This window comes from Vitis vinifera, chromosome 5 (assembly GCF_030704535.1).
Source record: "Vitis vinifera cultivar Pinot Noir 40024 chromosome 5, ASM3070453v1".
In the NCBI taxonomy this organism is placed as follows: domain Eukaryota; kingdom Viridiplantae; phylum Streptophyta; class Magnoliopsida; order Vitales; family Vitaceae; genus Vitis; species Vitis vinifera.
Window position 1 is genome coordinate 1170160 of NC_081809.1, and position 244295 is coordinate 1414454.

General features: G+C 35.4%; 25 protein-coding genes, 2 long non-coding RNA genes and 4 other non-coding genes across 44 annotated transcripts; 18 read left to right on the forward strand and 13 right to left on the reverse strand.

The window, feature by feature from the left end:
- Positions 1–768: 768 nt before the first annotated feature.
- LOC100260108 (receptor-like protein kinase ANXUR1) lies at positions 769–3860 on the reverse strand. The gene has a single exon (XM_002272761.5). It carries the CDS (start codon positions 3436–3438, stop codon positions 865–867), a length of 2574 nt encoding a protein of 857 aa, XP_002272797.2. The 5' UTR covers positions 3439–3860; the 3' UTR covers positions 769–864.
- An 845-nt stretch (positions 3861–4705) lies between these two features.
- Positions 4706–7583, forward strand: LOC100255010 (uncharacterized). Of its 7 annotated transcripts, XM_010651209.3 has the most exons (9): positions 4706–4796; positions 4871–5028; positions 5248–5394; positions 6105–6241; positions 6329–6398; positions 6556–6646; positions 6756–6825; positions 6960–7055; positions 7294–7583. In XM_010651209.3, the coding sequence occupies exons 2-9, from the start codon at positions 4896–4898 to the stop codon at positions 7318–7320; spliced, it is 771 nt and encodes a 256-aa protein (XP_010649511.1). In that variant the 5' UTR covers positions 4706–4796; positions 4871–4895; the 3' UTR covers positions 7321–7583. The 7 variants fall into 7 exon arrangements, 5 of the variants coding, with proteins under 5 accessions (XP_010649511.1, XP_010649513.1, XP_010649515.1 ...); XM_010651211.3 differs by lacking the exon at positions 4871–5028 and having other exon boundaries at positions 4707–4796; XM_010651212.3 differs by lacking the exon at positions 4706–4796 and having other exon boundaries at positions 4901–5017.
- Positions 7584–24853: 17270 nt separating this feature from the next.
- On the forward strand, positions 24854–32157 carry LOC100267071 (ATP-citrate synthase beta chain protein 2). Of its 3 annotated transcripts, none has more exons than XM_010651206.3 (17): positions 24854–25560; positions 26421–26539; positions 26643–26745; positions 27745–27810; positions 27899–28022; positions 28208–28342; positions 28920–28980; positions 29089–29165; positions 29709–29864; positions 29973–30101; positions 30236–30368; positions 30471–30598; positions 30791–30896; positions 31004–31080; positions 31168–31238; positions 31401–31685; positions 31839–32157. In XM_010651206.3, the coding sequence occupies exons 2-17, from the start codon at positions 26440–26442 to the stop codon at positions 31912–31914; spliced, it is 1827 nt and encodes a 608-aa protein (XP_010649508.1). In that variant the 5' UTR covers positions 24854–25560; positions 26421–26439; the 3' UTR covers positions 31915–32157. The 3 variants fall into 3 exon arrangements, with proteins under 3 accessions (XP_010649508.1, XP_002278181.1, XP_059592691.1); XM_002278145.5 differs by having other exon boundaries at positions 24894–25251; XM_059736708.1 differs by having other exon boundaries at positions 24915–25592.
- Positions 32158–33438: 1281 nt separating this feature from the next.
- On the forward strand, positions 33439–42017 carry LOC100261882 (phytochrome B). Its single transcript, XM_002278227.4, has 4 exons — positions 33439–35969; positions 36953–37760; positions 38628–38921; positions 41199–42017. The coding sequence occupies exons 1-4, from the start codon at positions 33902–33904 to the stop codon at positions 41416–41418; spliced, it is 3390 nt and encodes a 1129-aa protein (XP_002278263.1). The 5' UTR covers positions 33439–33901; the 3' UTR covers positions 41419–42017.
- An 8969-nt stretch (positions 42018–50986) lies between these two features.
- LOC100256793 (uncharacterized) lies at positions 50987–57973 on the forward strand. Of its 2 annotated transcripts, XM_002278324.4 has the most exons (13): positions 50987–51763; positions 51990–52407; positions 52486–53152; positions 53544–53584; positions 54046–54114; positions 55082–55182; positions 55358–55436; positions 55695–55793; positions 55961–56029; positions 56141–56190; positions 56324–56405; positions 56750–56844; positions 57424–57973. In XM_002278324.4, exons 1-13 carry the CDS (start codon positions 51345–51347, stop codon positions 57548–57550), a joined length of 2316 nt encoding a protein of 771 aa, XP_002278360.1. In that variant the 5' UTR covers positions 50987–51344; the 3' UTR covers positions 57551–57973. The 2 variants fall into 2 exon arrangements, with proteins under 2 accessions (XP_002278360.1, XP_019075483.1); XM_019219938.2 differs by lacking the exon at positions 54046–54114.
- A 545-nt stretch (positions 57974–58518) lies between these two features.
- Positions 58519–62728, reverse strand: LOC100251666 (uncharacterized). The gene is made up of 4 exons (XM_002278439.4): positions 62383–62728; positions 61683–61738; positions 58981–59047; positions 58519–58894 (listed from the first exon to the last, which is right to left on the reverse strand). The coding sequence occupies exons 1-4, from the start codon at positions 62509–62511 to the stop codon at positions 58814–58816; spliced, it is 333 nt and encodes a 110-aa protein (XP_002278475.1). The 5' UTR covers positions 62512–62728; the 3' UTR covers positions 58519–58813.
- Positions 62729–63350: 622 nt separating this feature from the next.
- Positions 63351–63899, forward strand: LOC104879221 (glycine-rich cell wall structural protein). The gene has a single exon (XM_010651294.1). It carries the CDS (start codon positions 63351–63353, stop codon positions 63897–63899), a length of 549 nt encoding a protein of 182 aa, XP_010649596.1.
- An 817-nt stretch (positions 63900–64716) lies between these two features.
- On the reverse strand, positions 64717–66362 carry LOC100267053 (probable pectinesterase 67). Its single transcript, XM_002272903.5, has 5 exons — positions 65952–66362; positions 65679–65841; positions 65375–65581; positions 65030–65277; positions 64717–64934 (listed from the first exon to the last, which is right to left on the reverse strand). The coding sequence occupies exons 1-5, from the start codon at positions 66224–66226 to the stop codon at positions 64781–64783; spliced, it is 1047 nt and encodes a 348-aa protein (XP_002272939.1). The 5' UTR covers positions 66227–66362; the 3' UTR covers positions 64717–64780.
- A 3633-nt stretch (positions 66363–69995) lies between these two features.
- Positions 69996–71434, forward strand: LOC100261865 (peroxidase 29). The gene is made up of 3 exons (XM_002272943.4): positions 69996–70343; positions 70452–70812; positions 70900–71434. The coding sequence occupies exons 1-3, from the start codon at positions 70134–70136 to the stop codon at positions 71304–71306; spliced, it is 978 nt and encodes a 325-aa protein (XP_002272979.1). The 5' UTR covers positions 69996–70133; the 3' UTR covers positions 71307–71434.
- A 5831-nt stretch (positions 71435–77265) lies between these two features.
- Positions 77266–79867, forward strand: LOC100251646 (GDSL esterase/lipase At4g16230). The gene is made up of 5 exons (XM_010651205.3): positions 77266–78147; positions 78265–78395; positions 78608–78853; positions 78933–79188; positions 79397–79867. Exons 1-5 carry the CDS (start codon positions 77895–77897, stop codon positions 79618–79620), a joined length of 1110 nt encoding a protein of 369 aa, XP_010649507.1. The 5' UTR covers positions 77266–77894; the 3' UTR covers positions 79621–79867.
- A 1559-nt stretch (positions 79868–81426) lies between these two features.
- On the forward strand, positions 81427–84666 carry LOC100246523 (probable enoyl-CoA hydratase 1, peroxisomal). Its single transcript, XM_002278690.4, has 3 exons — positions 81427–82134; positions 82684–82966; positions 84390–84666. Exons 1-3 carry the CDS (start codon positions 81722–81724, stop codon positions 84492–84494), a joined length of 801 nt encoding a protein of 266 aa, XP_002278726.1. The 5' UTR covers positions 81427–81721; the 3' UTR covers positions 84495–84666.
- Positions 84667–89066: 4400 nt separating this feature from the next.
- Positions 89067–90475, forward strand: LOC100241396 (putative ubiquitin-conjugating enzyme E2 39). Its single transcript, XM_002278745.4, has one exon. It carries the CDS (start codon positions 89247–89249, stop codon positions 90333–90335), a length of 1089 nt encoding a protein of 362 aa, XP_002278781.1. The 5' UTR covers positions 89067–89246; the 3' UTR covers positions 90336–90475.
- A 354-nt stretch (positions 90476–90829) lies between these two features.
- Positions 90830–94657, reverse strand: LOC100246503 (stachyose synthase). The gene is made up of 4 exons (XM_002273029.4): positions 93167–94657; positions 92149–92326; positions 91696–92063; positions 90830–91605 (listed from the first exon to the last, which is right to left on the reverse strand). The coding sequence occupies exons 1-4, from the start codon at positions 94592–94594 to the stop codon at positions 91036–91038; spliced, it is 2544 nt and encodes an 847-aa protein (XP_002273065.1). The 5' UTR covers positions 94595–94657; the 3' UTR covers positions 90830–91035.
- Positions 94658–99503: 4846 nt separating this feature from the next.
- LOC100241379 (probable protein phosphatase 2C 42) lies at positions 99504–104605 on the forward strand. The gene is made up of 4 exons (XM_002273064.5): positions 99504–100141; positions 100667–101037; positions 102352–102588; positions 104140–104605. The coding sequence occupies exons 1-4, from the start codon at positions 99850–99852 to the stop codon at positions 104350–104352; spliced, it is 1113 nt and encodes a 370-aa protein (XP_002273100.1). The 5' UTR covers positions 99504–99849; the 3' UTR covers positions 104353–104605.
- Positions 104606–107223: 2618 nt separating this feature from the next.
- Positions 107224–132075, forward strand: LOC100258488 (uncharacterized). The gene is made up of 16 exons (XM_002273130.5): positions 107224–107636; positions 109488–109682; positions 111338–111412; positions 111524–111691; positions 111912–112075; positions 113292–113510; positions 116730–116856; positions 118241–118429; positions 118918–119004; positions 119187–119344; positions 120264–120383; positions 130555–130780; positions 131034–131093; positions 131198–131371; positions 131462–131571; positions 131678–132075. The coding sequence occupies exons 1-16, from the start codon at positions 107445–107447 to the stop codon at positions 131841–131843; spliced, it is 2430 nt and encodes an 809-aa protein (XP_002273166.2). The 5' UTR covers positions 107224–107444; the 3' UTR covers positions 131844–132075.
- Positions 132076–133583: 1508 nt separating this feature from the next.
- On the reverse strand, positions 133584–133653 carry LOC132253874 (small nucleolar RNA snoR118). Its single transcript, XR_009465788.1, has one exon. It is a non-coding gene; the product is annotated as a small nucleolar RNA snoR118 (small nucleolar RNA).
- Positions 133654–133735: 82 nt separating this feature from the next.
- Positions 133736–133809, reverse strand: LOC132253866 (small nucleolar RNA R66). Its single transcript, XR_009465780.1, has one exon. It is a non-coding gene; the product is annotated as a small nucleolar RNA R66 (small nucleolar RNA).
- A 1758-nt stretch (positions 133810–135567) lies between these two features.
- Positions 135568–136847, forward strand: LOC100263658 (calcium-binding protein CP1). Its single transcript, XM_002279030.5, has one exon. The coding sequence runs from the start codon at positions 136160–136162 to the stop codon at positions 136739–136741; it is 582 nt and encodes a 193-aa protein (XP_002279066.4). The 5' UTR covers positions 135568–136159; the 3' UTR covers positions 136742–136847.
- Positions 136848–137126: 279 nt separating this feature from the next.
- Positions 137127–144871, reverse strand: LOC132253754 (uncharacterized LOC116803646). Of its 2 annotated transcripts, XM_059736710.1 has the most exons (7): positions 144579–144726; positions 144240–144492; positions 139399–139521; positions 138810–138889; positions 138606–138715; positions 137427–137502; positions 137127–137340 (listed from the first exon to the last, which is right to left on the reverse strand). In XM_059736710.1, the coding sequence occupies exons 2-7, from the start codon at positions 144414–144416 to the stop codon at positions 137244–137246; spliced, it is 663 nt and encodes a 220-aa protein (XP_059592693.1). In that variant the 5' UTR covers positions 144417–144492; positions 144579–144726; the 3' UTR covers positions 137127–137243. The 2 variants fall into 2 exon arrangements, with proteins under 2 accessions (XP_059592693.1, XP_059592692.1); XM_059736709.1 differs by having other exon boundaries at positions 144240–144871.
- MIR403C (microRNA MIR403c) lies at positions 144568–144682 on the reverse strand. The gene has a single exon (NR_127855.1). It is a non-coding gene; the product is annotated as a microRNA MIR403c (primary transcript).
- Positions 144872–147026: 2155 nt separating the features above from the next.
- On the reverse strand, positions 147027–147112 carry MIR403B (microRNA MIR403b). The gene has a single exon (NR_127854.1). It is a non-coding gene; the product is annotated as a microRNA MIR403b (primary transcript).
- Positions 147113–155631: 8519 nt separating this feature from the next.
- Positions 155632–156359, reverse strand: LOC100253370 (uncharacterized). The gene is made up of 2 exons (XR_785724.2): positions 156291–156359; positions 155632–156192 (listed from the first exon to the last, which is right to left on the reverse strand). It is a non-coding gene; the product is annotated as an uncharacterized LOC100253370 (long non-coding RNA).
- Positions 156360–162390: 6031 nt separating this feature from the next.
- LOC100248243 (uncharacterized) lies at positions 162391–163111 on the reverse strand. Its single transcript, XR_785723.3, has 2 exons — positions 163050–163111; positions 162391–162966 (listed from the first exon to the last, which is right to left on the reverse strand). It is a non-coding gene; the product is annotated as an uncharacterized LOC100248243 (long non-coding RNA).
- Positions 163112–166622: 3511 nt separating this feature from the next.
- Positions 166623–167426, reverse strand: LOC100854371 (uncharacterized). The gene is made up of 2 exons (XM_003631900.4): positions 167351–167426; positions 166623–167226 (listed from the first exon to the last, which is right to left on the reverse strand). Exons 1-2 carry the CDS (start codon positions 167412–167414, stop codon positions 166916–166918), a joined length of 375 nt encoding a protein of 124 aa, XP_003631948.1. The 5' UTR covers positions 167415–167426; the 3' UTR covers positions 166623–166915.
- A 12710-nt stretch (positions 167427–180136) lies between these two features.
- LOC104879203 (uncharacterized) lies at positions 180137–182410 on the forward strand. Its single transcript, XM_010651201.3, has 3 exons — positions 180137–180388; positions 180460–180594; positions 180803–182410. The coding sequence occupies exons 1-3, from the start codon at positions 180287–180289 to the stop codon at positions 181247–181249; spliced, it is 684 nt and encodes a 227-aa protein (XP_010649503.1). The 5' UTR covers positions 180137–180286; the 3' UTR covers positions 181250–182410.
- Positions 182411–189057: 6647 nt separating this feature from the next.
- LOC100243127 (transcription factor bHLH147) lies at positions 189058–190597 on the forward strand. Its single transcript, XM_002279271.5, has 2 exons — positions 189058–189408; positions 189661–190597. The coding sequence occupies exon 2, from the start codon at positions 189783–189785 to the stop codon at positions 190440–190442; it is 660 nt and encodes a 219-aa protein (XP_002279307.1). The 5' UTR covers positions 189058–189408; positions 189661–189782; the 3' UTR covers positions 190443–190597.
- Positions 190598–200742: 10145 nt separating this feature from the next.
- Positions 200743–201078, forward strand: LOC104879220 (transcription factor UPBEAT1-like). Its single transcript, XM_010651293.1, has one exon. It carries the CDS (start codon positions 200743–200745, stop codon positions 201076–201078), a length of 336 nt encoding a protein of 111 aa, XP_010649595.1.
- Positions 201079–202044: 966 nt separating this feature from the next.
- LOC100265427 (prefoldin subunit 3) lies at positions 202045–208378 on the forward strand. The gene is made up of 6 exons (XM_002279322.5): positions 202045–202322; positions 204668–204725; positions 206308–206379; positions 207364–207483; positions 207574–207675; positions 207987–208378. Exons 1-6 carry the CDS (start codon positions 202186–202188, stop codon positions 208062–208064), a joined length of 567 nt encoding a protein of 188 aa, XP_002279358.1. The 5' UTR covers positions 202045–202185; the 3' UTR covers positions 208065–208378.
- Positions 208379–214747: 6369 nt separating this feature from the next.
- LOC100260212 (probable WRKY transcription factor 48) lies at positions 214748–217228 on the forward strand. Its single transcript, XM_002279349.4, has 3 exons — positions 214748–216006; positions 216291–216434; positions 216546–217228. The coding sequence occupies exons 1-3, from the start codon at positions 215627–215629 to the stop codon at positions 216949–216951; spliced, it is 930 nt and encodes a 309-aa protein (XP_002279385.1). The 5' UTR covers positions 214748–215626; the 3' UTR covers positions 216952–217228.
- Positions 217229–221780: 4552 nt separating this feature from the next.
- Positions 221781–223271, forward strand: LOC100249955 (peroxidase 40). The gene is made up of 4 exons (XM_002273323.3): positions 221781–222080; positions 222169–222360; positions 222435–222600; positions 222662–223271. Exons 1-4 carry the CDS (start codon positions 221841–221843, stop codon positions 223063–223065), a joined length of 1002 nt encoding a protein of 333 aa, XP_002273359.1. The 5' UTR covers positions 221781–221840; the 3' UTR covers positions 223066–223271.
- A 31-nt stretch (positions 223272–223302) lies between these two features.
- Positions 223303–239400, reverse strand: FCA (flowering time control). Of its 4 annotated transcripts, none has more exons than XM_059736713.1 (19): positions 238899–239400; positions 238115–238185; positions 237704–237782; positions 231829–231911; positions 231675–231726; positions 230666–230727; positions 230433–230499; positions 229948–230027; positions 229757–229821; positions 229307–229366; positions 229063–229228; positions 227820–227903; positions 227139–227723; positions 226289–226477; positions 225980–226207; positions 225865–225897; positions 224024–224089; positions 223897–223942; positions 223303–223790 (listed from the first exon to the last, which is right to left on the reverse strand). In XM_059736713.1, the coding sequence occupies exons 1-19, from the start codon at positions 239224–239226 to the stop codon at positions 223783–223785; spliced, it is 2352 nt and encodes a 783-aa protein (XP_059592696.1). In that variant the 5' UTR covers positions 239227–239400; the 3' UTR covers positions 223303–223782. The 4 variants fall into 4 exon arrangements, with proteins under 4 accessions (XP_059592696.1, XP_019075531.1, XP_002279515.2 ...); XM_019219986.2 differs by having other exon boundaries at positions 225865–225903; positions 238899–239399; XM_002279479.5 differs by having other exon boundaries at positions 230666–230733; positions 238899–239399.
- Between the last annotated feature and the right edge of the window lie 4895 nt (positions 239401–244295).

The following is a 244295-nucleotide window of genomic DNA, read 5'->3' on the forward strand; positions in this document are numbered from 1 at the left end:
AAAGAAGAAAAAAGCTGTCAAAAGGTAGTTTCTCACCTCTCTCTCTCTCTCTCTCTCTCTATATATATATATATATATATATATGAGATGGAAAAGGGGGGGGGTTACATGTTAGCATCAAAGCTCACAGCTCGAGAACAGTAGACCTGAGAGAACAACAAGACCAGAGGAGAATAGTCCTGGTTGTGGAAATATGTTGAGCATCATTGAAGGGGTTTTGGAAACTCCCTTTGCATTTATAGAGGGGTTTTGAAATTGGCCTCTCTGCCTTCTAGTTGGGAATGAACAAAGTGATCTACCACAAAAGGTATTATGCTGTAAGCATCCTTGTAAATATATAGTGGTGGAAGTCAGAGAAAATTTAGGTGTTCTAGAGCTGGCCCATATCTTTCTCTTTTTGTTTCTTTGATATATGACTTTTGATCATATAATTGAAGAAAATGTATTTTCCTTTCATGGTTTGTTTGGTCAAAAATTTCCATTTTGGCATTAGCATTGAAGCCCACATGGTTAGGAATTCAGACTATGTTTTTGAGAGGGTAGGCCTAAAGTCACCTTTTCTGATTATAACCTAGAGTCTCTCTGATTATTTGAGCAATTCTACTAACCAGTAGTGAATTTGTAGACTATTTTCCTCTGTTGGTCAACTAGAGCCAATTCAGAGTACAGTAAATTCTTAGCTTCGCTGAGAAATGATTGAAGAACAACCCAAATGAAATTTAAAGAAAAAATTGTTAAGTAGAGCTTAAGGATACACCTTCACAGAGATGTTGAATCCCTTGACACAAGTTTTTATGGGTTTTCTTAACATTTTGATCAAAATTTAAAGGTGTTACAATGAGATAGAACAAGCATAATTTACCCTCATCTCCCTTTTGGGTTCACCATGTGTGAGAACACTTCACTTGTGCTTAAGTCCTCAGTATCCTCACTAACTGCACTCTCCTCATCAATGCTCAACATGCTTCTATGCATTGCATTGATGTCGGCATTCACCTTCTCTACATCAATTTTTGCTCCTTGGGGTTTCTCCTGCAATTGGAGGGCAAACTCAAGGTTCCAGAGTACGTCGCCCATTGAAGGTCGCTCAAGGCCATGATCAGACAGGCACTTCTCGGCAGTCTCTGCAAATTTCATCAAGCACTCAGGAGTGATATTTCCCTTAAGATGGGGATCGATGATTTCCTCGAGAATTCCCTTCTTTTGGCATTGTAGCGCCCAATCTGCAAGACTAACTTGTTCCTTAGGAAGGCTGGGATTGAGGGCTGGCCTTGCACACAATGCCTCAAAAAGTACTACCCCAAAGGAGTAAACATCAGATTTTTCTGTCAATTGTTGTCTCCGGAAGTACTCAGGATCCAAGTACCCAAAGCTGCCCTTAACCACTGTACTAACATGAGTTTGATTGAGTTCAGGGCCTGTTTTTGAGAGCCCAAAATCTGAAACTTTTGCTACCCACTTCTCATCCAGAAGAATGTTCGTAGTCTTCACATCCCTGTGAATGATAGTGTACTTGGCCCCAGTGTGAAGATAGTGAAGTCCCCTGGCAGCTCCAATACAAATTTCCAACCTCTGCTTCCATGACAATTGAGGTTTATCGCTCTTATAAAGATGCTCCCTCAGAGTCCCATTGGCCATGTAATCATAAACCAGAATCATCTCATTATCTTCTTCACAATAACCAATAAGAGAGACTAAATGCCTATGTCTCAGCTTTGAAAGCATCTCAATTTCAGTCTGGAACTCATGAACACCTTGCTCTGAAGAAGGGTTTGATCTTTTAATTGCAACTTTTGTGCTCCCATCCACAACCCCTTTATAAACCTTCCCAAATCCTCCAACCCCAATTACCTGTGACTCGTCAAAGTTCTTGGTGCCATGCCTCATTTCTGCCAACGTGAAATGCCGACAAAGAGCTGCCGCCATGGAAGACAAGTGGCTACTGGCAGTGCTCTTGCCTGAGATAGTAGACTTGCTTGCTGTTGTGCCAGAGCTGCCATGAACTGGCAACCACCCACTTGTCCTGGAACCACTTCTGTCAAGCATTTTCTTCCTTCGGAAAGCTATAACAGCAACAACTGCAACAACCACCACCAACCCTGCAGCTCCTCCAGCAATCCCACCTATGACTTGAGCATTGTCACTAGACTCTGGTGAGGCGAAATTCCTCGTCTCCTCAGCCTTAACCAGCATGGGTGATGGCACAGGATTTGGACCTGCTAAATTCCCATTTGAGTCGTTAAGCTTAAAGATCTCCAATCCATTGAGAATTGCATCATAGAATTCAGGCTTCATTGATACAGATGGGTGTAATGCCACCCATAGTTGTTCATCACCAGGTTCATCTTTAACAAATACAGCAAAATCCTTGTAAACCGGCACTCCCTCTGATTCAGCCCAAGCAATCAAATCAGCAGCTGGCTGTGCTGTTTGGTTGTTAACATAAATATCAAACACCCTCTGGTTGATCTTGGAAAGCAGAAACTCACAGAAATGAAACCTGACAATGTATGTGAAATTGGCATCAACCTGAAACACCCATGTCAGATTATAATTCTGATTGATCTTTGGGTCTGGACCCATTGTTCTTGCTGTTCTGTACACATCAACTGGGGCAATATACTCAGGCACATGCGAAGGATATTGAATGGTAACATTGCTATCAGCTTCAGAAGTGACCCCAAAGGCAGCCCCATACAGATATGGGGAATCATCATACCATGTCCGGCTTAGCCCAGAGTCATTATTGGCTGCAATGTACTGTCCACCAACATTCAACCGATACATGGTCTGCAATGAAGAGCCGGCAGCATCCAAGTCGGAGTACCCAACCATAGTTGCGGATCCAAATATATCCGGCATGGAAATTACTTCAATCCCATTGATAAAAGCATACGATCCATTGTGATTTGGAGAAGGCTTGAATGTGATATTGAGATGGCCAGATTCCGGGGGCATGAGAGAGAAGTCTTTGATGATATAAGCCTGTGTGAGAGCTTGGGCTGTGGTGGAGGCACTGAAATTGTTAAGGAGGGTGAAGCCACCGGCAGTGACCGAGAAAAAGCTGTCGGAAGCATTGAGAGCACTGTAAAAAGATGGGTAAAAATGGAGTCTGACCCAGAGGCGATTCTTAGGAGAAACTGAGAATTGGTAGGTGGATTCTGATGTGAAAATCCTAGCAGACATGTAAGGAACGGGAGAAGGCAGCGAAGGGTCTTGGAGTTGTGCTGTGGCCGAAATGGATTTCCCTGGGGAGGCCAGAAACTTAGTGTCCGGAACCCACTTCCGCCCATCAGCATCAGCGCCACCGCTGGAATCCCCACAACTCAAGATAAACGAAACAGAGTCCGATTCAGAGCTGCCGCTCAGTACATGAACGGGGTTGACGACGAAAGAGAAGAAAACGAGACAAAACAACACATGGGAATCAAGATTCATAGCTAAAGAAAAAACCTCTTTGAAGATAACAGGCTGAGAATCAATGCAGAACAAGATTTTCCAAGGAAATTAACAGAGCAACAAGAAAAACAGAGGAACAAAAAACGGAAGAAAATTTTTTCCTGCACGCTTACGTGAACGAGAAATGGCTCCCCGAGATGCAAATGCCTTAAAATGAATTCCTCTTAACCGTGTTTGGTTTGAATGAAAACGCGAAAACTGAAAAACTTACCTGGAAATTTCAAAGACATAGGGATCAAGATGATGATAGGATTTGTTAGAAATTTTGGATTAAGGTTTTGGTTGACGTTAGGATAGGAGGTGGTTAGGGAGGAATGGAGGAGGGAAACGTCAAAAGGGACATGCATTGATTAGTTCTGTAACAGATCTTCCTTTAAGAAAGGAAGGAAGGAAGGAAGACACCAACTCATCCTCAGGCGTTTCTTTAGCTCTTCCTCCTTAAGTCTTCTTTGTTTCTCCCATGGTCACTGTCTAATTCAAATTCCCACACCAATGCAAAATATATCAAATTGAAGAAAAAGCCGAACAAAAATAATAAAAATAAATTAATTAAAATTAATAAAGCATTTTTATATGCTTTTTTTAAATATCTTTGATTTAATTTTTTTTTTAGGGTGAAAGTGAAGGAAAAAAAATTGATCTAAATTTGATTTAAATCTCAATAACTTTAAATGTTATTAATATTTTTAAATTTAAGTTTATTTGTTCATTATTAATTTTTTAATGAATTTAAGTGTTAGGTAAACGTGGTTAAGAACTAGTAATTTGAAACCAAAAAAAAAAAGTAATTTCACGTATTTTAAAAAATTAAAATTTATTATAATAATAAAAACTTTATAATGATTAATTATATAATTAGTTAAAAAAAACTAGTATGTTTAACTTGTTGATTTGCAATTTTTTATCAGTGAACTCTAAGAACAAAAGATCCTGACCGACAATGGGAAAAAATTTTAATATGTTTAGAATATGTTTTAATTATTTTGACATGATTTCTCGTAACAATGTTAAAATATGATTATATAAATATGAAAAATGATCAAAGTAAAACGATCTCAAATAAATGTTATTTTTAAAAAATATTTAAAAATATAAAAAGTAGATTAATGACATTTCAAAATCGAAACTAAACTTGGGTTTTATAAAATGTTATAAAATAGTTTTTTAAAACAATTCTTAAAAATTATTTTTCACAAACTGTTTTTTAAAAACATGTGAGTTGAGTGAGCCTGTGAGGGTAAGTCCTGCCTAATAGGATAATCCTCTCTTCTTGGGCTTCTTGTCTGTTATGGCTTTAAGCTTCTGCTTCAAAGCTTCACTCAACCAACAGCTACAAGGTGACTTCCCCATAACTTCCTTTTCCTCTCCTCTGCTCTCTCTGTCTCTTATCTGTCTGTGTTTTTCATTACAGTGAAGGTGAATTCTAGCAACAACAAATGTCTGCAAAAAATCAAAAACCTCACAAAAACCCTCACAGTTCCTTCAATTTTTTTCCTCCCCGCACGAATCTCTCCAAAAGGGGAACTGGGTTAAGCTTATATGTGGTGCCAGCTTCGAGGTGCGAGAAAGGTCTAAAACCCCAATAGCAAAAACACCCACTCTTCTTATTCCCTTTTCTCCCAAACTAACATCGCTATTTCTCTCTCAAAGATGTGATAGATATCAGAAATCTCTCTCTAGTTTACACTCTTGCAGGATATGAACAACTTGTAAACCAGTTATCTGGTATGGGTTTCTGTAATTTTGTGAGAGAATCTTGAATTTTTTGTTTTGGATGAATGGTTACAGTTGATTGCATTGACTGTGCTGCGGACGCTTCGGTAGTGAGCGCTGTGAATGAAGGAATTGAGGCGGCTAGAGAGATTGTGCCGCTTCGAAGACCTTGGGTAATGATCAGTGTTAACGATAATGAAGATCTTCATTTTCGCAAAGCCGGTAAATGCCCCCATTCCTTCTTTACTAGATATTGATAAAACAGTATAATTTGCTTGCAATCAGCATTGTAAATCGAATTCATGCAGTACAATGCCAGTACCATCTCTCACACAAATTCTCTTACTTGTATCGGAATTATACATGTAAACATGTACCCCCAAATGTGTAAATATTGCCCACTGCCCCAAGGGTCTGACATAGCTTTAAAAGTCATCTGATGGGGGATATCACAATCAACTCATGGTAACAACCCCTTCTCCTAGTTTATAATGATCCAGTACCATTTGTAATGATCTATAAGTCCCACATCGGGGTTGAGAATCGCTTCTGATACAATTTATAATGACCTGCTCCCAATCATATAAGTATTATCTACTTTGTGCCCAAGGTGCCCTTATAATTTTAAAATGCATCAACATAGTTAAGAGAAGCTCCCGCGTATATAGTGTTAGAAACTTTTTCTCATATCTGATATGAGATATTACAATGCATATTGTTGTGGCTTCTTTTGGAGTTCGGTTAGATTGTGGTTGAATGCAAAATTGAGAACAGTTTATAATGCTCAGTTTCCCTAATCTAGCCAGGAACCGTACGAAATATGTTATGAACTTATCTTATAGAAATGTGGTAACATGTCCTTTACCATTTGATCATCTCCCATATGAGTTGTTTGCTTTGTTCTGAGCTAACTTTGAGTATTACTTTATCAGAATTTGATCCAGCAGACTGTCCTCCAGATTGTTCAAGGCCATGTGAGGTGGTTTGTCCTGCTAATGCAATTTCACTGGTAGAAGGGAAATCAACAGTAGAACTTCCCCACAGTACAAGATCACCTGGTGCATTGAAGGTCTTTTTGTGTGGTTTATTTTATTAATCTTCCTAACACCATTCATTGTTTCCCGTGTTCAATATCAAAGTTGATACCGGTATGCAGGGTGGAGTTATAACCGAACGCTGCTATGGCTGTGGCCGGTGCTTTCCTGTTTGCCCATTTGACAAAATAAGTGAGTTGTGTTCACTTCTGTTCTGCTATTTTCTTCACTTCTCCTTTCTTATTCCCTTCTTCTGTCTAAGGTGCACGTGGCTACATTGAATTCATATATTTTCCTGCTGTTGTTGCTTTTGGAATGGGTTGGATAATATCTGGTTGAATTGATATAGGTGTAGTTACATATGTAAGAAATGCAACTGCCACAACTGAACTTCTCAAGAGAGACAACGTTGACGCTGTAGAGATACATACAAGTGGAAGGTATCCCCTGTAAAATACGATGGAAGATGCCTTTATGTTCTTGAAATTAATCCACATCTATCCAGCACTACCCTGCTTGAATCTTTTGGTCACACATTTTTGTACTTAGGCAGAGTGCTTTCTTTAGAGAACTTTGGAATCATTTGGGAGATGCAATTAGGTATCTGAGACTGGTAGCAGTAAGTATGGAACCTTTCGCTATTGTTGGAATATCTAATTGAATGATCATATAGTTATCATTAAGCCATAAATTATGGATCAGCCCATATTGAGTTTCTTGGACACTATGATCTAACATCCTTTCTTGGTCCAGGTTAACTTACTTGATATCGGGGATTCCACGATATCTTCAATGAACACAATGTACTCTATCATGGAACTGCAGTTGGATTGCTACAACTTATGGCAGGTGAGCCCATGTTGCTTTAAGCTTTGAATCATAATTTAACTTGTTGGATTCAAATGATATCATCATAGAAATTATCATGTGGGCCGGTGGCCCACATATCATGATCTTAGCCAAAACTCAAAAGGCTGAGAAAGATATGCCTTCCAGTGTACCTGGGTTCTCCTTATATATCGCTATTCATTTTCCCGTCCCTGTCACAAATCGATGTGGTACTGAACATGGGAATCACCATCTGCAGAACTTTAGCTCGGGTCCACGTGAGTGATGGACCATTGTGGGGCTCAATTCACGTGGAATTTCATCCGACTACGCTTTCAGTTTCTGCTGATTTCTGGATTTTCAAATGCAAGCCCAGTCTTCTGCTAAGGAATATTTTGCTAAGCCCATTACATAGGATGGGTTGGAGTCTCTAGGAGACATTTCCATAACAGCTGTTAAAAATAGTTTTTAATTATTTTTTAGAATAAATTTTTGTTTGATAACTAAACATGAAAGCGGTTATTTTAATTATTTTTCGTTTACCTATTATTGATTCATGTATAATGCAAGAAAATTTAAAATATTTTTTTATTTTTAATTATTACATAGAATAATCCATAAATAAAAAATAAAAAACAAGCACTTTTTAAAAAAGGGAAAAGTGGAATTTGATTCATTGATATTAAAATATATGGAAAAAAAATCTTGAATTTTTAAAATTATTATCTTCGTCTATTTAAAAATAATTTGAAATATATACACTTTTTAATAAGTTATCTAATTATTTCCATTAATACCGTTGTACTTGTCATGTCATTCAAATCAATTAATAATTAAACTCCTTCATGTAAATGTTTCCCTTTATTTTAGATATTTTATTTATTTATTTATTAGTATTATTATTTTATTATTTTATTATTTTATTATTTGAGATTTTTTTTTCTCTAGAAACATTATAAAGTAAAAATTTAAAATAAAAAAAGTTTATTCTAGTATTAATAAGTTAAAAATAAATTTATATGTCTTGGTAATAAATAAACTAATAATAAATTTGTATTTATTATATAATATTAATAATTGTTTAATATAATAGAGAATAAAATTTGTTGTGAGAGTTTTTTAGATATAAAATATTTTATAATATGGTTGTACTTTGATATATGGTATAAAAATAAGAATAATTATTTTATATTAAATAAATTAATCATAATTAAAATAATTATATATTATTAAATTTATTATTTAATAAACAACTTTGTTACTTTTTGATAATTATGATTAAATAGAATTTGATTAACAATACTTCCTCTTAAAATTCTATGAAATATATATATATATATATATATATATATATATATATATATATATATATATATATATATATATTAATCCTATTTAAATATGATTTTTTTTGCATAATATTTCATAAACATTTAGGAAATTAAAATAAGAATCTTATGAAGTGTTTATTTATAGAGAAAAAAAAATCAAATAATAAAATATCTAAAAGAATGAAAATATATGTATGAATGAGTTAGTTGTTAATTGATTTAAATCTAAAATGATATTTTTGAGAATAATTTGATAACTTATTAAAAAGTTTATGCATTTCAAATTATTTTTAAATAGATGAAAGTAATACTAATTTTAAAAAATTGGGATTTTTTTTCTATATTATTGAATCAAATCCTACTTTTTCCTTTAAAAAACTTGTTCTCAAAATAACTATTTTCGGAGTAAGTTTTCCTCATTTTGGTTAAAAGTTTATGAAACTTGTTTTTGAATTCAAATATATTGAAAACAGTTTTTTAATTTTTTTTATTTAAGATTGATTTAGACAATAATTTTCCTTAACATCCTTATGTGCTATATGAAGAGACGGGAAAATGCAAATTACAAAGAGGGGTCAGACCATAAATTTATCCTCAAACCAAACTTTAATATCATAGGATTTGAGCTCAATATGCATATTATGCTTTTAGTGAAGCTTATCCATTATATGGATTCACTTTCTTTTAATTAATATGCTAAAAAAAAAAAATATTGAATCCAATTCAAGGGTTGACCAAAAAAAATAATTTTCAAACACTAAAACTCTTTCATCATAAAATGTTTTATTATATAATTATGATATATGCCAAAAGGTATCTTCACTGGTAGAGAATAATAATTGTCCCAAGGCAAAGCCCGCCCACCCACCTCAATGAAACTACCTAATCAATGTAACATGGATGATGTATAAGCTTTGTTTTGATAAGTGCTTTTACAAAAATAGTTTTTCACATCTGTTTTTAAAAATTATAAATTTGATTTCTATATTTTAAAAATATATTTTTAAATTTCAAGAAGATTATTGTAATTTTTTAATTAATAAAATTTGTAAAAGCTTTCTACTAAATTTTATTGAAAAAAAAAATTAAAAGGAAAGTAGACACTACTGAGTCTGAGCTGAAAATGCTCAGACATCAAACATTAATCAGAGTGGGTCTGAGCATTCATCTCTTGCAAGTTGCAACTTGCAACCAAACAATCAATGATGTGATGCTGAGCAGGTTTCCATTTTACTTCATCTGTCCATCACACGGTACTTCAACTCATCTCATCCCCATTAATGAAACACCCACCACCCAACAAAATAATTAATTAAAACTTTTAAACGGTACTTCAACTCGTCTCAAACCCACGCCCGGCCCCGCACCCAACAAAAGTATTAATTAAAACTTTTAAACGGTACTTCAAACTCATCTCATCCCCGTTAATGTACCGAAAGAATAGGTTGGATAAAACAATTACTAAAAAGGGTGGTATCTTTTATTGAGAAGGACTTTAGTAAGCTTAATATATCAAAACTGCCCCTTAACTAAAACTTTTAAAATTCAAAACATTTAAAGAACTTCACTTGATTTGTCAATATATTTATGGTACATGGGTCTCGTATTTATTGTAATTATTGATATTTAAATTTTAAATCAAAATTTTGGATTTAACCCTTATAATTATATATAATTTTTTATTTAAATTTACTATTTAAAACAAAAATACTTTTAAAAAATATTTTCAAAATATCATTTATTGTTTTTTTACCTTTTTTATTTTTATTCTAATTTTTAATTTTATGAAGAAAAAAATAAGTTTTATAATTATATAATAAAAATGATGATTTTTTCATATATATATTATAATTTTAAATTGATAAATTATGTTTTTGTATTCAATTTAAGGAAGATAAAATTTTTGATTTTTCATTCAGATTCTCTAAAAATAATAAGAAAATGATAGAAAATGTTTAATCATTTTTTATATTTATAATAAAATAATTTAAAAAAATTTATATGATTTTTTTTCCTTTGCATAGTGTTTTTTTTTTTTTCATATAAATTTTTTTTCTCAATGCATCGAGTGGATAATGTTAATATATTTGACATGTTGAATATTAATAAGGTATAAAAGGTGATTCTTAATATTATTACTTTTATTATACAATACAAGCACAACAAAAATATGTTATAATTACGATATAAATACACTTACATTACAATACATTACAATAAAACCTAATTAAGAAATTTATGAATTTTTTTATAAAAATGGTAATTTTGTATGATCATACCATATTTTACAACATACCTATATTATAAATAATTTCTGAAATAAAATGAAATACTAATTTGAATTCACGTAGTTTATATATATATATATATATATATATATATATATATACAAAAATTATTAAATAATTTCAAAACACTAAATAAATGTTGTTAATATATTAATACGATGTGTTAATACCAATAGGGTATGAATAAACATTTTTAAAATTATTACTTTTATAATGAAATATAGGTACGATATAAATGCATTATACTTACAATATAAATACACTATTATTACAATATATTATAACATAATTTAATTTATTTTTATTTAATTTTTTCACGTGCTATATTACCCAATGAATAATTGTGAGTTATTCCATTTAATAGGTGTGTGTTAATCAATTGAATATTTATATATTATTCAATTGATGAGTGCTCGTAAAAAATAATTATTTATTATATTATGATAACAAAGTTTTTAATTGTATGTTTTATATATAAAATGATATAATAACTTTAGGATATGGTTTTTATTTGTGAGATATTAAAAATTATTTTTTTTACAAGGTTCTTTAAAAAATCTCAATTTTTTTTAAAAAAATAACAAATTTTTAAATAGTTAATTGTTCAAAAGTGATAACAATTTTTTCAAGTTGAAAAATGTACCGTTGATTGCCTATCAACATGTCCTTATCATCATGTATGAGCCCCACATCATTGATAATATCAATTTATTTATAAATAATATAAAAAAAACATATTAAAGGGTAAAATTGTCCTCTAAAAGAGTGAGCCTTCATAGTGATTAGTTTTTCTAATCCACCCTTTTGGGTAATTCTCCCTTAATGAAACAGGCCCCGCCCCCCCCACCCCACAACAAAAGTATTAAACTTTAAATTACTTTATTTGATTTGTCAAGACATGATACATCAGTCTCACATTTATTGTAATTATTAACATTCAAAATTTAAATCAAAATTTTAGATTTAACCATTACAATTATTATTATATATAATGATAGTATAATTTGTTATTTAAATTTATCATTTAAAACAAAAATATTTTCAAAATATCATTTATTATTATTTTTTATATTTTTTATTTTTATTTTTATTTTTAATTTTATTAAAAAAAATAAGTTTTATAATTATATAATAAAAATGATGATTTTTTTTCATATATATATATATATTGATTTTAAATTGATAAATTATGTTTTTTTATTAAATTCAAAGAAGATAAAATGTTTAATTTTTTATTTAGATTATCTAAAAAGAATAAGAAAATGATGGAGAATGCTTAATCATTTTTTATTTTTTATAATAAAATATTTTTAAAAAATTTATATGATTTTTTTTTTCTCAATGCATTTAGTGTATGATGTTAATACATTTGATATGTTGAATATTAATAAAATATAGGTACAACATAAATTATACTTATAATACAAATGCACAATCATTACAATATATTACAACATAATTTAATTTATTTTTGTTTAATTTTTTCACGTGCTATATTACCCAATGAATATTTATGAACAATTATTCAATTTAATAGTTGTGTGTTACTCAATTGAATATTTATATATTATTCAATTAATGAGTGCTCATAAAAAATAATTATTCATTCTATTATGGTAACAAAGTTTTTAATTGTATGTTTCATATATAAAATGATATAATAACCTTAGGATATGATTTTTATTTATGAGATATTAAAAATTATTTTTTTTATAAGGTTCTTTAAAAAATCTCAATTTTTCTTTTTCTTTTTTAAAAAAAAGAGAAAAAAATAGCAAATTTTTAAACAATCACTTAATTGTTCATAAGTGAAGAACAAATTTTTCAAACTTGAGAAAGATATTATTGATTACCTGTACTTATCATCATGTATGGACCCCACATCATTGACAATCTCAATTTATTTATCATCATGTATGAACCTCACATCATTGATAGTCTCAAATTTATTTATAAATAATATAGAAAACATATATAAAGATAAAATTGTCCTCTAAGAATTTTTGAGATGAGTAAACCTTCTTAGTAATTATCCCATTCAACCCACCCTATTGGCTAATTATCCAAAAAAAAAAGGTCAATTAGTATTATTAATTGCTTAGAAAGCAGTTACATACATTTTAAAAAGAAAAGGAAAAATAAAATTTTGTGATTTAAGTTTTTAACTAAGCCAAGGTGGCATTGGATGTTTTGCATCCCTAAAATAAAATTTAATTTTAAATCTTTTATTTTTTGAACAAATATAAAACAAAGATAGAAGTTTACTTATCATAGATATATAAAATAAAAATAATTTTAAAATTTTAATTTAATTTGTTTAAAAATTTAGGAACAAATAATTTTTTTTAAAAAAATTGAATTTAACCAAAATGACATATGATACCGAAAAAACAAAAGTTAAAACAGGATTCATAATTCAATCTTGATGTCTATGAACTATCAATCTCTTACAAGACTATGTTAGTCATCAAGTCAAATTCTCATATTAGGAACAAATAATTTTAAAAAAAAAATTAACTAACATGACATATGATACCGACAAACAAAAGTTAAAACAGGATTCATGATTCAAACTCGATATCTATGAACTACCAATCTCTTACAAGACTATATTAGTCATCAAAGTCAAATTATCATTGTATTTATTATAACGAGAATCATGGCTCTAATGATGCGTTTATCGAGCCAGTATGAAACAGCACGAGTCCTTAAACATTAGGTATGATCAAATCATCCAAATCGATTAAATCAATGCATTATAAACACTCTTAAGATTTGAGCGGACCAAAATCCAAATAAGATCTAAAATTTTATTCCATCTTGCATTATTTTTATTTGATTGTTCTCTCTTATTCATTACCCTTGATCAACATGACTATCAGGATCCGTCAAACCAAGCATCCCACCCATGCATGCATCGGATAAGGAAGTCCCATTCTTCTACCAACCTCCCACTTTTCAAAGAGGGTAGAAGTCACCTACCAAGATTGAGCCCTCGGTTGCGTAAATTGTAGACCCTACCAAAACCAAACAGAGAAGCTTTAAAACGTCCAATTCCCACATGACCATCAAACCTACGATTAAAAAACTGAAAAATTGATCACATACGTCGATACAAGAGAGATATAATTTATATGCACGTCACCATGAATTACAATATTCCTTTCTTAAATATCCCCACCCTCCCACAGGCGGCTCCAAAATATCACATTAAAAAATAAAATACCGAGTCCAGTCGTCACATGGCTCAGTCAACCCGGGTGGCTGAAGCCTGCACTCAGTCTACATGTGTGAGCTCGGTGAAAAGCGTTGGGAAATGCCTTGGCGTACGGAAATGGGCATGAAAGGGTAAATTTAGGAAATCAACAATAAAGAAAACTTTGGACCGAAAATAAAAATGATATCTTTGTCTCCTCCCAGGCTCCCACTAAGGTCAACTGCAAGTTGGCCTTAAAGCTTAATAGAGATAGGTTTTTGAGTGATCTATTGCTAGTATTGAGGTTGTGTTTTTTTTTTTTTTTTGGTTTTTTACTAAAAACAATTTGTTTTAAGAATTTACATTATTATTATTATTTTTTTCATAACTTATTATAAACTTTTTATTAAATAGAAAAAACCAAAATATATAACTTTTTCTATAAAAAAAAAAAAATATATTAATTTTTCTTTACGTTTTAATACTTAATATAAATAAAATATTACAAAAACAAACAACATAATATTTAACATTATTAAGTATTAAGTTTCTATTTAGAATTAAGTAAAAAAACAAACACCACTTAGTCATACTCGTTTACTTTCTTTTTTTTGTATGCACCATAATTTTTGGCCCTGTTCTTTGGCTTCCTGTGGACCCTGCATTTCGGCTCATGCGTTTCCCACTCGATGGTGAGCTCGTTTTTTATTTTATTTAATAAAAATTTTATTTTTATTGATTAAGAAAATGACTTGGAGTCGCCACTTATTTTTGCTTTATTTTTAAAGGGTAAAAAAAATAAGAAAGAAAAACCCTAAGTGTAACTCCTTATTTTGGAAAAGACGGTCTGCGAAAAACCGGATCGGGTTCGGGGGTCAGATTACTTATCGAGAAGGTACAGTAAAGACCGTAGCACCCCTTTAAGTCCCTAAAGTCGGGTATTTATAATAAAATGAAGCAATCATGGCAATGGACGAGTAAAAACAGTGAGTACCCAGAACTATCATGCGCATATGAGAATCAAAACATGCATATAGAAATACTAGAATGGGAATAGATACGTACCTGGGTGACGAGCCACAATGCGCTATCAAGAAGTGAAGTTAGTGCACAATTAAAGAATAATTTCAAGCATGTCATAGGGCATAATAGAAACAATCAAGCATGACAACTAAATTAATCAATCAATTATAAAGTCACACATGTTAGGCTCCCATCAAAACCCATTTATTTCGCATGAATTAATATCACAAATTCCATTATTTCGGAATTATGGAAAAAAACATTCATGCCTATTAAAATCAAAAGGAGCAGAAGATTGCGAGTGGAAATAGATCCGGAGAAGCGCGAGTGTCTAACGAGCCAAGCTGTCCGGGGAATCTGAATTGTCGGCTGGACAGGATTCCGGATGTGAGACATCCGGAGAAGGTGGGACGTCGGCGGACAGAATTCCGGATGTGAGACATCCGAAGAAGGTGGGACGTCGGCGAACAGAATTTCGGATGTGAGACATCCGGAGAAGGTGGGATGTCGGCGGACAGAATTCCGGATGTGAGACATCCGGAGAAGGTGGGACGTCGGTTGACAGAATTCCGAATGTGAGACATCCGGAGAAGGTGGGATGTCGACGGACAGAATTCCGGATGTGAGACATCCGGAGAAGGTGGGGGCGTCGGCCGGACAGAATTTCGGATGTAAGACATCCGGAGAAGGTAGGATGTTGGCGGACAGAATTCCGGATGTGTGACATCCAGAGAAGGTGGGATGTCGGCGGACAGAATTCCGAATGTGAGACATCTGGAGAAGGTGGGACGTTAGCCGGACAGAATTCCAAGTGCAAGACATCCGGAGAAGGTGGGACGTTGGCGAACAGAATTCCGGATGTGTGACATCTGGAGAAGGTGGGATGTCGGTGGACAGAATTCCGGATGTGAGACATCTGGAGAAGGTGAGACGTTGGCCAGACAGAATTCCGGGTGCAAGACATCCGGAGAAGGTGGGATGTCGGCGGACAGAATTCCTGATGTGAGACATCCGGAGAAGGTGGAACGTTGGCATGACAGAATTCTTTCTCGGGTGGAATGATAAATGAATGAATAAAAAAAAAAGAAATGCAGGCACGACCCCACAAATCAAAAGCATGTGATGAAACTACTCTCAAAATTTTCCAGAACAGAGAGAATGAGTAAGTATACTCCAGGCATCGAGGATAACCCGCAAACAATCAAGAAACAGAGGAAAGTAGTTTAAAATAGTCGGTGTAAACAAGTTGAAAGCCAAGTTAGAAGTCAAGCACAACATGAAGGCAGACGAACTCAGATTCCATAAGAGCATAATAAGATCTCCAATGCTCGCATCCAAACACCAAAATAGAATCTTATCAATATCCAAAAACAAAATAGAGAAGGTAATGAACAGGGTCCATACCTGAAAAGCTTCCTCGCATATGGAAGCTCACCTGATTTCGAGCCCTATCTTCATGACCCATCTTCGAAGATGCCCAGATCAGGACCTCTTTTCCTAAAGGCTACTCTTCGAACTCTCCCCTCCTTCCTTTCGTTCTCCCTCATTTTTTCCAATTTTTTTTCCCAATGATGTCCCTCTCCTCTCTTTTTCTGGTGTCTTTTTTTGCAAGCCACTCTTCTACCCTCCTATTCACCGGTCAGCCAGCATGGTTTTCCCAACCACCCCCTTCAGCTGCACGCCTCTTGCAGACGGCCTCTTACTCTCAGTTGAGGGTCCCCTACCTCTACAGTCTGCAACTTTCCAAATCCCCTTTTACAGGTGTCGAATTCTGATAGCTCCTCAAAGTACTAACCTAATTCTCTGTCAGCCTCTCCAAAGACGCCACGTGGTCTCCTAGGATCGTGCCACTTAGCCAAATAACCTGCATGAAAGGTAAGAAAGAAAGTGCCCCAAAATGGGGGTCTACACTTCCATTAATTGAAGTTTTATTTTTCTTGTTCATTGTGGAAAATTTGAGTTGTGTTTGAACCAAAGAGATGAAAATGACCTTCTAAATGGTATGGTTAAATAAGTATAAAATGTTGTGGGCTTTTTAGATTTTTTTTCTTTCAATATTTAAAATAAAAGACACCTTTTTGTATTAATATAATAAGACGTCTTTTAAAGTAATATATTGGACATGTAGTTATACTTATATGTAGATTGACTTTTGGGTAATTAGAAACTCTTTTTTTTTTTTTTTTTTAAGTTTTTTTTTTTTTTTTTGTGGATATTTGACTTAAAGTATGTTAGATGATGATTTTAAGAAATGTTTGGGAGTAATTCTATAAATCGTTTTTAATATTTTTAACATTTGAACGACAAAAAATTTGAAGTATTATAAATATTAAAAACGCTTTCTATAATTATTACCAAACAGGGTCTTAGTTTTTCTAACATTTTTAATGATAAAAATTTTTAAGTATTAAAAATATTAACAACGCTTTTTAAAATTATTATTAAATGAGTTCTTATAGAGTATATTTAGTAATGATTTTAGAAAGTATTTCTAAATTTTTTAAGACTTAAAAAAAATTATTTTGAAAATATTAAAAAAGTTATAAATACTTCCTAAAATTACTATCACATACACTTAAAGTTTATTGAACAATGACTTTAGAAAACATTTTTAATTTAATTTTTTTTAAATTAGAGTTTTAACCAAATTTAAAAAATACATTTAAAAATCTAAAAAGTCATACTTACAATGATTTTTATATAAATACTTAATAAGTAATTCTCTTAAAAATACTTTTAAAAAAAATACTTGTAATAAAAAGACATTGCATTACCATTCTTAAAAAATTGTTTTCTATAGAAAATACATTTTAACTTTTTTTTATGGAAAACAATTTGTTTTTTTTTTTCCAAAATTTGTTATGAAAACGTGGTTTTAAAATAATTTTAAGGTATTTCATTTTTTGTGAATTTTTTTAATACAAATTTTAAAAATGAAGAATATTTTGAATTCCTTTTAAAATTATAAATAAGTGTATAATCCCTTTATAGAGAATAACTAAAGAATTTTATTTTTTACATTTAAATTTATAAGCACAAATTTATTCACAAAAAAAGTTGAGAATTATTTTTATACCTTTTGAGACTTCTTTTTAAAAATGTTGACAAAAAGGACTTTTACTTTTTATTAAAAAATAAATATATTTTTATTTAACCAATAAATCATTTCAAGTTAATAAAAATTATAAAGTAATAAACCAAAAAAGAAAAGTGGATTTTCAAACGAATTTCCATAAATAGCCTCTAGTATTTCTCTTTCTGACGTGTGTGCATGGGAGAATTAACAAATACTTGGACATGAAACTAATTAAAAGCTAGGTGGAATGCTTTGAGTTGACCAAAATACCCTTTTTCTTTTGGCATTAATCACCACATGTGTCTTCACTCTTCAATTGGCAACCTTTGACCACACGTGACACTCAAGGGCGGCTTGTGATTTACAAATATGGAAAACATCTGCTTTGTTTTTTACCATAAAGAAGCGTTTTCATTTTTAAACTTTTATGTATTAGAGAACCTTTACTTATTTATAAAAATAGTTTTTAAAATAATTATAAAGCTTATGTTCGGTTCCAAAAATTATTAAGAAAAAAAAATGTTTTAAAAAAGTATTTTTCCATAAAAAAAAATCAAATTTAATTAAAATTATTTAAAAATTTATACATTTTCAAATTATTTTATCTTTTTTATTAAGAAGGTTATGTAAATGAAATGAATTTGAAATGTACATAAAAATGATTTATTGGCTTTAATTTTATTTTATTTTTTACATTTTTTTCTTTTTCTTAAATTTTTTTAAACAAAGCATAGCTTTATTTATTTTTAATTAAATTATAAATAATTTATCAAATATATTTAAATGACAATAAAGGTCTAACTATGTATCCTATTTTCCCTTCACGAGAACATGAAAAAAAATTATATTTTTTCAATCAAACAAATCCTTTATATTAATACATTAAATTAGTGTGATAATGTTTAGTGTACAATCAATAATATTTTTTCTAGTTAGTTTCTTCAAAGCGAACGATGAGTATACCTATAATAAGGTGTCTTCGAATGGTATTTTCAAACACATCCCTCCCAAAACTTAAATATTAGTCCAGAATAAACATATAATAACTTTTTATGAGACTTATTTTATATCTGAATTTGATATTGATAGTTTTTTATTTTGATAAAGTTGTAATATTTCATGTATTTCTTTAATGTTTTAAATTGATTCAAATTGACTTTATGAATAATGGTTTGAGCTTTAAAATTAGATGTTTACGATAATGATTATTCATGTCTAATAGTTAAGAATATTTATTATTTGCATCATGAATATATAAATGTTGTTTGAATAGTTATTTATCTATTTAATATTGGATGAGAAATTAATTTATATATGGACGAAGTCCATAATAATTATTTTTATTTTATTTTTTATTATATAATATAAACTGTTGCCCCATCTGTTGGGACCCCTCCCCCTGATGCCACGTGACACACATTTCATAATGACACGTGGCACGTTTTCTCATCCGGATTACCCCCATCCGGATTTCTCCAATAGTACACGTGGCGCGCTTCTCCTATTCGAACTTCCTCAGGGAGAAGCACACGACACTCGCAAATATCACATCCGGACGATCGTCATATCACATCCGGACGACCGACATATCCTATCCGGATATGTTTGTCCGGATCATTGACTGAAGTAAGCAAGTCTTGCACGTCATCATAACAGTCTGTCATGACCCACGTTCCACCACCTGCAAAGTGAAAGGACAGGAATGAAGTGACGGCAAGTCACTTCCCACGATCTCTGACAGCCGCGGAGCCTCTCACGATCTCTGTCAGCCGCCCGTAGGATGATGATGGCCCTGCCACCACCTAGTGGCATCATGACAAGCCAAAATATCTCTCTACCATTAAAGAAGGAAACAAAGCTTCTGGTACTATATATATAAACTTTCACACAAAGAGAAAGGTAAGCTTGCTATACCTAGTAAAAGGCCAATTGATTTATCTCTCTTTCCATAGCTGACAAAACCATCAGAGGGTGTGTCCGGACACCCTGTCCAGACGCCTTTTGCAGGAACGACTGAACCAAGAATCTATATTGGTTGAAATCGTGCGTCCATCCATTTGGCAATTACATGTATCACCAGGGACTCGAGGCCTCAACACCATCATCATTGTACTATTAGCGTGATCAATAATTAAACATGTGAGATGATTTGGATTCCAAAAATAATTTTCACTATGATAGGAGTAAAAGAAGACAAAAAAATTGATTGAAAATGACGAAATTATCTTTTTAATATTATATTTGATTTGTGGCTTTGAAGTAGAAGTAATTATATTGGTATGGAGTTAGACTTTTATATTAGAAAATTATATTTAAAAAATATTTTTATTAATAATAAAAGTAAAAAATATTATTTAAGACAAAAATCGGAGAAAATAACAAGTGCCTTGTCATTAACACATTCTTTTCAATATTGTATTTGTGGGTTGAATTCAGAAAAGAAAAATAAAAAATAAAATAAAATGAACCGTGATTCTCAAGTGGGTATGTGTCACATGCAACGATGAGTCACAATCATTTCATCAGTTTTGAAGCAAGCGTTTGTGGTTACGTGGGTTCCACGTATGACAATGAACTCCTTTAAATGCAATTTGTTTGACAATTTAATTATTTTTATATATATTTTCATAAATAAATGAATATATATTTTTGCCCTTTTTGACTCTTTTAGCCCTTGTCGTCCTATCAACGTTGCCTTCGAAGTGGGAAAGTGGAAATTGGGGAGCGATTCTTTAGACACCGTGAACCAAGTGAAATTACATCATTAGTCAATTGTGGATAACGTGTGAGCACTGAGCAGCACAACGGCGGACCAATGCCCCATAAATTTTGCTAAAAAATTAAAAATATAATAGGTAGCGGGAATTCAACCCACCTAACCTTATGTTGTTCCGAAAAATAATAAAGAAATAAAAAAATGTAAAGAAAAATCATATTTAATTTTTATATTGATAAGTTAAAATAAATAAATAAATTTAAAGTAATAAAAATAATAATTTATCAACTTTAATCTATTTTTTTTTTTTTCATTTTTTCTTATATTTTTCTTCAAAATTTTTTTTAACCAAACATACCTTTAAGTTTTCAGATAATTAAATAAATTTTTATTTTTTAAAAATAACCCTTAAAACTTCCTGTCACTTTCCTTCATCACAGGTGAATATTGACTTGGGAATTTGACAGCTACCAAGTCTGCAAAAATGAAATCATTTCGTGTCCTCTTGAGGGAGGTTTTAGCCCATTGGAGTTGGCCCCTTTTTTTGAATTTCAATCATATACTACTATAAAATAGATGAAGTTTATAATTTAACAACGTATTTCTCATTATGGGTAGTTGAGAGAGGCTGGGATGATGGACTGCCCTAGACTGCAATGACCCGTTCAACAATGGCACCAGCCCAAACTCTTTGTCTTTCCAAATAAATAAATAGACAAAATGTTTAAATATATCATAATTTGCCAATGTTTATACCTCGTGGCTATTCTTTTTTTTTTTTTTTGAAATTTAGGTGTCTTTTATTTATTTATTTTTATATAATTTACTAATTATTTTATTATTTATTATTGTTAAAATTTTTGTTTTTAGAATTAAAGTTTTGAAAATAATATATAATAAATTGTTTTTATTTTTTATTTTTAAAATTTAATAGCAAAAAATAAGGAATAAGAATTTTGGGAAGCTAACGCCCCTATTCAACCAGATCAGCAAAATTGGTGTCATTTCCATAAATATTGAAAAATTAAATACACTCATTTAAAAATCATTAATTTGTTTTTGTTTTTGTTTTTGTTTTTTGTTTTTTGTTTTAAGTTTAAAAGTGTCTTTCACAATAATTTTTAAAAACATTTTTAACATAAAAAATATTTTTTGATAAAATATTAGATATTTGACAAAATTTTAAAAACAATTTAAAAATTTAAAAAAATCACTTATAATGTTTTTTAAATAAACATTTAAATACATTTGACACTAAATTTACAAAGTGTAAATAGTTTTTTAGGTTTTTTTAAAATTTTTAAATATACAAAATTTAAAGTGTTGTAAACAAGCCTTTATTAAAATCACTTAAAAACACTTCATAAAAAAACATCTCTATTAAAATTAAAATTAGAATAATAATTAATTTTTATAAAATATTTGTAATAATGATTTATGATATTTACTTTTAAAAATACAAATCAAGGATATATTTGGTAACTATTTTAAAAAACAGTCATAAAAAATAGTTTTTTAAAAATTATTTTATGATATTTTATATAATAAAAATATGTTTGAAACCTAAAATGTTTTTAATATAATTTTAAATATATTTTAATTTTTTATTATTTAATATTTTATTTTTAATTATACGTATTTATATAATTATTTTTTAAAACAGCCTAAGAAAAAAAAACAAACTATCATTTTTTTTAATCCTATGTACCATTTACAATAAATTTGAATCTCGGAAACCATTTTATGATTGAAAAAAAAAATGGTAATAAAATGTTACATCATTTTTATTTGTAATAATCATTGACCCATAAATAATTTAATTTATTCACCTAAAAATATATAACGTCACAATCTTCCATTATTGACAACCCTTTCTCTTTTTCCTTTTTTTTTTAAAAAAAAAAAAGGAAATTCTATTTTTTTAATAACATGAGACTGAACCTTGACTTGAATTGACTCAATATACCGTATTAAGATATTTATTCAAAATATATTCTTTAATATTATAGTGAATTTGGGATCATAAAATCAATTATTTTATTTATTTATTTCAACTATCAAATAATAAATTGCAGAGATATTTATAATTAACTCTAAGATCCAAACAAACATAAATGAATAATGACTTAATGTTTTTCTAAAATAGGTAATACCTTATTTGGGATGCACAATTTTAAATCTTGTTATAAACAAAAAAATATTAGAGTGTTTGGTCAGTATTATAGTGATGGTATATCTTTTAAAAAACACGAATAAGTTATGCACGCATACACTCACTTTATCTTACAAATAGTTAGGACTACTATTGTTTGACTTAAGCTTCGGAGGGGCCTGTGTAGACCATCTGTCCGAACATTCTATTGTACAGGAAATAAGTCTGCTGACTCTAGTGCTATTAGACAAATTCTTTAAGAAGCACAAAATAGGGAATAAGTCACCTAACTTCGACGAAGCTAGACGAAACTGATTCCAATTAATTTAACATCAACAACTTTCACTTTTTTTCCTTTTTATTTATTTATTTATTTTTAAATTTTATTTTCTTTAATAACGTGGGATTGAACCTTTACTTGAATCGACTCAATATACCATATTAAGATATTTATTCAAAATATACTCGAATTTGGGATCATAAAATCAATTATTTTATTTATTTATTTCAACTATCAAATAATAAATTGCAAAGATGTTTATTATTAACTCTAAGATCCAAACAAAGAGAAGTGGATAATGACTTAATGTTTTTCTAAAATAGGTAAAGTTTGGGGTACACAATTTTAAATTTTGTTATAAATTAGATGCCCCAAAATTGGGATTTTTCTATAAAAGCATCCTACAGTCATCTTGCTTTCTTTTATTTTCCTTCCCCTAGTTTGTATACCATTCAATTTTTTTTTTGATAATGATTAGAGAAGTTTTTTGTTTTTAAAAAATCTTCAGATGTTTGGTAAAATTTAGAAAAGGCTTTTAAAATTTTTTAAAATTATATTATTAAAAAATTAGTTATAGTATTTTCTAGGGAAGCACTTGATCGTTGATTTTTCTAAAAACATTTTCCAAGGAAAATACTTATTCTAAAAACATCTGGAGTAAAAATAATCACAAAAGGACTCTTAATTTTTGAATTTTATTTAAGGATTATATTATACCTTCCAATCAAATATTTATAATTTATAGGAGTTTGTTTGGAAGTGACTTTAAGCCTAAAAAGTGTCATTGAAAAAAAATTAAAAAAATTAAAAAAATTAAAAGTCATTTTGATGGTGATTATACAAAGTGTTTTTAATTTATTTTAATACTTATTTTTTATTTATTATTCAAACATTCAAAAATGTTACAAACGTATCATGAAATCATGGTGAAATACTTTTAAATTTGAAAAATCACTCATGACACTGAAAAATCACTTATGGTGTTTTTTGAAAAACATTTTGAGATAAAATACTTTCATTAAAAAAATACTTCATATAAAAATACTTCAAACATTTCTACTACATTGATTTATTGTCTCATATTTATTATATTTTAATTCTAAAAATTTAAGACTAATGGAAAATTGTTTATTCTTAATAACAATTTTTAAGTAAAAAAAAACATGTTTAACAAATTTCATTTTTAAAGAACTTGTTTTAGAAACATATTATTTTTTATTTTTTTTATATTTGGGTTTTTAAATAAAATTTTGTTTCTAAAAAGTAAAAAAATATTTTTTACTATCATTTTGTTGAGAGCTATTTTAGAAAACAATGAAAAAAAAAAAGGCTATGATCATGTTTGGTAATTGTTTTTGAAATGAGTTTCAGAAAATGATTTTTTAATGTTTTGTAAAATAAAATATATTTGAAACTTAAAATGTTTTTAATATTTTTAAAAATAAATTTTATATTCAACCATTTTTTTTAATTATTTTAGGAACTTGTATAATTATTTTATAAAATAGTTTTCAAAAAATAATAAAAAACATCTAAAAGATGTTTTATGATAATATTGTATTTTTTATTTTTAAGAATAAAAGATAAAAGGTAATTTTTGATCGCTAAACATGGCTTTTGCCCCACGTTCAATTGCCAAAGGAAAATTGCGTTTTCCCTGGTTTGTTTTTGTTTTTATTTTTGGGTAAATTTAGAAAAATGTTGGCAATATCTGAATTTTCTATGCATTCAAAGGCATTTTCATTTGCAGGTGACAATTATCTTTAAAGGATTTTTTTATACTTTCTCCAAAAATTTCCAATTTTCATTCTTCAGGGTCAAGCCACCCTCCCTCCACCTACCCCCCACCACCCACCAGCGACCAATACTCTCTCTCTCTACTTTTTCTTCCTTCCCCTCTAAACTAACACTGGAATCGTGGGGTATAGATTTGGTGTTGCAAATTATAATGAATGGATCGTGAGCTAACTAACTTGCGCCACGTGATCATCTCACCCCAGCCTTCTTCTGCCTCTCGGTATTGGTGGGTGCAGTAGTAGCTGTGCTCACCCGTCTCTCTCTATAAATACCTTCTTTTTCTCTCCATTTCTGTCGCATTTCTTTGCCCTTTTTTATAATCCTCCACTTACCCTTCCGCCCACCCCCACCCCTACAGGTACTTTTCCTCAATTCCCTGTTTTGAATCTCTGAATATACTCGAGTCTGATCCCAGATCTGGTGTCTTGTTTCGGCTTTCATTTGATTCCGATTCCTGTTCGTTTCTGAGTTTCTTGGCGTTTGATTTCGGTTGGGTTCTTTTTTTGTTTCGATGGTTTCGAGGGGAGGTGCTTTGGTTTGTTGTTTGGTGGTGGAGTCAAGAGAAAAAACAAACAAACAAACAGTTTAAATTTAGTTGTATAAAGTGGTAGATCTGCTTGTTGTCTGCATTGCTGCTTTTGCTTTCCGTATTTGCTGATTCGCTGCGGTACTGGGCGTTTCAATCGAGTTTGTTAATGGGTTTTTCGTATTTCGGTTAATTGTCCTGTAGATCTCCTTTATTTCATCGAATCTTTCTTTGCCTCATGTTGTTTAATATTACTGATGGGGTTGTTTTCATTGTTCTGTAATTTGAGTAGCCATAGCTTCTGAACGTTAGAGACTTGAGGTTTTGTGGGAATGGCTTTTTTGTCTTGTTTCTAGGTCCCAAACTCTTAGGATCTGCTTGGTACCGGAACATCATTTCTCTCTCATTTTTCTGGAGGGGGTGGTTGCATTCTTATGCATTTTTTTTTTTATGGATCTTGTGTTGGGATCTTGTCGCCAATTCCATCTAATGCAGAACAGGGAAGATTGGTGTCACATGTTGTTTGCCCATATTGACAAGGATATGTTGTTTACAATACATGGCCCAAAAGCGGGCATGTGCTATGCAAGGAGAATTTGAATAGTGTGGGAGATACCAAATCAGGGTATCCCTTAATATAAGAGACTCATAGTAGCATGAAAAGAAATTATATCTTGAAATTTCATCAAGGAAATGATCAAATAGTGTAGGACAAAATCATTGAATTCCTTGATATAGCAGACGAATTGTAAAAATTAGATGTTCAATTGCTATTCATGGATGATCTTAAGAAATATACGTGCTTTTAGTTTTATCTCTCATTTAGGGTTTGAAAAGAATTTGTTGAATCATGTGATGCAATCCATTGTCTTACATCTATGCATGTACATTGGAGTAGTGATCCCTCCAAATGTTATTCTGCTTGTCTGGTAGACCCTTTATCTGTTAATATGTTTTCTGCCAATACTAAAATATCAGTGTGATACTGAATCTACTGACAGGTTTCTCTGAGACCAAGCCATGGCTACTGGACAACTATTTTCCCGGACTACACAAGCATTATTCTACAATTACAAACAACTTCCCATCCAGCGGATGCTTGATTTTGACTTCCTTTGTGGTGTGTATAGCCTTTCCCTTCTTTTTTTTCTTTGGAACAAGTAATTGTTGGATCTTAATAGAGGCACTGTCATTTACGTTATTATCTCTTGTTTATGCTTTAGGAAGGGAGACACCTTCAGTTGCTGGAATTATTAACCCTGGTTCTGAGGGGTTCCAGAAACTTTTTTTTGGTCAGGAGGAAATTGCCATCCCAGTACATTCATCGTAGGTCTTCTTTCTATTATTCTGTTCCTGTGTTTTCTGTTGTTATTCTGTACTTGAACTTCAAAATTTGAAAGTGTTACATATGTAGATGTAGGTTTATCTTATTTCAGTGAGTTTGACTGGTACACTTCCTTAGTTTTTTTGGACTGTATGACTTGCTATAATATCGTACATTTAACTAATAAATAATTTCTCTGGTCATCTAAATAACAAAACAGAATTGGGTCAGTCTTTGGGTGCCCTTTTCTCTTTATATATAATACTGTGTTTTTACCTATCGAAAAATCTAAATGACAAAAACAGAACTAGTTAGATTCTATTACACTTTATGGTTTGCCATAGCATCAGAAGCAAAATTCATTGAGCCTCAATTTATTAATACTAATTTGTATGAATATGATGGTGGTAAACTCTGTAAATTGTAGATCTTCTAGACTTGGTAGTTATGTGTCATAGCCACTTTAAACTGATAATAACTTACCAGTTGCCACTGAATGATTCCAACATTTTAAAAAATTATTGTATTTGTATGTTTTTGGTGCTAATAGTGTTTATCATGTGTTCATCGCTTGTGCCCTCTGTGTTAAGTGTCTCTTGGTAAGTCCTTTTTTTTGCTTATAAAAGAAAATGTTTTCAGTGCTAAAAAGTTGACTTTAGTGAACCATTTGCTCAAGTGAATTAAATTCATTTGATTGTAATATTTTAGTATTATTAGCATGGTGCTCTACAGGAGTTTATAAAATCTCTGATGTCAATATGTTAGTATCACAACTTATATCTGACGCATTTTATTTCTCCAATTCATAGCCAATATGTCCTAATATCAAAATAATTTTAATCACCTGATGAACTTTATAATTTATACACAATAGTTTTGTAGCACTCTTCAATTGACTTAGTAAAAAATTTATACTTCATCAATACTGCCTTGTTGGATCTGAATGTTAATGTTTCTTATCTTCATCTGGATTCCCCCCCCACCCCCTTTTTTTTTTGCAGCATTGAAGCAGCTAGTGCAGCACATCCTACTGCTGATGTTTTTATAAACTTTGCATCATTTAGAAGGTCGGTACTGATTTATTTAATCATATTTTGGAGTACAGAAGTTCTTTATTTGTGTTACATACTAATTTTGTAATTAATATATCTCCAGTGCTGCTGCTTCATCCATGGCTGCTCTGAAACAGCCTACCATTAGAGTTGTGGCTATTATTGCTGAAGGTGTTCCAGAGGCAGACACCAAGCAGTTAATCGCATATGCACGGTCAAACAATAAGGTAACTGATGAAATGTTATTTTCTAAGTTTGGCCTCAATTCGTAGCTCTGATACATTTTTGAATGGCAATGAATCAGCTGAGGAAAATGACCAAGCAGTAAATTAGAATTGGAAACATATTGCCCCCACTGGAAATGGTCCTAGTTTAGCTTTATATTTAACGTTAATATGGGTGGTCTTCACAGGTTGTTATTGGCCCCGCTACTGTTGGTGGTATTCAAGCTGGAGCCTTTAAGATAGGGGACACTGCAGGAACAATTGATAATATCATTCAGTCCAAACTTTACAGGCCTGGCTCTGTTGGTTTTGTTTCTAAATCTGTACGTATTTATTCGTTGAACTTTATTTGCTTTGATTCCATATTTCTTATGTAAAAAACCTGGTTCTAGCCTTCACTGAAATGAATATGGTAACTGGTGATACTTCCAAATACAGATAGAAATCGAATAACAATTTCATATCTTTTATTTTCAAATACAGTCATAAATGGTGTGGAAATAACTATAACATCTTTATGGTTCAAGGCCTAATTTTATGGTGCAATTATATTAGATAGAGCTCACAGAGGTGACTATTATGCTGCACCTAACCAGTGAAAGTTGCCTCGAGTTTGTGTGACAATGTGTGCCAATCCATCTGGCAAATAAACTGGTATCATCAAAGAATTTTATCAGTTACTAAATGAGATTGTGTCCTACAAATTGAAAGAGTGAGATTTAAATTTTTCTATGTACCATAAAAGAGTGCTTATGCTGTTATTATTGAAGCAGTTTCCTTTTTAACTGCTCAAACACTTGGTGACAATCCCTTTTATGAGAATGCCATGTTCGTAGAGTAGCACTCTATGCTGTTTCTTTATGGATCCAAGAAGTAATTTTTTCCCTTTTACAACTGCAGGGTGGCATGTCTAATGAACTATATAATACGATTGCCCGTGTCACAGATGGTATCTATGAAGGTATATATATATGCTGGCCATTTTGTTTAGCGTTATCTTCATAATTGCCTCAAGGCATGTACATTTGGGTTGAAATATAAATTGGGTACTTTTTTGGAACGTCTGCAGGTATTGCAATTGGAGGAGATGTGTTCCCAGGATCTACTCTTTCTGATCATGTTTTGCGGTTTAACAACATCCCACAGGTATTCTAGTGTTTGCAGTCATTCCCCCTGAGGCACACCTGCCAAAAAGTTGCATTTTGCATGTTTATTTTTTTTTCCCTCCCCACTTGGAAAGCTATTATTTGTTGTATAAATAGGCATTGCATGCTTGACCTCAACTGTAGGTAATGCAAATGGTGACAAACCTGTAGACTCTCCAAAGTGTCTATCCCTTAGTAGCTTGAAAATAGTTCATAACATTGTGCCTACTATGGTACTTTTTGTGGTGAAATTATGCAGATTCCAAACTATCATGACATGCCCACATCTAAAGTGCAGCTAACCAAAGATTTAATTAGGTGTCTGGAGTTTCTAGTACTTATATTATGTTTCAGCATCTTTGGACCTCAAAATTATAAGCCTACCAAGAAGCAAGACGTAAAAAATCTAATTTGTGAGCTTGGTCCTACTTTGGGATTTACACTATGAGTGCAAACATTATGCATCCTCATTCCACCTTCATAAACATCATGATTGATTCCTCGAACTCTAATTCTAGCAACCTGATTTTCTGATTTGACTCAGGTTAAAATGGTGGTTGTACTTGGGGAACTTGGTGGGCGAGATGAATACTCCCTAGTTGAAGCCCTGAAACAGGGAAAGATTAATAAACCAGTTGTTGCTTGGGTCAGCGGAACTTGTGCACGGCTCTTTAAATCAGAAGTGCAATTTGGTCATGCGGTGAGCTATTACCTCAACTTTATTCAAACTGAACTGTTTTTGCTGTGGTTCCTTGACTACTAGAAAGGAGGTAATTTCTCTAATTTTGCTTGACATTATCCAACTCAGGGGGCCAAAAGTGGTGGTGAAATGGAGTCTGCACAGGCAAAGAATCAAGCACTAAGTGAAGCTGGTGCTGTTGTGCCCACTTCATATGAAGCATTTGAAACTGCAATTAAGGAAACATTTGAGAAACTGGTAAGTTTCTGAGTACCTTGACCTATTTTCATGTCTATGACTGAGCCTTTTCCCCATATCCATTGCTTTCCCTAAATTTTTCTTCATCTCCACCACTTTCTTTGCTTAGTGTGTTTTGATTGCTTTTCTCTTAGCATGAAGAGGGAAAGATTACTCCTGTGAAGGAAGTAGCGCCCCCGCAAATCCCTGAGGATCTTAACACTGCAATTAAGAGTGGAAAAGTTCGTGCTCCAACTCATATTATTTCTACCATCTCTGATGACAGAGGTATGGTTTGAATCCTGTTATGTTTTTGTTCAGCATTCTGATGTTTGGTCACTTAATTGGGAATTCAATGGCCTTGAATGTTTTGTGCTTCTCAATTTCCAGGTGAGGAGCCATGCTATGCTGGTGTACCAATGTCCTCTATTGTTGAGCAAGGTTATGGTGTGGGCGACGTTATCTCTCTCTTGTGGTTTAAACGCAGCCTTCCACGTTACTGTACTCACTTTATTGAGGTAGATTTCTCTTACTATAGAGCCTTTAATGAATCCTTCTCTTTTTTTTTTCATTAGAAACTTGTTTTTTTTTACTATGCTTATTTAGCTTACATCATTTTTTTCCCTTTTCGATTTTAATTAAACATGTCTTTTGTGGAAACAAAATTGTGTTATAGCTGTTGTCTTACTAATGCATATGACCTTGTTCAGATCTGCATCATGTTATGTGCTGATCATGGCCCCTGTGTCTCTGGTGCTCACAACACTATTGTTACAGCAAGGGCAGGAAAGGACCTCGTATCCAGTCTTGTCTCAGGTAAATTGTAGCAATTATGTTTCATTTTTATTTAGATGGAGGGATCATATCTTCATTGGAAATGCTGTAGTGTGGGCTTTTGTGAACTGATTTTATAATGGAAACAGGCTTGCTTACAATTGGTCCCCGATTTGGTGGAGCTATTGATGATGCTGCTCGATACTTCAAGGACGCTTATGATAGGGTAAGCTTTTAATAGGCAAAATCTGGGTAGTCAAAAGATTCTTTGTCTCTTCACTAGATTCTAAGTATTTATGCATTGACTTGCCAGGGTCTTACGGCTTATGAGTTTGTTGAGGACATGAAGAAGAAGGGCATTCGCGTGCCTGGCATTGGACACAGGTATGGAATTTCCTTGATTGTCATTATGTTTCTCTAGGTTGTGCAATAATACTAGAAAAAAATTGTTACATGGGATTGGATTTTTCTTACTTTTACATTCATTGTTCTTCAATTTCATGATCCTCAAAATGACAAACTTTTCTTTGTCTTTTTGTTGAAAAGGATCAAGAGAGGAGACAACAGAGACAAGAGAGTCGAACTTCTCCAACGATTTGCACGCACTCATTTCCCCTCTGTGAAGTACATGGAGTATGCTGTTGAAGTTGAAACATATACCCTCTCAAAGTCAAACAACCTGGTCCTTAATGTAGATGGTGCTATTGGATCCCTCTTCTTGGATCTCCTTGCTGGCAGTGGAATGTTCACCAAGCAAGAGATTGACGAGATAGTCCAGATTGGATATCTGAATGGACTGTTTGTGTTGGCTCGTTCCATTGGTCTCATTGGGTAAGTTGGCTTACACTTCAGAGTCCCTTTCCTTTCTACCTTTCTGGTTTATTCTCTCCCTCCATTTCTACCTTAAACTTGGATCACTGCATCATATTCCACTTCAAACGCATAGTTTCCTCTGATTGGTTTCTTCTTAATTCAAAACCTCAGGCACACTTTCGACCAGAAGAGATTGAAGCAGCCCCTATACCGTCACCCATGGGAGGATGTCCTCTACACCAAGTGAGAAACTTACAGATTGCCGACACAATGAGTACCTGCTTCCAACAAGCATTTTTCCCCTTTTAGAAAGAGTTTGTGAGCTATTTGTTGGAATGATTATTCTGTTGTTAGACTAGTATTTGTGTTGCTAGTAGCCAGCTGAACACCTTCTTCCCTTGTAAGTTCTAATTAAAAAGTTTATCAAGAGAGGACTCTCTACCATTTAATAAGGAAAAAAAGAAAAAAGGTTGTTGATGTATCCATAAAATTTTAGGCTCTCCAAATAATATCACATGATTCCAAGTGAAATGTATCTGCAATATGAGCATGACAAAGAAGGTTGTCCATTGTGGGAGACTTCAGTACATCAGATAAGGTCACTCCAATCCATCCTTTTGTTTCAAGGGGCTGGAATGGACCCTTGTCCCACACCACACCCCACACCCACACCCAGAGCAGTTTATATTTATCTACATGATGTGCTACCAAGCATACCCTTATCTTCTAAGCCACAAATATTCCAAATCCTTAGAATTATACCAAAATTTTTATTGAATTCTTAGTTCTTGGCTTACCATTGTAACCATTGAAATTGAGCTTGGAGAAGTTATAATGATCAATCTCAATTAGAATAAAAGCCTTCAGAGTGGCGTAAATGAACTCAGAGATGCAAAGTACGTAAAAAGACAAAAGACAACCAATAGATGTATAAAAATAAAAACACAAGCACTCTGAGCACTCTCGCAAAGGACACTTTGAGGGCATAGACCCTTCCTTACACTCTAATTCAAGCCCATTATTCAGTAAATTACACGTGAAGATGTCATTATTCATTGAACACACTCGATCGTACTTATTTGTACGATCCTGTATGAGTTTGATCTTGAAACCATCTTTAGCATATCAGAAGCGCTCCATATAGGGCCATAAACGTGAGCAAGTGTGGGGGTAAGTAGGTAGCGAAGAATAATAGAGCGGAAAGCTTCACCAGTCAAATTTAAAGGTGCCTGAGAATTTAGAGTGAAGCATTAGAAGGCCAAAAAAAAGAGGAACATTGAACGAAAGGAATGATGGGTCTTTTCAATCCAGCATATTGAAAAATTGCTTGCTACTTGTAGCATTACACCCCTTTCTTGAAAAGACTGCATCTCCTTGTCTCTATCTATCCCTCTCCGCCACCGCTGGGGTAAAATATTTATCATTTCGCTAAAATTATAACAACCACTCATAATTCATAAATAATATTCCCCAAAAATAGCAAACAGAGATCTTGCCTTTTCTGCCCATTAGGATTTAAATGTAAATAAAAATGTTTTTACAAGGATCATTTATTAGATGATTGTTCATAAATGATGTTTGTTTGGGTAGATAGAAAAACCTTAATTTAATTCCATTTAAAGAAAGAACAAAAGTGGTACTTTCTTGGGAAAAAAAAAAAAGAAATAAAAGAAGTATCTTGCTATCCATATCCAAAAGTTTAAAAAGGGGAGAGTGAATGTGTGATGGAATAAAAAATAAATAAAATAAAATGAAATGCTGAGAGACGCAAGGAAAATCTGTGTGAATGGCACGGAGTTTCCAAACCCTAATTGGAACCATTGAAAGGGCTTCTTTTTTGTAATTCAACAGCAGTAGCGGTAGCTCTCACCAAGTAAAAATCCCAGGAAAATGAAAAAGAAAGCACCGGAAAGGGCAGGAAAAACAAAAATCCAAAGCAAGAAAATGGTCACGTCCATGGCCCAAAAGGAGCCCATTTGCTACAAAGATCATCGGACCAGTTGCGTTCTCTTCACACACGCAGAGAGCTTTTTTACAACTGCTGAAAGGGTATCGGAACCCAAACAAGAGCAGTGGCACCACCACAGCTGCTACTCCGTCAATCATCGTGTCCGCCTCCTCCTTGATCTGTTCTGAGACTTACCCATTTATCAGAATTGCTGAATCTTCATACCCATTTCTCTTTTTTGATCTCTAATTTTGGAAAGCTGAGAAAGGTGTCGAGAGTCTGCGAAATGAGTTCAGGAAACAGAGGAACGCAGTCGCACCACCAAGCTCAGTCGTCGGGGACAAGCAATTTGAGAGTTTACCACACTGATTCAATGAGCAAAGCCATTGCGCAGTATACAATGGATGCTCGCCTCCACGCCGTATACGAACAGTCCGGCGAGTCCGGTAAGTCATTCGACTACTCGCAGTCGGTTAGAACCACAACGCAATCGGTCCCTGAGCAACAAATCACTGCGTATTTATCGAAAATTCAACGGGGTGGCCATATACAGCCCTTTGGGTGTATGCTTGCGGTCGATGAGGCCACTTTTCGGGTCATTGCTTTCAGCGAAAATGCCCGAGAAATGCTCGGTCTCACTCCGCAATCGGTTCCGAGCCTTGAGAAGCCCGAGATCCTCCTAGTAGGTACTGATGTTCGCACGCTTTTCACTCCCTCGAGCGCAGTTCTCCTCGAAAAGGCGTTTGGGGCTCGGGAAATTACGTTGTTAAATCCCGTGTGGATTCATTCCAAGAATTCTGGAAAACCCTTTTACGCAATTTTGCATAGAATTGATGTGGGAATTGTAATTGATTTGGAGCCTGCAAGGACTGAGGACCCTGCTCTGTCTATTGCTGGGGCGGTGCAGTCGCAGAAGTTGGCCGTTCGAGCAATTTCCCATCTTCAATCTCTTCCCGGTGGTGATATTAACCTTTTGTGTGAAACTGTGGTTGAGAATGTGAGGGAGCTTACTGGGTATGATCGGGTCATGGTTTACAAATTTCACGAGGATGAACATGGTGAGGTCGTGGCTGAGAGCAAGAGGTCTGATTTGGAGCCTTATATTGGGTTACACTATCCTGCCACGGACATTCCACAGGCTTCAAGGTTTTTGTTTAGGCAGAATCGGGTTAGGATGATCGTTGATTGCCATGCCACGCCTGTTCTGGTGATTCAAGATGAAGGGCTTATGCAGCCTCTATGCTTAGTTGGTTCAACCCTTCGGGCTCCTCATGGCTGCCATGCACAGTATATGGCCAACATGGGTTCAACTGCCTCATTAGCGATGGCTGTCATCATCAATGGAAATGATGAGGAAGCTATTGGTGGGCGAAACTTGATGAGGCTATGGGGCCTGGTTGTTTGCCATCACACATCTGCTAGGTGCATTCCATTTCCTCTTCGATATGCCTGTGAGTTCCTAATGCAGGCATTTGGACTCCAATTGAACATGGAACTGCAGTTAGCATCGCAATTGTCTGAGAAACATGTTTTAAGGACCCAGACTCTCTTGTGTGACATGCTCCTTCGTGATTCCCCTACTGGAATTGTTACCCAAAGTCCTAGTATTATGGATCTTGTGAAGTGTGATGGAGCAGCACTTTATTGCCAGGGGAAGTATTATCCAACTGGGGTGACCCCGACTGAAGCCCAGATAAAGGATATTGCAGAGTGGTTGTTGGCAAACCATGCGGATTCAACAGGTTTAAGCACTGACAGTTTGGCTGATGCTGGCTACCCTGGGGCAGCCTCACTTGGTGATGCAGTTTGTGGAATGGCTGTTGCTTATATCACTTCAAGAGATTTTCTATTCTGGTTTCGGTCCCACACAGCAAAAGAGATCAAATGGGGTGGTGCAAAGCATCATCCAGAGGACAAGGACGATGGGCAGAGGATGCATCCTCGTTCTTCATTCAAGGCATTTTTAGAAGTGGTCAAGAGTCGGAGTTTGCCATGGGAGAATGCGGAAATGGATGCAATTCATTCTCTGCAGCTTATTCTGCGTGACTCTTTTAAGGATGCTACTGATGGAAGCAATTCTAAGGCTGTAATGCATGCTCAGCTCGGGGAGCTAGAGTTGCAAGGGATGGATGAGTTGAGCTCTGTTGCAAGAGAAATGGTTAGGTTGATTGAAACTGCAACAGCTCCCATATTTGCGGTCGATGTTGATGGCTGCATAAATGGTTGGAATGCAAAGGTTGCGGAGTTGACGGGGCTTTCTGTTGAGGAAGCTATGGGGAAGTCCTTGGTTCATGATCTTGTTTACAAGGAATCTGAAGAAACTGTTGACAAGCTTCTTCATCATGCTCTACAAGGTAGTCCTCTATCTCCTAAAATCTTTTGTTCCTGCAAAACTCACAAGTTCATTAATGGGGGCCTTTTATTTCCTTTGGAAATGAAGTAGCTATATTTTGTTTTCCATTTCATTTGAAGGCAAAAATCCATCATAAATAATTAAACTTTTTGGAAAGACAAATGATTTGGTAGGCAAAAGTAGGAATCAGAAAAGTAAAAATAAAAAAAATCTAAAGAAAATTTTTGAGATCCTGAAAATGAAATTATGCATGATATTGAATGCAGTCATTCAAATACTATGAATACCCAAAATAACTAATTTGATATGCTAATAATGTACATGGGAATGATTTCATTGTACTGGCTCTGAATGGCTTCTAAGTCAAGAGCATTAATTAAATGAAATAAACCTATGAAAAAAAAAAATTCAAAAGATGTAGATTGTTAATGAAGTTCTCTGAATTTTATAAGGGAATTCCAAGTAATTGTGGTTTTTTTAATCTACCAAAAAAATAAAAAAAGAACCTGTTACATGTTACCTTGATGTATGTGCATCTAATTTATGTGAGAGAAGGATATTTTGATACATCACTGTATGCCTACCCCAAAATTTGTTTCGACTAAAAGTTGGATAAATTTGCACTGTACTCTCCAAAACAAACTTACTAGATGCCTTTTTATGTGGTTGCTTATGTCAACTTTGTTATATCATGTTTTTTCCAGTGCATCTAGGACACTGATACATTTCCACTGTCCAACACAGGCATGAGGTTGCCAAGGGCCAATCTTAAAACAAAATGAATAACGGGAGTGTTAGTGTTGAAAATGATGTTTTACATGGGAAAAAAAACAACTATAATAAGAAATCCTTGTTCCATAGTTGAAGGAGTGATAGTTTAATTCCTGGTATTAGTCAGCTATGAAATTGATATGTGTTGAAAAATAATAACTCAGTGCTGGATTTTGAAAGTTAATTGGTTTTACTTAATTTTAATTGATGCAGGTGAAGAAGATAAGAATGTAGAGATAAAATTGAGGACATTTGACTCACAACAGCATAAGAAGGCTGTTTTTGTGGTCGTTAATGCTTGCTCCAGTAGGGATTACACAAATAATATAGTTGGAGTTTGCTTTGTTGGTCAGGATGTTACTGGTCAGAAAGTGGTAATGGACAAATTTATCCATATACAAGGTGATTACAAAGCTATTGTACATAGTCCCAACCCTTTGATTCCTCCTATATTTGCTTCAGATGAGAACACAGTTTGCTCTGAGTGGAACACTGCCATGGAAAAGCTCACTGGGTGGAGCAGGGGGGACATCATTGGGAAGATGTTGGTTGGGGAGATTTTTGGCAGTAGCTGTCGGCTGAAGGGTCCGGATGCTCTGACAAAATTCATGATTGTGTTGCACAATGCAATTGGAGGGCAAGACACAGACAAGTTTCCATTTTCCTTCTTTGACCAGAATGGAAAATATGTGCAAGCTCTTTTGACGGCAAATAAGAGAGTTAATATTGAGGGCCAGATTATTGGTGCCTTCTGCTTTTTGCAGATTGCAAGTCCTGAATTGCAGCAAGCTCTCAAAGTCCAAAGGCAACAGGAGAAAAAATGCTTTGCAAGGATGAAAGAGTTGGCTTACATTTGTCAGGAAATAAAGAACCCTTTAAGTGGCATACGTTTCACTAACTCTCTTTTGGAGGCCACTGACTTAACTGAAGATCAAAAGCAGTTTCTTGAGACTAGTGCTGCTTGTGAGAAGCAGATGTCAAAGATCATAAGGGATGTTGATCTGGACAGCATTGAGGATGGGTGAGTTTGTTTTTATTTATGGGTTTATATTTAAATGGACGAAATTCAAGAAGCAATTTTTTCTGCTCCTTTTGGGGGTGCTAAATTCTGAGACATGTCTGTCTGTCTGGAAGGTATAGCTTTACCTATTTTTATTTCTCTATTGAATCCCAAGGGGATGTAGATCTATGCAAGTCTGTTTGCTTTTTCTCATCTGTAACACCAACAAGGAAAAAGAAAATGAAACAAGCTAGAAGAAGAGTTTGTTGGCTTGGTTGATTAATGGAATAGTGCAAAAGACAAGAGAAGAAATGCCCTCAAATCTGGTCTGTAACTTCCAGATCAGTATCAGATAGTATGATGTTGAAGTAATTATTTTTTAAAAATAGGTTGGAGAGATTCATGTGATAAATGAACAGTTACTGGAAGGGCTGGGTGAACCCTGTATCATTGTGTCAACCATCATTTGATTCAAACAGTTACATGATTGCCTCAACTCAACAAAATCTTATCTAAACTATGTTGGGTTGCCTGTCTGAATCATGTTTTGGTATTCCATGTCATCTAATGTCATTGTTAAGATAAATGTTTGTTGTTACATATAAAAATTGTTTAGCTTTGATATTTCAAGCTAGGATTTGTTAACAGCTGGCAGCCACTAAATGAAGACGTTGAAGCTATAAACAAACAGCAGATGCTTTGTTGTGGATCTTTGTTTCATGTTTTCAGTTGCATAGAACTTTTGATTTAGGATATTGTTATCCTCCCTCTCTCTCCCTCTCTCTCATTTGCTCAAACATTTCTACCATATTCAAGTGCTTAATTGTAATGCTTTTCATTCAAACCTCTTGCCTAGTTTTTCTAATTTTAGTTGTCTTCTGGTATTAGTTCACTGGAGCTTGAGAGGGCTGAATTTTTACTTGGAAGTGTCATAAATGCTGTTGTTAGCCAAGTAATGATATTGTTGAGGGAAAGAGATTTACAATTGATCCGGGACATTCCTGAGGAAGTCAAAACACTGGCTGTTTATGGTGATCAAGTAAGAATTCAACAGGTTTTGGCTGATTTCTTACTGAATATGGTGCGTTATGCACCATCCCCAGACGGTTGGATAGAGATTCAAGTTCATCCAAGATTGAAGCAAATTTCTGAAGAAGTAAAACTTATGCATATTGAATTCAGGTATGCTAATCTCATATCCTGTTTTCTGTGTGTTTTTCTTGTAAGCATTTTCACCAAGTAGAGAATCTTTTAGTTACGGGTGCTATTTCTGTATAACCATTAAAACATGCTGGTGGCAACTATAGGTCATAGTTTGCATGTGAAAGGTGCATTAGAGCAGTTATAGTCAAGCGGCAGCTAAAAGTTGTGGTTAATGGTTTCAATGAGAATGGCATATAAAATTATAGCAATACTTGATCTATACCACATATGATATAAGATATAATTGCCTTTTTTTTCCTCGTTGCACTTCTATGGAAATGGTATTAGAAAAGTTAAATGGAAAAAAAATGATAGTGAGAATTATTAGGAAACTGTCATCTTATCATGACTTTTTTGTATCGATTTTCTAGTTTCTGTCTAAAGTTGCTTGCACTTAAGTTAGACCAATTTCAAATAGTATTTGGTTTCCCAGTGATGTTTGACCTTCCTCTCAAGTGATAGCAAGACAAGAACTTTACCACCTAGATTTGATGGTCTCCATAACCAACCAAGATATAGGTTTTACTTAGATCATCTGGGGAAAATGGAGTTGGAGAGCAGGGAAATCTTATTCAATTGTTAATTTTGTAATGTTGAATGACTACTGTTTCATGATGTTCACTTAAATTAGTTTTTGAAAAAACCATCTAATTATTCAAATCTTTGTTGCAGAGTATATAAATTATATGCCCTTTGGTTGAATCATAATGACTTGCAATTTTTACACCATCTTGGGACTATTCAGAGTAATTATGAACTTTATTGGCTTGAAGGGCATTGGTAAGTTTAAGAGAACTGTCGGACTCACAAAGTTACTAGTTGGGCATCGGGGAATGCAACAGTAGATCATGCTGGACAGTATTATGTGCTATTCCAGTAAGTTCAAGGAACGGGTCTGGGTCTCTTGACAAATTAGGAATATGATTGTATAGATTTAAGGGTGGGTTGAATGAACTTTGGGGGGTGGGGGGGAGGAGGTTGTCACCATAGATATCTACTAAGGGTGGCACAGATATAAGGACAGTCGAGCAGGATTGGTGATCTTTGGAAATGATTTTTGATCTTTAAGTATAGCACATCTTGGTTAGAGAACAACATTTCAGGTTCTTCTCATAAGTTATGCAGTGCTAGTTATTTCAGTTTCTTCTCATAAGTTATGCAGGTGCTAGTTATTTAAGAGTAATGCAGTTGTCAAGAAGAATTAGAATCTAATTCTTTGATTAGAGTCATGGATTAATGCATTGAGAGAGAAATTCTTTGATGGGATCAACACTTCATAGATCTAGTTAAGCCTATCTGTGATATCTAATTGGTTGTTCAGGTGCTAGCCTGGTTCAGCCCAAGGTTCTTTGATTTCCCCTACTGGAAAAATACAAATGATTTTTTATTCTCATGACATCCTATTTTTAGCCTGACTTTTGGAGAAAGTTTTCTAAAACCAGTTAACCAACAATTTTTTTAGGCATTTACCCTTTTCTAGCATGTAGAGCAGAAAATAGTTCTGAGTTAATGGAACCAAACATGCTCATGGATTCATGGTTAGTTCAAGATCTTTTTTTTTTTGAGTCCGAGTTTAATTGATCAATAAATGGAGGTATGCTGCGTGTGGAGACCGCTTTGAATAGCAAGAGATTTTGTAAAATTTTGGAAAAATATGAAGAACTTAGATAAGCCTGTAAATGATGAAATCAATATATTCAGACCCATCCATATGTAAAGACAACCATGTGAGCCAACAGTATGCTCCAAGACAGGTGGAAACTCTAATGAAGTCTAATTGTTATCCTAATAAAAACTGTATAAATGTTAAACACTTGAATAGTGGTACAAAATGTTGACCAAAAAGTCATGGATTTAGATCCTTTTTTTAATAGGTGAATTAGAGATACTTTAGATAGGCACCAATCAAAAAGGGAGGTGCAACCCATGTTCTTGTAATTGATTTATCATTCATTCTTTCTCGTGAAGAGAGTAATAAATTAAAGCAAAATTTGCTTGATTTAGTACAAGAATTTTAATTTATTATTGTTGGTAGTATTGATCTATGGTAAGTTACCTCTTACATAAAGAAGAAAGTCAAGGGCTAAGCGTATTGTCCAAAAAAATGGTCTCAGGCCAAACTATTAACATATACAGAAAGAAGCATGTGATAGTCACTTGTAAATTGCAATGAGCAGAAACTGTTGCTTATATTGTTTACCTTCATGTGATAATATGCTGGAAATTTGAGTTGCTAATATTGTGTTTTTGATTAAGGATGGTATGCCCTGGTGAAGGTCTTCCTCCTAATCTGATTCAAGACATGTTCCATAGCAGTCGTTGGATGACTCAGGAAGGTCTAGGGCTGAGCATGTGCAGGAAGATCTTAAAGCTCATTAATGGCGAAGTCCAATATATCAGAGAATCAGAAAGATGTTATTTTCTAATCAGCATAGAACTTCCTGTACCTCGCAGAGGCTCAAAGAGCGTTGACTAGGTTATTGGCACCAATGAGTCTCCAAACTTCAGGCCCTTCTCTCGCTTCAACTTCAGATGCAACTTCTGGCATACACAACCCACTTAAAAGCTTCAGGCTCAGTACAAGAGTCACCCAGATGGGCTAATGGGTATTCAATAAAACTACTTCAACATCCATTTTGGAGTGTTTCGTCCCTTCTGTGTTCCAACACACTCTAATATAATATACACCCTGGTTGATTTCACATCTCAGTGTAGTCCTAAAGTGTTCTCAGGAACCGGGTTATGCCAGATCCTACTGCAAGGGTGTGCCTCAAGTGATCCATCAACAGAGTCGGGGTCAGGGGTCAATTGCAGATTCTTTGATAACCGGGTTTGCACTTGCAGGTAAATCTGAGTAGGGTTTCTGCCTTAAGCATGTTATACTAGATAGAATATTTGTATTATGCCCTCTCAAGTTCTCCAAGAGTGGCTGTACAATATCTACTTCTTCAGGTCTAAGCTATTCTTTTTCTTTCCTTTTTTGGTGTGATAAAACAAATTCTCTTACTCTATGCTTCAAGATTATGTAACATGAGTACTAATAATCTAATCTAAATATACTCTAATTCCCCATTCTATGTTTATTTTCGATTCATCAGTTATTTTCATCCATCTTCTATTGTAGAATAGCTTGGGATGCCTCACAGGTTATCTTTGAGAGTTTTATATTTGTTATGTTATGCTACATGTTGATGTGGGAACTGTGACTTGCCAGGGATTATGAGAGGGCAAGTTTCATCAGGGATATAGTTCAAATCCAAGTTTTAGGTGGGTGCAATAACCTTCATTCAAATTTCTCAATACTCAATAGTTCTATTTGATATAGCTTTCCAAAGAGGTGTTTGAATAAAACTTCCCAACATGGGTTTCATACTTAACATGATTTTACAATTCGTTAAGATAAAATCAAGGAAAATTTTAGGCTACTAAATTGATACTGTTGTAGTATGTGACTCATATTGAGTGAAAGATATGAAGAAAAAGAGGCAAATGCCAGAGGGGAGTGGAGTGACGGTATTTGCCATTCAAGCTTATATTTTTATTGTTGAGGGCGAATGATAGGTTGGGGGATGTGTGTGTGTGGGGGTGGGGGGGGCAATGACCCTCTGCGGTACGGTTCAGGGGTATTTTTTGAATTTCATTACCTGATGGTTAGTATAAATACCCTTTTATATAACCCTAATTTGAGATATAGTAAAAGTCTTTTTCCTTGTTCCTGTGGACATAGGCAATATGTCGAATCACATTAAATCTATGTGTTTTTCTTTTCGTCTTTCACTAATTTTTCACCAAGAATCGTTGCACGAAATTAACATATACATATCGAAAATGCATTTTGGGATGTTGAAATATACAAGATCAAGATATAAACAAGTGAGATTAGATACAAAAGAATGAGACCAAAGTTTAAAATGATTGGATTTGGGTTTAAAATAATGAGATTGAATGCAATGACCCACTCCTACTTGTATAGATATTATTTGTTGTGGGGTTAAAGGGGCCTTCGTGGCTTTAAAATATATTTATACAATTAAGAGGAACCCATATATTATATATATATATATATATATATGTTGAATATAATGTATGTATAGTATACTATCTTTCCTTATTAATATAGGTCATATGTATGGTAGTTAGGACTCCTAGCCTTGTATATATATATATCTCTCAATTGTAAGTAAAAATATATGAATGAAAATAAGGTTTTTCTCCTTTCTCTCTCTCTTTCAACATGGTATCAGAGCCAAGGAAGAAAACCTAATTCTTTCCTGTTTTTCCGTGTCATCAACTCCGGGAAACCTTCCGGTGACCGTGTTTCTTTCCGGTCACCGTGTTTCTTTCCGGTCACCTTTCCCATCTCCCAATACTTTCCGGTCAGTCGGATCGTCGCTAGAAACCACTCACCGCCGGCGAAATTTTCCGGCGAACTTTCCGGCGAACTTTCCGCGCGACCTATTTTTCCGACACCGACCATACCAGAAGGAGCGCCTGGAGGAGATCTCCACCTTTTGTGAAGACACCAGCACCAAAAGAGGAGCCACGCGCCGTCCACGCGCGATTTTCGGTCGGCGGCTGCATCTCACGCGCCGGCGCGTGGGGGCGCGTGAGGCATATTCCGGCCACTTCCGACACCTCTCCAGGCTCGTCCGGCGCCGTCTTGGCCTTCTAGCCCCCCGGCAGTCCTCCCCGAGCCCTGCATCTCCATTTTTTTCCCTGTTTTTGGCTTTCTTGCCATTCCGGCCACCTCCGACAGGGCTCCCCCTCCATCTCCGAGGCTTGGGTGCTGCTTCTCTTCCTCTCCAGGCACGTCACGAACCTTTTCTCCATTGATTGCACCTCTCACAGCCGTGGTTTCACTTTTTTTCTCTCTCCGCCGAAATCTGAACCCATCTTAGGGCTCTCTTCGATCCAAATACGTGAATATGACCACCAAAAATCAGATCTTTACCTCTGTTATCTCTGGATCTCCTATGATTACCTCAGAGAAATTGGTTGGCAGTGAGAATTATCTCTCCTGGTCTGCTTCTGTTGAACTTTGGTTTATGGGTCAAGGATATGAGGATCACTTGGTTACCCAGGAGGCAGATATCCCTGAGGTTGACCGCGTACAGTGGCGGAAGATAGATGCACAGTTATGTAGTGTATTATGGCAATCGGTTGATCCCCGGATTCTTCTTCATCTTCAGGCCTATAAAACTTGTTTTAAGTTTTGGACTCAGGCCAAAGGATTATACACGAATGATATCCAGCGTCTTTATAAGGTGGCTTCTGCTATTGTCCATCTCAGCCAACAGGACTTGGACCTATCTACTTATATTGGTCAGATTGCCTCTCTTAAGGAGCAGTTCCTGACTGTGATGCCTCTTACTCCTGATGTTGGGGCTCAACAAACACAACTTGACAAGTTCTTCATGGTTCTTACTCTTATTGGCCTCCGTCCGGATCTTGAGCCTATTCGTGATCAGATTCTTGGCAGTTCATCAGTTCCGTCCTTGGATGATGTGTTTGCTCGCCTCCTGCGTATCTCGTCCACTCAGACTTTGACATCTGATAGCGCTTCAGATTCTTCTGTGTTAGTTTCTCAAACTACCTCTCGAGGAGGACGCAGTGGTACCCGAGGTAGAGGCCAACGTCCTCAATGCACCTATTGCAATAAACTTGGCCACACTCGCGATCGTTGCTATCAGTTACATGGAAGACCTCCTCGCACTGCCCATATGGCCCAGTCCTCTGATTCTCTGTTGCCTCAGCCTCCGAGCTCCTCCGCATCTCAGACATCTCAGGCTTCTATTGCCTCTGTTGCCCAGCCTGGTAATGCCTCTGCCTGCCTTACCCACACATCTTCTCTTGGACCCTGGATTCTAGATTCTGGAGCATCTGATCACCTATCTGGTAATAAGGATCTTTTCTCCTCTATTACTACTACCTCTGATTTACCTACTGTTACCTTAGCTAATGGTTCTCAAACTGTGGCTAAAGGTATTGGTTTGGCCCTTCCTCTGCCTTCTCTACCTCTCACTTCTGTCCTTTATACTCCTGAATGTCCTTTTAATCTTATTTCCATCAGCAAAATCACTCATACTCTTAATTGCTCTATTACATTTTCTGATAAATTTGTGACCTTGCAGGACCGGAGTACGGGGAAGACGATTGGCATAGGACGTGAGTCTCAAGGCCTCTATCACCTCACCTCAGATTCATCTCCTGCAGTTTGCATTTCCACTGATGCTCCTCTCCTCATTCACAATCGTCTGGGCCACCCTAGTCTCTCCAAGTTCCAGAAGATGGTTCCTCGTTTTTCCACTTTGTCGTCGCTTCCGTGTGAGTCATGTCAGCTTGGGAAACATACTCGTGTCTCGTTCCCAAAGCGTTTGAATAATCGGGCAAAGTCTCCTTTTGAGCTTGTTCACACTGATGTTTGGGGTCCTTGTCGGACTGCGTCTACTTTAGGATTTCAGTATTTTGTCACTTTCATTGATGACTATTCTCGATGTACTTGGTTATTTTTAATGAAAAATCGAGCTGAGTTATTCTCAATTTTCCAGAAATTTTATACTGAAATCCAAACCCAGTTCAATATTTCTATTCGTGTGTTACGCAGTGACAATGCCAGGGAATATTTTTCAGCCCAATTTACTTCGTTTATGTCTCATCATGGGATTCTTCATCAGTCTTCTTGTGCTCATACTCCTCAACAAAATGGGGTAGCTGAACGCAAGAATCGACATCTTGTTGAGACAGCTCGTACTCTCCTCCTCCATAGTCACGTTCCTTTTCGCTTTTGGGGGGACGCTGTTCTTACCGCTTGTTATTTGATTAATCGTATGCCCTCCTCTGTCTTACATGATCAGATTCCTCACTCCCTTCTTTTCCCTGACCAACCACTTTATTTCCTTCCTCCTCGTGTCTTTGGTTGTACTTGCTTTGTTCATATTCTCACTCCTGGACAGGACAAGCTTTCCGCCAAAGCCATGAAGTGCCTCTTCTTGGGATATTCCAGACTTCAGAAGGGTTATCGTTGTTATTCCCTTGAGACTCATCGGTACTTTATCTCCGCTGATGTCACCTTTTTTGAGGACTCACCCTTCTTTTCCACCACTTCTGAGTCTCTTCCTGTTTCTGAAGTCTTGCCCATTCCCATTGTCTCCCCACCTGAAGCTATGCCCCCTCGACCACTTCAGGTTTATCATCGTCGTCCTCGTGTCGTTGCTCCTCTCCCTTTTCCTGAGGCACCTGCTGACTCACTTCCTATCCCTTCGGCTTCACCTGCCCCGGCTCTGCCTTCTCCTAATGACTTACCCATTGCTGTTCGGAAAGGTACTCGCTCTACTCGTAATCCTCATCCTATTTACAATTTTTTGAGTTATCATCGATTATCTTCACCCTATTCTGCTTTTGTTTCTGCTATATCCTCTGTTTCTCTTCCCAAGAGCACCCATGAAGCTCTTTCCCATCCAGGCTGCCGACAGGCAATGGTGGATGAAATGGCTGCTCTGCACTCTAATGGCACTTGGGATCTTGTTGTTTTACCCCTTGGTAAATCTACAGTTGGTTGTCGTTGGGTCTATGCAGTTAAGGTTGGTCCTGATGGTCAGGTTGATCGCCTTAAGGCCCGCTTAGTTGCTAAAGGCTATACTCAAGTTTATGGTTCTGATTATGGTGACACATTCTCCCCTGTTGCCAAGATTGCTTCTGTCCGCTTGCTTCTCTCCATGGCTGCTATGTGTTCTTGGCCTCTTTATCAGTTGGATATTAAAAATGCCTTCCTTCATGGTGATCTTGCCGAGGAAGTTTATATGGAGCAACCTCCTGGTTTTGTTGCTCAGGGGGAGTCTGGTTTAGTGTGCAGGTTACGCCGTTCTCTATATGGCTTGAAACAATCTCCTCGAGCATGGTTTAGCCGTTTTAGTTCTGTTGTTCAAGAGTTTGGCATGCTTCGCAGTACAGCAGACCATTCAGTTTTTTATCATCATAACTCCTTGGGGCAGTGTATTTATCTGGTTGTTTATGTGGACGACATCGTCATTACAGGCAGTGATCAGGATGGTATACAGAAACTAAAGCAACATCTTTTTACCCACTTTCAGACCAAAGACTTGGGGAAACTCAAGTATTTCTTGGGAATTGAGATAGCTCAATCTAGTTCTGGTGTGGTCCTTTCCCAAAGGAAGTATGCTTTAGACATCCTGGAAGAAACCGGTATGTTAGACTGTAAACCGGTAGACACACCTATGGATCCGAATGTCAAACTTGTACCAGGACAGGGGGAGCCTTTAGGAGACCCCGGGAGATATCGACGACTCGTAGGTAAATTGAACTATCTCACCATTACTCGTCCAGACATTTCTTTTCCTGTGAGTGTTGTTAGTCAATTCCTACAGTCACCATGTGATAGCCATTGGGATGCCGTAATCCGTATTCTTCGATATATCAAAAGTACACCAGGCCAAGGTGTATTGTACGAGAACAGAGGTCATACTCAAGTTGTTGGTTACACAGATGCAGATTGGGCTGGCTCACCCACAGATAGACGTTCCACTTCAGGGTACTGTGTTTTTATTGGAGGTAATCTAATATCTTGGAAGAGTAAGAAACAAGATGTAGTGGCCAGATCTAGCGCTGAAGCCGAGTATCGAGCTATGGCTTTGGCAACATGTGAACTCATATGGTTGAGACATCTTCTTCAGGAGTTGCGATTTGGAAAGGATGAACAGATGAAACTCATCTGTGATAACCAGGCCGCATTACATATTGCATCCAATCCAGTCTTTCATGAAAGGACCAAGCATATTGAAGTTGACTGTCATTTCATTAGAGAGAAGATCGCATCAGGATGTGTTGCTACAAGTTTTGTCAATTCAAATGATCAACTAGCAGACATCTTCACTAAATCTCTCAGAGGTCCTAGGATTAAATATATTTGTAACAAGCTTGGTGCATATGACGTATATGCTCCAGCTTGAGGGGGAGTGTTGAATATAATGTATGTATAGTATACTATCTTTCCTTATTAATATAGGTCATATGTATGGTAGTTAGGACTCCTAGCCTTGTATATATATATATCTCTCAATTGTAAGTAAAAATATATGAATGAAAATAAGGTTTTTCTCCTTTCTCTCTCTCTTTCAACAATATATATAATACTAAAAACTTTTTACCTTATTCAATGTGAGATCACAATCATCCCCTATACAAATATAATGTTCTTATTGTGTCTCCTAGATTACATGGTTAAGCATACAAGCACCTCTTGTGAGACCTAATAAACTCCTAAATCAGGGTCAAGGATTATCTTTGATATCATTTGTAATAATCCGATTCCAATTATGTAGATGTTGTCTATCGTACTTCAAAAGGTTTCTCATAATTTTAAAACATGTTTATAAAGTTAAGAGGAACTCATACATATATAGTATCAATGTATGGTTTGTCATTCATTCCCCATGTTGACACGACATCTTTGTTGTGTCCCATAAGATTGTGGGATAAACAAAGAAACACCTTTATGAAGTCAAACAAACTCTCACATTAGAGTTAGGATTGGTTTCAATACTATTTATAATAATTTACTTCTAAGTGTGTAAATATTATCCTATGTACATTTAAGAAACTATTACAATTTTAAAATGTATTTACACAGTTAAGAGAAGCCTACACATATATAGTGTTATGAACTTTTTTCTCGATATTGATATGGAAGATATTTGCCTCACAATAGGTGTATATCTGTTTGATCTTAAAATCTTGTGTGTAACAATGAAGATGTTTATGTTTGTATTGAGGGTGATTGTGATATTTCATATCAGATAAGAGGAAAAATTCTTAATACTATATATGTATGAACTTATCTTAATTATATAAATACATTTTAAAACCGTAAGGACCTTTTAGGCCTAGCCTAAAGTATAACTGTGATATGATTTGACGCATCCCACTTAATTGATACTTTAACAAGACTCTAATCAATTATACAACAAAGTGGTTGCTTCTAATCCTACTAGAAGCAGAAGTTGCAATTCCAAATAAGTTGTATGCATTTCAGCGATGTCGTTATCTAATTATTATTTTAAAACAATTAAACAACACAAGTTTGAAGTTTGAATAAGGTATTAATTAGGATAGGCATTATGTGACCACCCAAGAAGCTAGTTTCCCTGGTCAACTAACCGGGTCTCTCTTAGCTTTCTTTTGAGAAAAAAAAAAAAATGGTGGGTGAACATCATCTCCTAAAGCCTTACAGCTTGCTATCTTTTTCTTTTATGGTAAAATTAACATTAAGGGAACCATCAATCTTCTGATTCCTCTCGCTCTCTCCCACTCTCATAGACATTGAAAACAATTAGAACTTTATACTGTTCATTGTCCCTGTCATACTTAAAATTGTGTGAGTGAAAGCAAACAAAATGTGGGAGACAGAGCCATAGAGGGGGTTGATGCCAACTTGGCTCTTGCTTGCTTCCAGCGGTGAAACTGGGAAAGACAAAGCAAGAAAGAGAGAACACTGGATATATACGAACTTCAAAAAGGAAGAAAACAAGGTGTGCCTCTTACCTCTTGCTTCCTTCGAAACTTTGAAGTGAAAATAAAATTAAGAGAGAAGAAAAAAAGAGAAAAGCATTGGATATGTACGAACTTCAAAAAGAAGAAAAGAAGGTGCCCTGTGGATGGATGTATAAAGTTGTTTACAAAGTTAATTTTTAGTATTAATAGCATTACTTTTCAATTACACGACTCATGCTTATTAAATGAGATAAAATTACAAAAATAGTTAATATGTCCCGAGAACTTCAATAAAAATATGTTAATATTTATGAGGTTTTTAGGTGATTTGATCAATTACACTCACATCTATAATTTATAAATGATGTGTTATTTATTGAGGTTATAGAAGAGTCTTAATAATATAAGAAGTTAAAAACAAACGTAATGAATTTTATTATACGAATAATTTTATATTTTTACTATGATTTGAAAATATTTTTAGTAAATATAATACTTAAATTATTTTTTAAATATTTAATTAATGTAAAATTTTGCTAATAAAATGAATTGAAGAAAAGACATAAATCTTCTTGGTTTTCCAAATATAAATGAATTATATGAACTGAATTTGTATTAAAAAAGAGTTTGGCACAATAAAGACTATTTTCTGAACAAAATTGGTCTTTTCCAAACATGAAATGAGGTCAAAACAAAACTCAAAGGGGTGCTTTTAAAGTATGAGCTTCCTTCTTCCACAAATTTAGCCATGGAAGAGAGAAGGAAGTTAAGAGTCTTACTCAACAATGACCAACCACACACATGAAAAGGCTTCTTCCTCCTTTTCTATGGTATTCCACAATCCTTCCCAAAACCCACCTATACTTGATGATTTGGACAGCTTTAGACCACACATAAATCCTTCTTTTTTTCTTATCCAATTACCCATAGAGATTTTCTCATCAAACCCAAATTTAGAAGAAGATGCACATATGGAAGTGACAGTCATTTGACCATAAGATAGGTGAACCCCAAGTCTTACAATTTCAAAATAAGTTATGTGTCCAGCAGACTAACACCCGTCTATTAATTTTTATTTATTTTTAATTTTATTAAAATATGGATGGCTTCACTTTCGAGGGAAAGAAGAGGAAGAAAATGCTTGCCCACTAACTCAAGCCCCTGTCCCATATGGTGACATTGTCAGTGCTAACTGGCAACCACTACAAAACGGTGTCGTTTTGGCCTTTTCTTCCCCTCCCACTCAGACCAGAAAAATTTAGTTCTAATAAAAAGCGGTGCTGGAAATAGCAGAAAGTGGGGCGGCAATATAGGGATAGTGCCCTTGTAATGAGGGGCCTTTTTAACGGAAAATGGAAAGGTAAACCCCGGGCTTGTTCCCACGGGGTATGGTTTGCATTGCTTTCCACGCGCCAGACGGGGTTGGTTGGAAACTTGGGCAGTGGGGTTTGATTGGGTGGGATGTTGCACGCGGGTTGGTGGAGCGTGGGGGTGGGGAAACTGTGGTCTCAAAGTATAAATAGTTAGATTCAGATGATGATGAGAGAGAAAGAGGGAGAAGACACCATTGCCAAACTGCCCAAAAGAGGAGAGAGGAGAGAGAGTCAGAGAGAGAAGAATCCAAAAACCTAAAAAGAGAAAGAAGATAGAAAGGGGAAGGGAGCGAAAGTAGAGAGCTTCTTGACCCTTCAATCTCTCATTCTTCAATTCCAAGAATTGACTGTACAGAGAGTAACACAGACATGAAGACAGAGGAAGGAAAGAGGGAGGGAGGGGAGGGGGCGAGTGAATGAGATTCGTGAATCTGTGATTATGGTGTCTCATTTTCAGGTCACGGTTGGTCATTTCCCGTGAAATTGTGAGGTGGGTATTGTTTGTTTTTGGGCTTTGTTGGCCATGGACACGCCTCCAGCTGAAGAGCTGCTGAGGAAGATCCAAGAGCTGGAAGCGGGTCATGCGCATCTCAAGGAAGAGATGTCGAAGCTGATGGTTTCTGGACCCAAATCGGACCATGGGCATCAGAGGTCGCACTCGACATCGCCACAGAGGTCGAGGTTTTCGTCGCCGGCGACATCGTCATGGAGAAAGGGAAGCGGTGGGTTCGACGGACCGGCGGGGTGGAGGAGGGGGTCGGCGTCGTTCCGGCATTCGTCGCCGTTGCAGAGGGAGAGCCGAAGTCGTGATCCTTCAAGCACTGCCGGCGGTGGTGGTGGCCCGGCGGCTTACAAATTTAATGATAAGCAGTATTCGAATATTTTGCAGAGCATGGGGCAGTCAATTCATATATTTGATCTCAATGGTCGCGTAATCTATTGGTGAGTTATTGGATTTTGGCTTGTTTTGCACATCCAGATGCTCATTTACTTGATCTGTTGATACGGGTTTAGTTTGTTTTCTTGTCATATCTGAAGTTGTTGGCCAATTGTAGTTTGTGATGCAAACGATAAACTCTGAACCTGCAATTTGAATTAGAGATTGAATTTGGGTTTTTGGATGTGGATTTTTTCCATATGTTAATTTGGGAATATATCTGTGTTACAGGAATAGAACTGCTGAAAAACTTTATGGTTATTCAGCTGAAGAAGCCCTCGGTCAGCAGGCCATTGAGCTCCTATCGGATGTCCAGGACTACGCTATTGCTAATAATATAGTGGATCGAGTATCAAGGGGGGAGAGCTGGACTGGGCAGTTCCCTGTGAAGAATAAGATGGGGGAGAGGTTTCTAGCCGTTGCTACCAACACTCCATTCTATGATGATGATGGTACATTAATTGGGATTATTTGCGTATCTAGTGATTCGCAGCCCTTTCAAGAAATAAGAGTTGCAATGTCCAATGAGAGGCAATCAGAAGCTAATGCGAGCTATAATCGTTCCCGAAGCAGTAGTGCTTCGGCAAAGCTTGGTCTTGATCCTCAGCAGCCTATTCAAGCTGCAATTGCCTCCAAAATATCAAATTTGGTTAGTACTACACTTTTGTATTTTTGTATTTATTTATATCGTATGTTTATTTATTAATTGCTAGATCCACCAAAACAGGCTTCCAAGGTGAGCAACAAAGTTCGGAAAATTAAGGCTGGGGAGAACAATGTGGTTCGCGAGGGTGGGAGTGGAGATAGTCATCATTCTGATCATGGTTTCTCAGATGCAGCTTTCTCTGACCATAGGGAGGATGCAACTTCAAGTGGAGCTAGCACCCCCAGAGGAGATGTGGCACCATCTCCTTTTGGCATATTTTCTCAGGCAACTGCTGATGAGAAGTCCCCAGGAAAGAACTTAAGAGATTCTGGTGATGAGAATGAAGGGAAACCTGGGATCCACAGGGTTATTACCTCCAAGGCAGAGGCATGGATTGGCAAGAAAGTTATGTCATGGCCATGGAAAGGGAATGAACGGGAAGGGTCGGAGGTAAAGACAAACCGGTTTGGTTGGCCCTGGTTGCAGAATGATCATGAGAATGACATGGTCCAACCAAAGAATCCCAATTTTGGTGCAAAAACCGAAAACCTGGTGAGTGAAAGTAATCGGCACGGGAATAATGATGCTTCAGGGTCCTGGTCTTCATTTAATGTTAACAGCACGAGCAGTGTAAGTAGCTGTGGCAGTACCAGCAGTAGTGCTGTTAATAAAGTGGACATGGAAACTGACTGCTTGGATTATGAAATTTTGTGGGAAGACTTGACTATTGGAGAACAGATTGGGCAAGGTAACCATCTTTCCAGTGAATATGATATGCATGTTTATTACTGTTTAGTTTCAGAAATTATCATTTTTTTTCATGGTTCTGTTAAATCATGGGTTGAATGGATGAAACTTTACAAGTGGAACATGAAGCCATTCTCCTATATTTTTCCTAAGTTGGGTATTCCTAGACATGTTAATGAGGTGAACAAAGGGATATGGCCTACAAACCCAGTTATCGATCTTATGAGTTCTTTTGCTATTGACTGCAAATTAATTCATTGGTGTTGGGGCAGGTTTCTCTTTGTTTCTTTGTTCCTGTGATTTCTTGTCTTCTAATCTATATTAGAACACTTTTCCTGCTTCAAATATTCTAATATTTGTTTGCTGATCTTGTTCAATAACTATTCCTGCAGGATCTTGTGGAACCGTATATCATGGTCTTTGGTATGGATCAGTATGTGCTTCTGCTCTTCTTTTGATAAGTTCATTGCCAAGAGGATGCATGAAATGTGATATTCATGAACCCTAATTAGGTTAGAAGGTGCAATGCCAACCTTCAATTATCCAAGTTTGAGCCCTTTATGTCCATAAATTATGCATTATATGGATAAAATGTGACTCAAATTGCTAGCATTCGATGTATTCCCATCCTCTGGCTAAATTTGGGTTTTCCATGTTTAACATATTACGCGTTATATGGATGTGTTGTTGCTCAACCTTCCATAACCCATGTTATAGTGTAGGCACGGTCTAGGGGCAGGCACTACCTTTTGTTCTCATAAACGATGGTACCTTTGTTTTCATTTTTTCCCTTAAAAAAAAGTATCTTTCTTTGAACATGGAAGAAGGGAAGGGCAAAAGAAAATGTTTTGGACATTCTTCTTGTTTGGTTGAATGATGTTCATGTTGTCGCAGGATGTTGCTATCAAGGTGTTCTCCAAGCAGGAATATTCAGATGACGTGATACTTTCATTCAGACAAGAGGTTTTTTCTTGCTAGCACATTTTTAGTGTATTGCTATTAGGATCAATCAATTTTGATTGCATGAACTTGGAACTCAAGTGAAATTAATTGGACAGCTGAACTCTCCCAATGATATTCTTGAACCTATTTAATGACAATTCTCCTAGTTCTGCATTTTCTTTGCCATTACATGTGTAAACATGTTGGATCTCATGTCAGCTTCCAAGATCCGCTTACATGGTCTATTGATTTCATTGCAATCTTGACTTCTTCTGGTGATTTTAGGTCAATACTCCTGTCCTTCTCCACACATGCGCTTGCTATGCTCTCAATAGACGCTCAAAGTTGTATCTTAACACGCTGAGAGAAAGTTGAGATGGTTTAGTCATCTGCAACAAATATCATTGACCTTAGTAAGAGGGAGTATTATGGTTATAGGTTGAAAGGCTTGTGCCGATGAAGGAGAGGCAAACCTTCATTTCTTTTCTTATGTAAGAAAACATGTGAATATAAATTATTGAGGAAAATTTAAGATACAATGAAGGACAAGAAGACCTTCAAGAATCAAACCATAGCTTATAACGCACTGCCAAACATAAGAACAGGCAAATAACATGCAACTGACACTAATGCCCTCTAGATGCTTCTAAAATGGTGGTACAAAACTCACTTCTAGAGCTGCATAGGATCTCTAGTTTCTCTCAGCAGGTGGCTATGTTTTTAGACACCCATTTGAATCAATAATGAATAACCTCTGAGGCTGTCCCAAAAGAATCAGAATGATTTTTGCATGGCTTTGGAATTTTAGATAATTTTTTGGAATAGATCCTTCAAAGCAGACAAGGATCTCTTTTTCTTCTTCCTCCTGCCTTATGGTGAATTGTAATCATTCTGCTATATTTTATGCATCTTGAAATTGCAGCAGGGACTGCATGTTAATAGGTTTTATTGTTAACACTGATATCAGTGTTTGGTTTTGTTTATGAAGGTATCTCTCATGAAAAGGCTTAGACATCCAAATGTTCTGCTCTTCATGGGTGCAGTAACTTCACCTCAGCGTCTATGCATTGTCACTGAGTTCCTTCCACGGTGTGTTCTCTGCTTTCCGATTGAAAACTTTCTCAAGCAAGCTTATTTCATGTGTCTTGCCTTGTAAAATTGGCCATATTTGATTTTCTTTTTTTGGGCTGCTTATAATCATGTAATAGTTTCTCAGAATGTTAGGGCCAATTCACTTATATATCCATTTTTTTTTATAATGCAGTGGAAGTTTATTTCGGTTACTCCAAAGGAACACATCCAGACTAGATTGGAGACGACGTGTACACATGGCTTTGGATATAGTGAGTATTAAGCATCCATTTGCTATATGGAAATGATTACTTTTTTGGTTATTCAAATATAAGATATCTGTTAAACGGCATCTAACAAAAGAAGACACAAATCTTAGTAAAACGGAAACAATTTTCATTTCAAGCTGACAATCAGTGAAGGGTACTCATTCCAATGGTACAATTGTATTGATTTCCATTTGTTTTGTATAATTGCTTTAGTTAATTTCTCATACAAGTACACCTTTTATTGCTCTAACTTCTGTACAGGCACAAGGCATGAACTATCTTCATCATTTCAACCCACCTATCATCCATCGTGATTTGAAGTCTTCAAATCTTCTAGTTGATAGAAACTGGACTGTGAAGGTCTGCCTTTGCTTCTAATTATTTATCCAATTTTTCTTCTTTTGTTGGGCAACAAACCTTATAGGTGTATGCAAATATATCCATTGTGATTGTATTTTACATTTTAACCTCTTTTTTATTTTTTGAGTTAAGGTTTAACATGATTTCATTTCATGTTGAGTCAACAGGTTGGTGATTTTGGTCTATCACGTCTCAAACATGAAACATATCTCACAACAAAGACTGGGAAAGGAACGGTACTAACCGGCACTCACTACCTCTTCCGTTTAATTGGATCTACTTGAGCATGATCTAAACAATAATTCAAGTTCTCAATAGTTTAACAAATTATCCTTCTTGTTTTGTAGCCTCAATGGATGGCTCCAGAGGTTCTCCGTAATGAACCCTCAGATGAGAAGTATGGCTTAAATCTTTAAGATGGAATAAAGTTAAACATGGCTGTGATATGTGTGATTCAAGTTTACTTTTGTACATCTCCGGGCTTTGTCAAATTAACATATATTCTCCTATCTCTGTTTGGAAACATTTAGGTCTGATGTATATAGTTATGGAGTAATATTATGGGAGCTTGCCACTGAGAAGATCCCTTGGGATAATCTCAACACAATGCAGGTATTCTTCTGGTTCTGAAAATTAATTTTGACTATTTGAAAGAAAAAAAGAAAGAAAATCAAGTGCTGCCTTCATCTTTCTTAAGTTCTTTCATGCAAAGTTTATATCACTTACAATATTCATGAAAGAAGTTGTTTCATCTGTAAATTCATATTAATGCTTTGATAAAATAGTCCTTTGAAGTACTCAAAACTAGATTTGCTTTAGGGATGATGTGGAGATGGTGTCCTGAGTGGAATCTACATTATGCTATTTAAAATAAAACAAAAGTTTTATGGGCATTGCATGTTTTGCAGCACTACATATATATGATGTCAGTAAGAATTTGCTTTGGATGCTTGCAGGTGATTGGAGCTGTTGGTTTTATGAACCAACGGCTTGACATACCAAAAGAAGTGGATTTACGATGGGCTTCTATAATTGAGAGTTGCTGGCACAGGTGCTTCTTCTCTTCATGCTTAATGCCTGCTTTAACTGAAATTTCCTAGAGCCATGGATTAAGCTTTTAGCCTAAGCTACCTTCAACCTTAACTAGCTCATCTAGAAAAGCTACTTATAACCTTCACAAGGATACGTGTAAAATTATTAGGAGTAATTCAGAATAGTTGATTGGGATGCTTGCACAATCCAACTTCAAATGGTCATCAATTAGAGCAATAACTTCTTCCTCCACAGCATCCGAGTTTGGTACATGCCATCAAATGTCATCAAATGAATGTGGGGTGAGTGGGGAAAGAAGTTATTACCCTAGATAGAGCTAATTGGACGATTTATCCAACCAACCCAGGAATTGAATATTATCAATATCCCACAATAATCTAGAAGGTTCAGGTCATTTCTGGAAACTTTTTACTGTTGAAAGATATTAAGATGTAGATGTTTGTTATTTCAGTAGTGGAGGTAGCTTAATATCTGTAGATTGGGTTACTGAATGGACAAATTGAACAATCCTCCTCATTGTGTCTTTCTTGCAATTATCGGTTAGCTATTGTGCTGATTGAGAATTTTGTTAAACTAGTGATCCCCGGAGTAGGCCAACATTCCAGGAATTGCTGGGAAAGTTCAAAGATATACTGAGACAGCAAACTATGCAATTTCAGGCAGCCCGTGCTGCAGCTGGAGATAACACCCAAAAGGAGTTGTAGAGAGCCAATGCTTTTTTGCTCCTGCTATTTACACTTAACAGTATTTGCCAGCAGAATCATTGGCACTTTTTTGGAAACATTTACATCCACAATTGGTAGGCAGATGGCCACACAAGTTGCCGCAAATGCTTTTGGCATTGGGCCACTAAGAGCGAAGGGAGATTCTAGCTCATTGCAGCGGAAGAAAAGGCCAAAGAGAGTGGTACTTAACTTTGTGAGCTGTCTAGTTTTGATGGCGATTGGTCGGGTTGGATTGTGTTATGTTAGTGCAGGTTTGTTTATGGACACCAGAAAAACCTCTTTCTGTTCCCATGCGATTGAATTGAATTCATGTTATTATAATCATTTGTAATCCACGGAAAAAAAAACCATGTACAAAAAAAACATCGAATGTATTTTGTTCGGTTATCTGAGTTAGATTAATCTCTTGCTTTAATTCCTTCGTATGACGTATTCTTCGCTTTCATTTTTGTTGTAATCTTTCCTGGCATGATCTGTCCAAGGGTTTTTTTTTTTTTTTTTGGTAAATTTTCCCGGAGCTTCATTCTTTTCTGAACCAGTTGTGTCTTTGTAGAGGGTTGGGGCTCGTTTGGTGCCCAGGGAAATGTAGGCACTGTAAACTTTATACAAAATATTACGTGAAAACTCACTGTTTTAGCATCAAAATAAAGGGAGCTTGATAAAAAATAATTAAATAGTGCCCCCGTCTTTTTCCATTTGGTAAATGCTGTTTCCCCAAATAATGGGCCAAGAGGTTCATGCAACTTTGTTTCACTCAACCAATGGCACAAGCTTTTTGTACTCTTCATGATCCAAGTGGGAGCAACTAGCTTGTGGCACTCAATCCCGCATTGCTGAATTAAATAGTAGTTAAAGCAGCAACAGCATTTTTTCAGAACAGAGAGATATACAGATCCATTATAGATCATCATTACTTAGTTCTTGCTACTTAAAGCATCAAGACTCCATTACTTAAATAGTAGTTAAACCTCATTAGTCATTACTTAGTTCCTTAAAGGCATGTCCAAGACTCCAAGTATCAAGCTCTCTTGCTACTTCACAAATGCAAAGTCAGATATATGTTGTGACACTAAGCAGACACATTCCAATAGGCACACTTGGGCTTTGAATTGGTTCAGCTGACAGAGAGTGGCTATGTATTCATCATTTATATTTGGATTGCATTCAACATGCAAAAATCAAGATTGAGAAAAAAAAAAAAAAAAAAAAAAAGAAACAAGAAATTTTCACTCCAACAGCTATCTAGCGAAGCAAGTACCGAATGGCAGCAACAGCATCACCTTTGTGTTCACGTAAGGTTCTCTCAGCCACCTTCTTGTCCAACTGTTCTCAATGTTACAGTAAAGAACGAGTAAATGTCTAGGAATGATTACATGACAAAAAAGGCAGAGAGATGGGAGGAAACCAACCTCTAGTTCATTTGCAATTATGTCAACGTCGGCTGCATTGATCTTGACAGCAGCTAATTCTTTCTCCCTGCGACCACATAGATATCCATGTTTGTTGAAACACATTGATTTAAAATAGCAGCAGTTGAAGAAATGTTCAGACAGCCAAAGAGGAAAGAAAATCAATGCCCTTGCATAAGCTTCATGCTTCAGTCACAACTAATTGCACCCAAAACTGAATTAGTATCAACATGAAAAATTACATAAACAAAACTAGTTGCACCCAAAAAGCCTAGAATTCCATGACAACATTTTCATAAGTTGGGACCAAAAACATGAAAGCAATCCTTCTAGTAAAACATTATCAATAATTAATAATGACCCTTAAATAAATCATAATAACAAAATCTATCACTTCCTGTATTTAGGCCTAACATAAGTGTGTAATTTAATATCTTTACCTCCATCATGAACACATGCATCTTGTTATACCAAATATAAATACTAATATATGTCCTCTGATGTCATCAGGATATAGGTGTAAATAGCTGCACCAAGCCCTGACAAGCTCATCTCAGGCTTGTGATCTTGGTCATTGGTGCTTGGGCATGCTCCCGTGTGTTCAGCCTTAATTGCTATAATCTACCATATCATCTCCAGTGCAGTTTCTTTTTCTTTTTTCTTTTAAATCCACTATGCATTTAAAGTAGTCCAAATGGTTTTGATACTGATTAGGTCTTATTCATCTTTTTTTTTATTTATAGGTAATTAGATCTTATTCATCCATTTAATTTATATATCAGAGCAAACCTAGCCCAAATAGCAGCGAAAATAACCTGACCTAAGTACAATTTAATGCTTGTAACAATGTCTTTTCAAGCATGTAACTATGAATTATTGTAACATGTCATCTAGCAAAGCCTACCCACATGAAATCTCTCAAAAGGAGAATATGTGCTGCAAGCAAGAATGCTAGAAATGTGTTTTTTATTTTTTTATAGGCAAATAAAAGAGAATAATAAAAGCACTAAAAGAACTAGCGCACCAGAGTACATAGGATGTATATGATAAGCACCTAGAGGTAAAGGAAAAAAAAGGGAAAATAAAAATCTACCCCCTCCTTCAATAATATCCCAACCAATCTACAAAATTAATTAAAGGCATTAGAGTCTTCATCTATGTACACCTTGAGACACAGGTAGAGGTTATTAAGGAAAGTGCTTTTGAGCCTTTGATCATACTTATCCTTATTTTCAAATGATCTTCGGTTTTGTTTCCCTCCAAACAATTCAAAAAATGCACAAGAGAATGACCATCTACACCTTCTTTCACCTTTTTCCTACAAAAGAATCATGCCACCCTAAAAGAGTCTCCATGACCATAGTAGAAACACCAAATAATGAGAACAACAACTATCATAAAATCCTAGATTTGTCATGATGAAGAAGAATGTGGTCAATGGATTCTCCAAATGCATAAGTGAATGACTATCCATGCCTTCTTTCACCTTTTTCCTACAAAAGAATCATGCCACCCTAAAAGAGCCTCCATGACCATATTAGAAACAACCTAAGAAACACCAAAAATGAGAACAACTAACATAAAATCCTAGATATGTCATGATGAAGAAGAATATGGTCAATGGATTCTCCCTCCACTTTGCAAAGAGACATCTATTGACTAATGACCAACATCTTCCTTGATGTAGGTCCAAAGTCAAACACCATACCCATAAAGGCCTTCCAAGCAAAAAAGCTCATTTTAGACAAAATCCAGGGTTTCCAAATTATCCCTAATAGAAAGGGAATGACATAATCTAGATCCAGGACAAAATAAACAAATTATCCCTAATAGAAAGGGAATGACATAATCTAGATCCAGGACAAAATAAAGGGCTTTCACTGAAAAGCTTCCATGGTTAGTGCCCCTCCATACTACTTAATCCTCCATTAAAATTCCTTGCGAAATAGAAATTCCAATGTCCACCACTTCGCATCCATAAATTTGTCACCCACACCTCTTTCAACTCGACGAAGGTAAATAAGGATGGAAAGGAAACATATGAAGACTCCTCACCACACCACTTATCCTTCTAAAACTTCAACCTTCTCCCATTACCCACAGAAAATGAGACTCTACTATAAAAAAGATCTCATTCCTCTCTTATACCTTTCAATAAGCTGACTCATAAGTATCTCTTACCCCATAAGAACACCACCCCCTTTCTTCTTTCCCATACTTGTCACCTATAAGCCTCTTCCAAAGAATATCTCTTTCATATGTATAACACCAACTCCATTTGCAAAGAAGAGCTTTGTTGTTCAAAGAGAGATCTAACACCCAAACGCTCTTTAGACTTGGCCTTACAAACAATCAACCACTTTGCTAAGTGTGGCTTTTTCTCTAGGGATCCTCCTCCCCAAAGGAAATCCATTTGGATCTTCTCTAGCCTTAAGCAAGAATTCCAGAAATGTTGAAGCATAGACCTTGAGAAACGAGGGTTAAGATTCACATTGTCTCATTTAAAAAAGAAAACTAAGTAAACATAAGAATTGTTTGCAATATGTATCATTCAGGAGATTAACTGTTTATGTTCAAGATCCCTAACATGGTATCACATCAAACATTCAACATTACAAACAGTTCCAGAGCAATTGTTACAACATTATTCAAATCCATTTATAAGAATATTAGCTGCAGCTTAGTAAGATGCAAAAGCTCACCTCATTCTCATGGCATTCCAGTCTGCTTCTGCGGATGCTGCAATTGATGCCATGGCCTGTCACAATCATACCACAGTTGTGAGCAAGCATGAGAAATATATAATCTAAGCAAACATGCAATTCACTTTGATTTTTCTACTAGTTTTCACCATCCTCAGCCCAAGTTCAATGATCTGTAAGCTGGGCAACCCATTATAGGTAGAGATAACAAGTTATTCTGACCATCAGTTTGATTAATGAGAAAATTAAGGGAAAAAGGAAAATGATACAGGGCCCTTTTTGTTAACAGAAAAAAATATATTATATTTACAACCAATTTCATTTTCGAAAATGAACCAAGAGAATATTTTCATTTTCAAATCGATTCCCATCGTTAAAAGAGTTTGCTTCCTTATACTCCAGTATTTTCTCCACAAATGACTAATTTTTAGTAAAAAAATTCATATTCGAAATCATGTTATCAAACATATCTTCCGTGTCCTTTTTCAATTTCTTTTTCTATTTCCGAAGGCGGAAAAAAATTCTCATACCAAACAACCCTAAAAGTTTAAAATTTTGCTTTTAAAAAATAGAACCGCAATTCAAGTAAACGGTAAACCACGCACTTCTTAATATTCAGACCTTGCTTTTTCTTTTTCCATTCACACATTTTCCCAGCAACCAAATGGAGAACTAAAGCAAAATTAACCAAAAAAAAAACCTCTTGAACACGAGTGGAATCCAGCTGGCGATCTTCCACATGATCAGTGAGCTTGTCTAGGGCTTTGCTTTGCTGTTGCAAGTCCTTCGAATCCACTACCCGATCGATTCCTTCATCTGCTACCTCCATCTCTTCTTCACAGCTCTCCCAAAACTTTAGGGCAATATCACACTTTATTATATACTATGGTTAAGGGGCCATCTCCATTACATATATCGGCCCAAGTCCAGATTTCAGTCAAACTTAGCCTAAGAAGAGGTCCAGACTCAATCGCTTTAAATAATGGGCCGAAGTCCAGAATTGTTTGGGCTAGGAATAATCCAGGCCGTCTTCCCAATTTTGAGCCCAATGCCGAAGTAGCTTTGAGTTGGTTAATAGAAGGTAGAGGGAAAATAAAGATGAGTGAGAAAAAAAAATTGAAAAGGAAAAGAGAAGATAAATAAATAAAAAATAGCTTTGATTTAGTAAGGGTGTGTTTGGTTGCAATTTTTTTTTCAATTTTTTTAAAATAAAAAATAAAAAATAATTTTCTTTCCCTCAATTTTATTTTAAAATTGTCCATAAAAAATAAAGCATTTTTGCATGGTGTAATTGACACGGCACGCTTGATTTGAAATTGGATAAAGCTATGAATTGGAGGGCAGAAGAAGTGATCCAAATGAGAGGTGGTGGGGCTTTGTATTACTAAATAAGGTTGGTTGAGGGCTAGGTCAATACAGTTATGAGATACGCACCGCCTATTAATCAACACTCATTTTCATAAAGAGTTGAATTCTGAGCGTTTGGACTTGGTAATCCATATCTCAAATGCAGACAAAGACTCTTCAACTACATGCATTAATGCTATCAAGTATGCATTACCGTTATAAATAACATTCTTCTCTACTCAGTTTTAATCATCCCAATCACTTATCTTTTCCTCTAGGCTCGTTTCTTTTCTTGTAATTCTTCTTTTGGATGATAGAAAGATGGGAAAAGTTTCTAAGTATGTGGGAGTGATGGGTGTAGTGATGGTATTGGTGGTCGTGGGAATGGCAGAAGCCAGAAAGCTGGAGAAGGATTCGTTTTCTGGTGGAGGGCTTGGTGGTGGAGGAGGATTTGGCGGCGGAGGTGGTGCCGGAGGAGGGTTTGGAGGTGGAAAAGGTGGTGGAGGAGGGTTTGGAGGTGGGAAAGGTGGTGGAGGAGGGTTTGGAGGTGGGAAGGGTGGCGGAGGAGGGTTTGGTGGTGGTTCAGGAGGAGGATTTGGCGGTGGGGGCGGGTCTGGTGGAGGTGCTGGCGGTGGGTTCGGAGGCGGCAAGGGTGGTGGTGGAGGATTTGGAGGTGGGGCAGGTGGCGGAGCTGGAGGAGGATTTGGAGGTGGAGCTGGTGCTGGCGGGGGTTTTGGAGGTGGATCAGGTGGGGGTGCTGGAGGAGGATTCGGGGGTGGAGGCGGCTCCGGAGGAGGGATTGGCGGTGGTCACGGAGGTGGTGCTGGTGGGGGTGGAGGCTTTGGTGGTGGTTCTGGCGGTGGATTTTAAATCTATGTTTAAGTAAAGCTTGTGACATAAGACGTAGTACACCATGCTTGAGCCGTTGTGGTTTGTGCATGGACAATATTATTGGAATAAAGTCCACTAGGACTCGAACGTACCCTCTCGCTTATCCCATGCAATAAAATAAAATAAAATCATTATCTTGCTTTATATTTGTTATGCCATGATTTTGTTTCAATAATATTTGCAATTCCTACACCCTAATTGATTGATAGATGTCTTTCGTTACGCCTTCAACCTTATTTGGACTTGGTCGGTTCCCAAAAAATACAATTATTTAAATCATACTATGTATATATACTTAAATCCTCGTTTCTTTATATCTTAATTTCATTCTTTTATGTCTTGAATTTTAATCTTTTGTACTTTGATCCTATCATGATCTAAATTTTAATATGTATTTTCAACAACCAAAATTGAAAGTTCGATAGTTACCTTTTCCATGCCTTAATTAAATTTTTCCTATTTCAACATGTGTTAATTAAATCAAAATGTGACTAAAACGAAAAACCGAGGTATGAGAAGTGACCGAAGGTACTAACAATATGATTAGGGTACATACAAAACTGAAACCATTTTTTTTTAATTTAAATTATCAACAACTTGGACCATATCTTAAATTCCAATGAATGGTATCAAATATTAGGTACGATATCCTTTGGTACGGTAGAATGTTATAATCAAAGTAATCATAAAGTGAAAGATTAATTTTTGTTTAATAAAGGAATGAATTGAAAAGAACACAGAAGATCGAGTATCTAAAGCTTCATGTGAGCGTATGAGCAAAGAAGAAGAGGTGTAAGTTGGTATAAAATTAACAATCATTTCCGATAATACATTCCTGGCTAATTAATCGATCATCTGCTTCATAGCCATGCCGGTAGCCATTTCTGGCCATCCACGAAGTCCACGGAGAGGTAAGGAGCAGCTTCTTCATCAGTGAGCTGTAAAGACCATGAAGCCCGGTTCTCTGTTTCTGCTCCTGGTCCATAGCATTTGTACTCCGCTTGGAATAGGTTCCTGTTCCAATTTACAGTCAATATATAATCTGATAAGTTGTTCATAAAAAGAAGATTGAAGATGGGTTTTGGGTTTAAGGTTTAATTTTTTCTTACTCGGTGCTGCCAGTATAGCTCCATTTGGTCCAGCCCTGCGGGACTATTGTCCTAGACATATAAACCTTCGCAAAAACCGCTCTAGAATGGGAGCCTTTGGCTCTACCCAAGTATACTCCTCCAATGCCATACACTTTCCCTTTCACAAACACAAACCCACTGTTATCTTCTCCACTTTGCCTGTTCTGAGCTGTGATGGATCCTGAGATCTTCACCCTTTGGTCTGCAATCACGAATATCTCACAGTTCTGCGTTCACCCAGAGAGTGAGAGGATTAAGAACAAAAACACAGTTTCAAGAATCATGACGGGGTTTTTTTGGATTGCGTTAAAGCTTAAAACTCACATGGAAGATGGATCTTCCGCGGCCAAAGATGAAATCAACTGAGCCCTGGATGTAGCAGTTGTGGTAGAAGTGCCTGCCTTTGTAATCAAAGAGAGTGTTGTGGGTACTGTAGAAGGAGCAGTGGTAGAATGCTACCATCTCCGCCCCCACATATGCTGCCACTGACTGGTTCTGTGAGGTCTGGGCGACCCCGGTCGGAGCATCATTCTGTAAAACCGTATACATAGAATTAATATCGAATCGAATCTAATCAACCATCTTTATCAATGGAGTCATGGAGATCAGTGGAGAAGAAGCAACGGACCTTGAAGCTGATACCAAAGATAACAACATGGGGGGCTTTAACTTTGAAAGTTGCAGACTCTATGTTGTCCTTGGAGCTTTGGGACCAAACGATGGAAGTCCTGCCTCTCCCATTTCCTCTCAGGAAGATATAAGGCTTGTTCTCTGGTATGTGAACCTTCTCTCTGTGAATCACAATTAAAAAGCATTCCACATTAGGGAAATTTAAAATAAGGGTTTTTTTTTTTCTTTTAATTATAGAATTGGTTTGAAGGAAAGGGAAGAAACAAATTACTTGTACACCCCTTTTCTGATATGGATGATAGTCCACTTGCCATTCCCTTCAGGAACAGAGTCAATGGCAGCTTGAACAGAAGTGAAGTCTCCTCTGCCATTGATATCGACCTTGATCGTGTGGTTGGCACCAATCTTTTTCGTCAAGAGAGGAGAATCTAACACTGTTGTATTGAGATTGGGGGATTTGTTATGTGCTGCATGGGATGCAGGGATGGAGACGGAGACAATGACCAGAAAGGCAATGTGAATGGCTTGAAGGAATGGTGAAGACATGGTTTCCAGGAGGAGCAGAAGCTGAATTGTTTGGATATGGAAAGGGAGCTTGTAGGAGATGAAGTTTTGATGGAGTTTTTGGGAGATCTCAAAGTGAAAAACATTGTGTTCATTTTAGGGGAGAGGTTGTTTGGAAGGTAAAATTGGAGGTTATTGAATTGAATGGCGTCTCTGTTTTGGAGGGCCTCCAACGGTTTCTTTTGTGGTTGATGTGCTCTGTTTTTGTTTTGATCTCTCTGCATGACATCTCTCTCATTCGTCCACAACTAGATGTGGTTGAATTTTATAACTCTGGAATTCCATCAAACACTTCAATTATTTTTAAGACTTTCTAAATAAGGGTATCATGCTATATCCAAAAATGGAACATGCCCCATCATTATTAGTTGAAAATGGGGATATGGCGCTACCTTTTTGCCATAGATGAGAATTCATAGTTGGGATGACTTACCTTAAACATGGGTTATATATATGATAGAAGACGAGGGGCTTATTTGGGCACATTATGGAAAATAGTTTTTAAAAATAGTTATCAATTATTTGGGCACATTTTAAACATGGGTTATCTAATTTTTTCTTTGTTAATTTTCAATGGGCCCAAGTCTCGGTGTTGCGACTCTAAATAATGATTAAATTGACCAAGTTAAGTAATTTACATCCAAATTCCATAAGTTATTACTAAATCACAAGATATTGACTCATGTGTCAAACTTTAGACTATCATTGTGGAAACAAATATAACTTGATGATATTTTTAAACCATGAATGCCATGGGCTTAGAAGGTTGCTTCTATGAAAACTATGTTTGGGAAAAAAGAAAAGATTTCTTTTTCAAATAAAATCTTTCTCCATAATAAACATGTTTAGGGTTTAGAATTCGAGTAGGTTGAGATGGAACACCCTTATCCCAAATTCAAGGTAAAGTAGGCTAATGGGTTGCCATCCTCATTTACAAATAAATATTGTCCTTGTCTCATCAATGCAAATCTAAACCCTAGATCATCCATGAATTTGAACCCTTCTCAAGGTCAATCCTCAAACCAAAATCTTAACAAATCCATTGTTTCATCTTCTTCGATTTCAAGGCTTTGACATTCTTATCAAGTTATGCCTATGAAAAAAAGGCTTTTATTTTTTTTTATAATTTTAAAAAGGTTAGAGCACCCTTAGGGGAATTGTAGTGGCATCACAAGCAATGTTCTAGATAATTAGGTACTTTGCACATATTTAGGACCAATGACAAATATGATTGGGCGATGGATGGAAATGATGAGGCCTAACGATTAGTTCAACGTTACTTACAAATAGTTTTCAGGATTAAGACTAAAGTAAGAGTAACGTGAAATTCATTTCAAAGATGAGTTTTAACTGCTGTATGGGAGGAAGAAGAAATGGGGCAATCAAAGTGGGGAAAGATTCGAATCCAAACATAAGGGTTCTAAGGCTAATGTTTGGAAAAATAATTCTTTATGGGAAGAAGTTTTTATTATTTTTTTAATATTTGAAGGACAATTTTCAAAATTCACATTTGGAGTAAGTTAGTAGAAAACGTACATACCCCAAATCCAATTCAGGTTTTGAAGATGTTTCCAAATCCATTCCATTCCCAATTATAATATTTCCATACTTATCCCAATGGGTCGAGCCTGGTCGGGCCAAGCAACCCAAATAACCTGCAAAACTTCCATCCCTAAACATGTTTAGGAGGGATGAGAATTCCACCATCTCAGACCAGTTGGAGATTGAAATAAATGAAGAATGGAGTAACGGGGACCAGGGGTATTTATCATTGAATTGGATGATGTTAATATTGAGAAATGTTGCCCATAACATATGATGAAGCATGAAAGAGACTCTTAATAATAAGGTCCAAACTATGGAGTATGAAAGCCCATAATCAATGCTCCATCTGAGGAATTTATATGGAAAGAATTTAATATTCTCGTCTCTCATTCTATTAGTCGTTAACTATGGAGCATTAAGTTTCAGAATTATTAGTCTGTCTTTGCAATTTCTATGGAAAGGGGGTAATATTCTCTTTTCTCATTCTATTGCTCTTTAATGTAGTTAATAATATTCCAAAATTTAATGCTGAATTATCACAGTACGAATTATTGCCTGTGGAGATGGATAAATGGATTTAGGTAATGTTTGACTTTTTGTCTTAAATCCTAAATCTTAATTTAAGTCAGAATAAAGTAAAATGTTTAGAGGGCGTTTGTTTTTTTTACTTTTTATTTAAAATAATTTATTTTTTGAATTTAGGTGGTTTGTTTTTCTACTTTTTCATCATTTATTATAAACCTTTTAAAAAAATCAAAATATTTAACTTTTAAAAAAAATCAAAATATTTAACTTTTTCGAAAAAAAAATAAAAAAATATTGGTTTTTCTTTACTTTTTAATACTTAATAGAAATAAAATACTACAAAAACAAACAACCTAATATTTAATACTATTAAATATTAAGTTTCTACTTAAAATTAAACAAAAAAACAAACACCACATATTTATTATGATATTACATGTTAAATTATTTGTTTTTACCTATAAAAGTATTTGAGACAAATTTGTCCTAAAAAATATTTATTTTATATAATTAAGATAGAATATTTTAAAAATAAAAATAAAAATAATGGAATATGTTTCCAAGTATCTCAAAATCTTAAAATAATGGAATATTTTCATTATTGACAAATCAATTGATAATCAATTTTTTAGTGAAAGAAGTTTTTTTTCTTTACTCTTTTCCTTTTCTTAGACTTTATATTTACATATACTCTCATATGAATCTAGATAATTAGCAAGATGGGAATTCGTAAGAACAAAATAAATAAGGCAAACACAAATAAATGGGGTAGTAGAAAATTTGACTTTCGTTGTTCTTTTGTATTCAACATTTTTAACAAACAAATAGATTATAGCATTTCATGTTGGATCAATAAATTATTGAGCTGAGTTGGATTTGAACCAACAAAGACATATTGTAAATGAATTGACAATCCTTCCTCATTAACCGCTCAAGCATCAAACCCAATAATAATCAATTTTAGGATTATCGATAATCTATGGTCAACTTCTTTTCTTCTTATTCCTAACAAAAGTCGAATCTTCATCGCTTCCTTAAAAAAGAGATGTCATGAACCCCTAAATGATGAGAACATGCTTCCTTGATTGTCATCATACTAAGATGATAGTATTAATGGTTTTTTTGAAATTGTTAATATAATGTAATGATATAACTATATTTGAAGGATCTTTCCTTCTTTCATGATTTCATAGAATCTTTTGATTCATCATTTGGATTCACGAATCAATCATTCTAATCGACATTCTGTATATAAATTAATAGTTCTATTTTATATTAAAAAGTTTTATAATAGCTAAATCATCAAAGCATTTAATAGATGCGTTTTTCATAACAATTGTCCGATCAAGTTTTGATAATTTTATTTGAAAATCAATTAATTTCAAAGAGAATAGGTCAAATTTTTTTACAACATTCTATATCATACATCTTTTTTTTTTTTGATAGGATATATCATACATCTTATAGTCTTATTCTAATTGTTATCATTTGCACTATCCATTTCAAATTTAAGAGCAATCGTGCATGACACCCTACCCCTAGTCCATGAACTTTTTAGGCATTAATGAGGTGAGGGTACCCGTGCATTTTTCAACCATCATCAACATCACAACCATTGTTACGTGACCTAAGCCATGATACATGCACAAAAAAAAAATATATAAAAAATGATGCGTTAATTGGTTTTCTGAGACGCCTGTACTGAGTTGGATCCAAGCAGACCGCCAATTCTTCTCCGCTTTTAAATAGCCATTACTCAAAGGACTTAATTCTCACGAGTTCTGTTCTGAGTTCTAGCCGATCATCAGCAATAAAGAATATGGATCATCTGAAAAAACTAAGTACTGTTCTGTGCTTTCTGCTCTTACAGTTTGGGGTTGAAGGCAGAGGACTTTCGTATAGTATTTACCAGAAATCATGCCCCCAAGTTGAGGACATTGTTCGAGCTGCCCTTGGACCCATATTTCTCTCTGATCCCAGCTCCCCTCCAGCTTTCTTGAGGCTCCTCTTCCATGACTGCCAAGTTCAGGTCTCTTTCTTATGATCTTATCCCCCTCAAGCTATACATTAGGCTGATGAGAGAGATCATTTCATTTTTCAATTTTTAATTAACTGCTTTGAATTTTTTGATTCACAGGGCTGTGATGCTTCCATCCTTGTCGATCCAGCTGGTGGGAAAACGCCATTGGAGATGGCTTCAAGCAAGAACTTCGGAGTGAGGAAAAGGGAGTCGATCAGCCTCATTAAATCAGTGGTGGAAGCTCAATGTCCTGGTACAGTTTCTTGTGCTGACATCCTCGTAATGGCGGCGAGAGATGCGGTTGCCTTCTCCGGAGGGCCATGGATTAAGGTCCCGTTTGGAAGGAGGGATTCGTCCCGTGCTACCAGCTATAAACTAGCGGATGCTTTGCTCCCTCCGGCGAACGTCGATGTCAATGGCCTGCTTCAGATCTTCACCCAGAAGGGAATGACCATAAAAGAAGCTGTTGCCATCATTGGTAGTATTATAATGTTATGACACAAAGTCTTCATACCGTCCATTTGCATGCTGTGAGAAAGTTATAAACACGGTGCCATTTTTGCAGGGGCGCATACCATAGGAATAACGCATTGTTTGAATATTAGGGATCGGCTGCAGAGGCCAGAAGGAGGTGGCAGGGCCAGAGGAATGGAGCCAGGGTTCGAAGCATTCCTGAGGTTGAGCTGCCCAGAAGGATCTTTGATCTCAAATTCAACCTTTGTTGTGAATGATCCAAGTGCTTTTACCTTTGACAATCATTACTATTCTAACGCAATGCACGGCCGTGGCATACTGAGGGTCGATGCAGAAGTGTCGTCAGACTCTAGAACAGCTCCGATTGTGTCGAGTTTTGCAGCTGATCAGAGTGAATTCTTTCGGTATTTCGCTTCTGCCTTCGTGAAACTGTCTACTTCGGGTGTTCTAACTGGAAATCAGGGTGTTATTAGAAAGAGCTGCAATAGATTAGATTGAGAAGTTACAAGCTGGTATGTATTCTAGGGTGCTCTGTTCTGTGTAGCATGCTCAATGTTTAGTAAGAAATGTTTATGTTTTGTGGCTGAAACTTCTTAAAAAGTTCAGAAATCTCTTTGCTTGTGGTATCTCTCAGATCACTTTCCAAATGGGTTTGTCGTTTGTTCGATAAATTGTAAAAAAATAAGACATTGGAGTCGGGCCAGCACAAGCTGGGACTCAACCTGGTGCAATATAATAGGCCATTCTCAGTGCTCATGGTACAATTTAGCCATTCCTACAGAATTACAGAAGAATGGTGTGGGACAAGTGTTCTCCAAACTACTGTTTTCCAACTACTCTTTGTAAACTTTCGTAAAACGGAAAATGGTATGCACGCTTTCGTGAAATGGAAAATGGTAAGTTATAGTATCTCTTGGTATCATTTCCAAGTCACCGTGTCAGACAGAGCTCATCTTGGTCCTGACGGAGTGATCCCATATGAGTTATATGTTTGCCTTCAATGAACAAAAAATCTTGAATCTAGGAAAGACACATAGAGGGAAGCCCCTCACAGTATGCATTGAACAAAAAAATCCTAACCATTGAATGTAAATACTAAAATCAAGGCTCTTCAACGCGAGTACAAAAAAATTAGACCCAAATATAAAAACAAGAATAAATAGGGAGCTTTGACCCAAAATAATGCTTTTTAAAAAAAAATTCCAAAAAATAAAGTGGTTTTGAAAATAATGCCCGATCTAATGCGTTTGTGCCACATAAGCCGCCACGTCATAAAACCGTAGTTGGTGACTACGGTTTTATTTTTCTAAAGTGTTTAGAAACCGTAGTTACCAACCACGGTTTTAACTTTTAAGTTTAAAGCCGTAGTTGGTGACTACGGCTTTGACTTTTTTTTTAAATGGTCAAAGCCGCAGTTGGTGACTACGGCTTTGACTGGTCAAAGCCGTAGTCACCAACTGCGGTTTTAACTTTATATATATTTATATATAACTTTAATTTTTTTAATAAAAATATTATATTATTTTGATTTTAAATATACTTATTTCATTATTTTAAAAATTATAATATACGAAATTAAATAATTGATATTTTTAATTTGATATAAAAATATATTTTTGAATTTTATTAAAATAATAGGCACTATATTTAATATAAATATAATTAATTAATTAAAATAAAATATAATAAATTATATTTATTTAAAATAAATAAATTATAAATGCCTATTTAGAAAAATAAAAAAGTAATATAAATTATTATATTAATTAATAATTTTTTATATATTATATATAAGTGGTATATAATACCTCTCACACACACATATAAAAGTCTAATTTAAGTTTAAAATTTATCACATTTTTATTTAAATATATAAATAAATATTATTAAAACATTTGACACTATATTTAATATAAATATAATTATTTAATTAAAATTAAATATAAATAAAATATAATAAATTATGTTTATTTAAAATAAATAAATTATAAATGCCTATTTGGAGAAAAAAATAATATAAATTATTATATTAATTAATAATTTTTTTATATATTATATGTAAATAGTATATAATATGGCCGGAAGATGGGCAACTAAGTCTCCCATGTAAGGCTCCCATAAAACCTGTTAAAATCAACATTTGAGATTAATACTGAGTATAGGTTTAAATGGTTAACAATAACACATTACATCTTATATGTACCTGGTCATGGGTCTGTGCATCTAACTGGTCTCGATAAAATATATAAAAAAATTATTAATTAATATAATAATTTATATTATTTTTTTCTCCAAATAGGCATTTATAATTTATTTATTTTAAATAAACATAATTTATTATATTTTATTTATATTTAATTTTAATTAAATAATTATATTTATATTAAATATAGTGTCAAATGTTTTAATAATATTTATTTATATATTTAAATAAAAATGTGATAAATTTTAAACTTAAATTAGACTTTTATATGTGTGTGTGAGAGGTATTATATACCACTTATATATAATATATAAAAAATTATTAATTAATATAATAATTTATATTACTTTTTTATTTTTCTAAATAGGCATTTATAATTTATTTATTTTAAATAAATATAATTTATTATATTTTATTTTAATTAATTAATTATATTTATATTAAATATAGTGCCTATTATTTTAATAAAATTCAAAAATATATTTTTATATCAAATTAAAAATATCAATTATTTAATTTCGTATATTATAATTTTAAAATAATGAAATAAGTATATTTAAAATCAAAATAATATAATATTTTTATTAAAAAAATTAAAGTTATATATAAATATATATAAAGTTAAAACCGCAGTTGGTGACTACGGCTTTGACCAGTCAAAGCCGTAGTCACCAACTGCGGCTTTGACCATTTAAAAAAAAAAGTCAAAGCCGTAGTCACCAACTACGGCTTTAAACTTAAAAGTTAAAACCGTGGTTGGTAACTACGGTTTCTAAACACTTTAGAAAAATAAAACCGTAGTCACCAACTACGGTTTTATAACGTGGCGGCTTATGTGGCACAAACGCATTAGATCGGGCATTATTTTCAAAACCACTTTATTTTTTGGAATTTTTTTTTAAAAAGCATTATTTTGGGTCAAAGCTCATAAATAGGATTAAAATATAAACAATAGAACTTAAAAATATATATTATCTAATTAATAATATTTTTCTATAGGTATTGAAAAAAATCTATTTCAATATTGTTGTCTAATCATCCATAAACCCATTGAAATAAGGGAAATTTGTGTTTTGATGAGACTATTAGGGAAATATATGGTTTTCGAAACCCAACTTTATGAAATCTAAAAATCAATTTTTAATATGAAAAATTATATATTTTTTATGCACTTTGAGTCAGTTGTATATTTTGTGTTGAGATTGCTTTTTTCTTTTCTTCTCCTATACCCACCATCTGTCTCTCCCTCCCTCCCCAGTGAAACCGATCGGCACTTTGCCGGCGTCATCACCGGTCTCCCCCTCTCTCCCTTTCCCTTCCCTCTTTCTCTTTCTTTCCTTCCCTTTCGACATCACCAAGAGAGAAGGCGGTGGCAATGATGGAGAACCAGGACTGAAGGGAAGAAGGCGCAACTGGTTGCCATTGACGGCGGCAACCAGCAATTCTCGCGGTCATTGACGACAATGGCGATGGAAGCACCAACATAGGGAGAGACATCGAGGAGGGGTGGGTTGGTATTCCTGATTATGGAGGATCCATGGTGGGTTCTATTGTTTATCCTCAAAAGGGCTCTTTAGGGTGTGTGCCTTTTGAGGGTGACAAGCCCTTCAAGTCTCGCTCCTCTCCCACCACTGTTCTTCTTCTTGACCGTAAAGGTATTCCAGATTCATCCCTCTTCTTTAATTCTTGTTTGTTTGTTGGGAATTTGATTTAGTACTATAAGAGAATCCATTTCTCAATGATGGGTGGGTCTTGCCTTTTCCTTCTCCTTCTTCGTTTGCCCTTATATTAGCTGAATTTGTATGGAGTTATTGCATTAATGGGTATTTTGTTTGGCTTCTGGATTTGGGTTTTTGATGCTTTGAATTTGAATTTTGCGATAACGGTGGTGCTCCCCTCTGGGTAGAGCTCCCCTTTCTCCTACACTGGTGTTTTCGTCGTCACCACCGTCGTCAATGACCACAAGAGTTGCTAGTTGTCATCATTAATGGCAACTAGTCGCGCCTTCTTCCCTCCGGCCCTGGTTCTCCACCATTGCCACCGTCGTTTTCTCTCTTGATGATGTCAAAAATGAAGGAAAGAGAGAGAAAAAGAGGAAAGGGAAAGGGAAAGGGAGAGAGGGGGAGGCCAATGATGATGCCAACAAAGTGTTGGCCGATTTCACTAGGGAGAGAGGAAGACGTGGATGGTGGGTACGGGAGGAAAAAAAAAAAAAAAAAGGGCAATCTCGGCACAAAATATGCAATCGGCTCAGAGTGCATAAAAAATATATAATTTTTCACATTAAAAATTGATTTTCAGATTTCATAAAATTGGGTTCCAAAACCATATATTTTTTAAATGGTCCCATCAAAATATAAGTTTCTTTTAAAATAATTTCTTATAATTGTATTTAATAATTACGCTTTTAACTTAAATTAAAAGACAAAAATTAATGACGTCCTCTACAGTAACAAAAGGACCATTTTAAATGTAAATTTAACTATTTTGCCCCCAAATCTCCAACCTGCAGCCAAGGGTGATGTTTAAATTTGTTGGCAGAGGAGTGGTTCAATGGGACCTATAACAGCTGCTAATAATAAATAAAAAGACCTAATTCTGTACAAGAGAGGTTTTATCAAGTCAAAATGTACAGGAATCAGATCAAACCACACAGACAAAATTAAAGAAGCCGCTGTGCATTTGTCAAATCAATGTGGTGTCTTTTTCTGTTAAGGGTAGAAACAATCACATAGATGTGATTTAAACTATAGCATAGTTCTTTGACAGGAGGCCAACAACTACACATTAATGTTGATAAGGGCTGTCAATATCATATAAGAATTACGAAAAAAAAAATTAATATATTTTAAAATTATTTAATTTTTATATAATAATAAAAAATAAGGAAAATAAATTTGAAGAAATCTATAACCTTCAAGTATTTTACTTTGAATTTATTTTTTATTTCTTTTTAACTTTTTTCTTCAAATTTTTTGAGAATCAAATATAACCTAAAGTTATTAATCAATGCTTTTATAAGATCCCAATATATTTGGTTGATCAGAGGTATCAAAGAAAGAAAAAAATTATTTTTTTATATTTAATTTTATTATGAAATAAATGAAAAGAAAGTAAATCTAATTAAATTTAATAAGAAATTTATATATTTTTAAATTATTTAATTTTATATAATAGATAAAAATATAAAATGAGTTTGAAATAAAAAATAAAAATAACTTATTAATTTTAAATTTATTTTTTATTTTTCTTCATTTCCATATTTTCTCTTAAACTTTCCCCAAGCAAAAATAATCCTAATAATTTTTCTTCAAACCTCCAAAAGACCCACATTTAACTCTACACAAGCAGTGCAAGAAACCTACTTTCTTGCACATTCTGCTAGATGTTTCTAAACAAAAACATTGTTCAAGAACTTGAAAAGCCTTTGGCGTGTACACAAACCATAATAATTCAAATAGAAGGTGCTTTTTTTTTTTTCCAAGTTTATGCTCAGAATAAACCTCCACCATAAGTAAAGTTTCACATGCTGAAGAAAGGGGTGTCTCTGCTTCCATCTCCTGCACCATGTGAAAGAACCTAACCCATGAGCTCCTCCCCCCTCCCCCCTCCCCCCTCCCCCCTCCCAACCTCAACACGAATCCATCATGTGTCATTATGATAAAGAGATGGGGCAAGAATCTGGAAGCAACAACCTAATCAACCAAAGCTTAATATTAGGCTGCGGTCCCTCCGGGAAGGTTAGGCCTGGATATAAATGTTGCTTGGTAACTTTCAATCCACTCATTCCTCTCTGTCAGACCAATGCAACAAAGGAAAAGGGTGGTGCACTACTATTCCTAGTCTGTCTTCTTCCCTGAAATAAAACTATTTTTAAATAACATTTTTTAAATTGTTTTGGATTGTTTTCTTATAACTGTTTTAAAAAATAATTAAAAGAAAAACACAAATAAAAATTATTCTAAAAATATATGTAAAAACGTGAAAAAAAAACATGTTAAATTCTGAACTGATTTTTATTTTACAAAATATAAGATACCAAATTTTAAAAATTATTTTCAAAAACTATTTTTTCAAAATAAATTTCAAAAACACTTCTTAAAGGAAGCCTAATAAATGAGCTAGTTTCTATTTTTAAGTTACTGCATTGAATTCAGTCCATGCGGTATCCCCCATTTGTTTGAATTTTGAACAGTCGTCTGGGTTGGGTTCGTTGGCAGTTGCATCAATTAAAATATTTACTTTGTATGCAGAAGCACGGACGACACAGTAGCTACTAATTCAGTCTTTTTACTAGGGTTTTCGCCTCAATTTTCTACTCCCAGTAGGCCTTAATCACATCCTGCTTTCACGGGTTGGTGGTGAGATTTTGCAGGGCCATCAATGTTCTCTACACTCAATCCATGCTTTAAATTTTTCACCAAAGTTTGGTCCATAGAAGGGTATGTTTAACAATACTACTGTTTCTGGTGTTATCGTCATCTTTGCTTTTTGTTTGATGGTAAGAAAGCTCAAAAACCCTGGCCTTGAATCTTGATTCTTCCTCCCCCTTTGTAGCCCATTGCTTATATGATCCAAGAATAGAAAAGGGTCCTTTTCATCTTTCCTTATAGGCTGGTTTTCGTGAATAGAGAGTTAGAGAAAGGCCTCATTTTCATATCTATGGTATTTCAAAATTTCTGTTTTGATTTTGAAGTTCTTCCATACACTTACACACCAACTCTTTCTATATAATCTAATAGTCTTTGTAGGCAAATTCATTCAAAGCATTCTTCTATGCATCATTGTGTTCTTCAGTTCCTCCTTCCACTTTTTGGTTCTTCCTTTCACCTTTTTTGGCTGCAGATCCTGTGTTTATAGTATCGCTCAGTAGATTTTGGGCTATGGGTGCTCTCTCAAATAGAAAAATCACACTCAGGATTCTATTTCCAATATCCACTTTCCTGGTCTTCTTGTTAAGTCCTTGTTTGGCAGGGAATGTTCCTGCAAATTTCGTTTTTGGGGATTCTTTGGTGGATGCGGGAAACAACAATTACATTGTATCTCTTTCCAAGGCCAATTACATACCAAATGGGATTGATTTTGGGAAGCCAACAGGAAGATACACAAATGGAAGGACAATAGTGGACATTATAGGCGAGCTCTGTTCCTTTCTTCTTTCACTTCTGCTTGATTCTATCTGTCATAGATTTTTTGAACTAATGGGAATGCTCATATCATTTGTTCTTCTTCTTCTAAATTTTCACCCACCAGGTCAGAAAGTGGGCTTCAAAGATTTCACTCCTCCTTACTTGGCTCCAACCACAGTTGGAGATGTTGTCCTCAAGGGTGTCAACTATGCTTCTGGTGGAGGAGGAATTCTTAATTACACTGGGAAGATCTTTGTAAGATCTCTGCTCTTCTTAATTGCAAGTTTTTGAGCCTTAAATTTTTCTGATTATATGTTCTGTAAGCAAATTGATGGGGTCTAGTCTAACTTTGAAGCTTCAAACTCTGATAGTGATTTAACGTGTATTAAGTGCCTTCAGTTTGTCAGAAATAAATGTTGTATGCAGAAAAAAAACTGATGGGCATTGAGTATTTGATTGACTCATAGGGTGGAAGAATCAACTTGGATGCACAGCTTGACAACTTTGCAAACACAAGGCAAGACATAATCTCAAGAATTGGTGCACCTGCAGCTCTGAAGCTGTTCCAAAGGTCTCTGTTCTCAGTTACAATAGGCTCCAATGACTTCATCAATAACTATCTGACACCTATCCTCTCAGCAGCTGAGCAGAAGCTGGTCTCTCCACAAACCTTTGTGGGCACCATGATTTCAAGATTCAGGCTTCAACTTACAGTAAGAAAAAAAAAAACACCCACCTTCGGCTTAATGGATTCAGCCAAGAACCTTTCTAATGGATTTGGACTGCCTGCAGAGACTCTACAGTTTGGGGGCGAGACGGATCATTGTGGCAAATGTTGGACCGATTGGGTGTATCCCATATCAGAGGGATACAACCCCAGGTGTAGGAGACGACTGTGCTTCCCTTCCGAACCAGATGGCCCAGTTGTTCAATACGCGGTTGAAGAGCCTAGTAGCAGAGCTCAGCACAAGTCTTGAAGGCTCAAAATTCGTGTATGCAGATGTGTACAACATTGTGGACGATATCATCCAGAATTATGAATCATTTGGTTTGTAAACTCTTTTCTTTTGGTTGATTTACATAGCAATATGTCACAACCTGCTCAAAATGATCACCCACTTGAGTTTTATAAGGGAGCAGAAAGCTTCTTGCTGCCATAAGCCGTGTTGAGAAACACCTAAGTCCGTGACAATTAGCTTCCATTTTTTCTTTTTTCTTTTTTGAGATTAAATGCAATTTTTTTTTCTCTTTTATAGGTTTTGAGAATGCAAATTCGTCGTGTTGCTACATTGCTGGGCGCTTTGGGGGTCTAATCCCATGTGGGCCTCCGTCTAAAGTTTGTTCAGACAGATCAAAGTATGTGTTCTGGGATCCATACCATCCTTCTGATGCTGCTAATGAAATCATGGCCACTCGGCTACTAGGAGGCGACTCTGATGACATTTGGCCAATGAATATTCGCCAACTGATTCAATCCTAGTCTCTGCAGTGGAATCCATGGATTCATAGGATCATTGAAGCAAAAAAAGTAATAGAAAAATAAGAAGTCTTCCCTTTTTGATCGATGATAGCGCAAGTTCAATAGAAAATTTGTCAATGATATTGGGGCCTTCCATTCAGTATAAGCATTGTCTTTGGCCCTGCTAATTATTGATTATTATTGATATGTAATACTATTCAACATTTCCCATAGTGGTTATTATAAGAGTCTTACGTCTTTTTCTTTAGTCAACCAAAATAATAATAATAATAATAAATTAAAATTCATTTCTCAATGATGGTGAGATGATCCAGAAGTGTCACAAACCACTCAAGCTCTCACTGAGTTGACCTCTATCCATTTTTGCTGAAATTTGAATCTATGATCTAATCCTGATGCCATTGGTTAGGATTAAGGACTTAGACACTTCATTCGAAAATTAATAATTGTCAATAATTGCATGTGGCACATCCATTTTGGGACCTTGAATTATCCCAAGATTTATAATGATGCCTCATCATCTCCAACCTTACATACACATTTCAAAATTAATTTTCACATGTCATATTTTCCATTGTTAAATCTCTAAGGGGTGTTTGGTACCTTGGGGAATGAAAATGAATATTTTGTTTTCATTTCTATTTTTTAGTGGATAGAAATGAATTTGATTATTCCATTTCTAGCATTTAGATGAACTTAGGAATGCAAAATTGAAATGATTATTTGTTTTCATTCCGATGTTTGATAATAATAGGAATAAAAATGAAAAATAAATAAATTTACAATAATATCATTTCATATAATTTAAAATAATTTTTTTAAAAAATAAAATTTGAGAGTTTTTTTGTTATTAAATAATAATACTAATATATATATATATATACTCAATAAATAAAAAATTAACCATAAAAAATCATATAACCCTAATGTACAAATATTCCATTATTATTTTTATTAAAAATTCGAATAATTTGTCATGCTTAAGTAGTTATAAAATTATATTTTACCAAAAAAAATATTTATTATAATATTTAAATTCTCAAAGCTGGCAAATGTTTTTCCTATTTCCAAAGGAGGAAATAAAAGAATTCAAATTTCATTCTAATTTTCAACAAGTATCATATCCAAAATTATAATATTTAAATTAAAAATTAAATTTTTTTTTCTAAATATCGTGAAAGGTTTGATTGATTCAGTTTAAGAGAATCACTTGTTGCATAAAAGTAGATGATGAATGAGTTTCTAACTTTGCAAAAAAGATAAACATTGGGCTTGAAGAATGAGATAAGAGGGTAAAATAGTAAATTTGAGTTATTTTATATTATTAAATGGGTTAAATGAATCAGAATAGTACCTACTTTTGATGAATTCAAATTCGACTTATAAGTTGGATTTGATTTTTACATGAATAATTTTTCATTTTATTTTTGTCTTATTAACATTTATCTAAACATAGGAATAAAAAAAAAAATGAATGATATGTCTATTTTCACTCCTTATTCCCGTGTACCAAACACCCCTAAAAGCATTAGGAATCATCCTACGTTGCAACCAAAATATTTACATCATACAAAAAGAAGTGACACGTGATAGTAAGAAAAAAATAAATGTTTTGATATTAATGCCATATTATATGAAGTAAATGTACGGTAAAAATAAGCTACAAAGCAAGATTTAGGATATTAATTTTTTTTTATCTCTCTATAATCCAAGATTTTTATTTTTCTCACTTTGTATGGTAAATTTTTTTATTTTTCAACCTACTAAACCCGCCAATATATATGCTATGAAAGACAAATTTTTCATAAACCAAAAAAAATATGGCACGTGTGAGGCGTGGATGCAATATTACACTCAAAAACGTTGGTCAGCGATTCACGGTAAACAGTCGTGCCGTTCATGCTGAGTAATGACACTGGCTTTGCTCATTTCTATACAGATATAGCGATCACGAAATGGAGAAGAGTCAGTTACAGACGCTGTTGCGAAACGACGTCGTCCTTATCCTCTCACACACTCCAACGCGCTATCACAATCCTCCACCTCAAGCCACCCCTTCCACCTCCCTCACCCCTACACCGATCTTACTTTCCAAACCCTAATGGCTCCATCCTCATCTTCCGAAGGGCTGATACTCGTGAATCGTGAGCCGAGCGGCATCGCCTTCGTGACGATCAATCGGCCGCAGCTGCTGAACTCGCTGACCAGGCCGATGATGGTCGATCTGGCGCGGGCGTTCAAGAGCCTCGACGCCGACGATTTGGTTCGGGTCATTGTGATCACTGGATCGGGTCGGGCGTTCTGTTCCGGCGTGGATCTTACGGCGGCGGAGGAAGTGTTCAAAGGCGATGTGAAGGACGTGGAGATCGATCCGGTGGTGCAGATGGAGCGGTGCCGGAAACCGATTGTTGGCGCCATCGGAGGGTTTGCGGTTACTGCTGGATTCGAAATTGCTCTCGCTTGTGATATCTTGGTTGCTGTTAAAGGAACCAAGTTCATCGACACTCATGCTAGGTATTTATCTCCTAAATTATAGGTTTGCAATTTTTTTTAGACTGTTTGTTTCCCGGGGAAGTACCTTCGGTCTAGAATTCTGCCTTTTTAATTGAGGTGATTTTGGTTCATGGTTTAGTGATGTAGAGTTTGGATCTATTTGATTAGTTTACTGTTGTGTTTTATTGGTTTCTGTCCTTGTCGAATGAGGTTTGCAAACCTGTAAATGGCAGGGGAGGCAAAAAAGATGTTGAACGTTAGATTCAAATCTTGTATGTACAGACCTTTTTAATTTATCATTTCTTACTGAATTCATATTATTAACAAAGAGGGAAAAGGCAGTTGTATCGAGAATAATGATTCAAAGCCCTGTGACAGTCTAGGCTTCCACTCTTACATGTTTAGCATTCTCTTGAACATTCTTTGGTCCAGATGAAAAATCCTTTTGAGCGTCATTTCCTGTGATATGATGGTTTTCAGCCATGAATAAGGATATGCCTTTTGTCTGGATGTAAAATTGGTGATGTGGGTGCCTTCTGATAATGTGTTTAGATAAAACTGTTCTTGCAGGTTTGGGATATTTCCTTCATGGGGTCTCTCGCAGAAGCTCTCACGGATTATAGGAGCCAACAGAGCTCGTGAAGTGTCTTTAACAGCTATGCCTGTGACTGCAGAACAAGCTGAGAGGTGGGGATTTGTGAACCATGTTGTTGAAGGAAGTGAACTCTTGAAGAAAGCTCGAGAAGTTGCAGAGGCCATTATAAAAAATAATCAAGATTTGGTGATGAGGTACAAGTCAGTTATAAACGATGGCCTCAAACTGGACTTGGGTCATGCTCTTGCTCTAGAAAAGGTAGGGTAATTTATCTTGTTAGTGGCATATTTTTAAGAAGTATCTACCTTTAATTGTTTTGGTTTGTCTTTCCAATTGGTCTTAGCAATCAAGTTCATATGATTCTTATGACCAAGCCTTACATCTCAGTGCTCCATGCTTTTGAGGCTCTCCTTAAGTTTTTGCCCTTTCCTATGACTTTATTTTTATCATCCAATTTTATGATTTTATTGGGTTAAAATTCATTGTATATCTTTAATGATCATGAAACCTATTTGTCGAGCTGAAGTTTTTTCCAATAATGCCTCCCTTTTTTATGATTTTGTCTTGTTAACACTTATTTAAAATTTGTTGAAAGTATTTAATGATCTCAAAAACTGTTTATTAAAGTTTGAGGTTCATGTGCATGACATTTAGGTACTAATTCCTCCATTCACTCCTTTTACCCCCTGAAACAGTGACCTAAACCACTTGCATCACATATTAATAGGCAAAGTTTGTGTTTCCTTTTAAAAAGAAGGGGCATAGTGATTGTAGTTGGTCCGTACTCCTGAATGAGTGATGGCTATGTATCTTTGGCTTTTGTTCTTTTTTGGTGTCATCAGGAACTGGGCAAACCATAGATCATGGATCTTATCAACAGGAATGGTAGTTTGGCTCTTGATGGTCATCTGCTATTGGGGCTCCATGACTCCACAGAGAATGGGAAAAAGAGAGGATTTGGATGGTTAAAATTTAAATAACTTTGTTTTGGTTTGGGGAGAGAGAGGTGGGGCGGGTGGTGTGAAGGAGAGGAAAAATGTCTTTACAGGTATTTACTGAAAAATTCTATATGAGAAGCATGTTCATTCACAATTGGTTGCTACTCTATATGAGTGGTTATTGCTACTAGTAACCATGGTCTTATATTTCTATGAGGAGGACAATATCTCCATTGAGATTTCCCTTCTCTACAGTTGCCCAGATCTTCTCTCTCTGATCCTTATCCAGGTGGAGATTTCTAAATCCTTAGAAACTTCATGGGAGAGAAGTCTGGTGGAATTGTCACTTTTAATGTCTAAATAGGTTGTTGTTGATTGTTGCATAGAATTTATAAAGTTAAATCTTGTGCTATTATGGTTATATATATGTGCTTTACAGCATAAATTTTCAGATCCTAGATGCCACACACTTGTCATGCATGCATAAAATCTATTAGTATTTGGATTTAATGGTTGAATTCTTTTCTTTGTCTAGTATATATACTTGTCGATGTTTCATTTTGATTTCCATGTTTTTAACTAGTTTGACTCATTTTTTTTTCTCAAATTATCATCTATATAAAAAAGTTAACACCATATCTATCAATATCTCTGCATTCCCTGACCATTAAGACCTTGGTAGCAACATATAATTTAATTTCGCATACGATTTATTTTCTATCGCTTGACATTGTTATTTCCAGGAGAGGGCTCACAACTATTATAACGGAATGACCAAGGAGCAGTTTAAGAAGATGCAGGAATTTATAGCAGGTCGGAGCTCAAAGAAACCTTCCCCCAAGTTGTAGATTCACTTCTGTTTGACTTGTAAAAATAAATTAGTTGGGCCACCAAGGGACAGAGAAATGATAAGCAACGAACTAGCCTGGTTGCCCAACTTTGTCATTATGCAATGATATTCCCAATTGGCCATTCACTGCTGTCTGTTAATAATAAGATGCTCTTGTTCAAGTTGCCAAATACACATCTGATTAGTGCAGCTGCTTCTTTTATACAAATTAAGCACGCAGAATGAACCGTATCCTTGCGAAATAGCTTTTATGCATATTTAAAGCCAATTGCACTGAGCTGGATGGTCTCTGGGCGCATTCAGTTCAGGGGCAAAGATGGGGCGGTTCTCAACTATTGGAAGAGTTGATTGTGATAGGTCAAGGGTTTTAAATTATTGTAAGACTTCATTGATAGGTTAAAGGAGTCTTGCATCATCTAGCCCAAAGAAAAATTAAGGGAAAAAAAAAAAAGATCTTCACAAAATTGTGTTGTTAAATACCAGATAGGTTGGTTTTTTGATGATTTTTCATATTCACAGCTGCGTTATCTGAGTATCCTCCATCTTGGTGCACCTTAGTATGCAATATTTATGTGTGTAGATAGAGATTAGATATTCGAAGAGGCACTTTTCGGGTGTCACAGAAGGCAGAGTTAAGGAGTTTTGAACTAATTTTGAGATATGCACGTCTCCCTCTAATGGAGGACTCTTCATGAGAAGACAAAATATCATGTAATCATGCTGATACAGTCTAATCCTTCTATATATCTCTTCTCCTCAGTACAGATTGCCCTTCTGATGTATTGTAATTAGTCTATAATTCCATCATGAAATCAGCTATTGAATAATCCTCCCAACGTACTTGAATACAATTCCAAAAGCTAAAACTAGTTGCTACTTTCAAAAACGACCTCATGCCCATGTCTGAGAATTGGCTCAGGCCTAGTGGCCCAAGCTTTACACACAGCAATGGGCCATGATTGTTTAAGGAGTTCCTATTAGGAGTGTGTCATCCAGCTTACATAGGGAATGTTTGTAATGCTTTGTTAGTTAGTTTCCAGACATGCATGTTTGATGTTTAAGTGTTGTGGAGGATTGTTTTGGTTTTAGTCAGCCATTCATTAATTTTTGCTCTGTTCCTGTAGTTGTCATTTAATAATTTAATATGATTTAATATGCTCAATGTATAACAGTGACAGCCAAAAATGTAGATTTCTGCATTCTGTTAAACCGAATGATTCAGTTGGCTTTAATACTACTCTCTTAGAGCTTATGAAATGCTTTTGGGGTGTGTAAAGAAGTGTTGCTTTCTTATTTCATGAAGCAAGCTCTATGGAGTAAATAAGTTAATTCTAAAGCATCTATGATTTGGAAATGACTTATTGAACTAAACTTTTAGCCAACCAATTTAAGCAATGTTTACCTTCAAGGGCAACAACTACCAGGATTCAGAATTGACAGGTTACCTATGGGGTACAAGCTGGCTGAATTCTTGAACTGGCACTCTTCTCTTTGCAGGTGAAGTTCTGATGTTTCTGCTGTACAATTCAGAATTATTTGAACTGAATTGTCTGCTTATGATGTTTACTCTCTCTTCTTTTATCTTAATATAGTCTGTATTAACTTGAGCTTTCTTACATGTGAACATGTGACATTAAACCTGTGTTATTTGTTATGTTATACTGTTCTATTGCCTTTTATTTTCTGTTTTTTTCCCTCCTTAAATTGAGCAGAAGTCAAACAATTCCGTGTAAATGAGGGAAAGGAGGCATAGCCCCTCATGAAGGGGGTTGTGGCAGAAGAGGAGGAGGCCCATCCTTAGGAGTTAAGTCTCTTTTAACTTTGTTTCTTTCCTGGTTATGGTCATATGCTCTCTACACTTTTGAAGATTCGCATTCCTATTCATTGACTTAATAACCTTTTGGCTTTTGCTTTTGTATGGAAGTCTTGCACTCACCATTGACTCATAACCTTTTGTATAGAAGTCTTGCACTCAATTTTTATTTGATTAGTTTTGATAGCATGCCTCTTTTGCCTCTCATTTCATTTGAACCCTGGAAAAATCTGGAACTCATCACTTCCTGTTGCTGGATTTGTAGAAGTAGAGCAATATTATTCATTTATTTGCATTCACTTTTCTATTTGATTGCCCTAATTTCACTTGACTGTGTCTCTCACTAGCAAATTTGGGTAGTAAGAAAAGTGGAGCACCAGTAGCATATGCCACTACCCTATTCTTATTGCTTTTGGCCACCATAGGAAGAAGCTTAAAAAATAAAGTTGAACATGAAGACTAGTGCCATTTTTTGAATAGAGTAGCTCCATTTTCTCCATATTAATGTGTCCCTTATTAGTGGGAATCTATATCTAGGAGGCTAATTTCTTTATACCCTGTACCATTCTACTATTTCCTACCATATATTATGTTTTTATAAAGCTAGCTAACAAAAAGGGTAGAGAGAACCCCCTTCCCCTTTATTGCTCCCACCAAATATCTTAGGTGACTAGGTATTAGTGGCACAACTGGAAGCCACTGTTTCATATTCTATATGATATATATAGATGACTTTTGCTACTATAGTATAGTTTTAGTAAATTCATATTAAATCAGCAATTGAATGGATTGAACCCCCTTTTTCAATTAATCTCCAATATATTATATTTTCTATAGGAGAAGTATTAGGAAAGTTAAGTGTCTGTTTTTAATTTGTTTTTAAAAATTGTTTTTTATTTTATAATTTAAAAAAATTTAGAAACATAATCAAACAAGCCTATGTTTTTCTTTTATTTTTAAAAATTAGTAAAAATAATTTTTACTTATTCTCTAAAAATTGTTTTTTATTTCATTTTGTTTTTAAAAATTATTTTCAGAGAAAAATAATCAGATGATATATTATTCTATCTTTAAAATAAAATAAAATAAAAACTATCTTTAAATTATAGAACCATAAGTTTTTTGCTTATTTGTTTTGTTAGAAACCAAAAATAATAGTAACTTCATTAGTTATAAAATATGATAACTTTAACTCTTGAGGTTTTGTATAAATATATTAAATCATGAGTTTTAAATTTTGTGTTATATAGATGCATTTTATATATAATTTTTTTGGGAAAATAAAATATATTTTTTTAAAGAATTCTTAAATAATATATATATATATATATATATATATATATATATTTAAATTCTCACCTAAAATCTTTTGAAAAAATAAATTTTATAAGATGAGTGCTTAAATCAAATCACTAGTCTCAATGAAATTAACCTTGTAAAATATTTTATCTCACCTTTTTCAAAATCATTTTAATATTTTTAAATTTAAAGTAATATCTTAAATTTTTTTTAAAAAGTTTGTGAAAATTATTCTCTTTTTAAGGTTAGATGTAAAGAGTTTTTATTTTATATGGGAGATAATATTATGTTTTATTTTAGAGGTGGTAAGTAAGAAATTGGACCCTTCAAAGTCAGTGGGCCCCTTTCCTTTTCTATATACAGACCTTTAATAATGAATTGATTTGATGGAAATGGGATGATATTCCGACAAGCCTCAGTACCTTAGCGAGGAAAATAGGGCATACAGAGTGGTATGGAATGGATCGCGCATGGTTCTGCATTCCCGAATAAGAGAAATAGCAATCCATGCGTGACGCAGGGATGGATCATTTGGTACGCTAATCTTTTCAAGAGACATGGTTTGGTGGAGACTATAGTTATAGTTCAACGTCGCTTCCTTACTTCTTCTAATCTAATACATAAATTAGTAAATAGAAAGTGTGCGCGTATCTCATCACAAAAAAATATATATTATATACTTTATTTTTAAAAAAACCTTAACATAAAAATATAAAGAAATTTAATATAAGAACAAATTATAAATGGGTTCAGAAAAATTATTTATAAGAATTAAAATAAAAGAGAGATGATGAAATAGATTAAAATCAAGTGATTACAAATCCAATTTCAAATCATTTGATGGGAAGTAATCAGATTGTTTAATAATATTTTCATATAAAAATTAATTAATTATTAAAAATATAATAATAATAATAATAATTTTTATTATTCAAATGATTAGATTACTTAAACTCATTTGGAAGAACATTTAAATTTTGTGTTTAATAATAAAAGTGGAAACAAAAGTATGTCTCACTACAGTCCCATTTAATTTTATATTTAAAAATTATATCTTAAAAGTACTTTTTTTGAAATCAGAATGATATGAACGGAAGACTAGGCGGAGTTGACTGCTTCCCAATCCCAGTGGCTGGAATGGGAAAAATACATAAGAGTCTGGAGGGGGACCTAGTGGAGTGGGTGGCAAGTTCCTCGTTAGGTTTTATTTCCCTTTTAGCCTCAATTTTAGTTTTAACACCCACCCTATAATTTTGAGATAATATTCACTTTCCGGAGTGGAAATCGGTTTCTTACCAAACAAAAAAAAAGGGGAAAAAAAAGGGGAAAAAGGGGGTGCGTGAAATTGAGTGGGAGGCGCGTGGGTCAAGCAGGTGGAGGATATTACGGGAAGGGTTGGACTAACTTAGCTGATCACGTATCTTCAGCATCAACATTTCGTTGCATGAATAAAGGAAGGAAGGAAGGAAGGAAAAGAGGAAGATATTTCATATTTCCAAAGTTAAAAAGTTAAAACGAAGGAAAAGATCAACGGTGGGATCAGCCTCCACCTCACCGCTCCATAGCCTTCATAACATTCTCTCGTCCACAGGCCTGTTTCGAAGAAGAGGAATCCCAGAAGCCGAGAGGTCGGTGGCTATGGATCCAAATGGAGAGATAGTGGAGGAGGCGGAGGAGGACAACGGGTTTAGGCGATTCGACGTCGTTTCGGACGACTCCGACCACCACTACGTCAAACTCAACCGGACTGCGAACAGCGACGCCGACTGCTTCAGTAACGCAGCGAGTGGCGTTTACTCTAAGATCATGCAGGAGTGGAAGATTCTCGAGAAGAATCTTCCCGATTCGATTTTCGTGCGGGTCTATGAACGGAGGATCGACCTTCTCCGGGCGGTGATCGTCGGCGCCGTGGGGACGCCGTATCACGATGGTCTCTTCGCCTTCGATCTCGCTTTTCCGCCTGATTACCCCGCGCATCCTCCGCAAGTCCATTACCGCTCATTCGGGCTTCGATTGAACCCCAATCTGTATGCAAATGGGCGGGTTTGTTTGAGTCTGCTGAACACATGGGTGGGGAGGAAGAAGGAGAAGTGGGATCCTTCCCAGTCCACGGTTCTTCAGGTCTTGGTTTCGCTCCAAGGCCTCGTTCTCAACGAGAAGCCCTACTTCAACGAACCGGGTCACGGGGTTCTACCCGGTCGGAGTCTGTGGGAAAAGAATTCCATGGCTTACAGTGAAACTGTGTTTGCCTTGTCTTGCAAGACGATGCTTTTCATGCTCCGAAAACCCCCCAAAAACTTCGAAGCTTTGATCGCAGCGCATTTTCGCGACCGCGCGCTCTTTATATTGGAAGCTTGCAACGCCTATACCGATGGGCGCGTCAAAGTTGGGTACTACAGAGGCGATGGCTCTTCTTCTTCTTCTTCTTCTTCTTCTTCGTCGACCGTCCACGTCTCGCATACTTTTAAGACTTCGATGCAAAAGGTGTTTCCTGATCTCGTTCACACATTTACTAGAAACGGGGCCTCTCTGGGGAATTTCGTCGAACAGGTAAAGCAGGATAGAAAAAAGGCGTCATCACAAACTCAAGCCGCTGTTCACAAGAAACAGGGTATTGCAATTAAGTTTATAAGCAAATTGAAGATGATTTTGGGGTTGAAGAAGAGTAGGAAGAGCAATGGTGTCGTGGGATCAACCGCAAATAATAGAACAGAAATAGAGGGGTAGAATTGGGTTTTCCTTGAAGATATGGTACAGGTTTAGGTATTTTCCTTTCGCTTTCTTTTGGGTTTTAAATTTTTAATGTTAAAATATAACATCGGCGGCATACATAATACATTCGCAGAGGGATGTGTTTCTTCCTTAAAGCATGCCTTTCCTAATCTTTTTCTTTGTGGTTGGTAACTTGGTATAGTGATCTGATTGTAGTATCAGAAACAGTGCGGAGGAGCATATTTAAAGTCCGTTTCAGATGATTCTAGAAAGAGTGTTTAATATATATATATATATATATATTTTTAAGTACTTAATTTTTTTTTAAAAGTGAAAATAAAAATAAATGGAGGGGTTCTGAATAAAGGAACAAAAATACCATTTGAAAAGGAGAAAAAAATGCTTGAATTCATTGCATTAATTCATTCAATGCATTAGTATGCAGTGAAAATAAAGGGACGAAAATGCCATATATAAAAAAAGAGGAATCAGAGTTCAAAACAGACACATACCATAAATGCTTTAATTCATTATAGATCAAATATACAATATTTGTCTAAAGAGTTGTGGTATAAAAAAAAAATCTATTACTTTGCATATTAGAGAAGAACAAAAATGAAAACACCCATGACCCATCTTTGTAATCCCAAAAGCTATGTCAATTTCCCTATATTTCTATGGTCCCTTTGAAAACCAGGACTTCCACACCAATATCTTAGTGAATTAGAATGAGAACATCAGATGATTCCCCACCAGTCCATGGGACTTCAAAACTCAGAATTCCATTGCTTGTCCACTCATACTTCACCTTTTCCCCATTCAGAACAACCTCCCCTGGCTTCTCACTTGAGTAGGCCAAGAACTTCCCTGCTCCCTTAACCTTCATCTTCACACTACAAAGCCCTCCTATGCAGCCACACTCCATGCCTTCAATTGCCCCTCCACTGTTAAACATGTTCTCAAGGCCTATCCCTGCGAATTTAGATCCCTTTCTAAGTTTGTGAACTGGGGAGATGGTGAATATTTCAAATGTTGAAGGCAGGAGGGTGATGTTGATCTGCTCTTTAGGCTTCACCAACCGTAGATTATCACATTTGTTGAGGTAGACAGCAAACTCATCCGCACCTCGAAACTCTGCCGTAGAAGCCTTCTGCTCCCACTCAACATCATCCGAAGAAACCGAGCCAGACATGGCCTTGTAGCATTGTGGGTAGGCCTTACACTTGTGCTCCTCCGGATACCATCCAGCTCCTTGGCAGTTGAATACTCCCACAACCCCAGAAAACTGCATTCATCCAAAGCTCTTGTTGGTCAGAGCCATTTCTTATGGAAAAAAACTTTTAAGTTTTTACCATTCTAAAGAAGCTAAAAATACCTTGTTTAGGTTCCAGATTTTGAGGAGGGTCTTGCCATCAAAGAGTGGGTTTTCAAAGAGGCAATCTCTGGTGGGAAGGGCGTAGTGCTGGCATCTGAGTATGGTTCCATCAGGCAACACTAGCTTTCTCAGAAGATCAAAGTTATGGTGCCCCACCTTATCGCTTACATACACCGGTCCTCCGCATATTGCTCTTGAACCGGCATGGAACTCAGCGCAGAGATGATCGGATTGGAACATGTCCCAGTCAGGTTGTATGAACTGTCCCTGCCATAAGCTGTTGTAGCTGCAATGGATCATGTGGACTCCTTGCAGCCAGTACACTCCCATGGGATCTCCATTAGGATCTTCAAACCAGAAGTCATCACCTACACAGAGATAACCCACCCCAGTAAGCCTATAGAAAAGGGAGAAAAAAAAAATGAAACAAGAAGAATCTCAATCTCCTATTACCAACTCTGCCCATGGAGATTTGCTTTGTGGCCAGGAAGAAGAAGTCATTGCACTGCTCCATGCTTGCTATGAAGCCACTTCCTCCAAAGTTTTTCTTCAGTGACTGGCTCAGACCATCATAGTATGCCCTGGCAAGCTCAACTCTGCCGCCATATTCCTCACCCACATACTCCAGAGCCTGTTGCAAGATGAAGAGCCAAGGTAAAACAGAGAATAAAAAGGTGGGTTTTGTAAATGTGATGGTCCTGTATAGGGCCCAGCCAATATGTTTATATTCACATTTACATTATCCAAAATGCTAGTGATGGATAATTGGATATGGGCATGCCAGCCCAGGCCCATGTCACTACCCCGAAATCTATGCTAACCTTGTTATAACTTTTAATATAAAGGAGAGGTCCTGAAAATCCCTTAATTTATTTCCTTGAATGGTTGTATACAGAAAATAGTCAAAATGATTTTAGTGAATATACACAAAGCTTATAAATCAAATATACATATATAATGAGGTAAGATAGAAAAAAATATAAATGAAGAAAGAAAGTCCAGATCAAAAAATTTAATGGGAAATTTTTTAGGAAATCTTCAGGTATTTCAATTGAGAGTTACTGTCTAGGAGTTAGAATCCTCTCCAATTCATAGGCTCATGGGAGAGGATCTTAACCCACTGCTTACAACTTCCATGGATTCTACATGACACCTTTAACACCTTAGTATTTGTAAAAGCCATATTAAAAGGTAAAAGAGTGCTTACCTGAATATTATACTCTGCAGAATATTAACAAAACATGCTCTTCTCTGTCCTTTGATATGTGACTTGTGATTTTATATGAATCTCCCCTAGTAATAACAAAGATTATGTTGATGACCATGATCATGATGATCATGATGGAAAAACAAGATGCTTGTTTGAAATATGAATATGATGCGAACCGATTAATGGAAGAAGAGGAGGAGGAGGAGAATGAAGTATGATAGAAATATGAATGTATATGTGAGTGTTGGTTGCAGAACTTACATGGATGACATCCACCTTCACACCAGTGATACCAGCATCAGCAAGATATGAATGCATGGATTCATATAGATCTCCAGCTTGGCTTGGATTAACCAGCCCAATCCCACCTTTAACCACCATAACAACTGCCAAATCATACATGGTCTTCTCAAGCCCTGCAGCTATGGTTGCTTCACAGACCTTGTTATCCAGGTGGGTAGTCCCTGGCCTCACCCCTCCCCAAGCTCCACACAGAGCATGCCACACATAAACATCATCCAACCCTGAAAACTTTGCCTTCAAATCATTCACAAGTGCCTTCAGCCCCCCTCTCTTCACCCCCTTTTCTTCCTTGAGGTACTCTATGATGGTGGCCTCTGGAAGGCCCGAGTCATCGCCCCCTTCCTCCTTGATGGCCTTCTTCTTCATGGCGAGAGCAACCATCTCTTTGAATCGCCTGTCGTGCTCCTCCTGACTGAATTTCGGAGAGTGGAGTTTTAGCATTGCGCCCGCTTGGTACTTTGCGAATTTCTCGTTCTCCTTGAATCTGTAGAGCCTGCAGAGCATCTGTGAGCCGAGGCCCGTTAGATCTTTGGAGTCCTGTAGAGGGGGCTCGTGGTCCATGTTTATGCTCTGCCATCCATCGTCGATGATCAGAAACCTGGGAGGAAACCCATTTTCTTGGAAGCTCTTAACACCATGCCACACTCCGACCGGCTCCACCGTGAGATAAAAAGCATCCCACGAGCACCACCCGAATTTATCGATAATCCGCGGCGGAGTTTTCTCCTCCAAGAGCCGGAAAGTCCCCAAATGAACACGAACGGCGGCGAAAGCGTCCCTGAAAAGATCGTAAGGGTTGTCTCCGACGTGAAAATAAGCACAAGAACTGAAAGAACTGCCCTTAACTTTGGTGGAGCCACTCTCTACGCACAACACCACTTCTCCGGCAGGACCGGGGTGAATAGCCGACCGGAAACTCCCTTCTATGAGAGGAAGAATGAGGGCGTAAGAGTTGAACTCTGGAACTTGCAGAAGAATCACCTGGGTCTCCATTTGCAGATCGGAGCCATTTGAACCAATCCACATGGTCGACCACCACGTCTTGAACCGGAAAATACTCATGAACTTCCGATTCAAGAGCTTCCCAATGGGGTTGAGGATTCGATCCTGGGGCTCCCTCACGGATAATCCGAGGAAGGCTCCGTTTTCGGATTTGGATAAAACGGACTTCAGCATGTAATCTGGTGGTTTTGAATCATCATCATCGGAGAAATGAGGAATGGAAGAGAAAGCAGAAAGTTTCACGTTGTTTGGAACGTCAGACAAAAGGGTCACCCCATCTACAGAGATTTCTCCTTTTGGGGACAAAGAAAATCTCGAAGTGGAAACACCCTCTTTGAGAGAATTATGGGAATGAATCTCAGTGAACAAGTTAGGAGGCGCCATGAACGAACAAGAATTTACTGGAGAAAATCAGTAAGAAGAAATGAAAGTTGAATGGAGGGAAAGTGGAAGCAAGGCACATATTTGTAAGCAAATATCCGAATACACTGTATAATCACTCACACCTGTCATAAATCCCTGAAAGACACATGTCATAAATCCCTGAACGCCACGTGTAGGGCTGATATTTCTGGGGCCATACAGGTAGAAAAAAACCTACCCGGTCAGTTAATGTCGGTTGCTAAAAAACTCTCGTCGCCAAATTTCACATTTTTAAGGATGTTTGGTATCTGGAGATTTTATTCTCTAAAAGCTAATAAATAAATAAAAATCCAACAAAATGAAAAAGAAAAAGTAGTGACTCTATAATTAGAAAAAATCAACGGCCTACCATTTCTCGTATTCGGGATGAATCCCTGAAAAGGACCAATCACGATTCCCCACGTGTTGCCAGTATCGATCATCCACCGTTTTGTCGGAAGAGAAGATGTTATCCAGATCGAAGATTTTAGTTACGTTTAATATCATGAAGATGTCAAAACAAATCTCTAATGAAGTTACTTAAAACTTAAGCTTTCATTAAAAGGAATACGTTTCTATAAATGAATTAAAATTATTATTTTATAAAATAGTCCTAGTCTTTTGGATAAGTTAGTTAAATCAGTTTGAGGTAGGTAAGAAATGTCGGTTCGGGCGGTGGTTTTTGTCTTGGAGACCGTTACTTTTTTTTAAATAAAATAATAAATATAATGTTTTGGAGTGACATCATTTGGTCCCAAAAGGTGGGGTAACGGGACATGGCGGATTTTATCTGGTGTTGTTCAGTTTCCATTGGGACATGTATCTGAGACTCTTGTTCTCTTTCCAGGTGTTGGATAAGGTTTTGTATGTATGGTTTCCTTTAGGATATGTGGATATATGGGATTCCTTTAATAATTAGGATAAGCTTTCTTTCTTATGTACACGTTAGAGGTTTATACATGGGAACTAACAATGTCCCATGCTTTCTCTTACCTTAATATCGAAGGACCCAAGAAGTGTGGCTTTCAACTAGAGATAGATATGAGACCTTGCAAATTTCGAGGGAATAAAAACATAGAAGAAAATTTGTAAAATTTAGGAATGCTTTTTTCTTTTTTATATTATATTTGGTTTTAGAAGATATTAAGAAAATAAAAAAAAATATTAATAAATATGATTTTTGGTAAAAAAAGAAAAAGTTAAAATATTTAACTTTTTGTATTTAAATGAAAGTTTCATATTAATTAATATAATTAAGAGTACGTTAGTAGTGATTTTAAAAAATATTTATAACATTTATAACACTTAGAAATTTTCATTCTTCAAATATTAAAAATGTTAGAAATATTTTATATAATCATTGTTAACGTACTCAAAACTGAACATATTGATAATAATTTCACTTTACTTATATTAGTTAATATCAATAAATTATTTTTACCTGAATAAATTTTTTTTGAATATTTTGATTTTTTTTATTTTATTTAAAAAACAAACATCATCAAAACGAGAGTTAGAAATATCACCCTAAAGTTTGTATGGAATTAATAAACAAAACTACTTTAGGTATGGAATTAATAAACAAAACTAATAACATAATGATATTGGAAATATCCTGAATCTTCGCGTGTCTCCTCATCATGCCGATCTCTTTTCGGTCCTATCCATTATGAATATAAAATTATAGTCATAAACAAATTATTATATATTAAAAAAATAAATTGTAGTTGGATTTGAATTTTGTGGTGGAAGCCTCCTATCAAGAAGTTTCCAGCTACATTGCATTGAATGTGCTATGATTTTAATATTATAGAAATATATATGAAATATCATTTATTTAATGGGAGAAATGATTTGAATAAACATTTGGGAAATAAATAATTCACAAGTTGAAAAATAAATAAGTTTGAAAGTGTTAACAGTAAAATAAAATATCAAGAAGCACACCTTTCAATTTCGTGTAGCATCGTTTCAATTAAAGAAAAAAAAAATTAAGATGATGTTTGCCTTTGGGTATTAAAAAAAAAAAAAAAAATATTTAATTTTTTATATTTAAATAAAAGTTCCATATTAATATTAATCAATATAATTAAAAGTGCGTTTGATAGTAATTTTAAAAAGTATTTATAACATTTATAACACTTAAAAATTTTCATTCTTAAAATATTAAAATGCTATAAACTTTTTTTATAATCACTGTTAAACGCACTCAAAATTGAATATATTGATATTGATTTCATTTTAGTTATATTAGTTGATATCAACAAATTACTTTTAACTGAATAAAAAAAGTTAAATATTTTAATTTTTTATATTTAACCAAAAAACAAACACCATCTAAATGAGAATTAGAAATATAACCCTAAGTTTGTATGGAATTAATAAACAAGACCAATAACATAATGACATTGGAAATATCCTGAATCTTCACGTGTCTCCCCATCATGCCGACCTCTTTCCGGTCCTATCTATTATGAATATAAAATTATAGTAATAAACAAATTATAATATATTAAAAAAATAAATTGTAGTTGGATTTGAATTTTGTGGTGGAAGCCTCCTATCAAGAAGTTTCCAGCTACATTGCATTGAATGTGCTATGATTTTAATATTATAGAAATATATTAATGAAATATCATTTATTTAATGGGAGAAATAATTTGAATAAACATTTGGGAAATAAATAATTTCCCAAGTAGGGAAGGGTATGCTCATTTTTAATTGTAAATTGTATAAGCAGGGGAGTGCCCGGGCTTGTGTGGTATCTGGGCCGGACCCATTAATGGATAAGGTTTCCAATTTGGGAGGCCCACATTTCTATTCTTTGTTCTATCAATGCCGTGTTTTCCTCAATTTTCCAGAAACCAAACTAGGCCTCTAGAAGAAACCCATTTGGCATGAGTTCGAACCTTGTTGCATGTTTATTTGTACCAATTTATCGTGTCCATTCCTCTGCTCTTCTACGTCGCTTTTGTACAAGTTAATGTGGGCCGAAGCCCAGATTACTTGTTATAGAGGGCCGGTGGCTTCCCCGTCCAAGTTAAGGAAACCCAGGTCCATGCTAAAGAAGCGAACTCATGACCCCAAACCATACTCAGGGCTACAGCTTCAACACAGTCGACTAACCAAAGTTGCAAACAAGGCCCAATCCAGACAACAAACCGGGGCCCAATCTTCCAACTGCCCCGACCGTCCATCCAGGTGAGCCCCACAACAGGTATGGCCTGGCCTCATCCCCCTAGGCCCACACTTGACCAGATACTTCCCATGCAAAGCGAGTGGGCCCAATGTCCATAATCAAGACAGGCCATGGGGCCCATTTCGGCACTGAGCTGGACTCCTCAGCCCATTTCCTGGAACCCCGTTATAAACAAAATAAATATTTGCCACCAAGAAGTAGATCAAATTGGACCCATTCTCCACGCCACAGTGTAAGTCCATAGCGAAGAATGCTGGAACCTGCTTGGAAAAATACAGTAAAATGGAGGCATTATTGCTTGAAAATTGGTTGCAATGTCCCCATCCACGAGACAGATTTACAACCAGAGAATACACATTCAAACGACAAGTTTTCTCACTTATCATCGACCCTACTTTCAACATGGCTGCAACCAAATTTTATGTTGCTATAAGTGCAACGAATCTTCATAGAGTCAAAATATGTCTACATCCTGATTTGCACATGCATAGCACATCAATTTCCGTCAAAGGCCCCTGTATTTAATGTGTTGGTTTCCAAAACATGATTTTTTTTTTCTATGGTCTCTTGCAGTTTTCGTAGCAAACCCGATTCTGACTTTGAATTAAAGAGATTTTCACAATTTTAAAATGTCTACATAATTCAGAAAAATCATAAATATATCACACCAAATTTTTTTTTCTATTTTTCGATGTGGGATCGAGCTCTGCCCACTATCTCTTCCATGGATAAATTAGAGATTAAATATGTGGAGAAGAAGGCCTTTGCGCCATTAACATTCTCCACATCTTCAATAATTTGAGTTGTTGGGTGAGCGACCAGAGATTCTCCCTCTTAAACACTGAGAGTGACATTTAATTATTGTATTTCTGATTGGGCCTCAAAGTGTGGCCCACTGCTATGCTGCTGCCTCCTCCTTGGGGAGTATCTCCCTTCACTGTCATCCTCTACCTACTACCGCTATTCAATTTGTTTGTTCCAAGTAAAAATATTCCAAGATGAATTTATGATCTAATAATTAGTCACTTTCTGGAAGTAATAAAGATTATAAATAAGAACAAAAATGGTATAAAAAAAATTATTTGGTGTCACATCTATAAAAAAGAACTATATTTTAAAACATTTCTTTTAATAATTATTTAAAAAATAAAAATATTATTTAGGGTGTCAAAAATAAATTAATTAAAATATTATCATTAGTCTAACGAAGGAGGGACTCTATAAGCAAAGTTATTAGTAAAAATCTTGACCTTGAAATTGGGCCTTTATGGAGAAAGTTTCGGCCCAGAGGAAATGGGCCAACTTGTCAGCCTGGCTTGTTTCAAGGCAATGGGATAAAAGGTGAGTGGTCTGGGCCTTGCACCTTCAACAGCCCATCATTAAAAAGGAAAAAAAGAGAGAGGAATGCTAAAGGGTACTGCTAGGCTGCATCAAACACAGGGTTGATATCCTTGTTTGGGCTGGATACAGGCCCAATAAAGCCCAGTTTAGGTAAAATCTCTGGCCTAACATTTGTGCTCAGAATCCCTAGTCATAACCAGCCCAGCCCACTATGTCTTCTTCCTCCTTTTAACCACTACGAAATGACTGCCAGGCTGAACGCCTAGAGACTTCTACCCTCAACAGCGGTACAACAGCAACTTCCACTTCACAAAGTTAAAAAACCTCACAAATGACAAAACAAAACAAAACAAAAACAAGCAAAGCGTTGTTCAAAAACAGAAGCAAAAAATATTTTCAAAACAGAAGATTTAAAATATTAAAATAAAAATAAAAATTTTTATATTTGAGAAATGGAGACATTGAAAATAACACCCAACAAAAGGCTTCCCCACGCCATCTTCTCCCACAAGAGAATGAACGCGTCGCTGTTCCTCTACAACCGAACACCCCCCATCCCCTCTTAACCTACGCACCCCTCCTGCTCTTATCCTACGCGTCAAGCTAGGGTTTTTTCTCAACCCCCACCAAAACTATATATCTTCTGGGTGTGGAGTGCTTCGGTGTTTTTAGGGTTAGGGTTTCTGAGAGATGTGGGATGCTCGGTGCTTTGATGAATCTCCTCTCTCTCTGTTTGAAGCCATTTGGCCGTGATTCAGGGAATGTCGAGCTTGGGAGTGAAGGAAGAGAGGGTTTGCTTTGGTTTCGGGATATTGGGCATTATGCGTCCGGCGACTTCTCGATGGCCGTGGTTCAGGCCAATCAGGTGCTGGAGGACCAGAGCCAGATCGAGTCGGGGCCATTTGGGACCTTCGTGGGGGTTTACGACGGTCACGGAGGGCCCGAAGCGGCTCGCTACGTGTGCGATCACCTTTTTCGGAATTTCCAAGGTTCGTGTTTTGATCTGATCTTTCTGGCTGTCGATTCGCCACGTTTTTTGAGTTTTTGTTGGTTATTTGGGTTGTGATATTTATCTGCTAGCAGATTGGGTGCTTTTACATGTGTAGTATTCAATCACGGACCTTTTTCCGAGATGTTGGCTTTGTTTGGACGTTTTGGAGAGGTTTGATTGCAAAAGGAATCTTGTGCGGTGGGTAACCGCCAAATCATAAGTATTGAATGAGACCCAGAACCTAGAATTTGCTAATCTGGGTCTTCACTACAAGATTTGGGATTTGGGTATTATCCACTGTAGATGATTCTTCTTTGACCTTCTAAGCTCGAAAAGGTCAAATTGGAAGCAACGAGTCAATTTGGTTTTATTGCAAATTCCCTTAAAGCATTATGCGTTGAAGCCCAATAATGAACTGTTATAATTCTCGGGAGTTGAGTTTTCTTAGTTAATTTTTATCTTTTGAATACTAAAGAAAGAAAGCTTTCTTATGTTGGAGTTCTTAGGTTTTGTGTTTATGCAGCAATATCAGCTGAGTCCGAGGGTGTTGTGACCACGGAGACAATCAGAAGGGCTTTTCTCCAAACAGAGGAAGGGTTTACAGCTCTTGTGTCCCAGTTATGGATTAGTCAACCCAATCTGGCGTCAGTTGGCTCATGCTGTCTAGTGGGAGTTATATACGAGCAGACCCTTTTCATTGCAAACCTGGGAGATTCGCGGGTTGTGTTGGGCAAGAAAGTAGGCAACACTGGTGTTGTTGCTGCCATACAGCTCTCGACTGAACACAATGCTAACGTTGAGGCTGTCAGGCAAGAGCTCAAAGACTTGCACCCCAATGATCCCCAAATTGTTGTCCTCAAGCATGGTGTTTGGAGAGTAAAGGGCATTATTCAGGTTATTTCAAATACCTTTTGACCATGCTTAAAATTGCTGTAATTTTTGGAAATTGTTTTTCGGTTTTCGTGTTCTCCTGCACATTGACCATTCTTGACTTGTAGTTCCTCAGAAGCTAGCTCTCATAGAATTCTTCAAGTTCTGGCCTTGTGACTCCCTAAATCCTAAGGTTTGTGGGCAGAATGATCTAGAGATCATATGGTCCTTTTGCGTGTCATCAAGGCTGTTCAAAAACTGGATGTAGATGTTGTGTGAGAACTTTCTGTAACATTTAGTGAAGAACTTGGACGGTCTGTGATATCCATGTACAAGAAATTGAATAGATGTGTGTGTGAGTGCTACACTGTATATGTTTGCTGTAAAAATTTGAGAAGTTTCAAATTGGAATGAGTAGGGTCTGCAACATGGAGCCCAAAAGCATTTCAAATGAATATAAAGGTAATAACACAATCTACTTGCTGATAAAAAAAATAAAAAAAAGAGAAAAGAAAAAAGACACATAATCTACTGACTTGCAACCTTGATCAATTATAGGGGCTAAATTGACATCCATTTCCTAATACCGACTGAATGTCTGCTCTTGAACTCATCTGGATTCTTGATGAAATCCAGATGTATATGTTTTGAATCTGATTATAGTTAGAGGCATGCTATGGTAGGTAAATATTTAGTTTAGATGCCCCCACCCTGCATGTCTTTCTCCCTTTGATAAATCATTTCTGAAATGCATAGGCTATCATATGTGGACAACTGCATGTTGGCCCAAAAGCAGTTATATGCAATTGATGAACTTATTCATCACGTTCCAACTGGCTGTTCTATATAAACCTAATACCAATATTTTACTTTCCCGGGTTTGATTGATGTTTACCAGACGTTTATTGCCATTTTATGGATCACAATACCCATGTTCTAACTTCTGCATAACATTGGCATAATTTACTCAGAACTGCTTCCCTGTAAATTGCCAAATTAACACCTAGATTATTTCCCTTTTTTTTTTTCTTTTTTTCTTTTTTTTTTTATAACACCTAGATTATTTCTTTTTGTGTTTAATTACTACTTGCATATTTAAAGCTTAATTTAAAGTATAGTTTCAGAAAAAAGGGGGAAAATGCATATCAATTGCAAATCTTGAATGGAATAACCTTTTTTTTTCTTTTACCTAGATTTATTGAACTCAACTATATTATGGGAAATTGGAATCTGAATTTTCTGAGGAACTTTGATTAATTGCTATAGCATATTTTTCTGTTTAAATTTTAGATTCTGTGTGATCTTGTGTCATCAACTTCATGATTTTATTTGATGCAGGTTTCTAGATCTATAGGCGACGTATATATGAAACATGCGCAGTTTAACAGAGAACCACTTAATGCGAAATTCAGACTTCCTGAACCAATGAACATGCCTATCTTGACTGCCAATCCATCTATTATTTCTCATACTCTCCACCCAAATGATTCTTTCCTTATATTTGCATCTGATGGTCTATGGGAACACTTGAGTAATGAAAAAGCTGTGGATATCGTCCATAGTCATCCACGTGCAGTAAGACTTTATCCTCTGCATTCTTTTTGCAATAATGCTTTTCTACATTGAAATGTGGTTCAATGTTTTTGTGATTCTCTTTTGTAGGCATTATATGACCTTAAAATTCAAGTTTCAATTGTCTAGGGTTTGTTCATTAAATGGTTGCATGGTGGTGACCCTCTAATGTACATTATTTGCAATTCTGTTTCATCTATTCCTGGAAGATCTCTGAAGTAATTTTTTTTTTCCTTAAATTGATTTTCTGGGTACAGAGCTTAATATCTGGTAAATCATTTGTGTATCTGCCTCTTTTAATAGAGCAATCATAGAAATCTTGTCAGTAATTTCTCGCCTAATGCCTTTGTAGTTTGCACTCATCAAGAAATTGTTTTTCTTTAATTTCTCATGCTATTGATATAAATGGCCTGATGGGTCATTGTGCCTGCATTAGTTAGTGGTCATCTAGACCTAGTTTTTGAGGGTGAGCTTCATAGTGATGCAGGTGCCATTATCTTCAGACCGTTTACATCAGTGATACCATATTTGTGAGAAATTGAAAGAAAAAGAATTTTTTGGTTAGGGTAAACCACAAAGGCCTAAAGTGGGAAATTACTGATAAAATGTGCATGACTTTTCTATTTAGAAAAGGCAGATGCATAAACGAGTTACCAAATATTAATCTCTAAACCCTTCTATCTGTGTTATTTTTGTAACATACCAATATCTGATGTAGATATGTGAAATGACCATCATTATGGGCTCCACGCAAATTTGCTGAACTACTTGCTTGGCAATGCTTTGTAAATCCTTTTGAACTTGCTAGCAAATATGAACTCATAAAATATTCAAAATCGTACTAAATCAAATTTGTTTTGATCACTGACATAAATTGATAGGGATATGGAGACAGAATAAAGAATAGCTGTGAAACTATGCATTTGCTAAAATTCTTTTGTTCACTTGTCCCAAGGGAAATGCATGCACGTTTGAATAAGGATACCTTAGCAAAAAATATGCTGCCCTCTACCATTCTGTTCAACACAAATTTTAGCGTTGGACCTCCAAGTTAAGTGATACCTGTGACAGATAAAATCTTTGCTTGCTAGTGTCTCAATGTTCTGAAGACCCTTTCTTCCTCCCTTCCCTCTGGGATAAATGAAACGGGTCTTTTCGTTGCTAATAATTCACAGCTGACAGATCTTCTTGGGGAATATTATGAAAATTTCTGATGTAGGCAATCTTGGAGGGCCTTTGTCTCAATATTAATACACTGCCTAATATTAGCATAAATAAAAGTAGAATCTCTTATAAGCTAGCTGCAGATAGTTTGTAGGCAACAGATCTTAACGAGAACATTTTGTACTTTTTCCAGATGATGTTTGTGGATATTACATCCTTATATGTTGAACTGCAGTTATATTTATCAAAAAAAAAAAAAAAATGTTGAACTGCAGTTACTTGATAAAGTAGACATTAAACTCATGCACATGTGTATAATGTGTATCTCTTCATATAAATTGGTTTTGGTAATTCTGCATATGTCAAGCTCACAAGTTTCCATCATTGCAGGGAAGTGCCAAACGACTTGTAAAGGCAGCCCTCCAAGAAGCAGCAAGAAAACGAGAAATGCGGTACTCAGATCTGCGAAGGATTGACAAGAAGGTCAGACGACATTTTCATGACGACATAACTGTTATTGTTTTGTTCTTAAACCACGACCTAATATCCAGAGGCATGGTGCAAGACCCTCCACTTTCAGTTCGTAGTGCACTGGAACACTGATGATTTATGGAACTAAAAAAGCCCATTTCTCCTTCCCCTGATTTCGGCAATTGCCCTAATATTCCTCATGATGCATATGGTTAGAGAGAGCAACAACAATTGGCAAAGCAAGCAGTTGAGCTACTCGGATACTAATAGAGAGGTCCCCCCATTTATTTGAAGAGGCTTGAAATTTGTAAAATGTTGTTAGAAGATCTAAGCTCCCTTGTAATACCCTCATATAATCTACTTGTATGCATGTTGTATTTTTTTCTTTTTTGGCTTCCACTCTCCTTCCCTTCAGTCTCACTCTCTCTCTCTCTCTCTCTCTCGATATGTGTGGGTGCGGAGCTCAACATCGACTAATATCATTTGGTTAAATAGTGTTTTCAGGTGGATGTATGTGTTGCATGGTAACTAGAGGATTTAAGAGTGTGGGCTTATCATTTAGTTGACTTGGCCTGGACTAACTTATGGCTAGAAGCCGCTCAAGAGTTCTTGCCTTCCCCTCTCGTCACCTTTGCTTTACTACCAATTGGGGCAGACTCCAGGTTATATTTGTGATGAAATATATTCCTTTGTTTTTCTCCCAATGAGATTTTTTTTTTTTTTTTTTTTTTTTTATCTTGTAAAATGGGGGAATGGTGATGTTAATTCTATGTCTGGATCCATTTTTGATTAGTATGAGAAAATAATTATAAAAAAAATATTTTTTTTCAAGTTATTTAAATTTTATATAGAAAAAGAAAAGTAAGTTTAAAAATAATTTATTGGTTCCAAATTTGTTTTTTAATATTATTTTTCCTACTTACCATAGGGCAGAGAATCAAGATTAATTCCTAAGTGGCAATGGTCTTATTTCTTACCTTCCCCCCTTATCTACAAGCTGGGTGTTAACCCCTTAGCCTCTTGACTCAATCATGGAGGAAAAGGCCTCATGGATAGGCCTTGCACCCATGAGAGCCTTGGCAGAAAGTAAGGAAAGTCTGGAGGTTTGGTGGTTCAAACTCCAAAAGTTAAGTGAGGAGACCACGGGAGAGCCAAACGCATACCGCGCATGGGCCAAATGCGCACTGCGGGTGAGCCAGACAGGCATCGAGCACGCACCGCGTGCGCACCAGATGGGCACCACACATGCACCAAGCTTATGTGGTGCAGATGAAGGCTGAGTTGGAATTTTATTTATATTTATTTAATATTCCATTATGTCTCCTTAGGCATATTGATGTATCTTCCATAAACAATGAAAACGACTCGTATTGTTCTTTAAGGGGGGAGGGGGGTAGGTGATTCAAAGGGGGAAGCACCAAGGAAAAGCATTGACAGCACCAAGGGGGCACCATGGCATAGCCATGGGCGTGCCTAGGACACACGGATGAGACTCGAGCACGCACACATGGGCTCCACGACATGTGTGGTGTGCACCCCGTGGCTGCAACGGCACGGGCCTGGTGCGACCTACCTCCTCCCCGTGCAAGCATGAGGACGCCTAAGCCTTGTGCGGTGAGCCAGCTGAGGAAGCCATGGGCCCAATGCCATGGCCTGATGGGGCAATAGACAACAACCGACTCACACCATGATGTCTATGCACAGCACAGGGGCGTAATGCCTTGTGCACCAAGAGGGATCAGCCATGGGCGCAATGTCATGGCTCGTTGCTATGGAGCTGGACCTGACATTGGAAGCAAACAACACGCCCAAGCCATGGGCACCTAGACATGGCATGGGGTCACACATTAGTGTGGGAAAGGCACACTAATGCACCAGACGCTTGGTCAGCTAGTTGGTGCACGCTGCCTGACTCGGAAGGCCTTGATCAAAGACACGTTGGTGGGTACCCAGTCACAAAAGGCACCTTGCAATGAAGGAGACAGTTTGTTAGGGGGACTCTCCAACAACTTGGTTAAAAAGGTTTGAGGAGATGATAATGCAACTAGCTAGTGGCAACGTAGTTAGTCAGTGGCAGCTAGCTGGGACATCAAGTGATCAAGTCAAGTAGCCAATTGACTTATAGTTGGCTAAGGAGCTTATGGCTGGTGCAAGTGGGTGGTTCATGAGCAGGTCATTATCTGGGTGGTGGGCGGTTATGTAAAGGCAGTTATGGGCGGTTTTGGCTAGTTGCATAACCATCAGATTGGCTCCAACTTTTGAATTTGGGAATTCAAATATGTAACCGCTGGTTGAGTCTTTTAAAAAGGGTTCCTGCATCCTTGAAATCAAAGAGTGAGAGATTGGGATAGGGTTCTTCTCTTAATGCTTAGGGTGTAAGCATTGTACTCTGACTTGGGGAAACAATTTTGTCTTGTAGAGTGAATTAATACAAGTTGGGAAAAGTTTCCTATAAATCGTTGGTGTCCCTGTTACTGTGTTTTTACTTTGCTTGAATTTGCTTTTACTTTGTTTTTCTAAAAGTTGGGAAGGAAGGTTGGCTAAAAAAGGGTCCTTAGCACCGCGCATTCATGAAAAATTTAGTGGGATCTTCAAGGGTGTAACACTGGGCTCGTATAATGTGAACTCTTGTTACAATAATTATCATTACTGACTTTGAAGTCTCTCTTAACTCCTTAGGTCTTATTTGCGTAGCTTTTATTATTATTATTATTATTATTATTATTGTTGTTATTATTAATTAATTTTAATTAAATATGAAATAGTTTTAATTTTTTTTTTTCATAAAAGGAGAATGTAAGAACATTATTATTATTATTATTATTATTTGCATTCGATTGTTGTACAAGTTGATATTGAAAAAAGAGAAGGTAATAAAAATACAAGTAGTTATACACTTATATACAAGAAAAATTCGCCGTTTTTGTTTAATAAAATTATTAATAAACGTCCATTAGTGGACTTGGAAGGTAAATCCAAACAGCACCTAGAATTAACCAAGGGATTATTGGTCTGAACTCTGAAGTGATCTGATCCTGATAGAACGACAGTGCCAGTGACCAGAGGCAGAATCGTAATTATAAATAAACAAAGGTGCATTTTTGGAAATGCGGCTCTGTGGACTACTAGAGAAAGAAATGAACCTAGAAGAACGGCTTTTGTCTATGGGGCACGGGAGCGACGATCAGAAGTAGCCGGAGTCCGATTTTCAACATCTGACAGCCATGAAGTCAGTTTTAAGCGCGGTGCCTGTCTTAATACTGACGCTGACTGTGGTCGCCATTCAGTCGGCGTCCGCGGCTCCGGAGGCCTTCCGGCGAGACCCGGGGCATCCTCAGTGGCACCACGGGGCTTTTCACGAGGTCAGAGATAGTGTCCGATCTGATGTTCGCCGCATGCTCCATACGCGTGCCGAGGTATTCGTCTTCCCTTTGGTTGCTCGGAAACTGCAAGAAAATGAAGGAATGTTAAAAGATTATGAATCTTCGATTTTTGATGCTTCAGATTCACTTAATCTGATTGGTGCATATTCCTTTCACACTGTGTGATCGTGTTTGGATTTCGTGTCAATCTATTTTTTATGTTTGCTATGACAATTTACTCATTCCTTCCGTTAATTTCTATGTTCGAACCTTCCTCCTCCGTTTGGTTGCTGAAAAATGGAGGAAAGCAAAATTTTGGATGTATATATTCCATATTTTTAAGTTTTTCATCATACGGAAAGCTAATTAATTAAGCTGCTTGTGTTGATCATAGCAGCGTGGAGGTTTAGTTTGCTCGCCCCAAATATTGAGAATTCTAAGGTTCAGAAGTTCATTTTTCTTATTCCTTTTAAAGGGATTTCCTGGAACCACACCATGCCACCAAGTAGCCAACAGCATGTCAGTTGTGCTATTTGGTCCCTTGTAAATGTGGTTATTTCATTTTGTTAACATTGATATTCCAGTGCTTCTCTGTGGTGTTCGATATGAAATAAGAGCTATTTAGGTTTACTTCAGAATTTTTTCTTAGTATAGTGGCCCATTTCCTCCAAAATTCTACAACTTGGCACATTTCTACAGTTAGAATCATACTTCAATCTGGATTTTCAGTCCTATGGAGAGTCCTAATGGATGGCAGCACAGAGGTACTACTAGGTTGCATCTAATCAAAGAACAGATGGTTCCCAATCCATGACTAACCGATCCCTGAAAAGTTAAAGTTGATTTAGACACATAGGCTGCACTATGCCAGCTAATGAATAATTTTTTTATTCTCATCCTGGGCAATTTATCCTGAGAATTTAAACAACTTATGCAAAGTCAGTGGTAGATTGAAGATAGCATAATTCATGAAAATGGTTCTGCTGTACTAGCTTTTTTTAAGATGCTAAATTGACAACCAATTTGATTGGGAAAAGAGTTACCCCACCTGTGTATATTTTCCTTCAAACATTATGAACCTTGTTTTGGTAGTTTGTTGTAGGCTGCCCTTGCTTTGGATAAGAGCATAGGAGGTGAAGGGAAGTGTGCTGTGACAGATTTTACTTAGAAATTTTTGCACTCCCATGAAAGTGTAAAATTCTGCAGCCCCTTTTCCCCCCTGCATCTTCCACGAAACTACTTCCAGTAAATTGAAGAATGAAGTTTTAACTTTTCCAGGGCTTGAATGGTTCTTTGTTTTATGCTTTTCATTTTGTTCAAGTTTGTTATCTCAGTAAGTAAATGATGAAGGTATGCTCATTTTGGTTCCTCGCTACATGCTGAAACAGGACCTTCTTTAGTACATTCATAGGCTTTGGGTCATTTTGTGCCTGAGCCCATGGGAAACTACTTGTTAATTTTCTGGTTGATGAGCTGCATAGTTTTCACCTCTATGGAATGTTGACTCTTTATTGTCTCAAAATTGAAATTAAGATGAATAGAGACATTGGCTGAATCAAGGAATATTCAATTTGTGCATCTAGAAAGTGACATTACACCAGGGGCTAACTAGAACCATCTTAGTTTTCTGAAGTTCGGTCATTTCCTTAACTATTTTTGAATGAGTCTTCAAGTCAAACGTACCTTGATAGCCAATACCCATGATGCCTCCATCTATCAACAAAATCATGGAATGTTTCTTCTACATTCAATAGAAGTCTCAGCTTCTTTTATCCCTTTTCTTCAAAATATTGTTACATTCAGTGTTGGAATTTTAACTAGGTAATAAATCACTGTTGATATTGCTATTATTTTAACGAGGGTGTCTGGTTTGAATGTTTAATCATGTATATAAGTGTCATACAGGTTCCATTCCAGGTCCCACTCGAAGTAAACATAGTCCTCATTGGTTTCAACAATGATGGAGGCTATAGGTATACGGTTGATGCACACAAATTGGAAGAGTTCCTCAGAATCAGCTTCCCATCTCACAGACCCTCATGCTTGGAGACAGGCGAGCCCCTTGATATTGAGCATCACATTGTCTACAATGTGTTTCCTGTAAGTTTCAGTAAACTGTTATTCTCACTAATATCACCTAACATGGTTGGTGCAGTTGGATGTTTCAACTTGTTGCTTTGGATTTTCTATGTGATCATAATGATTCTAGTGTATTATAAAAAAAATTGGGAGGAATATGATGCCTTTAATCGGTTCGAGTCTATTATCATAATCCCTTTAATCAATTTTGTAGATTGGGGGGTGGCATCTAGATGGGGGGGGGGGGGGGGGGAGTAGTTTTTTGTGTTTTCCCTCATCCAGGCTATGCCTTTTGATGTCCTTTGTATACAACCTGTGTACATGGGTGTATGGTTTTTAATTATAAATTTATTCTCTTTGCTTACTTGTCAAAAGAATAATGATTCTAGTGTGTTACATGCCTTATAATTTGTCTATAACCATATTCAACAGCTTAGTGCTAGTCATCCTTGTTTAATATTTACTTGGTACCCTTACAGTTTAATATCATATCTTGCTGGAGCTCTATAATGTCATCTTTTGTAGGCATGACTACTTCCATTTTAAAAGGAAAGTAAAATGAGAGGGAAAAAAAAAAAAAAAAAAACAGTGGAAATCTCTTATCAACATGGATCAAATAGAGTCAAAATTTTGTTGTTAACTTTAATGATTGGCAGTGAAAAAATTTAAATAGATCCTTTTTTCATATAGGTAAATTTTATCCCCATTGGGACTTGAACCTGGAACCTCCCACAAACTCTCCCCATCCCTTTACCACTTGAGCCAGGCCTCAAGGGCAAAAAACTTAAATAGATCCTAATGAAGCACAGGCGTGTGTTGCTAGGTGAGTTATATGAAAAACAATTGAAACAAGGAATGGAAATTTTTCTATGTTTTTGCTAGAAATAACCAATTTGGTGTGAGTTTGGTTTCCAGCCATGTCTCAATTTGTGTGATCTGACTCTTCTATGGTTCTCGATGACTTACAAGAAATCTTCCTCTGTTATTACATTTTCTAAATGAAATGTCTTGATATTATACTAAAAAGAACAAAAAAAAAAATTACCTTTTTCTGACTTGGGTTATCTAGGTATCATGCATTTACTCATGGTCTGTATGTAACTTTGGCATGTTGGAGCCTTACCTGAATGGACAAACATGAACAAAAGAGCCATCCATACTCATGCAGTTAACCCCCTTCCAACTTTTACTTACAATCTTGGTGATTTCTTGGGAGTATATGGTCAGCGCATAACATTCTTTAATATGCTTGGCTTCTAGAGTGAGTCCTAAGATCATGGCAAGCTTATGTTTTTACTGCTGCTATTTGGATGTTCGTAATGTGCATTTCTAGCTTTTATCATTGTTCAAATTTAATTCATAGAAACAGAACCTAGTACAGATAGAAGAGATTTGTTTTATGAAATGTGAAACCTAGACCTGATCACATCAATATGCAACTTTCAACATGTTCCAGTTATCTTCTCACCAAATTATTTTGTGATCCTAAAGCTGCTTGATTCCATTAAAACTTAGTGTAGGTTTTTCCCCCCTTCAAATTTTGCATGATATTGGGTTAATATTTCTGATTGGTCTCATGGCAATGAAGCCAAAGAATGGAATGCAACTTTATCTTTTGAGTCGGTGCAAGTGCTACTCCTTTTAACCATTACATTATGTATTTGTCCTCACTACAGGCTGGGCAACCAGAGCTGATAGCACTGGAGAAGGCACTGAAAGAGGCCATGGTTCCTGCTGGAACTGCTAGAGAGGTTACTGTCATTGTTTCTTTCAATTATTACTGCTGTCTTGATTATTGCTGAAAAAGTTACAGATATCATTTGGCTTCAAATGAAGTTCTAAAATCTAGTTACAACTTTTAGTCTGATTATGGAAGGGAGGTGCCGTTGTTTGGGGTGGATGCAACAGCTGTGGAGCCTGTATTTCAGAAACTATATTCCTACATATTTGACATGGATAATAGTGGATACAATGCAGTAGAGATGGATAGACCTGTGCCAAGTGCAATTTTTATTGTCAATTTTGATAAGGTATATTCTGCCGTTCTTTGCAATTCACTACTGTGGTTATCTTCTATGAACATTGCTAATTAGAATACTTCTCAAATATTTCATCTAGGATGGGATTACTGCAGTTTCTTCACAGAAAATGTTTCTTGAAACCATATGATTTGATCATCTACACTGTCTAATAAACAAACTTCCTTCCTTTTTTTAATATTCAAATTTGGGTGGTTCTACTTTATTGCAGGTGAGAATGGATCCTAGGAACAAGGAGATTGATCTCGACAGTTTAATGTATGGAAAAATTACCCAGCTAACTGAGGAAGAGATGAAAAGACAGGAGGGGGAATACATTTATCGTTATCGATATAATGGAGGAGGGGCATCTCAAGTTTGGCTGGGTCTTGGAAGGTATAGTGAAAAAAGCTCATACAGAAAAAATTGGGTTTTGAAATTAATCATCAGAGAGGCTTTAATTATGTAACAGTGCCAGGTTCTTCTCTTGAAAACATGGTATGCCATGAAAAAACATAGATCCCATTTTGTGCTAGTTTTTGTGCTCTCTAAGGCATTTAATGGGATCTGAATTATACTTAGCATTTCTTCAATATATATTAAATGGGTAATATTTAGTTCCTTGATTTGCTCTCCAATATCACATGAGACATTAATTATGTTCAGTTTGGGAAGATCTAGATGGAAAATTATTTTTACCATCCATAATTTTTACATGTTGATTCTGTCATGAAATATCCAACTTAGTGTCAAGTATCACATGAAATATTTATTATGCTCTGATTTGAGAAGATCCAGGTGAAAATTTATGTTTTTGATTTTTGTCATGAAATTGTCAAACTATGATCCATAGCATGAAATATTGGTACCTTTAAATGTTAAACCATGATTTTTGTCAAATTTAAGCACTTCCAAAGGACATGTGTTGGATTGATCAAATGTGTGATTGATTTTTCTTTGTTGGTTTGGGACCCTTTGTCAGTCCTTTGTGGTCATCATGTATTTTAATCAAAGGTTCCTTAACTTGTTATGTATCTGTGTGAAATTCATTTTAATCATCTATGGATGAAAATGCATTTCAGGGAGTCTAAGTTGAATCTGCATAAGGTGAAGCCAATAAAAGAAATGGAATGAGTCACATGTTCAATCATAAATGTTGAGTCTAGCCCCCAGATGATGCCAAGTCTCCTTGGGCAAATACAAATGCTTGAAAGTGAGCTCCATAAGAAATTCGATATTGAGAGAAATGCCTTTTTTTTCAAGTTTAGTATCATCCTAAAAAATCACATTATATAATGCAATTTATCACATTATTTGGAACCATGCTGTGATTGAATAATTAATATCTGTGATGCGTTTGGAGTTGATTTACCATCATGTTTGTAAGGACAACGCTGAGTTAATTCTCCATATTATTCTCTTGCATTACTGTGTGGAATTATCACTTTATTTGGAACCATGCTATGATTTCATAACTAAGATCACATTGAATCTGTTAATCTCTATGATGAATTTAGAGGTTTTTTGCCGCTTGAATTTTGAGGACAATGTACTTTTAGTCCTCCACATCTCTCTCTCTCTCTCAATCTAATTTCCTGCCTGTACTATTCAGATTTGTTGTCATCGACCTCTCAGCAGGGCCTTGCACATATGGAAAGATTGAAACTGAAGAAGGAAGTGTCAGTTCAAAAACACTCCCACGGTTGCGGAATGTGTTGTTTCCAAGGGGTTTTAATGCAGCTAGTGTTCATTCTACTCATGATACTTTTGTTGGACAACTTGCTGCTTTGGTTTCAACCACAGTTGAGCATGTTATTGCCCCAGATGTTAGGTATTATTTTACATATGCATTTGTCCTTTCTTTGTAGCTTTCCTGTTTTCTGCAAGAACATTATTTCATGGATTAAACCCAGTCCATATTTTAATCTTAGGCATGCATTTGAAAAATGAGAGCTCCACATTTTTTTGATTGGAAACGATACAAATATATATTAATATAGAAAAGGAGTACAAGAAGAAGGATGAGAAATCCTCCAACCAAAAACAACTAAATTACATGAAAAAACACAAAAAACAAACGAACACCCACTAAGGACCAATCCCTATGGAGTACACACCGCTATCCAATCCAGTTGAATCACATTAAGGGGAATCCCCTTAAATGCCTTGGAACAGAAGGCCCAAAGGGAAGCAAGGAAAACTATAGAGTCCCAAAGGTACTCTGAATTCCTTGCTTTATCCTCAAAAATCCTTGCGTTTCTTTCCCACCACACAACCCGAATTAGAGCTATGCTCGCAGCTTGCCACAAAACTATCCCTCTCTTAGAATTACCGAAGCCTTTAAATTTGATGGACATCATGTCATATATGCTCCTTGGGGAAACCCAATCCAACTTAGCTAACTGAAATAGCCTGTGCCACAACCCAATCGTCAAGGAACAATGAAGAAATAGATGATCTGCTGATTCCCCGTGCTTCATGCACAGGATACAAATATCAGGACTAAGGGCTTTGTAGGGTCTTCTCACTTGTAACATATCATTAGTATTCACCTTCTTGTGTGCCACTAACCAGACAAAGGACTTCACTTTGAAAGGAACTTGAGAATTCCACACGAACTTTGAAGGAAAGTTCTGAGAAGATCCAGAAGATTGAGATAATGCTAGAAAAAAGGATTTGACTGAAAAAAGCCCTGACGAGGATAAAGGCCATAATCTGGCATCTGGGACCGAAGGAGAGAGATACAAATCATCAAGAGACCGCATGAGGCCTTCTAAGTCCTCAATCTCAGAATCTGACAGGTTACGGCGGAAATTCAAATTCCACAAGAAAGGCCGAGATGGACCGAGAACTGAAGAGATAGAAATGTTTTTGTCCACGACTACTCTGAATAGTCTTGGATATTGGGTTCCCAAAGGTTGGTCCCCCCGCCACAAATCTTCCCAGAACCGAATTCTATCCCCACATACCGAGTAATCAAAGAAAACTCCTGAAAGACTTGAGCAATAGCCTTCCAAGGACAGCGATGAGACCATCTGACTACAGTGTTAGCATCCCAACCATTAGAGTGTGAACCATAAATGCTTAAAATGACCTGATGCCAAAGAGCTGAACCCTCTCTAGGATACCTCCATAACCATTTCCCTAGTAGAGCAAGGTTCCTCCAAGAAATATTCCCCAAACCCAAACCCCCTATTGTCTTTGGTCTGCACACAATATCCCACCTCACTAAATGATCCCTTTTGCCTTCCCCAACCCCTGACCATAAAAAATCCCTTTGCAACCTCTCTATTTTTGCCGCCACTGTAGCGGGCATTTTAAATAAGGATAGGAAGTAACTTGGCAAATGGGTAAGACAAGACTGGATAAGAGTTATTCTCCCCCCGAAGGATAAGTAGGCCTTTTGCCACCCATCTAATCTACTTGAGATTCTCTCAACCACTGGATCCCAAAATCCACACGACTTAGGATTCCCGCCCAAAGGGAGGCCCAGATATAGAATAGGCCAACCAGACGCCTTACAATCAAGCATCTCAGCCAATCTTGAAAGATGAGCCTGATCAAGATTGATGCCATAAATGCTGCTCTTGTTAAGATTGACCTTGAGCCCAGAAATGTGCCCAAACACTAACAAAAGACTCTTCAGAGTCTGCAGCTCTTCCTCCCTTGAGTTAGAAAAGAATATGGTGTCATCAGCAAATTGCAAATGGGACACCCTAGTTCTATTTCTACCCACCCTGAAACCCTCCAACATATTTCTTTCCTCAGCTCTCATGAGCATCCTGCTCAGTACATCTGCAACTAAAGTAAACAAAAAAGGGGATAAAGGGTCGCCTTGTCTTAAACCCCTAGATGCCTTAACCCACCCTTTAGCACTACCATTCACCAAGATTGCAAAAGATACTGAAGATAAACACCCACTCATCCATTTCCTCCATCTAGGGCTGAACCCTTTCTTTTCTAACACATGATCCAAAAAATCCCACTTCACGTGATCGTATGCCTTTTCAAAGTCTATTTTGAATACGACACCTTCCTCCCCTGACCTTCTTCTCTCATCCACTATCTCATTCGCTATAAGAACCGCATCCAATATTTGTCTCCCTTGAACAAAAGCGCCTTGAGTATAGTGGATGGTCTCATGTAGAACCCCTCTTAGTCGCCCAGAAAGCACTTTGGCTATTATCTTGTAGAGACTAGTGATCAAACTAATGGGTCTAAAGTCTGATATTCTCTTTGATAGACTCTTTTTGGGTATTAGAACAATGAAAGAGGCATTAGTGCTTTGATTGATAATTCCGCTCCTATGAAATTCAGCGAACACTCTCACCAAATCCTCCTTAATCACATCCCAACACTCTTGGAATACGGCAATAGTAAAGCCATCTGGCCCCGGAGCCTTGTCCCTATCCAACTGAAAAATGGCCTTAGAAATCTCTTCTTCGGTGAAAGGGGATTCTAACCTTAACGCACTCTCTTCCGAAATAGGGGACCAATCTAAACCTTCAACACCCCAAGACTCTCCTGTAGGATTTGTGTAAAGCTTCTCAAAGTAATGTAAAATCTCCTCTGTGATACTCTCGGCATTCTTCAGCACTAAAATGAGAGCTCCACATATCTCCTAAAAAAGCCAATTTTGGAAAGAAAAAAAAAAAAACTAGAACTGGCCCTTCCCCATGACAGGCGTTCTTTCTAGGTTCAAGTCCTTGGCTTACACAGCACACAGTTCTTAGGGGAGTGGTCATATCTGTTGTTTTATCCAGTCTTGCAAAGCAAGGCGATTGGGTTTCTATATTATCTGAAAATTCTCATCATTGGAGATCCATATAAGTATTTCAGGTGGCATAGGGGAAACATAGTCCATACCATGGTTAATGTGACATCTAATATATTTTTGTCTTTATATCTTGTTCTTTTCCTAGTTTTGATGGGTGTTGTGATTGTAACTTATGGAAATTCTTTTTACTTCATTTCTTGTCATCTTTCTATGTCCATGCTATTTGACTTGGTTTTGCGCCATTTGCATTAACTGATCATGCTGTGGACTCAGGTTTGAGACTGTTGATCTGACGAAAAGGTTGCTTATACCAATCATAGTCCTTCAGAATCATAATCGATATAATATCTTGGACAAAGGCCAAAATAACAGCATAGACATTGAAGCAATTGAGGCCGAGGTCAGTTGTTTACTCTGGATGATATCTATTACTTGTTTGCTTGCCTTTGGGTGGTGATATGCCTTAATTAATGAGTAGCAGTATCCTGGTTATTGCACTATCTTGCACTCCCTTTTTGCTGAACTATTTTGATAATTTATTATGGTTGGAGTCAATGAAAGCAGCAGAAAAATTAGCATTAACACTGATCCTATAGTCCTTGTCTAAAAAAACAAAAGAATAGCTATTATCTAAACAAGCAGATGTCAGAATGAGGAATGTACAGTTCTGAGATGTTAAATTATGCCAGCTTTTTCCTCACACTTGGATGGATCAAGTTAGTTATTCAGTCAAAAATGAACTCTAGCTTCTTTTATTTCATTGGCCAAACCCCATTCCTGACCCTACCATGGGGTGCCTAAGCAGGATGCAAATACACATCCTCCTCTGTTCATGACTGAACAAGAATGAACTCTAGCTCCTCTAATTCCATTGTCCAAATCTCATTTCTGCCCCTGCCATAAGGTACTCAAGTGGGATGCGAATATACACTCCCCTGTGCATGACTGAACATGAAATGGGGTAATGAATATGGGAGTTGCTCAGTCTGATTTACTCTGGGGCCAAGGAAGACACTACTAACATGTAATTATTTGATGATGCACAAAAGGCTTAGTTAGCAAGTAAAGTGTGGATTTGTGAATGTTAAGGACAATAGGAATTCAGAGGAAAAAATTGGTTTTGACTATTGAAGAATTCGAGGAAGGATATATCAGGGTTGCTTTGAAAATGAAGATATTGGTTGAAAGCTTATTGGATGGTACTAGAAATTGGTTGAACCCCTACATTTAATTGCTCAGAGTATCTTAGGAAAAGAGTTGTGAATGAACCAATGCCATTTCACTTGATAAAATTAACATCTATGGTAAATGATCTCCAATCAAATGTCGACGTGAACTAATATTTCTTACAAAATAGTTCATCAGTAGGAGTGACGAAAATGTTTCTTGGTTTATTGACTGCTCTATCATGGGAAGGTATTTGTTCCTTGTTATCATGGGCCCACAGTTTCTTTGATTGATTATGTTTTTTCAGCTAGATATCTTTGAATGATTAGATGGAGGGGGTCCTCCAAAGCTTTTACTAACTTTTAGGACATCCAGAATTTGGCCCTCTTGTGCTGGAGCAGTTGATTGAGGGATTTCATGGACATTTTTCTTGTCCTGTTCTATTATGTTATTGATTTGTGGAAAGTAAGGATGTTACTTTGAGTAGTAGGGGGTCCTTAAAGTTTTCATGCTTGATGCTGCACTTGCAATCAGAACTTTGTCTGAATATTTATGTAATCACATAATTGCATTTAATAATCCAGTGTCTTTGTTACTTATTATGTTGTTATTTTCAGGTTAAAAAGATGGTTCATTATGGTCAGGAAGTAGTAATTGTTGGGGGTTCACATGCACTACATCGCCATGAAAAGTTGACAATTGCCGTTTCAAAGGCAATGCGAGGCCATTCCCTGCAAGAAACAAAGAAGGATGGACGTTTCCATGTTCATACAAAGACATATTTGGATGGTGCTATTCTCAAAGAAGTGGGTTCTGCCTTCATTATTTTTATTTATGTTAAAATATTAAATCCCCTTTTGTTGTGAAGCATTAAGTGATGTATTCATTAATCATCTGCAGTGTGAAAATGTGTATTGTTAGCAATATAGTTTTCCATGTTAGAGAATCTCCCTGCATCTTTTTATGCTGCAATTTGTTTTTCTTTGACTGGCAATGTTTTTCAACAAGCACTAGCAGTTCAATTTAGCCACTATTTCTTTATGCCAAACTGTCTTTAAAAACACAGATTGAGCTGCTGTTTTGTTGCCCCTATCATGAATATATCAGCTGGCTTGGTCCTGTTTGGGTTCTAAAGCTGCTGCATGAGCTCTAACCTACTGGCTCTTTCCTTGTTTCTATTAGTTGCTACTTTCTGCTTCTTACAACTGGCTCTTATTTACCCATCAAAATATGTTAGAATAGATGGTTGCATTCCTTTGTAACCTTGTTTTTCTCTTGAAAATGCTTATATCAGGAAATGGAACGATCTGCTGATGTGCTTGCAGCTGGTTTACTTGAGGTGGCTGACCCATCTCTTTCAAGTAAATTCTATATCCGCCAGGTTAGTCTAAACTTGTTGTACTTATATATTACAGAATGTCATTAGAAGGGATTTTTAACTCAACTTTCTATCATATGGTTTCCATATTTTGCAAATCATTTATCTTAAGCAAAATTATTTTTGAGTTTCTCTTTTCTTCTTCTGTGACTTTTGCCCTAAAATATATATTCTGTATTCCCCAGCATTGGATGGATGAATCTGATGGTTCAGGTGATTCCATACTAAAGCATAAACCTCTTTGGGCTACTTATGCCTCTAAACGTGGGAAGGAGAAGAAAAAGAAAACAGAAAAGAAACAAAGTGATCTACACCGAACTTATGGAACAAGAGTGATTCCTGTGTGAGTATGCCACCCTGTTGTGTTCACAAGTAGTTAAATCTTATAGTAATTGATGCATTTTTCATTAAATAAGAAGTAACTAAAGATCAATAGAAATTGATTCCCTTCATTGCCTTTCATAAAAAACTAAAAAATAAAAGAAAGGATACTCACCTGGGTTTTAAGTATTGACTTTGGTTGATACAGCTCTGACTCAGAATTCATCAATATGGTCTTGTGGTAGACAGAACACTGAAATACAAATTCAAATCAGACCTTTTTTTGGTACTTTGATTAGTGTCTAATGGATGGATTCCAAAAAATGTTGTAAACATACCAACCCCAAGCCAAGAATCCTACTAACCCCACAGCAAGGCAGGGCTTGGTGGATATGATCTTCAATGCAATACTTCCAGTGATCACATCAATTACTTGTATTTGTTTTTTTATTGAAGAATCCAACTAATATCATGCTCAGTGTTTGGAAGTTCATGTGATATAGAAATTATGGTGTTCAGTACAAAAAGTAGTACTGTTCTAGCTTTGTCAGGCAACAAAACTAATCTTCACTGATTTCCTTCTCCATTTGATTTTTGAAAATGCTGCTCTCATGGAATTCCTATGAGTTACTGATGTGGGGGGGCACTTTTGAAATTATCAAGATGATGAACATTAATTTTCATTTGAAATGAAAGCCCCAAGCGACGCCCATGTAATCCCATCTGGGATTTCTATTTGTATGTCCCTGTTTTTTCCTTCTCAGTATTTCCAAGTCAATCAAACAATGCAAATATTTACTGTAGAAAATCGTTCACAATTTTGTCCTGATGATTATCATAAGGTGTTTATCTGCACTGCTCTATTATGTTGCGTCAGCTGTGAAGTGTATGGTTTTATTCATTAAAATGAATATTCAAATGCCACAAGGTCTCTTTTGCAGCTTTGTTCTATCATTGGCTGATGTCGATCCACACCTTATGATGGAAGATGAAAGTCTTGTATGGACAAGTAATGATGTTGTCATTGTGCTTCAGCATCAAAATGAAAAAATACCTCTAAGGTGAGTCATACAGATTTGCCTTTTTAGACATGCAGATATGTTTCCAGCTTCTCAGAAATTATTTCTTGTTTACATTATGGTTGCAGTAATTTGTTCACATTGAAACCATATTATATGTGCCCTCAGACCCCATTGCTCCTCCCAAAAAGAAAACAGATTTTTTAAAAGAAATGAAAAATGAAAAACTTAATGTCCGTTTGTATACACTTCTTGTTTCCAATTTTTTGAAAATAGAAAATAATAGCAACTTATATATAAAATATAAAAATGCTTATAGATTTATATTAAAAATGTAATGGTTTTTAAAAATTGATTAAAATTGAAATTTTAAAATTAGGTATTCAAAAAATTTTAATACTGCATATCTTAAATTTTTTGAAGTAATTTTTAAGGATACAAAGTAAGTCTATACTTTTTGTATTATTATTTCTACTTTTTAAATAAAAGGTTTTATTTTAAAAAATAAAAATCAGAAAATGTATTCAAACAAAGCCTTAGGTGTCGTTTGGATATGCTTCTTGTTTTCTATTTTAAAAACTGAAGGTGAAGGGAGCGAGGGGAGCGGCGAGTGCCAGATGGGCATGAGGGCGACGAAGAAGGTGAAGGCTTCGTGGGGGTTAGGAGCAGGGCCAAGAAATGAGGCTTTGGAGTGGAATCGAAATGGTTCGATGTGGAGGTACGGGAGCAGAAAGGTAAGGAACAAGTGTTAATTGTAGAAAGGAAAGGGGGAATCTCCTCGTGGGTCAGGTTGGGTCCAAAAAGCATCGGAAGCTTCATTGATGGGTTGGAGGCTTGTATTGGGAATGCAGGAACCGGAATTTGGGAAAAGCAGTGGAAGGATAGTGGGAGGTCCTTTCTTATGGTGCGTAGCCAAAACAAGGGGGGGTTGTTTATCAGGTTAGGGGTTACAGATATGGGAAATAAAAGGTTTAGTATCTTTATCCCGAAGGGAAATGGCTCTAAAAATGGTTGGGTGTTAATGGCGGGGTTGCTACGCCGGTTGGGGTGTTACGACAGGGAAACGAGGCTACAAGCAAAAGGTGTGACGCCCCTGAGGTCATCGATGGGGAAATCCTACGCGGAAGCAGTGGTGTATTCTGAGGAGAAAGCGATAGCAGTGGCGAGGGTGGAGCTAGGTAAGAGGGATCTGAGTCGGAGTATGGGGAAGATGGCTCATTGTTTGGTGGGGAGCTGGGACACCAGCTTTGAGGTAGGGGAAGATCTGAGAGACTGGGGGACAAAATTGGCGAAACTTTGGTGTTTGAAGGGCAACTTAGGAATTGCGAAAATGGAAAGGGGCAAAGCCCTTTTAGAATTTGGGATTTTGGCCGAAGCAGAGAAAGCCCTAAAAATTGGGGGTTTCTCGTGCCTGGGGTCTCCTCTCAATTTGCAGAAATGGAGGCCCGAGTGTGGGTGTCTGCAGGAAGGTAACAAGAGGAGCGAGGCTTGGGTGCGGGTTCTGGGTTTGCCTGTCTCGATGTGGGAGCGGGATACCCTTAAGAGAATAGGGGATGCTTGCGGGGGCTTCATCGATGTCGATCACCAGACGGAGATGTTGGAAGACCTGCAGTGGGCGAGGATCTTGGTGAAGATTAAGCAGGAGAGGCTCCCCAATGAAATGGAAATTCGAACCGAGGACCACCGTTATGTGCTTTCCCTATGGTGGGAACTTAGACCGACTGTGAGAAAGGTAAGGGAGGAAAAGGGCAAAGGCATTCTGGTCTCAGATGGCGAGGACGGGGGTGAAGGCTATGCACGCGCGGGGGGGCGAGTGAGGGGGTTGGTAGGAGGCTCAAGCCTCGAGGTCCGGTTGCAGACTGATGATGGGACGAGGGGCCAGTCTTCGGGGATGGGTCTGACTGCGGGTACGGACTCGGATCTGGTGTCGGATGGGCCCCATGAGTTGTGTGGGTTGGCGAAGCAGTGGGCCGTTGGGCCTCATGAAGTCTTTGATTCGGCTCTTCCTTGCGATTCTGGGCTGATCCATATTGGGCTGCCTTCTGACGCTGGGCGGGCTGCGAAGAAGAAGTCGATAGGAGGGGATGGGTTGGGGAGTCAAGGCCGGGGCTCGCCTCAGGTCTGTAATAAGGATGAGGCCCATGTGAGGGGGGCTCGGTTCAGTAATGGGGTAGGCCAAAGCTCTGAGGGGGGCCTTGAACAGCCTTGGTCGTGTCTAACGGTGAAGAATGGGCTGTGGAGGCCTTCGAATGAGGAGCAAAGGGTGGTGAAGAACTCGATGACAGATGACGCCTTAATGGAGGAAGCCTTGAGGTATGGGACTGCCCCTAATTACTATGGTCCGTTGGTGTGTGTTCCTCCTTCTCCCCCTTCTTATTCTTATTTTTCTGGTCGGACTCCACTGGGGGAGTGTTACGACCGTTCTGGGGTGGGTCTGGATGCTTCCCAGAGGGTAATTTTGGACCGGAGAATGGGTGAAAGGACGTTTGCAGCAATGAAACCCATGGATCGCTGGGAGATGGGGGAAGACAATAATGGTGCGTTGGGAGCTTGTGGACAGGACCTTTGCCTTGTTGGAGAGACGGTTCCAGAAATTAGGGACTGGAGGGAGGCTAGTTGGGAAGAGAGTGAGCTGGCAAGGTTCAGCCAGTTCTTGGGGTTCCCTACAGCGGGCTTAGAAAAGGAAATATTGGATTTTATGGTCAAAATTAGAGAAAGAAGGGAAAAAGTGCACCGCAAGTCTCTATTAGAAAATTCGAAATTTGAGAGGGAGCTGAAGAGGCTTGAGTGTACCATTAACTATGATGGGGGAAGGAAGCAGAAAGGCATTGTTCAAGGAAGAGGGGGCCAGTCTCCAGATGATTTATGAAGTTAAAGCTGGTGAGTTGGAACGTGCGGGGAGCTAACGATAGCTCTAAAAGGAAAGTGATCAAGGCTATGATTAGGAGTCAAAGGGCGGATTTAGTTTGCATTCAGGAGACGAAAATTCAGAATATGACTGAGGGGGTGGTGAGGAGCATCGGATCTGGAAGGTTCCTTGATTGGGGGGCCATGGGAGCCCAAGGCTCAGCGGGTGGTATATTGGTTTGCTGGGATAAGAGATCTCTGGAGCTTTTGGAGTTGGAGGTGGGTATTTATTCTATATCGTGTAAGTTGAAGACTGTTGAAAATGATGTGGTCTGGGTTTTTACTGGTGTTTATGGGCCGTGTAATAGAAAGGAGAGGGAGTTGTTATGGGAGGAATTAGGTGCAATAAGGGGTATTTGGGATGAGCCTTGGTGCATAGGGGGGGACTTCAATGTTACTCTATCCCAAAGGGATCGGAGCAGGCAGGGTAGCTTTAGTGGAGCAATGCGTAGGTTTGCTCAAGTTGTGGATGACCTTGTCCTCATCGATCTCCCCTTGCAGGGGGGTGTGTATTCTTGGAGTGGAGGAAGGAATAATCAGACTTGGGCGAGATTGGATCGATTCCTGGTATCCCAGGGATGGTTAGATATCTTCAGGGGGGCTGTTCAGTGTAGGCTCCCTAGGCCTACCTCTGATCACTTCCCTATCTTGTTGAAGGGGGGAGGGATGAGCCGGGGGCCCTCTCCATTCAGGTTCGAAAATATGTGGCTCAAGGTGGAGGGGTTTAAGGAGCTCCTTCGGGAATGGTGGCAAGGTGGGGAAAGAGTAGGCAGGGCTAGTTTTAGACTGGCTGCTAAAATGAAGGTGATGAAGGAGAAAATTAAAGTCTGGAACAGGGATGTTTTTGGTAGAGTGGAAGTGAATAAAGGTTTAGCCCTTCGGCAAATTGAGTTTTGGGACAGGGTGGAAAGTGGCAGGGACCTGTCAGAAAGGGAAGTGGATATGAAAAACGAGGCCAAGGAGAACTTCAAGAAGTGGGTTCTTTTAGAAGAAGCCCATTGGAGACAAATGTCTCGGGAGCTGTGGCTTAGAGAAGGGGATAAGAACACTGGGTTTTTCCACAAGATGGCTAGTGCCCATTGGAGAAATAATTTTTTGGATAGAATTATAATAAATGGGGAGGAATTGGTGGAGGAGCAGGAGGTGAGGGAGGGGATTGTCAAGGCTTTTCAGCAGCAACTAAGGGAAGAACCAGGGTGGAGAGCTGACCTAGGGGGGTTGCATCTTAAAAGTCTTGATCACAGTGAAGCTGAAGCTTTGGAGGTCCCCTTTACTGAAGAAGAAATTTTCGCTGCTCTGATGGAGATGAATGGCGATAAGGCCCCAGGCCCGGACGGGTTCACTGTGGCCTTTTGGCAAGCTTGTTGGGATTTTGCTAAGGAAGAGATACTTGAGCTGTTCAAGGAATTATATGATCAGAAGTCTTTCGCAAAAAGCCTGAACGCCACCTTCTTGGTCATCATCCCAAAAAAAGGTGGGGCTGAGGATTTAGGGGAGTTTCGGCCTATCAGCCTGTTAGGGGGGCTGTACAAGCTTATGGCTAAAGTGTTGGCCAATAGGCTGAAATTGGTGTTAGATAAGGTGGTCTCGGTTGATCAGAATGCGTTTGTAAGGGGGAGACAAATTATAGATGCCTCTCTTATAGCTAATGAGGTGGTTGATTATTGGCAAAAGAGGAAAGAAAAGGGGCTGGTGTGTAAGCTGGATATTGAGAAAGCCTATGACAGCATCAGTTGGAGCTTCCTTATGAAGGTCTTGAGTAAGATGGGCTTTGGATCACGTTGGATGGATTGGATGTGGTGGTGTTTTTCAACGGCAAAATTTTCCGTCCTTATTAACGGGGCTCCAGCAGGTTTCTTTCCCAGCTCTAAGGGTTTGCGTCAAGGAGACCCAATTTCTCCTTATCTTTTCATCTTGGGCATGGAAGTGCTGAGTGCACTCATCAGGCGGGCAGTGCAGGGGAACTACATCTCTGGCTGTAGGCTTAGAGGCAGAGGGGGGGAAGAGATAATGGTGTCTCATTTGCTCTTTGCAGACGACACTATTATCTTCTGCGAGGCCAGCAAGGACCAATTAACACATCTTGGATGGATCTTGGCATGGTTCGAAGCGGCTTCTGGGTTAAGGATTAATCTGGCCAAGAGTGAGCTGATACCAGTAGGGGAGATTGATAATGTTGAGGAAATGGCGGTGGAGTTAGGCTGCAGAATTGGAAGCTTCCCGGTTAAATATTTGGGGCTGCCTCTTGGGGCTCGGCACAAGGCCTTGCCCATGTGGGATGGGGTGGAGGAAAGATTGAGGAGAAGACTCGCCCGCTGGAAAAGACAATACTTGTCAAAGGGCGGGAGAATCACCCTGATAAGAAGTACCCTAGCTAGCATTCCTATCTATCAAATGTCCATCTTTAGAATGCCCAAGTCTGTGGTTAAAAGGCTGGAGAAACTTCAAAGAGATTTTCTTTGGGGAGGGGGTAACACGGGTAGGAAAATCCATTTAGTCAATTGGAAGGTGGTGTGTACGCAAAAGGATAAGGGGGGCCTTGGTATAAGGAGGATGGGGCTGTTGAACAAGGCCTTATTGGGCAAGTGGATTTGGCGTTTTGCTGTAGAGAAGGATGTCTTGTGGAAGAAGGTCATTGGGGTGAAGTATGGGTTGGAGGGTGGGGGCTGGAAATCAAAGGAAGCCCGGGGGCCTTTTGGTGCGGGAGTTTGGAAGGAAATTTTAAAGGAAATGGGCTGGTGCTGGAACAATATGAAGTTCAAGGTGGGGAGGGGGAATAAGGTTAGGTTTTGGACTGATCATTGGTGTGGTAATGAAGCGCTGTCCCAAGTGTTTCCTCAGATTTTCGCCTTGGCTGCATGCAGAAATGCAGTGGTGGATGAGGTGTGGGACCCAAGGCTTGGCCAAGGAGGGTGGAATCTCAGGTTGGGTAGAGACTCTAATGACTGGGAGCTGGGTCTGATTGAGGAGCTGCTGTTTCTGCTAAGGGACATCAGAGTAACCCCTGAGGAGGACTCAGTGCTTTGGAAAGGGGGAGGTTCTGATTGTTTTCGGATCCGGGGGGCTTATAATCTGGTGGCAGCCCCTAATACTCTTGCTTTTCCCGGAAAAAATATTTGGGTGGATATGGTCCCTTCAAAAGTGGCTTTCTTTGCGTGGGAGGCTACTTGGGAAAAAATTCTCACATTGGATAGGCTGCAAGTGCGTGGGTGGCAGCTTTCAAATTGTTGCTTTTTGTGTGGTTGTGAGGAGGAAAATGTAAATCACATTCTTTTACACTGTACAGTGGTTAGGAGCCTTTGGGAAATCGCCTTTGCCTTATTCGGGGTCCAGTGGGTGTTTCCAGAGAGGGTCAAAGAGGCATTGTTTTGTTGGCAGGGTTCTTTTGTGGGTAAAAAAAGGAAGAAAATATGGAAGTCCATTCCGCTTTGTATTTTTTGGACGGTGTGGAAGGAAAGAAATAGGTTAGCTTTTAGAGGGGGTTTTTTGGCTATTCAGGTTCTAAAGAACTCTTTTGTATGTAATTTGTGGAGTTGGGCTAAGCTGTATAGGGGAGAGGAGTCCTCTTCACTTCTAGGCTTCTTGGAGTGGATAGCGGTCCCTTAAGGGTTGGTGAGGGGTTTCTTTTTGTTGTTCCTGTGGCCTTGGGGCTGCTTAGTATACCTTTTGTATGCGGTGCGGCCTTTTGGCCTTCTTTAATATAGCTTCTGCTTTTGCCTATCAAAAAAAAAAAAAAATTTAGATTATAAAAAACATTTTGTTACTTCAAATTTAAAAAATTTTGGAAGTAGTATTTATGGACATAAGGTAAGTCGATACTTTTTATATAAGAGTTACTATATTTTATATTAAACTTACTATTATTTTTTATTTTTAAAATTAGAAAACAGGAAGTTTATCAAAATTAGCACTTAATGAATCTGAATTTTTTTTTTTAATAAATATTAATAAAGCCTTATTTGAAGATATTACACATAGTTTCTTGGTGAATGCAATAATTTCTAATTCTAGCCTTTCTTGATTTATCATTTGTCCATCTCAACATCCTTTATTTAATTATGCTTATCATGATTTTTTTTGTTGCTTAGCTGCTCTACCTCTTGATCATAATTCATGCTGAGCTTATAGCCATCTTTGATGCATATCTCTTTGTTAGAGACATTCTGGGCTATTATCCAGGATTGCATTTATCTAGAAGTAAAAGGACTGCTCTCTGCCAGTATAATGAATAGGACTAACATATTGAGTTCTAATGTGACTCTTTAGGACTTCATGTCACCCTATTTTACTAGCAACTGAAGCTTTCATTTCTCTTGCAATATAGTCATTTTATTAGGCCTCACACGATGGTCTCAGCTTCATTATGCTAATGTGTGCATGTGGCTTAATAGTTTATTAGGCCTTATAAGATAGTGTCAGATTGAAATTATTGGAAAAGCCAGGGACTGTAACAAATCCTTAGCCTTGCAGCAAGTGGAATTCTGGGATAGGAAGGAAAGTGAGAGAATTCTGACTGTGGAGGAAACAGAGCTTAAAAAAGAGGCAAAAGAAAATTATAGAAAATGGGTGCTTATGGAGGAAATTCATTGGAGACGGCTCTCAAGGGAAATATGGTTGAAGGAGGGGGATAGAAACACGGGTTTTTTCCATCGCATGGCAAGCGCCCACCATAGAAATAATTCATTGGATAGAATTAAGATCAATGGGGAATGGCTGTCAGAGGAGCAGGAAATTAGGGAAGGAATTGCTAATGCATTTCATAATCTGCACTCAGAAGATATGGGGTGGAAGGCGGACATTGGGAGACTTCAGTTTGATTAGATCAGCCAGCAAGAAGCTGAGAACCTGGAGAGGTTCTTTACAGAGGATGAAATTCATGCGACTTTGATGGAGATGAATGGGTATAAAGCCCCTGGTCTGGATGGCTTTACTATGGCCTTTTGGCAAAGCTGTTGGAATTTTGTTAAAAGGGAGATTCTAGAAATGTTCAAGGATTTTTACGAGCATAGCTCTTTCCTCAAGAGCCTCAACAATACTTTCTTGGTTTTGATTCCCAAGAAAAGCGGGGCTGAGGACCTTGGAGATTTTAGACCTATTAGTCTCCTGGGAGGGCTTTACAAGTTATTGGCTAAAGTGCTAGCTAACAGACTGAAGAAAGTAGTTGGAAAGGTGGTTTCTACTTCTCAGAATGCCTTTGTGAGGAGAAGACAAATTCTTGACGGTTCATTAATTGCAAATGAAGTGATAGACTCGTGGCAGAAACGAAAAGAAAAGGGCCTTATTTGCAAATTGGATATAGAAAAAGCTTATGACAGTATCAATTGGAAGTTTTTGCTGAAGGTTTTGCAAAAGATGGGTTTTGGGTCTAAGTGGGTGGGGTGGATGTGGAGCTGCCTATCCTCAGCTAAATTTTCAGTGTTGGTTAATGGGGTGCCTGCTAGTTTATTCCCTAGCACTAAAGGCCTTAGACAAGGAGATCCCTTATCTCCTTACCTCTTTGTTATGGGAATGGAAGTGCTAGATGTTCTTATTAGGAGAGCTGTGGAGGGGGGATTTTTATCAGGGTGTAACATAAGGGGTGGCAGTAGACCCCCTTTGAACATCTCTCATTTGTTTTTTGCTAACGACACAATTATATTTTGTGAGGCTAGTAAGGATCATCTAACTCACTTAAGTTGGATTTTACTCTGGTTTGAAGCGGCTTCGGGCCTAAGGATTAACTTAGCCAAGAGTGAAATCATTCCAGTTGGAGAGGTGATGGAGATGGAGGAGTTGGCTGTTGAGCTAGGCTGCAGGGTGGGGTCCTTACCATCTCAGTACTTGGGTCTTCCTTTAGGGGCTCCCAATAGAGCGCCCTATATGTGGGATGGGGTGGAAGAGAGAGTAAGGGGAAGACTCGCGCTTTGGAAACAGCAATATATCTCTAAAAAGGGAAGAGTCACTTTAATAAAAAGTACTTTGGCTAGCATGTCAATCTATCAAATGTCTATTTTCAGAATGCCCAAGGTCGTTGCAAAAAGGCTTGAGAAAGTGCAAAGGGACTTTCTGTGGGGAGGGGGAAATATGAAGGGGAAAATTCATCTTGTTAACTGGGAGGTGGTTTGTACAGACAAGGATAAAGGTGGGCTAGGCCTTAGGAAGCTAGCCATGTTGAACAAAGCTTTACTTGGCAAGTGGATATGGAGGTATGCTTGTGACAAAGATAACCTTTGGAAACAAGTGATTAAGGTGAAGTATGGGTAGGAAGCTCTTGGTTGGAGGCCAAAGAAGGCTAATGGGGCGGTTGGAGTAGGGATTTGGAAGGAGATTTGGAAAGAATCAGAGTGGTGTTGGGATAACATGATGTTCCAAGTAGGGAAGAGCAACACGATCAGATTTTGGACAGATGTGTGGTGTTCTGATTCAGCATTGTCCCAATGTTTTCCTCATCTCTTTGGCATGGCTGTTCAAAAGATCTCAACGGTTGAGGAAATGTGGGATCAAAGTTCGGGTCAAGGAAATTGGAATCTAAATTTTTTTAGGGATTTCAATGATTGGGAGTTGGATACGGTTGGGGAATTTCTCCATATGCTGAGGGGTCATAAGCCCTCTTTGGAGGAAGACTCAGTCCTGTGGAGGCAAGGAAGAAGTGGTCAGTTCAGGGTTAAGGAAGCTTATAGTTTGTTAACCAAGTCTAATGACATAGGTTTTCCTTCAAGAAGCATTTAGGTGGCTAGGGTGCCAACTAAAGTTGCATTCTTCGCGTGGGAGGCGACGTGGAGGAAGGTGCTTACTTTGGATAGACTTCAAAGAAGAGGGGTGTAACTTCCAAATTGTTACTTCTTGTGTGGATGTGAAGAAGAAAATGTAAATCACATCCTTATACATTGTACAGTGGTTAGAGTTTTGTGGGATATGCGGGGAAGAAAAGGAAAAAGATTTGGGACGTCATTCCGTTGTGTATTTTTTGGACGGTGTGGAAGGAGAGGAATAGATTAGCTTTTAGGGGGGGTGTGTTGAATATTCAGAAGTTAAAGAATTTTTTTGTCTGTAATTTGTGGAGTTGGGCCAAATTGTATGTAGGTGAGGAGGCGTTCTCCCTTTTAGGCTTTCTGGAGTGGATAGCATCCACCTAAAGGGAGGTGATTCTTTTTGTCTTTGTTTTTTGAAGTCCTAACCACCTTGTATGCTCCCTGTATGCTTTGTGGCGTTCTGCCTTTTTTTATGCATATCCTTTACTTATAAAAAAATATATATATATATATTGGAAAAGCCAGGGTTTCATGATCTCATTTTTCTCCTAAAATATCTTGCATTTGTTGGACAGTTATGTTTCAGAAACAGAGAGAAGGCATGCTATTCCATCACAAGCACAACGTCACATATTGGCAGGTCTTGCTTCTGCCGTGGGTGGTTTGAGTGCACCGTACGAAAAGGCTTCTCATGTGCATGAAAGACCGATCGTGAATTGGCTCTGGTCAGCTGGTTGTCATCCGTTTGGACCATTCTCCAATACTTCCCAGATCAGTCAAATGCTCCAGGATGTTGCCTTGGTAATTCCAATGATGTTCTTTGCTTAATTCTGCATAAAAATATTAAAAATGATAATCAAGGTTAGCTTCATTAAGGTAGCAAAAGTCACAACTTAAAAGCTAAAGAAGGGATTTATTTACATTAAGCCATTGAGAAAAATATGGTTTTCTGAGTGTCTGTCACTCTCTGGTCTGGATATCTGATAACGCTTTACAATAAGTTGATTCTAGTTGACGAAGAATATCTGAAAGAAATTCTTTGTATTGTTGGCAGAGGAACACAATATACGCTCGTGTAGATTCTGCACTACACAGAATTCGGGATACATCAGAGGTAACTTGATTATTTATTTATTTCATAAATATAAATTAGTTTGTCTTCAATTTGGCCATTTTATCATTCATTTATATGCTTACAAGATTCTATTCTCTTTGTAGTATGTACAAACTTTTGCTGCTGAATATCTGAAAACCCCACTTGGTGAACCAGTCAAGGGCAAGAAAAATAAGTCGAGCACTGAGCTATGGTTGGAAAAGTTCTACAAGAAGAAAACTAACTTGCCTGAACCTTTACCTCACGAATTAGTTGAAAGACTAGAGAAATTCTTGGATGTAAGTTATTCTTATTCTCAATGACCATCTTGATCTAGACAAACATATTTCCAACATTAACACATCGATCTTTTCATAATTGAACAACAGAACCTTGAGGAAGAACTTGTAGATCTATCATCCCTGTTATACGATCATCGGTTACAAGATGCACATCTGAACAGCTCAGAAATTTTACAAAGCACTATCTACACCCAACAGTAAGTTGCCCTGCACATGGAAAAAGCTTCTTGGTGATTATGAAATTGAAATTTCTGATTAGGGTTTTATGATCCTTGTAATAATCATCTGTCTATGATATAACAGGTACGTAGATTATGTTTTGGTGAGTGAGAAGGAGAAAATGAAATGCTGTGACATCGAATATAGATTCCCGGTGGAGTCTTCTCAAACGTTCATCTACGGTGGAATTCTTCTTGCTGGATTCTTTGTATATTTCCTGGTCATTTTCTTTTCATCTCCTGTGCGTTAAGTCAGAATCACAACGGCTGCCGGCCGGAAATCGTGTCAAAATTTCAAAGCCTGGCAGTATGGAGGAGAAATGTGTATCCCCAGAAAATATATAATTTTGAGGAGAAAAAATTTTGATTTATAAGAAAAAATTGTGTAAAAACGTTGGATGGGTAATGGTGTAGGTTAGTATGATAATGCCCATTTGAGGACGAGGATACAAAAGGATGAAAAGTTTCTTCTTTTTGGGTTTCTTTCTTTCTCTTTGAGAAAAGTTGGCTCTCCTGTGCTGGAAGTGAGGAGATTGAAGGGGTTGAGGGATTAAAAGATAATATGGACGGATTGACTGGATTGAACATCAAATATAATGAAGACTAATCTCCCTTCAAATGCCATTGTATAAATTATTGTATTTTTTTAAAGTGGCATTTTATTTGAAATATTTGCTGGACAAGATTTAAAAAACAATCCCTATTTAATGAAAAGTATAAATATATCATTTTTTTTCATTTGGTCCAAGAAATATTTATAATTCCTTTTAATGTATTTAATTGTAAGTAAAAGGTTTGTTTTTATATAAAGATAAAAAAAAACCATTAAGTAAGAATTTAATTTTATAAAATATAAGTTTTAAACTGTTATTTAAAAATAATTAATATTTTATACATTTTTTATTAAATTAAAGGTTTATCTATAATCATTTCCGTACTACTTTTTTTTAGAGGGATTTTATTTTATGATTACTTTTGTGTAAAAATAAATTTTTTGGTAATTGTAAAATTAGATTAAAATTTGATGAAGGATACTTTTATATGGAAGGAATATAATTGATTTATTTTGTTAAACTAATCCATCTCAAATTTTTTTATACTTATAATCATATTGAATGGGATACAATTTTTTTTTTGGTAATTCATAAACTTTTTAATATAAGAAATAAACTTAACTTTTATTGTTTTCCCAAATTCGTCCCATTCATTCAATTAGCTAAACAGGTTATTCTTCTTATTAGTCTCACTTGTTTTAAGAAATGCACCGGGTGCCGTAGAGGGACTAGATCTTGCTCGTGAGGGTAATGAAATTATCCGTGCTGGAGTCCTGAACTAGCTACTGCTTATAAAGAATGAAAGAAAATCAAATTTGAATTCCCAACATGGATGCTTTGTAATCCAATAATTATTGTTCGTTTCCTAAATGATTCTTGCATATAAAAATTAAATAATTTAAAAATATATCAATTTTTAATTAATTTAAAAAAATATTTAATTAAAAGGTTATTGAAAACCCTATTTTAAAATTTTAACTCATTCTTTTTTTTTTAACATCATTTCAATTATTTTTTAAATATAAAAAAATATTAGATTTATAAATTTAAAGATTGCATTTGAATAACCATTTTTCTTAATTATTTTTTTAACGTGAAAAAAATTGAAGAAAAAAATACAAAGAAAAGAAAATAAAAAATAGTAAATAAAATAAATTGAAAATCCGTAAACTATTTTTATATATTCATTCCCACTCATTTCACTTATTTTTCTATTTGACAAAAAGATAAGAAAAAACACTTCCAAACCCTCTGATAAACCCCCGAAGCAAACACAATCTAAGTGAATATTATGATTACAACCCACATTTATTTTTATTTTGTGATTACTTTCGCAAAAATTTATGATTTTCCATTCATCACGTTATCATCTCTAAACAAGTAAAGAAAATCAGACAAAAACAAAAGGGGGAAAAAGAATTAAAAGTGAAATTCAAGAGATCAGATATAGCTTTCTAGGCTGCATTTCCATCACTGTTCAGAGCCCAGTGCACATTTCATCATATCAACATTTCCAAACCCTCTCATAAACCCTTAAATCAAACCCTAAACACCCAAAAAGAAAGAGATCATTTTATTTTATCAAAGGGGTCCTCAGCAAAAATGCTTGTAATTGTCATCAGATTAGATGATCAGGTCTCAAAGATTACATACCATCACAGGAACCCACAGAATTACACTAATAACAGCAGAAAAAATTTAGTAAAATATTTATTGGGAAAAAGAAAAACCCAATGAAAACATATTAAAATGAAGAGCAGAAGAGAGATTTAGCAAGATTTTATTAGTTTCGCCTTGACAAGAATGAGGGCGAAACGACTCAACTCTCCTGCATTAAATCTTTGCCTCTTGCTCTTATCATAGAAACCCTAAAAATCCATCGTTATCAGAGATTTGGGATCCTACTTAGAGGCATTCATCTTTGACAAAATCAGTAAAAGCAGACTCCAGATCAGCGAAGGAAAAAGAAAAAACGTAGGAAGAGTCGAGATCATCCAAGGAAAAAGAACACGTACAAAGAAGGGACAGTGAGAATCGATGAGACGAAAGAGCCATGTAGCAGATAAATAATGCCTCGGCTGCGTAAGGTTTATATACTGGAAATTGGGAATTAGGGTTTTAAGAACTAAATTACCAAAAACTCCTTCGTCGTTGTGTAATATGGCCAAGTTCAAGCCCAAGTTGTAATGGGCCAAGACCCACGGAAGCAAGATCTCTGTTACATCAGCATGGAGGTTACTACTTACTCCGTGTAATTTTAGTGGCCCTAGTGGGATTATTACAGAACAACTCGAGCCCAAGTTTTAATGGGCCTTGACCCACCCAAGATCTCTGTGAACGGGCCCTCCCTCGTTAACAACTTAACCAGCAGTATGGTGGTTTCAAGGATGGAAACATCACTAAATATCGGAGATATTTCGTGGAAATTTTGAGTTTTGGACCTTTTGGTCCAAGCAACAAATGGAGGCAAAACATCAACCGACCAATCTTAGCTGATTTTTCGCTGATATTTGTGGTCAATGCTCACGCGGGCTCGGTCAACGTGCGCAGCTTCTCTTGCTTGTACAGTCAATGCCCATTTTTGCTTGATCAAAGCCTTAAAATTTAGATTATTTGATTAAAAGCATGATATCATCCTCATTTTATAAATTTAGTCCTAAAAAATATCCGATTTGGATAAAAATACTCTTATTCTTTTCTTTCTTTTTTTTTTTTTTTGAGATCGATGAAAATTCATAGGGTTTTAGTGATTATGACATAATATTTAATTAAAATGTTTGATTCAAGCATGCCAGTTCATGGGCCTCCCCTGTTTGAATTTTATGGTTTAGGTGGTGCCACATAAATGATTGCGACTTTGGTTGAACAATAACAAGTATACATCGCTTTCTACCTTTGCAAAAGCAAATGAAATTTCTTCTCAAAACACTTGCACAAGAAGTTAAAAGACCTTCAATTTATTATTAAAAAATCAGCCTCTTTTAAGAACAAAATGATCGGAAAACAGTTTCCTATTCTAAAGGAACCAAACAAGCCTTATTCTCTTACCTCTTCTATGATCGAGAACCAACATTAGGGCATTACTGGTCCCAGAGACCATGAGGCATACGCCACTGGTCACATGTTGGATTTTGCAATCATATTGTATTTGGGAATCAATTGATGGGCATCAAGACAAACACCCACTCCTCTGCCCCACATGTGACCCCAACAAATTTATCAATAAAAACAAAAAAAGGGAAATTTTAAGCATTTCCCTTGGAAAGTTACTTGAAATCTTGCTGGAGCATAATTTTGTGACTACACAACCTGGAACCTTGTTCTATGCGGAGTTTCATTTTCCGAGTGAAGATGTCCACACAATTGTTTATGTTTTGGGTTTTTTTTTTTCCTCAATACAAGGCTGTTATTTAATAAAAAAGAATATTTATTAAAATTTATTTTATATAAATTTAATATTCTTTCTAACTTGTTCTTACACAAAAGTTATTTTCTTAGAAGCGCAAACTTACGTTATTTTCAAAAGCATGTATGCTGGCTCTGCTAGTGGAATCCAATATTCGTGGACCAATATGCTCCGGAGAGCATTTGACCTTAAAAACGGGGATGGCGTGTCTTAAAAATGTGAAAAAAAGATGCAATAAATAATTATAACACACATACTTTAATCTTTGGTTTTATACTCAAATTCCATTTTATTACTTCGTTCTTGATTCCTTATTTTATATACCCAATTTTATTTTTTTTATCATCGTCTCACAAACTAAATTCTATCGCTAACACCTGTTTATTTCCAAACCGTAAGGTAGTAGGGAGGCCATAATTAACAAACCACCACCGCCTATTCAAGACTGCTGGCGTCACCACATACGTACCACCGCATGCCACGTTTGAATGTAGGTCACTAGGTCTGGAACCTTGCCACCCAAGTCAGGTCATGTCGCGTCCAGTGACCCAAATACTGGGGCGCGTGGACTCGGCACCTCCAGCTATCTCTCGCCCTCTCTATATAGATGTGCCACCTCCCTCATTCTCGTACTTACATTTCGTGTCTATTGTTCTTCAAAACGCGTCGGTTCGATCTCATTTACGAAGCAGCTGCAATGTGTCCCACCGGCAGTTCCCTACCTCAGGCGACTGCGGTGAGGTCTGAGTTCCGCCCGGCATTCGACGTCCTTGACGCCGACCGCGACGGCAAGATCAGCCGCGAAGATCTCCGCAGCTTTTACGCGGGATTCCCAGGCGGCGTCTCCGGAGATGAGGAGGCGATCGGGTCCATGATGTCGGTGGCGGATTCGAATAAGGATGGGTTCGTGGAGTACGATGAGTTTGAACGCGTGTTGGGCTGCCGGAGAAGTCCGAGGAACAAGGGCCACGGCGTCGCTGGGGTGATGGAGGATGTGTTTAAGGTTATGGACAGGGACGGCGACGGCAAAGTAGGGCTCGAGGATTTGAAGAGCTATATGAATTGGGCCGGGTTTTCTGCAACTGAGGAAGATATCAAGGCCATGATCAAATTGGGCGGCGGTGATGAAGATAGTGGTGTATCCTATGATGGTCTGCTCAAGATCCTGGCCGTTGATTATATTAACTAATTTTGCGCGTATTTTACCTGTAAAAGTAAAATAAAATGTAGAAATTTCTGCATATTTGCCGAACTCATCTTTTTGTCCCATTAACTAAAAAGGCGTTGCGATCCAAGTTTCTTGCCAGCCTCCCCTTTAGAGATCAGTCCATTTCCTTTTTTCTTTCAAAATAAAAAATTCAAAAAAGAACAAATTCTCAAAATAAAACATGTGATTCAAAAGAATATTGGTTTAGGTTATTAAATTATATTTGTAGCACGTGACTTCCGGGGTTTAATTTCTATTGCATTTATTTGAACTTCCATTTTAAAATAGCCAGCTGAATCACGATGTTTATAGATAATTTTATATATATTCTCTTAAAAAAAAAAAAAAAAAAAGGTACACAGTCCTCTTCAATATGGTAACAATCTGCGGTTGTTTAATCAAACACCCAAAGCATGGATGATGGAATTTTGAATAGCACACTGTAACTACAATTTCTGTCTTGTGCTAAAAGACGCTTAGTGGCTTACACCAAATCAATTTGGCCGCTTTCTATGAGTGGCTTTACTGAGTTGTAGCGAAGAATGTATAAATCATCAGCAACCAGGTCCACCACTTCTTTGCTGCATATGGCAAATTTAATTGGTTAGCACAAATGGGAAATCATCTACTGAGTGTACTTATATATGATGATAAAAGAAACATTTACCTGTCATCAAGCTGGAAAGCTTCGATAGATCCTTTGCTTTTGCAGAAGACAAAGGTGTCCAACCGTGGCTCCGGAACTAAAAGGCCAAACAGATGGGACATCAATTTTTCAATATTCAAAGTTCATACACTGATAGATCATCTGGCACAGTTCATAAGTAGCAGAATGTGCATGTTATACCTGACACTCGGATGTTCAAGAACTTGGTATTGACCCTGATTGATAATCGGATGTTCAAGAACTTGGTTCTAAGTACATTAAATATGGATACCAGTGGTAAAAGAAAAGGAAATAATACAAGGAATCCTTTCAGGGTGCTGAGGCTGGATTATGAATTGACGGTTGGGGATGATCTTGGAACCATTCATCTCCCTTTACATCTATCTAGATGATGATATAGACCAATTAACCAACCCCCACCCCCTAATCTAGATTGCCGGCTAGGTTAAAACATTAGATCCAGATAGATTAGTATCTTCACTTGTGAATTAAAGTTGAGTAAGCAACAGTTCAAATGAAAACCAGCAGTGGTGCTTGGAAAAAAGATGGGGAAGAGAGTGGCCAATGAAATCCCAAGCATCAGGATTACAAGTAACATGAACTTGATGGAAATAAAAAAATAACAGAACCAGAGAGAGAAGATACAGAAGTTGAACATCCCTGTCCATTTAGTTGTCTGATCTAAGGTCATTGATAGTGGCCTATGTGAAAGATAGAAATAACCAATATCAATAATAGTGTTCAATTTGCCAATTCCATTTCCAAAGAATGAAGAATGGACTCTATCAACAGCTTCTTGATCATAACTTCAACAATGTTCACATGATACTTGAACTTGAGGGGAGGGGAAAAATCTCTCAAGCATACAATTTCAAATTCCCAACACAATTTGAGCCTCTTATATTATAATCCCCAGGGTGCCAAATTTGGAAGCCTGTACTCTAAGCATACAGCTATAACTTCAGACTATAATAGCTACTGTCTAAGAAGCTTTGCAAAATTTTAGATCAATCCTTAATTCAGTTCAAATTCAAGGATTCCTAATGGAAATTGAATTAAACAAACACTAGAACAGAAATAGGAGAAAATTGGAACCTTGACCCATAAAATAATCCACCACATACACAAACAGAGAATGAAAGTAGAAGAAATTGATGACTAGAAAGGACAAAAGAATACCCATGTCATCCTCTTCACTTGCTACAGACTGCTTTAGAATAGACTGGTAACCATCTGGCAATCTTGAGAGAACAGACTGTTCAAGATGTCTTTCCATGTCATCAGTACACCTGTAAAGTTCATTTCAAACACTGTTGGACAAAAAACCTCATAAATGTATTTCCACTTAAAAATATGAGAAAAAAACATGAAAATAGCCTTCACCTTTTGGCAAACTTTTGCTCTTGCTCAGAAAGCCGACTCCAAACATCAGTTTTTAAGATGTGGAACATGTATTTCTCAATCTGCAATCAGAAAGTTACTTAAGAAGCGGTAGAACATGTTTGAACCTGATCAGGTGTTTGGAGGTCTCGTTGCATAATATTTGAAATGAATGCATTATGTTTTTGCTAGTATCTAAAACAAGTGCTTGTTATTTTATTTTATTTTTGAGACAAATTTTTTTTAAACATATGAATATTTAACATGATCTTAAATAAAAGACAAAAAGAAGACAACCCTCCTCTTTGACGATTCTAGTTGTCAACATAAAAATAGAAAATAATGAAAATCAATTTCCATTTTTAATATTAATTAAAAGAAAAAAAATGAAATTAGAATTTATAAACAAAAAATAAAAATTCTATTTGTCGAATTTCTTTTTCTTTGTAGAGAGCCCAATCTGTGGAGAAGGAATTTGATTTCTTTGATGATTTCATGCTGAAAGGAAATCTTTTGTTCTTAAATGTTATAGAACACTTGTTTACATAAGTCCAAACACACCCTAGAAAAGCCACAAAGAGATCGAGGTTACCTTCTGAAGACGAATTCGAAGATATGATCTCAACAAAAACTGAGTCCTATCCAAGTCCATCTGATAGAGTGATACAGTTAGTGGATCAGTACCATTTTCTCCAAATTCCTCCACAGTTTCTTCCTGAAAAATATGCATCAAATTGGAATGAAAAAATAGAATTTAATAAGTGAAAGAACAAGAAAACTAATATTACTAAAGTGAGGTAGCACCTACACAGAATCCATTATAATTGCAAGGATCTTACTGGCATATAGACTACGCGTAATTCTGGCATAATTACACAATATTTTGAGTTTCCAAGGTTTTCATGATCAACACCCATGACTGTACACCTATTATTAAAGGGAAAAAGAATTTTGAAGTTCATCCATCTTTACTTAAAATGGAAAATTTTCTTTTCAAATTCAACTTGATTGGTTAAAAAGTCACACAAACTGATACACCAACCAGCTAAATCAACAGAGGGAAGCCTCTAGCCATATCTCACTTTTACATTTCATCACTGTTGCAAAGAAAATTGTTTGACAAGATCAGAATCCATAGAATAGAACACTGTCACACTTCTCTTCTCCTTTTCCATCAGCCTTGGCAAGCCAAGTTAGTTTTATGTTTGGATTCACCATATTAATATATGATTTTTCTTTGTAATGTAAATGCATGGGGGCATGCATGACATTCAACTAAATGTGTAACCAAAAACTACAATTTGCACCAGCTAGAATAGAGCCAGAACATCTACAACCTGCTTAGAATTTAGTCCTTCATTTGATCAACCAATCCATTAAACATCAACCTTCTTTCAACACCACAACCACCACATTAATTGACCAATCTATACGAACTTACAGTGCCACTTCCCCCACCATCCCTCCAACTCTCCCCATTGCTGTCAAGCCTGTCATTGCTGCAGCCACTTTCATCATTGGCTCCCACATCCCAATCACCAACTCCAATAATAACATGGCAACCACCAGTACCATAATACCACAACTTTTGTCACTATTATCACCTTAACCACCACATTAGTAAGACTACATTCATAGCATTCAATCTGTACCAACACCATCACCTTGCCATGCCATGTCAATGCTGCTGCTACCAAGTTCATAACAAACGCCTCAACCCACATGATGTTTTCACACCACCTCTGCATTACTCTGAAAATTTATAGACATGGATGAATAGCTATAACTTTTTTTTTTCGATGGTTAAAATTAATTGTATTAAAAAGAAAAGTATACATGATGTATACAAGAAACCAAATACAAAAAGGCACGGACACACAAAAAACAACCACATCCTACGGAACTCCTAACCAATCTACAAAATCAAAAGTCAACAAGGAGCCATCCCCAATATACAATCTTACCCAATCCCAAAATAGATACAAAAAATAACTTTTAAAAGAATGATTTGAACATTCACAATTCTCAAAGGCTCTCCTATTTCTTTCCCTCCAAATGGACCAAAAAAGGCATAACAGAGTAACCTTCCAAGCCTTTTTCCTTTTTCTACCGACAAGAAAGTCTCCCTAACTCAAGAGTAAACCTCTCACCGAAGAGTGCATTACCCACTATACACCAAATAAAGCAAAAATTAGTTGCCACAAAATACAAGCTTTCAGGCAATGAAGAAGAATATGATCACTTGTTTCTTCTTCCTCTTTGCACATGTAGTATCTATTAGGCATCTTTCGCCCCCTCTTTTTGAGCTGATCCAAAGTCAAAATCTTGGCCCAAGTTTCCCCCCAAGCAAAGAAGTTGACTCTAACAGGGGCCCAAGAGTTCCAAACCATACCTTGAGGGAAAGGATCCACTTCCCTACTAGCCAAGAAGGAGTAGAAAGACTTAATAGAAAAAATACCACTCTTTGTATCAACCCACTCCACTGAATCCTCAGACTCCATAGAAAGAGAATGATCATGCAGCCTCTCAAAGAAGTTGTCTATCTCATCCAGCTCCTAATCATTCCACTGTCTAATAAACCTAGGATTCTAGCTACCACCATCCCAAACATCAACCATCCAAGCATCTTTAGAGGAAGCTATAGAAAAAAGGTTTTGGGAAGCCTCCCTCAACGGCATTCCAACCTTGAAACACATTCTAACTTTGAAATCCTCCCAACCATTTCTGATTGCCTTCCAAACTCCCACTCCATACCTCTCTCACCCTAAATAGCTATAACTTGAAGCTAACTAACATACTTCACTAATTAGATTCACAATCACAGTTATACTATAACTGTAAGTAGGACAATAAATGATCAATATGAGTTATCGATTACCACTATCATAGTTGTTAGCTTGTAAAACTTATCATGTATTGTAATATAATGAAAATTAAATAGAAAAAATATACACACATGATCATATATATTAAAAGCATGAAGTATAGAACAATATATAACCAATTTGATAAAAGATAATAGGATTTAAAGAGTTAAACTACATCTTACCATATTAACACATTGAATACTAGAGTTTGAAATATCAATTTAACAAAATATCAATTTAATGTATAGGTTCATCACAAAATGCACAAAAATAAATCTTTTAAATTTTTTAGATTTGATTTTTAATTACAAATTCCAACTAGACATGTTTCTTTACATGTTCTGCTGATATATTTCTTTTATCATCTCCTTGATTTCAACTTTACATGCTTATCATTCATTCCCCACCAAAAATAAATTTTTTTTAAAAAAGTAATATATAAGGTAAAAGTTTTTATTCATTGATCACCATCATTTTCAATGTCAAAATTCCAACCATTCAAATGAAAATTATCCAATATTTATTATAAGAATAAATTTACTTAACTTATGCTCTAAACTTTGACAACAAAAGTGTAACTTTTATATAAGATTATTTCACCTCTTTCTTCCTTTCATGATCAATTTCCAACCTTTATGTACATTTTAAACAATTAATAAAATGATTCTTTTAAACGGAAAAAAAAAAAAAAAAAAAAAAATTGAATTTGATTTTTCTTAAAAAATATGAAAAATAATTGAAGGTATATGCATCTTTGTATCATGTATCATATGTGTGTCTTAAGATACACTAAAGACAAGATACAAGTATGATTTATCTCAATTTCCATAAAAAAATATATCATTGTATCATATCGTGTTTTGTAAGTTTTTAACAATTGACAAACACTATTTATAATAAAAGATTTCTAGCCAAAAACTAATTCATTGGAAGGAGAATTTGTAATGTGGTCACTAATCCAATAAACATTACTGGTTTTTCTACATGCCCATGGAGAAAAAAAATTCATATCAATTCTCACTTCAAGATCCAAAAATATTAGAATTTTAATAACAATCTTGAAATTCCTATAGATACTCATTGATGTCAAATTAACAAGAACATAATGTTAATTGGAAAGCTTGCCCCTTCTTCTTTCCCTTGACAATTAGGTAGGTCCAAGGCATTGTCAAGCTTTTCAATTTCACGGAGAATGCATAAAAGCATTATATCCTATAAAGCGTTTACACCCATGATGCAGACAGTATTTCACTGCTCACTGACATTCTGCTCATTTAGTTTATTTGCTTCAACATGATATATTCAGTTGTTGTCTAAACATGAAGATTACAATCCAGAATCTGATAATGCTAGACTGAGAATTCAAAATTTTTGTTATTATCAGAAAGCAAAATTTGCCGTTAAATAACCAGGGATCCTGAAACTGATTGAAGAAACACCTATAAATCATTTTGAAGAAGGAGGATTCCTATGAGTTTCCAAATCGACAAGGAAAGTTCAGAAGATCATGTCAAACCACCCACACCCTGAATACCAAACTTGAGCTGCAATCATGTCTGACAAAGATGATGTGGTCACAAAAACCTCATGGAAAACAGTTTCATGCGCCAAGTACTCTCCAAAATAATACAGGATCCTCCATAAGAAAGAAAGAAAATTTAGAGTATAGTACCTATAACAGTGAAGGAAATTTGAGAAGCTATTCTGACTAATTATAGTGGGGGAAGTTTATATCAAAATTCAAATCTTCAATAGAAGAAGCAATGCAGTATTTTTGTCCCAAATCAGAAACTAGTTAGTAGAAGGCTTTGTTGGGGTGAGTTTCAAATCCAAAACTCCAGCCTATTAGTGCTGATTCAAGTTCAAGGCACCACATTATCTGAAAAAAAACTATTTTTAGGGAGTTGAAGTCACCTAAAACTAGAAGTACGACATTTTTTTATGAATGAAATACAATGCTCAGTTAGATGTAGGTAGACTGGATGGACAATAGATATATAATGCCCATTAATCAAATGCCTGAAGAACAAAACCTTACTAGGTGCCCGAAAATGGTACCTAATGCTGTCAAATTGCGATCCTTATTGCTCCAAATTTTTAAAAGCTCAAACAAGTTTCGTGCAAAATCATTGATTTCACAATTAAATGGATCATTGAGCTGCTCATGAACGATTTTAGAGTGCAATGGAAAATATAAATAATGAAAAAATAAATAAATAACTTTCAAACAAACATGGAGAACATGCAAATCAAATTCTATCAAAAAAAAAAAGAGAAGAAGAAGAAGAAGAAAATCTTATGCCAAGCTTCACAACAAACCTAGTTAGTAATTGCTCTAGGTTCCGTTAGGTCTCCTATGATAATGTGTAAGTCAAATTTGGGACCGTATGAAACAAAAAAATAAAAAAGAAGAAAAAGAAAAATCCACTCGAACAACGAATTTCGCTTCATTAAGTCGACTCTCAAAATTTTCACCAAAAAAAAGATTTATAATTTTGGTTTTTTTCATTTCCGTCCACTTCTCAGAAACCAAACAGAAGGTTAAGGATTAAAGTTTTAAGCATACCATCAACTGGATCTGTTCTCTAGATCTTTGCACCAGCGCAGTTTGAAAATGGAGAATCTCGGGAGCAGCCTTCTCGTTCCTCCACGCCCTCTTCAACAGCTCCACATCGGTCGTCGCTATCAACGACTCATAATCGTCGGCCGGAAACCCTGATCCCTCCTCCGAACCAGAAGCCATCTGAAAATAATTTCCCAAAATTTCCCGTCTTTTTTCTCAAACAATCGAGAGGGAAACCAACAGATAATTCACCAAACTGGCGCCAAAAACAAGATTACAAAACTTTCGCCCGATATATAAGCAAAGAGGAAATCATTAGATGTTTTCAGAAGGACAGATCACGAGTTTGTGCGTGAATCTAACGGCGTCGAATCGCCCCGTGATTAGTACCCGAAGATATGGACGGCTACGATGGGGTTTGATTCACGCACAAACTTGAGATGTGCCCATCTCTTGATAAGAGGCTTGCCTGTTTTGGGTGTTAGGCTTTGGGGCTCGACTTCCATTTATAGATGGCTGATATAAATATTAAGTATTAACCATTGGACCCACTGCCACCGGGAGGATGATGCCTTGGGCTGAACGCGTTTGAGAGGGCTTTTTGGTCAATTAATGTCTACAAAAATGAATGGTATATGAGCCATCCACGTTTCACGTGAACTTTATATTAAATCAAAATTTAAAGAATATGTTTGATATTTCATTAAAATATAGTAATAAAAAGATTGTTAAAATCGGATTGAATCTTCTGGATTGATATTGATTTGAGGGTAACAAGTCATATGCTCTTAAATGGAGTGCACTTGATATTGAAGCCAATTAGGTTTGATGTCAAATTCAAGGCCATTTTGGCTCATGCGAGTTTGATATTCACGAGGAGATATGGTACACAACCTTAACCTTTGCACTTGGGCTAGAATAAACCATTCCAATTAATTTCTAAAAATATAAAAAAATGTTAGGATTTGATATTATTTTTTAGATTAAAAATCTAAAATTAATGAATTAATTATAATAATAAAATATAAATTTCAATCATAAATCCATAAATAATATATGATACCACCAAAAGTGTTGTTTTATAATTTTTTTTTCATCACTAAGAGACAATTATTATCTTTAACATATTTTTGTTTATTTAATAATTAAATATAATTTAAAAAAAGTTAATTTTATTCACATTAATGGAGGTATTTTATGAAATTTTAAACTTATAAAAATTATATCCATTTAATCAAATCAGAGATGATTGAAATTAACTTTAATTAAAAATTATAATTACTATCACATTCCCAAAATTATGATTAATTATTATATAATAAATTCTAATATTTTTGAATATTTGAAAATATATTATATTTTTTTTTCAAATCATTAAATTGTAAATTAAAATAAGAATGAATAAAATAATTAGTTTTATAAATATCTTGAACACAAAAATATGACATTTAGATAGTAAAAATAAAATTTAAATTTTAAACTAATTATATAATTAATTATTTAATTTTTTTGTTATTATACTGTTTTTGATATTTTGGAATATTATATTATTTTTCTTTAAATGATTCCTTAATGAAGAAGTCCATGATGTAGCTAGATTTTAAAACTATTATAATAGATTGGGTCAAATCTCATAAGCTTATAATATTAGCATGGAAAAGTTTTCATAATCCCATGGTAACTATAGGGTGATTATGATATATCACCTAGAGTATTTTTGGACAATATCTAGAGACGAGTAAAATCATGTGATAGTTTCAAAATAAATAATGATGATGATAACGATACATTAGTAAACAAATAAGAGGGTGTCTGGTTTTTTTATTTTTTACTAAAATCAATTCATTTTCAAAATTTAAGTTATTTATTATTTATTTTTATTTTTTCATGATTTATTATAAATTTGTCGTTGAATGAAAAAAATTAAAATATTTAAATTTTTTAAAATGAAAAAAAACTAACATGTTAATTTTTTTATTTTTTAATGTTTAATTTAAATAAAATATTAAAAAATAAATAATATAATACTTAATATTATTAAATATAAAAAATTTATTTAAATTTAAATAAAAAACAAATACCACTTAAGTATTGAGTTGAAACCTTAAAGTTGTTTTTTTTGTACTATGAGAAATTGCAAAAATGGTTTTATTGGCAATTTCCATTGTTTAAGCTCGAAGTTAGAAAAATAAAAAAGAAAAAATCAATTAAAAGAGATGAAATGCTCCAAATTTGTACATCCTATCCCTTTTATGTTAAGTTTGAATATAAAACAAAATCAACTGGTTAAAAGAGATGAGATAATCTAACTTTTTTTTTTTCGTATTTAAATTATATTATTTTAATCTAATAACCTTTAAAAAAAAAAGTTATTTGATAAAAAATTGGAAATCATCCTTAATTTATAAATCTAACTTTTTTTTTTCTTTCAAGATTGAAAAATATCAAAATTTTGACAAAGAAAAAATCTCATTTTTTTTAATTGTAAAAACAACCATCTCAAATAATTGAAATATCGAATCAGATTTACAGATTTAGATCTTTTAATTATTTGTTATCAATTAATTTTTCAAAAATACCGATAAATTGTACGAATTTCTCTACCATCGCAGTCCGAAGCGAAGAACTCGAACTCTGCCACCGTCCGACGTCGTAACGGTGGGATCCGCAACAACAAGCCACATAATGGTAAACTCTCAAACCTGCCCCTCTCTTTTTTCTCGAAGAATCCAGATGAAAAAAAAGGAGATCGATAAACTGGCGCCGGTAATAAAGCGGATGCTACAGAAGAGACAGATCCCGAGTTTGTGCGTGAATCTAACACCCCTTTGAAAGAAGATCGAGGCGTTGGATTCGCGCACAAACTCGAGGTTTGTATCCTCTTTTGTCGAAAGACCAAGAAAGCTTTATACTGAAAAGCCAAATGCCTTTGCTTCACTTTATATAAAAAAAAACAGCAGAGATCCCATTCCTACTATTCCTCCCCCTCCTTCACCGTTCTTTCAGTAGACCACTTCCAAGTTAAGTAACGCAGTTGCTTGGGCGCTACGCAGGATTATTTTTCCAAAAAGAAAAAAGAAAATTACATTTTTGGACTTGAGATAAATTCAAGGGTTATCTCAAGGGAAAAGTGCGTTTTTTTACGCATATTTAATATAAAAAAAATCATAAAATAACAACGGATGCTTGTAAAATTTAAATTTAATTTATTTATTTAAAATTTTCTACAATTTATCTTTAAAGATATTAGATTTAACTATTCAAGTACCATCTAATTTTACCATGCATAAAATTTAAATTATTTTTAAATATTTTTTTTATTTTTATCATTTGTTATAAACTAATTAGGGTTTTATACACTTTATTTTTAAAGATATTATCATTTAAGAAGGTATAAAATTTAAATTATTTTTTAGAAAATTTTGTTTATGCTATGTTTTTCTAAGCACGTGTATTTAAATATTCGCCTCTCTTCAATTCAATTTATTTTTTTCATTGAAATTTGGTAATTATCTGATTTATTTTTATTGTGAGAAAATTGTTCCTTTTTTAAAAATAATTAACAAATAATACCCTTAAAAAAATAAGAAAGGAAAGGTTTTTTTTTTTGGATTTTTTTGACATTTTTTTGTTAAAAAAGCAAGTGAAAAAATAATTTCCTTTATACCAAAAAAACTTTATTTATTTATTTATTTTATAAACTCATCACCCAATTAAAACCCATATTCTCTCTATTATTCACCAACTCACCAATCTACTTGGTTTTTTTCTTACTATCTTTTAATTTTTTTTCTCAAATTGTTAGAATTATAATTTTCATTAAAAATGAACAACAACATTTTAAAATAAATATAAAATAAATGGATGATACCAATATAAATAAATAATGTAATGATAAAATCCGTGGATACCAAAAAAAATTATGTACTTTTAAAAAACCTGATAATATTTATTTTAATAAACCTATAAATTGTTATTTTTTATTTAAAAAACGATAAGTATGTTTATTTTCTTGTAATGCATATGCTCATATTGAATTTTTAATTAATTTAAAATCAAATAAAACTTAATAAATTAAATTCATTAATTAAATACTAGAATTTCTCAAGTCAAAATTCGTCTAAAATAACTATGCCTATTTTTCTTCCCTCCTGTGCATAATTATAATATTTCAAATTTTCTTATTATGTAAAATGGACTTCAAATTTAGTAAGAGTTTATTTGTCAGATTCTTTAACAATTTTATTAATTTTCAAAAATAAAGAAACTAAAAAAATTAAGCTAATTAATATCAGAATTTCTTAGAACAAAATTAGTCAACAATGACTAAGCTAGTTTCTCCTTATATTAATTTGCTTAATTTTTATATTCCAAATTATTTCAAAAATTACTAGATTTATTAATAAATTCAACATACTACTTTTACAATTAATACTTATAAAATGTAGTAAAAAATAAAAATAGTAATATGTATGCTTATGAGAATACTTCTTTGGATGTCAATGAGTTATAACAATTGGGCCACACATCAGCTAGCAGGGTCCATGAAAAGAAACCAGCCCATTTGGTCCGAATGCTCATTATGATTTTGGGCCTCTCTCTAGCCCAATCGGCCGTTCAACAGAGGCCTCAAAGTACAATCCCCTAGGCCCAGTAGCATTCGAGCGAGTAGGAATAGTGATATTAGAGTCTGTTTAGATGGCTTTCTTCGTTTAGTTTTGACTAGAAGGAAATAGCTTCTTTATAAGTCCAAATAGCATATATATTATCCAAACAAATTTATAAACTCTTATTGAGTTTAAAAAAGAGTTATTAATTTCTTAGAAGTTAACCCAAACAGACCCTTAATCTTTTTCCCAAGTTGGTCAACTTTTATTTCTTATATAATATCATAATAAATATTTTTAATATATCGAGTGTCCAAGAATTGATCTTTATTTACTAATAATCTCGAATCTCGTGCTTCGGGTACTTGAGTTTATAACTTAAGCAGAAAAATGCTAATAATTATACCATATGGAATTATGCAAAACTAATCATAATTATATCACATGTGCATTTTCCCCGGCTCACCCCGTGTGATAAAGCTTTAACAAAACTTGCTTTATTGATTTGATTTGAGAAAAAGATAAACGATCAGTTAAAAACCTTATACTTAGTGAATTATATCATAAGTTAATTGAACTATGATCAATTAACTTATTCACTTATTAAGGAATTATGATATTTGAGTCAAAGACAATAGGAAGGAACAAGGATTTAAAGTCAACTCATGATGAGTAGTACTATGAAGCTTGAAAATGGGATTCAAGAGTGCCTGTGGTCAACATTTATATCTTCTTCTTTCCCACTCAAATGCTGGGAATACTGTGGAAATGTCATGGCTTCTTATACTTCTCTTTGCACTTAACTTGTTCCCCATGTTCAATCGTACAACTACAGCACGTCAAATGTTTCCCACCATGGTTCCCATAAGTTATGGGCTCAGTACATTATCCCATAGTTGATTTTCTCTTCCGGATATGAAGTTCATGCATGAAACGGATAGAACAGTACTACATAATAGTATGTCTCTCACAATCTAGTGAAAGTCAAACTTGGATTTTTTTTTTCTTTTTCTTTTTCTAAGCTTACCGAACTATTTTGATTTTAAAAAGAATTTAATATAAATGTGAGAATAATATTTATTTTTATAGAAGTTTTGATTCTTAATACAGGTGGAAATTTAATTTTAATAAAACTTTAGTGGTATATATTAAGGTTATTAGTGTGAAATTACAAGTTTTAAGTTTTGAGTTTTAATTTTAAATTAAGTGAGTGTTTGGTAAACGAACTTAATAACTTAAAATGAATTAATAACTTAATTGAGATTATTAAGTATGTTTGGTAAAATAATTTAATAGTATGATTTAAAGTAAAAAATAATTTTAAGTAATAAGTAAAAATAATTAAGTACTTATTGTTAAATCTATATTTTTATTTTACTTTTTTACCCACATTTATTTTAATTACCTCTATGATTTGCTTTGTTATTTCACTATCTCTTTGTTATTCAATTTCATTTACTCTAATTATAATTTATGAAGATCATATGTTAATTTAATAATTTAGAATAAATTTTAAATTAATTTTATCGAACAATTTTAATACTTAAAAGTAATAATTAAGTAATAAGTTTTAAATTAATAACTTAAGTATAATTTAATTTAAAAGTCAACTTAAGCCATTAAATAATAAATATTAAATTTACCAAACAACCCCTAAGTTTTTAATTAAAGCCAATACCCAAAACTAAAAAGCTAATTCAAACAGGTGTTTATCACTAATGAACCCATTAGGTTGAGATCGACTTCAAATTAAGTTCTCAGTTAAGTCAAAACAATAGCGTGCTAATAAACAATGCCCATTTACGCAATACATCATCAATAACAATGGCAATTGTACGTCATTCCAAGAATTTTTCAACTCAACTCATGATTAGCTTAGTAAATTCGGTAGTGATAATTAATAGTGGAAAAAAAGCGATTATAATTATGGACCAGATGCATTTCATTTTTATCGCTAATACTACTTAATATGGAAATGACCAAACGCATCATCTCGTGAGGCCAATGACAATGAGCTTAATATGGACTGCTCAAACTTCTAATCAAGTGTATATAGATTCTCCAAAGTTAGAAATGCTTCCTGCTATGTGTGTATTTTTTTTTTCTTAAGAATTAGAACTTAACAAACTTCTAAGAATCGCTTTTAAAAACTCGAAAAATCACTTAAAATGATAAGTGATTTTTAAAAAATCTATTTTAGAAGACATTATAAATCAACAACCCTGTAATCAAAATCATTCCCAAAAAATACCCAACTAATAATAGCAATTATATACACTTGGAGGATTTCAAGTCAACTCATGATTAGTTTATGTGAAGAAACTTAAAAGTAGAATTCAGATCGAAAGTGCCAGATGTCAACTTGTTTTAGTTTCTTCTTCCTAAAGGTGATCGTCCACCCCTCGTGCTGGTACTACTGTCGAAGTGCCCTAGCTTCATGTACTCTTTTTTTGCGCACTTAGTTTGTTCCCCCATCTTGAACCATATGCATGCTATTCTAAATGTTTCCCACTTACTTTCCAGTAAGCTATGGCTTCAGTGACATATCGTCCAATATTTGACTTATCTTCTAGCTATATATACACAGTTCATGCATGAAATGGATATGTAACACTACAGGTAATAATCTATCATGGTTGGTGAAAAATCAATCTTGATCTTTATCCTCCAAGTAATGAGGGTTTGGAAGTTGTTGAGATATTATGATATATTCTAGGAAAGTATATTAGGAAAGTAGCTGCTATTGTTTAGGATTGTTTCCTAAACTCACGATTGAGATATTATGATATATTCTAGGAAAGTATTCTAGGAAAGTAGTTGCTATTGTTTAGGATTGTTTCCTAAACTCACGGTTTTCCCTTAATTAGGTTTGCTTGATGTACTATATATTTACGTGGATGAATATCAATTAGGGTCAAGCTTTGACCCTTTAATCACACTTTATATGGTATCAGAGCGCTGACATGCACACACAATAAAACAATGGCCGGCGACGATGAACAACCACCATTGTCGCCACCTAAAAGGGAGATGAATTCACCTTTTTTACCCAAACAATGGAAAGCTCTTGCGGGCTTAATTGGTAATGCTCAAGTTCTGGATGACAGGTTGAATGGTAAGTTTGACACGAAGTCATGGATCATTGACACCGGGGCAACTCATCACGTGACCGGTGATTTATCTTGGTTATTTGATACTATAGCGTTGTTTGAGTGTCCGGTTGGCCTTCCTAATGGTGAATCTGTTGTTGCGACCCAATCTGGTTCCGTTCGTTTGTCGAATAACATCACTCTTCAAAACGTTCTTTATGTGCCGAAACTCAATTGCAATTTACTTTCGGTTTCACAATTGACTGATGACTTACATTGTATTGTCCAATTTAACTCTTATATGTGTGCTATACAGGACCACACCAGGGAGCTGATTGGAACGGGAGTTAGGCGAGATGGACTTTACTACTTCGGTGGAGCTGAAGGTGATTCGGTACAACATGTTTCTGTCCACAACGCAGCATCCACTTTGGAGTTGTGGCACAAAAGGATGGGACATCCTTCAGAGAAAGTAGTGAAGTTACTTCCTCCAGTTAGCAATCTTAAGGGTAGTTTAAACAAAGCTTGTGAAATATGTTTTCGTGCTAAGCATCCTAGAGACAAATTTCCTTTAAGTGACAATAAGGCAACTAGAATTTTTGAGAAAATACATTGTGATTTGTGGGGCTCTTATAAACATGTCTCTTCTTGTGGAGCTCGTTATTTTTTAACTATTGTTGATGATTTCTCAAGAGCTGTGTGGATTTATTTGTTGGTCGACAAAATAGAAGTTTTTCGGATGTTTATGTCTTTTATTGCAATGGTAGATCGACAATTTTCTCAAACAGTGAAAGTTGTTCAAAGTGATAATGGTACGGAATTTAAATGCCTACTTGACTATTTTTCTGCAACTGGTATTTTATTCCAAACTTCTTGTGTGGGAACTCCGCAACAAAATGGGAGGGTTGAGAGAAAACACAAGCATATTTTAAATGTGGGGAGGGCATTACGCTTTCAAGCAAATTTGCCTATTTATTTTTGGGGCGAAAGTGTTCTTGCCGCTGCTCACTTAATAAACCGCACTCCCTCTCCTTTGTTACACAATAAAACACCATTTGAAATCCTATTTGGCACCCCTCCTTCATATGCGGCAATTCACACCTTTGGTTGTCTTAGTTTTGCTCATGATCAAAAATCCAAAGGTGACAAATTTGCAAGTAGAAGTAGAAAATGTGTGTTTTTGGGTTACCCGTTTGGAAAGAAGGGGTGGAAGTTGTTTGATTTGGACACCAAGGAATTATTTGTTTCTCGTGATGTCAAGTTTTTTGAGGATGTTTTTCCGTTTGGTAACCCGGGTGCTGTGAATATTATTCCGGAAAACATTGTGCCTACGGTAAATGTTGAAATTGATAGTGATTTTGCTGATTTTGTCGATGATGATGCTGATTTGCCTAACCCACAAGCCCAAACACAAAATCCCGAGGCTTCTTCAGCGCCTCTTTCACCTGGGCCGGAAGTTGTTCCCACTGTTGGGCTTGATTCACTTGGACTTGACAATTCAAGCAATGGGCAGTCTGCTCCTATGGGAAAGGGAATGAGGGATAAATTTCCTTCGGTTCTATTACGAGATTTTGTTACTCATACGGTGGTTGCTGAAAGTCCATCTCCCGCCACTCCGTCTCCACAGCATCCCTCAGGTACTCCTTATCCCATAGCACATTATATAAATTGTGACAATTTTTCTGTACATTATCGAAAGTTTCTTGCAACTATTATTTCGAGCAATGATCCTAAGTCATTTAAAGAGGCTATGAAAGATTCGGTTGGCAAAAGTCAATGCATGAGGAGATTCGGGCTTTGGAGGAAAATGGTACGTGGACTCTTGAACCTCTTCCAAAGGGTAAGCGTGCTTTGGGAAGTCAGTGGGTTTACAGAACCAAGTACTTCTCAAACGGTGATATTGAAAGGCTCAAATCCAGATTAGTAGTTTTGGGGAATCATCAAGAAGCTGGTATTGATTATCATGAGACATTTTCTCCAGTTGCCAAAATGACTACGGTGCGTGCTTTCTTGGCTATTGCGGCTTCGAAAAATTGGGAACTTCATCAGATGGATGTTCACAATGCCTTTTTACATGGAGATCTTGAGGAGGAAGTGTATATGAAGCTACCCCCAGGATTTGAGCGTTCCGATCCGAACTTGGTTTGCAGGTTACGGAAATCACTTTATGGGTTGAAACAGGCTCCGAGATGTTGGTTTTCCAAGTTGGTCACGGCTCTTAAAGGATATGGTTTCTTACAATCCTACTCTGATTATTCTCTTTTTACTTACACTACGGGCAATGTTCAAATAAATATGCTAGTGTATGTCGACGATCTTATTATCTCTGGGAATGATTCCGCTGCTCTTAAGACCTTTAAAGCCTATCTCAGTGATTGTTTTAAGATGAAAGATCTTGGTGTTTTGAAGTATTTCCTCGGAATCGAGGTGGCCAGGAGTTCGGCTGGTTTGTTCTTGTGTCAACGCAAGTACACACTTGACATTGTATCGGAGGCCGGATTACTGGGAGCCAAGCCGTGTGGCTTCCCGATCGAGCAAAATCACAGATTAGGACTCGCAAATGGGGAGCTCTTGTTGAACCCTGAGTCCTATCGCAGATTAGTAGGTCGACTCATTTATCTGGCAGTGACCCGTCCAGATTTGGCCTACTCGGTTCATATATTATCTCAATTTATGCATGAGCCTAGAATTGAGCATTGGGAGGCAGCTTTGAGAGTCGTTCGTTATTTGAAAGGTACTCCGGGTCAGGGTATCTTGTTACGTGCAGATAGTGATCTGTCCCTACAGGGTTGGTGTGATTCTGATTGGGCAGCATGTCCAGTCACTAGACGCTCTTTGTCCGGATGGCTTGTGTTTCTTGGGCAATCTCCTATTTCTTGGAAGACAAAGAAGCAACACACAGTTTCCCGCTCGTCTGCAGAAGCGGAATACCGAGCTATGGCAGCAGTTACTTGTGAGCTCAAATGGTTGAAGGGGTTGCTTCTGAGCCTGGGTGTGCACCACCCAAAGGCAATCAAGCTCTTTTGTGATAGTCAGTCAGCCCTTCATATGGCCAAAAATCTAGTATTTCATGAACGCACCAAACACATTGAGGTTGATTGTCACTTTGTCCGGGATGCGATAACAGATGGTTTGATTGCTCCATCATATGTTCCTACTGTTACACAATTGGCAGATATTTTTACAAAGGCTCTTGGAAAGAAACAATTTGATTATCTTCTTGCCAAGTTGGGCATTTTTGAACCTCATGCTCCAACTTGAGGGAGGGTGTTGAGATATTATGATATATTCTAGGAAAGTATATTAGGAAAGTAGCTGCTATTGTTTAGGATTGTTTCCTAAACTCACGATTGAGATATTATGATATATTCTAGGAAAGTATTCTAGGAAAGTAGTTGCTATTGTTTAGGATTGTTTCCTAAACTCACGGTTTTCCCTTAATTAGGTTTGCTTGATGTACTATATATTTACGTGGATGAATATCAATTAGGGTCAAGCTTTGACCCTTTAATCACACTTTATAGAAGTTGATCTTCTTTTCAGACTTCGACTTCAGTCTCTTGTTAACCCGAAGACCCAAAAACAAAAAGGTTATTTCAAGCCATAAGATTATTGCTTTTCTATAGATAGAAAAATAATCCCATAAATAGTGAGTTTTTAGTTCTTTTAAGGCTTTATTAAGATCACGTACACGGCATATCCATGGTAACCCTGGTTTTTATTTAACATGATAGTCAAAGTAGAGTTGACAAACTAGTCGAAATCTTCTACACCAGAAGGTGAACATATATAGCATAGATGATAGAACTGATACTTCATGCAACTTTGTGATACCAAACATGTATCATTGCACAGCCTTTAACTTTTTTGGCTATACTTACATGTTGGTTCCACATTATTATAGCTAATACTTCATTTATTCATTTCATAAGCTCCATCCCCTTGTACACTTAACCATGGCGTTCAGGGTCTTTCACCCTTGGGTGAGCAATATCCGGGAAATATCGGTGAGAGTCATCGGTACCCTGTTGTCCAGTTTCACCGGTGCTCTCACCATCACTGCTGGCTACTTCCATGTTTCCAGCAATACTGCTTTTAGCATCATAAGCGCCAAAGGTAGCCTTCTTATTGAGATTCGTATCACTTAAGAGCTGTTTGGCTTCATGCCCTTCCTGCATCGGCTTTCCCAGAGTTAGCAAGATCAACCCCAAGGTAACGCAGAGAACAAGTACAGTTTTCATGATCAAACTGTTGTTGGACCTGAAAGACGTAACTGCAGTTGTTACAAAATAAGCTAATATAGAGAAAAAAAAAGGGAAGAAAACTGAAACTAGGGTTTTATTAGTTGATGAGTTTACCACTCTCCTGCTTTCAGAAATTATGGAAGAATGATTTCCAAGGTTGGATATATACATATACATATACATACATACACGCATAACTTATCTATATATATATATATATTTTCATAACTTAATATCATCAGTGTGTTTGGATTAGTGTTGGCCGGAGTCATGTGCAGTGAAAGGGTTTTGGAGCACTGAGTGCACTAGTGGGGAATATCTCAATGTCCGAGCACCAAGGGATGAGGTCGTGGCCACCAAAGAAGCAATATTTGGGATGGAGACAGATTCAATGCTGATGTTCAATTGTTCGAATATTAAATTTTGGTCACTATTTCCCCTTCTAGCTAGGGTCCCCCATGAATTAGTGCCATGCATTAATAAAATTACTTTCGAGTTTAAAACATCTCGATAACGGTAATCCATCACAGCTCGGTGAATATCAATCTTTCTATCACAAAACTAAGGGTGCTTTTGAAATTTTTTTATTTGAAGTATTTTTAAGAAAATCACCCATCATTTGTTTTTTCTTTTATAAAAAATAATATTAAAAGTAACTTTTTAATTTTTTTAAAATATTTTTAAATTTTATCAAATGCTTATTTTTCTTTAAAACCATTTTTTATATTATAAATGTTTTTTTTTAAAATATTATCAAACAAACTCTAAGTATAATAATATTGTTAATTCTCATTAATTAAATTAAACATTTTTTTTTCTCTAAATACCATACATCAAAAAAATTGTTTCATATTTAATAAAAGTCCTTAAATAATACGAATATTACTCTTTGAGATAATGACTTAATTTCAACTTCAATTTTTAGTCAAAACCAAAGGGAAAAAGGTTATTTCAAACAAGGCCAAACTAATACACTTCAGTTCAGTCTTTAGCTAGAACTCTTTGTGTGTGCATTTAAGAGGTCAATTAGTTGTAGATTGGCTCTTATCTCGGTTGAACCATGGTTGTTCTCAATCACACTTCGTTATAAGCACTTTTTACATCAACTTTTCTTTTAGATTTCCATCTTTTTTTTTTCCAACGCGGAGACAAGCACAGAATAATTCCCAGGTTTAATTAGAAGTGCTTTGACAAATTTAAGTTGAAGCATGCACAGTCTCATCCTAGTGATACACAGCAAAAGAAATCCAACAATTTTCCAACAGGAAAAGAAATAATAAACTTCCCTCATTACTTTGTTATAGGAGTAATAATTGCAATCATATTAACATAGTGGACTATCAAAGAAATCATATTAATATAGTCACTACCATTAATCCAAGATTTTCAATCCAACCCATGATTGCCATGGACAGTGAATATCCCTTCCCAGTACTTTAAAGATAGAATTCAAACATGATGGCTGTCAATGTTTTGATTCAGTTTTTCCAAAGGTTACTGTTCCCCACTCATATGCTGGTACCACTGGGGCAGTGTCATGGCTTCTATACTTGCACTTTGTTCCACATCTTTATCCATATATGTATATTGAGTACTGTGAATGTCCCCCACTCATTTTCCAACAAGTAATATATGAATATCTTCTAGATATCAAGTTGTGGGTTATGAACTACAAGAGGATGAGCCTGCTTGTTGCAAGTATAATTTGTATAAATATCCTATCTTCAGCTTTAATTTGGGATTTTCCTTCTTTATTTCTTTCCTTTTTTTTTTTTGGGTATTTATCATTGATGCTTTTGGGAAAATAATTAGGAGTTTGGGAGTGATCATTGAAATTGAGATAGACCCTATTAATTAATTTCACCAAAGGGAAAAAATGATATATATTCTTGATCATTTTGTGGCATTAGACTAGGGTTATGTTTGATTCGAAAATGCGGGAAAAAGTGAAGGAAAATAAAACAAAATTTAGATTTATTTTAAATCCATTTTACTTATTTAACTCTTTTATATAAAGACTAAATAATTTAAAATTATATAAGTTAGTTATTAATTTTAACTATATTAATTTGACTTTTTTTTCTTCTACTTTTTACAATAAAATCAAATATGAGAAAATTATTTTTTAAAATATTTTTTCTTTAATATTTATCGGGAATCAAATATAACTAATAGTTCAAACGTAAAAAATGAAGAGACTTTCTTTTAGGGAAAAGAACTTCTTGAATTTTACCATGACTAAAAATTGTGGATTATGCCCAAGAACTTCAATTGATTTAGTTGCATCAATATATGGTTTATACCAGTACTGAAGAAGATTCATTAACACATGAAGCATATATCAAAAAAATATATACATAAACAAGCACACACCATATCCATGGTAGCCATGGTTTTTATTTAAGATGATATTTCATAACACAAAAGCGTAATACTCGACAAGCCGAAACCCGTCATACACCAGAGCTGATCACCTTATGCAATTTTGTGATACCAAACATGGGCCTTTTCGGCTACTTACATGTCGGTTCCACAACATTATTATTACTATCATAGATGAGCTTCATCCTGATTCATCATCTTCTTATCTTAGCCTCGGCGGCCTGGGTTAGATTTTTCTGGTTGGTTTCCTCTAGGGTTAGTTAGTTCCGGGAAAACTCGGTGACTATCTGCATCTTCAGATCCATTGGAGGACTCACCATCCCCGCTGCTGGCTACTTGATTGTCCATGGTTCCAGCAATGGTTTTAAAATGATCATTAGCGCCAACACCCACCTTCTTATACGTTTCCTCCAAAGTAACCCTTCCTGCATCAGCTTTCAGGGTTACCAAGAAAAACCCTAAGGCAGCGCAGAGGACAAGTAGCGTCTTCATGATCAAGCTGATAATCAATTGCTGAACCTGAAAGAAGCAGCTACAGATGTCACAAAATTTTGTCACATGCAAATGATCTAAAACAAGCAAAGGAAAAATGGAATGAAACTAGGGTTTTGTTAGTTGAAGAGTTTACCAGTCTCCTGATTTGAGAAACTTGCTTTGAAGAGATATACAAGAGAGATTTTTCAAGGTTGAGTATTTATAAGGGAGTCTCATAACTATCATCTGGATTGTTAGGGTGGGGGGTAGCATAAAAATGTTTGAGCACTAAGTGCAGTAGTGGGTTCGATCTCAATGTAATAAGCACCAAGGAAGATGTTGTGGGCACCAAAGAAGCAATTGTGATAAAGATTGATGATTAAGCTATTATTTACATTTTAGGGTTCACTAATGGATGACGAAGCATGGAAGCTATTGTTTTCTAGTACATCTAGCAATCATATTTCTCAAGAGATATATCTTATATATTTATTTATTTATTTCTATTAATAATCAATTTTAATCTTGTATTTCCTCAACCTTGGAAATTAAGATTGGCATTTTACCAATCATAAAAAGAAAAATATAAGAACTTAAGACTTGTTTGAAGGATTAATTTAAGGTTTGTTTGGATTTTTATTTTATATTTTTAAAATAAAAACTAGTAATGACTTTTATATAAGATATAAAAACTCTTAAAAATCTTTTTTTTTTTATAAAAAAAATTAGAAAATAGCAACGACTTTCAATATTTACTATCCTAAATTATAAATTTTTTTAAAGACAAAGTTATGTTCATTATGGAGCCAAAAATGTAAGGCACAGAGACAAAATAGAAAAAATTGGTTTTAGGGGTAATGTCATATAAATAAGTAAATTTTTTTCCCTTTAACTTAATAAGAATTTAGTTTTTTAGGAGGGACACTTGCCTCCTTTGGGCATGTGATAGCTCTGCCATTAGTTATATCATCATGGCTTTAACTTTATTTTTGGTTTTGATTCAACCCTAGAGTCAAAAGCAAAGAGCTATTTCAAACAAGACGGAATTAAAATTTATGTGCATGCATACAAGAAAGAGGCTTGTTAATTGTAAATAATTGGCTCATTCATACGTGAAAGCCATGCATGCATACTTGTCCAAAATAAGCAATAAATACCATACTATTGATGGTCACTCATTAATCCTCATAAAAAGTTCATCATTTTACATGTGTTAATATCTCTAGCCGTCATAGCTCATCATAAGCATAATGTTACATTAATTTTTTTTTTTTACTTTTTTTTATCCAGGTATTTTTCTTTCCATTAAAACATATGTCAAGACATATAAAATTGTATTTTGACAAATTTAATGAAGTTCAATTACTGTCATGCCTGTTGGGACGTCATTTTTTCTGAGTATATTTACTCAGATGGTACCAGGAGGGCAACGTCCTAAGCCTTAAGGCCTAAGGTCTCAAGTTCGAATCCTGGGGAGGCCACTCTGTGATGCCCCTGACTGGCACAGAGCCAAATATACTAAAAACAAATGACATCCCAACAATGCCCAAGCAACATGTAGAAATAACACAAACCTTTCGATTCTCCAAAATGAAAGGAAATAACTTCCTTTATGTATTTATTTCTTACGGGAGAAGAAGGCATATGCATCCTAGCCAAGAAGCCGGGCTTTTGTAAGTGAATACATCAAATGATGGCAATCATATTAATTTTTTTCTTCTTTTCTATGGTGCTTGTTCCCCACTCATATGCAGGTAGTACGGAGGACGTATAACTCCTTATAATTTGCAACTTTTATTGACAAATTTTTTTATGAGATGTTACATTTTTATATAAAAATTTTAAATTTTAGAAAGAAAAAAAATTGTATCCAAACATGTACTTAATAAAATATTTCTATTTTAATAATCATAACTCGAACTTATCACCATCGACTTTGATACTAATTATTAAATTGGGTTTTTGACTGATTTCATCTAAAAATCAATTATTGTTCAATAACGATAAGTCAGATTAAGTTTGTTTTAAGAATTATCATTTGGTTGACTCATCCTAGAGCTCAAAAACGACATTATTATGCTATAACAATATGTATATATGCATTAATTTCATGTAATGACAGTTTCATAATAAGCATAATGTTACAATAAATTTTTATTTTTATTTATTTTTATCTAGGCCTTTTTCTTACCATTGATTAAAACAAACAAAAAGGAAAAAACTTCCCTTATTACTGTAATTAAGGCAATGCATCAAACAGTGGCAATCATATTAATATATCTAGTCAGTAATTGCCATCAACATTGAACATCAAGTTTAAAAATAGAATTCAAATATGACGGCTCACATTTTTCTTTAGGTTTTTTTTTTTCCTAACTTTTCTAAGGTTAATGTTCCCCACCCATATGCTGGTGTATAGTACTGTGGAAGCGTCATGCCTTAATATATTTTGATATTTGTTCCTCGTCTTTTTCCATGTAGTACTGTGAGTGTTTCCCACTATTAATGCTTCAATAAGTAATGGCTTCAATGCCATATTCTCCGATATTTGATATATATATATATATATATATATATATATATACATAGTTGGAGTCCATGTAATGATTAATGGTGAAAAAAAAATAGAAAAACGAGAAAGAAGAACATGAAGATATAACGTGATTCGACTAATTGCCTACGTCAACGGGAACATGGAAAGAGGATATTCACTATGTCAAAATTAAGATTACATAAAATAGTATTTATATTAACCCTTAGAATGAAATTCCAAAAAATAACCCTAAACCATACTGTGGGGCGTTGCCCCCCACAGCCCCCAACCTATCATTTGCCCCACTTCACTATGCTCTCGTTCCACTCTACTTTGCTCCCGCATTTTGCCCATTCTTTTTCATATGTCTTTTCACTCAAATAAACCACATACTGCAACATATACACATAAAAAAAAAGTTGTACTTTGATTTTTTTACTCTTGATTCAAGCTAACGAGGCATGAGATTAATGAAGCTAAAGAGCTGAAATCTTCCTTAACTGGCTATACCTTCTATGAGTTTCATCTGATTTCTCCGTTGATTTGTTTCCTCTTACGATTCATTTCTCCAAGTTGGAAAAAGCAATGAAGAAACTTTCTTTATAGTGAAAGGAAAAGGTGCCATGGAAACAAGCTAACTTCTAGTTGAAACGGGCAAAAATGAAGAGACTTTCTTCTAGGGAAAAGAACTTCCTGAATTTTACCATGACTAAAAATTGTGGATTATGCCCAAGAACTTCAATTGATTTGGTTGCATCAATATATGGTTTATACCAGTACTGAAGAAGATTCATTAACAGATGAAGCATATATAAAAAAAACATATACATAAACAAGCACACACCATATCCATGGTAGCCATGGTTTTTATTTAAGATGATATTTCATAACACAAAAGCGTAATACTCGACAAGCCGAAACCCGTCATACACCAGATAGTAAGCATGGGACAGAGCTGATCACCTTATGCAATTTTGTGATACCAAACATGGCCTTTTCGGCTACTTACATGTCGGTTCCGCAACATTATTATTACTATCATAGATAAGCTTCATCCTGATCCATCATCTTCTTATCTTAGCCTCGGCGGCCTGGGTTAGATTTTTCTGGTTGGTTTCCGCTAGGGTTAGTTAATTCCGGGAAAACTCGGTGACTAGCTGAATCTTCAGATCCATTGGAGGAGTCGCTATCCGCGTTGCTGGCTACTTTATTGTCCATGGTTCCAGCAATGGTTTTAAAATGATCATTAGCGCCAACACCCACCTTCCTATTGAGATCCTTATACGTTTCCTCCAAAGTAACCCTTCCTGCATCAGCTTTCAGGGTTACCAAGAAAAACCCTAAGGCAGCGCAGAGGACAAGTAGCGTCTTCATGATCAAGCTGTTAATCAATTACTGAACCTGAAAGAAGTACATGCAAATGATCTAAAACAAGCAAAGGAAAAATGGAATGAAACTAGGGTTTTGTTAGTTGAAGAGTTTACCAGTCTCCTGATTTGAGAAACTTGCTTTGAAGAGATATACAAGAGAGATTTTCCAAGATTGAGTATTTATAAGGGAGTCTCATAACTATCATCTGGATTGTTAGGGTGGGGGGTAGCATAAAAATGTTTGAGCACTAAGTGCAGTAGTGGGTTCGATCTCAATGTAATAAGCACCAAGGAAGATGTTGTGGGCACCAAAGAAGCAATTGTGATAAAGATTGATGATTAAGCTATTATTTACATTTTAGGGTTCACTAATGGATGACGAAGCACGGAAGCTAGAGTTTTCTAGTACATCTAGCAATCATATTTCTCAAGAGATATATCTTATATATTTTATTTATTTATTTCTATTAATAATAAATTTCAATCTTGTATTTCCTCAACCTTGGAAATTAAGATTGGCATTTTACCAATCATAAAAAGAAAAAAAGGAAAATATAAGAACTTAAACTTGTTTGAAGGATTAATTTAGGGTTTGTTTGGATTTTTATTTTATATTTTTAAAATAACAACACTTTTATATAAGATATAAAAACTCTTAAAACTTTTTTTTTTAAATTAGAAAATAGCGATGATTTTCAATTTTTACTATCCTAAATTATAAATTTTTTTAAAGACAAAGTTATATCCATTGGCGAAGCCAGAAACGTGAGGCACGGACAAAATAGAAAAAATTGGTTTTAGAGAGAAATGTCATAAAAAAAGTAAATTTGACTTAATTGTTAAAGTCTTTTTTTCCCCTTTTAAGTTAATAAAAATTAGTTTTTTAGGAGGGACACTTGCCTCCTTTGAGCATGTACGTGCTACCTCTGCCATTAGTTATATCATCATGGCTTTAACTTTATTTTTGGTTTTGATTCAACCCTAGAGTCAAAAGCAAAGAGCTATTTCAAACAAGACGGAATTAAAATTTATGTGCATGCATACAAGAAAGAGGCTTGTTAATTGTAAATAATTGGCTCATTCATACGTGAAAACCATGCATGCATACTTGTCCAAATAAGCAACAAATACCTTACTATCGATGGTCACTTATTAATCCTCACAAAAAGTTCATCATTTTACATATGTGTATTAATCTCTAGCGCTCATAGCTCATCATAAGCATAATATTACATTATTATTTTTTTTTTTACTTTTTTTTATCCAGACATTTTTCTTTCCATTAAAACATATGTCAAGAGATATAAAATTGTTTTTTTGACAAATTTAATGAAGTTCAGTTACCGTCACACCTAAGCAACATGTAGAAATAACACAAACATATGTATTTATTTCTTACGAGAGAAGAAGGCATATGCATGCTAGCCAAGAAGATGGGCTTTTGTAAGTGAAGACATCAAATGATGGCAATCATATTAATTTTTTTTCTTCTTTTCTACGGTGCTTGTTCCCCACTCATATCCAGGTAGTAGGGAGGACGTATAACTCCTTATAATTTGCAACTTTTATAGACAATTTTTTTACAAGATGTTATATTTTTATATAAAAATTTTAATTTAAAAAAAAAAAATGTATCCAAACATGTACTTAACAAAATATTTCTATTTTAATAATTATAACTCGAACTTATTACCATTGACTTTGATATTAATAATTGAATCGAGTTTTTGACTGATCTCATTTAAAAATCAATTATTGTTCAATGAAGATAAGTCAGATTAAGTTTATTTTAAGAATTATTATTTGGGTGACTCATCCCGGAGCTCAAAAACGACATTATTATGTTATAACAATATGTATATATGCATTAATCTCATGTAATGACAGTTTCATAATAAGCATAACGTTACAATAATTTTTTTTTTATATTTTTTTACCATTGATTAAAACAAACAAAAAGGAAAAAACTTCCCTTATTACTATAATTAAGGTAATGCATCAGTGGCAATCATATTAATATATCTAGTAGTCAGTACTGTTACTCCAGGAATTAACTTCAAGCCCACCCGTAATTGCCATCAACATTGAACATCAAGTTTAAAAATAGAATTCAAATATGACGGCTCACATTTTTCTTTAGGTTTTTTTCCCCTAACTTTTCTAAGGTTAATGTTCCCCACCCGTATGCTGGTGTATGGTACTGTGGAAGCGTCATGCCTTAATATAATTTGACATTTGTTCCTCATCTTTTTCCATGTAGTACTGTGAGTGTTTCCCACCATTAATGCTTCAATAAGTAATGGCTTCAATGCCATATTCTCCGATATTTGATATATATATATATATATACGGTTGGAATCTGTACAACAATTAATGACGAAAAAAAATAGAAATATAAGAAAGAAAACATAAAGATTTAGTGTGGTTTTGTTAATTGCTTATGTCTATAGAAACAAGGAAAGAGGATATTCACTGTGTTAAAATTAAGATTACATAAAAAGGTATTTATACTAACCTTTAAAAATGAAATTCCAAAAATTACCTATGAACCGTACCGCAAGGAGCATTGCCCCTCACACCCCCCAACCTATCATTTGCCCCACTTTGCTACACTCTCGTTCCACTCTGCTTTGCTCCGACATTTTGCCCATTTTTCTTCATATATCTTTTCGTTCAAATATGAGCCACATAATACAACATATACACATAAAAAAAAGTTGTACTTTGATTTTTTTACTCTTGATTCAAGCTAATGAGCCATGAGATTAGTGAAGCTAAAGAGCTAAAATCTTTCTTAACTGGCTATACCTTCTATGAGTTTTGTGTGACTTCTCCGTTGATTTGTTTCCTCTTATGATTCATTTCTCCAAGTAAGAAAAAGCAATGAAGAAACTTTCTTTCTAGTGAAAGGAAAAGGTGCCATGGAAACAAGCTAATTGCTAACTTGTGATCCATAGTTAATGAATCATACCAGATGTTGATATATGTAAAAATATATATGAAGCTGCCTCTGGCTTTCCAATTTCAAATGATTATGCATATGTAGACTAATTAACTAATAATGCCATTAGGTATCTATCGGCGTGCAATTTGAATGGATTGATCCAACCCAACTTGACACCTAATCTGATGATCGAATAGATTTGGATAATCATTTCAACGTCAAATCCGATTTAATATTTTAATAATATCCTATAATGTATATCATATATCATACACTTTTTCATTTTTCTAAAAGGGAATATAAATTTATTTTTACTTTTTTTTAATTACTATCTAGGTATAGATTTGTAAAAAACATTATAGGTGGATTTTGAATCATTCCATCCGATCAATTCGACTAACTCGAGCTTATGAAAATGAGGTTGAATCATGTTTAAACTGAGTAATACAAGTTTGAGATTAGGTTAGGTTAGATTTAAATTGATTATTCCTTAATTTATGTTAGATTTAGGTTAACCATCAACTTGACCAACTCACCTAAATTTCAATAATACGTGGTTAGATTCTTAGCATGATTATGGTTCTCTGCAAAAAGGGTAGACTGAATTTTAATACAATTATAAGTTGTGGATTATGCCAAGAAAGGTCAATTGATTTTCTTGCATAGTTGTTTAATTTCAATCTGCAAAATGGAAATTTTGTAAAACAGCTATGAGAACAAATGTAGTCATCCATCCCTTCATAGAGATTAACAAGCACACACCATATCCATGGTAGCCATGGCTTTTATTGAAGATGGTATGATATATAGTCATAACACAAAACACAGTACATAGTTGACAAGCTAGGCCGAAAGCCATAACATAACAACGATACTACACATAACATAGAGCTTATAGTACTCCATGCAACTCTGTGATACCAAACATGCGCCATTACTTTCTTTTTCTTCTTGGCTACTTTCATGTTTTTTTCCACATTATAATTATAAACTAATTAAGCTTAATTCATTTACATAAAAAGCTTCGTCCCCCTCTTTATGGGCTTCCCTTTGGCTTAACTATATCAGGAAATAAACGGTGAGTGGCGCCCCCCTTGCTATCGGAACTCTCGCTATCACTCTCGGCTACTTTATTGTCCATGTCTCCAGCAATAGTTTTAACATCATTGACCCCAACGCCAACCTTGCTATTGGGACTTGCACCGCTTAGGAGCTGTTTGGCCTTTTGCACTTCCTCCAAAGTAAGTCTTCCTCCTTCAGCTTCTAGAGTTAGCAGGAGCAACCCAAAGGCAACGCAGAGCACTAGTGCAGTCTGCTTCATGATCATCAAGCTGTCAATTGCTGAACCTGAAAGAAGCAACTGCAGTTGTTTCAAAATTTTGCTACTTAAAAATCTTAACAAACAAACAAGCAAACGAAGGAAAAATGAACTGAAACTAAAACTAGGGTTTTGTAAGTTAGATGAGTTTACCACCCTCCTGTTTTGAGAAACTTTCTTGAAGAGCTATGAAAGAGAGATGTCCAAGTTTGGCCATATATATAAGTGAGTCTCATAACTATTGCTTGTGTGTGTTTTGACTACTGGCCTGGGGTATACCATATAAAATGGCACTAAGAGCCGTAGTGGGGAATCTCAATATTGTATTAGCACCATGGGAAGAGGTTTGGGGCCACCAAAGAAGAAATTGGGACGAAGACTCATAATCAGGGCATTTTCAGTGGGGATGTTCAAATACTTAATCATTAAACTTTGGTCCCGTTAGTTCTGTTTCTAGGGTTTATTCATGGATGACGCTGCATTAAAGCTAATAATTGCTCACCTGAAATAATTGCACTGCATTACCATGCTTGGTGAGCTGGGCAGTAGCTATCAAAGTTACAATAAGAAGATATCCACGATATCCAGGGTTATATTATTCCAAGATTAATGAAATAAGCAATTGTTTAATAGATAATTAAGTATCTGAAATAATTAAGTATATATATATATGCTACAACGATCTATTCATGACATCGTCGGATTTCTTTTGTCAAGCTTTGATAAAACTATATGTTTGTAGTCATTAATTATTATCTTTGCCAAGTTGACATTTTCTATGAACATGGTAAGTTATTAACTTATGGCGCAAATTAAGTACAACAATTTCATGACTAAGGCGGTGTTTGTTTTTTTACTTAATTCTAAATAAAACCTTAATGCTTAATAATGTTAAATATTAAGTTGTTTGTTTTTATAGTATTTTATTTCTATTAAGTATTAAAAAGTAAAAAAAACCAATACGTTATTTTTTCTATGTAGAAAAAGCTACATATTTTGACTTTTTCTATTTAGTAAAAAGTTTATAATAAGTCATGAAAAAGTAGAAAAATAAACAACCTAAATTTTAAAACTAAATTGCTTTCAGCAAAAAGCCAAAAAAACAAACACCACCTAAGTTTAATTAATTACAAATGATAGTACATAATAAGTAGCTAATATGTGATCATTAGAAAAAATTCTAGATTAGTTCTCCAAAAAAAAAGACTAACGTCAAATCATTTTCAGACATGTGGATTTTCTAAGCATGCCACGGTTGGTCCTTGCTACACAATACATCAATAGTAATAACGTCATTATAATATTGATTATAGTTAATATTACTCCAAAATTAAATTTCAAGTTGATTAAGTAATGATTAACGTTGGCCATGAAGCTGAAATATATTTAGTTCAAATTTGCTCCTCTCAATTTTTTTTATTTATTCCCAAAAGTGATTGTTCCCACTAATTTGATTTGGTCTAGCACTATGGAAAAATAATGATTGCCAATACCCTTTTTTTTTGCATTAATTTAGTTCATTATCTTTGACCCGTATCCTCTAAAATCTTGCCCGGTGTTCCAAGGTATCATTTCAAGAGGAAATTAGTTCTAAGATCTGATCTTCAGCTCTAATCAATATGATGAATATGAAAGTTTAAAAATGTAATTGCTGTCGCATGCTTTAATTTCTAATTAAATAAATTAGCCTAATGAGAAGTTGACATTGAACCCATGCACATTTTTTTAGTGGGTCCATAACATAGATGTTAGTGTCACATACATTCCGTAGATACTTGATAAATCAATTTAACAACTTAATATTATTTAATGACTGAATTTAAGTTATTAAATATATTAAGTATGTTGGGTAAAATAACTTAATACCATAATTTAAAAGTAAAAAAATAATTTTAAGTATTAAGTCAAAATAATTAACTCATTTTTAATCTCAAAATTCTTTTACCTCATTTATCATATTAAGTGAAAATATATTTTACAAGTATGATTTTACAATCATAACTTAATTTTATAATAAATATTTTTAGAGTTAGTTTATGTTTCCATAATATTTTGAATATAAATGTTTAACAAATAACACATCAGTTTACTGCTTTAAATTAATAAAAATATAAATATTAGTTAAAATTAATGAGAGTAAGAGTAAATAGAGCCATTTGATGATTTAAGATAAAATTTAAGTTAATTTTATTAAAAATCTTAATACTTAAAAGTAAAAAATAAATAATAAGTTTTAAGTTAACAACTTAAAAATAATTTAACTTAAAGTCAATTTAAGTCATTAATTAATAAATATTAAATTTTACCAAACATCGAAACTTAATTTTGCATTGTAAACTTTTTCAAATAAGCAAGGTTTTAAATTTCTCTACTGGGTTATTAGATTATTACTTGCAAGTAAAAATCAGAAAAAAAGATTAAGAAGATGATATGGGACAATATGATAAGAGCGACAACATGATATTCATCATCTCGGTATTTGGGTGATATGTGACAACATGATAAGAGTGAGAGAGTGGCTTGTCAAGTTGCTGACATGTGGATGATTAATTTCCTAATTTAGATTAGTGGGATGTGTTGAAACAAAATAGTGAGAGCACTAGGAAAGGGCCCTCGGAAATAAGTCAAATAACGATATGTGTTGTCACCAAACAAGCATATTTCAAAGGAGCGCATTTTCATTTCCTTCAATAATTCAACCTATCTTGGTGATCAATGTTTCCATATTGGGGTTCAAAATGAGAGACGCAGCAATAAAAACCAATATGGTTTCTCACCTGAACTAAATATGTAGACTGCAGTTCTAATCATTAATTATTACATTTATTGGCCTCCATTGACAAAATTGCGTCTGGTTACAATTACTAACCATGATTGATCTTTGCCAAGGTTTTATGCAGTTGTAGGGTTATATCAAGCTTCAAAACCAAGTAATTTTATGGGCAAAGGACATGAAAAGGTTGGCCAACCATTATTTATACATTTCCATAAAATAAATATTATTAAAATCTTACAAAATTAAGAGTCTGTTTAATAATGATTTTATTTTTAAAAAAAATGTTTTTAATATTTCAAATGTTAGAAAAACTAAAAATGTATTTTAGAATAACTATCAAATAAGTTCTAATCATAATAAATTATGTCAAAACATGAACAAGTAACTAGCATATTGCTAAGTCTGAACTACACCAAAGAACAAAAATCTTTAACAAAGAGATGGACGCTTATTTAAAATTCATAAGATAATTGAATAAACTTTGGTGAGTACAGTGTGTAGGACATCAGACGCTACCAACTCTCCTAAAAGCAATTGCTTATAGGAAATGCGCATACCCTACCCTTATAGTGCATTCACCCAAGTGCCCACGGCGAACACAAGGGGAGTCACAAGGGGAGTTGATGGACGCGGCCAACCCTCCGATCTGCCAACAATCTTCCCCCCAGCGACACCCCTGGGGTTCGAACCCGTGACCTCGACTCTGATACCACTTGTAGGACCTCAGGCGCTACCAACTCTCCTAAAAACAATTGCTTGTAGAAAATGCGCATACCCTACCCTTATAATGCATTCATCCAAGCGTCCATGGCGAACACAAGGGGAGTTGATGGACGCGGCCAACCCTCCGATCTGCCAACACAGTGCAATCAAACAATTAATTTTAGCACTTGAGGCAATAGTGAAGAATGAGTAAGATTGGTTTTAGTTCATTTTAAAATCTTTAGATATAAGACTCCTAATTAAAGACTATGAATAATAAAAAATAATTGAATCAATGTTGAGTAAGTACTTTAGCTTTCAAGAAAAATTGAGCTCTATTGAAATGATCACCAAAACAAAATTTGAACAACTTCAACATCACCAAATATCACAAACACAACCTCTAAGTGTAATTTTGTGACTTTGATTTATTATAAAGTTAGAGCAAATTGACCATGTTTTGGTTAGTTAGGTATGATGAATGGTAAAATTTGAATCAATTTTATTGCATGTACTATACCAAAAATACGAGGGGTTGAGCTATGTTAATAGGGTAGGCCTATTTTTTGAAGTAAGAATTATGTCTTCAAAACATTACAAACAAAAATTTAAACTTGAGCTTGCAAGAAAAACTGAGCTCATTTGAGACTATCACCAAAGCAAAATTTGAACAAATTCAATTACCTAACATTACAAATACAACCCCCAAGTGTGATTTTATAATTTTGATATATATGAAGAACCATGCATTCCACAATTATAATAAAGTTAAAGCAAATTAATGATGCTCCAACTAGTAAGTTTTATTATTGTGTTATGCAAATGATGACGAGAGTTGAGCTATGATAACATGATAGGCATGTTTGTTGAAGTAAGAATTGTGTCTTCGTGTAATTATGTCAGAGGTCAACTCTTGTATTCAACTCACTTTGTCATATGTCAACTCCACTATTCAACTCATCTCATGATTCACGCGGGTGAGCAGGCGCAAATCCGCAATCGTAGTTGATTAGTCAAACCCTTTGATTTGCCTCTTCTTGATGTGATTATTTTAGGCTAATTCCCACTCATGTGCTGATAGAACTGTGGTGTCCTGGCTCCAAGTACTTATCCTTGCACTTCGTTTCTCGTCCATAACCATTGTGTGAGTTGATGTTTCCCACTAATGTTCCAATAAGAGTTACCGTTTCAATAAAGAGATTTCAAGGCTCATTTGATGCATTTTATGGTATAGTTCTGATTTATGAACAATTTACAGAACACTTCATAATTATAATCTCTGCATTCTTTCTGGCCTTAGGAAGGACAAAAAAAATTGATGTTTTCCATGTATAGGGAGCCGTCATTCTGGATTGTAGAAACTAGAGATAGGCTCTAGTTCGTAGAGGAAAAGAAATATAATCTTAAATTTTCCCCATTCAAACTGGTATGGCATGATATTGAGTGTTCAAGCTAAAAAAACTGAAGAGACTTTCTTTTAAGTGAAAAGAAAAGGTTCCTTGCCTGCCTTGTTATCCAGAAGAGACTGTCCATCGTCCAGGGCCTTCTTTGCCACTTTAAGGGGGGAGGGGGTGAAGTGGGATTTACCTAAAACCAAGGAAAAGCGGTCCATCATTAATCTCAGCATTCTTATCATTTGGTAGATCCAACTCTCCATGGCCTATTTCGTGTTCACTCCCAGCTCTAACAAGCACCTGGAAATGTGTGATAAAGGCCTCTGAGGGAATTGCTGTTTCAGTTGGTCCCCTGGTTGGCATGCGGTGACCTGCTCCCGCCGTAGGAGCAGCTCCAGCGGTCTACCAACAGTCGACGAGTTTGGGATTGGGCTTCGTGCCTAGGCCTCAATGTCAAATCAGTTTTTTGAGATTACAAATCCATAATATGAAGAAAAAGGAAGATATATTTAATTTACTTTTACTCAAGTCTTGCTTTGTTATCCCAGGCTGATGCATCGCTGGTGTAGACTTGCTTTGAACACTCTAATTTCATTGGAGGCACTACCCATCTGATTAAGGCCAAGAGCACATTATTGGTAGAAGGGATGTGGCAACCAGTGATGTGTGCTATGAAACAACCCTGTCATGACTCGTATCACGATCTATGTCAAGATACGTGTTGTATATCATGGTCGATCGATGCAAACAAATTTCTAATAATTTTTTTTGATAATTTTTTTAATTACGTTATTTTAGAATAGATTTTAAATTTTCTAAGTTATTTTTTAATATAATTTTCTTAGTAATAACTTCTCCTTCCTCTAAATGATAATGTTTAGTAGACTTCTTGTAACGTCATAGAAGATGAACCACCCACATCACCGCAAATCTAAACACTTCATCGAACCATTCAATTGGTAAGAGCGGCAGGAGGTACAACTCACAAGTCAATGCCATGAGCACATAGGTGCTGTGGCACATCAGGATGATGCACTCTGCATTCCACGATCGTGGCGAAGATGTCTCTACAAGCATAACAACAGCCCAGGCTTAGGCCGCCACCTTAAACTTGTTCACTTAGCTTTGCCATATATGGTATACATTGAAATGGAGCTAATTATTCCCTTGGACTAAGTTAATTTGTATGTGTGAATGTAAATGTGTGGTTGAAGCTTTCATAACCATTTCGAATCACGTAGGAATTTTGACCTTCCTGGTCAGCTGAGATTCTACATTACTTGGATTATCCATTCTAGCTAATTAACAGTACTGTTGTCAGCAAACTGTGATTATGGTTCTTTGGGCAAAAAGTGAACTGGATTTGATCTACTATGTATTTTTGGAGTAAAAGTTCATAAACATCACAGATTATTCTGACTTTTAACTGATTTGGTTGCATCAAAACTTTTCACCCATGGAATAAAATGCATTTTTATGATCCGAACCCGTTGTGCCCAACGTTTTTATGTAAGGTAGTAGTGAGAAGCGAGAACATAAAGCATAGTACGTAGCTGAGGTACAAACCAGAAGACGGCCGTCAGAAAAGAGAGTAATCACAGCATAGAACTAATACTTCATGTTACTGAGAAGCCAAACTTGTGCCGTAGGTACTCTTCTGTCTACTTACACGTTGGTTCCACATTATTACAACGGACAGTACTCATGTTTTCAACATATATAAGGATCCATCCTCTTACAAACTTAGCCACGGTGGCATCACTGGTTTCTCCATGCATGGTCACGGCCCTTACCATTTGCTTGTCCATATGAACATGGGTTCTCTTCACCATCACTGCTGGATTTTACCGTCCATGTTTACTTGAACATCATTACCAGTTCAGCACCGAGTGATCCAACCTTCAGGTTGAGATTTGTATCAGCTACAGGAGTCTATTGATTATTGACTTTACGCCCTTCCACCAAAGGGGTTTCCTGCATCACTCTTCATCAGAGGTAACAAGATTAGTTGAAGTGTAAAGCCTAAATCAGTTTTATTATGTCAAATAAGGGATGTTGTGGGTCGAGCTCCTATAGTACCCCTTATGATTTAGGGTTTCATGGGAGAGAAAAAAGGAAATGTATGCAGTGGTTTGATTAATGGATTCTTGAGTTTTGGTGCTGTTGGACATAGGAATCACATTGATTGTCAAATCAATGTTAAAGCCTCAGTCTTTCTTTATTTCTGTTGGTTAAGTTAACAAGATCAACCCGAATATAAGGCAGAATACAAGTGCCGTCTTCATGATCAAACTGTTGCTGAACCTGAAAGAAGCAACTGAAGTTGTTACAAATAATCAATTTATAAGAGAATTGAGATAACATACTTACAAGCCAGAAATCCATCACACCAAAGATGGTACACACTGCATACAACTGATACTCCATGCCACTTTGTAAAACCAAACATATGGCTGCCACATACTTCTGCAACTTACATGTTGGTTCCACATTACTATACTAGCACTTCATTCACATACTAAACTCCATCCCCTTACAAATTAACTTAGCGCCCATGGCTTGGTCGATTGGGTTGCCTCAGGAAAAATTCATTGAGTAGCGTGTGCTGATGATCCAGATCCATTGGGGTTTTCAGTGCTGCTATTCAACTATTTCATAATTAATCATTGAGGGTGTTCATTTCAGGGTTCAGCAAGGACAATACTGCAATCTTTAAAATGAATAATATCTAATTGTGACGACTAGATATTTTTTCAAATAACAAATATGAAAGATTATATTGGGAAACAACAATATCTAACAAAAATGATTAGATTTGGAAAAATTTCTTTAGAATATTTAACAAGAGGTGGTGTGTAACGATTTGCTCTTAATCATGTAGATATTGTCCCCTTTGGGTCCAAAGTAGACAATATTTACATAGTTGGGAGCGGGTTGTTATAAATGGTATTAGAGCCGATCTCCGACCTCGGTGTGGGGGTTTGTTTGGCCCCGTAGTGGTGTTCGTCTATTTGATCCCGCAATCCCATGGAACATAACGACGACGTTGTGTCTGCATGGGGGGTGTTTGTAATATCTTACATCGAATAAGGGGAAAAGTTTCTGATGCTATACAAGTATGAACTTTTCTTAATCCTGTAAATGCGTTTTAAAATCGTGAGGGCTCATTTGGGTCTAAAGTGGATAATATTTACACGATTGGGGACGGGTCGTTACATAGTTGTTAGGAAGTGTCCCAAATTCCTAATTAGTATAGATTCCTTTTTTGTAAAGAATATTATATAGAATATTTCTAGGTTGATATATTATTGTAATATTAGATTTCCTTATAGAATAAGGAAGGTTGTTGGAAATATCTCTATAAATATTCTAGGTCATGAGGGGAAAAAGTTATGAGATGGAGATGGGCCTATAGAGACTATACGAGGTGGATAGAGATGTGAGGAAGAACGGGAGGTACCTGGTGGAGCGAGAGGGCTCGTAGTAAGGTATGGATACAAGGAGTGGGGAAACATGGGATGTTTCGGGAACCCAATAGTTGTATCTAGTTTTATCCTCTGTAATATTCTCTATTGTATAGTGGAATTATTCTCTCTCATCCGTGGACGTAGGCATGGTTGGCCGAACCACGTTAAAACCTCGTGTACCGTATGTGTGATTGTTTTATCTTTGTGTTCTTAAACTAACATTGTTGGCATCAAAGCTTTCGTTGGCACTACAATAGTATGCATGCACTTCTCTGTAGTCCCTATGGTCACGCCTTGCTGCGGTCTCTTTTGGTTGCACCCATATCCTATGGTCGCACTAAATCTTCCTTTTAGCCGAGGTTGGTGGCTGTGACCAAAAACCCCCCTTCTTGTGGTGAATGGAGCTAATTTAAAGGTTTTGGTTTAGCCATTCAGGCTATTAAGGTCCAACTCAAACTGAATTGGGTTTGATCTTTTTAGTACATGTAGGGTCGATGTACTGACATGGAATAATCAATATATATTCCAACAGATTTTGATCCAATTATTTCAATATGTTAAATACAATTTTGAGTCTTCTAATCACCAAGCTACATCCAACATTAGACACTAAACATATGGGTCTAGTCTCTTAAATTAGCATTAATCAACCTAAAGTTGCTAGGTAGGGAACCAACAATGTATATCAAACTTATTCAGGCTGCAACCCTAGCATATACCAATCGACCACAGTTTGCGGTTTGATAAACGTTTGTCTTATCACATTTTTCACAAATAATTTTAATTAGTACTCATCTTGTCTAGCAAAATTTCCTCACCAATGTTTTTGTTTGGCGATCGAACCTTCTAAAATCATTTCGTAGTCTAAAAATTGCCTGCTCAAGCTCCGAGATCCATCTGACTAGCTATCCCATATATCATGTCAACTTTCAGCTGGTGAACTGTGATTTTCTTTGTTAAATTAAGACAACTACTTGATTGAACTTACCATCTAGGGTTTAGGTATGTATCTTTATTGAACATGTTCTATATTGCCTACAGGAAATTCAATTAGTTTGGTTGCTCCATGTTTTCACCCTCCAAATGAATTAATGCTTCAAATTCTTGCATGTACGTACAAGCAATAACATGAAAATTCCAACATATTCAGCAATTCACACGCATGCAGTCGATCCCATACACACATACGTATAATGTAAACAAGCACCCACCAATATATACTAGCCAAAGGTTTTTATTTAAGACATAGAGATAACAAAGCATATATAGCATACTTGATGCTTAAAAACCAGACACCAGGCCATCAGCAAGACAAGAAACACACAGCATAGGACTAATACTTAAGACCTTACATCATTTTTCTTTTCCTTTTTTTCACCCCCTTTTTGGGGTGACTTACAAGTTGGTTTCAGTTCTATTGTAGGACACTCAGTGGCTGCCGTCCCCAGGTCGGCCCTTATCTGTAAAGTATCGGTGACTTGTGTCCGTGGATGACCCCTGCCCATCCTCTTCACCATCGCCGCCGGCTACCTCATTGTCCATGTTTCCAGTAAGACCAACATCATTAGCACCAACATTAACTTTCCGGCCAAGATTTGAATCACGTAATACACGACTCACTTTAAGCCCTTCCCCCAACGTGACCGCCTCAGCTTGGAGAGTGAGCAAGATCAACCCAAAGGCAATGCAGAATACAAGTACAGTCTTCATGATATATATCAAGCTGTTGTTGAATCTGAATAAAAAAGATTAAGCAATTGTACTAGACAGTTACTACAAATTTTTGTTCTCTAAAGCAATACTAAGAAAGGAACTATATATAAAGAAAGAAAAAAGGGAAAAGAACTGAAACTAGATATTTGAGTGAATACCACTCTCTCCTGCCATGTGAAACTGCTTCAAGAGCTGTATATGAAAAAAATAATTCCTTAGGTTGGGTATATATAAGGTATTTTTTTTGGCTTAGTGGGTGGCGATAGGGTAAAATTGTGGAAGCACTAGGTGCAGTAGTGCAGAATCACCATGCCTCACCATTGGATGAGGTAGAGTGGCCACCATGGAAGTAATTATGATTTAAGGCATTTTCAATACTGAAATTCAATTCTTTCATAATTAAAAGTGGATTGTGTTTCCATTTTAGGGTTCCACCATAGATGATACTGCAATAAAGTGAATGATTTCTCACCTGAAATAATTGCCCACCACACTGTTTTTATTCATTACATAATTGTGTGTTGACCACTAGCGAAATTACAATGAAAGGTTGGTTTGAAACGATGGCTTTTAACAGATTTTAGTACCATCATTAACAACCGACCCCAAATTTTACTATCACTTGATTTGAAGGGTAAAACATTTGGGATAATTGTGTTTTGGCCCAGGCCTAAAAATTAAGGTTTAGTCCGTATATCTTATATAATTCATGAAAATGATATAAGATATCAAAAGAGTAAAATACCAATTAACCTTTCACATAAGATTTTTTGGTCTTTATTCTACCACTATTCATGCAATCATAATAATTCTATTTTAACCATTTGAATTTTTCATTGTTTTTTAAAACTTTTTTTTTATAAATTATTAAAAATCAACATTATTTTCTATTTTAAATTATAAATAAAGGAAAATTATGTTCAAAAACTATTTTAAAAAATACTTTCTAAAAAAATGGTAATATGATTTATATTTTCTTTTTGAAAAAACATTTAACTAAAAAATGAAAACCATTTTTAAAAATAAAAATTGAAAACCTTGTTTAATACTATTTTTTATATGAAAATAATAAAAATAACTAAATTTCAGTTATTTATTATCCATTAAATTTTATATGAAAATTTTTTATCTTTAGTTATAATAAGAGTAAAAAGATTCAATATCTTTAAAAAAAGAAAAAAAAAAGTTAGAAATGAATAATACTTAATTGAGAATAAAAAATTTACACTCATTATGTACTTATGTACTTATGTAAGGATTAAGGGTATTTTAGAGATTAATAAAAAATAATATCCTTCAACTTAATTTTTACATTTTTTTGAATATTGGGCTTAAATGTGTATGATATATGGATTTTTTAATTTTGGTTCAGCCGACCAAAACACAATTCTCCCTAACATTTGCCCATTAAATTATATATATATCGGATATAAAAGATCCTAAGAAAGTTTGTGGGTAAGCTAAGTACTGTTTGGGCACTGAGAAATGTACACGAGAGTAAGCTGTGCATTAATGCACTGATCACAATATTTTGCAGCCACCGGAAGAGGTTGTGGCCACCAAACAAGTCATTATGATTATGATTTGATATCTTCAGGCCATTTTCAATTTGATGTTCAATTGTTTGACGGTGAAACTTCGGGCCATGGTTTCCATTTATTGATAGTGAAATAGAGCCAATAATTTCTCACCTGAATTAATTGCACACTTGACAATTCTATTTGTTGACCAATTGCATTCAAAAAAATACCGTTGAATAAGTACTTATAATTATGATATCTATTAACTTCTAAAGCGAAGCAGCATCACATAATAAAAGTTGATGAGGCTGATTCTATTGAGTTTATAACGGTTGTTGACAAAGAATTACCTGTATGCATGACTTCAATTCTCCAATCTAGGTATCTTTAGGTGATTTTTTGAATCCTTTTTCTTGGTTTCGGAAGTTATTTTGCTCTTAAATAAGTTATTTTAAAGTGTTTGATAGTGATTTTAGAAAATATTTTTAATCTTTTTAATATTTGAAAAATAAAAATTTTCAAATATTAAAAATGATAAAAACATTTTCTAAAATGATAATCAAACACATTATAAGAGTGAGTTTAGTAATGATTTTAAAAAATGTTTCTACCATTTCTAATACTTAAAAATTTTTGTTAGAAAAATTATAAACACTTTTTAGTTTTTAGAATTACTAACAAACACATTTTAAATGCATTTTAAATATTGTCGTTGTACTCTGAAGCTTGAATCAATTCTTATTATACTATATTGGGGATTATGAAGTCTAAAACTTTTTTGATTTATTGAATGATGAATTTGCCCTTGCAATGACGGTATCCAATCATTTTGTGATTCAAAGTTTAATTAGTGAGTGAAAAAAAATGTACAATGACAATTGAAAGGGAAATGAGAGCTTTTATCATTATAACATTTTTATTTTTATTTGATTAGTGCATTCTTAAGTATTGGTATGCTTTATAAACATAGAAATTGTATTAATCATAAAATCACATTTATATCTTTTTTTTAAATCTATGTATATTTTTATGTGATTGTATTTAATAATATATAGTTGGATTAGAAATTCTAAAAAATGAAAATTAATTTTAATTTAGAGTATGTTTGATAGTAATTTCAGGAAGTATTTATAATCTTTTTGATGCATGAAAATTTTTATCTTTTAAATATTAAAAAAACTAAAAAAAATCAGTAAACATTCATATTTATATATGAGCGGTTCAACTTGTTAGATTTTTTGCAACGTAAAACATTTACCACATGGAATCGGTGGGAGCAACGACTAGGGGACGAGATACGTATGGAACGCGAGGAGGCATTAGTGGCACTAGGTAGATTGTGCTTCGAACTGCCTTTGGCCAAACACACTCTATAAGCGCATTGAATAATTTTTCAATAATATTACATACAAAGAAAAAGAAAGGAAGAAAGTGGACCAAAACCAAGTGACGTTTTGCAAACTATAAATAAATTGAATTTTGAAATTCTCCCGCCAGGGACGCGGTAGAGAAGAGAAATGAAGGAGGTTCAAGCTTCGGAGAAGGAACACAAGCGATCTTCGGTGCTCGCAAATCGCAGATCCAAGTCAATCTCCGATCAAGCGAAGGAGCCTCAAAAAGTATACAATTCGAAGTCTAAAGGTCTCGTTCATCTCATCCACATTGATCTTAAATGTCTTCCTTTTTGCAGATCACGAAAAAGAGCTTGAATGCGGCGTTTGCAGATGTTTCCGAGGATGTATCACAGGAATCGACAAGTGATTCAATTGATTTTTCGCCGGTTTCAGAGGTTTTTGATGGAAATCGGCATAGAGAATCCATAGAGGTGAGATTTTTAGAAGCACCGTTCTTGAGTTTGGAAGCAAAATAAATGCTTTGATTTTTGCTTCAAAAGGCTCGTTCAAAATTGCGCATGTATTTTTATTGTTTTTCCGGGATAAAAATTAAGTGATCTTGTGGTTCTTGGAACTGTTGGCCAAACAGCACTGAGGTTCTTCATCAATTCGGTTGTTGGATTTCTGGTTCTGTTTCAGAGTGTCAAGGTGTTGAATCCTGCTCTATCGACCTCGTCCGAAACATCCGCGCTGTTTGATATCGCTCCATCATCAAAGATCTCAACCAAAAAGAATGAATTAGAAAATGTTTTAGTGGAGTCCTACGGAATGGCGGGATCGGACGGTTTGAAGATTGAATCCTTGGAAGCAGAGATCGTGGTGGAACTTCTCACACAAGCACGAGCGCAGGTTTTGAATTCATCTGATACAGATATTCGATCCAAGAGGCTTTTGGATACATTGATCAAGATCATTATAGATGAAACATATCTCTTGCCTGGACAAACAGATCAGTTCCCTGGAGTCGTGTTCGCAAGAACTCGCCTTTTGATGGTGTGTTTCTTGCTGTGGATCCTCACAATATCAGTGGTTTCCTTCATTCGATCAGGTGCTCAGGGCTCTATTTATGAACCTCCACCAACCTGAAATGTTTGGCGTGAGACCTTCATCCTCTGATCACTCATGACCGGTATGACATTTTTTGTTTTTAGATATAGTAGGCTTATTCCTTGCTCGTTCATGAGGTGCTGTTGAATATTCAATGATTTGATAGTGGTCCTGCTAGAGCAATAATTGGCAATTGCATAATCCTGCATTGAGTAGATACATGAATCAAATCAATTGAGTACAATTTAACAGAATTAAGTAGCTGAATGACATTATATTTTCATCTTAAAAGTTTTGAGGATCAGTTTATTAGTGACAATTATATTTTCATATCTTGTTAAGAGTTTCTGGACTTGATAGAGAAAGGAATCATGTTTCTCACACAGACAATGACAATTGAACAAAAATAGGTGCATGGTGCTTTATCCACAGCCTTCTTGAGATGATTTTGTTCTACCCATATTCAATAAAAATCTGAAGAAAAACAATATATGTTAATCACTCTGATTGGCTTTATTCCCACAAGCTTTAGTAGTTGAGAGAACACCTGCATATGGGCTAAATCTTTGGGTGGTTAGATTGTAAAAATAAAACATTATATTACACTGTTGTGCATACAAAAAAAGTATAGTACACATTCACGCAAAAGGGAAGCAAAATTAACAGCAGGCCTTTAATGGTTGGTTATTTACACTGTTAGTGTCCGTGTTAAGCCTTTCTGCTTTTCCAAGTTAAAATTCATTTTTGTTCTTAAAAGATCTAATGTATTTATGTCATTATAACAAATTTGTAGATCATGGACTTAAATTGGATTAGAAATAGAAAATATTTAGTCAAGTTATTAGGTCTGGCTAAGTCTTAGCTACTTTGTTGGTTTTGCCATATATATGATCTGCCTTCCTATTGGTTTTGCCATAAATATGCTCTGCCTTAACAGTTGTGAACTTGCACATGAGTTTGGCCCAGTTTTCTTTAGAATATTTCATAATTTATTGGAGTGGTACAAATTTTTGCCGTTATCTATTACGAAGTCCCTGGAAGCCCATCCTTTTGTAACTCAATTGATTTAACCTTATCCTTGCTGCTCCAACTATGTGCCGTCCTTCAATCTCAGCTTACCAATCTGATCGCTTCCCTTGTCCCTTTAGTTATTACTGAGCCATTAAAGTTAAGTTCACATGGGGCCTTAAAACTTTGAATGTTCCAAGGAAACAGTATCACATCAGTTTTGTTTTGGTAGTACATTGAAGGCAAAAGCCACGTTCTAGGATGGAATAACTAGGAAACAAATTTAAGATGATTCCAAAACAGTGAATGATACAACTCTTAATCAGTAATCAAGATCATCTCTTCAATCCTCATTATGATCCTCCACTACTCTCCAAAATAGTTTATAATCATGTCAAATTATGCGTAAAATACATTTTTGCGACTTCATCCACAGGAGATGAAGTCAACCTGAGGTCCTGTCTCCACCTGACATTGTAGTCCCAACTCAGCTCTACATTCTTTATCTCAACCATTTCGGGCCTGTTACATAAAATGCTAGTTTTTTATTCTGTTTGGATTCAGGGTTTCAACTAAATCATTCACTGCATAATTTTCTCTGGACATCAGTCCATGTTCCTCGGGATAAAGTCAGCCTAAGGGCATGTCTCCACCTGACATTGTATTCTCAACAAAGCTTTTCAGACCTTATCTCAACCATATGCGGCCTGTTACCTAAAATGTCCTTACTCTATTCTGTTTGGAGTCAAGTTCTCGATTAAATCATGACAGGTCACCACATTATTTTCCCAGGACATCCCACGTTCCTCCGGGTCCAGAGATCATCCCTGATGAGTTGGGCTCGAAATAGATTCATCCTCAATAAGTGTGGACTGTTCTGGGCCCAAGTTGAGAGCCCACGTTTACACATAGTTCCAATTAAACTCTTGGGTCGGTGAGTCTCTGACATGGATGACTACATCCACCCGTTCTAAGCGACATTTATCACTTCAACTAATGCTTACATTTACTACTAATGCTTACAAGTAAATGACGCAAGTCCTGCACAAATTTGGTTTGCCACAGTAGACCTAGCTAGACATCTCACCTCACTGAGGCACATATTCATAGTTTGAAACACCACCGAACCATATAACTGCCAGCCGAGTTTCGGGTCGGGTGAGGTTCTTTTCCATATCGTGCTAATTGGAACAGGGAAAGTTGACAAAGGCATGTTACCCCTCTCTCATTTGTCCATAACAGATTGGATTGTTCTAGTCTGTTATAAGTTGGCAGTATTAATGTTGTTTATTGTGGTTGAGGAATGCCTTAACTCCCCAAACGCTAAACAACATGAGGATAACATAGATTAAAGCCATGTTTAAAAAAATTTGGAAACAGTAGAGTTATGTATAATTCATACATACAATAAAAAAAATGCTTTCAAAATCATACATTAACTATAATTTAGAGTTATAACATTAGAATACTTGTCTTGAACATGCCCACTTCCTACAAATTTGTGAGCATAAAGACTGTCAAGTCCTCTGTTCTGCTGATGGCATTTGGAAGTTATGTAATTGTTTTCCTAATAGTCTGTCTGGCCAGATCTTAAAATAGAAACTTGTGCCTGTAAGGAATTTAGTTCTCTGAATTAAAAAAAAAAAATATAGAGTTCACAATTTGTATGGTCTGAAATAGCTCTAGGAGGAAAGCCAAGTTGATAGGGAGAGATAGAAACAAGACACGAGGCAGAAAATATCTTCAAACAGATTACTGATATATTATATATCAATACTAAGAGTCGGCAGCTAATGCAATCCCAAAACCCCAAATTGATGATTGCTATTGTGACAGAAAAAAAAAAATCTTAGTGGTAGTATGAATCAACCATGACATATGGAACAAAATAGAAGTAAAAACCAGTCAAACTGAAGCAGTCAAAAAAACATGTACTGCAAAAGAATCCAAAGAATGATTTCTTAACATAGATCCATGCTAGAGAGTAATGCATCACGACAGCTTCAAGGAGGTTTTTCAAATGTATAATCAGGACTCTTTAAAAGCTTTAAGCTGCCTTATCGATTGGTTGTATCTCTCAAGTTAAATTAAGTGGTTTTCCATTATGATAGGCCACCAACCTAGGCATCATCACACATGCTCTTTTATGGAAGTAGTTAGATACTTGCAAGGGATGAGTAAGATTTGGAATGGACTAGGACACCAAACAAAACATTATAGGCTCTTTTTCCTGGAAGTGGTTATAAGATGGGACACATAAAAATCCAATTTGACAATAAAATATAACATTAGCAGGTCAATAAGGGAAGGGATAAAACCCATTAGTAAGAAGCATACTTTATATAAAAATTTTTATATTTTATATGTTTGGAGTAAATCCCTCTTTCTGACTGACAGATAACTTTGGAAAGTGATTTCATTCAAAGCATCCTACTGTTGTTGGGCCACATAGAGTTAGCGCTGTACTTAAAGTAATGATTTGGTGTAATCCACAAAAATTAATAAGTTTATGAATAAGTAAAAATTTCAGAGAGAGAGAGAGAGAGAGAGCTGTGCATGAAAGCAATGGATTGCTGTAATCCACAAAGGAATCAAGTTTATGGATGTGGGTTTGTGACACAATCATCCCATGTGAACTTTCCATTAATAAGTTCCTTTATGCCAATTTTTGCTGTAGTCTGTGTCACTTTTCAGGTCAAATGAGTATGAGGGTAATTCTATATTTCTCCATAGCATTTGAAGGCACAGCTCATCCATGTAACTTTTCAAGACTTTTACTTAACTAAACCTTGTTCTCCCTCTGTCTTTCCTTTTTCCTTTTCCTTTTTTTCTTTCTTGTATGTGCGTCTGTGTTTATTATAGTCACTGAAATATAATCATTAAAAGAACTGAAATTGCATTACTTTCATAGTAATTGACATGAAAAGCTTGCTATGAAAGCATATTTATTTTATATGTACTTTGTAGTCAATTAATTGCGGCCATACCCTCTATGCTCTGCAGTTACTAAGTGATGTTCAGCTGTGATTGCTTTCATTTATGATGTCTGTTGCTTTCATTGTTGCCAGGAACTCGTAAGGAAAACTCAATTGCTAGATAATATAGGCTATTAGCAGATGTAGAGTGTGGTTAGAGGCATTTACAGCTAGGCAAATACTAAAAAGAAATATCTGCTTTTAGTCTTACTAGATGGATACAAAGCTCAGAATTTGTCAACAAGATTAGATCTTTTTGAAACATCATAAACTGGTGTTTCAAAATCTAGTTGAATTCTTTTAGAACATTGCTTTTAGATAAAAAGGGTAACTTTATAAGATACTGATAATAATTACTACAACTACCATAATAAAGATCCTTTCATGTTGATGAATTGAATAACCTTCAATCATCAGCCCACATGCAATCCCAAGTATGTACTGTTGATTTGTTTAATGCTCTTTCTCCTTCTTTTTGGTGCTCACTGTTGAATGGTGTCTCACACAACGGAGGCAACAGCTCTGCCACCATCATAATGCCCGTAGTCTTTGTAGTTTTCCCAAAAATTCTCTGGGGTTAATTTCTTAGTACAATGTCCCAATAGCCCCATTACAAATACACATGCTCCTACCATGTTTTTTCTCAGATTCAACTATTAGGTTCATGATTGTAGAGAATTTTTTTGCATATTTTTACTCAGCTAGGATGGCAGCTTGATGACTTCCAGCAAGTACGCAACTTCTTTGTATAACTAGTTGAAAATTTCAGCTAATTTGTTGCCCCCTTGGGTGTGAGTTTGATAATGGTTAAAGATGTTTTATAAATGACTTTTTTTAGTTTATATCTAAATACTAAGTAATGTTTCTAATAAAAACATTATTAATAAAAATGTTATAGGTGAAGAATTACTCGACTCTTAGTACAATAATATTTATATATTAATTCTTGCAATAATCAGGTCAATTATGTTGACTAAGGCATGAATGGGATTGAATATAATAAGTATACTTCTCTTTATAGGTAATCATCCTAATAATTAGGCCTCCATATGGATCAAGAAAACTATCTTTTTCTTTGTTTTTTTTCTTTTTTTTCTTTTCAGTATCTTCTCCTCCTGCTTTCTTTCCTTCGAAGATCCAAGCCGAGCATACATCAAATTACAAAATGATTAAAATACAAGCAAATGGAGGTCGGATGGGTGGGAAATAGGGAACATAGTGCAGGAAATTAGGGGCACAAGAGTCCAGAAGGCTCACAGTTGCAAGAAAAACAAAAACAAAACAAAGCCCAAGATAGAAAAAGTGGCAGAGAAACAACCACATGCGTTTCCTTTGTGCATCATCGCCACCACAATAATCATTGCACGGATCCAAAACAAAAAAAAATTATCAAGGTCCCACATTCCCTCCTCGATCAATTAGTGGGTGCCAACACCACATCCATCCAATTACATTCTGCCACCTCATCATCAAACTCTGATTCTTTTATTCACGGATTTTTTTAATCATTTTCTCCACATCCTAAAAAGGCCTACTGTTCCCAATCCAGCCCATCTTTTGTTTGATTAAAATCCTTCCAAGTTCCTTATACAGATTAAAAGGCAAAGAACAAAAATTAGGTATAAATTCAAGAGTATTCATCATGAAAAATTTTAGAGAGGATTGTTAAAAAAAAAAAAAACTACATCACTCTATTTATTCTTTGAAAATTCTGAGATAAATTAGATGATATAAAACTATTTTCAAAATCTCATATGGTATACTTTACAGTACTTGCAGAGGATCCAACATGATTTGCAGGTCTCTACTGTTTTGAAAGTGACAAAATGGTCTCAAGGGTTGGCTTTGATCTTAGCCATTTCACAGAGCTGCCTTCCATCTCCTCTACTTGTGATCATTTTTTGTATCATTGTCCTTTCAAAAAGAAAAAAACAAAAATAAAATAAAATAAAATAAAAAGAAAAAGAAGCTCAATCCATGTGCTCTACATTTTCATGGAAAAAGTTTTAGTGAGCCACCATAATTTCTTTTTTTTTTTTCTCCACTGCCATTAGTTCTTCTCTTCTATAATTCTATTGTCTTCCCTTTTAAAGATTCCTTCTAATTTTTTCCCCTAAAAAATAGTATAATTAAATGTACCTTTCGGTATACTTGCTTTGTTTTTTCCTTTTAAAAATCATAAAGTTTTATTTCAAAGTAGAACACCTTCATGTTATATAACTTTAAAAGTTACTTTAATTTTTTTTAAAAAAAATTTAGATAATAAATTTTTTTCATACCTTAATATTTTTCAATGATTTTTTTTAATATAAGCATCTAATAGTTATTATTATTTTCTAATTTTAAAAATGAAAAATGAGAAATGTATCCAAAGAAACATTTATACTACTTTGCCTTTTGTTTTCTATAAATAGAGAAATAGTAAAAAAAATTATTTCTTACATCAAAAATGTTGCTTTACAATCTATTCTTAAAAATTATTTTCAAAAAATTATAAATTTGAGGTAGAACAAGTTTTAGAGGCTTACATTAACGGGTAATGATATTTAAAATTTATTTTAAAAAAAATTGAGGTATTAAAAAAATTATTACTTTACAGTTCGATATTTTTAAAAATAGGGTAATTTTATGCATCTTGTATAAGAGTTGTTATTTTTTATATACAAATTTTATTTTAAAATTTAAAAAATAGAAATTATTGAGAACTGTTTTTTAGAATAATTTTCTATTATTTATAATAAAAAAAATATAAAAACATGTTTAACAATCAAAACTCGTTTTTTGTTTTTAAGAATAAAAAATAAAATATTTTCAAAAAAACACATTTTAACTGTTTTATATTGTTTGTATTTGTTTTAAAAAATAATTATATAAATATGTAAAATAATTAAAAATAAAATACTAATTTTAGGTTTTTTAAAATAGGCTTTTGTTGTTAAAAAATCAAACTCAACATCCTGAATTATTTTTCAAAACAGTCAACCAGGTCAGCGGGGATTGTGAATTAATTTGTGAAGTACAATTTGCTTTTGTGATAGGCCTTGGTTGTGGACAGTGTAATCCTTGTCAACAACACAAGGCAAAAAATGGCAACAAAATTCTATGAATATATATATATATATATATATATATATATATATATATATATATATATATAAAAGACTACAAAATGAACACAAAAAAACTATACAGAATTTTTTTTTTTATTCAATAAAAACTGCTATTAATAGAATATTTTTTTAAAAAAATTGATAACATTAAAAAAAACGCTCTTAAATAAAAATTTTAAGAATAATTATAAATTATTTTTAAAATAAAATTATGTTTGTCAAGTCAAATAAAACAAGTTTTTCTCAGTCATCATCGATCATGAAGGTATTATACATATATGCTTATATACAATATAAAAACTTTTAAGATATTCTCTATACTAAATTTTCTATATTTTAAATTATTCATTAAAATATCATATAAAAATATCTCAAATATTTAATATAAAAATACCTCAAATTTATTATAAAAATAAATCATTTTTAAAATAAATTATCTAAAATGATATTCAATAAAAAAAAATTTGAAAACATATTTGTAAAATTTTCTTTAAAAAAAAATTATATCTAAAAATAATTTTTCATTCAATGCATGATCACTTATATTTAGACATGAGGAGTTAATAAACACCAAAGCTCCAACAGCAAAAAGCAGAAGCACGGGTGATTAGGCTAGCAGTTGCCAGCTGGTGGGTAGTACAGTAAATGGGTGTTACGTTGGGTAAAAGATACCGTCTTAGAAATACAGGAAGGGCAATACCGTCACCGCAGATAATACGTTAAAGAAACGGAGTAGGGAGTGAGTCACAGAGCATGAAGAAAAGCGCATATAATCGGAAGGGAAGTGGAGAGAGCTAAAGAGGTAATTACATTAAGGTTTAAATATATGTGATTAAGGGGCCGACGCGTGGTGTCTTGTGATTCGATCCCTTTAAAGCTCCCAATTCACCACCTCTCCCTTTCATTCACTCTGCCTCGCTTTGTCTCTCCCCACACCCCCCGGCTCCCTCTCTCTCTCTGGCTTTGAGGCATCAACACCATTACCTACCCAACCCCACCCAATTCTCTCGCTTTTTTTTCTTCTCTCAATTTCGTTTCTTAGGTTTTCTTCAAATCAATCCAGCGCAGGAGGAGTTTCCGGCGAGTGTCATCTCTCATTTCTAAGGTCAGATTCTAAAAAGAGAAAAAAAAAATCGGTGGTTGGAAGAACTGTAGATATGAGAATTCGATTTTGGTGTTTGGTGATTTTATGTTTGATTGTTTGATTATTGATTGATATGAGAATCACGCGGTTGATGATTTTTGGATTGTTGATTTGAAATTGGAGGCTTTGTGTGTAATTTTTCATGTTTTTTTTTTAAAAAATCTTTTTGAGTGAAGCGTATTCCCGTGAATCTGAATCTCTGGTGATGTACAGGTGTTGGTGTATCATCCGCTGCTTCGTGGTGTCGGGGAGAGTGTGCGCGCTGTCTGATTCTGAAACCTGAATCTGTTGAGATTTGAGAATTACGGAAGAATATCTTTGAGGCGAGGGATTGGATGGCGTCATCGGTGATCTCGAATCCCGTAACAAACTCCGACAGATCACGCGAGTCGTCCAAAAGGAAAAAGAAGAAGAAAAATCAAATCCAGAGCCAAGTCAGAGATCAGCAAAATCAGAACCACACAAAATGGAAGAGCCAAGTCCAGCAACAGCTTTACTCCTCCAAGCTTCTCCAAGCTCTGCGACAAGTTCGCCTCGGTTCTTCCAACGAGACGCCGCGCCGCGGCCGAGCCGTCCGCGAAGCCGCCGATCGAGCTCTTGCCGTCGCCGCTAAGGGCAGAACCAGGTGGAGCCGCGCCATCCTGACAAACCGGCTGAAGCTCAAGTTCATGAAACACAAGAGGCAGAGAGTGACGGTGACCGGACAGAATCGGTCGAAGAAGCCCAAAGTGAGTATTCTACGTCTGAAAGGGAAGAATTTGCCGGCTGTGCAACGGAAAGTTCGCGTTCTTGGCCGTTTAGTGCCCGGATGCCGGAAACTTCCATTGCCGGATATTCTGGAAGAAGCCACTGATTACATAGCTGCCTTGGAGATGCAGGTCAGAGCCATGACCGCTCTCACTGAACTCCTCTCCGGCGCCGGCGCCGGCGCCAGCACCACCTCCAGTAATTCGCCGGCCGACACTCTCGGCTCGAGCCGGCCTCCGACGAGCTAAATGTCATATATTGCCACGTGTTTTTTTTTTCTTTTCTCCCATCCTTCTCGTAATTTCCTGTTAAATACATGTGCTTTTCCTTTCTTTTTCTCTCCCTATAATTCTATCTTTGAGATTCTTAACATTATCTTCAATCTGGATATTTATTTTTGTGACTTTTGAGTTTTGAGTGCTTTTAGTTTTAGAACGAATACTGAATCCAAAATCTCCCCACTTTATGACCAAATTGCCCCGAGAACAATCCCCATTTACCAAATTCCAGTCCTTTGGTTTCAGCCTTTTTAGGTAAAATAAAAAATAAAAAAAATCCTTGTCCCTGTGGCCGTTGTTCATGCCCAAAGATGGGAGGATCGAGTATCTCTACTCCAGAACCCAGAGTTGGCCTTACTATCTTAGTACTCCAAACTCTTGGTGAGATCATCTTTAAATGTTTGTGGTAGAAATGGTTTGGGGGAGTTAACACACTTGAACATATTTGTATAAATTTTGGAATTTTGTTTCAAGGCAGGCATTAAAGCCAAAGCTGATAGAGGGGAGTTCATTAATGTCGCATCAACTTTGAAGCCATGAGAAGCGGGGCGAAAGAAAACAAGACAGTTTTTACCGGGGACACAAAAAATCATGACGCCAAACAAAGAAAAGGACACATCTTTTATTGAGTTATTGGGAAGTAAATTTTGACCACCAAAGTGACAACAGCAGGAGCAGCAGATAGAGATACAGGGAAGTGGAAGAGAGTGAAGGAGGTGTCTACTGTCCTTAATAAAGATATCACACTACCACTGCCCTAAAGTTAGAGGATGCGCCAATGTATTTATGAGCATGAGGTACAATTATCATGTGGGCATGCTGTCCCTCCCCAAATAGAGGCGCATGTGAGACATCTGCCCCTCCAAGTAATGGGTGCAATCTAGCCTCGCTTGCCTTCCATCACTCCATGTGGGATTGTCACTCTCAACTCTGAACTGGCCCCATCCCCCCTCATCGACACGTGCCCCCTGTCATTTTATGGTGGCAGATCCAACACTTGCGCACACGGATGGATCATGGATGGCCCTGGTTTCATCACTATCAGCCGGATAGGGCTGGGATGAGGGCTGTTTATGAGCCTTGAGCAGCGACACTTAGTTAGATGACTGATTCCGAGGACCACCCCCCCTCTCCCCTCATTTGCATATCCACATGCATCCATTCCAGTGGAATGAATAGTGGGCTTGAAGAAGGTCAACAAAGTTACACTCCACTCCACATGGGTTTGCCACCCATTCAAACACCCTCTCCCCTCTCACACATGCACCCATGTGCCTTATTTATGCCTCTTTTTTCTGTTCCTGGTCCCATTCCCATTTATCACTCTTCCCCACCATTTACATTCTCTAACACATTTCTAATTTTTTGTTTTGTTTACATTAAAAAAAAAAAAAAAAGAGAGGAGAAATTACTCGTGCATTGGATCTACTCAATGCAACAAACGAAACGGCACAGTAGAAATACAAAGGTAGCACTCTCAAGCCGTCCACATCAAGCACCACTTACTCGGCCCCATCCTATCGAGATGGCCGGCACTTTTCCTAATCAAACTCGTGTCGCCATCTCCATGTTACAATCATATCCACAAACACATTTCATTACCCCCTCAAAAAAAAATCACATTACCCCCAACATAAAATATATATACATGTAAATTACTTATTTGTTCGTTTACTCACCTTTACTTTTACTTTTTAGGAAGTGTTGAGAGTTGTACATACATTTTGGCATGACAAAGAAATAGCAGAATGTCTTATGTTGGATGGGAACAGGCTTGGCGATGCCCATATCCTGTGTGGGACAAAGGTACAAGGTTGGGAGACTTCCTCTGAATGTGTAAATTCAATGCACCAAAATTCATACATTATTCAACAACATATAAATCCATAAATCTACCCTCACTTATTTTGTAGTCTCTGTGGAAACTACAAAAATAAATGAATCCAATTTTGGGATTTTAGTGCCCATTCCCCCCGGTGTAAAAAATGTCAAACCCACTTGGGGATTAATTGTTTAATTGTTTATTTTATTTTATTTTTTCCATGAACGCCGTCCATGTTTCTAGTGGCTGCCATGTCAAAGCTTGAGCAAGTATTGGTTTGAAAAAATTCACCAGAAAAAATAATATACATTTTTTACAGAATATAATATTTAGTTAATGGGTTTGTATACATTGATGATGACAACAACAATATATTATTATTATTATTATTATTATTATTATTATTATTATTATTGTAATGGATCATGATGGGGATAGTGTTAAGAGTTTGGTTTGGGGGCTAGGTTCCATCATTTGAATAGCCAAAGCCAGCATGCTCTGTTGTCTTTACTTATTTTTCAAGAGTTTTCTATTTTTATTTTATTTTTTTGGGTGTTTGAAGTGAGTATGTTTTATAATTTTTTTTAATCCAAATTTAGAAATGGGGATAATACCCATTTTTAAAAACATTTGGTGCAATCTTAACCACATCCCAAAAACCAACCCATTTTCACATAAACTAATGAGCAATCTTGATTTTTAAGAGAATGTTTTCAAAAACTGATTTTTAAGAAAAAAAATTTAAAAATAATTATTTTTAAAAGAAAAATTTTATTCAAAAACTTAAATGTGCAAATAGTTTTCATAACTTATTTTTTCATACACCTACAATGAATTTATATATTATTTTTTATATTTTTAATTCTTATTCATACTATTTTATCAAGAAAGAAATAAAGAAAAATGTGTAAAATTTATACTTATAATTAACTTGTTTTTAAAAGGAAATCCCAAAAACCAATTCATCCCAAGTTTTGTTTTTTAAATTCAAAAATTACTTCATGCTTTAAAAGAAATCTATATTTAAAAATAATTTCGAACACTATCTTCAGTTGTTATGAATTCTATGTAATTGGTTTATGATAAATAGAACTGTCTTATTCATCGTATCTTATCTTAAGAGAAATATCTCAATTTTATGAACATTAAAATTAAAAACGAACCCAAAAAGCAACCAATTTGTGAAGAGTGCGCATTAATCAATCCTAAACCAAACAAACACATAATAAAAAGGTTAAAAAGTTACCATCATCCACCAACCTATGATGAGTCCCATAATTACATTTTTAATATTTTGATTTAATCATCACAACCCAAAAATGATCTCATCCATTACAAAAGAAACCCAACTGAGAAAAAAATTAATTAAAAAATAAAAAATAAAATAAAATAACCAAGCTTTCAATTAGGTCCCAAAATTAATAAACAAGAATGAAACAAAATGAGTAGACACTTTCAATAAAGTGGGCATGTCCAGACAGCCGAAACCATATGAAATCTATCATGAATGAGAATGGTGGGGGTCCATTGCTGCATGAATCATTAGTGCCAAGCATGTGATTTTGCATTAGGTGGCTCACAGTGGTTGCACCCATGTAACATCACTGCCCCCAATTGTCTCTCTACACCCTTTAATAAATATACTATTAGACCACCCATCTGTGCCTTTTGTCCTAAGCTCCTATCCCACATTTTAATATTCATATTTTAAAATATTTTATTTATACATAAAAAAAAAATATTCATACACTCTTTTTAAGCAATCGTGCGATGCTTGGACAACTCAATTCCGAAAAATAGACGAATTTAATGGTGAAATAAATAAAAGGAAGACTTGGAAGGGAAGGAGAGGGATGTGGGCAAAGATTCTAAAAACATGATGGCACACATATGTAGAAAATCATTAGTCACATGTGGGGTGTCATAGCACAGTCCAACACCAAGATATCCCAACTAACTTTTTTACCACATAAGCAACCGACCCTTCTCCAAGGTCACTTTTTTTTCTTTTTTTTTTTTCTTTTCTTTTTATTATATGGTCTGCCCCCATGTGGATACAACAAAAACCCAAAAAGAAAAGGACACCCATTAAAAAAACTGAATAATTAAGGTAAAGTTTTCTAGGCCACATGGAGGGGTCATGGGGTTGCATTAGACGCCAAAAATTTGAAAATTTAAAGTGAAGGTGGAAAAGGAAAGTTGGTTTAGGTCGCAGCCCCATATGGGGCACCACTAAGTTCACTGCCCCTTGCTCACTGCCTCTTACTTCTATCATCCATGGCGACAAAGAGAGAAATATAAATATTCAATTCAATGGCTTATTCATATCTCTCTATCATGGTTTAGGGCATGTACACCTACAAATGGGTCACTGTCCGTACATATTTTGTAGGAAAGGGGCTTGGGAATATGACCATTTTTCCTTGCAAATTAAAATCGGGTCTTTTATGTTTCAATTTAAAAAAATTCATCATAAATTATTTTATTTTTAAAAATATTTTAAAAAATTGGTCACATTGGTTTCAAACCCTTTTATGGTATTTCATATTAATGAGAGTCAAACTTCTAGGTACCATTCAACATCCCATTCATCACAAACCTATTTCCCTAAACCATTAACTAGGCCAAGCAACATTCTCACAATTTCTTTTTTTTTTTAAAAAGAAAAATGTTTTTCTTTAATGGGTATGAAATTAAAGTTTGGATTATGACTTCTAGTTAAAAAGAAAAAAAAAAAAAAAAGCAATGTTCATAATCTATCTATTTTTGGAGCTTTTTGGATCATCATCATCATCATCCTTGTGGATATTCTCCTACTATATTCTTTCCTTTCATTTAATAAATAAGAAGTGGTGGGTTGCCTAACCTCAACCCTATACATTGTAATTAATAAATTCAAAAAAAAGTACATTTATTATAATCACAAAAAAGTATTCTATGGTACCCATTGTATGCCTCCTCCTTACTATATTGCTTGTCCAAAATAAGTATGATTATAGCCTTTGTTTTTTTCTTTCTCTCAATTTTTTTTTTTTTTTTTCATTTTAAACATTCTCCACCTCGTACTAAATCTACTATGTACTAAAGATAAACAAATAGGTTCAACTTACCCAATGTTGGGAAATGGTCAACCTTTAGATATTTTTTTACTACAAATTAAATATAGAAGCCTCATAATAAGTTGACTTTAATCTTTTAATTGTTTTATTATTCATTTTAAATGCTAATTAAAAAGAGTTTAATTACTAGTAAGCTTTAAGAAGTTTAGAGATTATTATTATTTTTATTAAAGTCAAAGATGGGATTTATTGTAGCTTTACAAATCAAATTTTCAATATTTAAAAAAAAAATTAATCAGAATTAATAACATCGATTTATGTTTGAATCAAAACCAAATTGACTTTTAAATAATGAAAAAATAAATCAAACCAGGTTTATTTAATTAAGCTTGATTTAATTTGGTTTAAATGATTAATTGGATACAGATTAACTTAGTCATAGAGTCTAATTTGCTTTTAAAAATGGTTAAAATCATTTTAGTTCAAATTTTAAAATAGTTTTAAACAAATAAATACATTTAAAGATTAGTTTTACCACAATTTAATTTTATTGACTTACTTTAATGAAATTTACAAAATATATATAATAATAAATATAAAATAAAAAAATCTCTAAGTTGATTTTTTTTCTTTTTATAAAAAAAAGATTAAAATTTGAACTAATAAAATCAATTTTCAAAATTTTCAAATCTAATCAATCTTTATAATTATTGAAAAAACAAAATAAGCCGGTTTTCGTTATTATAAGATTTATCCATATATGATTGGGAAAGAAAGGATACCTTTGGTAAACTATAAATATTTTTAACATATAGTTTTACTTCTTTGGATATTAAAAACCAAAAAAGATTGGAAGTAGTAGTCAATGTCTATATATTATATTCAAACCCCAAGTAAAAACAAAATCAAAGAAAATGAATGGAAATGTTGTTGATTTTCCCACATATGAATGCAGTCATACAGACATAGCCCATCCAACACTACTTTTTACCTTTAAAACCCATAAAGATGGTTCAACAGAAGATGGGGACCAAGATGGAGACCTTAGCCATGATATATGCATATATAAAAATAAGACTCATAATTTGTAATTTTCTCTCCTTTTTGAAGGAACTGTTTTTTCCTTCCTATGTGCAATGCATTTATGTCTCTTATACAAAGCATGTCCCTTTCATTTTCGAGGAGGGACCAATTGAATTACCAGAAGGGAAAGAGAGAAAAGAGATTGAATAATTCAAGGGGACCCCAATGTGGGTGAAAAAATCCCATTCTTCCTATATGTTGGTTTGTCCCTCCAATTAGAGGGACCAACAGTCCCTTTTGGTTTATTGGGGTATGTTGTAGGGACACCAAACCCAATAAATAAATAAATAAAAATAAATGAAGCCCAAATTGATTTTATGGGAAAAACATTTGGTGAATGAGAGTGTGGAAGCATGTTTATTTTTTCCTTTTATATGGATGATTTAATTTTTATTTATTTATTTATTTGATCTATTTTTAGTCAATGAATGACTTGTGGGGTGATCACAAAACAGTAGAAAAATAATAATAAGGGAAAGAAAATTGAGACATCAACCCACATGATTAAAAGAATCGGGACAGTTCTTCCCATGTGAAAAATCATTTTAAATGCTTATGGGGGAAAATGTGAATGGTATGGAGGAGATAGATGCTTACTATGAAAACAATACAATTTGGACCCAACAACAACAATGGAGGTTGAGGTTTACATCATATCTTAATCTTTGGAAGAAATTCTAAAATCTTAACCATTCATACAACAACCATAAATCATGTATGGGAATGTTTTTAGGGTATTAACAGTATATTTTGTGACATTTCACATCGGATAGGGGGAAATTTCCTAACGCTATATATGTAGAGACTGTTTTTAACCAAGTAGACATGTTTTAAAGTCATGAAGGTTTTTTTGGGTTCAAAGCGGACAATATCTACATAATTAAAGTAAGTCATTATAAATGATATCAGAGCCGATCCCCGACCTTGGTGTGGGGGTTTGTTTGATGTGTCTTAAAACCGTGAGGGTCTATTTGGGTCCAAAGTGGATCTACATGATTAGGAGTAGGTCGTTACATATTTACTTTGTAAAAAGTGTTGAATAAATGAATAAAAAAAATTAAATAATTTTAAATATTAAACCTTTGTTTAGTTCTTAATAAATTTAAGGGAATAGGGAAAGGAAAAAAAATAAAGAAAAATAAAAATATATATATTTAATATTAATAAATTATTTTTATATGGTTATTTAAACTTATTTTTAAATTTTTTTATTATATTTAAAAATATATAGGTTTTTAACTTTTTTTTTTTTATAAAAAATATATATATATATATATATATATATATATTAAAGATATATTTTTCCATTTTATTTTATCACTTTCCAAGAAACAAATATAGTCTAACAAAAAAAGTAAAAAGATTTCCTTATTGTTTTTGTTGGAAAAGGTTTTAAAAAGGTGTAACTTTCATTCATTTAATTCTTTCCCCTCAATTTTTTCATCCACAATCAAACAAAAGAATTTTTAAAAAATTTTCTCTCTTTTTCTTTATTAATTTTTAAAATTTTCTTTCCACCAAAATTATGGGAGTCAAACATGATAAATCATAATTTTATATTAATATAATAAAATATTCATTAAATATAAAATAATTTCGTGCATAAATTCAAAAAGGAATTTTTAGAGGAAGTAATATTTTCCTTATTTCTATGCCAACGTCTTTTTTCTTCAAATCATAACGTACTTTTAATAAAACTATTTACAAAACCTCTTAACAAAAAAAAAAAAAAAACCGTTTTGACAAAATTCAAAGCCTTCCCCACTTTTGAAGGTGATCTATTTACTTTTTGTCTACCAAGAAATATTTTTTGATTAAAATTTAAAAATCTTTAATATCTTTATTTTTTATAAAAATATTTCCAAAACACCATCCATTTCTATTTCTACCCTTCTTAGATGAAAAAAAGGAAATCTCAAATATGCCCCTCATCATCTTTAGGTAAATTTTAAGATAGTGGCTAGAAATCCCTTCCTACTTCTCACTTCTACACGGTATAATTAATTGTCGGCAACAACATAAAAAATTATATAAGAATATATATATATATATATTAAAAAATAAAAAAAAAGCCCACGTGGGCTTAGAGGAATAATATCTTAACTAATTTATGTGCTTATGCTAAATAATTTCTTTGTTGTTGTCATGTCCATCCACTCCATGGGTGTTTTCTCCTCTTGTCCTTTGGCTGCTCTAGCCCTTTGTTAGGATTCTCCTTCCTAGTATTTGATTATTTGATTGGCTTTTGAAGCTATGCCATATATTTGTTTTTACTATATAGTTTTGGATAATTTAATATTAGTATTAATCCCATTTTTCATTCATTTGTCACTTAATTATGACTCAAATCTCAATCAATCGATCATTGCAAGTCCTTTTTCTTAATAAAGGGGTTTGAATGTTCTTTTGTAATTTTCTAATTAATATATTTGTAATTATTATAACCTATGTTGTCATACCTTAAAAATAAGGTATAAATTGATGTTGAATACATGACTTCCATTAGCACAAATTTTTGTAAATTTAATTTTTTTTTAAAAAAAAAATTCTAAAATTTTTCGTATTGTATAAAAACAAGTTTAAAATAATTTTTTTTTTTTATTATTATTTTTTTTTTGTATTGGTTATAAACTTCGTACTACTCCATGGCCAGAATAATTGGACCAAACCCTTTAATATAAACCTTCAAAATGGAGCTGAAACGCACAAAATGGAAGGTTGGATTTAGCCCAAATAGAACCGGGCTGGGCCCGACGCTTGGCTGGTGGCTAGGAATTAGTTTTATAGCTAAAACTAAAGCAAGCAGAAAAATAAGCCCAAAAATTAATCAACCCACTAAATCTGGATTATTTTAACCCCAACTACTCAGCCCCAAGCCCATATGCACCATGCAAAGCCAAGAAAGTTTAGAAATTTTTTGCTTAAAAACAAAAAATAATTGTTTTTGGACATCTATGTCCTAATATTTACCCCGAGAAATGCTTCTAAAACCTTTAATTTTGTTTGGATAGGAGGAAAAAAAATGAAAAAATCTATCTTTTTTTGTATGGCCTACCATCATTAAAGAAAAAATACAAAGAAAAATTAAGTAAAATGACAATAAAAATTTACATTTTTAAACTAAAAAGAAAAAGATAATAAATAAATTTAGAGAATCACACGAGAAAATTAAACAAAATTTAAATTTTTCTTTAATTTTTCTCCTTATTAGCTTTCTTTCCATCACACTTCCCTTTATATCAAGAACTCAATGGCATGCTTCCATGAAGAAAACAACACAAATTTTGATATGGGTCGGTCTTGAACCATTAAATTAAGGCTTAGGGAGCCTAAGCCATTTGCATTTGGTTAATAAATACACATTATAAAGCAGTGTTGTGGTAGCTCAAGGCACAAGAACGGAATCATATGGACCAAATGCATTAATATAAGAAGATTCTACGCCATAATCCATGTGCCTAGCCGCTAATGACTCTTATGAACTGTCACATTGTTTGGTCGATGGGAAAATACTAATAAAGGAAACCATGAGTAGTAAGCCTAGGCAGCAAAGTAGAGGAGGGGGTGTCCCATTAACTCCAAACCATGCATTGAACCAGACACGTTAGGACATGGCTCATAAACATTGTTTGGACGGCTAGAATTCGATTCACCAACCTTGAGAAAAATAAAAGAAAATCATTATATTGGAAAACCCAACATGAGAATCTAAGGTTAGAGCATTGAGAAAAGTACATAGTCAGCAGCATACAATTATTTTTCAAGTGGGAAACATGGGGATGATGATTGTGAACCCTAGATGTTCCCATTGATTGAGCTGGAGGAGGTAGATGAAGGACCCAGATGGGGATTTGAATATTCATTGAATTTGGAAAGAAGAAGAAGGAGAAGAAGAGAAAAAAAGGAATAATCCAGGGTGTTTTGATGAGATGAGGATAAAGAAAGGAAGGGAATAGGAAGTTGGGTGTGTTCTTGAGGAATCATGTGAGAGCATGTGGGTTTTGAGTTGTAGGACATGGCCAAAACACGAAGCAAAGGTTTAGGGCACTTGGGTCTCCCACATTCATTTATCCCCATTCTTTTGGAATTCTTCTTGTAGGGTCTCCCTTGCCTCTTACACCATATTATCCACATCAACCCATTTCCCAAGTCCCAACAACTTATAAAGACCCCTTCTATCTGCCCCTTTTCTCTTGGCAGCTTTTCTATTTCGGTTTTCGTAGTTTCCCACTTTCTCCCCTTTTTAAGGGCTTAAGGCAACTGGGGTCTTAGGTCTTAACTCATAACTCAATTCCTTGGTCACTTCATGGGGGCTTCTCCAAATCCACCCGCTAGTGCCCGTGATTTGAAGGGCATGGTCCTTCAAAACAGGGCAAAGAGAAGGCAATGGAGGAAGAGAAGCATTCGAGGTGGCACTCAGAGGAGGATCTTGCTGAAGAGGAGGGCAGTTCTAGAAGGTTCTAGGAGGCTCAGAAGTGATGGGGTAATGAGAAGGGTGAGAACCCTCAAAAGTCTTGTCCCAAATGGCGAATCCATGGGCTTGGACGGCCTCTTCGCAGAGACAGCTTATTACATCATGTGGTTGCAAATGAGGGTGAAGGTTATGAAGACCATGGTCAACTCTTTATCAACTTGTGATTGAGCAAATAATCTCATATATTTTCCTTGGAAAGGTTGAGTTTCATTCAATTCAACTCTTTCTAAGCCCATATTTCATGTAATATTTTAGTGTACAAAGTGAAGTGGGATATATTCCTATGTACCCATTTCGAGTTTCAAGCCACTATTTACTCTATGGTCTGTCTGTATTTCAGTTTCAGAGAAAAAATTAATAATAATAGTAATAAAAATAAGTGGATTACTACTTAGAAATCTCTAGGACTAATAGCTTGAATTTGATTGCCATCTTGTTGAAAATTTTGCATTAAGGTAAAGACTTGAAAATCAAGGATTCTGGCCCTTGGGCCTCTCCAGTTTGCTACACCTTGGGCCAAGACTTGTTATAGAACTTATATTCAGTTATTGGGCTAAACGAACCTATTAATTGGGCCAGGGCCCAATTTTATGGACTCTCATGCCTTTCTCCTCATTAGGGATAGGGCTGCTACTTGGGCTGGTTCATGACTAACTCGAACCCGACCTAGCCCAACTTTTAACAAAATATGCTCAGTCCAAACACGATTCAACTCATTTTTGTTGAGTTCGGATTAATTGAATTAGATTTGGTTGATCAATTTTTATGATTTAAAATTTATCAATATTGTTTTTAATTTTTTTTCTATATATTTATATCAAATTTCAAGATAATAACAATATATATATATATATATATATATATATATATATATATATATGATATAATTATAATTTAATATTTGAAACTAATTAATTTAAAAAAATTGGGTGTGAGAAGTTTTGAAGACGAAATTGAGATGAATAATTGATGGTTATGACTAAAAAGGGTATAAATTTACTTTCAATGCAGAACAAAGTAATTTCATTTAGCTTATTATGTTAAGTTAATTTTAATTTCAAGTAAAATTATTGAATTTTTTTTGCCACAACCCAAAGCGACGTCGTGCCGAATAATAAGAGAAGACTGAGAAACGACGTCGTTCTCGGCTTCTTGTTACACATCTCGCCCTCGCGGCATCTCTTCCCCTAAACCCAAAAACACACTCGAGACTAGAGAGGGAGAATCGCGAGTCTACCATCTCTCTCTCTCTCTCGTGGGATCGTTCTGGCGACAATGGCTTCATCATCATCATCTCCTGCAGTTACTGAGCGACGAGGCATTCCAGGAGCTTCCTTTGTACACGATGTTCAAACCTATCTTACTGAATCAGGCCTCGATTGTAACTCTGCCCTCGCTTTTCTTCAAGAGAGGTCACCTCTTTCTTTCTCATCTCTCACTTCGCTTCATTCTATGTAATCTCTCGCCTATGAATCTAGGATCAAAATCTGACCTTTGATTGAATTTTGATGACACTCTTCAATAGCTTTCGACATCCCTTTTGACTCTTTCAATGATATAAATTTAGTTTTTCTTCTCTCTGATCTAAATTGGTTGTTACCAGTACATGATCTTGCTCCATATTTGAGATGTAAAGGCTTGGCGTTGTGTTTGGTTGCCGAGAAAGGGAAGGAAAAGAAATTGTAGTCTTCTAACCTCATGTTTTTCTTAAATTAGGAGTTGTGGAACTAGAACCCTCGTTCAATCTAAAAAATCATTCCCTTTCTCGGTATTCTCTGTAACCAAAACGAATGGTCAGATGTGAGCATGCTCGTACTTGTTGTATCTGGTATTCTGACTCTTTATTTTGTAAGATGAAGTCTCTGAAATGCAAATTTTTGGGGTGGGACATTGTTGAGTTAGGTTGAGTCCAGGACACTTCGATGTAATGGTTAAATTTCGAGTGATGTTGCTGTTGCAATTATATTTTGGAAGTTTAGAGATGTCTAAAAGAAAATTATCAATTTTAGGTCTATTAGGTTTTCAATTTTGGTTTGGTTAATATAATGATATTCTTGATAAGAATGAAATCAGGTTAGGAATGTCTTGAGAACTACCACAAAACTCCAAATTCTCGAATCTGAAATCTTCTGAAGTGAAAAGAAAAACAAAAATAAAAGGGTAGTCCTTTTGTAAATGTAGCTCTACCTCTCATTACCAGGGTTCCTACAAAAGTTTGGGTCTTGTAGGTCTTCTTTTGTCAGGGTCTTGTAGGTCTCAATTCAAGTTATTGACACTCATGACAGCAAGAAAAATATTAAGAACCTTAATATTTTTTAGGGTTCCTAAGAACCTTCCATTCTTGGCATCCATACTCCTTGATAGAACATTAGAAACTTTTCCATTCAGTGGAATGGTTGAAGTGCATAGGTTGAGGATTTTACTAGAATTAGCTGCATGGGCTATGATTATTCAGAAATTTCTGTGGATAACGATTTAAAAGCAATATTGATTATGATATGGGGTAATGCCCTTAACTTTCCTGATATCCTTTTAAAAGGCCTGAATTATTTCTTGAGAAAAACATTCAGCATCAGGCTTGCTAATGTGGAATTTTATTTTAAAAATTTGTGATACAAAATATGATACAGTTCTATGCATCATCTCTTAAGAGTATCTTAAGGTACATGACACAATATATATATATATATATATATAATATACTATATCTCTGATATCTGCACCCTTGATTCTTTTTAAATTGTTTTAGGAAAAGTGAAGTTCCGAAGCCTTTTTTTTTTTTTTTTCCTTTTTGTGGCACTTAGAAAGGCCATTTTGTACTTTCACTTTCTTTTTTGAAAAAATTGTTTCTTTTTAGGCTCTTTCCCATATCAGAGGACGGAAGGATAATGATGAACGTTGAAAGTTATAACTTTGAATATGCCACATAGACACATTTCTGTACAGGCAAACATGCCACATGGATGCATTTCTGTTATAGAATGTGTTTGGTAGTGTTTCTATTGGAAGTGTTTTCTCTAAAAGTGTTTTTAAGAGAATCGTCTATCAATTGTTTCTCTAGAAGACACTATAAGTGATTTTAAAATTTTTTTAAAGTGTTGTCCAAATTTTGCCAAACACCTAATTTTTTTTCAAGAACACTTTTTAGGCTAAAAACGCTTCCTAGAATCACTGTCAAATAGACTTATAAGCAAACATGCCAAATATGCGCACATAGGTCTATAGAAATAGGTAGCTAACTTTGTATATTGGTTATATTGCTTGATATTTCTTGCATGCTTTATTGAAACATAAGAGAATGGCAAATAATATGATTAGTGTATTTACAACCATACATGTAGGTTAGCTTTATTGCATTAATCCGTGTTCTGTTGTAAGCTATATTGCTAGCTATTACACTGTAATATGACTTATTTGCTTGTAGTTTATTCGTTTGTCATGAAATTTCATAACTCTTACAAGTTCTCAAGTGATAAGATTTATAAAATATTTGCTCATCATTCTTTGTGCCTTGATCTTACTCACTGCTGATTGTCCACATTTCATTGATATTCTTTATCATGGTCTGAACCATCTAAATTAAGGGTTCATTAATGTTCAACTAGAAGAGCAGCGCTAATCTCATGCTTTTGTAAAAGAACTAATTCCGAATGATTCAACCATGCATGGAACCATATTCAGAGTATTTCACCATAAGTTTGTTTCTGAATTTATTTAAAGATTTTTTAACTTATCTTGGTTCCCTGATCTTGTGCAGACTTCAGCAATACAAGTTAGTTGAGATGAAACTTCTTGCTCAGCAAAGGGATCTTCAGGTGCTCTTTCATTGAATTTGTGCTTTCTTTATTGTGTCTAATAGTGTCCATGTTTCATTTCTTTGCATGTAATGTATAGAGAAAGCTTTAATCAATTTGACCATTAGTGAGTTAAAGAGAAATTTAATCTTGATTGGAGCTCAAAGTACTCAAATCATAAATTCATAATATCTTATATAAACTATACATTAATGGTGTGTGAATGGGTTCTTTCAATTGTACTTGTTTGTTTCGATTTGTGGGCATTTACAGGACAATTGCACCTAGACACATACAGATTGTTGGACATGGCAACTTTTTATAATATAGAGTCTGTTGTTTCTGTGGAAGAATCATGGTCAGTGCTTCTGGTAGTAAAGTCAAAATAGTTTGACTCTAAGCCATAGTACAGCTAATTCTTGGGCATCATTCTTCAAAAATTCTTAATAATGAAGAAGCAAGAAGGTAATAACCTGAGCTTGATGCTTTGCCAGACTTAATTTTGTGATAAGTTGTAGAGCCCATTGGCAATTTTCTATAAGTTTCTTCTTTATCTATAAAAGAAATTAGGAGCTGTGTACCCCTTGAATTTAATTTTTTTTTTTTTAAAAAGAAAAAGAAAATTTTGGAGATTGACTGCAAAATTTTGAGCAAATGCATAATGCCTAGAGCTAGGTGGAGCCCAAGTAAGGTTCTTTGGGTAATGGAATCCAACTATTGTGATTGACTCCTCATCATGGACTTGGGGTGGCAGTGTGTCACTACTCAGGTAATCCAGTGGTCTCACCCCTAGTCGGTGGGCAAGGATAAGGGGCAGATTTGGGACAAAACATTCTATCCCTTGGCAGTCTCCAGACAAGATTATTACATATGAAGCATCCTTGATAGGGTTGGGACCATTGTATCTCCAACCCTTCCTGTTGCCATCCCTACAAGGGACTAAGCAAAGCGCAAACTTCATAACAAAGTCCCTACATAAATATTCTGTATCTACTTGTTATTTTGCCCATTCTGAAAGTATACTTAGGCAGTCACATTTTTTTTTTTATATATTCAGACTTCTGTTGAACAACTCATGTATCATGTCAAAAGGTGTTCAACACACTAATTATTGATGACTGGAAGCTGGTCAATATACTCAGCCATCCAGTCACATTGTAATATGTTAAAATTTGCATAAAGGTTGAATGTAATTGACAGCTGGATAATTGCAGTGCAACGTAGAGAGTTTGCACCATAAGTTGACCCCATTTTATGGCAGCATTGGGAATAATATCCTCCAATTCTTTCCCCAATTTGTAACATTTAACTTACTTCGTTCTTTCTTATTTTGAAATCATAGTTTAAGTTATTGCTAATTTTCAAATTCTATGCTAAACATATTTTGGAGACTTTTTATTCCTAACCATGGATTCTTAATGTAACCCACATTTGTATATATTTTTTTTGTTTGTGGTTAAATTTTAATATACAAGCCCTGATCAAGATTTGACCTTGTGGAATCAACTCACTCATAATAATCAAGTTTGTGTTAGTTACTTTTTACATTTTGTTTTCTTCTGCAACAAGTTTGACTCACTTTCTTGTTTCTTGTGGATGTCAGGCAAAGATCCCAGACATTGAAAAGTGCTTAGATGTAGTTGCCACTTTGGAAGCTAAGAAGGGTACTGGTGAGGTTCGTCATTTGTAATGTTATGCATTTGTGCCATTATGTTGTAGTTTAGTAGGTTATACTTTTCAAGCTCTTGATTTGGATACTCAAGCGTAACTGGGTAATAATATTAGTTTGTACCCCTTTGGGACAGTGATTCATTAGTGGTAGAACAAAGAGCATAAGTTCTGTGGCTTGTTTTCTATGGTTGCATATTAATTTGATGCAGAGGAATCACTTTGACTCATGGATTTGCTGCACTTGAATCCATGGAATTAGTTTATGAAATGGTTATGAACTTAACTTTAATGTGAGAAGGATTAAATCTACCTGAACTTCGCAAAGTTGCCGATAGAACTTTATTCCAATATGAATGGAGAAACTTGACTTTAAATTTAAATATGTTAAACCTGGTTGTTATGCTCAAGTAATGAAACTTGTCTGATGGCTGGATGACTCCATTATCTAGTGCTGATGTTAAATGTGAAAGCATAGCTTCACCACATGACATTAGTCTAATCAATCTTTTTACATTTGGCTTGCAAGATGTTGATATCTATAAAGCTGTCATAACCCATATAAAATCTTTTTCACCCACATTAGCTTAAAAGGAGCTGTAGTTTTTCTTGGTCACAATAATATGCAACAGAACCACAACAAACCTGCTTATACTGTGATGTGATAGTGATAAAGATAGTATATGTCTACCTGACAAACATTTACCAGACAGGTCTTCCACAACCGGAACAATATCTGATTCTTGCAAGTTGAATTCTGAGACCTACTTTATTGTCAATCGTGCACCGATGAATGTCTTAAGAGGTGCCTTGTTCCTTATGCCCCATCTTTTGTGTGAAGGAAACAACTGACACCTGCCTACGGTGGCACGTCATGTCTTTTTTAGAAATCTGAATTCCACATCCTTTCTTGGGGATCATGTCGAGATCTAAACGGTACAATAAGGTATAATAGTTTTATGTTTTTCATTTCCCTGTCTTTTATGTGCAGCCGCTTATAGCTGATTTTGAAGTCTCCGAAGGCATATATTCCCGGGCTCGGATTGAGGATACTGATTCAGTTTGTTTATGGTTGGGAGCAAATGTTATGTTGGAGTACTCATGTGAAGAGGTTTGCTACTTGTGAATACCAATGCTGTTTATGTGGCCTTTATGTATTAAGATCACATGCATAATTCTTGCATAACTTTTTTTGGTGCAGGCCACTGCTCTTCTCCAAAAAAATTTGGAAAACGCTAAAGCCAGTCTGGAAGTTCTTGTTACTGACCTACAGTTCTTAAGGGATCAAGTGACAATTACCCAGGTACTGTTGACATACATGCCAAATTCTTTAATCATTCCCCTAGAAGTGCTAATTACATGAATTCAAGCTAGTCTGAAAGTACAGATGATTCTTCTGCATCTTGCATTGATGTCAATAAAAACAGTATAGCCATCAAAGCAATTCCGAGCACAAGGGATAATAACCTTTTAAGTTTGTATATTGTGTAGCCAATTAACTCTTGAATATAGGAAGTCTATAGATCTTATGATCGGTGTTCAATATAGGAACCTGATTCACTTCTAAACATGCTTGAGCTCCTATTAATCCTTCTCTTAACTGTTATTGAGCAGGTCACAATTGCTCGTGTGTATAACTGGGATGTTCATCAGCGGAGAATTCGGCAAGCTGCTGCTGCTCAAGACTCTTGAGGAAATTCTCATAACCACCCGGATTAAGAGGTGCGAGAATTTGCTTTTAAGACTATGTTTCAGATCTTTCTCGCTACTTCCTTAAGGGAACGGAATGTCTTTTTCTCCCATTAATTAAATGTTTTACAAAATAGATCGTCCCCTGTCCCTTATTCATGCTTCTGATTCCAGATCATGGTTCCTTGAAAAGCGTTTGTTGGTGAAGTAAGAATGTGATATTTCTAGGACCAGTTTTGATAGATGTTGTGATTTTGGAGCTTCAGCTGTAACATCTGTATGATTATAAAAATTGCTGCAATTTTACTTTTGTGTCATTTCTCCATTACTTGTTTCCATTATAGTATTCAAAAAGAATCCCAAAATCATCCCACTGGTGGTAAACTTTGAAAACTTGGATTAATGGCGGAAATGATAGGACCCACAGAAGCTTCCATCTAAGAGTCATTCGTCGGCCAACGCCCAGTCTGTGAAGCTGCACGGCCCTTTCGTCTGTAATTATGTCAGCAGACTCAGCACCATCTTATCCTTCCCGCAAAGGGGGTCGTGTTTTCGGGTTTTTAGTATTAAAATATCACAGTTTTGAGTCATAAATGACATGATATCGTCCTTAATCCACGACTTAGTCAATTAATGGAATGATACCGTTTTTGAAGACCAACCCCATTGGTGGTGAAGGGTGGCTTGTGAAGTAAGAAATTCACCCAACAGCTGGGAAGTCACCGATGGCATAATTCTACTGCAACATTTCTATTCGACTCGGATCATCAGGTTGGTGGGTCAGCCCCCCTAAAATGTTCCGGTGACCTGGTTGTTTATTTAATTATTGCTTGACATGATCTTGAATCTTGAAATGGTCTGGCATCCTGTTTCTACATACAGCCTAGGTTTTTCGAACAGGAGCCCCAGTCCTGTCGGTGACATCCAAAGTCAAAAACTGGGCATTTTTTTAAATTAAACCTCTCACTGTCTCTGTCAGAAATAGGAGCCTTTTCCATTTGCTTTTGCACCACACCCTGCATTTGTTTTTTCCTGTTCTCTACCTTGGGGCAATGTGCACCCACATCACCTATGTCAAAAATACATACAAATTATTCATGTGTTGAGACTTGAGAGTGCTGTTTTAGCATGATATTTAAAATTGTTTTTTGATGGGTATTTTTTAAAACAAAGGTTTGTTTGAAAAGGTAAATGTTTTCAACTGCTTTCATCATCTTTAAATGTCTCTTGAAAGTAACTGTTATCTAAAACATGTTTTGATTATTTTTTCTTTTGTCCTTAAATATAAAAAACTGTTTTTTGGGAACGGTTTTCAAACACAACCTTAATTTCTTAATCCAAATGTAGCATCAAAGTGACCAAAACCATAGGTGACGGATCGAGGAGGAGGCTCTGAGATGATGCCACCGATGTCGGCCAATGGGAGTCGTCCTCATGGACAGGAGAAAGCTTTTAACATGAAACTGGAAGCCAACAAGGAAACAGAGCCCTCCCAGAAAGCGATCTGTTGACTTCAATGTGGAACTGGTGAGTTGCATCCATCATTGATATTCTTGACTCTTAACGTTCCGTTGGACGCAGATTTTGATTCCATTTTCGCCAAATTCAAATTGCCCTCAAGGAAAAGAGAGCAGTAAATTGATGGGGACGCCTCTCTTCCTCCTCGGGCCCTATACGAATACCAAACCGGACTTGACCGCCACCTTACCCTTTAAAAAATTCCACAAAATAATAAAAAATAAAATTTAGTGAAACCATAAATCCACATCTCTGCCCTACAGAATCATCCGAGTAGAGACGATTTGGTCCACTGATTCGATATCCCATTGGTCCAATTTTTAGGGTTAGTTGACCCATTGGAGTGTGACCAACAAAGGGTGGCCCCGATCTAACTGCATGTGGTTTGACGCCACTCAATAGTCAGCTATCCACAAGTCTCCCGCCATTTCCTCCTCCCACCCAGACATTCTATTCTATATATAACTAATATAATAACACTTGTATATGTAATCCAATCACGGCCTCCATCTATTTATTTTTATGATCTCATTTCAAGCAAAAGTTACATTGGATATGCAATAGTTTTCACTTTTCATATAATTTAATTGAAAGAGTTGTTAAAAAGGAATTTGGATAATCCAAACACCCCCTTATGACAAGACATATTTCATGTGGAGGACAGAGGGCATGGGGAGGAGGAGGAGGAGGTACACTTGAGATGGATGGAATAATGGGGCAAGAGAAAGAGAGAGAGAGAAAAAACCATCAATTTTTAAAGAGACGTGCACGCAAAACGAGGCTGATTTGTCCGGGAGACGGGAGTTTTTATAAAGTCATCTTGTCCGTTTGCGCTATACGCGTTTTACATCTTTTATTATAATAATAGAAATGAAAACAAAAGGCTGTTGACTTTGACTTGTGATCGGCCCAACTCAGTCGAAAAGAACCCAAGGAAATGACGGTCGCAGAAGTTTTCATAAAATAATGGTACTATACACCTCCAAAACGCCGCAATCATCGCTTTGGTGTTCTCATTCATCAATCTTTGGGTCAACTTATTCTCTACCCCACACCATCTTTTTTATTCCCAAAATATCTTTTATTCAAACTACAATAAACCAGCAAAATTATAAATCACCTATTTATAATCTTTATTATTGAACATGAGTTCTTCTACTCCCGTACAAATATTATATCACAAGAAAACTAAAATAAATAATAATAATAATGGGACCAAACGTATTGTGATTGATGTGTAAGTTTATTTATTAATAAAATTGTAATATTAATAAATTAGATGAACTCAGTCAAAAGCATTTGATTTAATTAAATATTTGAAAATATTAAAACTATTGATATTTTGAGTGAAAAAGAGTGAATTTTTTTAGTATTATATTAGATTCTATTTGATAATAATTCTAATAAATATATTTTAGGCTAAAAAGTGTCCTTTTTTTTAATTAGAAACTTGTTTGAAAATTATTTTTGAAAATTATGTTTAATGTTTTATTTTTAATAATTTTATATATCTGTATTTTTATTTTTTGAAAAAGACCTTAGAAAATAACATAAAATAAAAAAAAATGCTTTTTAAAAATTCTTTATTTTCTACTCTTAATAATAAAAAAATAAAAAACAGTTTTTTATTGTAAAACATATTTTTGTGTTTTTTTCTTTTGTTTTAAAGAACATAAAACTATTTTTTTAAAAAATTATCACATAGGCTTGGGGTGTTTGGTAAAATTTTAAAACTTTTAAAAGTCACTTATAGTATTAAAAAATTATTTATAATATTTTTTTAGAGTAACACTTAAGTAGAAAACCACTTGGGATAAAAATACTGGCAAATATGCACTCTTAATATAATTAAATTTCTAAAAAATACTAAATTAAAAGGGTTTTTTTTATCTAGATAGAATTGGTTTTTTCTTCTTTTGGCCTTTAAACCCTAAAAAAAAAAGTGGTAACTTGGTCAATGGATGGATTGAACTAAACAATTAGACATGGACAAGAACCTGAAATTGCAAGGGTGCTTCCTAAGCAATAAATAAAAAGAGTGTAGAATATTTGGTAATGGAAGAAAAAAGTTTGAGTTTACACCAACTGCCAATTACAACATGATGTCAACAGTCATCTAGAACAAGAATCATTAACTGCAACCAAACGACTTCGAGATCAGAAAAAAAAAAAAAAAAAAAACCTTAAAGAAATCTAAGCTCCATACATCTGTCTACAATCAAACCTTGTGGTTACAAAATTTATACGTTAGGTCAGTCTTCATTGAAGAAGCAAAAATGGTGGGATCAATGGGTCAACGATGGTCGAAGGAATGTTAATTGAACCTTTACTTTGTCCGAGAAAATTAATGTTTCTTTCTGCCCATCCTTCACCAGAAAACCATTTGCTAAAAAGGCAGTGTGATTAAACAAAGTGGTCGGTTATAGATTAGGGTTTTACAGCATGAAATCAGGCGGTTGGAGGTTGTAATCAAAATCTTTAATTAGGCGGTTGCTTAGTGAATATTCTTCATTTCTATTAAGAAATCAAATTATACCCTACAGAGAATGTTGACACCCCTCTTTTCTTTTGTAGTTTTTTTTTTCTTTTTTTTTAATAGCATAAAAAATTATGGAAGCAAGCTTAAAAATTCCATTCACTAAGGATCTTTCTTGAGAGATTATATACTCGGAAGTACAACGGAAAATTAGAAGGATTAAACTCATTTTACTTGTTTTTCTTTTCATTTTTAATTATATCCGATAAATTTTAATTAAATAAGTATTTTTTTAAAAATGAGTTCCAGAACTATTTTATATACGTCATGGAGGAAAAAAAAATATCTTGGGAAAGATCTTGGTAATGTGGGTAAAGATCGCACCATAATTTGAATTTGAATTTGAATTTGCATTTGCATTTTCATTTTCATTTTGCATGTGTCTTCACATGCAAATCGCTTTGCATCCACGTCTCCTTTTGGTGGTGTCGTTGAACCAACAACACAAATGTTTTCAAAACCTTTGACCTTTGACCTTTGACTGCTGCTGCGTTCAGATTCAAATATCGGCCTATACATGCAGGGCCGACTGGCGACTCCAAGGGGGCCGCTGCAGCTTTCAGGTCTCACATATCGGCCGATCCACCCAGTGCCGACTCCTAGGCGCCACCACACTTGGATTTTTAAGTCGGCGGTGGTAAGTAGGATAGGAGACGACGCGCCTCCATGGGCGGTGATGGAGCCCTATATTGGAATTGGGTCGATCATGTGCGGATCACGCGGGAGAATAAAACCTTCTCACCTTGGAATGACTGTGTCAGTGTGTTGTTTCGTGTGTTTGTCTTGTAGGTCCCAAACTTAGCCCCCAAGCAAAACCATGGTCAACTCTACTACTAAATTATCATACAATCAATTTGAAAACAATTCTATTAGATTACTGGTAAAATACCCAATACACAACTCCTCTCTATATGATCAAATTTTAACCGTCTGATTAATTCTTCATCATTGGAATCATCAGATTATGCTATTTATGTAATTAACTAATCATCAGAAACCTTAACGCCAATTCTTTCTTTGTATTTTTAAAGAAAATATATATATATATATTTGATTTTTGTAACAAATAAAAATGAATGCGTATATATATATATATATATATATATATATATATATATATATATAATAAATAGAATTAATTATATATAAAACATATTCACATTTTTTTAACATTTTCGTCTGCACTTTCTAGCAGCGAACACACTCCCTATTTTCCATTCATAACTTTCGTGTTAATTATCTTCTTAAATAAAATATTTTTTAAATAATAGTCGTTTTCTATTTTTTTTTTAAATGTTGGAATAAAACTTATCTTTAAATTTTTATTTAAAATACAAATAATAAATAAATAAATATTTGTTTATTAAAAAACGAGTAATTGATTGAAAGGAAATTGAAAAGGAGAAAGAAGTTGGAGGGAGCGTGTAACATAAGCAAGCGTAGAATATACTAAAACCGCGTAAAGTGCATGTGCTTGAGGGGCCACGGCCCCTCCGATCGGACACGTGGAACGCAGCGGCAGGCATGGCTTAGAAGAGCGATGAGGACACGTGTAGGGCATAGACTGGCTTACTTCTCCGACATTGAATTTCCAGGAGTGACAGCGACCAGAAGCCGTGCAAGGTGGCAGAGTTGAAGGGCATAATAATTAATCCCCAAAAAATGAAAAGGAAATTGGAAATACCAATTGTGCCCCCAAATCTTTTCTCTTGTGTGAATTGACAAAAGAGCTTGTGGGATTTTATTCCGCAGTAGGCAACTTGTACATCGGAGCTACCATTATAGCTTTTATATGTAATCATAACTTGGAACCCAAGAAAAACCACCCCCACATGAACCTTGCTTTGGACCAATGTTTCCAACAATCAGCAATCTATCTCACTTCCCACTTAACAAAATCTTTGATCCTATGAGCACCTAAAATTACCTAAATGAGTAAGTTAAAAACATTGTGATTTTGAGATCAAGAATCAACCATCATCATCAAGAATGAGATATTTCAAGGAATATTGATTGTGACCTTAAATTTTAATTAAAAATGGTTATTATCTTATAGAGTAAACAAATTTCCCCCACTTTTGTTTATCCAAACCCACCTCCAACGTCATAAACCTTCACACATAGAAAAAATTGATAGGTGGGTAGGGTAGGCCTACGTGTATGGAGAGGAAAGAAATGTGAGAAAGGCAGGTCACTCAAGTTCACAAATAGCAAAATAGGGAAACCTCAACATGACTTTTTTTACCCTATGCAGTACAGGGTAGTTGTTGGCTTCCAATTTGTCATTGACATGACAGTAAATAATTTAAAACCAGAAAAACATTTTACTCCATAAAAAAATACAAACTTCAATCAAAAGGTCAAAAGCCAAGGAAAATAAACAATAATAGTAAAACAATTTTAAACTAACCTTAGTCAAGGACGCGACTCCAGTGTTGTTACATTCGATGTTAACAAGGAATTTAGCAACTTCTAAAACAGAGAGAGAGAGAGAGAGAGAGAGAGAGGGAGAGGGAGGACATTGGTGTCATTGAGAAAAAAGAGCATGGGTAAAAAGGGGATTTCAGTTTTAGTGGAAGAAGGAGAAGGATAATAAATGAAATTATGAAAGAGGTGATTACAACAATGTGGATACTCGTCTATTTGACGGTGCACCTCTCAGCCTTTGGATTGTCGGAAAAAGAAGAGAGAGCCCATTCTCCATCGGTGACGCGCTTCTCACGTCAGCGTTTGGACCGGCGCACGTGCCGAACCTTCTCTCGCACGCTGGCAACGCGGTTATTATGATTTTCTTTCTTTTTGTCATTTTGGGGAAAGTTTGTTTTTTCCTTCTCTTATGGCGCTTTTTGTTTGCATGGGATGTGCTACCATATTTCATATTCCCAAAAGTGCCCTGCTCCACCATAATTTAATATTTTTTTTTATAATATTTTGGTTTTTCAATTAAAATAAATAATTAAAAGTTATTGAAAAACATAATTTTCATATAATTATAATATTTTTATTTTATACGAAATGAGGGGGAGAAACGTGCGTAGAATTTAGGAAGCGAAGAGGAGATAGAAAAGGGCAAACTTTTTAGCCGTTAAAAGTTGAAGAGGAGAGCCGCGAAAAAGGAACTCAAAATCCAAGGAGAGATCACATGCACACGGGCCAGACCTTTTAGAGGCCACGTGTAAGAAAAGCCATGTCCACACCATAGCCGGTTAACCAGTCAAGAACACCGTATGAAAGCGTCGACCAGAGAAGTGGTCCAGTTGGCATTAATTGCCAACCGGCCTCCGTACGTACATTAACCGACACTTGCCGGTCAAAATCAATTGTCTCCAGCCAACCTCCACCCCCAAAATTAAAAATAAAATAAAATAAACCCACCCCCAAAATCCCTTCACACTCGTACCCCTAACCAAACAGTCCTTCTCTTTCTCTTTCTCTCTCTTTTTTCTTTTTTTTTTTCAATACTACTACAAGCAACTACAAATGAAGAAGAATCTATTCCTTTGGTGAGTAGATGGAGGAGAAAGAGCAAGTGAAGACTGAGAATTCGATGGCTAATTCAACATTTTCCGATCAGATTCCGGCGAGTTGTGCTTTTTCTTCAAGCATCTTTGACATGCCATGTGAAGTTGAAAAGGGCTCATTAGGCTTCATGGACCTGTTGGGCATCCAAGACTACAGTCCTTCTCTATTCGATTTGCTTCAGCCTCCATTGGCGCCGCACCCCCTCACTTCACCGGCTTCCTCAGCTCCGCCGGAGTCGTCGGAGGTTGTGAACGCTCCGGCCACCCCTAACTCCTCGTCGATCTCTTCCTCGTCGACCGAAGCAGCGAATGATGATCAGACTAAAGCGGCGGAGGAGGAAGAGCAAGATCAGGAGAAGAATAAGCAACAGTGAGTTCCCTGTCTTTTTTTATTTCCTTCCTTTTTTTTTTTATCTTTGTTGGTTTGTCAAGACTATTACAGTAATTTAGGTGCTTTACATGAAACATGTGGAGAGAAAGCAACAAAACAAACCCGTTCAAAGAAAGAAAAAAAAAAAGCAAATAATAATAATGGATTGGGAAATGGGTTTTCCTTTCTGCATAATCTAAGAGTGAATTCTGTGGATTTGTTAATGTTTACTGCTTCTGTTTTTTATTCTTTCTAAAGTAAAGTATTTGTGTTTATGGGTTTAGGTTGAAACCCAAAAAGAAGAACCAAAAGAGGCAGAGAGAGCCGAGATTTGCGTTCATCACCAAGAGCGAAGTTGATCATCTTGACGATGGATACAGATGGAGGAAGTACGGCCAAAAAGCTGTGAAGAACAGCCCTTTTCCTAGGTATATCAAATCCCGATCTTGGTCCCCTTATTCATTTAATTATTTTCTTAATTATGAAGCAAAAGGAAAAAAAAAAGTGTGGAAGTAACTAAACATTTTCTTAATTTTCAGGAGCTACTATCGTTGCACCACTGCCGCCTGCGGAGTGAAAAAGAGGGTGGAGCGATCCTCCGATGATCCCACCACTGTTGTTACTACCTATGAAGGTCAGCACACTCATCCCTGTCCAGTGATGCCCCGTGGAAGTCTTGGGATTCCGCCGGAAGCTGTCACCTTCAGTGCAGCTGCTGCTTCCTCATTCGCCATGCCACAGCCTCAGTATCAGCAGCAGCAGCAACCCTATTTCAATAACTCTTCTCTTTCTTTGAACTTCAACCACATGAATTCCTCCTCCATTAACCCCACTTTCCTCCATGAGAGACGGCTCCGTCCTTCTCCAGCTTCTCTGCTGAGAGATCATGGACTTCTTGAGGACCTCCTGCCGTCCCAGATGTTTAAGGAGCCTAAAGAGGAGTAGTAGAGAGATTTTTTATCTGTATTACTGGTATGTAATTTCCCTTACTGACTCATGGAGGTTGTCTTTGGAGACGAACCAACTTCACCATTACATGTGAACCTTGCTGATTATCACTGTAAAATTACTAGCCTCAGCCTGTGAAGAACTACTTTCCTACTTTGTGGGTTTTTTTTGTGTGTTATTCTTTGTATCTAGAGTTTAATTCAATCATGAAGACTTGGGTTTTGTATCTTCTTTATCAATCAGTTAATTATCCCATTTTTCTTCTTCCTCTTCAGATTCTTTCTTCCTCCTCTTCTTTGGTAGGAGGCATGTGCATTGATATTTTCAAGGGGTATATTAGTCATAATGTTTAGGGTTAGGGTTTCTCCATTGAGCAAGCTGGGTTTGGATTTTTCTTTTTTCTTCCTTTTTACTGTGTATGAGAATCCTTAGGGCCTACTTGTATGGGAAAATGAGACACCCTAGAACCAACTTGGGAACTTGATCCTGGGTCTTGTTCACAGAAGTTGGGAACCCTAAACGAAAAATATCTTCACAGAGTTCATGGAGTTTCTACCAGTGGCGAAACATGGACCACCTCTAGCCCTTCCTCTTCTTTAATCTACATGGATCACCTCTAGCCCTTCCTCTTCTTTAATCTACATGGATCACCTCTAGCCCTTCCTCTTCTTTAATCTACATGCGATTAAGGAGCTTGGAGTCAGTGAATGGCGCTGAGAAGAACAACAAAAAAAAAGTGTATATTTCAGTATGGTTCTTGATTGAAAGGATGGTCTGAGAGATTTGGTGGGAGATATGATTGCCTTTAGGCATTGTTGATGAAAGATAGATTAGAAATGCTGAGGTCCTTGTCCATATGACACTGTCTTGCTAGGAATGTTGTAAATTTCACTTGAATGTGATTCCACTTTTAGCCCATACATATGATTTCTAGCCATGCACAGCTATGTAGAAAGACAAGCCATTAGATGAAAGGCCAATTGAATTCCACTGTTTGTAGCTTTATCCCATTCTTGGGACATCACATAAAAATAAAAATAAAAATAATTTAAAAAGTAAAAAAACAATATTCAAAACCATGGAGGAGTTGGCACTTGAGGCTAGCTTCCTACCACAGATCTAGGTATATATCAATATTATTTGACTGTATATATACCTGATCTCCAGTTTATTCTTGGTTCTTTAGGGTTGAAAAAACAGTTTTGATCACGATATGATACAAATGAAAAGACCAAGAATAGGCCTTTAATTAATATTGACTATGTTTTTCACAAGCTAGAATTCAGAAGATGGAGTTATGTTGACAGAATTCCAATTTCAAGAGCCAGACACCCACCATACAAGCTGAGAGCTTTCAAAGATATTACAGAGATACAAAATCTGTCTTCATAATTCTTACCAGTAGTTTTGCTCCATAAACTTCCTTATAGTCCGTAATCTGCAGTTCAATGAAGGGTTCTACTGAGATCACAAGAAGCTGGTGGTTGAAGATATATGTATATATAAGAGAAAGAACATAATAAAGGTTCTTGTTTTTTCCTCTCATGTGTGCAGCAGGTGAATATTCTTGTATTGATGAAGAGTGTTTGATCCTTTAAGCATCATTATTGGGAAGTGGAAAAATAGAAAAGGCAGCCTTTACCAAGAATTGTTCTTGTATTCTAATCTTTACAGCCACTAATACCTTTTCAAATGGCAAAATGCTTACTTTCTTTTGTGCTACCAAACACTCCAATTATATAGAGTTCATTTCCTCCTACTCAAACCTAGTAGAGCAATTGTAAATTGGAAGGCAACCCCATGACTTTTGCCATAGATAAGAACATTGTAGTGTTAGATTTAGCCATAAAACTTGCTCAAATCACTATCTTCCTTCAAAGTTCTGAACTAGCCATTCCTTGGGTTGGCCTCCAGATGACTAGAGTCTCGAGTTTATCGGTCTCAAATTTTCCTTCCAAAAGCATATAAAAACCATTCGTATAGCTGGAAATCGACAAGTATCTGCATTTTTTTTTGGGTAGAGTATAGAGGTATTGTCTTTTAAAATTACCTTTTGGACCTTTTTATTTGTGAAGGATAAGAATCCATGAAATATATATATATCATAATGATGGTGGGAATGCCTTTCAGTTTCACATTCAACTTAGTCAAAAGTAGATGCCTCTAATCTTAAATGCCAAATTTTCAGCCACCTTTTTCGCTTATAATAGTTCATTTCAGACCGAGAAACAAATCAAGAAAATGAACTATTCTAGCAAAAATACAAACATGTAATGACCATTCACTGAAAACAGCAGGTAATTTGTATACTTCACCACCATGATTTTCGGATAAAGCTCGAACGGATTATCTTAAATACAGACTCCTTTCATTCAAAGATGTTGTCTGTGGCATTATATGAAGCACAAGCTTCATTCATGGTGGAGAGTTCCGCTGGTTTTGCATGAGAAGGGCCAATTTTCAAACCCTTAAAAGAAATTATTAACTGGCGTTAGAAAGATTCTGTCAGTTCATATTTATACTGCCATTTACCTATTTGTTATTGAATATTTTTGTTGAATGAAGTATGAAGGAGACTTTTTGTATGGGTTTGCGGAAAATATGAGGAGGAGGATGAATATGGTTGCTTTTTCTGTACTGCCCACACTCATTATTCTCAGGGTACTAATCATCCTTTCTCCTTTATTTAGTGGGCTGCTGATGGGTCATCTTGGATTTATGGGCCCCCACAGACATACTTGGTACCACCTTTTTGTACATGGTTTTGAAAAAATCTCTTTTTACATCACATGTCACATACCCATTTCATTTCCTAGGCGTAAACTTCTAAACTCTCAAGGCTTCAAGATGGAGATGCCCTCATGCACACACCTAAGTTGTATTTTAGGGCTTGTTAAAAGGTAATGTATGATAGCTTAGTATATATAATTAGTCCATTATAGGATATTATAAACTTTTGGGTCAAATTAATAAAGAATTATTTTAAACATATACACATAAGAAACCACGTTATCCTAATAAAGTATCATCAATTAGCCTAATTTTTGGTTGCAGAAGGGAAGCATTAGTATCATATGCGTTGTTGACTCGTTACTTAATAATTTAAGTTATTAGTCTAAAAAACAATAAATTGGTTAATATCTCCAAGTAAAAATATGTAGAAGTAGCTATAATAACAATCTAGACTTTTCTATGGATGATGTTAGTGCTAGTTTTGAGTTAGGGCCAAATCAACATTATCACTCAAGGTAATTAATCTTCTTCATGGTGAGTCTTAGTGACAAGTTCAATGGGGACCCATACGTATGATACTTCAAGAAAAAGCTCATAGATGGACTTTTTGGTATGGGCCAGATCACCAAAAAGGCACCCATCAACTCCATTCCCCTATATGCCAAGATCTGATTCAGCTTGTCCGCTATAACTGATCCTTCACTTTCAAAACCAGCGCAAGGTGCATATTTATAAGAGCTAGACCAAGTCAATTATGCAGTTGTGACCATGCCAGGTCTGTGGCTGCAGGTGGTGGTACCAACTCTATACAACCCCCACCAACTCATTTTTCTCAAATCATTTTCCATTGATGTCCAACCCACTCACTGTTTCATTATCAGCGGCAAGGGGTCAATCTAGGCCACTCTGGTTTTGAATGAAGTACTCTGTCAAAACATGTGCCAAGATCTGAAAAATATTAATAAAATTCTAAGTTTTTATTCAATTAATTACTTGCGATTAAACACATCATCAACCATCTATCTATACATTTCGATTCTAACACCTTATCTCACCAGCAATAAGGTTTACACTTAAGAATATGATATCATATTAAATTATCAATTTGTTCCAAAAGTTTAAGATGATGGAGGAACAATAAGTTTATGGGTGTGACCCAACTACAAGGCTCAAACTTAAGACTTAAGTTTAAAATGATCAATGAACAATAAGTTTATATGGGGTGTAACCCATAACCACCATTAATAGTTTCTCTTGAAGAGATGATTTGTTAAAAAAAGAAAAAGACATTTACTTACAATGTGGAGCATAATGTCCTGTTTTCTCCCAAGCATGAAACGAAAATTGTCATTAATGGGATACTGACTCTTGATAAGATAACCCTTGTTATACACCACATGAGATTCATATATATATGGGGTCCCATAATGCATTCCTGTAGGGACCATATATATTCATCAACAGCTAACACTTTGTCAAATCATTTACAGAAAAGTGGTTTTGACAGAAGAGCGAACAAGGGAAAAAAATTGTCACTAGAATCTGTTTCCATGACTAAAGGGAGCATGAAATCTTCATCCTTTTGGAATCCATGAGTGACACATCATGGGACTTTAACAAGCTGGACTCCAATTAATCAAGAATAAAATGAAACTTTATTCAGAATCGTAACAAATTATCAACCAGTTGGATTGATTTCAGGTTGCTGATGGTTTGTTGGGAATTGGGATGACTCAAGGAAACAGAAGTAGGATCACAAGGAAACTATGTGTGGAAAGCAATAAACTGAGTAGTGAGGTCAGAGCTCAGACACTGTCAACATATCTTCGTGTTCCAGAATAGTACAAAAGGAATTTTCTCAGCTTGGAATCGGATGATATGCACTGTACAGAATGGTGTTTGAGGGAGTCCCGATATGTATGAATTAAGAAGGCACATGGCATTGGCGATTGCATATCATCATCTACGCTGACCTCCTCCAAGGCTTGACTGTGTCTTCTCTTTAACCACCCTCTTGTGCGTGAACCTCTAGTCTCTGAAACCACCTACTTTTCACTACCCAGAAGCCCTCACAACCCTCTATAAAGGGAAACTTAATTTCACCACCACAACTCAATCATTCCTAGGGCTGTTATATGTGTTTAGCCTAGAGGATGGCCAAGTACTTGGGTTTCTATCTACTAGTGATGCTCAGACTTGCAATGGCATTTGCAGGCATTCTGAACGAGACCTGCTATGATGACACTGGTGGACCATTGCGGGCTGATGAGTACCAAGATACCTGCCCGGAGGCAGAAGCCATCATCTTCTCTTGGGTGCAGAAGGCGGTGTCCGATGACCCAAGAATGGCTGCTTCACTGCTGCGTCTGCATTTCCATGACTGCTTTGTCAATGCAAGTCATCTTTCATTTCATGTGTTCATCTGCTTTTGTAGTGTAGTAGTAATGCTAATGAACACAATGCGGGTAATGAGTTTTGCAGGGTTGTGATGCCTCTGTTTTGTTGGATGATGTTGGGAGTTTTGTCGGGGAAAAAACTGCAGCCCCGAACTTGAACTCACTGAGAGGGTTTGAAGTGATCGATGAGATAAAATCAGTGCTTGAATCTGTATGCCCTAGAACTGTCTCTTGTGCAGACATTCTTGCTATAACAGCTAGAGACTCTGTTGTTCTGGTAATATATGTGATGCACTACTTCCTACATTGCTCCATCTTAAAAATAACTTCAAATTCGGTGCTATTTTACAGTCAGGCGGGCTAGGTTGGGATGTCCAGAAAGGAAGGAGGGATAGCTTGAGTGCTAGCAAAGCAGCAGCCAACAACAACATCCCTGGCCCGAATTCTAGCGTTGCAACACTCGTGGCCAAGTTCCAGAGCGTTGGCCTCACGCTCAACGACATGGTGGCCCTCTCAGGTAGCCTCATCTCCTTTTAAGTAAAGATTAGTGGCGGATATTTAGATGGTTGTTTTGACAGGGGCGCACACAATGGGGAAAGCAAGATGCTCGACATTCACCTCAAGGCTAACTGGGAGCAGCAACTCAAACGGTCCGGAAATTAACATGAAATTCATGGAGTCACTGCAGCAGCTATGCTCAGAATCTGGCACCAACGTGACGCTAGCACAACTTGACCTTGTGACGCCTGCGACATTTGATAACCAGTACTATGTCAACCTTCTATCTGGTGAGGGACTGCTTGCATCCGACCAGGCACTTGTGTCCGGAGATGATCAGACACGACGAATTGTAGAATCCTATGTGGAGGACACAATGATCTTCTTTGAGGATTTCAGGAAATCCATGTTGAAGATGGGAAGTTTGGGGCCATTGACTGGTAATAACGGTGAGATCCGGAGGAACTGTAGGGCTGTTAATTAGCCTCAACTAAGTATAGGGTTATGAAAGAATGAGAATATGACCTGGGCTGGTGCAGAAGCTTTCTCCATAGCTGGCGAGTTTAGTAAAACTAGCATTAGGGTATTATGTGTTTTCTAGGGCGTCATAAGTTTTGGCTGGATAGTTGGAACCAGCTCTAACATGAGTGTGTTATGAAAATTAATGATATATGATATGGTTAATGACTATATACCAATCTCCCCTGTCCCAAACACAAGATGCTCAAAATTAACATTTACTGGACCTTTATCGATATCCAGAAGGAATCCCAAGCATAAGCATACCCTATTTGCGAGATGTTTATGGAGCCTACTCTATGCAGAGGAGAACAGACCTTCAAGGCGCAACCTGCCTGACGAAATGGCCTAGAGAGCCTAATATTTAAACTCAGTACCTAATTGTGGCAGAAGTTAGGTAAAATTAACATGTATAAATACTTATTCATGGCATTCGCTGCCTATGCCTTCATGGAAACCAAGCTTGATTGATTGTTCAAGACAGTAATTGTGAGACAGTAAAACCTCACATCGATGAAGACAGAGCATGCCTACTGCACATTCCTTTTGGCATTAAAGTTCAGAGCAGTGGTGACTGCATGTCTTGCTTTTGTCCAAGTTTTTGCTTCCATTCCCTCAGCCGCGGATTCCCAGAGGAGCAACTTGTGACAATATGCAACCTCAGAATCACACTTCATCCATTTTAAGAGCCTGAGAACAATAGGGTTTAGTGGCAAGCAATAAGAAGGGACTTGTGTGTACAAAGTAAAAAAGCGGTTGTTCTTTCTGTGGAAAGTCAAGAGTAAATGATTAGAACCTGCTGGCTTATTCTTCCACATCCACTCCTGAGCCGCTTGAAGGCCCTGAAACAAAGGTAAAATAGAAAATGAAACTACTTTCATAACAAAGAGGTGTCAGAACACATCAAGGTTAACTTCTACTACCTGTTGGAAGCGTGCAGGATCGTTAACTGAACTAGCCCCTACCTGTGCTTGAGCATAACCAAGTTCCTGCAAGGCCAAAAGGTCCAAAAGGATGAAACAAATTTAGTAAGTTTGCTGGAAGACTTTTAACTAAGCACCATACCTGAAGTTACATAGATGACTACAGTTCCTTTTAAGGAGGATCATAATAAATATCACAAAATCCGCTGAATATCTAATACATGAACATCAGGACTATTTCAGCTATTCAAAAAAGATTCAAGGGAAAAAAAATAAAGAGAGCAAAATCTCAGCATTTCTAATAATAGCCAGCCCAAAAGTACTTTTTGCTAATTATAACCGTAAAGAACACATTCAGACATAAAGGGAAACAAAAAAAACCCTGATAGAAAACAGAACTTATTTCTAATTTTGAAGGCAGGAACTATGCTTTTTATGTCAAACTACTACTATTTTACAAATCAGTTCCAACATCAGGAAGTACCATAACTAGCACAACTACCATTTTAGACATTACAATTTTAAACACTTCCACTGCCACTGCCACTACTGGTGCCATAAACCATCCCCACCAGAGCCACCATGCTCCCTGCCTCCAACACTACTACAATCCACAACCACAATTCATTCTGCAATAGCCAAGCATGTTAGCAAAGCTGCTAGTTTTCTTTCCCATTGTTTGTCATTGCATCTTGATGGCACAGTAGTTAAAAACTTACCATATACGATATGATATAATGATAAAATACATTTTATATAGAGATCGATATGTATCGCAATCCATATCTTATTTTAAAGTGTATCCTTACAATACATATGTAATACACGACACAATACGTGATATTGTGATGTAACAATATATACATCTTTAAGGATATTGTGATATAACAATACATACATCTTTAAGTATCTTTTATAATATCTTTAAAAAATTCCTTCTTTTTTTTTTGTTAAATGAATTTATTATATTAAAATATACTAAAAGATTTAAAATTAATCATAAAAAGGAGAAATAGATAAAATAACCTTATATGAAAAGCTACATTCTTATTGTCAAATACTATATTAGAAGTCAAGTAAGTTTATTTTTACAATGAATATTGGAGAATTTTCATTTTAAAGGTTTGAATGTTGACAATGAAAATGATAGTGATTAATAAATAAAATATTAATATATTAGCTTTTTATTATTTCTTTTTTCGTGAATATATATGTATATAAAACAATTAACAACACAATAAGTGCATATATGCCTAGTTTGAATTTGAAACTAAAAATTGAAGAAATTTATTTTTGTGGATTATGTGATGAACTATACCTTAAAGTCATATTTCGTTAATTTGAACTTGTCAAAACTTTAACATCCAATGTTTTCATATGATATGATATGGTTCAACTCTTTTGATCCTACTATCTTCCATAAAATTGGTTATATATTACTCTATGCTTCATACTTTCAATAGATATACACACATATACATATTTTTCCTATTTATTTTTCACTATATAAAAAAACTTACGATACACGACACAGAAAAATAGAAAAAGATGCATGATATGTTTTACGAGTTAACAACTATGTTTGATGGTACCATCAAAGCATCACTAAAATGGTGCCCACTAATTATGAAGACCACTGTTTCAAATAATGCATTGTAAAACAATCAATTTGGGCTGCATGGCAATTTTTTTTTTTTTTTTTGAAAAATATAATACAATTTCTACCTACTTCATATTTTATGCTTCCAACTCTTTAGCAAGTCCAAAATGCTAAATCAAGGTACCATTAGACGAGCAAAACATCCGTTGAAAATTATATGATCTTCAGGAGAGAAGCTCACCTGAACATTTTGCTGACCCATAACTCCAGAAGCCTGGTACTGAAATTGCAATCATAATTAGCAATAAAACAACTAAAAGTATGCCATTGTGAAAAGATATGTAGAAAACACCGACCGATGAAGACACTGGAGGCTGTTGCATCTGCTGATGTTGGCGGAGCTGTGACTGAAGCTGTGCTTGGAGATGTGCTTGGAGCTGAGTTTGAAGCTGCACTTGTTGAGCTTGAGGAATTTGCTGTGTAGACAAAACTTGAGTGTGTGATTGGGCTTGTGACTGTTGAACTGATGACTTTTGTTGTTGTTGCTGTTGTTCAAGTAATGTCAACTCCTCTGGTTTTTCCCACTGCAGACCCATTCGGAAAAAATGTCACACATTGTAGATGAGAAAACCTCAACAAAAAAACAGACTGGACTTGGATCTCACCCTGCTTTCACCAGTTACACTATTGTGATAATATTTGTATCCATCGGGTGAAGTGTGCTCTGTCCAATTACATTTTACAGGGGCCACAGCCTGGGTTGTTACAGGCACAGCAGAAGTTGTGGAAGGCACATCAGTGGCTGGTGTGATGGTAGCAGTGCTGGCAACAGTCTGTGGTACAGTCCCAGGCCACTGAAACCAAAGAACAAGTAGTTTTTAGCAAATAACCACAGACGATAGATCACCACAATAACAAAAATAAAAAAAGATCAAGGAAAAACCCTAAGAAGATAATAAACATTTTTTTTTTTTTTGTTTAGTAAGAAGAGAATAAACATAACAAGGACTCACATTTAGAAGCAATCTGAAATAAGCCCTAAATGAGAAGGAAGCAGTGAAGATATTACAACAAGATGAAGGTCTGCAGACATATGAACAAGTGGCATACAAGCAAAGGAATTGTGGTCCACCATCAATGGATCACACTTGAATATCTCTCAACCCCAAACTCAGCAGAGTGGAATGACATTAAGTGTTAAATCACAAATGACACTGAAACTAACAACTTTTTTGGGCATTCAAAATCACATCAGCTACTAGGTGCTAATGTCATTTGAATAAGTTTGATTGGTTCACCCTAAATTGGATAGGACCACCAATAACAACTGAGACTTTACTCTCAAAGTGGAACCTACCAGGTGCCACATTTGATGATAATATTACATGTTGAACAAGAAAATTGGACTATCCATGCAAATACCTAATTAGAGTAAACCCATAAACTAGTAATATCAGCTGTTTTTTTTTCTTTTTTTTCTTTTTTTTTCCTTTTGGTGGAACAAGCTAGCAGTACCTGCTGTTTAGTAGTCTGGGAACCCTGCTGTGACGTTAAAGTTTGGTTTGATGGTTGCATCAGCTGCAATTGTTGCTGCAGCTGAGAAAATGCCTGCTGAGATGACTGGAAACTAGCTTGTAGGGCTTGCGTTTGTTGTGATAGCAACTGAGCCAACTGAGAAGGTGATTGGTGTAGAGGCTGGACCAGTTGCTGCTGAGAAGGAGCAGGCACCTGATGTTGATTTGCCATGACAGACACAGCATGCTGTTGTAAGTTGAGGTTGACAGGAGTCTGCTGGGCAGTAGCAGATGAGGCACTCTGCTGGACCTGAGGCTGAGAACCAGACAGCTGTCCACTCAAACCAAGCAGCTGTTGGGATGGAAGTGTTTGATTGAAGGGGGTTTGACCAGCAGAATGAGATATTTGTAGCTGACCAAATTGTCGTAATGATGAATGAGGAGTTTGAGGCTGTGTATAAGATGCCGGAGTTTGAGACTGTAGCTGCAGGGAAGGTGGCAAATGCTGAGGAGACTGAAGCGATTTCTGCAACGGTGATATTTGCTCACCAATGGAAGGCACTTGTAGCATAGGCTGGTTGAAACTCTGAAAAACGAATCCAAAAAATGAAAATAAACTTCAATCTATCCTCAGATTCATTCAATAAGAGCACGAAAACAGCAAAAATTAAACCATAGATACCTGTTGTGATGTAGCAGAAGATGAAACTGCAATTCCAGAAAGAGAACCATCAGCTGAACCACCAAGACCGCCCAGGGGAACACCCTAAGTTTTTGCAAGATTAATAGTTAATAAATTATTTCAATCACACATAGTAATACCAAATTTTGACGGTGATAAAAATCCATTCCTGGATATTCTGCATAGAAATTAGTAACAAAGTTCTATAATTCCACATTAAGATAAACCAGATCAGAAGTAACGCTGATCACGTTGTCAGTGCCATCCAACCACACTATCAAATTTTCAGTCAAATAAGCATTATCATAAACAAGCTGCATAAGTCATGGAAGACGTGCTGAAACACCCATGATTAGAATAAAATTTGAACACCTAAAGATACTCCAGTCAGTCTCCAAATGTATCGACAATTACCCAACATGTTACCAACTAGAAATAAAAATGGAAGTAGAGAATGCAGCACATGTATCACATAATAAAGTGTGTGAATAAAAGAAAGGAAACATTTGTTATGTCTTAAATGCACCCAGTACAAAGAGAAGAATTTTGCTCTGCCCATTCAACTGTAAACAACCCAGTTTAAATGACCATGCATAGCCCTCAAATTAATTGACTGTTCCATTACTTCCTCTTATGCCTACAGGGAACAGGACACAGAGATTTGATATTTCAAAACATCCTTTCCATACCAAAAAGCATCTCAAAGGAAGCTAATGAACTTCTGAAGATGAAAAAGGGCAATAACTTAAAAATTCATCCAAATTTTGGTAAAGGAGGGCTTCATAAGATCAGGGAAAGGAGGCTTTTTTTAAAAAGTCCAGCCCATTAAAAAAAGTCAAGGTTCTATTGTATTAAAGGTTGCTGCAAGTAGATCCTTGTGCAAGTTGAGACCATTTTCAAGGCACTCTTAAGAATCATATTTTCAAAGCAGAAGCAAACTTGTACCAGAAGCATATTTCTTTCAAGGCAACACTGAAGCAAGGAGATCCTTGTGCAAGTTGAGACAATTTTCAAGGCACTCTTAAGAATCATATTTTCAAAGCAGGGCAAACTTGTACCAGAAACATATTTGTTTCAAGGCAACACTGAACACAATTAATAGTTCCATGATTAGTGTCCTAAAAATCAATAGATATCTACCACCATATCATAGAGGCAAAATAAATAAGATGTTATCAGAGTAATAATATTTTTCCCCATGGAAAATCAAAATAAGAACTAAAGCTGTCTATGTCATCCTTACAGGAGTTGAAGATATTGATCCGTCACCAGACCTTGGGAGTGACTGATTCCCAAAGCCATGAATACCAGCATTAGAAGATGGGCCCAGATTCTGTGGACTCATTGGACGCCAAGCATTAGGAGGAATTCGACCACTGCCTATAGGATCACCTTGGTTCATTGTTGGTCTGCAAGGAATGAAAGTGAGACAATAGCCAATAGAAAGCAAATTCAAAATAGATAAGAGTGGGAAGAAGAAAGCACACCTAACACCTGGTGCTTGAAATCGAGGGCCAAAACCTGGACCCCCAAATGCAGGAGCACCCCTGAAAATGAAAGAAATGGAATGAGATTAATACTGAATATGGGAAGTGTTAATCAATAGTTTCCCAAACAGAATTAATGCCTCAAAGGCAAATATCAATGGTGGATCAAATGACTCATAAACAACACTTAAATAGACTCCCTCCAAAAGATCTTTCTTGGCAAAAGTAAAGCAACAACATTCTTAACCATCTTTCCAGTAACATTTCCAATATTTTCACAGATAATGTATAAATAAACCACATTACAGCTCAGGAAATTGCCTACGATAAACGTGCCATCAATCTGCTTGTAACACAAGATTATATGTGAACTTATACAAAAATAGGAAAAAGAACGAAACACAAACAAAAATGAAAAAGATAGTGAAGAGAGAGTCTAAATGAGAAAACCTTGATTCCCCAGGTCTAGGCCTCTTAGGATCAGCAAACCGAACAGTTAATGGCTGATCACAACCCTAGAATAAAGGAGGGGAAAATCATTAGTGGATAACCTTCAACATGTTTCGAATGCATGATACCAGTCATGATTCATAATTACAATCAGAAAATACAACTTTACTAGAATAACAAAACAGGCTTACTCTCATTGTATAGATTCCATTAAGAGCATTAATAGCTGCCATTGCCATGTCTCTATGAGAAAATTTAACAAATCCACATCCTTCAAAAATAATTTGAACAAATACAATCAGGAACAGGTACATGGAAACATGTAAATATTAATGTCACACAGATATTGAATAAGGATTAAAAGGGGTATTCAGGATAGTACATCAGCAAAAGGAAAATATGCTATGCTGTTAGCTAGAATAGCCACTATTTAATCTGAACTATATTTATTTTATCCTTTCCCTTCTCTCTAAAACATGCTGGACATATTTTCCACCAGCAATGACATGTAATGATAAATCCCCCAATTTAAGCATCTTGAATCTAGAAATTAATAGAGGCAATATCATAAGAAAAGCAGAACCAGGAAGGGGATTATATTTCAAACCTCAAATGAAAACATTAGTCAAGAGTAAATAGGGACATAACACCAAATTACATAAGCAACAGGATATACCACGACTTTGCTTCAATTCATCACGCATGAGGTAGACATCTTCAACTTGACCATAAGGTGAAAAAATCTGGCATAAAAATAGTGCATTTATTTAGTTCCATAACTATGATGTCTTCCAATAAAAAATTAACACTGAACAAAGATTAAAAAAGGGAATATATAACCTGCACAAATAAAACTAATCTTAGGAAAGAACAACTAAACTTCAAATAGTTAATGCACATGAAACTTACTTCCTTAACTTCCTTTTCTGTAGCCTGTTTATTCAGTGAGCCCACAAACAACTTGTATTCAACTGCACCTACCATAAAAAGAACACCATCAGGGATGAGAAGATCAGCCAAACTGGGGCAGGCATATATGTAGACACACCAATAAAAACATTTGAATATCACAGCATTTACCAATACATAACATCCAGATCAAGCTAAATAGACGAGAGCATCTCCAATACCATGCCAAAATAGGGTGCTATTGCCAAAAAATTGCATAACTATAAAACATTGGCACTCTAATGAGTGCTACCATTATCCGGCATTGCCATTGCAATGGTATATGACATTCCTTTTAACATTGTCAGATGAAATGTCATTTTTTTAGCATTTGCATTGCAAAGCAATTATCAATGCCAAAAAAAGAGTTTGGTATTGCTATTTTACCGTTTTGCATTGAAGATGCTCTAACAAGGCTGTCTTCTTTTCTTTTTCAGAGGGGATCCTAATTCATCAATTTTTGTATTTATTTATTTATTTTCATTTTCATACCAGGTTTCTTCCTACTATACACTTGTGGAAGTTACTCTTCACATATTATGATTCACTTAACTACTAACTAAGAAAACTGGGCTGAGTCAACCTTTCACATTATGAGTAACTTGTAACTAAGGTATTCAAAAATGTGTTAAGAAAAATTAAACATAACCTCTAATAATTTTTTTTTTTTTTTTGATAGGAACCTCTACTAATTTTTTAAAAATAAGTACTTGTAGAATGAAGTAAACTTAATCAGATAGTAAAGCGGTATATATATGCTCAAAAAGAACCAATGGTTCATAGATCAAATCAGACTTAGCTAGCTCTTGACCCGGAAGATGACTAGGAGCAGAGATGCTTGAACAAAGTATTAGTGCAATATGTTTAGAGGAGGACTATATGCATGATAGTGCATTACCAATATAATTTTGTAATGCATCAGCAAAAGGCAGTTTTAACAGGCAGCAAATCTTAAGTAGCAGATAATTACCAAGGCGTTCTCGTTCTCCATCAGCATATCTCACTTGGATAGGTCCCACTCCCTGCAAAACATAATGGCACACACAAGTACATATGAGAGTGAACTACTGAACATTAGTTAGCCAAATTACAAGATTGCAGAACTTGAGAAGCAGAAAACTCACCCCAGGCAAAGTGTATTGATTGTGCAAAGCTCTAATTGCCCTTTCAGCTTCTTCTGAAGTAGCATATTTTATAAAACAACACCCTGCAGAGAAGTAGAGAGTTTTTTTGCTGATTTCATTAGGTTATATCTACCCTCCCAACAATGGCACACATGCAGCTAGACATAAAACCATCTGGCAGTATGGTATGCATGGTAAATAATTTGTGCATTAAGATTCATAAAAAATTTTAACAGATAAAGTTCCAAGAAGAAACAAATTTCAAGACTAAATGAGTGGTATCCAAGTAGAAATCCTAATATTGACTACCAATCCATTAGCATATAACACAAACAAACATCAAATCCAACCAACAGACAATGGACATCATAGTCATGTTTTCCTAAAGAAAAGAGATCGATTAACCTGACATGGGCAAAAGGAAAAATAAAAAAATAAAATGATAAATCAGCAACTTTATCATTACTCTATCAATCGATAATAAACACAGGCATATATATATACGCACACACAAATAAATTAGCAAAAGAAGGTCACACCAAAAGGGAATGGTTGCAATGATTTGCTTCCTAAACTGTTATTGGAAGAGTACTTGTTCATATATTAATTCAAAATAAGCTTTCATCAAAGAGCATCCCATGATAGAATCATCCACGAGAGAAACGCACACAGAGAAGTCTGGAACTTACTAAAGAGAGAAAAATAAAAACCACCTAGCATATCCAATGTATTACTTCTCAGATGAACTAATTCTGTCATTCATATTAAACAGAGCAAATTGCCTACTCAATGACAGAAACAGTATTATGGGTTTCAAACGATAAGAAAGCCCAACTTCACATGAATATAAAAGTACTATCCTGAGATTCTGAGAAGATATTAATCATTTGTAACAATTAAGGTATAATAACATTAACAAACAGATACACACACACACATATATATAAGGCTTAATAGCCTATTCATCGAGATTGCTAGGTTAGCAATGAACTGCTGAAACATGCTTATGGATGGATAACCAGCAAAGGGACATAGGACATACATGAGATATTTTAATGTTCAATTCCCTAATGATTGTTGAACAATGAAATTTATTTTAAAAAAGGAAAGAAAAATAGATGAGGAAGACAGAGAAAAGGAAATCAACCAAAATATTGAGTTAGTGCCACATACAGCAGTTGTGGCTAAGATAAGAAAATTATTAAAAAAACACCAGATTTCCAAGAACAAAATAAAAAAGTTATATAAAGTTCAATGGAGAAATGACTTTAAAAATAATAATAAACCTAAGTGAACATATACAAACTTACCAAACAAAGTTAGAGATTCATCTGAAGGCTCATCTTTTATATTTGTGATAGCTGACAGCAGCATCTCATGCACAAGCTAGAAAGCATATGAAGCCTTTAGGCATTTCATATGAATCAAAACACAATTTTTAATATCTAAATGAAGTTCCAATATCCATGTAACATCTTCTTTAGATAGCATATGAATATTACAGCAGACCAAAGTCATATGGTTTGACAACTTCCATAAATCTAGATGACAATAATCAATTAGAAAAATGACGGATTACCTCAACTTTTTTTCCTAGTCTTGGCATGGGTTTCAATCACCACAAGCCTGCTCAATCTCAATTCTATCTCCATCATTCCCAATATAACACTAATGATACCAAAAAAAATTTACAAAATCCATGCCATACCCAAATACAGGGAGGGAACCATACACCAAAAGAAATTGTAAGAACCATGCAATGCCCAAAGCAGAGAGGGAATCATAATTTGTACAACACTAAGGCAGAAGGCATATCACAACATCCAACAAGGATGTAAAAACCAAGATAATTCCTCGCACCCCTCAAAATCTAACAACAAAAATTGCATCCATATTATTTAAATTGCTCAATGTGCTAATAAGGATTCACCTGCTCAATAATGAAAAGAGACAACACAAAATCCAAAAACACTATCTTCCCAAAATAAAGAAAAGGAGGAATTCTATTATCTAAATATAACCACTTGGTTGCATATGTTTCAACTGCATAAATAATGGACAGGCTACCCTACCCAGAAAACAGCTCTCAGCTAAGTTTCATGGCAGGCCCTGCTCCTACTACAAACTGGCCCCTGAGGAATTAAGCATTTTTAATTTTCTTTTTTTCATAAGCCAAATATTTGAAATAATAGGAATCTGAATTAATTCATAAAGAGTTAGCATGAGTTTGAGAACCGGACATAAAACTTTAATCAATAAAGCCAACCCCAAAGAGTTAGGACCAGGCATGCAGGCTCCAATTCTGGTTCTAATAATAAAAGCTACATGCAAAATGGGATCTATAGTTAAGTGTACAACTGATAGGAAGCACAATGGGCATTCCATCAACATAAAGCTGACCCATGTTTCCTACTCATTAAATTCTTACGTTAATTTTAGACAATCAACTGGGTACACTGATATTTAATATGTACTATGAAGCTTCATATTTCCCTTGGCATGCCAACAAGGTAAAATAAATTATATATCTGTGTGTACTATACTTCAACTTAAATTTCATTACCAACAAAGGGAAGACAACTTATTTTACACAACCAAACAGGTATACTATGATGAGTGATATGAAACTACAGATTTTGCTTAGCAAATCTACAAGGTAGAAAACACCTCAGATGAGATTTGCATGTACCTTTACTAACTTCGACTTAAGTTTCACAACCAAGAAAATCTAGTGATAAATTTTGGCAAATTTTTCTGCCAACCATGTAACCCATCTCAGATGCTAACTCATTCTCAAAGACAAAAAATGTAATAAACCTAGAAACCATATGTTTTGTATAGAACACTCAAATCAGCCATCAACATTCAATGTCTCAATACACTATTTAAGTAGTGAACTTAGCTGATTGCAACATTAAAAGTTTCAAGTAGTTAGGAACCAAAACATAATGGTATGTATACAGAACATCTGAACCTTCATTTTCAGGTTATACTTGGCTCACTCAAGATTTGGACTCAATTCAATAAGATTGTAGAAATTAAATCTAATGCGTAAATAGAGCCCAATGCATCACCAAATGTAATGTAAAAAGGATTTCACATAAGCCACCCTGCAACGGATATATCAAAACCAGATGGATCCATTTAAAAAGTGCACCTATAGAATGATTTACACATCAACTAAATAGTCATGTATTTCCTCAATCCCATAGATTGCTTATCTCAAACATCAAACTGCCCCATTGACCCAAATTAACCAAATCAACAGAAGTATGAAAGAACTTTAAAATGTCCACTGCGTGATTGATACAGGTGGAACCATCCAACATTTTGAATTTGGATCTAAGCAAGTATCAAGAATATCCATGATCCATCAAAGGATATCAATAATAACTTCCATTCATACATCAAACAGCAATGATTAACCTTTGGAATGAAATACCAAATGATTTGGAATGAAATACCAAATGACCCACACATGATAAGTAAGAAATAAATAAGAAAAATAAAAATATAAAATAAGGGAGCAAAGCAAGAGATAAAATGCTGGAAATGAACCAAATAGCATCAGACACGATAACATGACCACACAAAAATTCAATGCGCTCTTGCAGAGAGGAAAAAAAAAAGGTTGGAAGAATATCTCCATACCCATTTGGAATGATTAGCTATGGACAATCATATACATGATGCTTTTCTAACATAAGATAAGAAGTCGATAGCCTAATATTTTAGCCACAAGGTGGCAAGATCAAATTATGAAGTAGCCCTTCCACACAGATGCTATTTTGCTACTCCAAATGCCAGTATTGCGAAGCTTAAACAGAGGCACAGAGTAGAGAAGGGATGGCTCACATTCACTAGATATACCCTCAAAATTGTTTCCAACCATAAGTTTTGTAACTTGTATCACAAGTCCGACCCTCATCCATCCTATTTTGATCGCATAACCATCACCCATACAACTGCCAAAGTTGAATCACAAAGTGCATGTCTTGCAAGTAGAAAAATGTATAATTTTTTTTTTTTTTGGTAAATAAGAAATATGTATAATTTATCAAGATGACCCTGTTGTTCCATGATAAGAGTATGTAGTTACACCATCAATATTCATATCACCAGGTCCACTACTGCACCACTAAGGTCAAAACAAACACATAGGAATCCACAGTTCAACCATGCATAAACTAAGGTTGGAAGATCCAATATAGAACTGCAAGATATGGATTTTGCTTTTGACCATATTAGCTCATCAAACTGATGATCTGCAAGTTTAGAAACTCCCACATATGGATAAGACCATATTTAAAAGAAATAAACACAAACCATAATTTTCATGTCATGCATCCATGAAAATCCAAAAATGAAAGAAGAAATTTGTGTGCTATTTCTTGAAACAACCCAACTTCAACTGTGAATTCCATCAACACCAGAATTGCATTTTCACATTACTAGAAAATTGAATAGGGGAACCTGTAAGATATTAAACCACCAAACAACCATTACTAAAACCAACAACTCCTCACTGGTAGAGCTGGGCACTCCAATGTAAATTAGAAAAGGAAATAAAACAGCCATCGAAGAGAAGTTGCAGAAGTATGGATAGATAACCCTCACTTAATTCATGTGAAACGCAAACAACTGCAGAACAGATGCAATTAAATGGTAATAAACCTACAAAACCAAACCAAAATACTACACACTAGTATGGGATATCCACTAGGACGTTGAATGAATTAGATGGAGATTCACTTGGACATACATGCATTAGAATTGATTAACCGTACATGGCCCATAGGGTTCAAACCTGCTACTCAAGGAGATGCACCAGTAGTCAGACCAGATTCACACAAAAGAATTTCTAGAAATTATTTGAAGCTGTCCTACTTGCTAGTATGTATTGCTAGTTTATTCTTCAAAAAGAAAAGGCTCTCCGAAATTAATAATAAATACCAAACACGTAACCCCATATGACGAGACAGCTGCTAAATTGCACATAAAAGGGGATGCATCTCTCAACATTGTATCACACACCAAGTATCCACCCCAAGCTCAGCTTAGAAAGAGCCAAATCATGTGCTCTGGAAAAAGAAAAACAACCATCCTGGGACCATGCACCAACAAAACACTAGCTTCAAAGCATCTCAAGCACAAGTATCAACTCAAGCCACATGCTTGAATTTAATGAAGGTAACACCAACGACATTGCCATAAGAGATCCATCCTATTGGGAAGAGTCTGCAATTTCAAAAGGTACCATTAAAGGACAAAGAACAAACAAGCCCATACCTAATTAAATCCAATTCCAAGCATCTTTGACCATCCAAATTCAGACCCATTAATTTTCAAAAACCAAAACTAGCATATGGACATTCCAAGGCATTCAAAAAAAAACCTCAAGTTACCAAGATATAAAGAAACCATAGGAATCCTCTAAATTACAATTTCATCAATACCCATTCAAAAGCAGGATCCAAGTAATGTTGTATCACTTGTGACAACAGTTGCATTTCTAAACATCCTGACATAAAAAAGCTACAGTCATGGAACCAGACACTCCCAGTACAAATAAACTTGTTGGGTAATGCCCCCACTGCTGCAGCCAGTAGTACAAGAGCAGGATCTATTTGTCTTCCAAGTTGCAACTGCTATGCTTAAACTGGTTTTTAGTAGATTTACAGGTCTTGCCTTCTTCAGTTTGACATGAAGAACATAAAAGAAAGGTTGCAACCAAAACCAACATGCCCGAAAATTGTTGCAAAAACTAACTGAGACGAAACATGAGTTTACAGTTGCTCCCAACAGCCCATCAGGAGACCTGAAAAGAGACAGGTAAAATCACAATCTTATAATAGAAAGTAGCATCCCCACATACCTTGCTGTTGTCCAGTTCTCTTATCTTTGATCAACGCAACTTCTAAGACATTTCCATGTTCTTCAAACAAGGGGCGTATCTGATATTAATAACATATTATTAAATAACAGAAATATAATGACAATAACAATATAAGCCACCACAAAATAAAAGATATGGAACTAAAAAACAGGTTAATTTGATGTAAGTAGAGAACTTTTTCAAATGCAATATATAAGTACCAACTGAATAAGAAAGTACGGAGTCTGATCAAAAAAATAAATAATAAAGAAAGTACGGAGGGGGATCAATTTCTAGACAATAACACTAAAAATCAACAAATATATGAACTTAAAGTAGTATCCTTTGTTGGGATGCAAGCTTAAAATAAACACACCAGGACATAAAAGCTTAATGAAGTGACTGGCTTACATCTTCTTCAGTGGCTGTCCTTGGAACCGACCCAACAAAAAGTTTTGCAAAACCACCTCCATCATAACGATCTAACAAAAAACATATCAGTACCTTAGGAGAAAGAGCTGAAAAATACTAAAAGGGAAATGATAATAACTAAATTCAGGGTGAAATCAAACATAGGTTGAAACTACATTAACAATGTAGCAAATCTGCATATACCACATAAAATGACCAGACAAATCTCAAGTTCAAGGAGCCAGATGCTTAATCAGTTTAGGCCAAGTGGTTAAGCAGACATACGAGTTATTTGAAAAATGCAGTCTCTTAGGTTCATCCGTTCATGTGAACTATTCATAAATGAAATTAAACTTTGAATTTCAACTTCTCTTACAGGGCATCATGGTATTCAATTTGATATTCTTTTCAGATGCCTGAAACGTGTTATGACTTCTCACTGACTAATTATCCATCCCAGCCAAAAGTAAAACAGAACTTAACAGGCATGAAGAATTCATATCCATTTTTTTTTTTAATAATGTTCAATCCTAATTGTTATCCACGACTATGTACTAAAGTTGCATTTAAAATTTATACAATTTCTCCATAATTTCATCAAATGTTCAACAATTTTCAAATACGAACATTGACATATGCATAGATATAGTGAGCGTACGCCAATCAAAAAGATATAGTGAATATAAAGTTCTAAAACATAGGATACCCTAAGAAACAATCTACCAACAACAGCAGCTTAACATAGAAGACGAACTCATAAACCTTCAATTCGATCTTCGCATACCTGGAGACCCTCCACGGCCAGGGAAACCAAACCCCCGTTTCTGACCAGAGAGCGGCACCTGATAATTCGATGCAAATCCCCCACCCCCGCCACCCATCGGCCGCAACCCAGCACCGCCGGGAGGATAACGGGGAGGACTGTCAAAGGGGCGGTGGTGGTGGCCGCCTCCGCCTCCGCCTCCACCACCGGAGAAGCCAACACGGTAGCTGCTAGGGCTGCGGCGATGATGGTTTCCGGAGGCGTCGGAGGACCGAGAAGGGCCCCGAGAATGGCGGTAGTGGTGGGAGTCAGGGTTGTTGCCGTAGCGGTCTCCTCTGTGCCTGTCCATATCGTTTTGGAACTGCGAAATAACGAGAAAACCCTAACCCTAACCCTAGAAATGGAGAGAAAAGCGAGAATGGAGTATGGAGAGAGCGTAGAGAGAAGAGGTGAAGGGGCAGTTCTGGAACGGTGCTGCCTGGAAATTTTGACAAGTGGGGGCGATTCGAGTGAGGTGTGTGAATCTTTCGTCACTGTTAACTCGCCGAGTCGAGTTTCTGCTGACGTGGCAACTCCGATGACGTATACCATACTTAAGTTTGATGGTCTTATGCGAATCTCCGAAAACTTATATCAACAAACCGCATTAATCTTTTCAATTCTTTTGGGGTGGTTTTTATTTTTATTTTTACTTTTTTTAAGTACCATCACATGTTGGAAAATTAATTCTTTAAGCTGATTAACAGGGACAAATGTTTTAGGTGTTTCAACTTTTACTTTTTCAAGGGCTATTTTTTTTTTTTTTTGAATAATGAGATTTCCACAAGTTTTAAACAAATTTTTTATATTATTTTCAGGGTCAGATCTTGTTGTAGACTGTCGCCAAGGTACCGAGTTTTGGGTGAGTTGATTTTAGGCAACTTTAGAAACCAACCAAAACATTGAACTGGAAGTTGGACCTCCAATTCCAAATTTCAATCTTATTAAAAAGTCTGGTAATTCGGATCATTTGGGCCTCCTATGCAACCCTTCCCCGAAATCCCATACTTAATCCCCCAAAGATTGTCCAACCAATAGAGCTTGCTGTGTAGTTTTCAGGGCTGATATTAACTTAAACAAAATCGTCCCACTCCACTTTGATTTTTGAGGTATTGCATTTGGAGATGAAGAAGGTAAGATTTTTTTTTATTTTTTTTAAGAATGATTAGATTTTTATTCATCTGCTTGGTGGATACCAAGGCAGACCCAGGCAAAGCCTGGGGTAATTGCCCTCCCCGAGAATATATAAAAATAAAAAATTAACTTCCCAAAAAGGGAATTGAACCCCAAATCTAGTGTCATGGTTGACCATTGGGGGTAAAGCACACATCTTTTACGATTGATAAACTTTACATATGTTTTAAAAGTTGCCCCCTAACTTAAAATCTTAGCTCCATCATTGGTGATACAAATACTAATTTAGTAGAAAGCAACTACTCGTTTTGGTTAGTATGATCTATTTATAAGTTATTTGATTATAAAACTACTATGAAATTACTTCTTTTTATAAGTTTATTTCTTTTGCGGGCTCCCGTGCAAAACAACAGTTTAATAAATAACATGTGCTTTCTCATTATTCTCGTACATGCGTCAACATTTTGAAATTTTTCATAAATCTTCATTGGCTATAGGGTTTTTCTTAATTTATTTGAAGGTGGTTCAATTTTGAAGTACTTGATTTTTGTTGAAATGAAATTAGTTTCTAGTCATGAGGCAAAAAGTTTCAACTTAAAAGTAAAAACGTGATAACAAAAATAAGGTGTTGGCAAATAAAAGTTATGCACTCAGATTCAATCTAATCTAATATTTGACTCAAGGTAATTAATTTAAAGTCGATTCTTTTTTTTTTTTAATTGTAAGTCAAGTTATTGTTAGTTGCGCATCAAGTTATATAGCTTAAAATCATATTAGATAACATGGAATTTAATTGAACCCATGGACATGTTGTAGTGTTCTTTTAAAATAAGTATATTTTAATAATAGATGACATGATATTTAAAAAAATAATAATTAATTTTACTAGCCTATTTTGAATTTTGAACTAAATACTCATAATTATCATTAATTTAAAATTTCCTCAAATACCTTTCTCACTCACCTTTAGTTTAGTTACTATCGGGCAAGCAATCAAACCCAACACATCAACTCAATCAAGTAGTGGCTAAACATGGAAAACAAAAACAAGTCATTTGGATTAGCATGTAATTAAGTCATGTAAAATTAGAAACATCCATACATCAACCAAAAGGTCTATCCTTATTTTGTTTTCCCCTTCGAAACTTTCTTACTCTTTTTCAATTGTAAAATAAGTTGTCTCAATGTCGAACCGTCTAAAACATGTATTTTAAAAAAACACGCTCCTTTACCCTTGTTTTATATTTCACTTGTCTCATTTCAAACTCAAAATGAAGAATTATTTAACAAGATTTCAAATTAATAATGGCTAAATATAATTAGCTCAAGACTCAAAGAATGTGAGCGAAATTTACCTTTCAAAATAATAACAAAAAATAAATAGATTGTTTATGTCTTTTATACAATATAAAACAATAGATCATATAATTATAATATTTTTCTTTAAAATTTAAAAAATAAATGGAATACATAATATAAATTATAAATAGTTATTTGAGCATTGGTCGAGGTCACTGTGAATGAAACCGTGGACCCACGTATTTTTCATGTGTGTTCCCACTCGATGGTTAGATTCACTTTTTATTTGTGAAAATTATGATTTTTAGAAAATACTTGGAATCACCACCTATTTTAGTTTTATTTTTAAGGGAAAACAAAATAAGAAAGAAAGCTCTAAGTTCGACTCCTTATTTGAAAAATACGGTATATGGAAAACCAAAGTCTAGTTTGCCAGTCAAGTTACTTATCAGGAATGTACGATAAAAGTCCAAAGTACCCCTCTAAGTCCCTAAAAACGGATTTCTACTAAATAAGGTGAGACAAGTGTGACAATTGATAAAGAATCAATGAATACCAATGAAATGATCAAATAATAAAACAAATCGAGCATGCGAATGAATAAATAAATGAAGTACAAGTGGGAGCGTACTTTGGCAACAAATAAGAATGTGTTGTCATGAAAATAAGGTTAGCTCATAATGATAAACGTAAAATATTTCAAACAAAATTGGTCAAAATCAAACAATATCAATCATGCACTTCACTTTAATTATTTTCAAATAAAATATTATGGATGTTGGATCCCACCAAAGCCCATTTGATTTTTCATGAATAAATCCTATAAATTCCATTATTTTATAATTATGAAAATCATGTTCATGCTTATTTAAAATAAAGATAAACAAAATATTATTTGAAAATTAAAAAAAAAAATAAATTGTGAAAGTACTTACTTGAAAGGAAAGGTAGCAAGTTTAATTAAAAAAATGAGATTTTTAGTAACTTAAAACCCTAATGAATGATAAAAAGTGGTAGAATTAAAAAATATTTGAAAATTTGAGTGAAATTAAAAATATTTGAAAAAAAAAACTAGAGTTTTGAAAATTAAAATATTGAAAATTAAATTTAAAAATTGGAATTTTGAAAATTTATTTGAGAGTGGAAGTTTTGAAAATTGGAATTTTAAAAAATTATTTAAGAATTTAAGTTTTGAAAATTGAGATTTTGAATGATTAATTGAGAATTAAATTTATTTATTTTAAAAAAAAAAAAAAAATTTTATCACCAAAAGATGAATAGTTAAGAGAACGATATGTGGCCGTTGGGTGGTGCACTAGAAAGATGGCCATGCATGACCATGCAAAAGTGGGGGCCCGATGTGCAAAGTGGCCGCTTGGTGGTTGTGTGGGCTGTGACAGGCTGGGAAGGATGATGGGTGTTGATGGCTAGTGGGTTAGGTGTATGGGTAAGCTAGTGAATATGAGGGATATGGGTATGATGGGTTTGGCGACGTTGGGCTGATGGTGGTAAGCTGGTCTGGCTTATTCAACTAAGTAGGTAATACATCTCACTTAACTTGCCAATTTCTTCCACTGTACAACCTTCTTAATCAAATGAATGGACTAAATAGGCAGCATGATTATTCCAGTAGTCTTCACTTTCATAAAAGATTGGCCACCGATTTAGCAAATACTCCTTTAATTGTAAGACCCTTTACGAGGTTGAAGCTCTCGCGGCCACTTGAGGATCGAACTGCATAACCCATCATGTTGATACTTTGTCAACTGATAATAGATTCCTCCCTTAGACATGGCAGAGAAAGCTCTCACTCTGGTACTAAAAATCTGGGCTTTATACTTCCCTGCATAAAGATGTCCGGACGGGATGTCCGGACACACCCTCCGAAGTCCAAGTCAGACGTTAGGAATAATGGAAACACTTAGAGAGAGAGAGAGAGAGATCATCCAACTCACAATGTCCTCTTTCAATAGGGTTTTTATAATCTTTAGATGTGGAACCAGACTTCGTAGTGTTGAGCTGACCCTTGTAGTGATGATTGCATAGTAGTGATAGGGCAATCATCACATCTACAGGCGGTTGGGGGCGGTGTCAAACGACACGTCATGACACAGTTTGTCGTCCCTTCAACTTTGTTGATGGCTTGAGACTGAGTTGAAGAGTGGTTGTCGGGTGGTCCTCGCTGCGGATAAAGTCAGGAACCCATTGAACACCAAGTCCGACAACGAGTTGATTTAGGTGGTAGCCAGATAAATAGAGAGCGAATCAAATCCATTTATGTACAACAGACGCGTTAAAGGTGACAATGACAATGATCCGAGTATTGTGAACAACGACAAATAACATGCAGTACTTTTCTGAGCCTGAGGCTCATTCGATGATGTATGGTCATTGCCATTGCCGAATTAACTCCCGATGAGAAAACGTTATAAGCGATGTGGTATGAAGAATGGAAAGACGACCTCAATACAGTGGCTCCCCTTTCTCCAGTGAGGTGGGAAAGGTTATATCGACATACTGCACATTTCCCATCCCTCCTATTGTATCTCACTAGCCAATGGTAGATCTATCATCTATTTACCCACTATATTCCTTTTATGTTGATTACACATGTAAAGCATGGGAAATTTTTTTTGTTATAGTACCAAATACTTTACCTATCAAATTCAAAATCTGACCGACTATGTATCAAATAAGGGTAATAAAATCACTCTCAATATACCAAAATTGAATCTTTAAACAATATGATATTTTAATCAAATGTTACGCAATGATATCATCCCCACAAACGATTTTTCAACCTTCTAATAATGGTAGTAACATAAATTTTTCTAAAAGGAAAGTAGTATAATTTCTTTTTCTTTGTCTGTTATATCTTTCCACTCCAAATTTAAAGAAAAAAAAAATTATCATTTTGTTTTGAAACAAAAAAATGAAATGGTTAAA

Bases quoted from the DNA above. Each gene is read 5' to 3' on its own strand.
- LOC100260108 (XM_002272761.5), bottom strand. From the start codon at position 3,438: ATGAATCTTGATTCCCATGTGTTGTTTTGTCTCGTTTTCTTCTCTTTC.
- LOC100255010 (XM_010651209.3), top strand. From the start codon at position 4,896: ATGTCTGCAAAAAATCAAAAACCTCACAAAAACCCTCACAGTTCCTTC. The intron at 6,826-6,959 runs GTAAGTATGGAA...TTCTTGGTCCAG, and splicing joins GGTATCTGAGACTGGTAGCA to GTTAACTTACTTGATATCGG. The intron at 7,056-7,293 runs GTGAGCCCATGT...CACCATCTGCAG, and splicing joins ATTGCTACAACTTATGGCAG to AACTTTAGCTCGGGTCCACG.
- LOC100267071 (XM_010651206.3), top strand. From the start codon at position 26,440: ATGGCTACTGGACAACTATTTTCCCGGACTACACAAGCATTATTCTAC. The intron at 29,865-29,972 runs GTGAGCTATTAC...TATCCAACTCAG, and splicing joins AAGTGCAATTTGGTCATGCG to GGGGCCAAAAGTGGTGGTGA. The intron at 30,369-30,470 runs GTATGGTTTGAA...CTCAATTTCCAG, and splicing joins TACCATCTCTGATGACAGAG to GTGAGGAGCCATGCTATGCT.
- LOC100261882 (XM_002278227.4), top strand. From the start codon at position 33,902: ATGAGTTCAGGAAACAGAGGAACGCAGTCGCACCACCAAGCTCAGTCG. The intron at 35,970-36,952 runs GTAGTCCTCTAT...TAATTGATGCAG, and splicing joins TCTTCATCATGCTCTACAAG to GTGAAGAAGATAAGAATGTA. The intron at 38,922-41,198 runs GTATGCTAATCT...TTTTTGATTAAG, and splicing joins CTTATGCATATTGAATTCAG to GATGGTATGCCCTGGTGAAG.
- LOC100256793 (XM_002278324.4), top strand. From the start codon at position 51,345: ATGGACACGCCTCCAGCTGAAGAGCTGCTGAGGAAGATCCAAGAGCTG. The intron at 54,115-55,081 runs GTTTTTTCTTGC...TTGTTTATGAAG, and splicing joins TACTTTCATTCAGACAAGAG to GTATCTCTCATGAAAAGGCT. The intron at 56,030-56,140 runs GTACTAACCGGC...CTTGTTTTGTAG, and splicing joins CAAAGACTGGGAAAGGAACG to CCTCAATGGATGGCTCCAGA.
- LOC100251666 (XM_002278439.4), bottom strand. From the start codon at position 62,511: ATGGAGGTAGCAGATGAAGGAATCGATCGGGTAGTGGATTCGAAGGAC. The intron at 61,739-62,382 runs GTTTTTTTTTTG...TGATTGTGACAG, and splicing joins ATTCCACTCGTGTTCAAGAG to GCCATGGCATCAATTGCAGC. The intron at 58,895-58,980 runs GTTGGTTTCCTC...CATTGAGAACAG, and splicing joins TAATTGCAAATGAACTAGAG to TTGGACAAGAAGGTGGCTGA.
- LOC104879221 (XM_010651294.1), top strand. From the start codon at position 63,351: ATGGGAAAAGTTTCTAAGTATGTGGGAGTGATGGGTGTAGTGATGGTA.
- LOC100267053 (XM_002272903.5), bottom strand. From the start codon at position 66,226: ATGTCTTCACCATTCCTTCAAGCCATTCACATTGCCTTTCTGGTCATT. The intron at 65,842-65,951 runs GTAATTTGTTTC...TGTGATTCACAG, and splicing joins ATCAGAAAAGGGGTGTACAA to AGAGAAGGTTCACATACCAG. The intron at 65,278-65,374 runs GTGAGTTTTAAG...GGGTGAACGCAG, and splicing joins GCGGAAGATCCATCTTCCAT to AACTGTGAGATATTCGTGAT.
- LOC100261865 (XM_002272943.4), top strand. From the start codon at position 70,134: ATGGATCATCTGAAAAAACTAAGTACTGTTCTGTGCTTTCTGCTCTTA. The intron at 70,344-70,451 runs GTCTCTTTCTTA...TTTGATTCACAG, and splicing joins TCCATGACTGCCAAGTTCAG to GGCTGTGATGCTTCCATCCT. The intron at 70,813-70,899 runs GTAGTATTATAA...CCATTTTTGCAG, and splicing joins AGAAGCTGTTGCCATCATTG to GGGCGCATACCATAGGAATA.
- LOC100251646 (XM_010651205.3), top strand. From the start codon at position 77,895: ATGGGTGCTCTCTCAAATAGAAAAATCACACTCAGGATTCTATTTCCA. The intron at 78,148-78,264 runs GCGAGCTCTGTT...TTCACCCACCAG, and splicing joins GACAATAGTGGACATTATAG to GTCAGAAAGTGGGCTTCAAA. The intron at 78,854-78,932 runs GTAAGAAAAAAA...GACTGCCTGCAG, and splicing joins GATTCAGGCTTCAACTTACA to AGACTCTACAGTTTGGGGGC.
- LOC100246523 (XM_002278690.4), top strand. From the start codon at position 81,722: ATGGCTCCATCCTCATCTTCCGAAGGGCTGATACTCGTGAATCGTGAG. The intron at 82,135-82,683 runs GTATTTATCTCC...CTGTTCTTGCAG, and splicing joins TTCATCGACACTCATGCTAG to GTTTGGGATATTTCCTTCAT. The intron at 82,967-84,389 runs GTAGGGTAATTT...TGTTATTTCCAG, and splicing joins ATGCTCTTGCTCTAGAAAAG to GAGAGGGCTCACAACTATTA.
- LOC100241396 (XM_002278745.4), top strand. From the start codon at position 89,247: ATGGATCCAAATGGAGAGATAGTGGAGGAGGCGGAGGAGGACAACGGG.
- LOC100246503 (XM_002273029.4), bottom strand. From the start codon at position 94,594: ATGGCGCCTCCTAACTTGTTCACTGAGATTCATTCCCATAATTCTCTC. The intron at 92,327-93,166 runs GTAAGTTCTGCA...ATCTTGCAACAG, and splicing joins TGAAGGTGGATGTCATCCAT to GCTCTGGAGTATGTGGGTGA. The intron at 92,064-92,148 runs GTAATAGGAGAT...ATCTCTGTGTAG, and splicing joins AATCTCCATGGGCAGAGTTG to GTGATGACTTCTGGTTTGAA.
- LOC100241379 (XM_002273064.5), top strand. From the start codon at position 99,850: ATGCTCGGTGCTTTGATGAATCTCCTCTCTCTCTGTTTGAAGCCATTT. The intron at 100,142-100,666 runs GTTCGTGTTTTG...GTGTTTATGCAG, and splicing joins CCTTTTTCGGAATTTCCAAG to CAATATCAGCTGAGTCCGAG. The intron at 101,038-102,351 runs GTTATTTCAAAT...TATTTGATGCAG, and splicing joins GAGTAAAGGGCATTATTCAG to GTTTCTAGATCTATAGGCGA.
- LOC100258488 (XM_002273130.5), top strand. From the start codon at position 107,445: ATGAAGTCAGTTTTAAGCGCGGTGCCTGTCTTAATACTGACGCTGACT. The intron at 109,683-111,337 runs GTAAGTTTCAGT...TCCTCACTACAG, and splicing joins TTGTCTACAATGTGTTTCCT to GCTGGGCAACCAGAGCTGAT. The intron at 116,857-118,240 runs GTCAGTTGTTTA...TGTTATTTTCAG, and splicing joins TTGAAGCAATTGAGGCCGAG to GTTAAAAAGATGGTTCATTA.
- LOC100263658 (XM_002279030.5), top strand. From the start codon at position 136,160: ATGTGCCACCTCCCTCATTCTCGTACTTACATTTCGTGTCTATTGTTC.
- LOC132253754 (XM_059736709.1), bottom strand. From the start codon at position 144,416: ATGGCTTCTGGTTCGGAGGAGGGATCAGGGTTTCCGGCCGACGATTAT. The intron at 139,522-144,239 runs GTATGCTTAAAA...CATATTTTTCAG, and splicing joins GAGAACAGATCCAGTTGATG to GAAGAAACTGTGGAGGAATT. The intron at 137,503-138,605 runs GTATTCTTTTGT...TTGGCCTTTTAG, and splicing joins AAGTGAAGAGGATGACATGG to TTCCGGAGCCACGGTTGGAC.
- LOC100854371 (XM_003631900.4), bottom strand. From the start codon at position 167,414: ATGGCCAAACTTGGACATCTCTCTTTCATAGCTCTTCAAGAAAGTTTC. The intron at 167,227-167,350 runs GTAAACTCATCT...TGCTTCTTTCAG, and splicing joins TTTCTCAAAACAGGAGGGTG to GTTCAGCAATTGACAGCTTG.
- LOC104879203 (XM_010651201.3), top strand. From the start codon at position 180,287: ATGAAGGAGGTTCAAGCTTCGGAGAAGGAACACAAGCGATCTTCGGTG. The intron at 180,389-180,459 runs GTATACAATTCG...TCCTTTTTGCAG, and splicing joins AAGCGAAGGAGCCTCAAAAA to ATCACGAAAAAGAGCTTGAA. The intron at 180,595-180,802 runs GTGAGATTTTTA...GTTCTGTTTCAG, and splicing joins GGCATAGAGAATCCATAGAG to AGTGTCAAGGTGTTGAATCC.
- LOC100243127 (XM_002279271.5), top strand. From the start codon at position 189,783: ATGGCGTCATCGGTGATCTCGAATCCCGTAACAAACTCCGACAGATCA.
- LOC104879220 (XM_010651293.1), top strand. From the start codon at position 200,743: ATGGGGGCTTCTCCAAATCCACCCGCTAGTGCCCGTGATTTGAAGGGC.
- LOC100265427 (XM_002279322.5), top strand. From the start codon at position 202,186: ATGGCTTCATCATCATCATCTCCTGCAGTTACTGAGCGACGAGGCATT. The intron at 206,380-207,363 runs GTTCGTCATTTG...TTTTATGTGCAG, and splicing joins CTAAGAAGGGTACTGGTGAG to CCGCTTATAGCTGATTTTGA. The intron at 207,676-207,986 runs GTACTGTTGACA...GTTATTGAGCAG, and splicing joins ATCAAGTGACAATTACCCAG to GTCACAATTGCTCGTGTGTA.
- LOC100260212 (XM_002279349.4), top strand. From the start codon at position 215,627: ATGGAGGAGAAAGAGCAAGTGAAGACTGAGAATTCGATGGCTAATTCA. The intron at 216,007-216,290 runs GTGAGTTCCCTG...TTATGGGTTTAG, and splicing joins CAGGAGAAGAATAAGCAACA to GTTGAAACCCAAAAAGAAGA. The intron at 216,435-216,545 runs GTATATCAAATC...CTTAATTTTCAG, and splicing joins AAGAACAGCCCTTTTCCTAG to GAGCTACTATCGTTGCACCA.
- LOC100249955 (XM_002273323.3), top strand. From the start codon at position 221,841: ATGGCCAAGTACTTGGGTTTCTATCTACTAGTGATGCTCAGACTTGCA. The intron at 222,081-222,168 runs GCAAGTCATCTT...TGAGTTTTGCAG, and splicing joins TCCATGACTGCTTTGTCAAT to GGTTGTGATGCCTCTGTTTT. The intron at 222,601-222,661 runs GTAGCCTCATCT...TTGTTTTGACAG, and splicing joins CGACATGGTGGCCCTCTCAG to GGGCGCACACAATGGGGAAA.
- FCA (XM_010651199.3), bottom strand. From the start codon at position 239,226: ATGGACAGGCACAGAGGAGACCGCTACGGCAACAACCCTGACTCCCAC. The intron at 230,028-230,432 runs GTATATCCTGTT...TTATTTTTGAAG, and splicing joins TGAATTGAAGCAAAGTCGTG to GATGTGGATTTGTTAAATTT. The intron at 229,822-229,947 runs GTAAGCCTGTTT...CCTTTATTCTAG, and splicing joins ATGGAATCTATACAATGAGA to GGTTGTGATCAGCCATTAAC.